This window comes from Canis lupus, chromosome 12 (genome assembly GCF_011100685.1).
Source record: "Canis lupus familiaris isolate Mischka breed German Shepherd chromosome 12, alternate assembly UU_Cfam_GSD_1.0, whole genome shotgun sequence".
In the NCBI taxonomy this organism is placed as follows: domain Eukaryota; kingdom Metazoa; phylum Chordata; class Mammalia; order Carnivora; family Canidae; genus Canis; species Canis lupus.
This window is the reverse complement of record NC_049233.1, coordinates 20672015-20933367: the sequence shown is the minus strand read 5'-3', so window position 1 is coordinate 20933367 and position 261353 is coordinate 20672015. Positions and strand designations below refer to the sequence as shown.

General features: G+C 41.0%; 4 protein-coding genes, 3 long non-coding RNA genes, 1 other non-coding gene and 3 pseudogenes across 11 annotated transcripts; 7 read left to right on the top strand and 4 right to left on the bottom strand.

Annotated features, from left to right (window-relative positions):
- The first annotated feature begins 20097 nt into the window (after nt 1-20097).
- Nucleotides 20098-65365, top strand: GCM1 (glial cells missing transcription factor 1). 2 transcript variants are annotated; one of them, XM_038553345.1, is made up of 6 exons: nt 20098-20151; nt 47989-48200; nt 59596-59848; nt 61100-61212; nt 62269-62397; nt 63882-65365. In XM_038553345.1, exons 2-6 carry the CDS (start codon nt 48126-48128, stop codon nt 64617-64619), a joined length of 1308 nt encoding a protein of 435 aa, XP_038409273.1. In that variant the 5' UTR covers nt 20098-20151; nt 47989-48125; the 3' UTR covers nt 64620-65365. The 2 variants fall into 2 exon arrangements, with proteins under 2 accessions (XP_038409273.1, XP_038409274.1); XM_038553346.1 differs by lacking the exon at nt 20098-20151 and adding an exon at nt 44867-44977.
- On the bottom strand, nt 29240-29884 carry LOC100687320 (annotated as a pseudogene).
- An 11685-nt stretch (nt 65366-77050) lies between the features above and the next one.
- On the top strand, nt 77051-115024 carry LOC119874271. Its single transcript, XR_005367406.1, has 4 exons — nt 77051-77557; nt 105728-108125; nt 112549-112631; nt 114383-115024. It is a non-coding gene; the product is annotated as an uncharacterized LOC119874271 (long non-coding RNA).
- LOC119874388 lies at nt 80467-80573 on the bottom strand. Its single transcript, XR_005368242.1, has one exon. It is a non-coding gene; the product is annotated as a U6 spliceosomal RNA (small nuclear RNA).
- LOC119874358 lies at nt 102259-102361 on the bottom strand (annotated as a pseudogene).
- An 8518-nt stretch (nt 115025-123542) lies between the features above and the next one.
- LOC119874183 lies at nt 123543-142698 on the top strand. The gene is made up of 3 exons (XR_005367864.1): nt 123543-123603; nt 127182-127304; nt 138304-142698. It is a non-coding gene; the product is annotated as an uncharacterized LOC119874183 (long non-coding RNA).
- Nucleotides 126026-174390, bottom strand: FBXO9 (F-box protein 9). The gene is given in 13 exon segments (NM_001160299.1): nt 126026-126635; nt 142185-142336; nt 144055-144148; nt 144474-144569; nt 145235-145325; nt 145543-145661; nt 147534-147648; nt 148547-148677; nt 150732-150831; nt 152203-152260; nt 154309-154464; nt 170957-171040; nt 174201-174390. Coding segments are annotated over 13 exon segments (1308 nt in total). The 5' UTR covers nt 174204-174390; the 3' UTR covers nt 126026-126526.
- A 273-nt stretch (nt 174391-174663) lies between these two features.
- LOC111098286 lies at nt 174664-177460 on the top strand. Its single transcript, XR_005367863.1, has 3 exons — nt 174664-175416; nt 176082-176112; nt 177318-177460. It is a non-coding gene; the product is annotated as an uncharacterized LOC111098286 (long non-coding RNA).
- Nucleotides 177461-177838: 378 nt separating this feature from the next.
- CILK1 (ciliogenesis associated kinase 1) lies at nt 177839-234801 on the top strand. 3 transcript variants are annotated; one of them, XM_038554319.1, is made up of 15 exons: nt 177839-177906; nt 197526-197798; nt 201579-201633; nt 206024-206145; nt 207152-207231; nt 216754-216886; nt 217990-218161; nt 220227-220394; nt 223640-223936; nt 225382-225572; nt 225690-225838; nt 227822-227950; nt 228997-229095; nt 230113-230235; nt 231183-234801. In XM_038554319.1, the coding sequence occupies exons 2-15, from the start codon at nt 197698-197700 to the stop codon at nt 231335-231337; spliced, it is 1974 nt and encodes a 657-aa protein (XP_038410247.1). In that variant the 5' UTR covers nt 177839-177906; nt 197526-197697; the 3' UTR covers nt 231338-234801. The 3 variants fall into 3 exon arrangements, with proteins under 3 accessions (XP_038410247.1, XP_038410246.1, XP_038410248.1); XM_038554318.1 differs by having other exon boundaries at nt 223616-223936; XM_038554320.1 differs by lacking the exon at nt 228997-229095 and having other exon boundaries at nt 223616-223936.
- Nucleotides 234802-235406: 605 nt separating this feature from the next.
- On the top strand, nt 235407-237206 carry LOC102156532 (annotated as a pseudogene).
- A 7725-nt stretch (nt 237207-244931) lies between these two features.
- Nucleotides 244932-261084, top strand: GSTA4 (glutathione S-transferase alpha 4). Its single transcript, NM_001252224.1, has 7 exons — nt 244932-244980; nt 245939-246043; nt 252563-252614; nt 254222-254354; nt 255202-255343; nt 256912-257043; nt 260491-261084. Exons 2-7 carry the CDS (start codon nt 245957-245959, stop codon nt 260611-260613), a joined length of 669 nt encoding a protein of 222 aa, NP_001239153.1. The 5' UTR covers nt 244932-244980; nt 245939-245956; the 3' UTR covers nt 260614-261084.
- Nucleotides 261085-261353: the final 269 nt, after the last annotated feature.

Sequence of the window (261353 nt, the reverse complement as noted above, 5' to 3'; positions counted from 1 at the left end):
AAATAAAATGGAACCAGGACGACATTGGGGAAGTGAGGCTTACGCACATCTTCTGTCTTCCAAAATCAGCAATTTTGGAATATTTGCTGAACTCAGCTAAAAGCCAAGGGATCCGCTATGTTAAAATGGACATAAAGGAACTTTCCACCTAACACTAGCCCTAGCAACCAGTCATGTATCAACTCGTGTAACAGCAGCTCTACCAGCACCAATTACGTTTTCTTCAAAACAACTTGTGTAAATTCCTTCTTTTCTCTTTAAAAACTCTAACCTTTGTCTCTCTAGAGCCAAACACTCGGTTTCAGCTGAATCTGTGTCTCCTGACTGGAATCCCTAAGACCCCCAAATAAACACACATATTTATTTTGCGGCTTCGTTGGTGGACATTTGCTACTCACAGGAAAACTTCTGGTCCCTGCAAAAGGTGAATTATTTCAGTGGATCAAAAAAATAACTGCTCCTGATGTGACTTCCAGGGTGCCGCAACTGCAGTGTGGGACTGATCGCACCACGGGAGCTTCTGGCCTGTGAGTTACAGTTTTTATTCCAAGTTACATCCCCATTCATACGTCAGCCTTCCGTGGAACACTCTCGTCTCCTGTGTGGTTTAGCATTCCCTCATCTTCCCCGGGAGGTGTCGCTGGTCCTTGCAAAGGGAAGGTCCTATCTGACCATTAGGCAATTAGGTGATAGAGCTCCCTTCAAATAATTCCTCCTAGGAGTGCACAGGCAGAGCTGGGCTTACCAAACGTTCAGAATGGTGCCCCTGACATTCTCCCTTTCAATCTCTTTATCCTCTGGTTACGACCCCCTACTCCGCTCCCGCCCCTCCTCTCAGCTTCCTATGCCAACCGGGTCCAGGATTTCCCTGTCCCCGGCAGCCACTTTCTCACTGTAACTCCTGCTCCAGCTACCAGACCTGCCCGCCTGCCTCTTACATCGCAGATCGCAGGGACCCTACTCCTAGAGACCTTCCCCCAAGCCACCCAAGTGTGACAGGAGCATTAGATGAGAGGTGTGAGTGGAAGGTTCATAGATGCTTTTTTCCCTGTCTCTATTTCTCAAACTTTCTCCAAATTGGTTAAACTATTTTATAACTTAAAATTAATTTTAAGGGGGATCCCTGGGTGGCTCAGTGGTTTGGTGCCAAAGGGTCCCGGGGCGTGATCCTGGAGACCCGGGATCGAATCCCACATCAGGCTCCTTGCTGAAGCCTGCTTCTCCCTCTGCCTGTGTCTCTGCCTCTCTCTCTCTCTCTCTCTCTCATGAATAAATAGAGTATTTTTAAAAATTGTTTAAAATTAATTTTAGGGAAGGGGGTACGCTTGGGTGGTTCAGTCGGTTAAGCGTCTGCCTTGGCCTCAGGTTGCCATCTCCAGGTCCTGCGATCGAGCCCTGCACTGGGCTTCCTGTGCTGAGGGGAGACTGCTTCTCCCTCTCTGTGTGTGCATGTGCTCTCTCTCTCTCTCTCTCTCGTTCTCTCTCAAACAAACAAAATATTTAAAATCAATTTTTTAAAGTCACACTAAGTCATCACTAGCTCAGGGATGACATAATCCCCTGCTCAGTCATTTGTACGTAGCCTTCCTGGTTTTTGCCGCTAGTGACTACTGCCTGTGTTACTACATACTTAATACCTTTTATTAAATGTATTCACACTTTTCAGAAGTTAAATAGCTATATCGTAAAGACCGTCCCACACAACATAAAATGGAAAATGCATCTGCCACAAATATAAAAGTTACCAAAAATAAATATAGCAGCAATAAAACAATATTTTCCAGTCTGCTTTAATACTATTGCCTGCTGGCAGCTGGGATCCTTTGTTAAGAGGATAATTAGCAAGTGTTAGGGATCTTCTCTTTTACTTAATCAGTATGACTGAAGGATCATTAAGTCATTGCTAATTAATACAGTGGCCCTTATTTCTTTTCTTGGATCCATTTGCACTTTAATGAAGTAATCTCAGAGACAATGCCTTGGCTGAAGGGAAAGAATTCTCTCAAAGTTATATTTCAGATGAAGGAGGGACTTGCCGGGGTGGGAGAGGCCTTTGCCTGTACATAGTTCTCCTGAAGGTCATGCACTCTGTGGTGGCACGCTACATTGTCTGGCCTTGGGCACAGGCCCCCCAGGCTGGGGTTAAGACATCAAGGTGACAGAGCACTGGGTTGTTGTTGTTTTTCTTTTTTTTTTTTTTTTTTTTTTTTTGGTATATTTTTTTATTGGAGTTTGATTTACCAACATATATATAGCATAACACCCAGTGCTCATTCCGTCAAGTGCCCCCCTCAGTGCCTGTCACCCAGCCACCCCATCCCCCCCGCCCACCTCCTCTTCTACTACCCCTTGTTCGTTTCCCAGAGTTAGGAGTCTCTCATGTTCTGTATCCCTCTCTGATATTTCCCACTCATTTTCTCTCCTTTCCCCTTTATTCCCTTTCACTATTTTGTATATTCCCCGAATGAATATGAAATGAATGAGACCATATAATGTTTGTCCTTCTCTGATTGACTTATTTCACTCAGCATAATACCCTCCAGTTCCATCCACATTGAAGCAAATGGTGGGTATTTGTCATTTCTAATGGCTGAGTAATATTCCATTGTATACAGAGACCACATCTTCTTTATCCATTCATCTTTCGATGGACACCGAGGCTCCTTCCACAGTTTGGCTATTGTGGCCATTGCTGCTATAAACATCGGGGTGCAGGTGTCCCAGCATTTCACTGCATCTGTATCTTTGGGGTAAATCCCCAGCAGTGCAATTGCTGGGTCGTAGGGCAGGTCTATCTTTAACTCTGAGGAACCTCCACACAGTTTTCCAGAGTGGCTGCACCAGTTCACATTCCCACCAACAGTGTAAGAGGGTTCCCTTTTCTCCGCATCCTCTCCAACATTTGTGGTTTCCTGCCTTGTTAATTTTCCCCATTCTCACTGGTGTGAGGTGGTATCTCATTGTGGTTTTGATTTGTATTTCCCAGATGGCCGGTGATGCGGAGCATTTTCTCATGTGCTTGTTGGTCATGTGTAGGTCTTATTTGGTGCTTATTCTCAGGCCGGGCCTGGGTCACTCAAGTCCTCTATACAAGTGCCAGACCACAGTTCCATGGCTACTCACACAGATATTCACAGAGCGGAAAGCACGCATTTGTCTTTCTCCTGGAAACACTTATCACAGACAGGTGGAAGAGAAAAATACAGCCAAACAGAGAGCAAACAAAATTCTACAGAAGTCAACTTCCTCCAACACCGGCTTTGCAGCTTTGTCCCTGCTTTCAATCTATTCTTTGCTCATTACTACAGTTGCTGGTGTTTCTGGACTTTAGCCCTTGGACCCAGCAAAGGTAGAAACCTAGCTGGACCCCAAATTTAAAAGCACAGGCAAGACTTGCCAGGACTTAGGCTCGAGTACAAGAGAGGCAGCATGAGAGAATCCTCAGGCTGACTCTCAGAGGAGGTGAGATCAGAGAGAGTTTTTTTAGATGGGGAAAGGGTGGTATCTAAGCACAAGCACGTAGAGGCAGGGACTTTTTTTTTTTTTTGAGGTAGGGTTTTTCTTTTTTTTAAGGTTTTATTTATTTATTCATGAGAGACACAGAGAGAGAGAGAGGCAGAGACACAGGCAGAGGGGAAGCAGGCTCATGCAGGGAGCCTGACGTGGGACTCGATTCCTGGTCTCCAGGATCGCCTTGGGCTGAAGGCGGCACTAAACTGCTGAGCCACCTGGGCTGCCCGAGGCAGGGACTTATTAGCATCCTGCACTTCTAGGTAATGCTTCTTTAGGAGTTGCTTGTCTAATTAACATGTTAAATCTCCACCTTTGGGTGTGACGTTTAGTATTATAATGAGGGGGAAAGTCGGTGAAAGTTCAGTATTAGGGTTCACCCTGGTGCAGACTGGTTTGGACCAGTCTGGGTTTGCACCTCACCTGGTGCTTTCCTTTACAAGAAAAGTGGTAACAATCCAGCAGGCTGCAGGGAGCCTCCCCCACCCACGTCCACTCCCCCACCCCCCACCGCCCCACACACAGCGCAGGAGCTGGTTCCCAAGGTCCCTGACTGGCTCACTGTCACTATTTACAGCTGAAGATCTAGGGATCCTTGGGTGGCGCAGCGGTTGCCAAACCGCTGCCTTTGGCCCAGGGCGCGATCCTGGAGACCCTGGGTCGAATCCCATGTCGGGCTCCCTGTGCATGGAGCCTGCTTCTCCCTCTGCCTGCCTCTCTCTCTCTCTCTCTCTCTCTCTCTCTATCTTAAATAAATAAAAATTAAAAAAAAAACTGAAGATCTAAAGAGCAGAGAAATCTATTAACATGTAGCAAAATGAGCTCTAGGTTTGGAAGCAGAGGACCTGAAACCGGATCCCCTTGCAACACTTTTTAGCTGTCTGATTACCAGGAACGATTTATCCCATCACCCATGGCTTCTCTTCTTCCATTAAATCTTTAATCTCTCCCCCTCCTCTGAATGGATTAGCCTCTGGGGACTACAGTCAGCCCCTGTGTAAGATGAGAACCAAAATATCTATCCTCTCATGGAAGGTCGGGGTCTGGACGAGGTCAGCTCTTGTACCCTTTGGTTCGGTGGCCATGGAATCCTATGAATTAGAGAAAAGCAGCTGTAAACTGGTACCTCATTCACCAGCACGAGGCGATGATGAGCTATACAAATGTTTGAGCAAGTGGCAGCCAGGAGGACAGTTATTCATAGATAACCACTATGCACAATAAGGACGCTGAAGGTAATTTTCACTGAGTAGAGGCACACCTCAGAGATACTGCAGGTACAATACCAGACCACGCCAATAAAGTAAATATCTCAATAAACCTAGCCAAATGACGTTTTGTTTTCTGATGCATGTAAAAGTCATGTTTAGGGCAGCCCCGGTGGCTCAGCGGTTTAGCGCCGCCTGCAGCCCAGGGCGTGATCTGGAGACCCTGGGTCGAGTCCCACGTCGGGCTCTCTGCGTAGAGCCTGCTTCTCCCTCTGCCTGTGTCTCTGCCTCTCTCTCTCTGCATCTCTATGAATAAATAAGTAAAATCTTTTAAAAAATAAATAAATAAATAAAAGTCATGTTTACACTATACTGTAGTCTATTAAGTGTGCAATAGCATTATACCTTAAAAAAAAAAAAAAGCCCATAACATAATTAAGAAGTATTGCTTAAAAATGCTGACCAGTGTCTGAGCTTCGGGCAAAGCATAATCACTGATCACCAAGCACCATAACAAATATAATAATGATTTAAAGAGTTTGAGAGGCACCTGGCTAACTCAGTCAGAAAAGCATATGACTTGATCTTAGGGTCATGAGCCCCAGTTTTGCTATAGAGCTTACTAAAAATAAATAAATAAATAAATAAATAAATAAATAAATAAATAAATAAATAAATAAACAAAAAAATTTTAAATACTAGGAGAATTGCTTTCAATTTGTAAAAAATGCAATTGTCTGCCAAATGCAAGCAAGTGAAACATACTAAGAGTTATGCCTGTATTTATTCCTCACAACTGTGCCATGAATTCGTGTCCATTACCACCCCCACTTTAACAGCATAGAAACCAAGACTCATACACATACAAAAAAAGAAACCAAGGCACAGACAATCTAAGTCATTTGTTCCTAACTTGCCGTCAATAAGGGGCGGGGAAGATTTTTTGGGATCCCTGGGTGGCGCAGCGGTTTGGCGCCTGCCTTTGGCCCAGGGCACGATCCTGGAGACCCGGGATCGAATCCCACGTCGGGCTCCCGGTGCATGGAGCCTGCTTCTCGCTCTCCCTCTGCCTGTGTCTCTGCCTCTCTCTCTCTGTGTGACTGTCATAAATAAATTTAAAAAAAAAATTTAAAAAAAAAGGGGCGGGGAAGATTTTGAACAGAGGTGGTCTGACTCAGGAGCTGTGCTCTTTGCACTAACATGCCACTTAGGAAAATAGGAATAAGAAGATACACAAACCATTGCCTTGCCCTTGAAACCTTGCACCCTAAAGCAGGGGGTGGGGGTGGTGTGGGGAGAAGGAGCCACAAACACAAATAATAAGCCAGGTAGAATGCAGCCAGAGCCAAATAAGGCTAGTAGAAGAAAGGGTCCCTTCTGGATGGGGATGTGTGGGTAAGAGCTAGGACTGGAAGGCCCAGCCTTCCACATCTGTACCAGTGACGACTCCCTGGGAGGGAACAGAGAGGGTCAAGCAAATAGAGCACCATAGCTCCCAAAGATAGCTTGATGGTCCCTTTTATGCCTGACCTGCCATGTGTGCTCTGACATTGATCAAATTTAGCATCCCTAATAGGGGACGGTAGACTTGGAGCTCCTAATGTGATGGAACAGGAAGCCCACTGCCCCACCTATGGAGGAGTCTTGCCCCTGTCAATTAATTAAACAGGAAGGTCATTAGACATTGGCAGCTCCAACACGAAGGGATCTCCATTAGCAAACCAAAATCCAAGCCTAAAAGTGCTTCCAGGTTACGAAATTGAAACTTAAGGACAACCAATCACAAGCAGTCAACTAGGCTTTAAGCAGCCAATCAATAATTTCCTTGCTTTACTTTTGCATTTTCTCTATACAAGTCTCTCTCCATTCGTATTGGTGGAGCACTCCAAGCCAATTTTGGTTTGGCGCTGCCTGTTTTGGAAATGAATAAACTCTTAAAAAGTTTAAAGCATCCCTTTATCTTCTAATACTCCTAATCATATCCTCAGAACTAACTTACATGAAATGCAAGAAATAGAGGAGAAAGTTAAATGACCCTCACAAAGGAGATAAAGAGATAAAACCAAAATACAGAAATGCTCTATAGGAAAACAGACCTGTTTTCTGTGAGTCAATGACATGCAGGTCAAAGGAGAGAAGACTACTCTAGATGCAAACACTATAGAGTCATAACCTCGTGTATGGTAGACCCTAGTTCAAAGAAACCAACTATAGAAAGACACTGTTGAGAGAATCAGGGAAGTCTGATTATGGGTAATGTAGTAGATAACGCCAAGAAAAAGTCATTTAGTCATGAGTGATGGCACTGTGGTTATATGAAAAAATATCATGCTTTAGGTATCTATCATGCTTTTAGAGACTTGATACAACTTCAAGCATCTTCTTTACAATACTTGAACAAAAAAGGAAAAAAAGGAAAAAAGATATGGAAGATATGGCACAATTTTGATACTGTTTAATTTTGGCAATGAGTATGTGCAGGGTTACTCTACTATTCTCTTTCTACCATTATATATGTTTGAATAGTCATAACAGGGAATCCCGGGGTGCTCAGCAGTTTGGCGCCTGCCTTCAGCCAGAGCATGATCCAGGAGTTCCCGATTCAGTCCCACATCAGGCTCCCTGTGTGGAGCCTGCTTCTCCCTCTGCCTATGTCTCTGCCTCTCTCTCTCTCTCTCTCTGTCTCTCATGGATAAATAAATAAAATCTTTTTTTTATAAATTTTTATTTATTTATGATAGTCACAGAGAGAGAGAGAGAGAGAGGCAGAGACATAGGCAGAGGGAGAAGCAGGCTTCATGCACCGGGAGCCCGACGTGGGATTCGATCCCGGGTCTCCAGGATCGCGCCCTGGGCCAAAGGCAGGCGCCAAACCGCTGCGCCACCCAGGGATCCCAATAAATAAAATCTTTTAAAAATTTCATAACAAACAGGAATACACAGAGGGATGCCTGGATGGCTCAGTGGTTGACCAGCTGCCTTCCACTCAGGACATGATCCCAGGGTCCTGGGATTGAGTCCTGTATTCTGCTCCTCAAGGGGAGCCTGCTTCTCCCTTTGCCTATGTCTCTGCCTCTCTCTCTATGTCTCTCATGAATAAATAAAATCTTAAAAACAAAAACAAAAACAAAAAAACAAAACAGGAGGGCAGCCCGGGTGGCTCAGCGGTTTAGCCCGCCTTCAGCCCAGAGCGCGATCCTGGAGTCCTGGGATCAAGTCCCACATTGGGCTCCCTGCATGGAGCCTGCTTCTCCCTCTCTCTCTCTCTCTCTCTCTCGAATAAATAAATAAAATCCTTATTTATTTATTCATGAGAGACACACAGAGAGACAGAGAGGCAGAGACACAGGCAGAGGAGAAGTAGGCTCCTTACAGGGAGCCTGATGTAGGATTCGATCCCCAAACTGGGATCACATCCTGAGCCAAAGGCAGATGCTTAACCACTGAGCCACCCAGGTGTCCCAGTAAAATCTTTAAAACAAAACAAACAGGAATACACAGAAACCTATTTGCAAATGTTTATGACAGCCATATTCATAATTGCCCCAAACTGGAAACAACCCAAACGTTTATCAGCAGGTGAATGGATAAACTAACAGCCACACAGTGGAATACTAATCAGCAATAAAAAGGAATCAGGTACCGATATATATGCAACCACATAGAAGAATTACAAAAGCATTCTGAGTGGAAGGAGCCAGGCCAAAAGGCTAAATATTTATATAACATTCTGAAAAAGACTAAAGGGACAGGAACTTAATCAGTGGTTGACAGACCTGGGAGGAGGGTGACTACAGAGGTCAGGGGAATTTGGGGGGAAATGTTCTATGTCAGAGGCACCTGAATGGATCAGTTGGTTAAGCATCTACTTTCAGTTCAGGCTGTGATCTTAGGGTCCTGGGATCCAGCCCCATATTGGGCTTTCTGCTCAGCGGGGAATCTACTTTTCCCTTTCCCTCTACCCACCCCTTGTTCTGTCTCTCAAATAAATAAATAAAATATTTTTTAAAGATTTATTTGTCGGGATCCCTGGGTGGCGCAGCGGTTTGGCGCCTGCCTTTGGCCCAGGGCGCGATCCTGGAGACCCGGGATCGAATCCCACATCAGGCTCCCAGTGCATGGAGCCTGCTTCTCCCTCTGCCTGTGTCTCTGCCTCTCTCTCTCTGACTATCATAAATTAAAAAATAAAATAAAATCCCCAGTTCCTTTAAAAAAAAAAAGATTTATTTGTCGATTTATTGATTTATTTATTCATGAGAGACAGAGAGAGAGGCAGAGACACTGCCAGAGGGGCACACACCCAGGTGCCCCAATAAATAAAATCTTTATTAAAAAAAAGAAACGAGGGATCCCTGGGTGGCTCAGCGGTTGAGCATCTGCCTTTGGCTCAGGGCGTGATCCCGGAGTCCCAGAATTAAGTCCCACGTCAGGCTCCCTGCATGGAGCCTGCTTCTCTGCCTCTATCTGTGTGTCTCATTAATAAATAAATAAGACATTTAAGAAAAAAGAAATGAAAAAATAATTTAAAAAATATTCTATATCTTGGTGATTATGTAACTGTTTACATTTGTCAAAATTCATAGATCTATGCAGGAAAAAAAAGGTGAATTTTATTCCAGGTAAATTATACCTGAATAAACATGTTTTTAAAAACAAACAAAACAGGGGCAGCCCCGGTGACGCAGCGGTTTAGCGCCCCCTTCAGCCCAGGGCATGATCCTGGAGTCCCAGGATCCAGTTCCACGTCAGGTTCTCTGCATGGAGCCTGCTTCTCCCTCTGCCTGTGTCTCTGCCTCTCTCTCTCTGCATCTCTATGAATAAATAAATAAAATATTAAAAAAATAAAAATAAAAAAATAAAAACAAACAAAACAGAATGAGACCCAGAGCAAAAGAAGAGAGGGAGAGACGGAGGGTGAGGGAGAGGGGAAATAGAGAGGAAGAGAGGAAGATACTCTGCAGAGCAGACTTAGAACCTAGAGACCTAAGAAAAATTCCTTGCAAACACTGAGCAGTGCAAGGTCTTAAGTCCTCTTAAGAACCACCACCTCCCTGTGTCTGTTTCCACAGCCTTAGGGAGAAAAACGAAAAAGATAAATTCTGCTTCCCTTTTCTCCAGTGTTTGCTCTGTGAGGCTTCTGAGTGCAATAGTTGTCTCTCTACTGTTGTACTCTCAATAGTTGTACTCTCTACCCTTCTTCTTGGCCTTTTCACACTCTTGCCAAGACAGTCTCATCTCTTTTCCTACTCTCAGTGCTGGCTGCTGAAAGCAGGGGCTGAAGTATTTGATATCACCTTGATCTAACCAGATCAGCCTGTACAGAGGTGGAACAAACTAGCAGTGATCCAGAGTTTTTGTTAAAGAATCTGACTGTATTGATCCAAGTAAATGAAAGAATGGATAAGTATTTTTGCTGCCAGCCGTCTGGCTAAGGATTGATGAGAAAACATTCAGGAAGAGTTAAGTGGAAGACAGCGGGGTCCCCTTGCCAGCATCCTTCCCAGCTGGTGGAGAATTCTTTTTGATTTCCATCTTAGCAAATGGGGAGCCCTGGATCCCCTCAGGACACTTCTCAGGGAGAGTTACCTAATCACAACCTGCTTATTTCATCCTAAATAACAGTATTAAATCCTTTGCAGAGCTGTCTTTTTCATGAGAAAGTATGTTTGTTAAAGACTGAAGGTTGATTGATTAATAAAATAATAAACTGTTTTGTCTTCCCATGTACACCTTCAATTTCCATAGTTGCTTATTTCTTGAAATAAGAATTTTGGGAACAAGTAATCAAACTATTTGGATTTTGGAAGTGTTATTTTCATTTCATATCTTAAATTTTTATTTTTATTTTTTTATTTTTTTTAAAAGATTTTATTTATTTATTCATGATAGTCACACAGAGAGAGACAGAGAGGCAGAGACACAGGCAGAGGGAGAAGCAGGCTCCATGCTGGGAGCCTGACGTGGGATTCGATCCCGGGTCTCCAGGATCGCGCCCCGGGCCAAAGGCAGGCGCCAAACCGCTGCGCCACCCAGGGATCCCTTATTTTTATTTTAAAATTTATTTTAAGATTTTATTCATTTAATTGAGAGAGAGAGAGAGAGAGAGAGAGCACACCAGTAGGGGGAGAAGCAGACTCCCCACATAGTAAGGAGCCTGATACGGAGCTCCATCCCAAGACCCCAAGATCATGACCTGAACCAAAGGCAGAAGCTTAACTGACTGAGCCACCCAGGCACTCCAAGATTTTATTTTTTAAATAATCTCTCTACTCAACATGGGATTTGAACCCATGAGATCAAGTGTTGCATGCTCCACAAACTGAACCATCCAGGTACCCCATGTTTTGGCTTTTGGTGAACACCATGCAAGCATTTCTGTTGCATACCTAGGAATAGACTCACTGGAGCACAGGATGTGTGTATTCGGCTTTCATATATACTGGCAAACCGATCTGCAGTTTAAAATCCCTTCGGGGCTGTATGAGTTCTAGTCTCTCTATAACTTCAACAATACTCGCGGTTGACTATTTTTTCCACCTTAGTCATTCTTCTGAGTACTTTCCAAACTTGAAGAATAACAACTTTTCATATGTTTGCTGGTCATGTGGATAGCCTCTTAGTAAATAGGTATTTATTTAGGACTTTTGTCCGTTTAAAAAAAAACAGGCTTTTTTTTTTTTTTTTTACTGATCAGTAGTTTTTTACATTTCTGGCTATGAATCCTTCATTTATTATGTATATTACAAACAGCTTTTCCTCTCCATGACTCCCATTTTACCCACATAGCAGTGTCCTCTGATAAAGAAATGTCCTTGGTTTTAATGTAGTCCAAGTGTAAATTTTATTTTTTTGTAGTTAGCACGTTTTTGTTCCCTGCTTTTAAAAATCTTTGCCTGGGGCACCTGGTAGCTCATTCAGTTAAGCGTCTGCCTTCAGCCCAGGTCATGATCCCGGAGTCCTGGGATCCAGCTGCCCTGCATTGGGCTCCCTGCTCAGCGGAGAGTCTAATTCTTCCTCTTCCTCCACCTCGTCCCCCATTTGTGCTCTCTCTCTCACTCTCTCTCATTCTTTCTCTCTCTCAAATAAATAAATAAAATCTTTAAAATAAATAAATAAATTAAATAAATAAAAATCTTTGCCTTCCCTAAGCTCATGAAGATATTTATGTTTCTTCTATTAGCTCAGTTGTCTTGTTTTCAGATCTCTAATTCTTCAGAGTTGAGCTTTATTGTTTTTTTTTTCCAAGTTGACTTTTGCATATGTTGTGAGGTAGGAGTCAAGGTTCTTTTTTTTTTTTCATATGAATATCCAGTTAACTTCGCACCATTTTTTGAATGGTTTTTTTTCTACCACACTACAGTAACACCTTTGTTATAAATCAGTTGTCTGTATGTGTGCATTTCTGAACTCTGTGTTATTGGTCTATTTGCCTTTTGTTGCACCAGTAACCCAAGGACTTAACTGACTTAACTACTAGAGCTTCACAGTAAGTCTCTTTATATATATATATTATTTATTTATTTATTTATTTATTTATTTATTCATTCATTCATTCATTCATTCATTCATGAGAAACACAGAGAGGCAGAGACAGAAACAGGCTCCATGCAGGGAGCCTGACGTGGGACTCAATCGCGGGACTCCAGGATCACGCCTTGGGCCAAAGGCAGGAGGTAAACCACTGAGCCACCCAGGGATCCACAGTAAGTCTCTTTTCCCCAGCTTTACTGAGATATAACTGATAAATAAAATTGTAAGATATTTAAAGTGTGCAATGTGATGATTTGACATATATTGTATCAATTAGCACATCCATCACCTCACTTATTCACATTTATGTATTTATTTATTTATTTATTGAGCACATTTAAGTTCTACTCTCTTAGTAAATGTCCCCTCTAGTAAATGTCCCCTTAGTAAATGTCCCCTTCTTTCCTTTTTTTTAAGATTTTATTTATTTTTTTTTATTTTTTATTATTTTTTTTTATTCATTTATGATAGTCACAGAGAGAGAGAGAGGGGCAGAGACATAGGCAGAGGGAGAAGCAGGCTCCATGCACCGGGAGCCCGATGTGGGATTCGATCCCGGATCTCCAGGATCACGCCCTGGGCCAAAGGCAGGCGCCAAACCGCTGCGCCACCCAGGGATCCCAAGATTTTATTTTTTTATTCATGAGAGACACACATAGAGAGGCAGAGACACAGGCAGAGGGAGAAGCAGGCTCCCTGCAGGGAGCGCAATGAGGGACTCCATCCCAGATCCCAGGACCACACCCTGAGCCAAAGGCAGCTGCTCAACCCCTGAGCCATCTAGGGGTCCCTTTTGTTCTGCTTCAGGGTTGCTTTGCCTCTATGTCGACTTTTGCATTTTTCTATAAATTTTCTTTTTTTTTTTTCTATAAATTTTCAAAGTGGTTTGTCCCGCTCCCCCACCCCTTTTTAACCTACATATTTTGCTGAATGAAGATACAGATGCTCATCTTGATTTTTTTTTCCACTTATGTCTGAGGTTTTTATATAACTACCTAAAGAGCTTCCCTATTTTATTTTTTGAAAGCTGAATAGTATTCCTTAGGATGGATAAGACATAATTTGTTTTATCAACCCCTGTTGAGGGACAATTAGGTTGATTCCAATTTTTTGCTTTCATTCCTACCTCCAGTGAAGACATTTAGACTTTATGTAAATTGTTTTATTTGGTGGTCATAAAAGTAAGTTTAAAGTTAAATGCCAGGGATCCCTGGGTGGCGCAGCGGTTTAGTGCCTGCCTTTGGCCCAGGGCGCAATCCTGGAGACCCCGGATCAAATCCCACGTCGGGCTCCCGGTGCATGGAGCCTGCTTCTCCCTCTGCCTATGTCTCTGCCTCTCTATCTCTCTCTGTGTGACTATCATAAATAAATAAAAATCTTAAAAAAATAAAGATAAATACCAGTAAATCTTTCTTACTGTCCGCCTACTGGGAATAATAAAATACAACAATACATAATATGATTAGGAAGTCTTTTCTAGGCACTAGTAAGAATCCTATGTGGCTTTTTGCCAATATTTGCCATCTTGACAATTATAGTAGTTGATGTTAAAAATAAGGGGGATCCCTGGGTGGTGCAGCGGTTTAGCACCTGCCTTTGGCCCAGGGCGCGATCCTGGGGACCCGGGATCCAATCCCACGTCGGGCTCCCGGTGCATGGAGCCTGCTTCTCCCTCTGCCTATGTCTCTGCCTCTCTTTCTCTCTCTGTGAGTGACTATCATAAATAAAAAATAAAAGTAAATATAAATATAAATAAAAAATAAATAAAAATAAATAACTTGAGGGATGCCTGGGTGGCTCAGTGGTTGAGCAGCTGCCTTCGGCCCAGGGCATGATCCTGGAGACCCGGAATCGAGTCCCACATCAGGCTCTTGCATGGAGCCTGCTTTTCCCTCTGCTTGTGTCTCTGCCTCTGTCGCTCTCTGCGTCTCTCATGAATGAATAAATAAAATCTTTAAAAAATAATAAAAATTTTAAAAATAAAAATAACTTGATGTAGGGAAGCCTGGGTGACTCAGTTGGTTAAGCATTTGACTCTTGACTTCAGGTCATGATTCAGGGGTCTTGAGATGGGGCCCTCCGTCGGACCCTTAAGGAGGTGTGGAGCCTCCTTAAGATTCTGTTTCCCTCTTCCCCACATCTCTTTAAAAAAAAAAAAAATTTAACATAGGAAATATGTGGGGGTTTGGAGCCAATGGCCAAGAAGAATTCTTAAGACATCTTCAGTGCAAAAAGATAGTTTTATTAAAGCACAGAGACAGGACCCATGGACAGGAAGAGCTGCATTGGGGTCATGAAGAATGGCTGATGATATACTTTCAAGTCGGGTGGGGGTTAGAGATAGTGTAAGTCTCTAAGGTTTTGGAAGCAAGTTTTCCAGGACCTTGAGTACTATTAGGAAAAAGTCATTTATTATTATCTAGTAAAACCCTAGTCAGGAGACCCTTCAGATGTACATCAGTGGGCCATAGGCTTGGCGGGTAGAGAGAAAGGAAATTTCCAAAGGAATTTTCATTTATTTCAGAAGGCTTACAGGATCCTGGGGGGTCAGGCTAAGATTGCCTTTTGTCCTTAGGAAAGTGTCAACTTCAAGGCAGTTGAGTTTCTTTTTTTTTTTTTTTTTTTTTTTTTTTTTTTTTTTTTTTTTTTTTTTTTTTAAATTTTATTTATTTATTTTTGATAGTCACATAGAGAGAGAGAGGCAGAGACACAGGCAGAGGGAGAAGCAGGCTCCATGCACCGGAAGCCCGATGTGGGACTCGATCCCGGGTCTCCAGGATCGTGCCCTGGGCCAAAGGCAGGCGCCAAACCGCTGCGCCACCCAGGGATCCCGGCAGTTGAGTTTCTAGAGGAAGGTCATTTTACTTATTAGAAGGACTTGTCAATGGGTTGTAAGCATCAAGGACATCTAAGTTTTCTCTTTTGCTTTTGTTTCCCACATCATAACAAATATCTGTACAGAGCTTTAGGGTCATCGAGTTATTTAACGGTCATTCCACCTACATTAGCCTTACCAATGAGGCAGGGATGTATGTATTTTCAATTTTATTTATTATCAATTTCGATTATCAATTTCATGACATGCAAAAAGGTTGAGTGACTTGCCCAAGATCAGTAAGTAGTAAGTGAGATGGGGTAGCCAGGATTTGACTTCCAGTTGCCTGACTTGATGTCTAGTGTGAAGGTAACCAAGCAATTATATTATTTAGGTATACAATGCACTAGAACTCACTGCATACTGCAAGCTCCATGACATAATATTTTAGATTAACAGCTCAAAACTAAAGCCAAGCTTTCCAATTCCAATGACTTAATTTACTAAATATAATCATGACTCTCAGGAAAGTTATATTTTATTTTATTTTATTTATGTATTTATTTTAAAGATTTGAAAAAAAATAAAGATTTGTACTTTCCTTTTTAAAAAATATTTATTTATTTATTTATTTATTTATTTATTTATTTATTCATGAGAGACACAGAGAGAAGGAGGCAGAGACATAGGTAGAGGGAGAAGCTGCCTCCATGCAGGGAGCCCCATGTGGGACTCCATCCTGGGACTCCAAGATCAAGCCATGGGTGAAAGGCAGGCACTAAACCGCTGAGCCACCCACGGATTCCTTTTTTTTTTTTTTTTTAAGATTTGTACTGTCCTTTTTTTTCCAAAAAAAATTAGTTATTGATTTATTCATGAGAGAGACAGAGAGAGAAAGGCAGAGATATAGGCAGAGGGAGAAGCAGGCTCCACTCAGGGGCCCCGAGGTGGGACTATCCGGGGACTGCAGGATCACACCCTGGGCCAAAGGCAGCGCTAAACCGCTGAGCCACTCGGGAGTCCCAGGAAAGTTATACTTTAGATGCAACGGTCTTCCTACCTTAGATTAGGCTAGCAAACTCTGAACAAATTTCAAGCAAAAATATCCTCTTGATTCCCCCAAGGGTCAAAACAAAGACATGTGCTAAGGTTCTGACTCAGTATTTTCCACATCAAGTATAGAGTGAGCCAAAAACTTAGTTCTTAGATTACTACCCATTTATTTTGTTAAATAAATACTTAATTGTGCCTAGTGAATATTTTACTTAACTGTATTTGTGAGGTAGAGTGGCTTTAGCTTCTGTTGACTTTAATTTAAAGGGCCAGAGTGGACACACCAGGATCCTGGGTCCTGGGGCTTTAGTGGAGCATCAGCTTGGTTTAAGGAGCTGTGTAGGCATCTCACCCCAGCCAGCTCTTGAACAGGGACTGGTTTTAAGGGTTCCGTCTTGTCAGTAATAGACTCAGGCTCATTCCCTTGGGAATCACTTCAATTCTTTTTCAAAAGGTCTGTCTTTACCAATCTTAAGGGGCCCTTTAGATGCAATTACCTTGGTCAGGAGGAGCAGTTCTGTCTAAATGGCCGTGACCCCCACACCCTCCTATTCCATTTGGTTCTGTGGCTGCCTGTAGGTTTTGCTGTCTGCAACAAGCAAGCTTGAGATGAATGAGGAACAAAGATAACTAGGGGCTCTCCAGGCCCAGCAGAGTGTCCTATCTATCCTTTTCCACATTGCATTATTAATACAGTAACAATGCTTACTTAGTTATCTGCAGCATATGATTTTTAAAAATGCATAATACTAATATTGCTGGATTGATGGTTCTTGTATTTAATTATTAACTAGTAGAGAATCTGCAGTTTTAATGAGAACTAATGGTAACATAGGAAACCGTCCTCCTCCTCTCTCCCTACAAATCGTAGGGCCAATTCCAGCCATACCCACCTATTGGAGGGGTGAGTATACCTTTAGGCGCGCAGGATGGCTGTCAGTTTATCAGGCTCCCCAGGCTCCCTCCTCCAGAGCTCCAGATGCAAATTTGAGGGATCCAGGGTGGAAGTGGGAGGAGCTTGAGTTTGGGGTTGGTAGTAGCTTTTCTACTGGTTTTGTCCTAAACAGGCCTTCCAGGTAAGATAACTTGATCTAGACTACAGCCTTCGGTTCTCCTGAAGGCAAGAGACAGCACATGCTCTAAATAATTTTTCTAAAACAAAGAAAGGTTCGCTGAGATAATCAGCCTCTTGTGGTCTAGGCAATGTGAGCTGACCAAATTATTTAAGTAACACTTTTTTCTCTATTTTTTCCATCTCCCTTCCTCCCTATTTTTTTTTTATTCTCCAGCACTTTGCTTTGCCCCAAATCTCCAAGCAAGCCTCATCAAGTTCACCTCGAGTCTCTTCAATGACAACTTCATCAAGGAAACCTTGAAACCTGACAAAAGTAAGTGATTTGTTCTATGTTTACTAACATGTGAATTTTAAAAAGATCCCTACCTGTTAAAATAATTGCATTTAAAAAATAATTTTAATTTAATGTCAGGTAAAGATGTGAATTATTTTAGGAACAAATGGAATTATAATTCTGAGCAAGAGTCCACTCCTAACTTTTCCTTTGCTCTTATTTTGGGAAGCCTTACTTTGGTTTACAGAGAGTGAGTGACCTGGTCATTCTTTGGACCCTCATGAATAGGAACGTGGAAGCCAGCCACCCAGAAAGCTGGAAACAACATTGTGGGGTGAAAAAAAAATCAAGGTTCTCAATTTCATTTTTTTAAAGATTTTATTTATTTATTCATGAGAGACACAGAGAAAGGCAGAGACTTAGGCAAAGGGAGAAGCCTAATACAGGACTCGATCCCAGAACCCCAGGATCACAACTTGAACCGAAGACAGACATTCAACCACTGAGCCACCTAAGTGCCCTTGAAGTCTTTTATTTGAACGAAAATTAATTGGATTCAGGGAATTAATACACTGGGAAGTATTTATTGATTTATTTTAATATTTATTCATTTTTTAATATATTTTTAAAATTTTATTTATTTATTCATGAGAGACAGAGAGAGAGAGAGAGGCAGAGGGAGAAGCAGGCTCCATGCAGGGAGCCTGATGTGGGACTCGATCCCAGGTCTCCAGGATCACACCCTGGGCTGAAGGCAGCACTAAACTGCTGAGCCACCTGGGCTGCCCCACACTGGAAGTATTTAGAAGTGCTCTGTTGACCTGAGCCAGAGGATAGGTAGATGGAGGAAATGAGGGTGAAGCATAGAAAGGAAGTTATTTGATTGGCTATTGCTTAAAGCCTAGTTGGCTGTGATTGATTATCTTTAGGTTTTGATTTCTTAAGCTCCAGGCATTCCAGGCTTAGGTTTTGGTTTGCTTATGCAGGCCACTAAACCATTAGAACCATTTTGGACCAATGGCCTCCCTGTCCCATTAATTTAACAGGGTAAAATGGAGATAACACATGACTGTCAAGGTTGTTGAAAAATTAAGTTTAAAAAATGAGGATGAAATCATCTAGTAAGTAGACATTCAATTCATTCAACAAATATTTATTGAGTGTGTGTCAGTTTCAAGCACTTGGAACTAAATAATTGAACAAAGCAGACAAAAATATATTGCCTTGTGCAGTCAACATTCTAGTAAATTGCATAAGTAAGTACCTAGGAAAGTATATGAGAAGTTTTGTTTTTTTTTAAGATTTTATTTATTTATTCATGAGAGACACAGAAAGAGAGGTAGAGACACAGGCAGAGGGAGAAGCAGGTTCCATGCAAGGAGCCCAGTACAGGACTTGAACCTGGGACCCTGGGATCACGCCCCGAGCCAAAGGCAGATGCTCAACGGCTGAGCCACCCAGGCATCCCAATATGTCAGAAGTTAACAGAGTGATGTCCTACAGTAGAGCAGGGGATGAGGGATCAGGAGGTCAAGGTAGGTCACACTGAAGAGGTGACATTTGAGCAGATTTTTTAGAAACTATTTTTTTTTTATGAGAGACACACAGAGAGAGGCAGAGACATAGGCGGAGGAAGAAGGCTCTCTGTGAGGAGCCCAGTTGGGGACTCAATCCCAGGACCCCAGGATCACAACCTGAGCCAAAGGCAGATGCTCAACCACTGAGTCACCCGGGTGGCCCACATTTGAGATTTATTGTACTTTAAGTAGGGAGAAGTGTTGCAGAGAGAGGGATCAGCCAACACAAAATCCCCCAAGCAGGAGCAGCCCCATTTAGTCCAGGAGCTGCAAGCAGGCTGGTGTGTTGTACTGAGTCAGGAAGAGATGACAGGAGATGGGATCAGAGAGTGTGAGTGGGGAGACAGCAAGCTAGATCACGTAGAGCTTTATAGGCCATTAAGGGACTTTGGCTTTTGCTCTGAGTGAAATGGGAAGCCACTGGAGGGTTTGATCAGCCTTAAAATGTTTCCAGGCCACTGAATGGAGAGGGAAAGTATCAGATAAGGGTGGAAGCAGGGAGAACTGCCGGGAGAGTTGGCCTTAATCTAGGTGAGAGATGATGAGATAAGGTGAGGTCAGGTGAGAAATGGTCCATTGCCAGGCAAATTGTGGAGATGGAACCAACAATCTTTCCTGACAGATTCTAGGTGGAGTGTGAGAGAAGAGTGGTCAAAGTGATTGCAAGGATTTAGGCCTTAATGGAAGGGCAGTGTTGCCAATCACCAGGGGTGGGAGGACAGGCTGGGGATGGAGGGGAACCTGGGTCTCAGTCTGTCTGACCTGTGGACTGGCATGTTGATGCCACTCTGTCTGTTAGATGCTGGCCTGGCTATGTAAGTGGGCAGTTGGATAATGAAGCTCAGTCTTCAGGACGGGGTTCTGGGTTGGGGGTATACCTTTGGGAACATTAGCATAAGAGCCTGCAGGAGCTTGTGCAGGAGAGAGCAGGGGTAGGGAGAAAGGTCCTGGGGCCTCCAGTAATAAGAGAAGAGGAACAAGGAAAAGAGATTATGAGGAAGTGCCCAGGAGGTGAGAGAAAAATCTAGAAGGTATAGTGTCTCAGTAGTCAAGTGAAAAGGAGCTTTGGGGCCAAGAGCGTTCACTGTGTCCTGCTGCCCACCCACCAGGTAAGAGGAGCTGAGGACCAGCCGATGGTGCAGCTTCACAAGGTACTCATAGAGCAGCCTCGGTGGAGAGTGAAGGGCAAAGATTTAAGTGCGATTTGGGGAAGGAGGAGTGTGGTCCTCATGTGCAGATAATTCTTTGGGATTTTTGCTATAAATGAGAGCAGTAAATAGTAGGGGCAGAAGAAGCCAAGAAGAGGTTTTTTTTTTTTTTTTTTGGTGTTTTGTTTTTGTTTTTTAAGACTGGAGAAACAACAGCTTTTCGGTAGGTTTATAGGAGGAGTGATTTAGCAGATGGAAAAATTGATGAGGCAGAGTTCGGTGGAATTAGAAAGGCAATATTCCTGGGTAGGGAAGATGGATGGGATTAAGTGGTTTTGGATTGGAGTGCAGATAGATGAGGGGTCAGCAAACTTTTCTACAAAGGACCAGACAGTAAATATTTTAGTATTTGCGGATATACAGTTTCTGTTGCAACTATTCTGCTGTGTCTCTAGAGCCGACACACACAATACATAAATGAATGGGTGTGGCTGTGTTCCAATAAAACTTCATTTAGGTTCACTGAAATGTTAATTTCATATAATTTTCACCTGTTACAAAATATATTCTTGTGATCTGTGCACCCCACCCCCTCCCTAATTATTTAAAAACTAAAAACCATCCTTAGCTAGCATGCTGTACAGAAATGGGTAGTGGGCTGGATGGCTCATGGGCCATAGTTTGCCAACCCCCAATCTAGGTGACAGACGGGAGGTTAACCTGGATGGATATAAATAAATTGGATATAAGTGGTGAGGGGAATCCAGGAATTCTCCCAAGTGCTTCAATTTTCTGTCCAGTAAGACCCTGAGAATGAGGAGAGAGAAAGTACAGTAGGTTTGAGGAGAGAAACAAAGGCCAAAAATACAGAGGGTGACTTGACCAGGAAGAGCCTATTAAGTAAAATGATTCTCCATGAAGCATGAAGGCCCCCTTTGAAGTTTGCAGGTCATGAATCTGAAGTGAGATCTGTTCGGTGGGGTTGTGTTTTTCACCAGCCACAATCGGCTGCTTGGATGGGGATGCAGAGTTCTCAGAAAGTTGGGTCTTCCCAAGCTGTGGTTTTGCTAAGGGGGAGGTTCTGAGTAGGAGGAGGTCCAAGAAGTTGCGTTTGTATAGGAGAGTGATTATTATGGTTGTTGGGTTGTGAGGCTAGTAAATATAACAGGATGCTGAGTTGCATTTGAATTTCAGATAAACAAAAAATAATGTTTTAGTATAAGCAAATCAGGTGATTAGGTGGGAGGGAGAGAGAACATGAAGTGGTTGAGGGAGTGTTATGGGGTGGGGTGTCAGTGGATTAGAAGTTCTAGTTTGGGGAAGAATATTGGAGATGCTACCAGGAAGGCCGAAGTAGAATCTATTGCTTGACCTTGAAATTATGAGCAATTGCAGCTACTGATCATGACAAGGTTCAGGGTTCAGCCACTGGTCATGACAAGGTTCAGGGTTCAGCCACTGGGATATGCGAGTAGCACTGGGTGGACAACAAAACCATTGAAGCTAAGGAATTCAAGGAACTCACCATTCAGAGGGAGCAGATACACTGGTTGCATATTGATAATGCCCTAAGAAGGCTGAAATAATTGCATTCTTCCCATGTATCCAGCACTGTGTTGGGGCATGAAATGAAGATTAATCAGTGTTCCAGTCTATAGAGTGACATAGAAAGTTCATTTAGAACTGGATCAATGGGGCACCTGGGTGACTCACTCAGTGATTAAACGTCTCCCTTTGGATCAGGTCGTGATCCTGGGGTCCCAGGATTGAGTCCCGCATCAGGATCCCCACATGGAACCTGCTTCCCTCTCTGCCTATGTCTCTGCCTCTGTGTGTCTCTCATGAATAAATAAATAAATTCTTTAAAAAAAAAAAAAAACTGGATCAGGGATGCCCTTGAATGTTATGCTAAGAAATCTAGGAACGTTGGTTTAATATCCCTCCCCTTCCCTGTGATGAGAAATAGTGAAATCAATGCAGCTCAACTATTTGACATACCTGAATATGAGAGCTTTTAAAAATGGATTTGAAACCTACCATGTTACAATAGTATATAACCTGGGGTTGGGGAAACTGCAGTTGGTTCTTTTTAAGCTTTCATAATCTCCTGGTTACTTCTAAAATGAAAGTAATTTACTTATTTTTATTTTAAAGATTTTATTTATTTATTCATGAGAGACACAGAAAGAAGGCCGAGGGAGAAGCAGGCTTCCATGCCGGGGAACCTGATGTGGGACTCAATCCCAGGACCCCAGGATCACGCCTTGAGCCAAAGGCATTCTGAACCACTGAGCCACCCAAGCGTCCCTAAAATGAAAGTAATTTAGAAAATACTTGAAGAACTCCCACCCACCCACCCTGCAACAAGTGAGTAAAATCAGACAATAGAAAGAGGAAGGTTGGGTCCTTGAAATATGCATTGGATCTGTGGGTGGTGCCTTGGGGTTGGCCTCAGGAGGGGTTAGGAAGGAGCCAGCATGGGCTGGGCATTGGGTCAGACCTTTGAGAAAAGGGAAGGAGTAAGCAAACATAATTTTGCTCACTCCTGTCTCTGTACTGCTTCAGGACACACATGCTTCTCCCTCCCCACCCCCTCGGCCCCCCAGTCGAATGTACAGGTTGTGACTAGGATTTGGAAACTAACTGGAAGTCAGAGGAGACATCAAGGGGCCTTCAGAGGTGCCAGGTTCTCAAACTACAGTCCACATTCTGTGAGATGTTGGCCAAGATGTGCAGCCACTGCTTAGGGAAAAGTGAACTCCCTTTGTTATCCAATCAGAAATGGAAAATGACTGCTCATTTGTACAATTGTAATAAATTCAAGAGAAGACTGCAATTCAGTAGAGAAGCCACAAACCAACAGCACATAGAGACCCTTCTTGGGGCCGGGAGGGGATGCCAGAGCCTTAAATGAAAGGGAACAGGTCAGGAGATGGCTAAAAAGCCCTCTACCCTAATTTCAGAGGCCAAGTCGAGACAGCAGAGAAGGGGTATTTTTATTATTATTATTTTTATTTTTATTTTTTAAAGATTTTCTTTATTTATTCATGAGAGAGACACAGAGAGAGAGAGGCAGAGACACAGGCAGAGGGAGAAGCAGGCTCCACGCAGGGAGCCTGACGTGGGACTCAATCCCAGGACTCCAGGATCACACCCTGGGCCGAAGGCAGATGCCAAACCGCTGAGCCACCCGGGCTGCCATGTCCCCCGTTCCTAATAGAGCTCCAGGCACAGACACATCAATAAATATTTGTTGAGTGAATGAAGGGGTATGGAACAGGAAAAGAGATTCTTTGGAATTTCCTAGGTTATATTTGACCTATTAACCGATATGTGTCCTTGGGCAAGTTAATTAACATCCCTGAGCCTCAATTTCCTCATCTGAATAATGAGTGATTCCAGTCAACACCTCCACACCTTTTGCAAAGATGAAATGAGGTAACACTTAACAGTAAGAAGTAGTGATTGCTGCTGTTGCCGATAGGAAAAGAGATAGGGAGGAGTCATTTTGAGGTAGGAGCAGGTTTTTAGAAATTACTTGACAATTTAAAGGGGGTCGGGGTGGGACCTTTAAAAATTTTGGAAATTCTGTAACCTAGGAGAAAATTTTCCAAGGTAAGGTAAAGAAAAAAAAGTATTTGCTTTCCATTACATGTCAACTCGTATGGGAGACAGTTGTATATATATTATATGGAAGCAAAGCCCTGGAGATAGATAACATCCTGAGCAAATACAAGTATGCAAGTAGCAGCAGGTAAACCGTGAAATAAAACTTTAACCCAAACTGTCAGATATCAAAACCCGTAATACTGGGGCACCTGACTGGCTCAAGTCAGTAGAGCGTGCGACCCTTGATCTCAGGGTTGTGAGTCCAAGCCCCATGTTGGGTGTAGAGTTTACTTAAAATCTAAAAACAAACCCCTGATATTTCTACTACACCAACAATTTAGGCTCAAGTATCTTACAATGGTAAAGGTGACTGGAGAGGTTTAGTCCAACCCCGAGTACAGAGCCCACCTCTTGGCAAAGGGTGACTTCTATATTTGTGCCATGAGGAGATCTCTCTCTCTCTTTTTTTTTTTTTTTTTAAGATTTTATTTATTTATGAGAGTTAGAGAGGCAGAGGGAGAAGCAGGCTCCATGCAGGGAGCCCGACGTGGGACTCGTGGGACTCAATCCCAGGTATCCAGGATCACATCCTGGGCCGAAGGTGGCGCTAAACCGCTGAGCCACCCAGGCTGCCCTGAGGGGATCTGTTAAGACAGACAGGTTCATTCTGAACAGGTACTGATTCAAAGGTTCTTTCCAACAAATTGAAATTGATCTCTATTTGCCCCACTTCGGCACTGGCTCTGGCTGTGGCACTGGCTCTGGCCTCCGGAGCTGCGCCCAGAAATCCAGGCCTGCCTGAGGACATGGGGCCACGTCCTTGTGACCATGGTGCTACCACTCCTTTTCTCGCAGTGATTGCTAACAGATGAAATAGCTCTCTTGTCAGTCACTCCCAAGACTAGTGCCTGCCTGGTGCGAAATGTGAGATGCTAGCTCCAAGCCCTGACCTGAGAAGCTTGTGGGAAGATCAAGTTAATGCTCCCCTTAATTCATTCAGTCAAGAAGCATTTATTATGTACCAGGTACTGGGAATATGTCACTTGACAAAATAGCCACCTGCCCTGGGGGGAGCTTTTCTTGTGTGAGAAAATAGAGAAGGTGATCATTGCTAGGGGGAAAAATTGAAGCAGGTAAGAGGAATTGGGAGTGTCAGAATGGGAAGTGTGCTGGTTTCAGTTTAAGTGGGATGGCCATGTAAGTGAGGATGAGGAGGAGGTGAAAAAGGTATCTGTGAGGTTATTGGGAAAGAGCAGTGGGGGGCTGCATGGGTTTTGGGGGTGGGCAGAAGGAATTGGCTGTGCAAAGGTCCAGAGGTGGGAGCCTGTCCAGTGGGCAAGGAGCTGAGTGAACCAGGTGAAGGGGAGCTGAAGGCCCCTCGAGAGGCGTGGGCTGGAGCTGCATTGTCCACTGCCATGGCCTCCAGCCACACGTGGGTCTCAAGCTCTTGAAATGTGCCTAATCCAAACTGAGACATGCTGGATGACTAAATGACATGCTGCAGGTCAAAGACTTTCAATGAAAACAAGAAGGTAAGATTTCTCAATGTTTATATGGAGCCTGTGTTGAAATAATAATATTTTAAAATTCATCTCACCTGTTTCTTTTTACCTTTTTATTATGGCGACTGGGAAATTTTAAATGCCACACATGGCTCCTACTTCTGTTAGTGCTGTTCTTCTATACCTTTCTAAGGACTTTGCTTTTATTTTGATTAAAATGGGGGGCTTTTGGAGAGTTTAGAGCAGGGGAATGACATGGTCTAGCTTTTTGCCAAAGGATCATTCTGGCTGCTATATTGAGATTAAATTGTAGAAACTCACTTGTGGAAGCAGGCAGACCAGTCAGGAGGTACTGGCAGTAAGTCAGGGGAGTGATGATGGTAGCTTAGCAGAGTGATAGTGATGGAAGTCATGAGATGTGGTTGGAGTCTGGATATATTTTGAAGGTAGACACTGGAGGATTTCCTACAGGAATAGACATGAGAGATGAGAGAAAAGAAGGAGTCAAAGATGTCTGTGAATATTTTGGTTGGAGAAACTGGAAGAATGGGGCTGCCATTAACTGGGTTAGGAAGACCACAGACAGAGCTGTGGAATATCAGGATATCAATTGGGATGGCAATTAAATGGTTGCTATGTGGATATTTAGTAGACCATTGACCGTGTAAAGTAGGCACTCAGGGGAGAAGCCTGAGCTAGAGGTATATATTTGGGAACTGTAACATCTAAGTGGTATTTCAAGTCAGGATACTACAGGAGCTCACCAAGGGAGTGAGATTATGTTTAGAAGAGAAGATGAGGTGCTTGGGTGGCTCAGTTTGTTAAGTGGTGGACTCTTGATTTCATTTCAGGTCATGATCTCACGGTTGTTAGATGGAGCCCAGTGTCTAGCTCTGTGATGAGCATGGAGTCTGCTTGATATTCTCTCTCTCTCTCTCTCTCTCTGTCTCTCTCCCTATCTCCCTGTACTGCTCCCCTGCCGTCCACCCAAGCCCCTGCTCATGCGTGTGCACTCTCTCTTAAAGAAAAAGAAGTCCAAGGACTGAGTTTAAGAATAAGACTGGGGAGAAAAGGTGGAAATCAGCAAAAAACTAAGAAAGGAAGAGGAAGAGCCAGGTTATGGTGACCGCAGGAGCCAATGAAGGACGTGTTTCCAGGAGAAGCAAGTAATAGACTGTGTCAAGTGCTCTCTATAGGGAAAGATGAGGATGAAGAATTGACTGTTGGATGTAAGTGATGTGCAGGTCAGGAGGAGTTTCTTTGAAATGATCTGAACAAAAGCTTGATAGCAGTGGGTTTAGTGGAGAATGGTGGGAAGGGCTTTGGAGACAGCATCAGCAAGCATGGATAACTCCAAAAATTTTACTGGAAAAGCAAGGAGAGAGATGAGGCCAGAAGCTACTAGGTAACTGGGGCTAAAGAGAGAGATAAATAATGATGGGACACATAAGAGCAGTTTCATGTGTTAATGAGAATAGCACAGGAGAGAAAGGAAAGTTGATGATATGTTAAAAAAAAAAAAAAGTGGAAAATGCTAGAGTTCTGTTCCCATAGACATGAGAGGGGATTCTCTCGAGGGCATGGACAGGGTTGCCCTTAAGAGCCTGGACAGTTCATCTACCGTGGCAAGCAGGAAAGCCAGCTCTCAGGGTGTGGCTGTTGGGGGTCGAAGCTCATTTCCAGCTGCTTCATTTCTGCAGTGAAGTGGGAAGCCTGCCCATCAGCAGAGTGAGGTGGTGGAGGTGTGTGGAGTGAGTTGAAAAGTGTTAACTAGCTGTCTCGGACACGATGTGAGAGTGAATACACGGGGGACATATAGGATGATTAAGGGTCTTCGTGGGATTTATGGACGTGGGTTTAAAGCCAGAGTGGTGAGCACAATGTTCTGTTTTCTTTGGCCACTTCTTGCTGCAATGGGCCGGGACTGACCAGGGTAAGCGAAGAGTGGAATGATCCAGGGCTGTGCTACCTGCAAACGCCTTGAGGGTGGATTCAAGGGAGTGGTCATAAGGATGCCTCTTAATGATTGCTGCAGAGTTCCCGCGTTCAAACAACTGCTTGCTGAATGCTCACGTCCTGTGGCCGCAGTGTAGCAGACCTGCTCCGGGCTCAGCGCTGCCTCTGGGACCGTTTGCTCTCACGCTGCTCCGCCTTGGCCTAGGCGGGAACGTCGGCTGAGGCACCAGATAAGACAGGGCTGCTACCTCCTGGCCAGTTGCCGCAACTGCAGACACACCAGGCCCAGCTCTACAACCAGCTTCTCGCCATCTGGTAAAACCAATGGCCTGGCTGGCCCAGGAGGCCACCACCTCTGCCTTTCCCCAGCCCTCAATTTTCCATTCTCATTCTCAGGAGCAAGCAAAGTAATTCCTACTAAAGGACATTTCTTTCTTGGGAACGTTTCCATTTTAGTGGACAACTTTGAATATCAAAAGCTCACAAGAACCAAGGAAGTGAAATAGTCATTTATTTTCAAGTGTCTGGGGAAAACCAATGCAGGAAATATTTTATTTTTTTTTTTTTTTTTATTTTTTATTTTTTTATTTATTTTATGATAGTTACAGAGAGAGAGAGAGGGAGGCAGAGACACAGGCAGAGGGAGAAGCAGGCTCCATGCACCGGGAGCCCGACGTGGGATTCGATCCCGGGTCTCCGGGATCACGCCCTGGGCCAAAGGCAGGCGCCAAACCGCTGCGCCACCCAGGGATCCCAGGAAATATTTTAGATTCAAGGGTCTACACTGCGACCATCTTTGCCCCCTACAAACACACATATGCTACCATGAAGACAGGGCATTACACTCGGAGTAAGTTCACTGAATGTGAACTTTATGTTTTTCGATCAGAATTCATATTAGATGTTTACTGAGACACAGACTGCCATAGGTCCTACATAATGTATTCATCACCCAGTGGTTTGGTTTAAAAAGCTTTGTTGTTGTTGTTGTTTTTAAGATTTTATTTATTTATTCATGAGAGAGAGAGAGAGGCAGAGACACAGGCAGAGGGAGAAGCAGACTCCATGCAGGGAGTCCTATGTGGGACTTGATCCCAGATCCCAGGATCATGCCCTGAGCCAAAGGCAGATACTCAACCACTGAGCCACCCAGGCATCCCTCTTGGTTAGAATTTTTTTTTTTTTTAAAGCAGTCAGGTCCATCTAAGGACTACTGAAGCAGGTTCTGCATTTTTTAAAAAGATTTTATTTATTTATTCATGAGAGACACAGAGAGAGAGAGACGCAGAGACATAGTCAGAGGAAGAAGCAGGCTCCATGCAGGGAGCCTGATGTGGAACTCCATCCTGGGTCTCCAGGATCACGCCCTGGGCTGAAGGCAGGCGATCAACTGCTGAGCCACCCAGGGGTCCCTTGGTTAGAATTTTTGCAATTACCCCTTTTAGTATAATAGTGCTGAAACCCTTTAAAAATTAAATAAATTATCTGATGGGATTAAACAACATGTCAAGCTTTATTACTATATCAGTTACCTGGCAACAGGACCCAAAAGGAATGAAGCTTCAAGTGGGCAAGCATTTATCAGTTAATTTTAATTTTTATCAAAATAATACCTGACTATAAGTTCAAATAGTTAAAAAGGCTTATGGTGAAAAACTGCAAATAGCTGATCTGCCTTTTTTTATTAGAAAAATTATTTATTTCTGCTCCTTTCATACATCTTATTGTGCAGAAACAGTCTCACACATATCTGAATAATGTACTGTCACACTGTTTAAAGGCAAAGCACCATAGGTAAAGCTGATCAGAGTTCTCAGCTTATGGGATCTTGCTTCCTGATTTTACATTAATTTTTGAAAGTCAGAAATGTCATCTCCACAAAATGTTAAGGGGGCTGTAAGAAATAATCACTTTATTCAATATTATAGTTGTGGAAATGGGAGTATATTTTCTTATGAAAAACTAAGAAGAAAATGCCACTAAACATCATTGGTGTGTCAGTACAGGCCAGCAGGAGACATACTGTGAGAAATTTGTCTCTTTGATACCAAGAAGACATTCTAGTTCAAGCTTTAATATGATTCCTATTTCTCACGAGATGCTTCTTTTCTGCTGCTTCACTTTTTTTCCATATTTCACATCAGAGGATCGGTACAGCCTTTAAAACTTCATTAACAGGAGCAAATCCAATATCCACGGATTTCTTGTCAAAAGGCATTTTTTAACCCATCAGGTAGCCCGGCAGTTTCATTCTCATGAATACTCTAGCCATGAAAAAACTCAATAGGACACAGACGAATCCAATGAATAGAAGAAATCTATTGAGTTTTGGAATGTTTGGTGCATTCGATCAGTCCAGGATTATGAAACCTAAACCTCCCATTGTAAACAGGAAGCTGGATGCAAGTCCTTCCATAATATATTGTCCATTTACTCTGTAGGCCAAGAAAGCTACTGGTCTCTGATGTCCATGTTCATCAGTCATAGAACCAACACTTGGAGGTTCAACAATAACATCATAAATTATTCACCGTCATGGCCGACGACATGTGCACCCAGGGCGGCTTCTTCAGCTGCAGGTTGGGGCATTCGAGCACTAAGAACGGGACGCGGTACAAGGTCTCCATGTTGGTGGCGGCAGGGGTTTCTCCTGATCTGCTTTTTTTTACTTCCTACCCTTGTACTCAGGGAAATTACCCATGTCTTTTTTTTTTCTTGGCAATTTTTCTTATAAATTATCTCCATGTTTCTGAATAATATGTTTATACTGTGTTTCTCAATTTCTCTCTCCTCGGATAATTATATAAAGATTTTTGGCTAGTCAGTCATAGGCATTTACATTTCTTCGACAAAACATTGTTCATTGCTGAGGTACAAACTTTTGGTTTTCCTGGAATTAATAATTGCCTTATTTTTTGTATTTGCCTAGTTTTCAGTGTATCCCTAATTAATTTACTTTACTGAATCTTTGCCACACACTAATTGATAATATTGCAAAGGCACTGCTTCTCATTTTTTCCTGTAGACCTCTGTATCAGCATTCTCCGAGAAACAGAATAGAATGTGTGTGTGTGTGTGTGTGTGTGTGTGTGTGTGTGTGTATGGTGGGAGAGAAAGAGATAAAGAGAGAGTGCATTTCATTTTTAGGAATTGGCTCACATTGTGGAGATTGGCAAACCAAAATCTGTAGGGTAGGCTGGCACAAGTCTGAAAGCAGTCTGGATATAGAATTCCTTCTTGCACTGGGAAAGAAGTCAAACTCTCACTCTGCAGACGACATGATACTCCATATGGAAAACTCAAAAGACTCCACCCCAAAATTTCTAGAACTCATACAGGAATTCAGCAAAGTGGCAAGATACAAAAATCAATGCGCAGAAATCAGTTTGATTTCTATACACTAACAATGAGACAGGAGAAAGAAATTAGGAGTTGATCCCATTTACAACTGCACCCTAAACCATAAGGCGTCTAGGAATAAACCTAACCAAAGAGGCAAGGGATCTGTACTCAGAAAACTATAGAACACTCATGAAAGAAATTGAGGAAGACAGAAAGAAATGGAAATGTTCAACACTCATGGATTGGAAGAACAAATATTATTAAAATGTTTATGCTACCTAGAGCAATCTATACATTCAATGCAATCCCTATCAAAATACCATCAACTTACTTCACAGCATTGGAACAAATTATCTTAAAATTTATGTGGAACAAAAAAGGAAACCAAAGCTGGAGGCATCACAATTCCAGACTTCAAGTTCTATTATAAAACTATAATCATCATGACAGTATGGTACTGGCGCAAAAAGAGACAGATGGATAATCAATGGAATCAGAATAGAGAAACCAGAAATGAACCCTCAACTCTATGGTCAACTAACCTTCAACAAAGCAGGAAAGAATATCCAATGGAAAAAAAGTCTCTTCAACAAATGGTATTTGGAAAATTTGACAGCCACATGCACAGAATGAAAGTAGACCATTTCCTCACACCCTACACAAAAATAGACTCAAAATGGATGAAAGACCTAAATGTGAGACAGGAATCCATCAAAATCCCAGAGGAGAACACAGGCAGCAATCTTTCTGACTTTGACCACAGGAACTTCTTACTAGACACATCTCCAAAGGCAAGGGAAACAAAGGCAAAAATGAACTATTGGGACTTCATCAAGATAAAAAGCTATTTGCACAGTAGAGAAAACAGTCAACAAAACTAAGACAATTGACAGAATGGGAGAAGATATTTGCAAATGATATATCAGATAAAGGGCTAATATCCAAAACCTATAAAGAACATGAAACTCAATATCCAAAGAACAAATAATCCAATCAAAAAATGGGCAGAAGATATGAACAGATATTTCTCCAAAGAAAACGTACAAATGGCCAACAGACATGTGAAAAAATGCTCCACATCAGTTGGCATCTGGGAAATACAAATCAAAACCACAACAAGATACCACCTCACACCAGTAAGAATGGAAAAATTAACGAGTTAGGAAATGACAGATGTTGGCAAGGATGCAGAAAAGGGGAACCCTTGTACACTGTTCATGGGAATGAAAACTGGTGCAGCCACTCTGGAGAGCAGTGTGGAGATTCCTTAAAAAGTTGAAAATAGAGCTACCCTACGACCCAGCAATTGCAGTACTAGGTATTTACCCCAAAGATACAGATGTGATCTAAAGGGGCACCTACACCCCAATGTTTATAGCAGCAATGTCCAAAACAGCCAAACTATGGAAGAGCCCAGATATCCATTGACAGATGAATGGATAAAGTAGATGTGGTATATATACACAATGGAATACTACTCAGTCATTAAAAAAAATGAAATCTTGCCATTTGCAATGACATGGATGGAACCAGAGGATATTTTGCTTAACAAAAGAAGTCAATCAGAAATACAATCATCATGATCTCACTCATGGAATTTAAGAAACAAAACAGGATCACAGGGGAAGAGAGGAAAAAATAAAACAAGATGGTATCAGAGAGGGAGATAAACCATAAGAGACCTTTAATCATAGGAAACAAACTGAGGGTCACTGGAGGGGAGGAGGATGGGGTGAATGGGTGATGGACATTAAGGAGGGCACATGATGTAATGAACACTGGGAGTTGTACGCAACTGATGAATCACTGAATGCTACCTCTGAAACTAATAATACGGTATATGTTAATTAATTGAATTTAAATTTTAAAAATTTCCTCTTGCTCATAGGATGTTATTCTTTTTTCTTTTAAGGCCTAAAACTAATTGGATGAGACCCATCTATATTATATAGGGTAATCTGCTTGACTTAGTCTGTTGACTTAAACCTTAATCTCAACTAAAAGAATCCACCTTCAGCAACATCCAGACTGGTTTTTAACCACATATCCAGGATCTTGGATTAGCTAAATTGACACATTAAAATTAACCAGCACCAAGGCACCTGGATGGGTCAGTTGGTTAAACGTCTGCCTTAGGCTCAGGTCATGATCTCAGGGTCCTGGGATCGAGTTCCTCATTGGGTTCCCTGCTCAGTGGGGAGGCTGATTCTCCCTCCCTAGTGCTCTCTCTCTGTCAAATAAATAAATAAAATCTTTTTTAAAAAAGATTTTATTTATTCATGAGAGAGAGAGAGAGAGAGGCAGAGAGGCACAGACACAGGCAGAGGGAGAAGCAGGCTCCACTCCATGCAGGGAGCCTGACCTGGGACTGGATCCTGGGTCTCCAGCACCACACCCTGGGCTGAAGGCGGCACTAAACCGCTGAGCCACCGGGGCTGCCCAAAATCTTTTAAAAATTAAATTAACCAGCACCAAAAAAAACAAAACAAAACAAAACAAAAAAGCAAAACCCAAACACATAAATAAAATTTAACCCTCACACTTTCTTTCCCAGAATACTCTGTTCATGCATATAGTTTCTGCTCATAATTATGGTCTTCTACATACCTGCCCTGATGGACTTCTCTTCATTGTGCTCCTGGAAACCTTTCTCATCCAATTACCCCTATTTTGGGGGAGCATAGCTGCCTTCAGTAGTTTCCGGTGCACAAGAAGCAAAATTTTTAGCCTTTGAATGTTTAAAACATTTTTATTTTTCCCTCACATTTGACTGATGTGGCTCACTCTAAAATTCTGGGTTGGAGATGCTTTTCCCTTGGAATTTTGGAGGTATTACTCCATCATCTGCTGATTTTTCAGAGTTAGTACTTTTGAATAGTCCAGTAAAATTCTGATTTACCTGCTTTTTCTCTCCGGAAGTGTAACAATTCTTTCTCCTGACTCCCAATGTCCTGAGCTTTTCCAGTGATGTGTCAAGGTTGGGCTTTTTTACTCACCTGCTGAGGATTCAGTATAACTTGCTGTCTGGAATCTCATGCCCTCCAATTCTGGCCAGAAAAATTTCTTATATCACTTTGGTTTTTTCCTCTTTTCTACTTTATTTTTTTTAAGATTTTATTCATTTATTCACAAGAGACACAGAGAGAGAGAGAGAGAGAGAGAGAGAGAGAGAGAGAGAGGCAGAGACAAAGGCAGAGGGAGAAGCAGGCTCCATGCAGGGAGCCCAATGTGGGACTCTATCCCAAGCCTCCAGGGTAACACCTTGGGCTGAAGGCGCCACTAAACCGCTGAGCCACCCAGGCTGCCCATCTTTTCTACTTTCAATTATTTCTTTTTCTGCTAGCTTCTAACTTTAGTGGGTGGTCTTTCTAATCTAACCCTTGAAGCTTATTTCCTATTTTTGTTTTCATTCAGTTTTGATTTAGTCTGGTTGGTAGGTTTCCTTGATTTTAGTTCCCTAAATTTTTATGATTTTTTCATTTTGACTGTTATATTTACAATTCCCTAGATTCCTTTCTTACTTTTTGATATTTTTTTCTTTTTTTTTTTCCTGTAGCATCTTGGCTGTTTCATCCTCCAGGGACTTCAATGACATAGTAGCAACATCTTCTGGTACTCTCCTTCCTCCAAGGCGTGGTTAGCTGGTTAGTTTTAAATCTCTTTCATGTTGGAGGCTTTTCCCAAATGTGTAGTCATCCTTGACTGTTAATATTTAAGAGTGAGATCACTTTCTTAAAAGCTAATTTGTAGCTCTACATCTGTAGGTTAAGCCTGTGGACTAGTGAATTCTCTTTTAGGGGATTGGTCCTTGAACTGTCCTTTTTATCATGGAACGCTAAACTTTATTTTTCTAAGCCTGTTCAATTTCTGCAGAAAAGAAGGGTCATCCATTTCCTACAGCCAGAGTAATGTCCAACGAGGCCTAAGAGGAGTGGGAAAAAAGGCTGAGGGCAGAGTGGGAAAAAAGGCTGAGGTCCCCACAGTTAATTTTTAGACTTTTATTTAGTTGAGCTAATTTCAGCCTGGTGCTCACTTCAATCTTCCCTTATTCTTTATGTCCCCAAATGGCAACTGTCTCCAAATCCAAAGCCATGGTCATTCAGTTCCCCAAGAGAACAGATCTCAGATCTCCTGTTGACTGGGGAGGCATTATCTCGAGTGGATTAAGGAAAACAACTCGACTACTTAGTACATTCCACCAATGCTTTTGCCTCACTCAAGCCTGGCCTTTCTTAGTCCCTGGGGTCTCCAGCCACTAAGCCTGTGAGCCATTGGCTTTCCTTTTTTTACCTCCATTTAAGTTGGAACATTCTCTCCCCTTCCTAAGTCGCTTCCCCTCATGTCTACTTTGTCTTTCAAAAAATCATTGAAATCCCTTTTCTCCTGTGTCCTCCTTGCCTCTTTTTGTTATGGTGATGGTGGTGAACTTTTTCCTTAATAACATTTAACATTTCTTTTTTTAAAAATTTTTTTAAATTTATTTATGTATGATAGTCACACAGAGAGAGAGAGAGAGAGAGGCAGAGACATAGGCAAAGGGAGAAGCAGACTCCATGCACCGGGAGCCTGACGTGGGATTCGATCCCGGGTCTCCAGGATCGCGCCCTGGGCCAAAGGCAGGCGGCCAAACCGCTGCGCCACCCAGGGATCCCTACATTTAAAATTTCTTTACAGTTAGTCTAGCAGAGGGATTGGGGATGAAGAGGAAATAAATACCTATGGACAATTTGTTGGCTAGACGTTTTGATGAAGAGACAGGAAAAAGTGCAGAGGTTGGGGCAGGTCCAGAAAAGACGTTCATGTAGGGCTGGATATATACAGGCCTTTTGAAGGTACTGAGTCCCTGGGTAGAGCCAAGAAAGGTTCAATCCAAGAGTTTGCAAGGAGACTGGAATACTCAAGGGGCAGTTAGTCTGACTACTTCATAATTTTGTTCTAGGTACTCTTTGTCAACCATCATATGTTCTGGTTTTTAAACAAATATGATACATATAATCAACTTTATACCTACTTTTTCTAAGCTAAGCATGAGGATCAAAGAGCAATGTTCTTCCTACCCAACATGTACAAGCTAACCCTCCCCTGCCACTTTTTGCAGATTTCCTCTCACTACTGCAGGGTCTTTAACAGAACCTCAGATCATTTTATTTCTTTTTTTTTTTTATTTTTATTTATTTATGATAGTCACACAGAGAGAGAGAGAGAGAGGCAGAGACATAGGCAGAGGGAGAAGCAGGCTCCATGCACCGGGAGCCCGACGTGGGATTCGATCCCAGGTCTCCAGGATCGCGCCCTGGGCCAAAGGCAGGCGCCAAACCGCTGCGCCACCCAGGGATCCCATCATTTTATTTCTAAGTAAATATATATGTTAGTAGGCCTGCTGTCACACAGACACATCATAGTAAAAAAAATAAAAAAAGAACTCACCATAATGGAAAACTGTCACATTAAATCATAAGATTAGAAGGATCTTAAGTGTGATGTTGTCTAGCTGATACTACTGTGCTTCAGGGCAAAGTGATATTGTACGTAGGAAATGACTCTAAATGCTCATTCACAACTACGGACAGATGGCAGGGGCAGAGGGACAGTGCTGGGGTTGCTGTAAGACCTCTAGCGGTTGTCCTGTTCCATGTTGCCTGGTGATGACCAAATGGCTGAGATTCTCAGCTTCTTCATGTATGAAATGACACAAATACTTGCCTTGACTATCTTGTAAGATTGTTGGAAAATCAAGTGTGGTCATTCAGATCAAAATGTTTCCCTAATTGTGCCACTACACTGATATATTCAGAGATACGTTAATGGAATTTGCCCGGAACTTTGTTACATTTTCTGTGGAATGTGAAATTAAATGCAGTACATTCCATGATCTTATGACACTTAGAATTTAGTAACAGCTCTTTAGGGAAGGGAGGAAAGTAACAAAGACAAAAATCTAGCTTTTTTTTTCTTTTAGTACCAGAATTTATGTCTCGAATCTGAAAGAACTCCGTGCATATTTTTCTGACCCATGTCTGCTATCATTAGCTGTATTCTACTTTCTTCTTTGGGTTGAGTTTCTCCAACATTCATTCATTCATTCATTCATTCATCCATTTATTTAAAGATTTTATTTATTTATTCATGAGAGAGACACACACAGAGAGGGGCAGAGACACAGGCAGAGGGAGAAGCAGGCTCCATGCAGGGAGCCCGATGTGGGACTCGATCCTGGGACTCCAGGATCATGCCTTGAGCCAAAGGCAGATGCTCAACCGCTGAGCCACCCAGGCGTCCTAAGTTTCTCCAACCTTTTTTTTGTTCCTCTAACCTTTAAACAAAGGTTTAGAAAGCTTCAATGTGGTAGAAATGACCCAAATGTCCATTGGTAGATAAACGTATGAACACGATATGGTATATGCACACAATAGAATAGGATTCAGCCTTACAGAGGAAGGAAATTCTGACACCTGCTACAACACAAACCCAGAGGACACGATGCCAAGTGAAATAAGCCAGTCACAAAAAGACAAATGCTGCATGATTCCACTTATATAAGGTACTAAGAGTAGTTAAATTCATAGAGGTAGAAAGTAGAATAGTGGTTGCCAGAGCAGGAAGGGAAAGGGAGTTATTACTTAATGGATGTATTTTCAGGACACCTGGGTGGCTCAGTGGTTAAACATCTGCCTTTGGCTCAGGGCCTGATCCTGGAGTTCTGGGATCGAGTCCCGCATAGGGGTACCCGCAGGGAGCCTGCTTCTCCTTCTGCCTGTGTCTCTGCCTCTCTCTTTCTGTGTCTCTCATGAATAAATATGTAAAATCTTTTTTTAAAATGGCTGTATTTTCAGGTTTGCAAGATATAAAGAGTTTTGAAGATGGATGGTGGTGATAGTTGAACAACAATGAATATATTTACTGCCACTGAACTATACTTAAAAATGGTTAAAATAGTACATTTTATGTTATGTATATTTAGCCACAATAAAAAATTGGAAAAACAAACCAGCTTAAGTGCATGATAGATGTGTAAATCCAGTAGCATGCCCAGAAATAAAATCAGGTGTGCCTGCTTCTCTAGAATCATAACATGTCTCCAGCACAATAGTGGGTGTTCAGTACACTTGTGGGGCTTGTTGAATTGCATTGGGTTTCTACTCACCAAAGTTTTTAAGTGATTTCTTTCTCTTTTTTTTTTTAAGATTTTATTTATTTGAGAGAGAGAGAGAGACATGGGGGCTCAATCTCAGGACCCTGAGATCACGACTTGAGCCAAAATTAAGAGTTGGACATTCAACTGACTGAGTCACCCAGGTGATTTTAATGAATTTTCTCAAGGTTAGGTTTTCTGGATAAAGTTTGAAGAAATTACAAGAAAGATGACTGAAATAAATTTCAATAAATACCAAGTCCCAAATATTACTCTAAAGAAAAAGGAAGAATTACAGGAATTATCAAACGAGAGTCCATTTCAGCTGAGTTGTATTCCTACTTTTCAAGTGACTGGAATTTTTGGTAGATGACCAGTCTTCCACTAGCAGGGATGTTGAGCAATCATCTGGTCCAGACCATGCCTTCAGGCAGGTAAGATATCATCATCCCATTTTACAGATGAGGCAATCCTGGTGACCAGAGAGGTAGAGAAACTCAGCTCAAGTCACACAATAAGTGAAGGAATGGCGTCCAGAACTCAGGGCTCCTGCCTGCCAGGACCTGTGCTTATTTCTGCTATGTCATGCTTTGTCTTCTCTAACTCCTCTAGATCTGTTTTTATTTATCACATTCTAGAATTAATGTATTAATCCTAATTATTGTGTATAAAATCTTTAAGTGTCCCAGCTATTGCCCTGGGAAAAGGCGGGCAGTTAAAAAGCTTTTCAGGGTTGATATGATAGATATCTGGAATTGAGTCTCAGATTCAGACTCTAAAAGACAGGAATTCATGTGATGGTTGATGAATTGGTTGACCTCTTTGACTCCCAAATTCCTCATATGTTTAAAAACATGCCTGATTCAAGGTGTTTTTGTGAGTCAGATGAGATTTGTTTGTAAAGATATTTTGTATAGTATAAAGAAAATGGTTTTTAGGGGCACCTGGGTGGCTCAGTCGGTTGAGTGTCCGACCCTTGATTTTGGCTCAGTTCATGATCTCAGGTTCATGAGATGGAGCCCCACCAAGGCTCTGTGCTCAGTGGGGAGTCGGCTTGAGACTCTTTCTCTTCCTCTGCCCTTCTCCTTCCCCCTACCCCTGCCTAGCTCCCTTTCTCTTTCAAATAAATAAATCTTAAAAAAAAAAAAGAAAAAGAAAAAGAAAGAAAAGAAAATGGTTTTTAAAGTATGGTCCAATGAATCTTGCAGGTACCCTAGACCCTTACAGGAGGTTTACAAAATTAAAACTATTTTCATGAATATATTAAGATATATTCTTCACTTCAAAATAATCTCACTATAAATCTCTCACACATGCAGTGTAGTTCCCAGAGCCTACATGACATCCGCATGTACTATAACAGATTGAATCCAGAAGCAGATATGAGATGTCCTGCTGCTTTCTATTGCGTTAGATATTAGATTTGCAAAAAATGTTACTGTGACTCATCCCATGAATTTTTGTTTTGAACATAGTTTTTTTTAAGTGATATTTATATTAAAATGAAATGGGTTATTACTATTATTTTACATCAATTAATAAATATTTCAGGGGTGCCTGAGTCACTTAGTGGTAGTGGGCTAAGCATTTATCTTTGGCTCAGGTCATGATTTCAGGGTCCTAGGATCCAGCCCTGCATTGGGCTCCCTGCTCAGTGAGGAGTCTGCTTCTCTCTCTGCCCCTCCACCTGCTTATGCTCTCATTCTCTCTCAAATAAATAAATAAAATCTTTTAAAAAATAAATATTCAAAAAAGTTTTCAGTTCTAATTTCTAATATGGTAAAGATTGACAGATATAACTACATAAACAAAAGCTTTTTGAGATTTTCATATTTTTGATTTTTTTAGTAATCTCTACACCCCACATGGGGCTCAAACTCATGACCCTAAGATCAAGAGTCACATGCTCTTCCAACTGAGACAGCCAGGTCCCCCAAGAGTCTCCTTATTTCTTAAGAGTATAAAAATGTTTGAGAACTGTTGCTATAAAGCACTGTACAAATGGTAATTATTTTTACTTAATATCGCTGACTTAAAAAGGAATGTCATGCTAAAAAACGATGCACCTTTCTTATGGGAAATTTAGAAAATTACAAATAAATATAAAAAAGGAAATAGTATGATCAACAATCCCATAATACAAAGAACAGTGGTTACCACTTTTGTTGCATTTTTTCTCAGCATTCTTTTATTTTTAAATTTGTTTAATTGAGGGATCATTAACACAATGTTATATTAGCTTCAGGTGTGCAATCCTTTGATTACAAATATCTAACCTGTGATTCCGCCAGGCTTCAGAGTTTGGGTGGCACCAGTCTAGGCTGTCAGGTGCTGGCCTTTGGCTCTACCTTCAGGATCTCAGCTCTGCACAGTTCTCTCTGTGTTTTCTTCAAGGGATATCTCATGTGTGTTCATTGCTGAGTCTTCAGTTACTGCATTTGTCCACCACTTTCTCCCTCTCCTGCTCTGCCCTCTATGGGGACGCTAGCTGCTAGAACCTCAAATGCCGGTGATCAGAAGCTCACAGGCAGCAGAAGTGGTGGGTGCTGGGTCTGCTGGAACCAGTCTTGGGTGCCATAGAGCCTCGGCTGAGGGCAGGACCTCCCTCCTCCAGCAGCATTTCATCCTGTGGACATTGGTGGTGCTGTTTTACTGACAGCATCTCTTTCTCCTTATCGTGTTACCCCCTCCATTCCTGCCACCTTTCTAGTCCTGAGATAGGAGTCCATGGAGAGCTGAAGATGGGGGAGTTCACACTCTGAGTGTGACTATCACTAGCAACAGCTCCACCCCACCCCATGACGGGTTCACTACTTCAGGACTTACTACGTGATGACAGCAGTTGTCAATCTTCTGAAAATCTTCTATTTTCACTATTCAAAATTAGTAAGAACCTCCAACAGCTTTTGATTATGTGGTAATATCTACCAATGTTTACCATATTGGAAATCAGAACAAAATAGCTTGAAATATTTATTAATTCTTCTAAAATAGCAGCAACAGCTTATTCCATTTTAATGTAGATCATATTCCTGCTTTGATTGTTCTGTGACTTTTTAAAAATCTGATTCCTAAATTTTAAAAAGTTGGTGTCAATTTCCTAATTTGCAAAATTATTTAAGAAACAAAATTGTTTTCTCAGTTCTGACTTTACTCACATTGTTATCAACCAGCAGGACATCCCATTTCTTGCCTTTTGGTACAAAACAAAAGAGCAGCAAACTTTTTATAGGAAACTGGAAAAAATCCACTTTTATGAATGTGAGAAGTTCTTTGTTTCGGGTTTTTTTCCCCTTTTGGGGGGTTGACCCTGGGTTCATAGTTGTGATTTTTATATTACACATATATCTATCAGTCATAGTTTCTGTAAGTAAAACTGTTCTCAAGTCTTAAAGTATGTATATGTTTTAAAGTAAGCTTTATGCTCAACATGGGGCTCAAATACACTACCCTGAGATCAACAGTTGTCTTCTCTAAACTGAGCCATCTAGGCACCCCTTAAAGAAAGTATTTCTAAATTTCATAGTATTTTCCAGAGAACACCATGACATCCAGAGGCTTCCCCACCTGAACCACCAATTAGGGAACAGTCAACCATGTCTGTCTTGTCTGCCCAGATATTTATAGAGTACACTAAGTTAGCCTCTTATTTCTCAGAACAGATGCAGCTCAGAATCCAATTTAAGATGATGCAGGGTGGTCTTTAGAACTAAAGTATCCTATACAGACCTTGAAGAGTTCTCCATGTGAGAATCACAAATGGCTTAAAATTTGAGACACCCTAGAGGAAAAATCCAAAGTTCAGTTTTATGAACTTTTTATGAATGATTACCTGCTTTAAGGACTGCTTGTGTTGGTTCAGGGTTTAACTGAGATGATGAAGATTCTGTGTCCTGCACATTGACTCAAGTGAGATATTATGAAGCCTTTCTGATTTTAAGGGGTGTCAGACAAGTTCCTCTGGGTGCCCACCTTTATTAGAAGGATAAATAAAAAGGAGAGTGGTTCGTTTTGAAATCTGGGCAAAATTTAGGCTTACCTAGATTGGAGATGTGTTAATAGATCTTTAACAGGTGCAAGTTGAAGGACTCAATTCCAAGGAGTGAAAGTGTAAATGGTCTTTGTGGGTCGCATGATTCCAAATGAGAGGACTGGAGTGGGCCACAGACTTGCCTGAATCCAAATCTCTTTGCTCTCCCTTTGCTTATCTCTCTCCCTATGCTTTTTGCTCCCTTTGGTTTCATGGTCAGATTCTGTCCTGCAACAGCAGAGCTATGGCCATAGTAGCTCAGAGGCCAGCTTACAATTTGGCAGCTGAAAGGAAAGAGCAACCTCTTCACCTCTGACTTGGGAAATTCCAGAAGAGGACTGTATAGATCAGACTGAGTCTGGTGCTAGAAGGGACAGAAAATTCTGATGGATAGCCTTGTAGGGGGAGTGAGGGGGGTGGCAATAGCAGTTTCCTTAAAAATGGTGAGGTGAAAAAAAAAAATAAAAATAAAAATAAAAAAATAAAATGGTGAGGTGAGGAGGCAGGGGGAAGTTGTTACCAGAAAGGGCTGATGTGTCAGATAGATTTCCTCTATCATAGAGGAAATCACTGTTATCTAGCTGATATTTCTCCTTTGACCAAGATCAGATTATGGATGCCAAGAGATTGGTTCCTTCGTGACCTTATAAAGATTGAGTTATTTAACCACTCTGTGCCTCAGTTTCTCGTACTAATATAACTTAATAATAATGTTATTTCGTAAGGTAGTTGTGAGGATTAAGTGTTTAGAACAGTACCTGACATATGGTAAGAGTTAAATAAATGGCTTAGTTCACAGTGGAGGGACCAGACAATGGGTGAAGCTAGGGCCTGGCACATCTATTGAACCGGGAGGATAGACAAGACTTGTAAATGCTGGAAAAGCTCATTCATCTTGTATTGCAAGAAGTCTGAAGGCCATAAACTGGAGACAACAGTGGTAGCCTATCTAGGCAAGCACCTCTGGCATACTTGTCCTGAAGCAGAGGCCATACAATGACACTCTCCTGGCCCTCTCTAAACATTTGGAAGTACAGGTGTAGGAAGCTAGGGTTGGTGTTGTGACTTGGATGTGTTGCTGGCCTTTAGGGCCTGGGGAAACAGTATGTTCATGGGACAGTCCTACACAGAACTATCCTTCCTAAAATGCCTAAAGCACCCCCAATGATGTGAGAATCCATCATGATCTCAGTAAGTAGGCCCCAGAGGGATGGGGAACACAAGAGCAGAGATACTGAGAAATCCAAGCTTCCGTGGTTGAGGTCAGTCACCAAGCAATAGGGCCTCTTAGCACCCGGCTTTTTAAATTTATATATATTTTATTTATTTGTTTGTTTATTTGAGAGAAAGTGTGTGTGTGCGCGCGCCCACACGCATGTGCAAGCCAGGGGTAGGGGCAGAAGAAGAGGGTGAAGCAGGCTCCCCACTGAGCAGGGAGCCCAATGCCCTGAGATCATGAACTGAGCCAAAATGAAGACTTGAACACCAACTGAGCCACCCGGGTGCCCCTGAGCACCTGGCTTTTAGGGCAGGATTCCTGTCTTCGGAAAGGAGACAGAGACTCAAAAAAGCAGAGTGGAGCTCTGAGTACATAGGAAGAAAGACAAGACTCCAGACCCTGAACAACCCTGGGCAGTTCATGCAGCACCTTGGCCAGCACGCTCTGGTTTCTGCCTCAGCGCTGCCACCTACATGCTTGCAAGTCACTATTTCTGAAAGCCTCGATGAACACCGCTGAAGAGAGGGTATAATAAGGATAGCATCTACCACATAAGAGTGCTCTAAGGATGGATTCTTTAGCAAGTGTTCGATCAATGGAAGTGGCCATGATTATTGTTGTCACTAAAAACAATGATCGAGATCCAATTAGGAGAATTTGGGTAAGAAGGTAGGATTCTGGCCTTGCGAAAGTACAAGTGCCGTTAACCAGTCTACAACATGAGGTCACAGCCCAATCTGAGTGTGGAGAGAGCTCCTCAGTTTCTTCCTGTGTCAGAGTAGGGTTGGTTGGTGGATGAAGATGGATGTGATGTTACAGCTGGCCTGCAGCTGATCATTGTGTGAGGAGAAGGGAGGTGAGAGATACCAACTCCTCCGTAAAGGAACCAGTAGCTTAGCTGGGGACCCAGGACTAGCACTCATGAATAGTTAAAGTAATAGTATGTACATTTACTCTTACAATTATGCAAAGTAATATCTTTGTTCGGGGATGTGTGTAGGGGGAAACAAATGCCTGAAAGGACATGACCAAAATGTTAACAATGGGAACCTCTAGGAGATAAGAACACAATTTTTTTTTAAAGATTACGAATAAATTGGTAACTGGCAAGAATAGAGGAGACCGAAATGAATGGATAATCATGATGGGTGTGCCAGTTACCAATTTATTTCCTCTCAAGTCTAAAATCCATTGTTTGTGCTTCTGGAGCTTTCTACTTTGAGCTTCTGGAGCAGCACCATGTAGAGCTCTCTCTCTTGCCAGTTGGCAGAGCCCTTGGCTTTGTCCTGCTACAGCGTGTCTGGAGATGTTGAAAGAACCCCCTGACCAAGAAGGGACTACAAGGAGCAGATCAAGATTAGTGTGATAAAGCACCAGAAAATTCTTCAGTGTCTCAACCTCTAGGCAGAAGAGAAATTCATTCATGAACTGAAACACTAGTGAGAAATCTCAACACTGCCAATGATCTCTTAGCAACTACACAATACAGGATTTTGAGTCTTCCCGAGGATTTTGCCCTCTGGCCTGCTCATCCCTTTGTCCACATCCTGTCTTCCATGGTCAGGGCCTTCCTGACAGTCACCTACTTCTAATGTTGAGGACACTAACTTTTCCCATGACTTTCTCTTTGCTCATAATATCACCGTTACCTGAAACACCTTCCATTCTTTGATGCCTTAACAAATATCCATCTGTCCTTCAAAAGGCTAATCGGGCATCATGGTGGTGGAAGAAGTTTCCCCAGATTAGCTTCCCTTCAACTTCATAACTTCTCCTTCCACATTCCTTCTAGAATGCCTCTGTTCCATGCATTAAGTTATCTTAGGCTTATTTAGTGTCTTTGTTTGTCTTTTCTACTATGAAATTCAATGTTTTAATTTTCCCTTAGATCTCCAGAGCCTAGCAGACAGCCTGGAACACAGCATGTGGACTGAACTGACTTGGGAGAATGATATTATTTGAGATCGGAACACTCAGAATTAGTGGGGGCATAATTGGTAGGTGTAGAATAAATAGCATTTTAGTATTTCTGGTTTAGGAATGTTGGCCATCCAATATCTATTCCAGTAGGTTCCATCAGCATGGTATTTCTCTACCTCTGTCTGTCTCTCTGTTCTCTCTCATACAGAGGCAGGGGTAAGTGGTAGGAGAATTAGAATCTACTATTAAATCAGTCTGTTATGAGCCCAACCTATGAAATGATGAGCAGAAAAACACCTGTACTTCCTCATGAGGTTCTTTTTTCAATGTCCATTTCAGTTAAAATCCCCTCTTAAACTAAAGGAGGAGAAAGTTCAGAGGTGAAACTTTGAAATATCCATCATATTACTGGCATTCTGGGGCCAATTGGGCTGGATCACTCTTGCCTATCCCAAGCTCTTTCACCTATCCCAAGCTGAGAGCATCTAAATTTTGATTGGACTTTTGCCAGAGCTCATTAGCATAGTGTACCTTGACCTGGATTAGGGAACTACAGCTTCTGCGTAGAAAATGATCAGAACCTGCTGGGACCTGAACCAGAGATGAGATTTTTATGACACTGTATTGTCTGCATTTCCATAAGAAGTCAGAAGGTAAGGAAGCCAGAAATCCTGAGGAGAGGCCAATGTAAGGAATATTCTGTCACCCTATTCCTCCAGGGTTTCGTTGTTGTACTTGGTTCTCTGTAGAAATGATGAAATTTGAATATACTTTGGTGCAAGTTGCTTAAAAAAAAAAAAAAAGGAAGTCTTTACAAAATTAGTTTTTTAATTCTGGAAGAAAACTGAGTTAGTTGTTTATTTTTCGAAGGGCTGCAAACATTTTTTTTCCTGTTTTGTTCTTAACTTTCATCGCTTCTTGGCCTTTTGGCTAAGATCAAGTGTTCTTAACTTTCAGGGGGAATATTAAATTAACGTTTGTTCATTTGGCAACAATTCATATCTGAGAAAATCAAAAGAGCAATGTAACTTCTGTGCAGCAAGAATTTTTACTCCCCTCCCCTTAATTTAAAAACAGAAGAATTATGTCTGCGTTGCTTCAAACGCTTTTGAATTTTTGAGATGTGAATCTTGTTATTCGAGGTATTTTTTTAAAAAGATCAATCTGTTCCGATTAGCTATAACAAGTTTTAGACCGTCTGAGTTACTATTGTTAACGTTCAAAGAGGTAAGTACATAAAACTGCTGCCATCATGTTGACACTCGATCTTTGTGTCTCATAAACTTGTAATTGAAATCTGATTTCAAGTGAGTTTATGGCAGCATTTCTTCAGCAATTCAATGCTTATTTCCCAAATAGAATTTGACTTAAAACTCTTGGGGATTTAACCTTGCATGGCAGTGTTTGAAACAAGGGTAATGGACTTCATGTTCTTTGACCACTAGGTTGTAGGTGAATGTGGTGGGAGGGTGAAGAGACCCTTATTAGCTTGTTATATAATGGTCACATATTTCTGTATTCATATTCTTGCCCTCAGCATATCTCAGTGACTGAAAAGTATTAGGGTTATATACAGTTAAATAACTAAGGAAGAAAGCCCATGAGACTTCGTTGGCTGGAGACTACTAAAGTAATCATAGTGCAAGTTTACTATTAAGTTGTTTTATGTCACATCATTACATCCTTGTTTTAATAAGCAAATGGAGATGTCACACATGTAAACATATTTCACTTTGTGTTCTATTAATAAACACATTTCATCTGCAAAATGACTAGTTTTTTTCCCCAGTGTAGAACATTTCTTTCCTTCTTCGTTCTTTCTTTCTTTCTTTCTTTTTTCTTTCCTTCCTTCCTTCCTTCCTTCCTTCCTTCCTTCCTTCCTTCCTTCCTTCTTTTTCTCTTCCTTTTTTGGGGGGTTAAATCTCCTTTAACCAATTACAATTAGAAACCAGAGTTGGTATTCCTCTCAGAGGAAGAAATGCAATTTGCACAAACATTTTTTAATCTCTATCACTTACATAATACAATTTAATCAAAGTAAAGTGAGATTGAGATAGAATTTTTGGGAGGGGGCAAGGAAGAGGGAGATTCTATTAGAAAGTCTTAAAGGGGGCACCTGGTAGCTCAGTTGGTTAAGCATCTGCCTTCGGCTCAGGTCAGGATCCCGGGGGTCCTGGGATTGAGCTCCACATTGGGCTCCCTGCTCAGTGGGGAGTCTGCTTCTCCCTCTCCCTCTGCCCGCCACTCTGCCTACTTGTGCTCTCTCTAATAAATAAATAAAATTTTTTAAAAAGTCTTGAAGAAAGAAGTTTTGAAGTGCTTTGAGTTAAAGTCAAGAAACACTAATTTAAAGCAGTCATTCTCAAACAGTTTGCCCCCCCACCCCCACCCAGGGGACATTTGGCCATGTCTGGAGACATTTTTGGTTGTCACAACAAAGGGATGTGTTGCTACTGACACTCAATGGTCATAAACCAAGGATGATGCTAAACATTCTATAGTGCACAAGATAACCTCCCACAGCAAAATATTACCAGGTCCAAAATGTCAATAATGCCAAGGTTTTAGAGGGAATATGATTTGAGGACATCCATTGACAATATTTGAAGATATAAAGTACACACTGGATTTACTAAGGAGATAAAAATTAATCTCTGTGGCAATTTAGGTTTACAAAACATTTCTAGATACATTTGGTTGTGATGTTTCTCACTGAACTTGAACCACACGTTAGCTAGTGTACAAAGGTATATCCATGAAAAGAACTGCAAGCCACCTCTCCTTCCTGCCCCAAAGTATTAGGGGAAAACCACTGCCTATAGGTGACAATGGTCTCTACTCAGGCTTTCCCAACCTGGGTCTAGGAGTGAGAAAGGCAGCCCAAACCTGAGGTGAAAGCAATGATCCTGGTGCTTCTGATTCCCCACGGTCAAGCTTTATTGCAACAAGATCTCTAATGACTTCTAGAGTGTATTTTTATTTTGTATGTTGGTGCTTGCAAAAAATGTCAATGAAACAGGTTTTTCTGGCAGGCAAGTACTGATTTTTATCTCTTTAACGGTCAGTATTACTATCACTTATTTTTTAGTGTCAGAAAACAGTCTCCAGGTCTAAGCTGCTCAAGAGTGGATTGATCCCACTGTATGAAAGGCCTTTGAAAGGAAAATTCTCCACCACTTCTGCTAGAAGTTGAATAGACGGAAACCTGTGGGTAAGCTGATTGTCATGGAGCCTGAAGACTTTGATTCTGAGGACAAAGAGATGTTAAGCTGGGATATTAATGATATGAAACTGCCACAGGTATGTACTTATTATAAGAATCGCCTTTAGCATTTGACTATGAAGCCTTAACTTGATAAAATCTGGAAGGAAATTGGTGAGAGTCCAAGTTGGGTAAATTTCTCTCCTTTAGAGCTTTAGCTGGGCATCCAACTGAAGAATTTTAAGACAAGATGCCATGACCTAGAATTTGAATGTATCTTCATGAATCAGACACTGCCCCACAAGCCCCCAACCCACAACAGTTATAGACTGAAACAAAGAAAATGCTACTTCCCTTCTCTTTCAAAGTTTGGTTTGGCTCATGTCATACCCACTCTAGCTAGGTAGTGGAATAAAGTTCATGATAAGGTATTTGTGTATAGATGGACTCTGCACGGTACACAAATTCCCATACAGCCTTATTTGCTATAGTAATGGTTTTAAATTAAATCTATACCTGGAATATCCAAATGATAGTGCTCTTATGGGACAGTGCTTTTCTAGAACTTTTGTAAGTGATACCTGGTATATACACAATGGGCTATTTTTCAGCTACAGGGAGACTTTCATATTTTCTTTAACTTCATTTTTGGCATTTGACTTTTTAACTCTTAATTTGGTGGAAAATATTGTCTAAAACTGGCCTCCCTTGACTCCCTTTTTGGCATTCAAAGGATGTTTTCATTGGAAGTTGTTGGAAAGGGCATTGGGAAGGCTGACTGGAGATCACCAGGAACATGTAATGAAAAGTTCAAGCTAGTCTGCCTGATTCTGGGGAACAAAAAATTTGGATTTACCCAAGCAGAGCAGAAGAAAAGAGATTCCACAGCCTCAATTTATAACCATTCCAAATTCCAGTCTAATGAAGATTTTCTATGTTTTCTCTTAAATTCTCCCCTATGTTACCTCTCAGTAGGTCTTGGTTGTGATGAAGACACAAAGAATACACTGCTTTTCACTCATTTAAGGATGGTTAAATAAATCACAGCTGAATCATAAAAATATCTATTGTAGGGATTTGTCCTTATAGCTGCTTTTTTTTTTTTAAGATTTTATTCACTTATTTGAGAGAGAGAGAGAGAGAGCACAAGCAGTGGGGAGTGGCAGAAGAAGGAGAAGCAGATTCCCCACTGAGCAGGAAGCCAGATGCGGGGCTCAGTCCCAGGACCTGGAGATTGTGACCTGAGCTGAAGACAGATACTTAACCATCTACCTGAGCCACTCAGGCACCCCTTTATAGTTGCTCTTAATTGGTTTGTGATTGTTGTAGCTGTTTTAGGGCTAACTTTAAGGTACATTTTAGTTATACCTGGCTCAGGGACCTATATTGCTGCCTATTCCTAATTTCATGATTGCAGCTCCCAAGTAGCAGCTGGGTCTCCTAAACATCAAAGGTAGAAGTAAGCAGGTATGTGGAAGATTCACAATGCAATGTTGCATCCCAGAGCAGGGGTTTTAATGGGGTATGAGAACTCTTTGAAATGGTGGGTAACACTGTGACTAACTTGCATTTTTTTCCTGGGACAGAGGATCCGTATCATTCTTCAGATCTGGAGATAAAAGAAAGGAATCACCACTTCTCAGAGTTTATAAAAGTTCATTTTCCAATGAGAATTTCCAAGAACAAAAGTATTCTCAGCTACCCAAGACACTAAATTCGGAAATTTACAACAAAAATACACAATGAAATTTTGAAAATGTATCATTTATAGTTAATCAAAAAGTTTGATTTCTCAAGGAAATAACTTTTTAAAAATTTTTAATATATTTATTCATGAGAGACATAGCAGAGGAAGAAGCAGGATCCCTGCGAAGAGCCCGATATGGAACTCAATCCCAGATTCCGGGATTGTGCCCAAAGAGGAAGGCAAATGCTCAACCACTGAGCCACCCAGGTGTCCCAGGAAATAACTCGTCAACAAGTGCCCTTGTAAATATGTCAAAAAAATGATTAGAAGTCCAGTGTCCCTTGGGCTCTTGGGTGGCCCCGTCAGTGAAGTGTCCAACTCTTGGTTTGGGCTGGGGTCGTGATCTCAGCTGTGAGATCAAGCCCCGCGTTGGACTGCACTGGGTGTGGAGCCTGCTTAAGATTCTCTGTCTGCTCCACTCTGCCTGCTTATCTGCTTATGCGTACTCTCTCTCAAATTAAAAAAAAAAAAAAAAAGTCAGTGTCCCTTAATATTTTCTTTTTTTTTAAAGATTTTATTTATTTATTCATGAGAGACTCAGAGAGAGAGAGAGAGAGAGAGGCAGAGACACAGGCAGAGACACAGGCAGAGGGAGAAGCAGGCTCCATGCAGGGAGCCTGACGTGGGACTCGATCCCAGCTCTCCAGGATCATGCCCTGGGCTGAATGAAGGCGGCGCTAAACCGCTGAGCTAGCCAGGCTGCCCCCCTTAATATTTTCTAAGTAAAGACAACACCATCCTGATCTGGGTTTATGCTGGCTCTGGACTCATAGCAAGAACCAGTTGAGGGACGCCTGGGTGGCTCAGATTTCATCTCAGGGTGTGATCCCCGGGGTCCGGGATTGAGTCCCACATCGGGCCCCTTGCAGGGAGCCTGCTTCTCCCTCTGCCTAGGTCTCTGCCTCTCTCTTTGTCTCATGAATAAATAAATAAAATCTTAAAAAATAAAAAAAAAACCAGTTGAGGTGAAAAATAAAAAGGTCTTGAAAAGATTTCCAAGATTAGGTTGTATATTTTGTGAATAGATGTGGTTGTGAGTATATTGAGGCTGAGCAGTTGCACTGTGGAAGCCAGGGTATGGAGACAAAGCCCTGTCTTGGAATTCCAATTCTGCCTCTTTAATCTGTAAAGCCTTAGGGAGGTGTTTACCTTTACTGAGACTCTCTTCTGTAAATGAGTTGGTTGCACTCACCCGTCTAGGATTCTGTGACCTGAGATTAGGAAGGCAGCCTGCTTTCTAGAACTGTCAGCCCAGTGCTAACACAATACCTGGGGTGTATTAACAGCAATTGACAAACGTGGAATTCATTAGTGAATGGCTCCACTGCTTAGAATTGTGTGACTTTACATAAAATGATCTTAAGTCTCAGATACCACCTCAGTAAAAGAAAAACAGTAATTCCTTATACAAGCTGTTTGGAATAGTGTTTCCCAAAGTACGTTCTGTAGAGTGCAAGTGACAAGGTATTTTTGTGGGTATTGTAAGGAAGAAAAACAGAAATACTAGGTTCAACAAAGTTAAACAGACTTCTTTGCTGCAGACTTAGAGACTCCCATCAGTGTGGTATTGGCGGTGCTCCCAGGAGGAAGCTGTGTTAGGCACTGTGGCCCTGACTGGTTTTTGACCCTGGAGCCTTCTTTGTGGATGGAGCCCCTCAGGTGATTAATGTTCCTCAGACCACCTGTTTGGGCACCAAAAACAATGTGGTTTAAAGGATCAAATGCAATCACTTGTTATTGTTGTAAATTTCATATAAGGAACTAAGAGTTTGTTTTTCATAATTTTAAGTTCTTGCCAGGATGATTATTTCTGCAATGTGTAGGCACATTCCTGCAACTTATAGACCAAATTCTTTCCTGCTCATCCACTCACATGCTTCAAGTTTCAAGAGGATCACCTGAATGCTAATGACTTGTTCCATTCCCTGAAATTCCACATCCCCTTATACACCTCAGACATGTCAAGCTTTATGGGCTAATTTTTGGCAACAGTGAAAGCTGATGTCTTCGTCAAATGTTTCATGGGGTACCTGGGTGGCTCAGTCGGTTAAATGTCCAACTCTTTTTTTTTTTTAAATTTATTTTTTATTGGTGTTCAACTTACTAACATACAGAATAACCCCCAGTGCCCGTCACCCATTCACTCCCACCCCCCTAAATGTCCAACTCTTGATGTTGGCTCCAGTCATGATCTCGGGGTTGTGAGCTCGAGCCCCTCTCCATGCTGAGCATGGAGCATGCTTTGGGATTCTCTCTCTCCCTTGTGTGTTCTCTCTCTCTCCCTCCCTCCCTCTCTCTCTAAAATAAATTAATTTTTTTTTTAAAGGACACCAAACATTTCTGAGTAACTAGAATGTGCCAGACACTACAGCAGGCTCTGGGGATACAGGGGCCATTAAGCTATGTTAACTTTCTTGGAAGGGCTCATGGTCTTCTGGGCAAATGGAACAAGATCCATGCCTGAACAGAGAACCTATGTCATGCAGAAAAATGCTGGAAGTACTTGAAAGAGGAAGTATGTAATTCAGCATGTCTTGGACATGGGAAGCAGGGCAGAGATTCTTGCAAAGGGCTTTCTCTGGAGAAGTGCATTGTAAAATGTAAAAGGATTAAGGCAGGGGAAGGAAACAAACAAGACCATCAAGGCAGAGCAGAGCACCAGAGTCTATTAAGCTTCTACATTTGAGGGAGATTGTGCACAGGCATTCACCAAGGAGACTCGATAGGCTACTGGCTGGAAACATAGTTTGGAAACAAACTATCATAAGAAGATTCAGTTGTTTTTCTTATTTTTTTCTCTCTTTTTCTTTTTTTCCTTTTTTTATTTATTTTTTCTTCTTCCTTTTTTTTTTTTTTTTTTTCAGTTGTTTTTCTAGGAAGTGGGCAGCCCTTAGGCTTTTGGGCCTGGACAACATCATGATCAGATCTAGGGCTCAAAGTCCACTTGCCCTCGCTAATTCATCGCTCCCCTATATTTGTTTCATGAGTGCTTTGTCCTCCTTTCAGCTGTTTGTTATATCTTTATAAATCTTCATTTCACTTGCTTCTGGTCACTCCTCTAACTTGTGTTTATTTTGACACCATTTCTCCATAATCCAGCCCCAAGGGAGCCTGCCCTGAACTACTACAGGTACTCAATTCACTCAAACCCATCATTGCTAAAAATCTCTATTCCAGGCTAATGTGGTACACCAGTTTTGCTTTTCCATTTTATTTCCCTTAAATTACATTTTCATTTTAAAGGTTCAAATATAATTGCTTTAGGATTCACTTGGTCCAAGCGGCAAATGTCTGATGTTGGTTTAGCCTTACCTACATTAAAAATGTTTATTGTGAGTTCCTGAAAAGGCTCACAATCTCATGAATATTGACTGTAACTCTTGACAGCCTTGAATACCTAAGAAAGTGTTTTCTTTGTTTTTCTTGGTCAAAAATTGGGAGCAGAATCACTTCTTTTTTTTTCCCTAATACTCACTTTAGCAGTGTGGTGAGAGCACCTGCTCTGTTCCTGACACCAGCCAGTTTTCTCTGAGTACAAGTACAGGGTGTTCCAATAGCACAACAGCAGAGAAACCCTGATTTTATTCCTAAGCATGAGTAGTTTTCAGATTAAACCTGTGTACAGAGGTGCCTGGCTGCTGGCTGGCTTAATCGGTAGAGCATGTAACTCTTGATCTCAGGATCATAGAAGTTCAAGCCCCATGTTCGGCATAGAGCTTACTTCCAAAAAAAAAAACAGACTTTAACTCACAAAATCCCAAGGTTTGAGTACAGTCTTCATAGAGAAAAAATCTAAAAATATACATAGTCTAAACATAAATACAGGCCAATCTAAAACCTGGTGAGTCAACCACAAAGAAGAAGCCATGTCTCCAATTAGTTAATTCCTGGACCGTGATTTTAGCCGGCAAGGTTACATTTGCCTTAAACTTTTAAGGGAAGGGAAATCTGAGCTCTTTCAGTGAGTTCATGTGGCTAAATGTAATCACAATGAGCCAGTAAGAGTAATCAGATGTGTCTTGGTGCTAAAGAATTAACAGGTAAACCAGATTCTCAATTTCTTGTCAATTATCATTTGCCTGCATGATCAGGTCATATTGCTGTTAGTCAGATAGGTGAGCTCATGGCTATGTCCTCCTTGCTGACATTCCCCTTGATTTCAAGTTCTTTTCAACTTTCCTGGACAGCTCCACCTATATTGGGCTCCCTTGGTCATTGAATCCCCACTACTGGAGCCAGAATTACTCTGCCACTCCATAAGTAAGCTCCCGATGTGATGGGGATGGGGACCTTACTGCTTCTATAGTAGGAGAAACGCTTCTGGGTGTCTGCTGGAAGTGCCCTTGCTTAGCTGGGTAGAGTGAGAAAGGGAAGAGAGAAGAGCAGAGAGAGGCAAGTGATGGAGAGTTTGAAAACTGGAGTACTCCAGCCCACCTTAGTGTGGTCTGAGCAAATAAGGACATTTTTGTTTTGAATTTTGACCCTTCAGCAAAGGCCAGAAATTCCAGCATTAGCCTAAGGAGTCATTCTTGAGTTAACAAGCATTTTGTTGAGTTAAATTTTTTCCTTTGATAACACTTGAAGTTTGGTTTCCAGTTGGCCCAAAAGAGATAAGTTCCTGAAAATTTCTATAGAAACCAAAATTCTGGTTGAATTGTTTTTTCTGTGTTCCATAAGTTACATTTTTCCCCTCTATCTGATTTGCTTAAATGTGTTTCTATTTGCTTTCCCTGTTTTATTTGGTAACATCTATTTATGAAGAATTAAGCTATTCATAGCACTAAAGAAAACCTGCAGATAATTGCTTTATATGAAAGTGGATTATAGTCTATGTGAAATCAATTTTAATATAATAATACGGTGAGGTAGTTGTTTTTGATAGCTTATTTCAAAATTTTCATTTTCATTTTATTAGTTTTATATAATAGTGTATATTTAATTCTTAAAGGACCCTATTGGAGCTCTAAGTAGTTAGGCAAAGCAGAATAAGGAGGGATGGGTGCTCTAGGATTCCATGGAGTTGCAAAGATTTTAAGTGAGCTAGAAGATTGGGTCTCTTAGTAAAAAAAATTACAGAAGTCAGAGAAATGTTTGATTAAACTGCCAGTGATGTTACCCAAAGAGATTATAAAATATAAATTCATTAGATTTACATGTTGGAGGCCTTAAGAATATTCCCTTTAAATTATAAACGTCTTAACCGAGAGGAAAAACAAAGAGTTACTCATGAAAAGTTAGAAATTAAACACAAGATCAGAAAAGAAGAAAATATTTTATGGAGATCTGCTAAACAAGATTAAGAAATGATTGTTCTTTCTTTTTAAATTTTACCTTTCTGGAGCCTCAAATTTACAAGGCTTTCAGAAATCCCTATCAGTCATTTGAAACCTGTGTTCCTTTGCATTATAGGAATTTGGTTATGTTTTAATTTCAATGTCAAAAAATGTCAAAGATTCCCTTAAGCATCCAAGTCTAAAAATTGAGCATAGGGAAGAGCTTGATATGAACATATTTACTCCTAGTGATTTTCTCAAGTCAATATGTTGTCAGAATTATCGGTATGTTACTGATGGGACTGGCAAAGTAGGCTGCCAGTGGAGAGGCTGCTGGGGGAAAAAAGAAAAAAAGTTTAAAAGATGGACAAATGTACTGGTACCTGGCAGGCTCAGTCAGAAAAGTATGTGACTCTCGATCTGGGGATTGCAGGTTCAAGCCCCACACTGGGTATAGAGGCTACTAAAAACAAACTTTAAAAACTTTTAAAAGATCGTCAAATATAGAAAATACTATAAGCCCTGGGGCACCTGGCTGGCTTAGTAGGTTGAGAATGTGACTCTTAATCTCAGGGTTATAAATTCAAGTCCCACATTGGGTGTGGAGCCTACTTAAAAGTAAATAAGTAAAATATTCTTTTAAAAAGGATAGAAAATACTGTAAGCCCTAAAACAAACCCCAACAATGTTAAAATAATTGAAAACACACAGCGTTCTCCAACTACAGTGGAACCAAACTAGAAATTAATAGCAAAAGGCTATTAGATCTGCAAATACATGGAAATGAAACATGTTTGTAAATAATCCACAAGCCAAAGAGGAAGCTTCAAAGAGGAAGATCAAGCCCTTTCACGAAGATGGCACCGAGGCAAAGAAGGAAGCCCCTGCCCCTCCCAAAGTTGAAGCCAAAGCAAAGGCTTTGAAAGCTAAGAAAGCTGTGCTGAAAGACGTGCACAGTCACAAAAAAAAAAAAAAGAAAAAAGAAAAAGAAAAAAAGAAAAAAAGAAGATCTGCACATCACCTACGTTCTGATGACCCAAGTCTTGGAAGGCAGCCCAAATATCCTCGAAAGAGCGCCCCCAGGAGAAACAAGTTTGATCAAGTCCTCCCTGACTACTGAGTCAGCCATGAAGAAAATAGAAGACAACAACACTCCTATGTTCATTGTGGATGTCAAGGCCAATAAGCAGCAGATCAAACAGGCAGTGAAGAAGCTGTATGACTTGATGTAGCCAAGGTCAATGCCTTGATCAGGCCTGATGGAGAGAAGAAAGCATATGTTTGACTGGCTCCTGACTATAATGCTTTGGATGTTGCCAACCAAATTGGGATCATCTAAACTGAGTCCAGCTGGCTATGAATCTAAATATAGATTTTTTCATTATAAAAAAAGAAGATCAAAATATACATTAAACTGAGAGAAAACGGGGAAACAAAGACGGTGGAGATCATTTCTTCCTCTGAACACCTGAGACACATATACCTTCCCCTCCTCCTGGTTCATGGGATTTCAGGCTCTGACTAGCCTGTAGGGGCCACTCACCTTTGAAAATGAAAATCTCCGCTTTTCTTTAGTCTGCGTTGCCCTTGTCTGTGCTACCCTGACAGCTGGGCTTTGTGTTTGAATAATTTAAACGCACTCGTAGATTTTTATAGTCAAACGTCCATATTTTAGTGTTTCAGCCTGCATTCTTCTTATTTCAGTAGATAAAATATTATGCTTTCTATGGCATTTCTGTGACCACAGAAAACAAGAGAACATTGTTTAGAGCCTGAGGTCAGAAGGAAGAGAAAAGAAGGCCAGGGGAGGAAGCAGGAAGGGGCTGCCTGAGGTGAATCTTCCTCAGCTCAGAATTACCAGGGAATTGAGACAGAGAGGGGAAAGACCTGGAAAAAACAGACAGTCCTTTCAGCATCTTGGCCTGGTCATGCCTGTTTCCCAGAAGCTCTGCTGTAGCTGCCTGATGGGCCAGAGGGGACTTCACCAGACGCCACACTCCTTCCTCTGTCCCCCTGGGGCAGCTTCCCTTTCTCACAGTCCAGCACAGGAAGGGTTTGCTTGCACCGTTGCTCTGAGAAAGAAAGCCGTGGAATAAGTTGCACCAATAATAAACTTTTTGCTTATTTGGGGCTCAGACTCCCATCTTGTGTTTGTCTTGGCTTAAAGCATGCAGTGACCTCTCCACGGGTCTTCTCCCTCCTGAAAGCCAGTGGCTCTTACAACCACATTGGCTGCTTGCGGCCCTGGATCTGGTGCTCCAGGCGCTGTTTTAAATGCTCTGTGTATGTCAACTTGTTCAGTCTTCCTAACATGTCCAGGGGAGCAGGAAGTGGAGGCACACAGAGGGCAAGGAACTTTGTTAAGACTTACCTCACAGGGCAGCCCGGGTGGCCTAGCGGTTTAGCCTTGCCTTCAGCCCAGGGTGTGATCCTGGAGACCCAGGATCAAGTCCCACGTCGGGCTCCCTGCATGGAGCCTGCTTCTCCCTCTGCCTGTGTCTCTCCCTCTCTCTCTCTCTCTCTCTCTCTCTCTCTGTCATGAATAAATAAATAAAATCTAAAAAAAAAAAAAAAGACTTACCTCACAGGCCTTGTTCTTTTTCTTTTTTTTTAAGATTTTATTTATTTATTCATGAGAGACACAGAGAGAGAGGCAGAGACAGAAGCAGTCTCCTCGCAGGGAGTGTGATGCGGGACTCAATCCCCAGACCCCAGGATCACACTCTGAGCCAAAGGCAGATGCTTAACTGCTGAGCCACTTAGGCGTCCCACAGGCCTTGCTCTTAACCAGGAGTCAGGAAACTTTCTGTAAAGGGCCAGTCAAAATTTTAGGTTTTGTGGGCCTTGCAGTCTCTGCTACAACTACTAGACTGCCATGGTAGTGTAAAGTATGTATAGACCACACTAATGAATGAGCGTGGCCGTGTTCTAATAAAACTTCATTTATGTATAAAACAAGGCAGTGGGCTGGATTTGACCCAAAGGCCCTGGATTGCAGACCAGCTCTTAATTGTTTACGAACACTACTTCTCCATGTACATGAAAACTTCCATTTGTTTCCTCAGATTCACTGAGTTCCTGTGACATTCCATTCAAATTGCAACTATCATCATATCAGATTTACGGTTTATAACACATCTGCTCTTCACGGTACTTTTTTGAAGAATACTTTATCACTATGTCCATTTTGGAAAAGAGCAAAATGAGGCTTCAGAGATAGTCATTTGCCAGAGTCTCACATTACAAAGTTCTTTGGCACATTCTAAACTTGAAATCTAACTCAATAAACACCAACTTCCCCATCCTGAAGTTGATGTTTTTTCTCTTTTCCTTCTAAAATGTCATTTTTTTCTCATATTCTATGCTGTGCTTTCTTGTTGTGGAATCAAAAGAGAGGCACACCCTGATCTCTCCTTCTGGACCTTACAGAATCTTCTCTCTGACCTTCTAGAATCTTCTTGATGAAAAATGTTCTTCTATCATGCCGCGGCCTCTGGAGGCTATGAGGATGGACACAACCTAAGTTTGAGCACAGAGACTGTTTAATGATTGTCATTCTTGAGAATTAGGCGGGATCTGTCAAGTGCAGGATCTATACACCAAAGGGCCTAAGGAATGTGTGCTTCAACATCAGTTACTAACATTTATTTAGAGCTTATCCTATGCTAGGTGCTGTGTTGAGGATTTTTTATATATTAGCATATTCTCCAAACCACACTTGCGGTAGGCAGGTCTCATAATCCCTTTTCTACGGATGAAGAAACAAGTATAGAAAGCCCAAAGATTGCCAGAAGGATTGAATATACTGTGTCCCTGATCTTTTTAAGGAGAGCTTAGATGTTCACACATGGGGAATATAGTGCCAGTGCTGGGCTACAGCATAGCCAAAGTAAACTCTTCCCTACTCCTCTGCCTTGTTGGAGGCCCATGGATCTAGAAGTAGAGAAAAAGGAATAAAATCTCCCCAGGGGAGAAGGCGGCTGTCAGAACCTTCCCAAGCCTGGGCTCTCCAGTTTTCCCATTGCTTATCTCTGGTGACCGCATAAACCCTCTTTGCATTCCCAATAAGGTAACTACAGTGTGGTATGAGACATTATCTCACTACCCCGCCACAATGTTTTCCACTGTGATTGTGTAAGAGCGTAATAATATTACTTCACCCTCAAAAATTCTTAGTGAGGAAGGGTCAATAAGTTTTACCATCAAGGGCTAGAGAAACATCAATGGGGTAGAACTCAGGGGATGCAGGGGCACTGAATTACAACTCATTTTGATCTGGGGAGCAAATGTTTCCTAGACATAGCAGTCCCGTTGCTGCTGCTGCACCATGCTCAGATCCCGCTGTCAGAATGAAACCCTGGATGGTCTTTGCCAAAGGTCTCAACGGCTCTTGGGTGCCCAAACAGCCTCACATCTATGAACAGTTGTGTTTTCTCGCTTCCAATATAGCATGATTCTTTGTGTTTCTCTTAGAATGTCAAAAAGACCGACTGGTTCCAGGAATGGCCAGATTCTTATGAGAAGCACATCTACAGCTCTGAGGACAGGAATGCACAACGGCATCTGAGCAGCTGGGCCATGCGCAACACCAACAACCACAACTCCCGCATCCTCAAGAAGTCCTGCCTGGGTGTGGTGGTGTGCAGCCGCGACTGCTCCGCCGAGGAGGGCCGCAAGATTTACCTGAGACCTGCCATCTGTGACAAAGCCCGGCAGAAGCAGCAGAGTGAGTAGGGTTGCTGGTACAGTGAGGAAGCTGGCTGCACTTAGAGGCTCCTCCCCAAAGGTTGCTTCATCCCAGCACATCCTGAGGGGTGTGGAGTGTGGTAGAGACCAAGGCTGTTTTTATTCAGAACACCTTATATAGAGCCAGCAAGCCTCCTCACCCCCCAGGATCTGCCCTGTGGATCTACCATGCCCAGGGCACCCACCAATAAAACTGCTCCCTTGGGTGAAGGCATCTGACTCAAAGCTTCTGTTCAAAAGCAGGTGTGTCACTTAGGGGACTCACATTAGTTCATCAGTGTACCCACATAGAGTCTAGGAGAAAGCTGTTGATCACACTTGCCACTTGACATCTTGGGGAATGGATCCCTCCCATGAGCTCAGTGAAGGCTTTGATCTGGAGTGGGAGCCGTGGGACAAAGTTTGAGATTCGACCCCATTCCACACCATTTAGGTCCATGCCATGATCACGTTCATTTTGTTTCTCTTTATCATGTTCATTGGATTGTGAAACCAATACCTTCAGCATTCCCTGTACCTTGCCCATTTTATTTTATTTTTTTATTTTTTTAATTTTTTAAACATTTATTTATGATAGTCCCAGAGAGAGAGAGAGAGAGGCAGAGACACAGGCAGAGGGAGAAGCAGGCTCCATGCACCGGGAGCCCGATGTGGGATTCGATCCTGGGTCTCCAGGATCGCGCCCTGGGCCAAAGGCAGGCGCCAAACCGCTGCGCCACCCAGGGATCCCTGCCTTGCCCATTTTAGACCTCAAGTTACTTCATGTTCTTCCCTTGTAATATGTCTTTAAAACTTGCTCTTTGGGAAAGTATCTGGTATCAGTCATTTACACTTGAATGAAAATTTAGGATCTGCGCTCTTTTTCTCATGTGACTTTGCTCCTTGCCCCTTAATTCTTATTGTGAAGGAAAAGAATTCTGTCCTCTTCCCTGCAAAGAATTTCAAGTATCAGTGACTAAGTAGGGAGGGATTTTCTGCTCAGAAGAGCTCTCCCTTGACCTGTGAAATATCCTACTCCGAAAGAAACCACTTCCTCTACCCCTGTGTGAGACTGGTCTGAGACACTTAAATGTCCAAGCCTCCCAGAGTCAGAGGCAATGCCCAGTGGAAGGAAGCCCATAAAGCTGTGCCCAGGTATATTCTCTGCCATGCTGGAGGCAAGCTCAAAGTGCCAGGGCTGCACAGACTCAGGAGTCAGCTGGCATGGTCACCTTCCTGTGCTTTCTTTCAGGGAAACGCTGTCCTAATTGTGATGGGCCTCTGAAGCTGATTCCTTGCCGAGGCCATGGGGGCTTCCCGGTCACCAACTTCTGGAGGCACGATGGACGCTTCATATTCTTCCAGGTTGGATTTGAGTTAGAGTTATGAGATGCCACTTCTCTTTAATTCAAGAAATGTGTACAGAGCACAGGGGAAGTTTCATCCAGGAGATGGACAGGTGAATCAGAGCCTGCACCAACCCTGAGGCACACTCTGGGCAAGCACATGTCTGTACCCACCCTTGAACAGAGGCACAGGGTACTGGAGTCCCAGGAGAGGAGCTGGCTGGCTCTGCCTCAGGCTCCTTGTGGGAGTCAGCTGTCCCTAATCTGATCACACTCAGGCTAGCACAGCGCTGCGGCCTGTGGTCAGCTTCCTCAAACCCGAGGCTGAATACCAGCTCTGGCCTCTCACCAACTCTGTAAACCTAAACATGTTACTTTACTCCCCTAAGTCCCAGTTTAACATAAAATGTGAATATTAAGAAGTGCATAAGGGGGTGGTGGTATAAACAGGATAAAGGGTGATCTCTGATGTCAGCCTGCCTGGGCCTACCTAGATCGATGGCATGCTGGTCTACCAGCCATACAAGAAGAAAATGTGCTGATTCCCAGGGTGGGCCAGCATCTGTGTTGATGACAGTTCCCACTATGGCTCATTTCCAGTTACCAGGCAGCTCACAGAATTCCTGAATGTCCTAGAGCTGGCTCTCAGCTTGGCCAGCTCCAATATGCTTTGAATTGTGGGCTCTGGGGGCAGGGGAAGGAGGTTGCCTGGCTGACGGAGTCTCTCCATGCTTCGATTTCCTGCTCTGTAAGCTGGGAGCAGTAATGGTAGCACTACTGATGGCTGTGCTGAAGATTCAGTGAGGTCATGTGTTTGATGCAGCCCCTTGCATATTCCATGGGAAGCACTTCAGAAGTGTCCCTTGTTATTGTGAATATGGCTTTGCCAGGTGGGCGAGGGGAGCCATGAACAAAGGCAGGCAGGAAAGCACATAATGGACCCGAGACATTTATGTAGTCTTGTGACAGTCACCAACAGCAGAAACACCTAGTCAGATGGCAGGGCCCAGGGAAAAACTTTACATACTATGAAGTACAATCTTGCTATTTATTTTACCTCCTTGTCTCCTGTAAGTCAAAAGGAGAGCACGATCATCCAAAACCAGAAACTAAATTGGAAGCCGAGGCAAGAAGGACAATGAAGAAAGCACACACAGCATCTTCCTCTGTCTCCTTAAAGCTGAAGGGGAGCCCAGAGACAAAGGTAACCTGTTTCCTGTGTGTGTTCAAAACATACGGCAACTCACTGCCCCTATGGTGGGGGCAATACATATCCCTGGTCCCTTCCTACCTACGAATGAAGTCAAAATGATACCTTCTGGCTCAGCTACAAGGCAGCATCCACCAGAGAAAAGAAATGGAATCTGGAGTTTTCCTCTTAATTTCTACCATCTTTGTAGTATGCTCTCAAATGCTCTTAAATTCCATATAACTTTAGAATCATCTTCCCTACTAGAATTATAAGGAGAGACTGGGATTAGTTCTTAACCTATATTTGGCACTTTGTTTTGGTTCAGAAATGAACCACAAAATATTAGCCTTATGTTTTAAATTTTTTTCCCAAAATTTCCATTCTTCCCCTAAATAGATGAGCACACTCTATCAAGATGAAATAACCAGGACGTTTCTGAAAATATTGGCCATCTGGAGGGTTGGGGGTTGGGAAGCCAAACTGTGATTTGAAATCTATGGCTTTATGGGCATCATACTATAGGTTTGTGGGTTTGCCTGCTTGACAGTGATACTAATTCTTATATTTTACTACTGCTCAGTGCTCCACATTTCTTTTCATGAGAAGAGAGATGGAGCCAGTCCTTCCCTAGGGGTTCTAACTGTGTCTTACATAGAAAAAAAAATTTGTCATTTGGGTCAGTTATAGGGAAACGTGAGTCCCTGAAACCCAAATGACTGGTTCCTCATCCCTTCTCCCAGTCATGGGACAAATTGAAGGGCATATTCTCCCACTCACTCCACCTGGTCATCATCTCTCTACCTCCACCCTCTAGTTACATAAGTAAGCAGATAACTTAATTTTCAACCAGCTTCTTTTCCTATGATTAACTGGAAAGTAGTACACTTTATTTATAGAAACAAACTTACTACTTCATATTCTAGAGGTCCTCCTATCTATGATTCAGGAGAATCCCCATAAACACAGAGAAGAATCTCTTGAAAAAAACAACAAGCCTAGGCTCTCGGATTGCAAAGAGCACTAAAAAATAGAAAGTCAAGGAAGGAAATGACATGCATGTGTGTATGAGAGAGATTGAGTGAGCTAGCGAGAAAGAGTGTGTGAGATCCCCTGAGAGTTATACCGAGTGTGATACAAACCTATGAAGCCGTAGTTTGATTTTCTTAGTCTCTTACAAGTTCCTCACAAAGGCAGTTACAATACTAGATTTGTGTTTGAGGATGAAACATTTTAAGCCCACTCACTCTGCTCAGAGCCAAAGAAGTAAGAATAATTCAGCTCTTACTGGTCAATAAGCTTTAGAGTGGAAATGGAGGCAAACTTTGCTTCTCTCAGTGCTTGTGGTAAAAACTGCCCCATGCACTTGTGCTTCAAGTATGTAAGGAATGAGGAAAATCGGACGGCGTGCTTATTTGTACAGAGTAACTCTGGGTGCCTGTGGTAGTTGTGTCAATTTGCTTAACTTATTAATGTGAGCTTTTCGCTTTCCTTTCTAGTCTCTTTCAGGTGAAACTCAAAGTTGGGGAAGTTTACCTTTAACTTGGTCTTTCCAGGAAGGCGTCCAATTGCCTGGTAGTTACAGTGGACGTTTAATAGCTAAGCCTCCCCAGCAGAAGTCACTGAATGATTGCTTATTCTTCTCCAAGACTTACTGTTTGGGGGGAACTACTGATTTGGCAGACCCCACTTCCACCTTGGGCCCCACTAAGCTCTATGAGAAATGCAAACTGTCCAGTAGTTGGATCTATAATAGTGGGGACCTGCTTCATCCTGTTTCTGGAGTCTTCTCTGACTACGATGATCGGCAAACGTGGAATAAAAACACTGCTTTGGGGAGAAATTCTCTTAATGACAACTGTTGTCCCAATTATCCTTTTCCTCTGACCAGCTGGCCTTATGACTTCCCCCCTTCTCAGAACTCTTCAGAACCCTTTACCGAGCAGATTCCAGTGGAACCACCTGCAGCTGAAAGTAGCTATCGTCCATTATGGCCAAATCCAGGGGGCGATCTTTATGAAGAGAAGGTGCATGTGGATTTTAGCAGCTGCTACCCTTCCACCACATGCCATTCACCTCAGGAAGACCCCTTTCTCTTTACCTATACCTCCCATCCCCACCATCAATATTCATTGACAGGCAAGAGCAGCAAGTGGGATTTTGATGAAGAAATGAGGGGCATGGGTTTGGATCACTACAACAATGAAATGCTTCTAAACCTCTGTCCTTTAAGATGATCCAAATCTAAATCCTTGTACACTATTAGCAGAAATGTAATTTAGTGCAGACACTATGGAAAATAGTATAGAGGTTCCTTAGAAAATTAAAAATAGGACTACCTGCACTCCCATGTTCATTGCAGCATCATTCACAATAGCCAAAGTATGGAAACTACCTAAGTGTCCATCAACAGATGAATGGATAAAGAAAATATGGGGTGTGTGTGTGTATATACATATATACATATACAATGGACTATTATTCAGCCACACAAAAGCGAGGAACTCCTACCATTTGCGACAACATGGATGGACCTTGAGGGCGTTATGCTAAGTGAGATGAGTCAGACAGAAAAAGACAAATACTGTGTGATCTCAACTTACATATGGAATCTTAAGAAACCCAAATTCATAGAAACAGATCAGATTGGTGGTTGCCAGATGTGGGGGGGGTGGGGGGTGGGGAGAGAATTTGGTGAAGGCGAACAAAAGCTACAAACTTCCAGTTTTAAGATAAATTAAGTCCTGGAGATGTAATGTACAACATGATGACTCTGGTTAACAATATTGTATTGTATATTTGAAAGTTGCTAAGAGAGTAGGTCTTAAATGTTCTTATGACAAGGGGAAAAAATTGTAACTAGGTGAAGCGATGGGTATTAACTTATTGTGGTAAAAATTTGGTAGTATATACATATATCGGGTCATTATGTTGTACATCTTAAACTTCTACAATGTTATATGTTAATTATATCAATAAAACTGGAAGAAAAAAAAAAGACGACCCAGATTTTTTACAACTATTCAAAAAGAACTGTCTTAGGAAATGGCCGAAAGAATTTCTTTGGGAAAGAGTTTTCAAAACATAACCACAGGTAAATCGGAATCATGGCGATAAGCAGAAGGCAAGACTTCCTTCCTCATACAAGTAATTGGGGTCATCCTCCATTCCGGTTCTCCCATCCTTAGTGAGGTACAGAAACTTGTCTGCTCTGTGGTGGGAAATGTGTTCTGCTTTTTTCTCCCCTCCACGTTATTTGGTGCTTGGCACCTCCGCTGCATTATCTGTTCCATTGTCCTTAAATCCTATCAAACAGCAGAGATGTGAAAGGCCCACTTCCCTAGATCTCGCCTCTGCCTTCTGGAAAGGTGAAGCTGAAGCAACAGGGATAAAGGGTAAAAGAGCTTCTGAGGTGTAGAAAGATGAAGATTCTACCACTGAGGTATTTAATGCTTTGTCTAATATTAAACATGTGGGATTCGTTCCTGAACTTTGTGTTTTCTGGTTGATTTCTAAGACTTGTCAAGACAAGGAATATGACCTGATTCCATCTAAGACAAAGAGCAAGACTAAATGGCTGCAGGAAGAAAAATCCCCATGGTGCCAAATGGCCTCCTGCTCTTCTTCTCACTCTTCCTTACTGCCTTCCTCTTCCATGAAGGCTTAGATTTTGTCCCATTTACCTTTGTTTTTACAGTTTTACCGTGCCCAACTCCGTGCCAAGTTCCTCATAGGTGCTTGAGAAATGTTAGCTCAGAAAAGTCCTTGTAATTAACCTGGCCGTGGTTGGCCAGCCATACTTGGATGCCACTTCTTCTTTGTTAAAGTACTTGACAATAAAATGTGAGCCTAGACATAAAATCTGGAAAGAACTGTGTGATAAACAAATATTTTCCAAAGTTCATCATTTTCCTTTCTATTTGAAGGATAACAAATACACATAATACAAAATTTGATTCCCAGTCTCCTCCTCAAGACAATTTTGACTCATTTCTTGTCTATTCTAGAGATAGAGGTATTGTGTGTGTGTGTGTGTGTATCTGTATATATATAGATACACACACATGTATATACATCATATAGATTCATTTCTAAAATGGCTTTTGTCATTTCAGGGCACAATCTGGGCATCGGGTCCTTAGAAGCATATAGGACCTTATAAGCATACAGTTGCCTCATTTCTGTTTTGAAGATTTTATTTGAGACAGAGAAAGAGAGAGAGCATGCACAAATGGGGGAGGAGGGGCAGAAGAGAGGGAGAAGCAGAAGCAGACTCCCCACTGAGCAGGGATCCCAATGCAGGGCTCATCCCAGGACCTGGAGATAGTAATCCAAGCTAAAGGCAGATGCCCAAGCCACCCAGGCACCCCCTACTTGCCTCATTTTTAATGGTACAGAATATATTCCATGACTGTATTATAATTAATTTAAATAGTTCCCTATTGATAGATCTTTAGATTGGGTTGAATCTACTTAATTTTTTTCTAAGTGCATAAAACTTATATGATCAGTTTAGCAGAGTTCTAAAGCAAATGCTTGTGTAAGCACCATCCAAACCAAGAAATAGAACTTACCAGCAGTTCAGTAAATCAAGGTCCCCTGGTTGCACCCACTCCTGATCTTAAACCCTTTCCTGCATTCTGAAGGCAATTGACTGGCTTTTTATATTTTTACTATCTTTGCAGTATTACTAAGCAATAGTTTGGTTTTGCCTGTTGGGGGGAACTTAACATAGAATCATATGGGATACTGTAAAAAAGTATTGAAATACAGTTTGCATACAGTAGAATGCACAAATCATAGCCTACAGCTCAACAAATTGTTACAAGCACACACCAATCTAGCCATTACCTGGTTAGCATATATTCTGCTCAACATTGTGTCCGTAAGAATCAGATTGTTGCGTGCAGTTGTAGTTTGTTATTTTCACTGTTGTATTAAATTATTTTTTAAGTTTATTTGTTTAGGTTATCTCTATACCCTACATGGTGTAGATGACAACTCTGAGATCAATAGCTGTATGCTCTATTGACTGAGCCAGTCAGGCCCCCCTAAAATTTTTTTCACCCCAAATGTTTTTTCTCCATACTCTAAAACAAGACACTTTTGCTGTTAAAAATTTTAGCTCAAAATTCTGCAAAGTAGTGTGTCATGAAATTTAACTCTACTCACAGATTTCCAGGATTTTTCATCCCCTCATCCTGCATGTCTATACAACCACTGGATCCCAGAGTTTGAAGTAAGTTTAAAGGTCACTTGTGCAAATATCTGAACAGACATGAATCTCTCTTCCTACTTTCCAAATAAAAGTTTATCCAGCATGTTTTTACTGCTTTGCAGAAAAGATAAATTCTTTTCTTCAGAGCATGACCACCAAATAAAAACCACAATAGACTTAAAATGCACTTTAATGTACCTTGAATATTGTGATTTTTTCCTTGTTTTTCCAAAGGATAATTCTTATCATTCTAATGTTCCACCTCTGAGACCAGGGATGGGGTAGATTACTGTGCGTGCAACTTTTTTTTGGTTGAGATAAAATTGCCCTAACATTGTATTAGCTTTAGCTATATGTATGACAATGATTTGATATTTGCGTATATTGTGAAATGGTCACCACAATAAGTTTAGTCAACACCCATCATCACACATAGTTACAGGCATTTTTTTCTTGTGATGATAAGTATTAAGATCTATTCTCTTAGCAACCAGCAAATATTACAGTATTGTTTCATCTTGGATGCACGTACTTTAGCTGAAACAGCCAAACTATTTTAGCAAAATGGCTGTATTATTTTGCATTCGTACCAGTAATGTACAAGAGCTCCAACTGCTTCTTGATTTCTTGATACAGTCTTTTAAATTTTAGCCTTTCTAGTAGGAATATAGTGCTTTTTTTTTTAGTGTGGTCCTTTTTTTAAAATTAATTAATTTATTTTAGAGAGTGGAGGTGGGGGGGGAGAGAGAGAGAGAGAGAGAGAGACAGAGACAGAGAGAGAGAGAAAGTTTAAGCAGACTGCGCTGAGCACAGAGCCATGACACGGGGCTTGATCTCATGACTCAGAGACCATGGCAGAAACCCAGAGTCAGATGCTTTACCGACTGTACCACCCAGGCGCTCTTCAGTGTGGTCTTAAGTTGCATTTTCCTTGATGACTAATGATGTTGAACTTCATTTTGTATGCTTATTTGCCACTTGTATATCTTTGGTGAACTGTCTATTCAAAACTTTTGTTCACTTCTAAAAATTGTAGGAGTTATATATTCTGGTTATAAGTCTTTTGCCAGATATAATACAAGTTTTTTTCTTTTCATCTTTTGGATAAAAGTCTATAATTGGATATGTTTTGAGCATTTTTTCCCAGCTATTGTCTTATCCAATCCAAGATTACAAAAATTTTCTCCTATGTTTTCTGTTAGAAATTTTATTTTTCAATTCTTACATGTCGGTCGGTGTTCTGTTTCCAGTTATATGGTATGAGGTAAGCATTGAGCTTCATTTTCTTTCACACATGGATGTGAAATAGTTTCAGCACCATTTGGTAAATCAAAATGTAATTGTGATCTTTGGTTAAATGAAAATTCAGAATTTCTGCTTTTGTGACTAAATTACAGGTAGATCATTTGGTGTACTATAATTACATTTCCCTTACACAACAGATTATTTATTTTGAAGTTAATAATTGTTTCACCTCATTGCTTAGTTTTCTATATAACTATTGAAAATTTATCCTTAATCACCATCCAAGCTATACAAGGTCTTTTCTTTATAGTAACTCAGCATTTTCTTAAAGATAATCCTCCTAGAACCTTCTATCTCTCCTCTACTGTGGACAGATTACACAGTAATCCTGATGCTTTGCTGTCATATTGTTTCTCCTCACCATCATCTTTGGACCCTCCTTCTCCTCGTTTCTGTGGGATTTCACACCTTTCTCGTTCTTGGTATAGTTCCTCATTAGGTGGAACATACACTACTAGTTTCCTATGAAAAAACATGGATGGGAGATAACTTTTGAACTCTTGTACATTTGAAAATGTCTGAATTCCATTTGCATATTTGACTGAGGCTTTAGCTGAGAATAGAAGTCTAGTTTGGAAGTAATTTTCACTCAAAAGTTTGAAGTTATTGCTTTGTTGTCTCCTAGCCTTCAGTGTTGCTATTGAGAATAGTGCCATATTGTTCAATTTCTGGTCCTTTGAATATGGTCCCTTTTTTTTTAGAAGCTCTTATGGGTACTTTTTGTAACTTCTGATTATCTGAGATTTCGTGATAATGAGCTTTGATGTGGGACTTTTTATTTTTTATTTATTGTACCAGACACTTACTGAGTTCTGTTCTGGGGCATTTCTTATAATTAAAAAGATAATAATTTTCAGGGCACCTGGCTGGCTCAGTCCATAAATTGTGCGACTCCTGATCTCAGGTCATGAATTCAAGCCTCACGGCAGGCATGGAGCCTACTTAAAAAAATAAAAGAAAAAGAGAATATTCTTTTTTTCGTTCTCTTTTTTGAAAGTTCTTTTAGTTGGGTGTTGTATTCAACACATTTTCATTGAGCACCTACTCGTGTACTTACCCCTGGGCTCTGTGCTTGTACTGGCTGCTGTGCCAGGCAAAATTGCATCAACTATGTTTACTGAGCATTGACTGATTGCAAGAACCATACTTGAGTCTATAGATAAGTTACAAGATATAGTAGTTGATCGAAGAAATCCAAATCTATTGAGGTCAAGATAAAATACAAATAAAAAAATATAAAGAGCAAATAAAGTGGAAACATAGATAGTAACAATTATTATAGCACTAAAATTTACTTTTCATATTGTCAGGCTTCGTATATGTCATCAGTATATTACCTATCACCTGGCTTCCCACTAGGGTCTTAGAAATGACTTAGAATGGCTCAAATGTAAAGAAATGTCAAAGGCCAAACAAAATCAATGATCAAGACTATCATTCTGACTTTGATAAACATATAATAAAAACAAAGTGTCCAGAGTAGGAACTAGTTCTACTGCCTTTGCTTTGTATAAAAATAAAGTCATTTTTCATTTAGTTCAGGGTGGCAGACCAAATTTATGCCTTTGCCACTTCTTGAGATTGTCCTCAATGTCAGTAATGAAGTACAGAAAAAAAAAAGAACGCATAGCCAAGGGAATATAAGGGAGAACACAAATGCATTAGAAAGGTCAACACATTTCTGAGAGGAAGTAGATGAAGGATTCATAGACCTGTAGTGAGGAGGTGTGGTGGTGAAATAGAGGTGTGGTGGTGAAACAGAGGGCTCTGGAGAGGCTGCGGGCTTGATATCACCAAGCTGAAGAATAGGAATGGGGAGAGTAAGGGCTCCAAAAACAGGATCAACAGTTGAAGGTCTTTGTATAGATCAGCTGTTACCAGTCAGGCCCTCTCTTAGCAGGCATTCATCCAAACATGTATCCTAGAGGATAAAAAACTAAAAATAAGCATTAAGACTTGTCTCAAAACAAATTCAATTAAGTGTTCTAGGAAGTACTAAGGTTTTTACTATGGTACTTGTTCCCCAGAATAAAACACCTCTCATGCTTGCCTTTTGGGAACCAATGTCTAAAATAAAAACTGGTATTTTTAAAATCTTTATGCTATTAACTTAAGCCCACAGATAAGGAAAGATAATCCAGGCCTGCAATGAGCTATTTACAGAGACCCAGTACTGTATACAGTAGTTCCAACTTTTAAAATTAACCACAGACAAAATACAAAAGACCTCATAAAAGTTACAGCACAGAACATAACTTTTACAAAGGTAAAGGTGTAGCTGACAGATTATGAAGGGGAAAAAAAGTGGAGGATTTGGGTAAGCGCCTTATATCCTGTGTGGAAGGGAATCACCAGATGCTGACTAACATTGATGGGATAATAAGTAAATGGTGGTTTAATGTGTAATTTTAAGCTGCCAAGATATTTGCTAGAAGCATTGAAGAATAATCTTATAACAACATATGACAGAAAGATCGTGAAGAAGAAGGGAGAAGGGAGGGAGAGGAGTGGCCATGCCCCTGAGCTAAATTCATTCTGGGAAATCCATAGATCTCCAGACGGGATAAGAACAGGATTTAGAATTCTGAGGGTGACCTCAGAAAAACTGAAACCTGATTTAAAGTAGTTGCCTCTTAGGGAAACTTGGAGGAGGAGGAATACTTTTCTTATCAATTCTTGGCTTGTACTATTATATATGATTTTTTATATATACATATGTATATATGTATATAATACATCTTATATATGTACAAATGTCATTTTGATTGAAAAATTAAGAATGACAAATCAAATAAAAAGCACTACATAAGTGGTGCCTGGGTCACTCAGTTGGTTATGCGTCATGATCTCAGGGTCCAGGGATTGAACTCTGCTCAGCCGGGAATCTGCTTCTCCCTCTCCGTCTCTTGAATAAATAAAATCTTAAAAAAAAAAAAAAAAAAAAAAGCACTACATGAACTTAATATAAGTTTGTCACAAGTGCTTTTTGATTGGCTTCTATTGTTCATCATATATGATTAATAATATTTGTGTTTATGACATAAGTGCCAATAGCTGTGTCTCTACTCTGTGTCTTCCTACTGCTAATCTATTAGCTGGTTCTGAATGCACAAAGTGACCCTCCATTTGGGGAGTGCTTTCCTCTTCACTCATAGATAAGATTTAATCAGGAACTGGGTATCCGGGGAGGAGTGAGCTCAGAGACACAGGTGAGGAGATACCCCAGCCAGGTGAGTGGAGTGAATGGGAGTGAGGGCAGTCAGTTTGGGTGTTGCCAGCCTGTAAGTGGTCTTGACTCCAGATGGTACCTTAATAGCTATTGTTTTTCTTTTGTCAACCAGCCCCTACCAGTAGGGTGAAGGTTAAACCACCCTTAAACATCAGGGCTTTGTTAGAGGATGGAGATGATTTGGTGGCCAAGTGGACCCTTATAAGCTCCCAGGATGAGTGAAAGAGGAAGACCATTCAAAAGTGGGGTGAGGGGGAATGTTGGGAGAGATGGAAGATTAATAACTGCACGTGGTGATCAATGAAAAAAGGATGGGATGCACTTTAAAACCAGAACCAACTCCCTAACTTTCATTCTGATGTTCAAAATAGAATAATTATCCAGCTTCTGACCAGAATATCTCCCTCAAAAGTGAAATATTGTCCTGGGAGGAGAGGACAAAGCTTCTGGCCCTGGGTGATTTCAGTGGTTTAATTCTTTACTGCAAATATTTACATAGAGGCCTTGTCCAGAATAGTTTTTCATTGACAAAGAAAGAAGAAACCTATTCTACATGTTTCTTTCCCTAACTATTTTGTGCCCTGCTAATAAGAAAAGAATATTTTGGAAATCTAAGCATCCTCTTGTATGCCTTGGGGGGTTTTCTGTTTTTGTTTTTGTTTTTTTTAACCTGACACAGAGAACTTTGGTTTCTTTTGTTATAAAATAAAATATAATAATTGGACAGTAACCTGGAGACCTAGGATTCTTTGAGCTCCTGTGGGGTGAGGTATTGACTTCTGGTAGCTCTTGCTCTTTCATGCTCTTGTGTAACTTCATACCAGTGATCGTCTTCTTGTGCACACAGCTGGGACTGAGCAAATAGCTTGCATCTAGTTTCCTATCAGCAGAGGCTCTTCATATACCCTGGGCAGATCTTTCAGGGCCGCTCCTTTTTTCCCATCGCTTGGGACCTGTTTGGTTTTGCTCTGGTTATAAGGGAGATGGAGAACATCCCTTGGAGGAAGAGAAGTGCATGAGCTGTTGAAACTCCATCCTGAGATGCAGAAAGTTTTTCATGAAGCATGGGAAAGAATGTCCAACACTCCGATTCTTTTTATTGAGAGGATTGGAACGTGCCAGACATTGTGCCAAATGCTTACTATACATTGCCTTATTTAATCCTCAAAACAACAATATAGAACGTTTTCAGTGTCTTCATTTCACAAAGAAGAAAACTGAGCTCCAAGATGTAAAGTAATTCACGAGGCTATGCAGAGAGAGCACAGAGTAAGGGTCAATTAAGAGCATGAGCCGTGAGGGTGGGGGCTGGGCGCAGAATGCCAAGAGGTTGATCAAAGGGTACAAATTTGCAATTAGAAGATGAATAAGTTCTGGGGATCTCAAGCACTGCATTGTCCTTATAGTGACAACACTGCATCATATACTTAAAAACTGCTAAGAGACTAGATCTTAAGTGTTTTTACCATTAAATGAAGTATGGGAGACGACGGAGGTGTTAGTGGTAATTGGATTGCGGTTTGTAAGTATTAAATCAACACGTTGATGACAGGTAGCCTTTTTGTTGTGTAGCTTTATTCCTCTTGGTTTTTTATTCAATGTATTTCCTTTTAAATTCATTTCCAATTTCCCTTTTCATAAGCACAGAACTTTCATCCACTCCCTTGGATCCAGTCTGAATGTGTCCTCTAGTGGTCAAGAACCTTCTCACAAGACTTCACTTGTGAGAAACCACTCTCTCTCTGCTAACAGAGAATAAGTTACCCTCATATGATTTAGTGTCCACATTCTAGCTGGGGCCTTTGACAGACAATGATTTGGCCCAGGACTGACTTGAATGGCAGGAGGTCTACTCTGGCAGGTTGATGGCAGGATACTCTAGCACTATTATGTGCCTTATGAGTCCACCTTGGATGTAATCCATCATGTTGACCTTGCTTGTTTTATAGTTAGTAGTTCACATTTACTGAGCACTTACTCTGTGCCAGTTCTGTTTTACAGGCCATATCTTTATTTACCGATGTAAGACACACAGCAGCACTATGAAATGAGTACTATTATCATTACTCTCGTTAAGTGACAAGCCATGGCTCAGAGAGGGGTAACTTTTCCAGGGGCATTTAGTTTATCACCATGGGAAGCCAGGATTTGAACCCAGGCCCTTCCTGAGCCTGTGCTCTCAACCACTTAATAGCATTTTATTAAAAAAAGGTTTTATTAAAAAAAAAGGTTTTATTTATTTATTCATGAGAGACACAGAGAGGGGCAGAGACACATAGGCAGAGGGAGAAGCAGGCTCCCTGCAGAGAATCTGATGCAAGACTGGATCCTAGGACCCTGGGATCATGACCTGAGCTGAAGGCAGATGCTCCACCACTGAGCCACCCAGGTGCCCCCACTTAGAGCATTTGCTTTGGTCTCTCAAGCTCAGTGATGCCCAAAACCCAGGAAAGAAGGGGAACTGGCTAATGCGGTGTGGAGTCTGAGCGCTCCCAAGAGTTGCCACTGAAAAGAGGGTTTGCAGGGAAGAGTCTAAAAAGGAAAAATTCACTCCCCATCGGTCAAGAAACACCACAACAGGAAAAGTCTAAATGCTCAGCAAGCTCCACATAACTCATTTGAAATAGAAAAAGATAAACCAACTTAATTCGGACCAAAAAAATTTTTTTTCCAGTGAAACATAAATGATGGGATGAATGTCTATTTCCTTGAAGATTCATTTAAATTAGAAAGAATGTGCCACATGATTCTTTTAAGTAATAAGCTTAAGATTCACTATAATAAGTGCAGCTTAAATGAAACTTTGCCAAGAAAAGAGGGACCTTGGGTACTATTCCTACAGCTTCCTAATATCCCTAAACTGGTAAGTTCAGGGTCAGAATGTCAAGGAGCTCTGCTGAAGGGCCCTGAGGGATGGTCACAAGGCCCGGAACAAACCAAGGGCTTCCCAAATTGTGAATGCTGTTCCGAAAGTGACATGTCAGGGCTCTGACTTACCTGACAGCCTCGTGTCACAGAAACATGTGCCCTTTCTTGGCCTCTGAATATAAATGTCACCATGTTAATATGACAGTCATCTCCATTCTATAAAAAGTATTTTTTACCATATTCAGATATTTCTAAAATCAGGATGTGCCTATTTATATATATGTAATGTAATAGTGTTTCGTATTGTCTGGGTTTTTTTTTTAAGATTTTATTTATTTGAGAGAGGGGAGAGACACAGCATAAGTCAGGAGAGGGGCAGAAGGAGGGAGAAACAGACTCTGCTGAGCAGAGCCCAACGTGGGGCCCGATCCCAGGATCCTGGGATTACGACCTGAGCTGAAGGCAGATGCCCAACCGACTGAGCCACCCAGGTACCCCATTGTCTGTTTTTTTTTAATCTCCCTAAAAACTGTCATTAAAGCAATGGCTCATTTTGCAATAAAGAGCACCTAGTACTAAGAATCTGGGCAAATTCGATCTTCAGCAGCTCCCGGATGTCATATGGGTTCCCACTGGAGTGCACTCCAGAGTAGAATTCTTTTTTCACCTTGTTCTGGGAGTCCCAACACACCGTGTGACAGGCATCACCCAGGGAGTCCTTATGCTCACCGTGGGTGTCAGTCCTGCGGTGTGCCCCACCTGCTGTGTGGCAGTCCTTCCTCCTGAGGCAGGTGGGAGGGGGCAGCTGCAGGACAGTCAACCCACAGTTGGCAGCTCCGGGCACCTTCCTCTGGCTGCCACTCTGCTCCGTGCTGCCCCGCTCACTCACACTGACCTGTTTCCCGGGGCTGCTGTGCCACCGGGCCTTTGTCCCCACCTCTGCCATCCTTCCCTGGCCTGGGAGGGCTGGCAGCGGTGCCCTCAACCTCTGACTCCCTTGGGGTGTGGGCTCCTAGCTACCCTCACACCTGCTCAAGGGATCTCACTGGGGACCCGAGTCCTGGGCTGGAAGGCCCGAGTCCAGTGGCAGGAGCGTTGGGCAGGGTGCACTGCCTCCCACCGTAGTTTCTCCCAGGACAGGACTTGGTGCTCAGGCTGGCCTTTCTGCCCGGCTCCTTGGCAGTCGTGGTTTGTCCCCTAGGATCCTCACTGTTCTTCCCTGCAGTCTCGCTTACAATAAGCCACCCCGCCCTCCTCAAGTCTCTCAATTTGTGAACATGCCCATATCCCGGCCATGGAAGGGTCCAAGTTCACTCTCATTGGAGCATCTGACCCACCTTAAGAGTTCCTTGGCTCAGGAAGCAGAAGGAAGATGGACTGCCACATAGCAGGTGGGGCAGACTGCCAAAGTGACCAAGCAGCTCTGATACCCAAGCAGGTGAGCCTAAGGCATCCCTGGATGATACCTGTCACACAGCGCTCAGGGACTCGGGGGTGGGGGGAGGGGGTGGCTAGGCACTCACAGCATCCAGGGACATTTACTGAGGCTCCACCATCAGGGCCTGGCAAAGCCCCCTCTGCAGCACTTCAAAATAAGAATTTAAAAATTCCATAGTATCGCCAACATTGCAATGCCCAACACATACACACACACACACACACACACACACACACACACACACTTGCATATCAGTTGTCATTCTGCCTCCATTAGCCTGTTTCATCAGAGTACTTTTGGTTTCTCCTGCTGGATTTTAGTGATTCTGTGGTAACAAAAGCTGCCAGGGTTCAACTATGAGCTGGAGAGACTCCGCACCGTGGTCTGATGTAAAGAACTCTTGGCTTTGGATGTGGAAATGTGCTTGGATGACCTGAGGTCACAAGGCTGACTTTAAATGATAGCTTCCTTAGAAATGCTGGACATTTCTCAGAAACCATCAAAGCCTGCCATGGTTTGCATGACTAAGTGTATTATAAGCAAAAAAAAAAAAAAAAAAAAAGTCTTTGATGCTGTTCTCCTTGGCTTTTGGCTTTGGCTAAGCCACATCATTACAACATAGATGAGCTATGGGCAGCTTGCTCTGGGCAAGCCAGCCCTGAAAGATACTGCTGAAGAACTCATGAAATGTAGACTACGAAGATTAAGATCTCCACACTCCGCTCAAAATAAAGCATCTTTTAAGGAAGCAGCCAGAGTGGTGACAAGGTCAGGTGAAAAGAGCAGCTAAAGACTGAGCTCACCTGGGAAATCTCCTTCACTGCTGGTTCGGGAGTGTGGTGTCAGCATCACGGAGTGGAAAGGACTACGTGTCAGAAGAGGCTGTAGGGGAGGTACACCATCTCTTCTACCCCTCAGGTTCTGTGACCAAGGCCCTGGGAATTAAACTGCCAAAGGACAGATGAACAGAGTTAAAAGATTTATCTCACATGCATATGGAGGGCCTCCTAGACATGAAATGAGACCCCCAAGACACGGTCAGACCCAAAGGACAATAAATACGTAGAGAAGTGACAAGACCGTTTAAAGAAAAAAGGCTCTTGAGCTTCTGGGGTTGGTAAGTTGTGGGAATGGATGGAATGTGAACACTTAGGAAGTCTGGTTATAGCACTTCCTCTCGGTGCCATCTTGGGACTGATGGGTCTGGAGTTCTCTCCAGTGATTCAGTCCTGCCCTTCCAGGTACAAGAGAGAGCAGGAGGGGATCCCTTCCCAATGGGAAGTCTTTTCCCTGTTTTTAGGCAAATGGGGAGGGTAGAGAGCTTTTCCTGTGGTCTGTTTCTCAGTTGTATTCGGCTCAAAACAACTCTTACACCAAAGTGGTGTATTTGGGAGTGACATGTTCTGTTAACATTCAATTTCATATAAGTTATCAATAGTCCATCTCCTGCTAGGCTGGAAGCACTCTAAGGGTGAGGACTGTACCCATCTTGCCCACCATTGTATTTCCAGAACCTAGCACAGCACCTGGTCCATTTATTTGGCTATGAATTTGTGGGTGACTGATGTTGAGCTGCTCTGGACCTCAGCTTCCTTGTCTGTGAAGCGAAGATAATAATCTTGTCTTAGCATCACTAGATCTCTTTCTACACTGACACAGAGGTTCCCAGGGTGGACATAAGAAGGAGACAGTATAATCTCTTATTTTGGAAAAAATAGTGTTAAGTGTAAACATTTTTTTTCGCCATTTAAATGGTAGCTCTTCCTTATTTGAATATTCCCAGGGAAATATGGCAAGCTATGATGGGAAGCAGATCAAGACACATCGCAGCAAACAACCCATGAGAGTTTTTTTCATTTTGTTCCCTCCTGTAACACATTTTGCTGGGAGTCTGAAATGTGTGGATGCACACCACTCATATTTCTTCTGCTCAGGAAATTGCACCATGGTGGGGATGGCTGGAGGGGCAGCAAGTGTTCATTTCCCAAGTGCTACATTCACAAAGGCAGGAAGGATAAGAACCCAGAAACCCATCTTTGCTTAGCTGCAAAACAGAGTTTTTGAAAAATGTGGCCCTGTGACATGTCCTCTGTGTTTTTATCAGAAGAATGATAGCGGCAAATCTGTGGCTTAGTGGGAAAAAGTCCTTAAGTTTGGAGTTGGGTGTCTCAGATCCTAACCAGGGCACACTTTGCTTTGTCCTTGAGCAAACCATACTTCTCTCTGGGGCTGTTTCCTCCTTTGATCTTAATGTTTATAAGACCCCTCTGGGCTCTAACATTTTTAGGAAGGTAATATCAGTAGTACTGATTTGGATTAGCCAAATCCAGGTGCTGCTCCTTCAGGGCATCTCTTCCCATTCCCTGGTGATCCTGGCATCCCCCAAGTCAGCAGGGCCAGCACCTGGACCCACACCCCCAGGTGGATGAGGAGGCTGCTTGGCTCATTAAGAGATCCCAAGTGACCCAGGGCGCAGCTAAGAGACTTGGGGCATGCTGGGGGAAAAGTGGAGCCCTGGGGAAGTGCTGCAAGGAAAAGGCAGAGTTTTGCTCCATGAGCAGCAGGTCCAAGGATTCGGTAAAAGCTGGTGAGTCAATCAGGCCCAGTCTTCCAGGTCTGAGATTAGCCAGGAGAAACTCTGCTCAGTCCCATAAAGCTGGAAGAAGCCCAGACATCCATCCAGGACCTACAAGGAATATCCTGGGGCTTAGTGAGGGCAGGTTGGGGACCCAGGAAGGGACTGTGCACACAAGTTCCTGACAATTTAACACCACATCTTCTCTCTGAAGCCTTGTGATGTGTGGTGCATGCTGGGATATGGGAGAAAGTGCAGCAGAGGTGAAACACAATCTCTGAGAGTGCCCCAGAGGCCCAGAGTACATTGTATATAATTACTGAATTATTCTTTGGCTGGGGATAATTCAGGGAAGGCCTCCAGGAAGAGGAGTAGAACTCTTGAAGGAAAGCCGGAGGAACTGGGAGAAAAACATTCCAGAGCCAGCAGAGCAAAGGTGCGCGGGGTGGAGAGATGCCTCAGGTGTCCTGGGAACCAGACCTCCTCTTGGTGAGCCAAAGACCTAAGCTAATGGGAGACACTATTGGAAAGGTAGGTCACTGCTGAATCTTTCTGAGACTAGAATGCAACACTCATGATTTTGGATTTAGCCTCACAGTAAAGTAAAAAACTGGCCGATTGCATTTATTCTGCAGATGGCTTTTGTTTGGCCTGTGTAGTGTGTGTGTGTGTGTGTGTGTGTGTGTGTGTGTTTAATTTGAGCCAACCTTTTAAAATATGGACCTAAATTTCACATACTACCCAGATTTCCAGCTTCCCCTTAATCATGGGAAGATCTGGTCTTGTGGAGAAAATCCGAAGGAGTGAAGTAGCCAAGTCCCTTTTGGATGAGCCACATAGGGTCCAGCTATCGTAACTGCATACTTGCCTCACCTGGCTCGGCCCATTTGTGGCACCCTCCAGACCCAGGCCATAGAAGGTGGCACCTTGGGGTTAATAGCAGTAAGACTAGTCACGGGCAGCAGTTGGGTGGGGCACTGGCAGGAATGGAGGCAGGACGCCTGCTAGAGATGGTTGCAGAGGTTCGAGCAGAGCCTAGGTGATGGCAGTGCATGAAAAGAAAGAGCTGGCTTTCGATGTCAAAGGACTAGGTGCTGCCTGGTGGTGTGAGGTGAACGCCAGTGAGGTCTCTGTCCCAAACTCATTCTCAACAAGTGTGAAGCCCATGCTCAAACCCTAATAATATCTTAAACCTGATCATTTCACCTTCCTTATCTCATCAGATCCACCATACCCCTGAGAATGTGGTATAGTCACTGACACCTCCATTCTGTGGGTGAAAAAGTTGAGATTCTGAGATGGTTGGTTATTTGCCTAAAGCCCCTCAGCCAGAAAACAGAAATACCTGAACAAAATACCTTTGGGCTTCCAACCCGAATCCACCTCCGTTGGTCGGGTGTATGCCTCCATGTTGCACAAAGTACTCCTATCTGGTTTTATCTTTAAAAAAAAAAAATATGGAATGTTTTACAAATTTGAGTGTCATCCTGTGCAGGGGACATGCTAATCTTCTCTGTATCATTCCAAATTTGAGTTTATGTCCTGCCAAAGTGAGTGCATCTCTCTGTTTTTTTTAACAGTGCAGATACATCTAGCCAGGAGAAAGCACTCCCGTTCCTAGCAAAGCATGATGACCTGCTGATAGAGAAGGCACCGTAGCCTAGGGGCCAGGCAGAGGCTCCGAGCCAGCCTGCCTGGCTGTGAATCCCATCACTTCTACTTACTGGCAAGTCACTAAATATTGCTGCCTCATTTTCCTTGCCTGGAAGAAATGATGGCAGCGCTGACTTCACAGGGTTGTTGTGAGGATTCAGTGGGCTACTACATGCTCTTTCATTGTTATGTACATTCTTCATAAGCCTGTCCACAGCCCTGGGTCTCTTGTGCTGAGCAGAGAACAGCAGGGGCACTGGGGAGATTTGTGTGGATGTGGAAGGGGCATCGGGACACCCTCTCTGCATGGTGATTGCCAACAAGAGGCTATATTGGTGATTGAAGAGCCATCTGGATCATTATGGGTGGTAGAGAGTGGGAGATGGGACTTGTCCTTGCTTTGGACCATCCTCCTAGGGAGTTAGGCTTGGAGTTTTGTATTCCTGGGACAGCCAGAGGAAAGATACTTGAGGCTGGTGGAAGTGACAACACTCAGCTATAGGCACCTGGCTGGAGGTAGACTATGTGCTGGCTGGTCATAATCACGGGTACTAAACAGCTGATATTGTGCCCAGGGTGCTAACTGCCTAGAGACACTGCCTTCTGGAAACCCTGGGCCCATAACCTGCACTTAGATCCCTCAGAATGGGAGCACTGAGTCTGAGTGATGTTCATATAGGCCAGGCAGTTTGCATAGCTGTGGTAGGCAGAAGGATGACCCTAATACCTAGGACAAAACATTACGTAGCTGGCCCATTAACTGTGCTAATGTAATTAAAGGAAGGACTTTGAGATGGAGAGACTAGCCTGGACTATCCAAATGGACCCAATCTAATCTTATTGCTCCTTAAAAGCAGAGAAACATTGCTAGCTGGGGTTGGGGGTGGGGGTTGGTTAAGGAAGATGCAGGCCACAGGTTTTGTAAAAGGAGGATGGGGGCCTTGAACCAAGAAATGTGGGCAACCCCTAGAAACTGTGAAAAGTGAGGGAATTGATTCTCCCCTAGAACCTCCAAAAAGGAACACCACCCTGCAGACACCGTGATTTTAGCTCAGAGAGACTCACATCAAATGTCTCTCCCTCCAGAGATGCCTAAAACTCTTTTGGAACCAAGGAAGATAGGAAGTGGCACAGAAAGGTTTCAGAGTCTAAGTATTTGGGCCACATCCAAGGGGGAAGTGTCATTGGAGTCAAAGGTCAAACCTTAAGTAGCACATTTAAGGAAATGGGAGCCAAGTTTTAGCTGGACCTGGGTGTTGAGAGTGTTTGAACCTCCAGACAGAGGCTATCCCTGAAGCCATCTCTCTAACTACTGGGTAACCTGCTCAACACTTCTGGTTAGTTCTCTCTCCTTCAGGATAACTCAGTGTTTCTCAATGAGGCAAGGACAGGGGTAATTTTTCCCTCAGGAAATATTTAGCAAAATCTGAAGAAATTTTTGGCTGTCACAGTGGGAAGGGGAATTGCTCCTAGCATCTAGCGGGTAGAGCCCACAGGTATTGCTAAACATCCTACAATGGGCAGGAACTACACTCCCCCAACTAAGAATGATCTACTCACAAATGTCAACAGTAGAAGGGTTGAGACACCCAGAGGTAGACACACTGGGAGGAATGGGTTCAAATCCACATGGCTGATGAGTGAAAGACAACCCTGCTTTTCCAGCTCTTCACTGAAAGGCAGCCATCCCTCAACCAGTCCGCGGGGTGCTGAAAGTCTGGTTGGTTCCTCCAACCACATAGAGGACCAGCCCCAACTCAGGCATTTATGACAGGCAGGAACTGGGATGAGTAAAAGAAGGTAGTTTTGAGTAACTACCAATGGCACAGGGATAGTCTCTCTGTAAACCACTGCCTCATCTCCCGGTCAGTATATCTACTGTTTCTTGGAGGTGCCTATCCCATTCCAGCAATTTATCCCCTTGACAATGCCTTTCTAGGACTGAGCAGAAAATTCCAGGGACTATTTCAGTGATCAGGAGATAGAGCTAATCTCAGGATAGCCTCTGATTCACCCTGAGCTCTTCTCCCTTTGTATTTATCCATCATCCCCACCTATCAAGATAAATCAGGTGGTCACTGCCTACCTTGGTCGGGCAGTGGGGCAGAGGGGTTGAACCCCTGGTTAAGGTGTAAAGGCACCAGCCATGTGTGCTGCTATAAGGAGGCTTTGAAATAATTGTTTCACTTCTAGTTTGCAGGGAGTTTGACACAATTTATGTGGTATGAGGAAGTCTCCCCACTGTACAAATGAGGAAACAAGGCTTTGAAAGACAATGTTTCTCAAACATGAGGGATTGTGGTTCTAGGTGGTAAAACCCCTAGCTACCCGCCAGGACACATCAGGATAATCTTCACCAAATTATCCCCAAGGCCAACAATTAGTGTTACCACATTTACCTTCAAAATGCATTAAACTCACACTTTGCTCACACTTTTTATCACTCCATTTCTCACCATTGTGATAACCAGTATTAATGCCCCTCACCTTCCCTATCCCAAACCCTGCCAGTACTGCTTTGGTGAAACTGGCAAGGAGACAGAACATTTTCCCAACATACCAGTGTCCCACGGCACATAAGGACAAAGACAACCAGGGTACCCATTAGTGAATGGCAGATATGAGGCTGGCAAATGCAAATGCTGGTTATCTCTGGTGGCAGGTTTATGGGTAAATGCCAATTTCTTCTTCTTTTTATTTATTTATTTTTTTTTTTTGCCAATTTCTTCTTAATGCCTCTCTGCATTTTCCAAATTGGGTATAATTATTCTATAATCAGAAAAAAAGTTTTGAAGCATGTATTTCTTTAAAAAATAATAAGAAAGATGTGAATCTGGAGCCTACATCTTTTCAAACTGAGTCAGGTCCTGTCATCTTCACTTGTCAGTAATATTTGCTAAAAAGTTTGGAAAATTCATGGGTGCTTCCCAGGGTGCCATGTCATTGGAAAGTGAGGGAAGAAAAGGCAAAAGAACACTGCCTGTCTCACAAAGATTAGGGAGAGGGCTGTAGCATGCTTCCTCCATGGTCCCTGACCCTAAGCATCTAGGCTTAATGACTGTTTCAGTAGAAGAAGACAAACCTACTCTTTTTTTTTTTTTTTAAGATTTCATTTACTTATTTGAGAGAGAGAGAGAGAGAGATCATGAGCAGGGAGAGGGGTAGAGGGAGAGGGAGAGAAAGAGAGAATCTTAAGCAGACACCATGGCTGAGTATGGAGCCCAATGTGGGTCTCGATCTCATGACTCTGAGATCATGACCTGATTTGATGGTCTGATCATGATCAGACCTGAGTCTGATGCTCAATTACCGAGCCATCTGGACACCCCAGAAGCCTGTTCTTTTTTAAAGAAAACTTGTTCTTTCTTAAAGCTTCTTGGTCTTTATATTTCCCCTGCCTCTTCAAGTTCTTCAAGATTGTTTTTCCTCACTTGGATCTGCTTTGAGACCATTATTTCTGCTTCAAATAGTTCTATTTATTGTTGAGTTGTGATAGGGGGTAAACAGGGTCAGGAACAGGTGTTTAATATCGAGAGTCTCCATGATGCTTATAATGATCATCTTTTGTACTCTATCATTACAGAAGAACTAGCTGCACTGTCTCTTACTCAGTTCTCAAGATTAGACTCCTCAGAATAGATATATGATATGTCATACACATAGGACAAGGCCATTGGATTCTGGAAGGGGCATTCAATTTAGGGGAGGTGGAGGCTTTCTTGCTCTTGACTATTTCGGCTCAAGGATTATAAACTTGTGCTTCTGTTTTTTTTTTCTTCAATATTTTATTCATTTATTTAAGAGGGAGAGAGAGAGAGAGCACAAGAGTGAGTGAGAGCGCAAAAGCAGAGGGAGGGAAAAGCAGACTCCTCTCTGGTAGGGGGCTCAATGCAGAGCTCTATCCTAGACCCTGGGATCATGACCTGAGCCGAAGGCAGATGCTTAACCAACTGAGCCACCCAGGCACCCCTACTTTTTACTTCTTAAACTAATGTTCTCGAGGACCAATTTGAGCATTTGCTTTCATTTGACCATGTACTCTTTTAGTGTTTCCAGTCTCCTCCTCTTTAACTTGGCTCTGTGCACTCCTTAGGGTTTCTCAATATTCCTGATTTCTCTTGACTCTTCCATGTAATTTCTCAGGTTTTCCTGATAAGAATTAAGAAGGTTACTCCTGGATAGGATTAGGAAATCATTGATATTTGCCTAACATACTACCAGGGGTTTCCTGTGACCTTCCATGCCTTTCCTTTTGTATCCCCCTTTGGAGCGTCACTGCCTTCCATTAATTTCTCCTGAGCTGTCCAAAGCCTGAACAATGTTCTAGACCTCCATATCCTGCCTGCATTAAGGGCAATCTTATCCAATGGTCAGGGAGAAACAGAAGGTAACTTGTACTTCCCAATCCTGTGCCCAGAGCACAGGTATCACAAATCAGTCAGTGAACTCCCTACCGAGTTCACACTCAGCACCAGAATCTGCCTCCACTGGCACTCAGGCGACCACAACCAGTTGACTAAATTGGTTGATTTGACACGAGCTTATTTGCCCTGGTGTCAGGGGATTTCTGATCTAAACTGCCCAGTTGAGAAAGGTCATAAGCATAGTCTTAGGTTAGTTTGGTTGGTTTTCAAGATTTCTGGGGGTTCCTACTTTTACAGAGTTGTTTTCTCCCACCACCCGAGTGTTACTGTTCTTTTAGAGAATCCTGTGCAATAATAGTTTCTATAGACAGAGGATCAATTATGTGCTGGGGCTTAACATCTGTAGTATTCTGTTGTCACAGCAATGCTGCAGGTGGTCATCATCATCCCTAGTTTACAAATAAGGGTCCAGGGGCTAAGTGGAGATAGCAAGTGCTAGTAAGAGTGAGAGTTCAAGGCTTTCTAACTCCAGAGTTCAGGGTAGTCTTCCTGTTTTCCACTACTTTCTTCTCCCTTCAAGTTCTGAGTTAGGGGAAGGCATTACTCCTTCATCCCTGGGGGAATTAAGATCCTTTCTTTCCTGTTCAGTTCTCAGGGATTCAAAGGAATCCTGTTTGAGGTTGGAAAGATATATAGATGAGAGACTCTAGATTTATAGAAGCTCCAATGTTATCACTTGCCCCCAATGGCACTAGCCTCTACAACAATAGGCTTGAATTGGGGGCACCCAGGCAAGGAACTCCTTGAGTAGAGAAGGTAACAGGCCTCACCTCCACTGCAAGGTTACTGTGATGGTCAGACTTGGAATCAGCTTGGGTTTATTGAGCATTTACTATGTGTCAGACTCTGAGCTCATGCTCTTTGATCCAATTTGTGGTCTTTGCACCACATCACACAGCTAGCTCCTCACATCACCTCACATCACAGTGCTCCAATTAAGGCAATCCTGCAGAGGAAACCTCTCACAGATGGGAATGAAGAAAGATCAAAGCAGGAGGGGGAACTCTGCTTCTACCTCAAGGGAATGTGAGTCATAAGGCAAGGGGAAGGTATCTCTCAGCAACTGTCCACATTAACCCAGGTTTGTGGGCTTGGGCCTGCAAGCAACTAGCCATATTTTAGAGAAACCAGACTGCAATCAAGAAGAGATTTGAGGGAAGTAGGACCAGGCATATTGATGCACACTTTAGGGCTGTTGCTGATTCCAGGCATTAGGCTTTGTTAGCCACCAGCAGAAGTTGCTGAACCTTCTGAGGGCAATGAGCAGTATTCACAGGCAGTCACTCTTCACCCACTAAAGAAACACCAAAGCCATTTTCTTTTTTCCTGTCAGGAGCAAGGAAAATAGCTAGACCAGAACAAATAATCTTCATTCTGAGTTAAATCTGATTAAAAGCTGTTTGTAGGGCAATGGCCTTGTATCTAGAGTGATCATTCATCCCAGTTTGCCCAGTTTAACAGTGCCATTTATGCTTGTTGTTTCAGTGTAATTAGAAAACACATTCCTCTTTCCACTAAAAAAAATGTTCTGATTTGACAATAAATTGACTGTGTGGTTACCTTGCTTATACAGCAGGTTTCAACTTACTGTTCCTTAGGCCTGCATGCAATAAAATGGGCTGGATAGATTTCCAATGTTGAAGGAAAAGTTAATCTGCACACACTTCCATTTTGTGCAAAAGAAGCCTAAGCCACTGATGAAATTTACACTCCATTCATCTTCAATCTGCTGTGCGCTCATGCCTGCATGTGAGCACGCACACACAGAGTGTCTGGTGTCAATTACCATTCTTTGGACAGTCCCACATGCTTTTGTGAATCTCCGTTTCATGGCCAAATGCCTATTGGAGTCACAAGAAGGAGGTACAAATAAGGAAGTCTTGAGTGGATTTATTTTTTTTTAAGATTTTATTTATTTGTGAGAGATACACCGAGAGAAGCAGAGACACAGGCAGAGAGAGAAGCAGCCTCCTCACAGGGAGCCTGATGCAGAACTTGATCCCGGACCCCAGGACCTCACCCTGATCTGAAGGCAGACACTCAACCGCTGAGTCACCCAGGTGTCCCCTTGAGTGGATTTAATAGTGATATACCAAATCTTGAATTGGGTGGGAAACTAATGGGAGGCAGGGCTGGGGGCCTCCAAATATAAAGTAGTCACAGATCCAGCCTGTTGCCTGGAAATAGGGACAAGTTGGCCTCTCTTCTACCCCTTCCCAGCTTTTTTACCCCCACCCCTGCCCCAGATGACTCATCCCAGGATCCCTTTCCTATTCAGTCCAAAATAGGATGTTCAATTTCCTCAAACAGCCAAGATACACTTGCTAGATAAAAATGTGCCAAGACAACTTGGATTCCTTGGCTGACTATTGAGGACTTCAGCATGGCAAGAGTCAGAGCCCTGTCATCAAGATGGCATTTCATTTCGGATACACACCTTATCCTATCATTTGCAGATTTGAAGGCCAATCAGAAGGATGTGGGAATGCTTCTGTTTTCTTGTGGAAAAACAGCTCCCCATAACACTGGCCACAAATAAAAGCAAAAATAATGGTGGGACAAGAGTGTCACCTAGCGGCAAAGACATGCTTTCATTTATTTCTTGCAATAAAGCTAGGATCAAAAGCCCATAGAATGTGCCCACTGCTTACTAGGGATTATTGTTATTATTTTAATTAGAGTATAGTTGGCATAGAATGTCACATTAGTTTCAGGTGTGCAACATGGATGACTTTTGCAAGTCTGTATGTTATGCTATGCTCACCACAAGAATAGCTACCGTGTGTCACAATACAATATGATTAGAATTAATAATTATTAAATTATTATTAGAATATAGTATTCTATTAGAATACCATTATTATTAGAATACCATTGTGTATCTTTCCCATGCTGTATGCTTTATCCCCATGATATTCCATAGCTGGAAGCCTATATTTTTCCATTCCCCTTCATCCTTTTTGCTCATCCCACTACCTCTTCTCCTCTGGTAATCATCAGTTTATTCTCTGTATTTGTGAGTTTGTTTCTGCTTTTTGTCTGTTTATATATATTTGTTTTGTTTTTTAGTTTCCACATATAAGTTAAATCATAGGGTATTTGCTTTTCTCTGGTTTGACTTATTTCACTTAGCATAATAATCTCCCATTCATTCACGTTGTTGCACATGGCAAGAGCCCATTCTTGTTTATGGCTGAGTAATATTCCAGTGTGTGTGTGTGTGTGTGTGTGTGTGTGTGTGTGTGTACACACATCATTTCTTTTTGCATCCATAAATCAACAGACACTTGGGTTGCCTCCATATCTTGGATATTGTAAATAATGCTACAGTGAACACAGAGGTGCATATATCTTTTTGAATTTGTGGGGGTTTTCCCTTGGGTAAATATCTGGTGGTCGAATTACTGGATCATATGATATTTCTAGTTTTAATTTTTAAAGAAACTTCCATGCTGTTTTTCACAGTGGCAACACCAATTTACATTCCCACCAACAGTGCACAAGGGTTCCCTTTTCTCCACATCCTCACCAACACTTGTTGTTTCTTGTCTTTTGATTCTATCCATTCTGACTGGTGATAGGTGATGCCTCACTGTCGTTTTGGTTTGCATTTCCCTTATGATAAGTGATGTTGAGCATCTTTTCATGTCTGTTGGCCATCTGGATGTCTTCTTTGTAAAAATGTCTGTTCAGGTACTTTGCCCATTGTCTAATCAGATTATTTGCTTTTTTGGTGTTGAGCTGTATAAGTTCTTTATGTATTTTGGGTATGATCCTTTTATCAGATATTTTATTTACAAGTCTCTTCTTCTTAGGTTGCCTTTTTGTTTTGTTGGTGGATTCCTTTGCTGTGCAAACACTTTTTAGTTTGATGTAGTTTGAACAGGTTTCTTTTGCTTTTGGTTCCCTTGCCTGAGGAGACATATCTAGAAGAATGTTGCTAAGGCTGATAACAAAGAAATCACTGCCTGTTTTCTTCTAGGATTTTTGTGGATTCATGTCTCACATGAATAATACATTTTGAGTTTATTTTTGTGTGTGCTGTGAGAAAGTTGTCCGGTTTCACTCTTGCATGTAGCTGTCCAGTTTTCCCAACTCCATTTATTGAAAAGACTGTTTTTCCCCATTGTATATTCTTGCCTCCTTTGTCATAGATCAATTGACCATAAAACCATGGATTTGTTTCTGGTATATTCTGTTCTGGTATATTCTGTTCCACTGGTCTATATGTCTTACTGTTGATTGCTACAGCTTTTTTTTTTTTTTTTAAAGATTTTATTTATCCATTCATAGAGACAGAGAGAGAGAGAGGCAGAGACACAGGCAGAGGGAGAAGCAGGCTCCATGCAGGGAGCCTGACATGGGACTCGATCCCGGGTCTCCAGGATCACACCCCAGGCTGCAGACTATACTAAACCGCTGCGCCACCAGGGCTGCCCTGATTGCTACAGCTTTGTAGTATATCTTGAAATCTGGAGTTGTGGAACTTTTGGCTTTGTTCTTTTTTCTCAAGATTGCTTTGGCTCTTTGGGGTCTTTTGTGGTTCCATATGAATTTTATAGAACTTTGGTTCTGTGAAAAATGCAGTTGGTATTTTGATTGGGATTGCATTGAATCTACAGATTGCTTTGATTAATGTAGACATTTTGACGATATTAATTCTCCCAATCCATTAGCATGAGATGTCTTTCCATTTGTTTGTATCATCTTCAATTTCTTTCATCATTGTTTCAGTTTTCAGAGTACAAGTCATTCACCTCCTTGGTTGTCTGTTCCTAGATATTTATTCTTGTAGTTCAATTTTCTTGTAGTTCAACAATTGAAATTGTTTTCTTAATTTCTACTTCTGCTACTTCATTATTAGTGTACAGAAACAATCAATTTCTGTGTATTAATTCTGTATCCTGCAAGTTTACTGAATTCATTTATTCTGATAGTTTTTAGGTAGTATTTAGAGTTTTCTGTGTATAGTATTATGTCATCTGCAAGTAGTGACAGTTATATTTCTTCCTTACCAATTTAAATGCTTCTTATTTCTTGTCTGATTGCCGGGCTAGGACTTTAGTATTATGTTGGATAAAAGTAGTGAGAGTGAACACCCTTGTCTTGTTCTGATCTTAGAGGAAAAGCTCTTGGTTTTCATCATTGAGTATGATGCTAGCTGTGGGGTTTGTTATAAGACCTGGGTCCTGCCTTATGTGGCATTTATTATGTTGAGGTGTATTCCCTCTAAACCCACTTCATGCTTTTATCATGAACAGATGTTGAATTTTGTCAAGTGCTTTTTCTGCATCTATTGAAATAATCATAGGATTTTCATCCTTGGTTTTGCTGATGTGTTATATCATGTTGATTGATTTTGTGAATATTCAACCATCTTTGCATGCCCAGAATAAATCTCACTAGATCATGGTGAAAAATCCGTTTAATGTATTGTTGAATGTGGTTTGCTAATACTTTGCTGAGGATTTTTGCATCTATGTCCATCAGGAATGTTGGCCTATGGTTTTACTTTTTTAGTGTCTTAGTCTGGATTTAGTATCAGGGTAATGTTGGCTTCATAAAATGCATTTAGAAGCTTTCTGTCTTCTGTTTTTTTCCCATCCTCCCCCCACAATAATTTGAGAATAGGTATTGACTCTCCTTTAAATGTTTAGTAAAATTCACCTATGGTACATCTGGTCCTGGACTTTTGTTTGTGGGAGGTTTTGACAACCAATTCAATCTCATTACTAGAAAACAGTCTGTTCAGAATTTTTATTTCTTCCTGACTTAGAATTTTTAGAAGATTGTGTATTTCTAGGAATTTATCTGTTTCTTCTAGGTTGTCCAATTTATTGGCATCTAATTTTTCAGAATAGTCTTATAATCCTTTGTATTTCTGTGGTGCTGGTTGTTACCTCCCCTCTTTCATTTCAGATTTTATTTATGTCCTCTCCCTTTTTTCCCCCTTGAGTCTGTCTAAAGGATTATCAATTTTGTTTATTTTTCAAAGAATCAATTCTTGGTTTCATTGATCTTTTCTATCTTTTTCAGGTATTGCTTGTTTGTTTTTAGCCTTTATTTCTGCTCTAATCTTTATTATCCTTCCCTCTACTAACCTTGGGATTTGTTCATTCTCCTTTTTCTAGTTCCTTTAGATATGAGGTTAAATTGTTTATTTGAGATTGTTCTTGTTTCTTGAAGTAGGCTTGGATTTCTATGTATTTTCTTCTTAGAACTGCTTTTACTGTGTCCCAAAGATTTTGGATTGGTGTATTTTCATTTTTCATCAAGTTTTTAAAATTTCCTCTTTCATTTCTTGATGAGAAGAAATGAAAAAAACATGCTGTTTTAGTAGCATGTTTTTTTGGCCTCCACATGTTTGTGCTTTTTTTTTTCTTGTGAATGATTTCTTTTGGTTCTTACAGCTGTGGTTGGAAAAGATGCATGATATGATTTCAGTCTTCTTAAATTTATTGAGACTTGTTTTGAGGCCTAACATATGACCTCTCCCCGTGAGCGTTCCATGTATACTTACAAAGAATATATATTTTATTGGTTTTGGATGGAATGATATGTATAAATCTGTTAAGTCCATTGAATCTATTTTGTCATTCAATGACACTGTTTCCTTATTGATTTTCTGCCTGAATGGTCTATCCTTTGAAGTAAGTGGAGCATTAAAGTCCCCTACTATTGTATTATTGTTAATTTCTCTCTTTATATCTGTTAATATTTGCTTTATTTATTTAGATTCTCCAATGCTGGGTACATGGAAATCTATATTCTCTTGTCAGATTAATTCCTTTACCATAATATGATGTCTTTCTTTGTCTCTTGTGATAGTCTGTGTTTTAAAGTCACTTTGTCTGATCTCAGTATTGGTACATTAGCTTTTATTATTTAATTTTTTTAGTATAGTTAAAACAAAATGTTACATTAGTTTCAAGTGTACAACTTAGTGATTTGACAAGTTTATGATATGCTATGTTCACTGCAAGTTTAGATACCATCTGCTCCATTACATCACTATTACAATATTATTGATTGTATTCTTTATGTTCTGCTTTTTATTCCCATGACTTACTCAGTTCATAACTGGAGGTTTGAATCTTCCTCTCCCTTTCACCCATTTTGCTCATACCCCACCTACCCCTCTGGCTGTCATCTGTTTGCTTTTCTGTATTGATATATATATATATTTGAGAGAGAGATAGTGAGAGACAGCACAAGCAGGAAGTGAGGAGAGGGAGAAGCAGGCTCCTTGCTGAGCATGGACACCACCACCCCCTCCCCTGCCCTGGATGCATGGCTCCCAACACAGGGTTTTTCTTAGGACCCTCGGATTATGACCTGAGCGAAAGGCAGATGCTTAACTGACTCAGCCACCCAGGCACTCTTGTATTTATAGTTCTGATTCAGCTTCTTGTAGATACATTTTTTTCAGATTCCACATATGGATGGAATCATATTTGTCTTTCTCAGTCTGACTTATTTCACTTAGCATAATAGCCTCTAGAAACACCCATGTTGTCTCAAATGACACATCTCATCCTTTTTTATGGCTTTTTAATATTCCTTGTGTATATATGTCATATTTTCCTTTCTACTCATCTGCTGATGGACATTTAGGTTGCTTCCATGTTTTGGCTATTGTAAATAATGCTGCAATAAACATAGGGTTAAGTAATTTTTAAAGTACTTTTAGTAGGTTTTTTCTTGAGTTAGTGATTTCATTTTTCCTGAGTAAATAGTGGAATTATTGGATCATATAGTATTTCTATTTTTAATTTTTTGAGGAAACTCCATACTGTTTTCTTTTTTTTTTTTCTAAATGAACTCACTAACTACAGTTCTCTGAATCCCTAGTTCTTTTTTTTTTTTAAGATTTTATTTATTTATTCATGAGAGACACACAGAGAGAGGGAGGCAAAGACACAGGCAGAGGGAGTAGCAGGCTCCATGCAGGGAGCTCGACATGGGACTCAATCCCGAGTCTCCAGGATCAGGCCCTGGGCCGAAGGTGGCACTAAACCGCTGAGCCACCCGGGCTGCCCTCCATACTGTTTTCCACAGTAGCAGTACCAATTTACATTCCCACTAACAGTGCACAAAGGGTTCCCTTTTCTCCATATCCTTACAAACAATTGTTATTTCTTGTCTTGATTTTAGGCATTTTAATAGGGGTGAGGTGATGTCTCATTGTGGTTTTGGTTTTCATTTCCCTGAGGATTAGTCATATTGAGCATCTTTTCATGTGTCTGTTGGCCATTTATATATCTTCTTTGGAAAAATGTCTACTCAGGGCCTCTGCCCATTTTTTAAAATCAGATTGGTTTTTTGATTGTATGAGTTCTTTATATTTTTTGGATATTAACACCTTATTGCATATACCTTTTTGTAAATATCTTCTCCTGTTCAGTGGGTTGTCTGTTGTTTTGTTGATGGATTCCTTTTCTGTGCAGAAGCTTTTTAGCTTCATGTAGTTTCAATCATTTATTTTTTGCTTTTGTTTCCCTTGCCTTAGGATGTATCAAGAAAAATGTTGCTATGGCTAATGTCAGAGAGACTACTACCTGTGTTCTCTTCTAGGATTGTTATTGTTTCAGGCCTTATGTTTAGGTCTCTTTTTTTTATGTTTAGGTCTCTAATCCATTTTGAGTTTATTTTTGTATCTGGTATGAAAGTTATCCAGTTTCATTTTTTTACAGGGGACTGTTCAGTTTTCCCAGCACTATTTATTGAAAAGACTGTCTTTTCCCCATTATGTATTCTTGCCTTCTTTGTCATAGATGAATTAATGATATATCTATAGGTTTATTTCTGGGGTCTCTATCCTGTTATATTGATCTATGTGTCTATTTTCATGCCATACCATATTGTTTTGATTAATATAGCTTTCTGGTATATCTTGAAATCTGGAGCTGTGCTGCCTCCAGCTTTGTTCTTCTTTCTCAGGATTGCTTTGGCTTTACGGGGTCTTCTATGATTCCATACAAATTTTAATATTATTTGTTCTAGTTTTGCAAAAAATTTTGTTGGTATTTTGTCAGGCATTGTATTAAATCTGTAGATTGCTTTGAGTAATATAGACATTTTGGCAATATTAATTTTTCCAATCCATGAACATGGAATATCTTTCCATTTGTGTAATCTTCAATTTTTTTCATTAGTGTTTTACATTTTCAGAGTACAAATCCTTTACCCCTTTAGGTAAGTTTATTCCTAGGTATTTTATTCTTTTTGCTGCAACTATAAATGATGTTGTTTTTTACATTTCTCTTTCTGTGATTTTGTTAATGTACAGAAATACTACAGATTTCTGTACATTAGTTTTGTATCCTGCCACTTTACTAAATTTTTAAATTACTTCTAGTAGTTTTTTTGCTGGAATCTTTAGGATTTTCTATGTATAGTATCCTATCATCTGTGAATAGTGACAGCTTACCAATTTGGATGCCTCTAATTTCTTTTTCTTGTCTGATTGCTGTGGCTAGGATTTCTAGTACTATGTTAAATAAAAGTGGTGAGAGTGAACATCGTTTTCTTGTTCTTGATCTTAAAGAGAAAGTTCTCAGGTTTTCACCATTGAGGATGATGTTAGCTGTCGGTTGAAAATTTCATATATGGCCTTTATTATGTTGAGATATATTTCCTCTAACCTCATTTTGTTGAGAATTTTTATCATGAATGGATTTTGAATCTTGTCATACTTTTTCTGCATCTATTGAGATGTGCATATGGTTTTTATTCCTGATTTTGTTGATATGGTGTATGTCATTGATTGATTTACAAATATTGTACCATCCTTACATCCTACAAATATATCCTACCTGATTGTGGTGAAACATCTATTTAATATATCGCTATATGTGGTTTGCTAAGATTTTGTTGAGTAATTTGGCATCTGTATTGATCAGGGATATTGGTCTGTAGTGTGTGGGGCTTTTTGTGGTGTCTTTTCTGGTTTTGATATCAGGGTAAAACTATCCTTGTAGAAGGTATTTAGAAGCTTTCCTTCCTCTTCTATTTCTTCTGAATAGTTTGAGAAGAATAAGTATTAACTCTTCAGTAAATATCTGATAGAATTCATTTGAGAATCCCTCTAATCCTGGACATTTATTTTTTGGTAGTTTTTTAAATTATTGATTCAGTTTTGTTACTTCTACTTGGTCCACTCAGATTTTTCTATTCTTGGTTTAGTTTTAGAAGCTTATATATTTCTAGGGATTTAGCCATTTCTTCTAGGTTGTCCAATTAGTTGGCATATAATTTCTCATAGTATTCTCTTATAGTGCTCTGTATCTCTGTGGAATCAATTGTTGCTTTTCCTCTCTCATTTCTGATTTTATTTATTTGAGTCCTTTTTTTTTTTATATCTTGTCAGGCCTGGCTAAGAACTTGACAATTTTGTTTATCTTTTCAAAGAAACAGCTTTTGGTTTCATTGATCTTTTCTATTTTTTTTTTTTAGTTTCATTTATATCAGCTCTGATCTATATTATTTCCTTTCTTCTACTTATCTTGACCTTTGTTGTTCTTTTTCTAGAGCCTTTGGGCATAAAGTTAGTTTAAGATTTGCCTTGTTTCTTGAGACAGGCCTGTATTGCTGTGTACTTCTCTCTTAGAACTGCTTTCCTTGAGTCCCAGAGATTTTTGGACTGTTGTATTCTTATTTTCATTTGTCTCCATGTATTTTTTAAATGTATTTCTTCTTTGATTGCTTCATTGTCTCCTTGGATTTTTAGTATTATATTGCTTAGTCTCTGTGTGTTTTTTATTTTTCCAGTTTTTTCTTGTGACTGATTTTTTTGTGTGTGTGACTGATTTTTATTTCATACTGTTGTAGTCAGGAAAAACGCATATGATTGCAATCTTCTTAAATTTATTGAGGCTTGTTTTATAGCCTACTATGTGATCTATTCTGTAGAATGTTCCATGTGTATTTCAAAAGAATGTGTATTTTATTGGTTATAGATGGAATGTTCTGTATATATCTGTTCTGTGCATCTGGTCCAATGTGTCATTCAAAGATACTCTTTCCTTATTGATTTGCTGTCAAGATGATCTATCCATCGATGTAAGTAGAGTGTTAAAGTCCCTTACTATTATTGTATTACTGTGAGTTTCTCTCTTAATGTCCATTAATTTTTGCTTTACATATTTAGATGTTCTGATGTTGGGTGCATAGATGTTTACAATTGTTATATCCTCTTGTTGGACTGGTCCCTTTATGTAATGTCCTTCTTTGTCTCTTGTTACAGTCTTTGTTTTTAAGTCTATTTTATCTGATATAAATATTTGTACCATGGTTTTTTGTCACTTCCATATGTATGGTGAATGTTTTTCTATCCTTTCCCTTTCAGTCTGTATGTGTCTTTAGGTTTGAGGCAAGCTTTCATAGGCAGCACATAAATGTATATTTTTTATTATTCCATAACTCTTTTTATTGTAGCATTTAAACCATTTATCATGTAGTATGATAGGTATTTAGTTACTGCCATTTTAAAATTTTGTTTTCTCATTTTGTATTTCTTCTCTTGCTCTCTGTGATTATTGAGTATTTACAGTGTTTTGTTTGGCTTTCTTTGTCTTTATTTTTTGTGTGTCTATCATAAGATTTGGGTCTGTGGTTAACATGAGGCTCATATATACCATCCTAAGTAAATAACAGTTCATATTAATTTGATAGCCTTTAAGTTCAAATACATAAAAATTTTTTTTAATTGGAAAAGAAAAAAACTTTTTCCTCTCCTCTTCCCATTTTTAGTCTTCTCTTCACATTTTATGTATATGCTATCATGTTTTACATCTTTTTGTTTACATTTTTCTTATGTCTTATTATGGCCATTTCTTTTCCACTTAAAGCAGTTTCTTTCACATTTCTTGTGAAGCTGGTTTAGTCGTAATGAACTACTGTGTATTTCGTTTGGGAAACTTTTTTTTTTTTAGTTTTTTTTAAGACTTTATTTATTTATTTGAGAGAGAGAGAGAGAGAGTGCAAGCAGGGTGAGGGACAGAGTGAGAAACAGACTCCCCACTGAGCAGGAAGCCCAATGCAGGGCTCAATCTCAGGACTCCAGGATCATGACCAGAGCTGGAGGCAGGTGTTTAACCAACTGAGCCATCCAGGTGCCCCCCCCCCTTTTTTTTAGTTTTTTTAAGTTTTTATATTAATTCTAGTTGTTAACATACAGTGTTCTATTAGTTTCAGGTGCACAATATAGTTATTCAACAATTCTGTATGTCACCCAGTACTCATCACAAGTGTGCTCTTTAATCTCCATCACCTATTTAACCCATTCCCAGACTCACTTCCTTCTGGTAACCATCAATTTGTTTTCTATATTAAGAGTCTGTTTATTAGTTTGTCTCTTCCCCCCCTTTTGTTTGCTGTGTTAAATTCCACATATGAGTGAAATCATACAGAATTTGTCTTTCTCTGACTTATTTTGCTTAGCATAATACTCTCCAGCTCCATCCATTTTGTTACAGATGGCAAGATTTCATTATTTTTTATGGCTGAGGGGTGTGTGTGTATGTGTGTGTGTGTGTATGTCACATCTTTATTCATTCATTAGTCTGTGGACATATGGACTGTTTCCATAATTTGGCTGTTATAGATAATGCTGCTATACACACCAAGGTGCATGTATCCTTTTGATTAGTATTTTTGTATTCTTTGGGTAAATACCCAGTAGTGCAATTGCTTGGTAATAGGGTAGTTTTATTTTTTACTTTTTGAGGAAACTCCACACTGTTTTCCAGAGTGGCTGCATTTCCAGTGGGGCTGCAAGTTGCATTCCCACTAACAGTGCACAAGTGTTGCTTTTTCTCTATATCCTTGCCAATACCTGTTGTTTGTTGTGTTGATGATGTTGGGAGTTTTTTGATTACTGATTTAATGTCTTTGATGATTATCAGCCTGTTCAAATGTTCTGTTTCTTCCTGTCAGTTATGGTAGTTTATACATTTCTAGGAATTTATCCATTTTTTCTAGGATGTCCAATTTGTTAGCAAATATTTTTATAATACTCTTATAATTGTTTGTTTTGCTGTGCCTTTATTGCTATTCCTCTTCTCTCATTTGTGATTTTTATTTATTTGAGTCCTTTCTCTTTTTTCTTCTTGATAAATTTGGCTAAAGGTTTATCAGTCTTATTGATATTTTTTCAAAGAACCAGCTCCTGGTTTCATTGATTTGTCTTATTGATTTTGCAGTTTTTATATCATTTATTTCTGCTCTAATCTTTATTATTTACTTCCTTCTGCTGGTTTGGGGTTTCATTTGTTCTTCTTTGTCTGGCTTCTTTCGGTGTAAGGTTAGGTTGTTTGAGATTTTTCTTACTTCTTGAGGTAGGCCTATAGTGCTATAAACTTCCCTCTTAGAACCACTTTTGCTGCATTCCAAAGGTTTGGACCTTTGTGTTTTCATTTATCTCCATGGACTTTATTTCTTCTTTTGTTTTATTTCCTGGTTGACTCTTGCATTGTTTAGTAGCGTGTTATTTAATCTCCACTTATTTGTGGTGTCTTCAGATTTTTTTCTTGTGGTTGACTTTTAGTTTCATAGCTTTTTGGTCAGAAAAGATGCATGGTATGACTTTGATCTTTTGGAATTTGTTAAGGCTTGTTTTGTGGGCTAATATATAATCTGTTCTGGAGAATGTTTCATGTGCATTTGTGAAGAATGTGTATTCTGCTGCTTTAGGATGGAATCTTCTGAATATAGCTGTTAAATCTGTCTAGCCCAGGGTGTCATCCTCAGCCTTTTTGTTGTTGTTGTTGATTTTCTGTTTAGATAATTTGTCTACTGAGGTAAGTGGGGTGTTAAAGTCTTCTACTATTATTGTATTATTATTGATTCATTCCTTTATGTTTGTTATTTACTGTTTTATATATTTGGGTGCTCCTATGTTGATTGCATAAATATTTAGAATTGTTATATCTTCCTGTTGGATTGCCCCTTTATTATTATATTGTGACCTTTGTCTCTTGTTACCATCTTTATCTTTTTTTTTTTTTTTTACCATATTTATCTTAAAGTACATTTTGTTCAATATAAGTTTTGCTATTTTGGCTTCATTTTGACATCTATTTGAAATTTAGTAAAAATTTTGCCATCCCCTTACTTTCAATCTGAAAGTGCTTCAGGTGTAAAATGAGTCTCTTGTAGGCACATAAAGATGGGTATTCTTTTTTTTTTTTAATCCATTCTATCACTATCTGGGAAACTCTATTTCTCTTTCAAACCTACATTATAACCTTACCAAGTACACTATTCTTTGTTGTAGTTTTTTTTCCCCTTTCAGCACTTTGAATATATCCTGCTCCTCTCTTCTAGCCTGCAAAGTTTCTGCTGAAAGATCAGTTGATAACCTTATAGGTTTTCCCTTGCAGGCAATTTTCTGTTTCTCTTGCTCCTTTTAGGAGTCTCCCTTTATCTTTAATCTTTGACATTTAATTATCTGTGGTAGGTGTGAACCTTCTTAGGTCATCTTGTTTGGAATTCTTTATGATTCTTGGACTTGGATATCTATTTCCCTCCTTAGGTTGGAGAAGTTTTCAGTTATCATTTCTTTAAATATGTTTTCTATAACTTTTTCTCTCATCATCTTCTGGGATATCTATGATATGAATGGTTTTTTGTTTGATGTTGTCCAAGAGATTTCTTAATCTAGCCTCCTTTTTAAAAACTCTTGTCTCTTTTCATTGTTCAGCTTCTGTGCTTTTCATCTCTCTGTCTTCCAGATCAGATCACTGATATATTCTTTTGGATCCTTTTATCTACTGTTGATTCCCTCCAGTGTGTGCATTTTACTTATTGTATTCTTGAGCTCTGATTGATTCTTTTTAAAAATTTAAAAAATATTTTATTTATTTACTTATTTAGAGAAAAAGAGAGAGAGTGAGCAGAGGGGAGGGAGAGGGACAAATGACTCCCCACATTGAACACGGAGCTCAATGTGGGGCTGGATCTCACAACCTTGTGATCCTTGAGATCTCACAACCTTGAGATCCTTGTGATCATGACCTGAGTTAAAATCAAGACTTGGATGCTCAACCAACTGAGCCACCCAGGCATCCCCTGATTTCTTTATTTAAAATTTATTTTAGGGGTGCCTGGGTGGCTCAGTGGTTGAGTGTCTCCCTTCAGTCCAGGGCGTGGTCCCAGAGTCCCAGGATTGAGTCCCACATCCAGCTCCCCACAAGGAGCCTGCTTCTCCCTCTGCCTGTGTCTCTGCCTCTTTCTGTGTCTCACACAATAAATAAATAAAATCATAAATAAATAAATAAATAAATAAATAAATAAATAAAATTATTTATTTTAGAGAGAGTGTGAGTACACAAGAAGGGAGGGGAGCAGAGTAAGAGGAAAATACAGAATCTCAAACAGACTTTGAGCTGAGTACAGAGATGCACAGCTCAGTCTCATGACCCTGAGATCATGATCCAAGCCAAAACCAAGAGTCAGAAACTTAACCAACTGAGCCACCCAGGTGCCCCTCTGATTCTTTTTAATATTTTCTATCTCTTTCTAAATGTCTCGGTGAGTTCTTCCATTGTTGTCTCCCATCCAGTGAGTATCTTTACAGTCATTACTTTACATTCTTTATCAACTGTATTTCTTATCTTGGTTTCATTTAATTCTTTTACTGAATTCTTTCTTGTTCTTCCTTCTGAAGCATATTTTTCTTTCCCCACTTTGTTGGACTTGGTGTTTATTTCTATGGATTAGGCAAACAACTACTTCTCCTAAACTTGAAAGAATGGTCTTGTGTATGGTGACTTCTATGCAGATTGTGTGCACTTGGTGACTTACGGTGCCTGGGGCTGTGGATGTGTATGCTGGTTACTCTTTTATTTTTTAATTTTAATTTTTTTTTTGAGAGAGAGAGAGTGCACACAAACCAGGAAGCAGGGGCAGAGGGAAAGGAGAGGCGGGGGAGGATTTTAAGTAGTGGAGCTCCATGCTCAGTGGAGTATGGGGCCCAACAAGGGCTTGATCTCATGACCCTGAGATCATGACCTGAGCTGAAACCAAGAATCAGACACTTAACTGAGTCATCTAGGTGCCCCAGCTAGTTACTCTTTGAAACAGTGGTATGTCTCCATGTCTTTTGCTGTTCTCTTGCTATTTTATCTGTCTTTGGTTGTTTAGTAGCTGTTCAGTCAGTTCTCAGTTCTTTGTGAGGGATTATTTCATTAATAGGTGTAATTTGGTGTGTTCTGAGGAAAAGGTGAGTTCATAATCCTCCTATGTCACAATATTGAACCAGAACCTATTAGCAATGCCTTTTGTATTAAGTAGATGACCAGTTTCTTATAAAAGGATGTAACTGGGAGCAGCCAGATGGAAGAGATGCACATGGCAGGGTATGTGAAAAGTGCACAGAGCTTCCATGGTCTCTAAGCAAGCCATTCTCTTTAAATCTTCACTTATTCATCAACCTGGAAGTTCTGGCTTTTTTTTTTTTTTTCTTCTATTTTCATGCTGTATCTTTTTCCATTTTTTCACTTTTAGTCTCTATGTCTTTTAAATTGCTGTCTTTAGGTCTGAAGTGAGTCTCTTGTAGGCAGCATATAGATGGGTCTTGTTTTTATTTATTTTGCTACACTATGTCTTTTGATTGGTACATTTGAACCATTTACATGTAAAGTAATTATTAAGGGATGCCCAGGTGGCTCACTGGCTGAGCATCTGCCTTTGACACAGGTCATGATCCCAGGTCCTGGGATTGAGTCCTACATCAGGTTCCCTATGGGAGCCTGCTTCTTCCTCTGCCTATGTCTCTGCCTTCCTCTCTGTGTCTCCCATGAATAAATAAATAAAATCTATTTTAAAAAAAGTTTGAACACATTCTAAAAGAACTTTTTTACTCTTTCTACCATGTTTTATGTATATATTATCATATTTTACATGTTTTTATTCAGAATTTTCTTCCAACTATGGCTTTTTCTTTTCCACTTAAAGAGGCCCCTTTAACATTTCTTCTAAGGTTTGTTCAGTGATGAACTCCTTTAACGTTTTGAGGGGAAGCTCTTTATCTCTCCTTCCATTCTGAATGATAAGATTGCTGGGTAAAGTGTTTTGGGTTGTGTTTTTTTCCTTTTGGCACTTTGATATATCATGCTATCCCTTCTGGCCTGCAAAGTTTCTTCTGAAAAATCAGTTGATAGCCTTATAGGATTTCTCTTATGTGTAACTTTTTTCTAGTCTCTTTACTACCTTTTAAACTGATAAGAAGATATTACACTTGATCTTAGCCAAAAGGCCAAGAAGCGATCTCTCTTACTACTTTTAAAATTCTCTCTTTATCTTTAAACTTTGATATTTTAAATAATAATTAAAATGTTATGGTGTGGGGTTCATCTTCTTCGCAACCCTCTGCTTTCTGAACCTGTATGTCTATTTATTTTCCTAGATTGGGGAAGTTTTCAGCTATTATTTGTTCACATAAGTTTTCTGCCCTTTTTCTTTTCCTTCTGGGATGCCAAAATGTGGACGTTCAGTTGTTTTTGTCCCAGAGATCCCTAAATTCTCTTTTTTCTTTTTGATTTTTAGCTTGGGTGCTTTCCACCACTGTCTTCCAGATGACTGATCAATTATTCTGCATCCATTAATCTGCTATTGATTCCCCCTAGTGTATTTTTTATTTCAGTTGTATTCTTCAATTGAGGTTATTTTTTATATTTTCTATCTCTTTGCCTAAGTTTTCACCAAATTTTTCTTTTTTCTTTTTTTTTTTAAGATTTTATTTATTTATTCATGAGAGACAGAGAGAGAGAGAGAGAGAGAGAGAGAGAGGCAGAAACACAGGCAGAGGGAAGCAGGCTCCATCCAGGGAGCCCCACCGACATGGGACTCCATCCCGGGTCTCCAGAATCATGCCCTGGGCTGAAGGCGGCCCTAAACCGCTGAGCCACCAGGGCTGCCCTCACCAAATTTTTCTACTCTCCTCTTCAGTCCTGGGAGCATCTTTACAATCATTACTTTAAACTCTTTATTAGGCATATTGCTTACCTCCATTTTATTTAGTTCTTTTTCTGGGGTTTTGTCATGGTGTTTTGTTTGGAACCTATTCCTCTGTCTTCCCCATTTTGCTTGACTATCTATGTTTGCTTCTATGAGTTAGGTGAACAGCTACTTCTCCTGAACTTGAAGAATGGTCTTATGTGTGGTAATCTTTCGTGTAGACTGTGCCTGGTGACTTTGGCTGGGTGGCTGGTGCTGTGTCTGGCACAGGACAGATGATTTGGGGCAATCCATACTGGGGTTGACCTAGGGGGATGGTACTAAACTGAGCACAGGCCATAATGGTCCCTGGAGTCTCCACAGAGTTGGTGCCAAGGCAGGAGAACTATAGCTAAAGTGGGTGCATGCTGAGGTATTCCAAGGTATTCAGTACAGGGGGTGTCCTGGTGGGGTAATTAGAGTCAAGGCCAGCATGGGCCAGGGTGTCCTGAGGTGCTCCACACAGGGAGTAGACATCCTGGTAGGTGGCTGAAACTGAGATGGGGAGTGGTCCAGGGGTTCTAGGATTCTTACACAAGGAGTACCCTGATGGGGCAGGTAGAACTGAGGTAGGCACTGGCCAGAGCTTCTTGGGGTGCTCTGCCCTGGGGGTGCCTTGGTGGGGTGGCTAAAGCCAAAGGAGGTATGAGCCAGGAGGCTCTGGAGTGCTCTGTGCCAGAGGTGCCCTAGCAAGCTGTCTGGAGCCAAAGTGGTGTGGGCCTAGAGTATTCTGGTGTGCTTTGCACCTGTGTTACCTTGGTGTGACAGCTGGAGCTATAGTGAGCATTGACCCCAGGGATTTCCCAGTGTGTGCTGCACTGGGGCTGCCTGATAGGGCAACTGGGATGGGTGTGAATTAGGGGCTTAGGCTCATGAGGTGATAAGCCAGCTCTGGCACCCAGACCTTGTTCCTATCCATTGTGGAGAATGTCAACCATGGAGCTCACCAGCCCTTCAGATCCAAAGACAGTTCCAGCAGCCCGCGCCCCCACCCCCACCCCTCACCATTTGGTGGAGTTTTATAGGGCTGGCTCTTTTATATTCTAGTTGCTTGCTTGCTTATTTATTTATTTATTTATTTATTTATTTATTTATTTATTTAATTTATTTGAGAGAGAGAGCAGAGAGTGGGAGAAGGGAAGGGACAGAGGGAGAAGCGGACTTCCCACTGAGCAGGGAACCTGACATGGGACTTGATCCCAAAATCCTGAGATCATGACCTGAGCTGAAGTCAGATGCTTAACCGGACTAAGCCACCTAGGTGTCCCAAGCTGCTCTTTTAAATGCAGCTTTTTTTCTGTGCCCCAGGACATTTGGGGCTGGTGTGGGCTCACTGAAGCAGCTAGCTGGTTATAGCCCATGGACTCTGCTCCCATGTGCATTATCAAGATGGAGGGGGAGCATAAACCATGGCACTCATGAGCTCCTCAGACCCAGAGTTCCAGCAGCCCCCTGCCATTTGGCAGAGTTCTATTCTAGGACTGGTTCCTTTATATTCTAGTTATCCTTTTAAAACACAGCTTTTTTTTTTTTTCTTTCTGTGCTGCAAGGATGATGAATCTGCTTATGATATCTCAGAACTATCCCTCCTCACGGCAGTTTGCAGCATGGGGGATGGCAGTTCCCTTCATAACCATGTCTCTCCACCTCTCATGCTGTTCCGATGTGGTCTATCTTTTGTGCAGAAGCTGGTTCAGTCAGCTATCAGTTTTTTAGGAAGAATTGCTTTATAAATAGGTGTGGAGGGATGCCTGGGTGGCTCAGCTGTTGAGTGTCTGCCTTCAGCTTGGGGCATGATCCTGGAGTCCTAGGATTGAGTCCCACGTCGGGCTCCCTGCATGGAGTCTGTCTGTCTGTCTGTCTGTCTCTCTCTCTCGAATAATAAAAGTTTAAACTAAATAAATAAATAAGTGTGGATTTGGTGTGTCCATGGGGGAGGTGGGTTCAGGGTCTTCCTACATTACCATCTTGGATCAGAACATAGTGATTATTTAATGTACATAGTGCAGAGGTGCTTGGAATCAGGAATTTAAAAGGAGTGGTCCCAGGCCTCAAAGAACCCAGACTTTAATAGAGGGACATCGATATGTAAGAATGTTAGAATTGCATGTGATAACTGATGAAGAGAACAAAGGCAAGAGAAATGCAGCTAAAATTAAATGTCCTTACAATTTTTACCCACTGATAAATACTCTAAAACTGCAGAGCGTAACATTCCTCAAGGAACTCGTGGGTGCCTTAATGTTCATGTTTTGCCAGAGATGAAAAGCAACCTCATCTTAACAATAATAGCCAGGTCTCCAGGATCCTATCATTCTTCTCTGTAACATATTGAAATCCCTTTAGAGACTTGCGGTATCTCTACGCACCACGACCCCAAATTTAAAAGTACATAATCAGTGGCTCCTCACAATCACAGGGCAGCTCTGTCTGCCCATAGGTCCTATGCCTGTACTATAATCACCTTTTTGCACTGTAAAACGTCTCAAGAATCCTTTCTTGACCATTGCATCGATGGCCCCACATCATTTTTGATGGCTGGTAGGTACAGGGTTTCTGCATCTTCCTTCACCTGGACTTCAAGCCTTGGTGCAAACTTGGTGAGTTACTTCCTCTTCTCCTTTTACTCTCATTTCAGGGCTCTTCAAGGAGTATGGTCTTACTGGAACACTTTCATGTCGATTGCTCAGGCTGCAATCCTCTAGCCCCTGGCTCCTCTACGGGGAGGGGGGAAAGCCTGCCTTTTGACTGGAAGCTGTACCTTGGCCCGAATGGTAATAAGACCCAGAAACTTGATGCCCTCTCTTTATTCGTACTCTTATACAAAGCTGTCTTTCTTGGGCACAGGACAGCCACTTAAGTCACTAAGATGGTTGCTAATCTTAAGACTCCCACAGGAGGTTACCTTCTTATTGGTCTAATGTGATCCCCTCCACATCTCTGGTGTAGCCGCTTCTGGCCACAGGACCTCTGCCTGGAGCCACCGAAACCAGTAACTGATAGAATTAAAACCCAGCCAGGGACCATTTCCTGGGGAAGTCAGCTATTATGGCCACATGTGCTGGAATATCACTTAGACCATGATGGAGTTCCATCTTTATTCTTCTTCTTCAGTGTGCCCTACTGACTACTTAAATTGTAACATTAGGTATTTCCCCATGCAGATTCTTAACATTCTTCATGGGTTAACCATGGGTTAAGATGGCAGCACTCTTGGTCCACCTACCAGCACCTATTATATCCTGGGAAAAACAATAGGGAAGCAAAGGGATGTTGACATCCCTTCAGTAAACAAGTTGGTATTCATAATAGCCTTTTGAAGGATGCCTCTGGTTGCTTCGAACACTAGGAACCTTGACATTATCTTGAATAAGATGCCACCAAGCCGTCCAGGGGGGATTATGGTAACGGACTTCTCCACTTTTCTGGTAATGAGATCTTCCTCTTGAGGGAATCTTCCTCCCTTGGGGTATCTCTTAATCAATTGGAACCAATTTGGATTGTAAGATAAAGAAAAAAAGACTCATCTTCTTCTGCAATAATGCATGGCCTCGGTATTCCTTAGGAGATAAGGAAAAAATAGCCCATTAATGGGACAAAAACTTCAGTACTATATACCAGTTAGATCTCTTCTGCAGGAAACAAGGAAAAAGCATTGAAGTGCCCTGTGTTCAGGCCTTCATGGCCTTAAATCAATATCCTGATGTAAGGGCTTCTTACAGAATGTGTTTAGCCACTAACCAGGCTGATAAACCCCCTCTCAGCATATTGGATGTTGATTGTCTAAACAGGCCCCCTCCTCTTAACAAACTTGAGCTACTGGAGGAATCACCAGCCAGTGCAAAAACACTGGATCTGTTACTATCCCTCCTCTTTACAAGCCCCAAGTCCCTTCTGTTCCCAGCCTATCTGGACCTACCAGGAGAGGAACCCCTGTCTCCCAGGAGCTCCTTCTAAATCTGGACTATATCCCCTTAGGGAGGTTGCTAATGGAGAAATGAGCATTATTAGAGTCCATGTCCTGTTCTCCATGGCAGACTAGCCTCAAGTAAGACAATTAGGACAATGTTCTGAAAACCCTTCTCAATTTATTGAAGGTTCTCAGCAATTATGTTATGTTTGATTTGAACTCACTGTTGCACCCTTGAGGAAGAAAAACATATCTGGGTGGGGGCTCAAGAATTTGTTGATGAACTACCAGTCAGAGATAGAGGGGTAGGGGGGTAGAGGGTGTTGTTATCCCAAATACCCAACCACACTGAAATTATCAAGAGGGTAGCTAGCCAAAGAAAGGAAAGAGGAGACCATATGATCACTTGTTGAATAGAAGGAATGAAAAAAAAAAAGTATTTTCAAAATCTGTAAGCTTTATTAAAATTCAGGAAATCATTCAAGTTGCTGATGAAAATCTAGCTCTATTTCAAGGTTGTTTGATAGAAGCCATCCATAAAATATACAAATCTGGCCCCAACCTCACCTGAGGGAACAATTACATCACGCACACATATTCTAAGTCCGTGGGAGCCTGACAGCCACCGACAATGAACTAAAATGACTTTAGGTCCTCAAACCCCACCCGGCACCTACCAAAGGCCACTGCTGGAGTTTTTAATAATAGAGAGAAGGTTTTAAGACAGGAAAAGGACCGGAGAGCTAAAGTGCAGGGTAAAATACAGGCTCAAACATTGGCTGCCGCCATCGCGGATTCCCCACAACACCAGACTAACCAGGGGCCAAAGAGAAAGCCGGCATCAGGCCAAGGACCAGGTGAGATCCGTGCTACAGGGGTGGCCAGATCGGACATTGGAGCAAGGAATGTCCAAACAAAAGCTCTCCACCGGGGCCATGTCCTGTCTGTAAGGAAGAAGGACATTGGAAGAGAGACTGTCCTCATCTCCAGAGAGAGAGGAAGACAGGAACTCACTTCCCCGCCCGAGAGCAGGAACCTGAGGATCTGGCATGACGAGGCCCTGAGGCTGGTCCGGCTCCCTTTGACATCAAGATGACTGAGCCCCAGGTTACCCTGGATGTGGAAGGTAAGTTCAATTTGATCTTATTGATACAGGAGCCATTTACTCTGTTCTTATTCAGCACTCAGGCCCTAGTTAACTTTTTTTTCCCCTTTTTTTTCCTTTTTTTTTTTTTTTTTTTTTTTTTTAAGAGAAAGTGGGGAGTGGGGAGGGTTAGAGGGAGAGAGAGAATCCCAAGTAGGCTCCATGCTCAGCACAGAACCCAACTCCCGGCTCTACCTCACAACCCCAAGATCATAATCTGAGCTGAAACCAAGAATTAGATGCCTAACAAACTGAGCCACCCTGGCATCCCAACCCATTTATCTTTCTAACCATAACATTGTTGGCCTAGGAAGCTAAAATATGCCATCAGACAATTCCTTTAACTTATAAATACAAAAGTCAATTGATGACTCATGTTTTTCTGGTCCTTCCATCCTATTCCACTCTATTACTTGGATGAGATTTAATTCATAAACTAAGAAGCAGTTTTGCTCTTACTAAAAAGGAGAATGACTTATTCTCTTTAACACTTGGAGAATTAAAACCTTACCCTGATAACCCTTCTAATATTTGGAAAGAAGTAAATCCACAGGTCTAGGGTTGCAATGTTCTAGGACAGCCTCTTAAAGACCAACTAGTTAAAATGATGACCTTAAAGGACCCAACCACTATACCTTATAAAATATATATATATATATATATATGTGTGTGTGTGTATAATAGAGAGAAGGTTTTAAGACAGGAAAAGGACCGGAGAGCTAAAGTGCAGGGTAAAATACAGGCTCAAACATTGGCTGCCGCCATCGCGGATTCCCCCATATACATATATATGTGTGTGTGTGTGTATATATATATATATATATATATATATATATATATATCCCTATATATGTGTGTATCCCTTAAAACATGAAGCAAAAGCTGGGTTATAACTACATATTATTAGGTTCTTCAAACATGGCATTTTAAGGCCTTGTCAATCTCCTTATAATACTTCAAGTTTACCAGTAAAAAAGCCAAATGGAAAATATTGAATAGCATAAGATTTAAGAGCAATAAATGAAACATTTGAATCTATTCATCCCATAGTGCCAAGTCCCTGGGGATGCTGACTCACAGTACTTGATTTTTATTTTTTTTTTTAAGATTTTATTTATTTGAAAAAGAGAGTGAGAGAACACAAGCAGGGGAAGTGGCAGAGGAAGAAGAAGGCTCCCTGATGAGCAGGGAGCCCAATACAGGACTCAATCTCAGGACCCTGGGATCATGATCTGAGCCAAAGGCTGATGCTTAACTGACAGACTCACCCAGGCACCCTTACAGTATGATTTAAAAGACACTTTCTTTTGCATCCCTCCAAGTGAAGAAACACAGCCATTACTTGCTTTTGAACAGGCCTCACCTTTAAGCCCAGAGGATGCTCAATTAACTTGGGACTGTCTTGCCACAAGGTTTTAGGGACCGCCCTCGCCTATTTGGGGCTGTACTTCGTAAAGACCTTGGTGATGTAGCCTTGCTTCAAGGGACTGTAATTCTGTATGTGGATGATATTTTAATATGTTGTCCCACAAAAGAAACATCTGATAGTAATTCTCTAACTTTTAACTTCTTGATAAACAGGATATCATGTCTCCCTAAAGGCACAAATATCTAAATAAAAGGTACAATATCTGAGATACAAATTAACACAAGGTTACCATACCCTGTCTACTGACAGGAAAAGGCTACATTAGTTTTTGGACTCTCAACTTCAAAGAAACAACTCCATACTTTCCTACGTATGGCAGGATTTTGCCACCTATGGATTCCTAGATTTGGATTCTTCAAATCATTGTATAATTCAAATAAAGGCCCTGATAAAGAACTTTTACTGTGGACTAAAGCCCAGCAGATAGGCTTTCAAACATTAAAAGCTAACTTTCATCAGCCCTAGCTTTGGCTTTCCAGATTTAGAAAAATCTTTTACTTTATAGGTAACAGAAAAACAGGAACAAGCTTTGGGGGTTCTTAACCAGAAATTAGGGAAAGAAACAAGACTGGTGCGCTATTATTCAAAGGCACTTGATAATGTAGCACAAGGGTGGCCAGCTTGTCTTCGAATGGTGGCTGGAACAGCCCTGCTGCTAGAAGAAGCTTCAAAACTTATGATGCAAAAAAAAAAAAAAAAAAAAAACTTATGATGCAATAGTCCTTGACAGTGATGATTCCATATCAGGTTCAAAGGCCACCAATGGATGGCAGGAGGCTGATTTAGTAAATACCACGCTATGTTTTTTAGATATGTCAGAAGTAGTGCTTAAAACTTGTCAAACTTTAAACCCAGGTACCCTTATGCCGGACCTGACCATCATATTTCTATGCTTGGACATGACTGCTCAGAAATTATTGATCTTGATTATTCTAGCTGACCTGACTTAAAAGATTCCCCTATTGAAAATGCAGATAACTGTAGGTTTACCAATTGTGGTAGCTTCATGGATAAGGCAGAAAGAAAAGCTGGATATGCTATAGTTAGCTTAATTAAGACCATTGAGGCAAAAGCCCTTCCAGTAAATACTTCTGCTCAAAAGGCTAAAGTAATAGTACTTATTCGTGCTCTTCAATTGGCAAAAGGCCTAAAAAATAATATTTAAATTAATTCCAATTATGCTTTCCTGGTACTACGTGCCCATGGAGCAATTTGGAAAGAAAGGGAATTGCTATCAAGTTGTAACTCCCCAGATATAAGCCTGAAATAATTATCCTTCTTGAGGCCATAAATCTACCTAAGGAGGTGGCTGTAATTCATCTCAAGGGACATCAAAAAGATATGACCTTGGGCTCTAAAGGAAACAATTTGGCCGACCATGCAGCAAACAGGCAGCACAAAATAAATACTAAGTCTTACACCAGTTTTATTTGTCTGTAATTAAAACTATAAAGTTTTGGGATCCCTGGGTGGCGCAGCGGTTTGGCGCCTGCCTTTGGCCCAGGGCGCGATCCTGGAGACCCGGGATCGAATCCCACATCAGGCTCCCGGTGCATGGAGCCTGCTTCTCCCTCTGCCTATGTCTCTGCCTCTCTCTCTCTCTCTCTCTCTCTCTCTCTGTGACTATCATAAATGAATAAGAAATTAAAAAAAAAAAAAACTATAAAGTTTTAATTCCACACAAGCCCATATCTTCAGTCTGTTTTATTTGAGCAAACATGTGAATGGGAGGGAGAGGGAGAAATCTTAAGCAGTCAGCTAAGAACATGACATAGGACTTTATTTCAAGACCCTGAGATCATGACCTGAGCCAAAATTAAGTCAGGCACTTAACCAACTGAACCATCCAGGTACCCTCATATCTCTAGTCTATTTAGACCAGGAGATTCACATAGTCCAGAAACAAGTATATTTTTAAAAATGCACAGGACTGCCTTGTTAATGACAGAAAAATATTCATACCCAAAAATAACTGATGGAAAGTAATACAGGTTTACACCAGGCTACTCATTTGGGCAAAAAAAAAAATTTGCTTTAGAACATTTAATTACAAATATATTTGATGGGATAAGTTTAACAACTATAAAACAGGTCTGTCAATCCTTTATTGTTTGTGCACAGGTAAATCTGGAAAGTGCAGTCTACTCCCTCCCTTTTGAAACCACTCCAATGACATGGAACATATCCAGGAGAGGACTGGCAGCTTGATTTCACATAAATGCCTCCTTGCAAAGGTTATTAAGTTCCTACTAGTGATTGTTGATACTTTCACTGGATGGATCAAGGCCTTTCCATGTAAAAGTGAAAGGGCCATGGAAATAACTAAGTTTTGTTGTGAGAAATTATTCCTAGATTTGGTCTTCCATGGTCCCTTCAAAGTAGCAATAGACTTTCTTTTACTGCACAAATAACAAATAGCATGAGCTTTGAAAATTAAATTTTTTCTACATTTATCCTGGCATCCACGATCCTCTGAACAGGTAGAGAAAGCTAATTACACTTTAAAACACCACCTTAAAAAAATAAAAAAAATAAAAAATAATAAAACAACACCTTACTAAGTCCAGAGACAGGAAAATTGGGTTACTCTCTTACCTATAAGACTTCTCCAAATGAGAACTTCTCCAGAAGAACCTATTGGTTATAAGATATTATACAGAAAACCATTTCTTACAGTGCGCTTGTAATTAGATAAAGATCATAACACTTTAATTATTCATTCGAGGCTGGTTTAATTAATAAGTTACTTAATGAATATGCTGATCAAATGCTCCCCAAACCTGATTTAACTATAACTGAAAATCCACCCCATGCAAGCCCTGGAGACATGGCTTATTTAAAAGATTGGAAGTCAAATACTGTGGGGGACTTAAATCCAAAATGGAAATGTTCATGTCAGGTCATGTTATGTACTTCTACTGCAGTAAAATTAGAGGGACTCTTCCATCTAAAATAAAACCTGTACTTCCTTCACAGGAAACCAGCGAACAAACTAACATGCCATCTTACTCCTGTGAACCTTTAGAAGATCTCAAACTCCTCTTCAAAAGACAATGAAGGTTGTATGTTTTCTCTTTGTTCTTTGTTCTCCAATTTTAACAGACCATTCCTTCCTACAATGGTACAACATTATGCTGAACTTCAAAATCAAACAGCTTGTTGGATTTGTAGATTTTTGCTTATGTCAAGTATATCCACATTGCCCTGGTGGTTTCCCCTTTACAGGGCACTGACTGGCACTCCTTATACACTTATACTTTAGATAAGATACATAATCCTAACACTGGCATATATTGTGATAATTCTATCACCTGAAAATACTTCTTCTTGGCCAATGATCAATATGACTTGGAACTTTCCAAGTCATAACCAGACTTTTTCATACCCTCAGACCATTAAGGTTTTAACTGAATTCACAAGCCTACAAATAAAAACGCCCGTCAATGACTGCCTAGATTACTAAACCCTACTTATCAGTATACCCAGGTTGGTATATACCGAGTCCAGGATGATTATTTATGGCTCACAACAACTACTGGACAATTCAATCAAAAGACAGTTTTATAAAAAAAAAAAAGAGTTTTATGCTGAGAACAAAAGATCATACATGTGATACCTATACAAACAGCACATGACATTTGGAATGGCTGGCACTAGAAGTATGTTCTCAAACCATTATTCTCCATGTTGCTGATTGCTTTGTTACTGGCTGGGCAAGGCAACTGGGAATTCGATGGCTAGCTCCAAACAGCCCCCAGCAGTTACATGGATCTGACCTGTGGCCCTGACTTCCTCCAGGATTGACAGGTCATTGTACCTTGGGTTTTTTTTTTGTTTTTGTTTTTGTTTTTTTACTTGGACTGGGAGGCGCCTTATCAAAACCATCACTACTCTGGCTTATCTTCCAAATTTAAAACAATGATAGACATGATCAATATTTCATTGGTATGATCATTTAATATCCATCTTTGTTCCCTCAATAGAATTGGAGGGATATCTGGCATATGGAATCCTTTAACAAATATGTTATAGAAGCACTAAATGACACAAAACAGTATTTCCTTACTTAATGCTGAAGTTACAGCTCACAGATGCTTAAAGCAGTTCTACAAAATCCAATGGCCTAAGATATTTAACAGCTGCACAATGTGATACCCCATTATTAAAATGGAATGATGTGGGATGCTTGGGTAGCTCAGTGGTTGTGTCTGCCTTGGCTCAGGGTGTGATCACAGAGTTCCAAGATTGAGTCCCGCATTGGGCTCCCCACAGGGAGCCTGCTTCTCCCTCTGCCCATGTCTCTGCCTCTTTCTCTGTGTCCCTCATGAATAAATAAATAAAACCTTTAAAAATAAATAAATAAAAGGGAATGATGTATATATATCCCAGATTATCACAAAAATGTAACAGGATTGCTAAAAGATGTGAATATACTCAAACTGGCACTTTACATGATTCCTCCCTCTCCTTTTTTTTTTTTTTTTAAGATTTCATTTATTTATTCATGAGAGACACAGAGAGAGAGAGAGAGAGAGAGAGAGAGAGAGAGAGGCAGAGACACAGGCAGAGGGAGAAGCAGGCTCCATGCAAGGAGGCCGATGTGGGACTCGGTCCTGGGTCTCCAGGATCACACCCCAGGCTGCAGGCGGCGCTAAACCACTGTGCCACCGGGGCTGCCCTCCTCCCTCTCCTTTAACAATTGGTTAAACTCCTGGACTGGAGGAGGATCTTGGTCAACTATCAAAGGTCTTTTTATTGGGCTTCTTTTTCTCATAATAATATTAATCTTATTTTGCTGTTTTTTTTCCAGTGTCTCCCTGCCTGATGCTGAGACTCTTTCACTACCATTAATTCAAGCTGACAGATGATCCTTTCTACTTGAGAAGATTCCCATATGTTATCTACCTTGGATTCAGCTGCCTCTGCCTTTGGTAACTCCTATATATAAATCCCCCAACTGACCAGTGTTGACTCATAGTAGGGACATCTCTATGCCCCTCTTCAGCAGGAAGAAATTACAGAAGATAAAACCTTCCAACCTCAGCAACTTTAAAGATTTAAGGGTCAAAATTGTTCAGGGGGAAAAATGAGAAGAACAAAGGCAAGAGAAATGCAGTTAAAATTAAGTGTCCTTACGATTTCAGCCCACTGATAAATACCTGAAACCTGCAGAGCATGACATTCCTCAAGAAACTCATGGCTGCCTTAAATTCATGTTTTGCTAGAGACTAACAACAACCTCGTCTTGACAATAATAGCCAGATCTCCAGGATCCTATAACTCTTCTTTAACACATGGAAATCCCTTTAGAGACTTATGTTATCTCTATGTACTTTTAAGTTTGGAGGGGGGCATGTAACCAGTCACTCCTCATAATCATAAGTGCAGTTCTTACTGCCCATGGCAGTCCTGTGTCTGTGCTATAATAAAAGCACCTTTTTGCACCATAAAATGTCTCAAGAATTCTTTCTTAACCATTGCGCTCCATAGCTGCACATCAATAACTGCTAGGATAGAAGTAATACAGGGTATTTAGGAAACACAGACAAGGGGTACATTCTGGTGGAGTCAGGGGATGTATTCCAGAGCTGCTGAGCCTGAGGTTAAGAGGGAATTCATTAGTTCCATGATTGGCTCAGTGATCCCTGCAGCCAGTTGCACAAGTTGAGAAGCTGTGAGGGTTGAGCTTAGCCCTGATCACTCGCTTGCTCTCACTGGTTTGTGATGTGCCTGTCCGTTACTGTAGTCACCTGCCTCATGTGGCTAGTCAGCATTTGAAATACAGCTAACCTACACTGCGATATGTGATAAAGGTAAATTATTTTGCAGATTTCAGAAATTTAGAATAAAAAAATCCCTTTAATGTTTTTATATTACACATTGAAATGATACTATTTTGGATACATTGAATATTTTTGAAATTAATTTCACCTCTTTTTTTTTTTTTTTTTTTTTTTGCTAGTATTGCTCTAGAAAACTTAAAATTATTTATGTTGTTTAAGTTATATTTTGAACTAGGCGATGCTGGTCTAAATCATTGGTTCAACTCCAGTGGGAATCCTGCCCATTTGGGTTTTGATGTGATTCTTTTAGAACTAGACCTTGGCTCTGCCACAAACCAGTGTTCTGGAGTCAGCCCTGCTCCACTACTCAGTAACTAGGGTAAGCTTTGAGCAAGTTTAAACTCTCTTAATGCCAGGATTTTTTTTTGAACTTATAAAGCAGGGACAATAAGACTTAGGAGTTGTGAGCATAAACAATAATCCCTATAAACCAAAGCTCTTTGCTCTATATTTAATACATTTAAGCTCTTAAAATTTCTAAACAGCTTTATTGAGGTGTCATTTATAAATAATAAACCCTTAATGAATGTTATTAAGACTAAAATTTATTGAGTGCTTCCTACTGCCAAGCCCTTTGTATGAATTCCCTCCTTTAATTTGTACAAGTTCTAGTGTTACCACCTTAGGCAAACCCGTTGTCTTTTCCAGATCTCCATTTTTTTTGCGCCCCATTGGAACAATTGATCAATAAATAATTTCTAAGATAAATTTCAGCTTTGTTGTTCTGTTTCCCCTGAAATTAAAAAAAAAATAGCTATCATATTTGTAGTATTGCAAAGTTCTGTCTTCAAATTGTTTCTTTCTTTTTATAGTCTTGTTTTTGTTTCCCTGGTTTTATTTATACTTTCATCTCTCTGGAGATGTATAATTATGGCTTGTTCTTAAATTTTTCTCCTACTACCTGTACTTTCCTGTTTACTCTGTGCTCCTTTTCTGTTTAGTAAGTTTGCTTCTCTATCTTTTTGTGTGAGAGACTTGCCCTTCACATGTCTGGTCTTGACTTGCCCATTGATATTCAAGGATGAGACACTAAATGCTGACTGGAACCTCTGTGTGGGGGTGAGGGGAGGAGGATGCCAGGGTGGGGTGTTGACTGAGCAGTGAGAAATGAGCCTGTTTTGTTGACATGCCTCAGTGTCAGTATCTATAGGTCTTTATTTGGAGAGGCTGTTTTTCCAGAGAGAAGTCTCCACATTCCTGCCTGATGGCTATAAGCCTGGCAATTAGCATTCTGGAGGCTAATTGGGAATCTTTCCTGCCAGGTCTCACCGTTGCCTCCAGTTGGAGTTCAGTTGAATTGATTTGCTCTTTTTAGCTTCCCCTACTTCCAGCTGAGGTCTCAAGTCTCTCCAGAACAGCAGCAGTAACGAAAGCATATACTATGGCTGCTATTAAGCATCAATTCCAACAGACATTGTCCTAAGTAATTAAGATGTAATGTGTCATTTCTTCCTCTCTACTGTGTGGGTAGGTACTAATATTTCCTCCAACTTTTTGTTGGGACATGGAGAGTTTAAGTGACTTGCTCAAGGTTACAAAGCCATGGATCTAGCACTTCCCTCCAGAACCCAGGCTCAAAACCACTATGTGACTTGTTCCTCTGCTTTCTACTTCCCAAATAGTGCCCTCTCTTGTCCATTGATGGTGCCTCTCCTGTTCTCCTTGTCTTTGAGGATTTGTACTTTATTTACTGCCATTTTAGTGGGGTTTCAGAAGAGCAGAGACAAATGCACAGGTTTCATTCACCGTAGAGAATCAGGTACGGAAATCTCTTTTTGGGTATAGGTAGCTACTGATGGATGGCCAGTGTGAGAATAAGGCCAATCCTGCTGTCTGAGCTCCTGCTTCTGATCCCAATTAGACTTTGTAGCCACAGAAGCCCCAGGGACCCCTAGTTCATATATTTATTGGTAACATAAATATCTAAAGGGGAGATGAAAGTTAGACTACATAGCCATTAAGAATATATATTGAGGGGCACCTTGGTGGCTCAATCAGTTAAGTGTCAGACTCTTGATATCACTTAGGTCTTGATCTCAGTGTCATGAGTTCAAGCCATGTATTGGGCTCCATGCTGGGTGTGGAGCCTGCTTTAAAAAAAAAAATGAATGATGTATTATATATTGGCTAATTGAATTTAAATTTAAAAAAAGAAAATAATATATATAATATATATTGAAATGATGTATGTGGTACTATTATGTAAAGAAAATAAGCCTACAAAGCATTATGTGGCATGTATTCTAGTTTTTTATTGAAATATAATTAATATACAATGATATATTAGTTTCAGGAGTACAACATATTGATTAAACAGTCTATAGATTACTCAGTGCTCACCATGGTAAGTGTAGTCACCATGTTTCTTCACCATCTGATGTTATTACATTTTTATTGACTATATTCCTGATGCTGTACTTTTTATCTCCATCACTTATTTATAACTGTAAGTTTATACCTCTTAATCCCCTTCATGTATTTTTCCCATTCCCCCCACCCACCTCCCCACTGGCAATCATCAGTTTGTTCTCTGTATTTAAGAGTCTCTTGGTTTGTTGGTTGGTTTGGGTTTTTTGTTGTTCATTTGTCTTGTTTTTTAGATTCTAAATATGAGTGTAATCACCTGGTATTTTTCTTTCTCTGCCCAATTTATTTCCTTAGTATAATACCCTCATGCTTATCCATGTTGTGGCAAATGATAAGACCCATTCTTTTTTGTGGCCAAGTAATATTCCATCATATGTATATACCATTTCTTCCTTATCCATTTGTCTTTTGACAGATACTTGGGTTGCTTCCATATCTTGACTATTGACAATAATACTGTAAACACAGAGGTGCATATATCTTTTCTAAATAGTGTTTTTATTTTCTTTTGGTAAACAACCAGAGGGGAAATCATTGGATCATGTGATATTTCTAGTTTTAATTTTTTTGAGAAACTTCCATGCTGTTTTCCACAGTGGCAGCCCCAATTTACATTTTCCCCAACAGTGCACTAGGGTTCCTTTCTCCTATCTTCCCCAACACTTGTTTCTTGTCTTTTGATTCTATCCATTCTGACTGGTGATAGGTGATGCCTCATTGTGGTTTTGGTTTGCATTTCCCTGATGATGAGTGATGTCGTGCATCTTTTCATATGCCTGTTGGCCATCTATATGTCTTCTTTGTAAAAATGTCTATTCAGGTCCTTTGCCCATTGTCTAATCGGATTATTTGTCTTTTTTTGTTCTTGAGCTGTAGAAGTTCTTTGTATATTTTGGATATAAACCTCTTATCAGATATATTACTTGCAAATATCTTCTCCCACCCAGCAGGTTGCCTTTTTGTTTTGTTCGTGGATTCCTTTGCTGTGCAAACACTTTTTAGTTTGATGTAGTTTCAACAGTTTATTTTTGCTTTTGGTCCACTTGCCTGACGAGACACATCTAGAAAAATGTTGCTAAGGCTGATGCCAAAGAAGTTACTGCTTGTTTTCTTCTAGGATTTTTGTGGTTTCATATCTCACATTTAGGTCTTTAATACATTTTTTAGTTTATTTTTGTGTGTGCCATGAGAAAGGTGTCCAGTTTCATTCTTTGGCATGTAGCTGCTGTCCAGTTTTCCCAGCACCATTTATTGAAAAGACTGCCTTTTCCCCACTGTATATTCTTGCTTCCTTTGTCCTAGATTAATTAATCGTAAAAGCATTTTTTTTTTTTTTCTGGGCTCTCTATTCTATTCTACTGGTCTGTGTGTCTGCTTTTGTTCTGGTACACTGTTTTGATCACTACAGCTTTGTAGTATATCTTGAAATCTGGAATTGTGAAACTTTCAGCTTTGTTCTTTCTCAAGACTGTTTTGGCTATCCAGGGCCTTCTGTGGTTCTACACAAAATTTAGGACTATTTGCTTTGATTCTGTGAAAAATGCTGTTGGTATTTTGATCAGGATTGCATTGAATCTGTAGATTGCTTTGGGTGGCATGGACATTTTGGTAATATTAATTGTTCCAATCCATTAGCATGGGATGTCTTTCTATTTGTGTCATCTTCAATTTCTTTCATCAGGGTCTTATAGTTTTCAGAGTACAGATCTTTTACCTCCTTGGTTAAGTTTATTCCTAGACATTTTATTCTTTTGGGTGTAATTTTAATGAAATTGTTTTCTTAATTTCTACTTCTGCTACTTCATTATTAGTGTATGGAAATACAATCAATTTCTATGTATTAATTTGTATCCTGCAAGTTTATGGATTCATTTATTCTAATAGTTTTTTTTTTGTGGAGTTTAGGTTTTTTTTGTGTATGGTATCATGTCATCTGCAAATAGTGACAGTTATACTTCTTCCTTGCTAATTTGAATGCCTCTTACTTGTTTGATTGCTGTGGCTAGGACTTTCAGTACTATGTTGGATAAAATTAGTGAGGGTGAACATCCTTGTCTTGTTCCTGATTTTAGAGGAAAAGCTCTCAATTTTCACCATTGAGTATGCTGTTAGCTGTGGGTTGTTATACGTGGCCTTTATTATGTTGAGGTGTGTTCCATTTAAACTTACTTTGTTGAGAGTTTTTATGATGAACATATGTTGAATTTTGTCAAATTCTTTTTCTGCATCTATTGAGATGATCATGTGATTTTCATCCTTGGTTTTGCTGATGTGTTATATCATGTTGATTGATTTGTGAATATTGAAACATCTTTATATCCCCAAAATAAATCTCACTTGATCTTGGTGAAAGATCCTTTTAGTGTATTGTTGAATGTGGTTTGCTAATACTTTGCTGAAGATTTTTGTATCTATGTTCATTAGGCATATTGGTTTGTAGTTTTCTGTTTTTTTAGTGTCTTTGGTTTTACTATCAGTATAATGCTGCCTTCATAGAATGTATTTCCAAGCTTTCCTTCCTTCTATTTTGTGTATGTTTGTGTGTGTGTCCTTGCACACATAATAGTTTGAAGAGAATACATGTTAACTCTCCTTTAAATGTTTAGTAGAATTCCCCTTGTGATCCATGTGGTCCTGGACTTTTTGTTGGGAGTTTTTGATAACCAATTCAATTTCTTTGCTAGTAACCAGTCTGTTCAGATTTTCCATTTCTTCATTATTCAGTTTTGAAAGATTGTATGTTTCTAGGAATTTTTAAAGGTTTTATTTATTTGAGAGAGAAAGACAGAGATAGCAAGAGAGCACAAGCAAGGAAGAGAGGGAAAAGCAGGACCCTGGGATCATGACGGAAGCCGAAAGCAGATGCCCAACTGACTGAGCCACCCAGCGCCCCTGTTTCAAGGGATTTATCAATTTCTTCTAGCTTATTCAATTTGTTAGCATATCATTTTTCAGAATAGTCTCTTAATTCTTTGTGTTTCTGTGATGTTAGTTGTTACCTCCCCTCTTTCATTTCTGATATTATTTGTGTCCTCTCTCGTTTTTTCCTTGATGAATTTGGCTAAAGGTTTATCAATTTTATCTTTTCGAAGGACTGGTTCTTGGTTTCATTGATCTTTTGTTTGTTTGCTTGTGTCTATTTCATGTGATTTCTGCTCTGATCTTTATTATTTCCTTTCTTCTACTAACCTTGGGTTTTGTTTGTTCTCCCTTTTCTAGTTTCTTTAGGTGTGAGGTTAAATTGTTTGAGATTTTTCTTGTTTCTTGGGGTAGGCCTGCATCAGTATGAATTTTTCTCCTAGAACTTCTTTCACTGTGTCCCAAAGATTTTGGACAGTAGTGTTTTCATTTTCATTTTTTACCAGCTATTTTTAAATTTCCTCTTTGATTTCTTTATTGACCATTGGCTGTTTAGTAGCATGTCGTTCAGCTTCCATGTGTTTATGCTGGGGTTTTTTTCTTGTGATTCATTATGCTGTCTGAAAAAACGCATGTGATTTTAATCTCCTTAAATTTGACTTGTTTTGTGGCCCTACATGTGACCCATCCTGGAGAATGTTTCATGTGCACTTGAAAAGAATGTGTATGCTATTGGTTTTGTATGGAATGTTCTGTGTATATCTCTGTTTATGCCTTCTGGTCTAAATTGTCATTCAAAAACATTATTTCCTTATTGATTTTCTGCCTGGATGATCTATCCTTTGAAGTAAATGGAGCATTAAAAATCCCCTGCTATTTTTGCATTACTGGCGGTTTTTCCCTTTATGTCCACTAACATTTCTTTTATGTACTTAGGTGCTCCAATGTTCGGTGCATAGATATATACAGTTGTTATATCTTCTTGTTGGACTGATCTCTTTATCTTTATGCAGTAATGCCCTTCTTTGTCTCTTGTTACAATTATTGTTTCAAAGTAATTTTGTCTGATCTAAGTGTTGCTACATTGACTCTTGTCCCCTAACCACTTCTATTTGCATGCTGTATCTTTTTCTATGCTTTCACTTTATTTGTATGTGTCTTTAGGTCTGAAGTGAATCTCTTGTAAGCAACGTAGAGATAGGACTTTTTTTTTTAACCCATTCTGTCACTCTATGTCTTTTGATTAGAGCATTTAGTCCTTTTACATGTAATTATTAGTAAGTATGTACTTATTGTCGTTTTGTTCATTGTGTTGCTTTTGTAGGTATTTTCTATTCCTTTCTTCTCTTGTTCTTTCTCTGTGGTTTAATGGTTTTCTTTAGTGTTATACTTGGGTTCCTTTCTCTTTTTTATATATCTATTATATATGCTTTGATTTGTGGTTACCTTTCATTGACATATAATGTCTCATGTGTACAGCAATTTATATTAAATTGATGGTCACTTAAGTTCAAGCACATTCTAAAAATACTAAATTTTTATTCCCCCAATTTTTATGTGTATGAGATCATATTCCACATTTTTGTGTATCTCTTGAGTGAATTTTGTAGAAATCATTGATTTTTTTTTTAAAGATTTTACTTATTTATTCATGAGAGACACAGAGAGAGAGAGAGGCAGAGACACAGGCAGAGGGAGAAGCAGGCTCCATGTAGGGAGCTCGACGCGGGACTCGATCCCAGGTCTCCATTACCACACCCTGGGCTGAAGGCGGCATTAAACCGCTGAGCCACCTGGGCTGCCTGAAATCATTGATTTTACTACTTTTTATTTTAACCTCCACACTGGCTTTATAAGTGATTTATCTGCTACCTTTACTATTAGCTTGCTTTTACCAGTGAAATGTTTTCCTTTCAAATTTCTTCCAGTTATGCCTTTTCTTTCCAAAGAATTCCCTTTAATGTTTCTTATCAGGATGTTTTAGTGATGATGTATTCCTTTAACTCTTGTTTGGGAAGCTCTTTATCTCTCCTAAGTGATGACCTGCTGGATAAAGTATTCTTGGTTATAGGTGTTTTTTGTTTGTTTGTTTTTTGTTTTCCTTTCAGCACTTTGTAGGCCAGAGGGGTTGGCATGGTATGCTAAAAGTTTCTGCTGGAAAAAAAAAAAAAAAAAGTTGATAGCTTTATGGGGTTTCTCTTGTATATAACTTTTTTTTTCTTGCTGCTTTTGAAACTCTATCATTACTTTTTGCCATTTAAATTATTAATTGCCATTTAAATTATGTCTTGCTGTGGACCTCCTGGGCTCATCTTCTAAGGGGCTTTCTGTGCTTCCTGGGCCTGGATGGCTGTTTTCTAAGTTTTTTCTTTTGTTTTGTTTGAGAGAGCACAAGCCATGGGGAGAAGGGCAGAGAGAGAGAGGGAGAAGCAGGCTCCCCGCCGAGCAGGGAGCCCAATGCAGGGCTTGATCCCAGGACCTCAGCATCATGACTTGAGTGGAAGGCAGATGCTTAGGCAATTGAGCCACCCAGGCGCCCCTTTTCAAGTAAATACTCTACCCCCTTCTCTTTCTTCTCTTTCTGGAATCCCTATAATGCAAATGTTATTAAGCTTGATGGTATTGAGTTCCCTTAATTTATGCTCATTTTTTATTCTTTTTATTTTTCTGTTAAGCGTGGTTGCTTTCCTTAGGATCACTGATCTGTTCTTCTGCATCCTCTAATCTGCTGTCCTTTCCCTCTACTGTTAGTTTAATTTCAGTTATTGAATTCTTCGTCTCTGGTTCTTTTTTATATTTCCTCTTTAAGTTCTTACTGAGTTTATCTACTTTTTTTTAAGTAGGCTCCACGCCTGGCATGGAGCCCAACTCACGACAATGAGATCAAGACCTAGCTGAGATGAAGAGTCGGACGCTTAATGAACTGAGTCACCCAGGCATCCCTACCCACATTTTTCTCAAGGTTGGTATCTTTATGACCATTACTTTGAATTTTTTTTTTAGGCATAGCTATGACTTACCTATTTCATTTAGCTCTTTTGTGATTTCTATTTTCTTTAAGACATATTCCTGTGTCCTTTTTTTGTCTTAGTCTCTGTGTTTGTTTCTATGGATTAAGGAAGTCAGCTACGTCTACTGGTCTCTTGAAAGTAGTGACCTTGTGTCCTGTGGTGTCCTGGAGCACAATGCCCCCTGGGCACCAGAATCAGGTGCTCCAGGGGTGTCCCCATGTAGGCTGCATGTACTCTGCTGTGTGGCTATGTTTGCCTGCCCCTAGTCAGCAATAGCCCACTTTGCCTGCTGTGGGCACACCACACAGGGTATAGGGTATCAGGTGCCTGGTATCAATCAATATGGGGCTTGCAGGTGGATGGGATCAGCAGTCAAACTAGGTTTCTGCTATCAGCCTTTCTGCTGTACTTGAGGGCTCTTAGAAGGCCAGGGCTTTCTCCCGGTGGCCCACAGAGGTTTTCATTGATGGGCAGGGCCGGCAGTTGCACTAGATGTGGTATTCATCTTTCTGCCACAGTTATGGGTGCACCAAGCAGCAGGGCTTTTTCCCTGCACAGCCAGGAATCACAAGCTGAGCTGAAACCAAGAGTCAGAGGCTTCAACAACTGCACCACACAGGGTGCCGCAGTACATTCAGATTAATACAAAACATAGACATTTATTGTGAGAATATTAGAATATACATAACATCAAAAAACACCCAAAGATAACCAACCAGAAGGAATTTTTGCTGTGTAACCTTTTTCTCCTGTAATATGCAAATCCTGCCACAGAAGCCTCTTAACTACAGGGATGTCCTTTCTTTATTTGAACATTACAAACACCAATAAATACTAGGGGAAGCTGACAGAGCAGTATGTACAGGAACTCCTAAAAAACCAACAAACCACTTTCCAGAAATTGCATTTTATCTCCTTGAGCTGCTCAGATGTCCTCACAGAGAATCTGGCCTAAGCACTAACTGTAGTCAGCTCCCCTTCCTCTTGTGTTTCCTCCACAAGCAACCTTCTCACACCTTAGTGGAGGGTAGGGTAGGAGGGCTCAGGGCTACTGGAGGCTCTCCTTCCCTGAGACTAGACAGCTGGATACTGGTGAGAACCAGCACTAACACTCCATACTTAACTTGCTAGCACCCCGTGTGCCACCTCTAAGTTCCCCTGCAAACCTGCATCATCTAACCCTTCTGCCTCAGCAGGTCTTCCTCACCGAAAGCAGCTCTGGCAGGGACTGGTACCACTCCCAAGTGACTCCTGCCATGATGGGGGGGGGGGGGGAGAACTCAATATGCCAGTGCACCCCTGGTTAGAGATCAGCCCCACACTGGGCTTCTGCACTCAGCACTGAGACTGCTTGAGACTCTCTCTCCCCATCTCTGCCCCTCCCCCTGCACTAAAATAAAAATCTTTTAAAAAATAAAAAACCTGAATGTACAGAAAATGTAATTCAAAAATACTCGTCAGCTACAAGCTAAATACATAGAAGTCTCATTAGTGGGAACAAGGAAAGCTTTGAACTTAGTATCCACTGGCTGTCCACAGCAGCTCTTGACTAATCCAAGCATGGTGGCAAAACAACAGAGAATCTTCGACTCCCACTCTCCTTAGGAATATATTTTTCTAGCTATATTTGACTATGTCCTAGTCAGATGTCCTTTTCACTTGGGTATCAAAACTACTAGTCACATCATGAAGAGCTGCCCTATCTTAGGCATTTTGCTGCTTTCTCTTTTTTTGCTTGAGGAAAACATTGTTTCTCAGATTACTACAGAAAGCTAACCCAAGTAGTAGTCTCTGGATGTTTGGTTTTCACCTTTAATATAACATGCATTGGCTTTTTAAATGAACTGTCCCACACCGAATCACAGGAACTTAGGAAGTATCTTTTAACGTCAACACGAACTGGAAAGCAGCTGTGGTTGCCAATGCTGGTTTCTCAAAGTATGTGCATCTTCAATTCTAGCTGAGCTTGAATTGCCAACACCAGAACTGACTCTGGTACAGGTCTGCCAGACACAAACTCTGAGATCACACAGCCATGGCATCATCACTAGGGAGTCAAAACAGTGCTCCTGGTGGCCAGTGCCCTCCCTGCTTTAATTCTGGATAGAGTTGGGCTTGGGATGGCATGATCATCTGCTGTTAAGAATAGTGATGCCCAGTTGAGTTTGTTGAAGGGCTCTAGGCTTGAGCTCAGTCTTTCTCATTTAACATCACACGTCTGTAAGGTGCCTAGATGAGCTTGGAGTGTGGAGAAGTATGGATATGTGGCTGCATACAGAGACCACGGATGAGAGGAGACAGATTCCTAAGCCTCTGCTGGCTCCCCTAGGGCTGCTTATTATTCTCACATTTAAAAAAGGCCATCCAGAGATATTTTCTTGAAAGAAGTGTTTATTATTTTTATTGGTCAAACAGTTTCAAACAAATTCAGAACAAGTTTTCACATTTTGAGCCTTTAGTGCAAAGACACCGTGTCATGCGTGAAAGAAATGCTGATCCAGTGGAAGCTCCCCTGATGCAATTAAAATATTGGGATGATCAGGAGGAAGGAGACTTGTGTGACAGAAATCTGCTCAGAAATCCTCTTGAAAAAGGACATTATTTAAAGCTCATTTTAAGGTTTTTCACAACATAAATGTGCTTATTAAACAACTTGTGATCTCAACTCCTTAATTTCAAAACAAAATACCCCAAGTATCAACTATCCCTCTAAATAAAAAAAATAATCAATTTATACTCTTCTTAAAAGAACTCTAACAATGTAAAATAAGTTCCAATTCCATATATATATATATGTACATTTATAACTTAGGTGCTCTTTTGCTCTATATACTTTTATTCATGCAACATTGACAGAGGACTGGACGTGAGGCCCTACAGGGGCCTCTCTGAGAAAGCAGTGTAGCTTCTCACTCTGGCAAAGAACAAGGGGGTGTACATCTTGTCGATCTCAAAAGCAGTAACTGCAGTCTCACCAGTGGATCTGGAAGGAAAGCACAAAATCAACAGTCACGAGGAAGTTTCAACTCATTCAAAATCCTCACGTATTTATAGGGGAAGGTTTATCTTATGCTTCTGTCTTTTTTACTTTTAATTCATCTCAGTAAATTCTAAATGACAGAGGTATGACAAGACAAAATCACAGGCTACAATGTATCACTCAGACTGTGTTCCCAAACCAGGGCCTAACACACAATCTAGATGCAGTTTCCAATCAGTCAGGAATTTTCTGAGGAGTGCTCATGAGTCTGCCACCTGGGCCCTCTCCAATCCCCAAAGAAAAGCAGGCAGCCTGCGTGGTAAGACTCCCTGCTCTTCCCTCTAGGAAAGCAGCATTGCCTGGGACAATCCTTTTCTAGCAAATAACCTTCTTGCCCCTGCCCTCCCCTTCTACGAAAACCTTCCATTCTGTACAACTCCTCTGAGCTCCCCTCTACTTGTTAGATGGGACGCTGCCCAATTCATGATTTGTTTATAAAGCCAATTAGACAATTAAAATTCACTTGGTTGAATTTCTGTCATTTAACAGATTTGGTGGCACCAACAGGATCCAAAGTGAACTTCTGACAGCATTTGGGGACGATGAGAACATAGGCATGGTACCTGAGAAGCTCTGGAGTTCCTATCTTTGTCACCCTGTTGAGGGGCATGCGTAAGTTCCTCTCGATTCTGAGCTTTTTGGTCACTTGTTGACATCCAAGCTCCCCATCTAAATGGTATTCCATTCCAGGGCAGGGCAGCTTGAGCTGGCAGATGGTTATGCCTGCAGCCCAGTCCAGCTGGCATATTTGTCCAGAGCCCAACTGAGCCCACAGAAGGGCCTGCCAGAGCCAAGTCCCCAACCCTGCAGGCCACAATATCTGGTGGAAAAGCAACATGCTGTGGGAATCGGTGGTGGTGTGCACAGGGCCTTGCGGCCAAGACGCGGTACTGCCGGAACGGCAAGGTGCACAGGTCTGTCTGTCTTGTTTTGTGTAAAGCCTATCACTAGCGGGGATCTTGGGAGGCCAAAAAGCCGAAAGAATTGGTGGGGATGGTTTGAGTTTTTTAAAGGCTGTTCAAAGTGTTCACCACCTTAAGAAGACCTGGGATAGGATAAGTTGGTGGTGGAACAGGGTATGTTGGCAGAGGTCACCTACCAATCTCAAGAAACTTTCCAGGCAACGAGGCACACTGTAAAACATACACAATCCCCTACCCCATAGCACAGCCCTTGCAGGTGGTAGTTCAGCTCAGGGAAACCCAAGGGCTTAGCTAATGCCTCAAGCATGCCACCTTCTGGCTCATCTGCTTATTTCATGTCTAAGAACTACAGTCCCAGAAGTTTTAGATATTTAACAGAAACAACAAAATCTTCCTAAGCTTGTCATGTGTCCCGAGGAACTCGGCCTGGTAATTGTCAGGATGGGTGCCCCAAAAGAAGGCTGATGTGGGTTAACTCTGTGGCTAGGGTCCTACCAACCTGCTGTCAGCCCTCAGAGGAATCACAACCTGGAAACATGATGGCCATTATGGGGAATGTTCCCATTAGATAAGATCATTGAAGAAGTCCACTTGAAAGCAAGGGCTTCCAAACCAGACAGAATGGGATACCCATTTTATTTGGCATGCAGAAGCCTCCAAAAGGTTTCAAAGTTCTGAAACAGTTTCATTGAAAGATTTTATTACAAAAAGTTAATGTAAAATGAAAAAGAAAAAAAAAAAAAAAAGGTAGGTACCTAAAACAAGCCTGTGAGACTGACATCATTCCTGTTTCCCATCTTCCTCCTTTGGGTACTCATTCTAATCCGAATTTCTTTCCCACTCTGAAGAGACTACACAAACATAAACAACATTGTGCCAAGTTAATGGCCTTACAGACACCCTGTTATCTACCTTCCAAGCAGGGCATCAGGTGAGCCCCTCCCAGAGTTGATGAAGCCGAGGGCAAACTGCTGATAAACTATCCTATTCCTTAGTCGAGAGTGAACTGGCATATACCAGATCGTGCCGAGGGGATGCCGGGAAAACTGGCAGGAGCCAGCAAAAGGTGAAAATTCTTACTGGAATCAGCTCCTCCAAATCTCAAAGAGAAAATAAAATGACACCATCCCTTTCCTTCTAAATCCAGATCCACTGTTTACCGATCCCTTCTCTCCCAGGGACATCTACTACCTTCTTGCTTGTCTGGTTTTACATAACTGGGCCTGACTTTCTGCCTGCTTGGGACATGCAGGATGTTGGTTCTCTCTGGAGCCATCACTGTGAGTGATTCTAGATTCAGGGAAGTTGATAAACTTGTACCCTCCTTGGAGATCCACCTTTTACCCAAAGGAGGCTCTTCAATACTGCCAAAAATGCTTAAAATTAAAATGATGTACTCCAGGGTGAAAAAAGCAAACTGAGGATATCACAGTTGAGTAGATGCAGCAACCTACAATGCCATGAAGTCACAATCTAATTCTCTGGACTGAATTGAAAGCAATGGTCCTTACGTCACAAATCTTTACAAAACCAGAAATGCAGTTCTACAGGTAACTGAAAGTTCCCCTATGCCCTTACCAATCCCAAAATGCCCCATTTATCTCAAATAGCTTGTAAATGATTGGCTTTAGGAAACCAAATTTCTTTGAGAAGGAGCTTGCATTTTTCCCTGTGCCTTTTAAATCTCAGTGTTCCACCCGGGCTTCCCCTGAAATTCTTTAGTCGATCTCTTTACAATGCAAACTTAAGGAGATGATTCTTTCAAGAAAAAACACAATGGGTGAAGTCATTTGGAACTCGACTTACCAAGGACAAATACAACACTGAAGTGTTTTCTCCAAAGATGTGTATAAAGAAAAGCCTTATCCACGCAGCCAGGTAACCTCAACATAGTCCATTCCATCTATCAGAAAAACAAACTCACATCTGACTTTCATAAATCCTTTGTCTAATTTAGGCGGGACTTTCAAAACAAGCTATAAGGTCTCTGAGTCTGTCCATGTGTGTTTTACTTATGAGGTACTTTTCACTTCTAGATGCTATCGCTGAAATGAATTTGTAAAAGAGCTCTATTTAGTGGGTTTGAAGGCAAGTGCCTTTAAGGATGGGCATTCTGAAAATCATAAAGAATGTGATCCAGGAAGATGGTGAAGAGTAGGGTCCTCAACTCACCTGGCCCCACAAACTTACCTAGATAACTTTCAAAACATCCTGAACACCTATGAATTTGACCTGAGATTTAAAGAGAATGGGTGGAATGCTATGGAGAGAAAAGTTTTTGTTTCTAACAAGGTAGGAAGATGGAAAAAAAAAAAAAAAAAGAATAAAATGGGGGAGGGAACCACAAGTAGCCAGGCTAAAGCAGAGGGGGTGAGAGCCTCTGGGGCAGGAAAGCCCAGCCCTGAAGAAGCGGGAACTTAAAAAATTCGTGTAACAGTTTTCCCTGACTGAAAAGTGCTTAGCAGAGAAATTGGGCAGAATCACAGGAGGGGCACCCAGGGGAAAGCTCACCACAAATCGCAGTCCGGTATCGGTAAAGGGCTGGAGCGCCCTCTGGGGCATTTGGGATAAGACAGTCGGGTAGGCAGGCCGGCTCCAGAGCTTCCCTTTAACCTAGATCCCAGCAATGGAAGGAGATGGCTGTGCCCCTTTCCCTTTGGTAGAGGTGGTCCCGGGGAGTGAGGATCCAGCAGCACAGAGCCCTGGATCCCAGGGCACCCAAGCAGACAAACCCAGTGATCCTCCATAGAGATTTTGTTACTGCAGAATTGAGATCTAATCAGGCCAAAATTAAAAATAGATTAAATGAGATCCAATCCAAACTGGATGTTCTAACTGCTAGGGTTAATGAGGTGGAAGAGACAGTGAGTGACATAGAAGACAAACTGATGGTAAGGAAGGAAGCTCAGGAAAAAAGACAAAAACAATTAAGAGCCATGAGGAAAGACTTAGGGAAATAAATGAGGGTTTGAGAAGAGGGAATAGACGTCTAATTGGGATTCCAGAAGAGGTGGAGAGAGAGAGAGGACAACAAAGTATATTTGAACAAATCATAGCTGAGAACTTCCCAAATCTGGGGAAGGAAACAGGCATTCAGATCCAAGAGACAGAGGACCCCCTGCCAAAAATAATAAAAATTGTTCAACACCTCAACATTTAATAAACTTGGAAATTTCAAAGATAAAGAGAAAATTCCTAAAGCAGCATGAGACAAGAGATTCTTAACTTATATGGGGAGAAATATCAGATTAACAGTGGACCTCTCCACAGAGACCTGGCAGGCCAGGAAGGGCTGGCATGATATATACAGGGTAGTAAATGAGAAGAACATACAGCCAAGAATACTTCATGCAGCAAGGCTGTTATTCAGAATAGGAGAGATAAAAAGCTTCCAAGACAGGCAGAAACTGAAAGAATATGTGACCACCAAACTGGCTCTGCAAGAAATATTAACGGGGACCCTGTAAAATAAAGAGGGAGCCCAAAGAAACAATCCACAAAAACAGGGACTAAATAGGTAGGTAATACGATAACTCCAAATTCATATACTTCAATAGTTACTCTGAACGTGAATGGGCTAAATGATCCCATCAAAAGACGCAGGGTATTGGACTGGTTAAAAAAATAAGACCCATCTATATGCTGTCTACAAGAGATTCATTTTAGACCTAAGGATGCCTCCAGTCTGAAAATGAATGGGTGTAGAAACATTTACCATTCAAATGGTCCTCAAAAGAAAGCTGGGGTAGCAATCCTCATATCAGTAGTAATACATACTTAAAGGGTCTATCCAACAAGAAGACCTAATAATCATGCATATTTATGCCCCTAATGTGGGAGCTGCCAAGTGTATCAATCAATTAATAACCAAAGTAAAGAGATACTTAGATAATAATACACTAACAGTAAGAGACTTCAACATGGCACTTTCAGCAAATGACAGATATTCTAAGCAGAACCTCACCAAAGAAATAATGGCCTTAAATGATACACTGGACCAAATGGATTTCACAGGTATATACAGAAGTTTACATCCAAATGCAACTGAATACACATTCTTATCAAGTGCACATGGAACTTTCTCCAGAATAGACCACATACTGGGTCACAAATCAGGTCTCAACAGATAACGGAAAGACTGGGATTGTCCCCTGCATATTTTCAGACCACAATGCTTTGAAACTAGAACTCAATCGCAAGAAGAAATTTGGAAGAAACCCAAACAAATGGAGGTTAAAGAGCATCCTACTAAACGATGAATGAGTCAACCAGGAAATTAGAGAAGAATTAAAAAACATTCATGGAAATGTAATGAAAGTGAAGATACAACCATTCAGAATATTTGGGATAGAGCAAAAGCGGTCCTAAGAGGGAAATACACTGCAATACAAGCCTCCCTCAAAAAATTGAAAAAAAAACTCAAATACACAAGCTAACCTCGCACCTAAAGGAATTGGAGAAAGAACACGTAAAACTTACACTAAGCAGAGGAGAGATAATAAAGATTCGAGCAGAACTCACTGAAATAGAAACCAGAAAAACTGTCGAACAGATCAACAAAACCAGGAGTTGGTTCTTAGAATTTATAAGATAGATAAACCCCTAGCCAGCCTTATTAAAAAGAAAAGACTCTTGGGCAGCCTGGGTGGCTCAGCGGTTTAGTGCTACCTTTGGCCCAGGATATGATCCTGGAGACCTGAGATCGGGTTCCACATGGGCTCCCTGCATGAAGCCTGCTTTTCCCTCTGCCTGTGTCTCTGCCTCTCTCTCTCTGTGTCTCTCATGAATAAATAAATTAAAAAAAAAAAAAAGACTCAAATTAATAAAATCACAAATGAAAGAAGAGAGATCACAACAAATACCAAGGAAATACAAACGATTTTAAAAACATATTATGAGCAGCTATCTGCCAACAAATTAAGGCAATCTAGAAGAAATGTACACATTTCTGGCAAACCACAAATTACCAAAACTGGAACAGGAAGAAATAGAAAATCTGAACAGGCAAATAACCAGAGAGGAAACTGAAGCAGTCATCAAAAACCTCCCAAGACACAAAAGTCCGAGCTAGATGGCTTCCCTGGGGGAATTCTATCAAACATTTAAAGAAGACATGATACCTATTCTACTAAAGTTGTTTTGAAAGATAGAAAGGGAAACACTTCCAAATTCGTTTTATGAGGCCAGCATTACCTTGATTCCAAAATCAGACAAAGTCCCCACCAAAAAGGAGAATTACAGACCAATATCCCTGATGAACATGGATGCAAAAATTCTTACCGAGATACTAGCCAATAGGATCCAAGAGTACATTAAGAGGATTATTCACCATGACCAAGTGGGATTTATCCCCGGAATGCAAGGGTGGTTCAACACTTACAAAACAATCAATGTGACAAATCACATCAACAAGAGAAAAGACGAGCCATATGATCCTCTCAATAGAGGCAGAGAAAGCATCTGACAAAATACAGCATCCATTCCTGATTAAAACTCTTTAAATGCAGGGATAGAGGGGATATTCCTCAATATCTTAAAAGCTATTTTATCCTGATGAAGCCATCATATTGGTTTTAAGATGAAAAGCTCACAGCAAATATCATTCTCAATGGGGAAAAACTGAGAGCCTTTCCCCTAAGATCAGGAACACGATAGGGATGTCCACTCTCACCACTGCTATTCAACGTAGTACTAGAAGTCCTAGCCTCAGCAGTCAGACAACAGAAAGAAATAAAAGGCATTCAAATTGGCAAAGAAGAAGTCAAACTCTCCCTCTTTGTAGATGACATAATACTGTATATAGAAAACCCAAAAAGTCCACCCCAAGATTGCTAGAACTCATACAGCAATTCGGCAATGTGGCAGGATACAAAATCAATGTACAGAAATCAGTTGCATTTCTATACACTAACAATGAGACTGAAGAAAGAGAAATTAAGGAATCAATTCCATTTACAATTGCACCCAAAACCGTAAGATACCTAGGAATAAACCTAACCATAGAGGTAAAGAATCTATGCCCAAAAAAACTACAAAACACTTCTGAAAGAAATTGAGGAAGACACAAAGAGATAGAAAAACATTCTATGCTCATGGATTGGAAGAATAAATATTGTGAAAATGTCTATGCTACCCAGGGCAATTTACATGTTCAATGCAATCCCCATCAAAATACCATAGACTTCACAGAGTTGGGACAAATAATATTAAGATTTGTATGGAATCAGAAAAGACCCCAAATAGCCAGAGGAATATTGAAAAAGAAAACCAATGGCAGGGGCATCACAATGCCAGATTTCAAGCTGTATTACAAAGCTGTGATCATCAAGACAGTGTGGTACTGGCATAAAAACAGACACATAGATCAATGGAACAGAATAGAGAACCCAGAAATGGAGTCTCAATTCTATGGTCAACTAATATTTGACAAAGCAGGAAAGACTATCCATTGGAAAAAGGACAGTCTCTTCAATAAAGGTGCTGAGAAAATTGGACATCCACATGCAGAAGAATGAAACTAGACCATTCTCTTACACCATACACAAAGATAAACTCAAATGGTTGAAAGATCTAAATGTGAGACAAGAATCCATCAAACTGCTAAAGGAGAACACAGGCAACACCCTTTTTGAACTTGGCCACAGCAACTTCTTGCAAGATACATCTATGAAGGCAAGGGATACAAAAGCAAAAATGAACTACTGGAACTTCATCAGCATAAAAAGCTTCTGCACAGCAAAAGAAACAGTCAAAAAGGAGGCGGGATCCCTGGGTGGCGCAGCGGTTTGGCGCCTGCCTTTGGCCCAGGGCGCGATCCTGGAGACCCCGGATCGAATCCCACATCGGGCTCCCGGTGCATGGAGCCTGCTTCTCCCTCTGCCTATGTCTCTCTGCCTCTCTCTCTTTCTCTATCTGTGACTATCATAAATAAATAAAAATTAAAAAAAAAAAAAAAAAAGGAGGCGACCCGCGGCGCCCTGGGAGGGTTGGCCCTCCGATGGCGGGTCCCGTGCAGGCCGGCGGGGCAAGAACCCTGGACCTGCTCCGGGCCTTGCCCCGTGTGAGCTTGGCCAACGTAAAACCAAATCCAGGCTCCAGGAAACCGGAAAGACGGCGAAGAGGTCAGAGAAGAGGTAGAAAATGTGGCCGAGGCCATAAAGGAGAGCGGCAGAGAGGAACCCGGCCCAGACTGGGTTTTGAGGGAGGCCAAACCCCATTTTACATTTGAATCCCAAAATACAGGTTTAATGAAGGTCATAGCTTCAGACGCCAGTATCAGCCTTTGAGTCTCAATAGATTGCAATATCTTATTGATTTGGGTCGCGTGGATCCTACTCAACCTATTGACCTAACTCAACTTGTCAATGGGAGAGGTGTGACCATCCAGCCACTTAAAAGGGATTATGGTGTCCAGCTGGTAGAGGAGGGTGCTGACACCTTTAAGGCGAAAGTTAATATTGAAGTACAGTTGGCTTCAGAATTAGCCATTGCTGCAATTGAAAAAAATGGTGGTGTTGTTACTACAGCTTTTTATGATCCAAGAAGTCTAGAAATTCTGTGCAAACCTGTTCCATTCTTTCTGCGTGGACAACCTATTCCAAAACGAATGCTTCCTCCTGAAGCACTGGTACCGTATTATACCGATGCAAAGAATCGTGGTTACCTGGCGGATCCTGCCAAATTTCCTGAAGCAAGACTTGAACTTGCCAAGAAGTACGGCTATATTTTACCTGATATCGCTAAAGACGAGCTCTTCAAAATGCTTAGTACTCGAAAGGATCCAAGGCAGATTTTCTTTGGTCTTGCCCCTGGATGGGTGGTGAATATGACAGATAAGAAAATCCTAAAACCTACAGATGAGAATCTCCTCAAGTATTATAGCTCATGAATTCTCTTTCAAGAAAGCAGAGTTGTAAAAGAGTTCTGGAAGAAAAGGGACTGAAACATAGATATTTCTCATGGTCTCATCTTGATTTGTGATTCTCTAGGTGTTGATGATAATTTCCCCTGTAACCCTATTTCCATTTTTATCTAAAATTGAAATAAAAAATGCAATAAGCAAAAAAAAAAAAAGAAACAGTCAACAAAACTAAAAGACAACCTACAGAATGGGAGAAGATATTTGCAAATGACATATCAGATAAAGGGCTAGTATCCAAGATCTATAAAGAACTTATTTTTTAAACTCAACACCCAAGAAACAAACCATCCAATCATGAAATGGGCAGACATTTCACCAAAGAAGACATAGACATGGCCAACAAGCACATGAGAAAATGCTCCGCATCACTTGCCATCAGGGAAATACAAATCAAAACCACAATGAGATACCACCTCACACCAGTGAGAATGGCAAAAATTAACAAGACAGGCAACAATAAATGCTGGAAAAGATGTTGAGAAAGGGGAACCTTCTTACACTGTTGGTGTGAATGTGAACTAGTGCAGCCACTCTGGAAAACTGTGTGGAGGTTCCTCAAAGAGTTAAAAATAGAGCTACCCTACAACCCAACAATTGTACTGCTGGGGATTTACCCCAAAGATACAGATGTAGTGAAATGCCAGGACACCTGCACCCCAATGTTCATAGCAACAATGTCCACAATAGCTAAGTGTGGAAGGAGCCTCGATGCCCTTTGACAAATGAATGGACAAAAAATGTGGTGTGTGTGTGTATATATAGATATATATATATATATATATCTATCACAATGAAATATTACTCAGTCATCAGAAAGGATGAATACCCACCATTTGCTTTGACGTGGATGGAACTGAAGGGTATTATGCTGAGTAAAATATGTCACTCGGAGGAAGGACAATCATCATATGAATTCACTCTTATGGGTAATATAAGAAATAGTTAAAGAGACTAGAAGGGAAAGAAGGGGTATTGAGTGGGAAAAATTAGAGAGGGAGACAAACCATGAGAGACTCCTAACTCTGAGAATCAAACAAAGGGTTGCAGGAGGGAAGGTGAGTGGGGGGTTGGGGTACCTGGGTGATGGGCACTGAGGAGGGCACTTGATGGGATGGAGCACTGGGTGTTATGCTATATGTTGGGAAATCAAACTTCAATAAGAACAAATGAAGGAAAAAAAAAAGAATGTGATACAGAAAACATTTGATATAAAAGCTAGATTATGGTTGATGGTTTAATTAAAACAGACATGTTTTTAGTTATTAACATTAAATATAAAACTTAATCTACCTTAGTTTACTAGTCATATAAATTCATATTCTCTCTTATTAGATATGTCCACACAAAAAATAATAGCTTAGGGTAATGACTGAATTTGTCTAATGTTTAATAAAGTGTCTGTAGGTAATCTAAACATCACTCAAGAAAACAGGTAAGCAAAACAGAAGTTTAGAAACAAGCTTTTCAGCAATAATTATGTCTACTTAGTTTTCCCAGGCCTTTTTGTTTTTTGATAATCTAAAATCTTAAAGTTTTAAAATGATGAATAAAGTTAAATCCAATCAATACCTAGATCTTTTCCAAATAAGATAAAGTACTAAAAACATTAATTAGTAAATTTTTGGCTTCATATTACAGAGAAAAAATGTAAAACAGTACATGCTTCTAGAAATTTTATAATGTATCATTAATATACACATTTAAAAAATGCTAGTGTAAAAGTTCACAATTGCTTACTTCTTAGTTTTCACTAGAAATTAAAGCTTCTAAGGGTTAAGAATTCTATTTCATATGTCATTAAAGCTACTAAAATAAGAAAAAAAATTAATTTTTAAAAAATTTTAAAAATAAAAAAATAAAAGTAGTAAGGGAAAAACATCTTTGTATGCCAAAAAAGCAGGATGTGCTTTTCATAAAATAAAGTATGAGAAATAGAGATGTATTTTTTGTTGAGGAGAAAGAGTCTGTGTTGTTTAAAAGGAAAAAAAGGGACTAAATGGGAATGTAGAAAAGAGGTTGTAAAAAGGTTTGTGGAAACAAATCTTTGAAAAAGAATTTTAATGAGTGGTCAAGCTGGTTAAAATTTAAAAATATTTTTTAAAAATGAGTTTTAATATTCAAGTAAGATGGTGCAAAATTAGAATCTGGCTTTTGCTTTGTTAAAAAAACAAAGTTTTCTTGGACATTGGTCTCCTTTTGATAAGACTGCAGTTTCATAATGATCTGTAATCCTACTTATTAGGCAAGTGCTTTTAAAGCACTTTTAAACCTTTTTGAAAAATTTTTGACAATCTTCCAAAGGACTTGTTAAACTAATGAGGCTTATTCAACTATGCAAATTACCAGGGAAGCACTGCCAACTAAGTTAATACTAAGCCTTCTTTGTGGCACTTATATAGAAAGTCCACTCTGCTTCCACAAAAATGGCCCCTGATCACCAGACTTGCAATCCTGATGTCCTTGTAACATGGTAACAGCCTGCTTCTAAATTGAAGACACTGAAATGAGTGAGCATTGACCGCAAATTAAACACACACTTGGGGTTATAGAAACCCAAGACAGCCCAATTCTTCCTGGCTCTCTAGCAAATCCCATATTTTAATTTTTGTATTCCTTCACGCACCATAGCACATTTACAAAGACTCAAGTTATAAACAGACATTGATAGACTTCTTTAAAATGACAAAAACAGTCTACCAGCAATGTGTGACCTATTTGGTCACCACCAATCACCTCCCCACACCTAAAAACCTATTTTTGTTCCCAGGGGCCTCAAAGCTCGGTCTTCTGGACCCTTTGAACACTTGGAGCTGTACTTCAATCAACTGCCTGCCACTTAGTGTGGCTTATCATTAGGTTCTTGTTATTGTATGTGTGTTTTCTAGATGGGTTGAGATTTCCCTTGTTGTATGACTGATGCCCTCACAGGAAAAACCAACCAATCAACCAAACTTTAAGAATATGTTTCCCACTTAGGGTATAATTTCCACTATCTCCAGTGATCAAGGCAGCCATTTCACTGGACAAATCATTTGAGCCCAACAAAAACCCTACAAACTTCTTGGAATTCTATCACATAAAGAAGGTACACAACCTTCTGGTCTCTTGTTGCCTCATGCTTGTATGACGACGAGCTACTATAAATCTCTAATGTCTTATGCTCAGGCCTGTGTCAACCACAGATTCAAGAAGCTTTCCTGGATCCCAATTCAAAGAAACCTGTTAGTCACAGAATTTGGTGAGTGTATAAACGTCACCAGAGGAAAATCACACTCCAGCCCCACTGGAAAGAAGACCTTAGCAGGTGCTCCTGACCACTGACACTGCTGCAAAACTAAAAACCATTAAGTCTTGGGTACACAGCATACAGAGAAGGCTCCACCTGGTCCTGTACAGATGCTAGAGACCTCCACATCAAACTGATGAGGAAGAGAAGTAGCTGACAGACAGGCAGGCTGATTCCACCCCAAATGATGGATGGAGACTTCATTCGCTAACTAAACGTAAACCCCTTTCTCCTTTTCCTTTCCTTCACTCTGGCCTTGCCCTGGAAAGACAACACCCTCATCTGTATCTCCCAGGCTAAGGGAGGGGGTAGTGGGTATAACCTCTGGAATTTAAAACCACCTTTTATTTCAGGCTAGGAGAAGATCAAACTGTGCCTCTAAGCAAAATAAGGGATCTCTTTGGTTGACTCTCCTAAATTTACATTGTTGGAATTAAAAAGGAGACATTCATGATTCAGATTCACTCTTTTTCATAGGTCTCTATTTCCCTGGTTAGGGATACAAATAAATGAGGCTATGATCAATTCTCAAAATTACTGCAAAGTCTGCTGCTAAAGCAATAGTAGCACAACAAAGATCCTAAGACTCTCCAGCCAAAGTTGTCCTTGATTATCTTTTAGCTGAGGCAAGGAGGTGGATTGTCTGTGTTGTGGCCAATACCACCTCGTATGCTTGGATTTAACACTTATGGTGAAGTTAGAACTCAATTATAGAAGATCACTGAGCAAGGCACTGGGCTTAAAAAGATGACTCCTTCAGCAGAATCTTTTTTTGACTATTTATTTTTGATTGGTTTGGTTGGGTCTTGGGGACCATGGCTCTAAAGTATACTCCAACTATCGGGGATTATCCTAATAATAATAACAATCTATGGTAATAGTATTCTCTTTGGTAAATTATATTCTCTGAAAAGCTTTAAATGTATGTTCACTGTCACTAATCACCAAATGATTTAAGTCTGGAACATAAACCTGATGTTGTGACTATAAATATCATAGAGATTAAGGAAAAGCATCATGACCTATAGGAACCACACAAAGAACAACAATAGCTGTGAGAACTACAAAAGGGTAATTGAGAGTTAGTGTAATGCCTTAAATTTTGGTCACATCTCTCAGTTAGGCTGAGAGTCTAATAAAAAGGAGGAACTGTTAAAAAGAAAACCACAGGCCCCAAATGGCATCACTCAGAATGAGTTTCCAAACCAGGGCTTAATATATAATTTAATTGCAGTTTCAACCTTCCTCAGAAATGCAGTCTTAACTGGTAAGTCAGAAATTTATTGATGGGTACCCACCTGAGCCCTCTCCCACCCCTCAAAGGAAGAGGAGGAGTCTGCATAAGATGCTCTGCTCTTCCTTCTAAGGGAAGTGTCTTTGCCTGAAACCATCCTTTTCTTTTGCTAATAACCTTCTTGCCCCACTCTTCTTTTATTAAAACCTTCCATTTTGTACAACTCCTCAGAGCACCCCCATTCATGCATCATTTAATAAATCCAATTAGATCTTAAAAATTTACTTGGTTAAATTTTTGTTATTTAACAAGCATACTGTAAAAAGCTTGAAAAATTTAGAAAAGTACAAAGAAAAATCACTCCTCATTCTACCACGTAGACATAACAATATGAGGTATGGTTGACCCTTGAACAACATAAGGGTTGGGTGCCAAACTCCCACAGTTAAAAATCCGCATATAATTTCTGATTCCCCAGAAACGTAACTACTAATAATCTACTGATCAGAAAGAAGTCAGTAATCCTGCTTTTAATTTATCATTCTGACATATGCATTTCATCACATTATTAAATACTCTTCAGAAGCCCTTTCTAGTGCCTGCATAATATTTCACTGTCTGCCTGTATCACAATTTCCTTAATAATTCCCTTTCTGTTGGAGATTTAGGTTGTTTGGTAATTTAATATAATGTAATATTTTTTATTATGTCCTTTGAACAGATTCCTTAAAAATTCTAAGTAAAAGGCTACAGACATTTTAAGGATTTTGTTAAAATGTAATTTAGGAAGAATTATAATCCTGGAATAGAATTTGATGACTTAATATTTGCATGATCGACAGCATCATCCCAGTTGGGAGGGAGCGGAAGCAGATGACAAGTAATACTACTACAGTCTTTATTTTGTTCCCCAAAAGGGAAAAATAAACAAAGGCAGAAAATTCAAGCGACTTTATAAATACAGTAAGGAAGTCAATGTCACTGTTATTAGTTACAAAAGACACCTATTATAATGTCCTTTTTTCTCTTAAAGCATGATGTTTTCTATTTCTTTGGTACTCCCTGAGTTTGGTGTCTTTCTTGAGAATAAAAAAAAAAACATTCCACTGCATATTCACTGAGAGAAGCTAAAAGGAGATATACGACTGGTAAGTTAAGAATGAAAAGAAAGAAAAATACTTTCTCAGTTCTCAGGACCCTCCATACAAGAGGACAAAGGGTGGAAACAGGATGCAGGAAGTTTGCAACCCAGTGGTCGAGGTTGTGAAGTAGGTTAATAGAAGGTGACTTCAAAACTTGTCTCTCAGAATTTTAGATTCAATTTTGGAACTGAGAGACCTTGACTACACACAACATTTTTTCAAATCTAACAACAGCAAATCTCACTATTCACATAAAATGATGTTTTACTTACTTCTATATTGCTCCTTTCTCTCTCACATTCTTCTGTTCCTTAATCCTAACACAAAGAGCTTTAAATAGAAACCCCCTAATAGATTTGGCTTTGGAACACATGACATCTTTTTAGAAGACTTACTCTCCTAGCTACAATTTTATTAAAATCAGTGCATAATCCCAGAGGATTATGGAAACTGGAAATAAAGTAAAAGTAAAAAAAAAAAAAAAAAAAATTGGTAAGAATGAAACACAGGAGAAGAAAAAAGATTTGATGTTTTAAAAAGGCCTTAAGTTAATGAGTAGGTAATGTACAGACGGCTTAGAGGTGGACTGAGTACCATTCTGCTCACAGAGTGCTGCTTTCACTTCCAAAGTGGTGGCACCCATTCCCATTCCTATTCCTACAGGCACTGAGGAGAGTTCCACCTCCTGGTCCACTCTTTTGGTGCCTGACAGAATAATACCCTTACCAAAAAGACTGTCATTGGCCAGGAATCTCTCCCTGGCACCATTATCATGCTGGCAGCTCTCTACATAAAGCACAGCAAACTCTGGAGGCATCTATAGTAGCAGTACCATTTAATTATACTTTGTAATGTAATGTTATGGAACATAATGTTTTATAATATAATGTTGACTCATAGGACTTTAAAACCTATCAGAGTTTTCTAAGCCTGACAGGAAGTACACATTTATTTGCAACTTTGGTATTTGTATGATATTCACCTACTTGTAAGTAACATGACAAGAATGATGTATCCAGATGAGTTTGTTGAATCTCTGGTGGCCACTGGAACACAGCTGGAGCCCCACATGGAAACTCTGATCTGCTTCTTGTACAGGGACCCGACGGAAGTATCTGTATTTATAGTCAAGTGGTTTCTATAAAAGAGAAAGTGTATGAGCTATAATGAAACCTCCCCTCATTGATACATAATATGTTCCTATAGTATTTATATGTAAGAGTGATACTAAAAGTAACATAATAACTGCACATGGTACAGGGTTCTTGGGTATCAAATGAGAAGGTGTATGAGGCCCTGAAAAATGTTAAGCACTCTAAAAATAAGGTTTTTCTCTCCATCATCATCTCAGTTAATCAACATAATAACCCTAAGTGTTAAATATGATTGTACAGCAGCCCCGGTGGCTCAGCAGTTTAGTGCCGCCTTCAGCCCAGGGCCTGATCCTGGAGACCCAGGATCAAGTCCCACGTCCGGCTCCCTGCATGTAGCCTGCTTCTCCCTCTGCCTGTGTCTGTGCATCTTTCTCTCTATGTGTGTCTCTCATGAATAAATAAATAAAATCTTTAAGTAAGTAAGTAAATAAATAAATAAGATGGTACACTGCTATTTAACGGCTGAAAGACTGAAGACACCAGGAAGATTAAACAAATTAACTAAAATTACACAGTAGTTTCAGAGTTGGAAATGAAAACTTTTGTCTTCTCCATGTAAGCCTAACATTTCCTTCAACTGAAAATATGGGAATTTTTAAAGAGGCAAAGTGATAAATTGGTGAAAGATGCAGAAGAAGCATGGAGTACAACTTATCTTTTGTGGTAATGGTAAAAGAGTCAATGAAGAAACAGATGTGGACGACACTCATTTTTGAATCACACTTTTGCAAATACTATTGCTAACAACACAAGAATGGCCACAGTATACATGGCTTCACTGTATCATACTCTGAAGAGAAAACTGGTACTCAATGTAAGAGTTCCTAAACTCTTTTACAAGATCTAAAAAACAAGGGCCTCACAACTCCCCAAAACTCATGGCCAAGGTCACAGCCATAGCAGCTACCTCTCGCCCCTCAGACTGCTGCCCCAGGGAACTACAGCCTATCAGAAGTAGGCAAGGAAGCTAGCAAGGGACTCAGATGAAACTCTGCCCTAACCATCCTGACACATGCCAGGGAAGAGAGGAGGCTCTAAGGAAAACTCTAAAAACTGTATTAATTATAAAAGCATTAGGCAAGTATTTATTCCAACTACATCACAACTGACTCTTGGATATACATTTTTAAAACCAGCATTAAAAAATGCATATAGAGAAAAGTTGTGAAAAAAATTAGGCCCCCTCAATGTGTTAGTTAAAAATACTCTAAAATGTAGTAATTCAACAATATTTGCTTGGCATTTTTCCCCCTTTTCTAAGAAGAAGAAGAAGAAAATTATCTAACTTTAGCTTATTTCCAGTAGAAATTAAAATTCTGTTAAGAGTATTCTTGAGAAAAAATTATCTATATGGGCTAACTTATGAAAGAAATCCCTTATGATTCAAAACAAGAATCGCTAAAAAAACATAGGTATAGTTTTACTAGTTATTTCATAGCATATTTTGGCTTTTCATTTTCTAATGTAAAAAAGACCAGAAAAGGAAATCATTTAGAGAAAAACAAAGTGATCCAACTAAAAAAAACCCCACATTTTAGAAAACCCTCCAGCTCTCTTCAGAGAAATGCTGTAAGTAAACAAACATTTTGTGTAACAGTATACATTATGAAACAGTATTTTCTTATCCTTTCAAATCAAGAGTGTCTGAATGAGTAAGGTACTAAAATAAAAAGAGAACTTCTAATTCCACTTGCATACTCACCTCTTCTTTTTTCTTAGTTATTACAGCAAATACTTTGGTCTGATTGTCTGTATCTTGAGACAAGCGATAATGACCCAGTAGAATTGCATCAGTTCTAAAAATTAAAAAATACAATTAAAGACCAAGTCTATTAATCATGTATTTACATAATTTAAGAAATAATGGGTTCTAACAGTGGTTACTCGACTGCCTGAGAAGAATCAGTTGGGATGTGATTAAACTTAGCTTGCTAAGGCTCCCAAGATCTACCGAAAATTATACCTAGGGAGAGAGGGCCAGGAACTGGTATTTTTCACAAAGGCCCCTGCTGAGTGCTGTTTTAATCATCTGATACTAAGCTAAGGAAGCACTGGATTACATTAGCCTCCAAGTAACCATATAAAATATGAACTGGATAGAAAACTAAAGAAAAATACTACCTGGTATTCCTAGTTCTTAAACGAGGAACAATGGACTGAGGCTCTTCAGGGGTTGTCAACACCATCACATGGCCATCAGGGAAGAATCTTATGTACCTGTGTAAAAAGAAAAAGAACACCAAAAAAACACCACACACATACAAAGTATAAAACATGTCCTTATTTCCTGGCACCTAAACCTGTTCATTGCTGTGAAATCAAATCAGAAATACGATGGCCAAAAAACTGGCAAAACATCATTAAAACAAACACAACTGGCAACCTGTGGGGCCAGCAAAAAAGAAGTAAAGGCATTCTTTTATACTTCTTAGAGGGAGGTGCTGAACTTTCAGTTTTACTCCTGAATAAAAACAAATACACCCCTATGATAGCTGTGTGCATTTTTTCCTAAAGTACTAATTAATGTGAAAAGTGAGATCTAATGATCATACACAGTAGTTAATGTCTACTGATTTCTCAAGGACAGTAAAGCTGAATGATATAGCACAAGCTAGCTGAAAAGGCAAATGAGTCCCACCAACAGCAAAATACTAAGAGCTCTAAAACAATTGATTCTCAGATTTAGAGGCTAGGAGGAATTCAACAATTTGTATTAACTTATTGGTTCTCTGAGTGCAGTTCCTGTTACAAAACTGGATAAAAATACTGAGGGTCATTCTGTGGATAAATATAAAGACCACAAAGAACAGCTGCCCGGTAACTAATGAATTAATACTTGGAGAGAGAGAATTTTTCACTCACTCAGTTTACTACAGTTGTACCTGTAATATTCCACTTGGTGCCAGGCTCTATAGAAACCATCAAGAGACTGTTCCCCTTGACGAATATATGTCGTTTTACTGATATACACTCCTATAAAAAAGAAAAAAAAATTTTTTTCTAAGTAGGAACATAAATAAAATTTTTACAGTTAAAATCAGCTAACATGTTTCCAGCTTTATTTTTATTGTGGTTTCCTTTAAGTATGATCAGAGTATTTAGGTGTGTCACAGAAAAATAAGATTGTGTATTTATCAAAATCAGCATGAAAGACCACTATTTCTCCTGAGTTCTAAAGAGTTCAACTTACCATCAAACCGAACACGGGGCCTTTCTAAAAACATCTCTCTCCAGGATGTGTATGGAACAAGTTTAATACAGCTTCTGCCCCAAACTTTCAAGCAGGCCAAACGCCATATTTCAGGGTCTCTAGGTAATAAAAGCAGAACATCAATTTATAAAAAAGGCTAAGTCCCTAAATGCAGAAATATTTCTGCTATCAGCCATCGTCTTCTATTTAGCAAAAATCTGTTGAGCACCTGCAAGGCACTGGCCAGGGCTCTGGAGACAGACAGACAAGGCAAAAAGCCCTGCTCTTTCACTTGTGGGAAAGCAAACAAAACCAAGAATTAACAAAGAGAAAAGTTTCAGATAGTGAAACAAACAAAGCAGAGTAAACAGAAAGGGACAACTGCAGTGGGGAAAAGACAGACTATTTCAGATACAGCAGCCGAAAGAACTGAGGCAGAACCACAGCCAAGGGAACGGCTCTGGGTGGGAGTGTGACTGGTGCAGCAAACTAAGCCAAGTTAACAGGCTACATGATTGGAGAGGCAGTGAGGGGCAGGGCAGGGAGGGGTTTATAAGCTAATCTGGGTGAGATGGATACCACTGAAAAGCTCTAAGGATGACTCATGCTCTTAAAAGATCACTCTGGTGGTCTGGAAAATATGCTCTAGGAGTATATGAGTGGAAGCAGACTACTGCCATAACCCAGGCCGGGTGTAACAAGGGGCACAATAGGAAGGGTCCTTGGAGAAGGGTGAAATGGTCAGACTGGAGATCTATTTTTCTAAGGTAGCACCAATGAGACTATTATTAGTGTAGAAAACTAAGCAAAAGATGTAATGAATATTAACAGGATTCTGATAAAGCTCAAAATATTTTTAACTCTATCTATAACCTGAAATATTCAGTTTTAAAGATATGAAAACTACTTGTGTCTGAGCTGGGCTGCAAAAAAACGATTAGCCACCTCCTCAGTTTTTTTCTTTTTACAATTACTTTTATTTTATGAAAGCACATGGAAGTTTTATCCCTGAAAATTTGCATTCTTAAGAAATTCCCTCTGGATAATCACATTTTAAAAGTTATTGGAATAAGGGTTCTAGAGACTCCAATTTTAAAACTGAAATGTAGGGGATCCCTGGGTGGCGCAGCGGTTTGGCGCCTGCCTTTGGCCCAGGGCGCGATCCTGGAGACCCAGGATCGAATCCCACATCGGGCTCCTGGTGCATGGAGCCTGCTTCTCCCTCTGCCTGTGTCTCTGCCTCTCTTTCTTTCTGTAACTATCATAAATAATAAATAAAAATTAAAAAAATAAAAAAATAAAAAAAAAAATAAAACTGAAATGTACCTGGTGATTAATAAGTCTTTGTTAAAGAGAATAGCACATAGAATTGCCAAAAAACAAAGCCATCAGCCAATTCAAATATTTTATCCAAAATACAAGACTCCGAATAAAATCAGGTTAAGAATACTGAATTTTAAGAACTGAAGTTATAAAAAATTTCTAGATGCTAAGGACAAAGTATATATTTTTATGTAGAATATTCATGAAAGATTAGTCTCAAACAATTTTATACTCAATTATGATTATTCTTCACACAGCAATATTTTAAAAGTATAGGTTAACCTTTAATGGGCCAAAAGAAAATTCTAGTGCAATCTAAATTTAAATCATTACCACTTAATGGGTTTAGAGTCATTGTGAAGATGACTTGAGTTTATTTTCCTAGCACAATTATTTTTCCAAATCAGCTAGGCTGGCATGCAAACTATCCTATGGAAGTAGTATGTGTGACTACACCTGTTCTACAGAACATTCTATACCCTGGAAACTTGGTGCATTGTAGCCTTTAAGGGTTAAGGGGTTTGGGAAAATCACAGAAATACACTTTAGGCAAAACTGTTCATTTTAAGTTTTTACTCAGAATATCAATCAAGTTTTTAATCAAAATTGGCAAAAAACCATAATCCTTTTTTCACTACTGCTAGAGTTGTTTTAAAAAGATGAAGTACCTGGCACAGATATAGAATCCTCTGCACACCTGCGACAACTGCTCTAATGATCTGAGGTCCAAGTCACTGGACACCACCCAGCGGAAGATGTACATCAGGACCTCCATTGGCAGCACTGCAAAAGAAAATCATCCCTTCAGCAACTCTCCTAGATTATTCTACCATCTTCTCGGAGCAGGTAGCTTCAGGTATTCCCAGACATCTGTGAATCACACCCTCAGTATTGCTCAGAGCTATATGTGAGTGTATTTAATTATCTAAAAAGTAACAATGGTTTCTAACATCAATACACAAATGTTTTGAAATTTTCAGTACAGAACATATCAAAAGCTACTTTTATAAAGCACCCTCTCCTTCAAAAGATCATTTTATGGGACGCCTGGGTGGCTCAGCAGTTTAGTGCCTGCCTTTGGCCAGGGTGTGAACCAGGAGTCCCGGGATCAAGTCCTGCATCGGGCTCCCTGCATGAAGCCTGTTTCTCCCTCTGCCTCCCTCTCTCTGTGTCTCTCATGAATAAATTAACAAAATCTTTAAAAAAACAAAAAACAAACACTCAAGTAGACTCTACAATGAGCACAGAGCCCAACACGGGGTTTGATCTCACAACCTGAGATCATGACCTGAGCCAAAACCAAGAGTTGGAATGCGTAACTGAAAGAGCCACCCAGGGGTAGCTCAAAACATTCATTTTTAAACATGCAGCCTATCTCAGGCTGAAATGCCTGATGACACCAGTATTTCTTTAATTTTCTTGGGCTGCTTCAACAACACAGACACCCTTTTATATCTTCACTGAATAAAGTAGGGCATCCTTGACCTGAACTATAAACTCCTTTCTACTTCAGATTTTGAAAAGCTTGTTAGTATATGCAAACAGTAATTATAACTAGCTCTCCCAACACACTTTGAACTAGAGCAATCACCTGGCAAGTTTTCTGGCCTTGTAAATTTGGAAAACTTAAATCTAAAGTGAAAGTGTGCCTCACTGAGTTATAACAACCATGAACTCATACCTGATATGTGAGTCTGATTGTTTTCCAGCTCAGGCTGACACAGTTTGAGCATAGACTCCTGAAATGTGAGCTGCTGCTGGAAGCATGACAAGAGGTCTGCCATCTTGCTGTCATCATCATTATCTTCCATGCTGAAAAAGGAGGGGAATAAATTAAGTCCACAAACACAGAGCTTAGAAACTGATTTTTCATAGTACTTTCAAATCTGCTTCAGAGAAAGTCATCTAAAAGCAAACTGTCTTAACCATCGTTTTGATTTGATAAAAGTTTATTTGGCTTCAAGGAGTAGCATACCAAGTCTTTTGAAGAAAAAAGCTTCAGCAATTTTCGTTCTCACCCGGAAAGAACAAGAATTTTGGATACAAGCGTTGAGATTTAATTAGCCCCTTTTATTCTAAGATAGAGATTTCTTGAGTTAGTGAAAAAGATCATTTCAAATGATTTTTAAAAAACTTAGGTAAATATATTCCATACTAATGTGACTATAATCCATTCTAATTGGATAAAAATAAAATATATAGATGTCATCTGTGGTACTTACTTACCAAGGGTTTTCTAACAGATGTGCTTTACCACCCTACCTTAAGAGAGGAAAATATGTAATTTAAAAATCTTAGTGGGGTCCACAAATCAACTACCAATCATCTAAACAGAGTATAATTTAGAGTTCTAAAAAACAAAAAACAAAAAACCGTCTTTCCATTTTTGTTGAAATTAACCTTAAAAGCAATCAGACCTACAAGTAAGGCTTAGATGAGGATGAGGTCCAAAGACCAGGAAGGGCTAATTATTCTATTAACAAAGGCACATGTGGCAGAGGCTAAACGGGCACAAGGGCTACTCTACAAACATTTCAGAGAAGGCAAAAAACAAGAACAAAACCAGGAGAGAGACTTTCAGGGATTATTAGATCTGATAAGAAAAAAACAACTGTATCCTTCAAGAACTTTTATTGCATCTGGGCTGTACCAAGAGATGGGAAAGAAAAGGAATGCTTCTTTCACATTTTAATACAGCTTTTCTTAACAGCATTTGCATCTACTCATAAAACTGGCTAAGAGCTGGGTCTAAATGGCCACCCAAATATAAAGAGGGCTTAGAAAAAGCCCAAAGGATTCATTTTGAGTTTGAACTACCTCACACTGTTAAATTTCATTTGGTGAACAACAAACACTGTTAGCCTTGAAATTCAAAGAGACAATTAAGACTGACTTCATTGGGATGTTTTTACTATCCAAAACTTGAGTGTTAATTACCATAAGCGGTTTAAAAACGCTGGCAGTGAGCACATTATCCATAAAGGTAACTTCTTAATTATTCCATGACAGAGGTAATATCATAACATAATGGTAATATTTTATTACTAAAAGCACTATTTTCCTATGTATTGCTCATTTTTAACCTGACATTCTCTCATGGGTATAGACTCTCCTCCCTTCTAATATCAAATAATTGAGCTTTTGGAGGTAGAGAGATTAAGCCAAAACATTTTTATACAATTGGCTCGCAAATAACTTCAAAAGTATTGGCTTCAAAATATGTTCTCTTGATCTTTGTCCATGTAAAACTATCAATGCCACTTTATAATTTTGATGCAAGTGGTATCTATCCAAAGAAACAAGGCTTATATCCTGCACCTGGGCCTTTTAAAAAAAGTTAGTCTTAACCATGTCCTTTCAGATACCTTAAGAGAATAAGTCTTGTTATAATTCAGCATTTTCTTAATAAACTGAAAACTTTTTTTAAAAAGTATAGCTTCAAACATATCAAAAAGAATGATGAAACCCCATGTACCCATCACCTAATTTCAACCATTATTAACATTTTGTCAACTTTGACCTAATTATATTTTAATAGGTTTGACTTTTTAAAATAGGTTTCAGAAAGCTGAAATGTGTCTTTTAATTTACTTTCAATAATCATTGCTTTTATTTAAAAAAAAAAAAAAAACTTGTGTTACCTTATCTTTGTTATATCTGTTTAAAATGTGCATTTCTATATTTTAATCTTAAATTTTCCCTAACTAAAAAAAATTTCTACAACCTTATAAACAAGTCTTTATACTAAGGACTATGTAATTTAACAGAATTACCACCACCTTCTTATCATGTTAAGAGTCAACAGGGCAAAGACGCTTAACTTTAACAAACTCTATGTATTACTGTCTATCGAATTATATACGCACTAGCTGTTTCCAACGCCATCACCATCTGGAGACCGGGTATAAGTAATCTTGAACTCTATATCAGGTACAAGTTGCATAGCCCTACGATAAAACTTGATGGCTAAAAGAAGAAATAAAGCTAAATTAGCTATGACCACACATTTTTGTCATTTCCTTTGATTACCTGTAACTGTGGATTAATTTGGTAACTTTCTTTACAAACAGCCAAATTTCCTTTTTTCTATATGCAACAGTAGTTCAGTGAACAACTTATTTCCAAGCCTTATTACTCAGAAATAATCTTTCTTTCTAAAGCTATCACATTATGGCAGCTTATGGATGTCATATTTCACTCTTTGCTGTTAGCCCTTCCCACCTTTTCCCTCAACCTCATAAGTACTGCTAGAAGCGACCTCATATGGCTTTCTTCAGGCTTTGGAAATGCAACTGCTATAGCTCCAAGAAAAACATTTTTTAAGCAACCTTTTCTTTCTAAGATGCAGAGTTGAGGATAATCAAATACTTCCTCCTACGCAGAATAGAGTTTTAGTTAACCTTCAAATCCAACTTCCTTTAGTCCAGCTGCCTATTATTTAGCTACATAACCTTTAAAACTTATTTTCTTATAAAGTTCCTGGCCAGGTGGTTTAGAGCTATGATATTTAGTAATCTCTCTCACAAAGCTATACAACAGAACTTGAGACTACAGAAGCAGACTAGCTCTTCTTCCCTTAGATGATACTCTATTCAATACATTCTGCTGTGTTCTATTACTCTGGGTGAATTATTGTACACTAAACAGAAATGGGAATCTCACAAACTAATGAAGACTGTGGAGGGATTTCACCATTTGGGCTCTTCTAATATCTCAGTAAAAATATCACTAGAAGAAACTTGAGAGTAAAATGCGGTAATCCTGAAAATGTTAGTTTGGGGGCATTTTCAAGTGATTCAAGCACAAGCATTTTTCCCATGCCCCAATTATTAGCTTTATTATCAACAAAATGGAAGCCTACTTACACATCTAATGCAGTAAAATGCCCCATCGCTCTGATCGTTTATGCAAATGGGTTAAGAGAGACGATTAAAGCTGAAGGGTATTCCTTTGTGTAAAATGTAAATTAGAAAATATGTATATGTTCCTGAAGCTATCATTTATATTCCCCTCCTCTGAGGTAATTTTCACCCACAAAAAATACACTATTTTAAAAATGAGAAACAAATTATTTTTAAGACTTTAATAATGAAGAATTAATAAATACTAAAACCTAAGTGTAGACCAACATGATGATGTTCCACAGCAATAATATATTTTGAGAAGAGGTTATACAGAAATATAATGTTTAGTTTTGACTCGTTAGAAAACAATTTCAGATACAGGGAGACAGATGTTTATATGCCAAATATATTCTAGTTTAAAAAAAATTGTTCAGTAACAGTTGTTATTCAGAAATGTCATGACCATATGATCTTGGGCCCTGAGTTTTTTTACCTTCATAGAGAGCTCCATTCTGTTCTTCTTCTACTGCTTTTAGGAAGAGTTCTCGAGCCTATAAAAATAGTGAAATGCAATTTTTGAAAGTCTGTATTAAAAATGAGTATGTGTGACAGGACAGCCTTCCAACAAAAGTGCCAGAACAACTGGACACCCATTGGCAAAGTAATGAACCGTGACCTAAACCTCACATCTTACATAAAAATTAACTCAAAGATGGATCATGGACTTAAATATAAAACTTTCAGGGAAAAAAAAATTTTTTAAGTATTGGGAACCTATGGCTGGGCAAAGAATTCTTATACTGGATTCCCAAAGCATAATCCATAAAAGGACAGGTGATAAACTGGATCTCATCAACATTAAAAACTTCTGCTCCATGAAATACCCTGAGGATGAAAATTATAAGCTATAAGCTGAGAGAATTTACAAGCCACTTGCTCAACAAAGTATTGTATTTAGAAGAAAGAACTCTCAAAACTCAACAAACATAAGCAATGCAATTAGAGAAGACAACATATTTTACAGAGAGGAGATACAGGTAGCAAACAGCACATGGAAAGATACTCAACATCATTAGCCACTAGGGAAATACAAATTAAGATCACAATGAGGTATCACCGTATGTCTATCAGAATCGCTAAAAAGGAATGATGACACCAAGGGCTGACGAGGCTGTGGAGACGCTGGACCACTCATACACTGCTGCTGGGACCAGAAAATGATGCAGCCACCCTGAAAAACACCTGGGCGGTTTCTTTTAACCAAACAGGCACTTACCATACAACCCAGCAATTGCACTCTTGGGCCACAGAAATGAAAACTTACATTCATGCAGAAACCTGCACATGAAAATTCATAGCAGCGCTATTAATAGCGAAAAACTGGGAACAACCCAGATGTCCATCAACCGGTGAATAATCAAACTGGGGTACACTCATCCTGTGTACCACTGAGTAATAAAAAGGAACAAAGTACTGTTATACGCAAACCTGGATAGATCTCGGGAATCATGCTGAGTGAAAAGCGCTCATGTCAGAAGGACATATACTGGGTGATTCCATTTATGCAACAGTTTTTGAATATCAAAATTATAGGAATGGAGAAGAGATTAGTGATTGCCAGTGGTTAGGAATAGTCAGGGAGTGGGGGACGGGAAAGTGTTATTATAAAGGTGTAGAAAGAAGGAGCTCCTCAGTGCTACCACAGTTCTGTACCTTGATCATGGTGCTCGTTACAGGAAGCTACAAATGTATAAAACTGCACGGAAGTATTTCTATACACACACAAAATAAAAGTGTTTATAAATCTGGGAGGTCTGAATAAGCTCTGTGCATGGTACCAATGTCTCTCCTAGTTTTTGATCTTGCACTGTAGCTATGCAAGATGTCACCACTGAAGGAGAAAGGATGAACATAGGACTTCCCTGTATCTATGTTTCTGTGATTATTTTCAAAATAAAAATTAAAATGAATATGGAAGTTTATAGTTATCACGGTAATTTCAATTATTTAATGGCAAATAGCTTGTAAAGAAATTGTGTAAGAAGACAGCCTCTATTAAACAGGAAAAATGGAAAATGTGCTGTGCCTACTTCATGTAATACTAAAAAGAGGTACACAATTTGACAACATTCCAAATTTTTTTCAGTGTGAGCACTTTTAAAATTTTCCAGAATAAGGAAATAATTAATACATCATTATACATTTGTTCAACTCAAAATATAACAAAACACTGCATTAAGACCTTTGCAAAGGTGTTAACATTTAAACAAGTTTTTTTCTCCTTTTGAGCTTCTGCTAATGAACTCTGAGGCATTGATCTTTTAGAGACCAAATGAATCTTAGGGATCTATAAACTGCCAAAGACAGTTCCATGAAGACACTGAACCTCTAGAAAGAAGACCGTGAGGAGTGGTGTATCATCCAAAGTACCCAGAAGTAGTAGTGAAGGATGGGCACACTGGCATACTTTTGTACATGAGGAAAAATTGTATAAGTTATGTGCTAATGGCACCAGAATATAACTATAATGACCACATGAGAAAATTTTCATGTGCAATTTTTTAAAAAGTTACTTTGTCACAATGTCCATAATACTTAACTTTTCTTCTTTTGCCAGTTCTTGCTTTCCTTTGGTGTCTGCTGCTTTCAGTAAAGAGCCTTTTGCTGCTCTGCAAGGCCGAGTTTCTAAATTGCTAGAGCCTACACCTGGAGCAAGTTCAAACATCCACTGAGCTCGGAACATCTGGAGCTGTGCCTAAGGAAAAAAAAGTACTTTAGGGCTCATAAAGGAAGAGAAGCTCAACTCTGGACAATTTATCCACAGGTCCAACATCAATTTCCATATAAATAACATATTCTAAGACTAGAAGACATAGTCTTTTAAATTACTAAGTTAATATCGAGTCAACATGTTATCTTCTAAAATAATGTTCTATAGTATTTTTTTTTTTTTTTTTTTTAATTTTTATTTATTTGTGATAGTCACACACACAGAGAGAGAGAGAGGCAGAGACACAGGCAGAGGGAGAAGCAGGCTCCATGGACCGGGAGCCCGATGTGGGATTCGATCCTGGGTCTCCAGGATCGCGCCCTGGGCCAAAGGCAGGCGCCAAACCGCTGCGCCACCCAGGGATCCCCTAAAATAATGTTCTGCTTAAATCTTTAAAGAAATCATGAAAGGTCCCTACGTTTGTCCATACAGGAAAAATCTAATGGTATCAGAAAACCAAGTTCTGTTTTAGAGTTGAAAATATAAGCCATCACCTAAGTTCACCTATAAGGCTGAACTTAGAAGCTTTCAAATATTTGTTTACCTGGAATATATCACATACCAGATGTGAAAAGTACTGTTAAAAATTGTGTAGTTGAGGGATGCCTGGTGGCTCAGTGATTGGGCGCCTGCCTTTGGCCCGGGACATGATCCCAGGTTCTGAGATGGGAGTCCCCCATTAGGCTCCTTGCATAGAGCCTGCTTCTCCCTCTCCCTGTGTCTCTGCCTTCTCTCTATGTCTCTCATGAATAAATAAATAAAATCTTAAAAAAAAAAAAAAAAAAAGCACTGAGGACCTTAACTGCTAGGACTGCCACACAGACAGCCCTCAGCTGTCAGCCCGTTCGGGCACTGCCTAGGCAGGGTCATACCCATTCCCAGGCCATCCCAACCCGATGACTGATCAGTGGCTGATAAACATATGAAAGTCTCTGGTTCCTCCATACTCAGAACTCCTGCAAAATTGGCTAAGGTAGTCCATTAGGACAGTACAGAAGCTCAGCTTCTTCCTCTGCCCACTCAGCTTCCACCCTCTCCGCCTTCCATAGATGTGGATCCCCAAAGCATTCCCTAGTAAACCTCCCTCATTGTAATGTCTACCTTTAGAATAAGTCTATTCTCTGGGAACCCAACCTGAAATATCTCTCCTCCCAAACAAGGCCATTATCAATACAACTGTGTATATTATTCCTATATCCTATTCCTAGGTTTTCTTAAAGGGGCATATATAGAATGGCTAAGTTCTTAAAATAATTTTTTCTTGCCATTCTAAACAGCTTTGGTTCCCACCCTCCTACTTGTAACACAAAACACATACACCTCTGCCCTACACAATCATTACTAACACCAAATGTCTGCTAGATGATACATTCCAAATAAGTATTATAAGGCTTATAAATTCTGTAAGATGCATTTATCTAATTACAATGAGTATTTTTCTATTTCAATGCACAGGATTTACCCCATGCTCTTAAATGGCTATGGTGCATCTCACTGTATGAATGCACCATTACTTAATACAAGTGATGGATATTTAGATTGTATTCTATTTTTTCATATAACAATGCTATAATAAACATTTTTGTACATGTATATTTACTCAGTTTCCCCATTATTTCCTTAAGGTTGATTTTCTAGAAATAGAATTGCTTGACCAGGGGTGCCTGGGTGGCTCAATCAGTTAAGTGTCTGAGTATTGATTTTGGCTCTGGTCATGATTTCAGGGTTGTGAGATCCAGCCCTGCATTGGCTCTGTGCTCAGTGGGGAGTCTGTTTGAGATTCTCTTTCCCTCTCTGCCTCTCCGCCTACTCATGTGCACATGCACTCACTTTTTCTCACTCAAATAAATAATTAAAAAAGAATTGCTCGATCAAATGGAATATTTTTCATTTTGTTCCATACTGCTAGTCTGCTCTCCAAAAAAGTTTTAGCAATTTACACTTCATGTGATTGAGTGTTCTCAAAGCACTGATTGAGTGTTCTCAAAGCCTGGGTAACAATGGGCATTCTTCACTAATCTGATTAAGAAAAATCTCATTTTAGATTTTATTTGTATTTTAAAAATCATGAGACTATCTCTTCAAATATTTAATAGCATTTATATTATTTTTTCATTAATTGTCCATTCATATCAATCTTGTGTCATTTGCACAAACTTATAAGGATGTTCCAAATACTGAGAGTAGGTATCAATGCTCTGCCAATATATGGTAAGTAGGTTTTTCTAGCTAATCATTTCTCTTGATTTATGATGTCTCTTCTACATACAGGTTTTAACCTTTAGGTGGTCAAATCTATTTTAAGGTGATGGGTTTTGAGTTATGCCTTGCTTTGAACATTTTAAACCCATGTATCAAACCTCATAACGGCAATTATTGTTATCCTCAGTGTGAGCACTTTCAAAATTTTCCAGAATAAGGAAATAATTAATTCATCATTATACATGTGTTCAATGCAAAATATAACAAAACACTGCATTAAGACCTTTGCAAAGGTATTAACATTTGAACAAGTTGTCCTCTTTTGGGTTTCTGTTAATAAATTGAGAGGCATTGACCTTTCTAGAGACCAAGTGAATCTCAGGATAGTGTACCTGTAGGAAAGCAGCACATGAGGAGTGGTGGTATCATCCAAAGTACCAGGCATAGAGGAATGAGAGGATCAAATCCCACACTAGGCACTCCCAGCCCTGGGAAGAAGAGTCCCCATAACATGGGGCTTTGAAAATCAGTGAGGCTTAATTCCAAGAGAGGCAGAGAGCTATTGGAGAAGGCATTTCCACCCTTAAAGAGCCAGCACACCATTTTAGTATATGTGCTGCAGAAGCGAGCACAGAGCCAGCACACCAATAACTCCACCAGGAAATAGCGCTTTTAAAATGCCTGGGGTATATATAACAGGCATTTATTAATTAATTCTAGGACATGTGCCAAAAGGGCAGGTATCTGCAGGAGAGTTCCCCAGGAACAAAAGTGCTTGGTGCCATTTTCCTTCCCTCCTCTACCCTGGATAGCTGGATGCATGTGGGAGCCAATTCTAACACTATCTATCTGCCTTGCCAGTACTGTGCGCCTGGCTGCTGCATTTACCTGTAGACTTCCCACCTTAGTAGGTGCCTATCCAAAATAGCTCTATACCTGTTACAGCCAGCAGGCAGCCCTGGCCAGGACCAGCACACTTCCTACTGACTCCTATCATGGGAAGGGAGATAACCCCACACAACAGCACATAAATTCCTGCAGCCAGTCTCTTTGCTGGCTGTGCAGGAAGCAATCTCTGCCATTTGGTGTGCTTGCAGTTGTCAGTAGTGGTTAACTGCAGACAGCCAATGTGAAGACTGACTCCAACAACCATAAAGCCCATAGCAGCTACAGCCAGGCATCTAACAGCATCAACAGCAAAACCTGCCCACTGCACCTGCACGAAGAAGCAGCAGACCACTGAAACCACCTGAACCAAGGACAGTCCAACCCACCAGCATGCTTATATCAATCATAGCTCATCCACAACAGAAGGGCAAAGGCAGCCAACACAGAAGATGCTTATAGAGTGCCTGGTTCTGGTGACCAAGGGATTGAGCTACAGAGTACCTCAGGACTTCTTCTACACAAGGCCACTACCTTAAAGACCAGGACATGTGTCTGACCTACGTAATACAAAGAAACACAAAGAGTCAGACAAAATGAGGAGACAGAAAAGAACAAGACAAAAATCGCTTAAAAAAAAAAAAAAAAAAGGCTAAAGGAACTAAGATAAACATTGTGCCTAATAAAGAGTTCAAAGTGATGGTCATAAAGCTATTCAGCAGAGTTACAAACTGATAAACTCAGTGGGAACTTCAACCAAGAGATAGAAAATATAAAAAAGAACCAATCTGATCTGAAGAACTCAGCAACTGAAATGCAAAATACACTAAGGGAATCAACAGCTGATCAGAGGACAAAGAAGAATGGATCAGCGATGTGAATGACAGGATAAAGGAAAGCAACTAAGCTCAATAGCAAAATGGAAAAAGAACAACACGTTAAGGGACCTCTGCAAAAAGAACAACAGGTTAAGGGACCTCTGCAAAATCATCAAATGTAATAATATTTGTGTTACAGGGGTTCCCAAAGGAAGAAGGGGGGGATAGTAAACTTATTTGAAGAATATCTGAAAACTTCCCTGTCTGGAGAGGGAAACAGATATCCAGGTCCAAGAAGCACAGAGAGCCCCAACAAGATGAACCCAAGTAAGTCCACACCAGGACCCATAATTAAAATGGCAAAAAGTAATGATAAAGAACGAAATCTTGGGCAGCCCAGGTGGCTCAGCGGTTTAGCGCCGCCTTCAGCCGAGGGCATGATCCTGGAGCCCCGGGATCAAGTCCCAGGTCAGGCTCCCTCTCCCTTTGCCTGTGTGTCTCTCTCTCTCTTTCTCTCTCTTTCTCTCTGTCTCTAATGAATAAATAAATAAAATCTTTAAAAAGAAAAAGAAAGAGAAAGAAAGAAAGAAAGAAAGAAAGAAAGAAAGAAAGAAAGAAAGAAAGAAAGAAAGAAAAGAAAGAAAGAAAGAAAGAAAGAAAGAAAGAAAGAAAGAAAGATCTTAAAATCAAAGAAAACAGTTATATACAAGAGAAACTCCATAAGGCTATCAGCTGATTTTTCAGCAGAAACTGCAGGCCAGAAAAGGGTAGCATGCTATTATCAAAGTATTGAAAGGAAAAAAAAAACCTACAACCAAGAATACTCTACTCAGCAAGGCTATTACTCATAATAAGAGTTTTCCAGACAGAAAAAGTTAAATTCATTACCACTAAACCAGCCTTACAACAAATGTTAAAAAGAATCCTTTAAGTGGAAAGAAAAGGCCATAATTAGAAGAAGATATTGATAGGAAAAAAGTTCACTAGTAAAAGCAAACATATAGTAAAGGTAATAGATTAAAACTTAATGCAATATGAAAGTTAAACGACTAACATGATAAACAACTACATCTATAAAAATCAGTCAAGGGATACACAAACTAAAAAGACGTAAAATAAGATGTCAAATACAAAAAACAGGTAACAGGTAATGAAAATTTAGTGCGTTAGAATGCATTTGAACTTAAGTGACCATCAACTTAATATAGACTGGTATATGCATAGGATGTGATAAATGAACCCCATGGTAACCATACATGAAAAACCGTAATAGATAAACAAAAATATAAAGAAAAAGGAATCCAAACATAACACTAAAGAAAAGTCATCAATCACAAGGGAAGAGAGGAGATGAAAAAGGGAATGGAGAAAAACTACAAAACCCAAAAAACAATGAACAAAATGGCAATAAGAATATACCTATCAACAAGTATTTTAAATGTAAATGGACCAAATGCTCCAATGAGAAGATAGGGTGGTGAATGGATAAAAAAAACAAGACCCACCTATATGCTGCCTACAAGAGACTCACTTCAAAGTCTGAAAGATGGTGGCAGAGTAGGAGGACCCTAGGATCACTTCATCCCACAAATACAACTAGACAACTATCAAATCATTCTAAATACTTCAGAAATTGACCTGAAGACTGGCAGAACAAACTCCACAACTAAAGGTAGAGAAGAGGCCACATCGAAGAAGATAGAACGTGTGAAGACAACATCGGAGAGAAACAGATCATGGCCACTGCAGCCAGGAGGCAGTCCCAGTTATAGAGATGGGCTAGACGCAGACTAGCACACAGGGGGAGAGCAAAGAGTGGACAATTGCTCCCTAACTTACTTATACCAAACTCCACCACTCCATATTCCAGAGGTACCACCCTTCCTAGTCACAACTGCCTTATCCCATTGTGGAAGGCCTCCTCTCCCCTCAAAGCCCAGCCTAAATCCCTGTCCACACCATGTTTCCCAACCCAGGAGTTCTGCACGGCCTCAGTTCCAGTGGTAGTGGTGACAGGTATCATTTCACAAGCAGACCAGAGCACACCTGGTTAAAACTTAACACGTTCGGCCAAGGACCAAGCACTGCCCATAACAGGCAAAGAGAGCCTCTGCAGATTGGCCTGAAGGCTAAAGCAGCAGAATGCATACAGCACACAACTGAGACACTCGCTGAAGCACCAGACCCTGGGGAACAGGAGATACTAGACTGTAGGGCACTATAGGACCTTTTCTTCATAAGGCCATTACTCTCAAGGGCAGGAGACACAGCTGACTTTCCTAATACAGAGAAATAGGCACAGAGACTTAGACAAAATGAGAAGACATTTTGGACCTGTCCAAATGAAAGAATAGGAGAAGGCCACGACCAGAGATATAAGTGAAACAGACATGAGTAATTTGCTTGCTAATGAATTTAGGGTAATGATCATAAAGATACTCACTGGACATGGGAAGAGTAAAAGACATCAGTGAGATCATTAACAAAGAGATAAGGAATAACATAGAGATAAAGGATTCAATAAACGAAATGAGAAACACATTTAATGGAATGAATAGCAAACTGGAAGAAGCAGAAGAATGAATCAATGACTTAAAAGACAAAATAATGGAAAATAATCAAGCTGAAGAAAGAGAAAAAAGAATTACGCAAAATGAGAAAGAATACACATTCTTTTCAAGTGCACATGGACATTCTTCAAAGTATATCACATATTAGCTTACAAAACACACCTCACCAAATGCCAAGAAGAGTAAAGCCATACCATGCATCTTCTCTGACTGTAACACTATGAAACTGGAAGTCAATCACTTGAAAAGATTGATATATGGAGATTAAATAACATGATACTAAACAATGAATGAGTCAACCAGGAAATAGAGAAGAAATTTAAAAAGTACATGGAAACAAATGAAAATGAAAACACATCAAAAACCTTTGAGATGCAGCAAAATTGATTCTAAAAGGGAAGTTTATAGCAATGCAGGTCACCTCAAGAAACAAGACAAATCTCAAATACAATCTAATCTTACACCTAAAAGAGTTAGAAAAACAACAAAACCTAAAACCAGAAGGAAGAAAATAGTAAAGATCAGAGCAGAAATAAATGATGTAGAAACTTAAAAAAAAAAAAAAAAAACAGGGGCACATGGGTGGCTCAGTCAATTAAGCATCGGCCTTTGGCTCAGGTCATGATCCTGGAGTCCTGCGATGGAGCCCCATGGAGCCCCATGTCGGGCTCCCTGCTCAGCAGGGAGTCTGCTTCTCCCTCTCCCTCTGCCCCTCTATCTGCTCCTTTTCTTGCTCACTCTCTCTCAAATAAATAAATAAAATCTTAAAAAAAAGAAGAAAAAAAACAAAACAAAACAAAAAAACCCCAAAACAAACAAAAACACCAATATAATACATCAATGAAACCAGGAGCAGGGTGTTTAGGAAAAAAAAATAATAAAGTTGATAAACCTCTAACCAGACTTAACAAGAGAAAGGACTCAAAATCACAAATGAGAGTGGAGAAATAACAACCAATGCCACAGAAATACAAACAATTACAGGAATATTGTGAAGAATTATATCCCAACAAACAGACATCTAGAAAAAATGGATAAATTTCTAGAAACACATCAACTACTAAAACCCAAAAAGGAAGAAACAGAAAATTGATCAGACTTATAACTAGCAAAGAAACCGAATCAGTAATTTAAAAACACTCCTAACAAACAAAAGTCCAGGACCAGATGGCTTCACAGGGAATTCTACCAAACATTTAATTAGCAATAATTGTGCCTTGGATAAACTTTATTAGCTATGATACTGCCACTACACAAAGCTCTACCAAACATTTAAAGAAGAGTTAATACCTATTCTTCTCAAACTATTCCAAAAGAGTAGAAAAGGAAGGAAAATTTCTAAATTCATTCTATGAGGCCTGAATTACCCTGATAACAAAACCAGATAAAGGCACCACAAAAAAAGAGAATGACAGGCCAACGTCCCTGACAAACATAGATGCAAAAATCCTCAACAAAAACTAGCAAACTGAATCCAGCAATATGTTAAAAACAAATTATTTACCACAATCAAATACGATTTACTCCTTGGTTGCAAGCGTGGTTCAATCTTCACAAGGCAATCAATGTGATACATCACATCAAGAAGATAAAGGAGAAGAACCATGTAATCATTTTAATAGATGCAGAAAAAGCTTTTGACAAAGTACAACATCCATTCATGATAAAAACCCTCAACAAAGTTTAGAGGGTTTTTATGTTTTTATGTTTTATGTTTTATTATGTTGACAAAGGTCAACATAATAAAGGCCATATATGAAAAACCCACAGCTATAATATGGTCAATTAATCTTTGACAAAGCAGGAAAGAATATCGAATGAGAGAGAGAGTCTCTCCAACAAATGATGTTGGGAAAAATGGATAGCAACATGCAAAGAATTAAACTGGACCACCTTCTTAGACTTTACACAAACATATTCAAAATGGATTAAAGACCTAAATGTGACATCTGAAACCATAAAAATTCTATTAAGAGCAAAGACAGTAATTTCTCTGACATTGGCCATGCCAACTTTCTCCTAGATATGTCTCCAGAGGTTAGGAAACCAAAAGCAAAAATAAACTGGTGGAGGACTATATCAAAATAAAAAGCTGCTGGGGTGCCCAGGTGGCGCAATTAAGCATCCAACTCTTGGTTTCAACTCAGGTTGTGATCTCAAGGCCACGAGATCAAGTCCTGAGTTGGGCTCCACACTTAATGCAGCATCTACTTATATTTCTTTCCCCCTTCTCCTCCCCCCACATGCTCTCTAAAATAAATAAATAGATAGATAGATAGATAGATAGATAGATAAATAAATCTTCAAAAAATAAAAAGCTATAGCAAAAGAAACAATCAACTAAACTAAAAGGCAATCTATGGAATGGGAAAAGATATTTATGAATTACACATCCACAATAAAGAACTAGTTAGTATCTGAAAAAAAAATTAAAAACTTATAAAACTCAATACCCCAAAAAACAAATAACCCAATCTGAAAATAAGAAGATATACACATTACTCCATACAGATGGCCAAAAAAGACATGAAAAGATGCTCAACATCAGTCATCATCAGGGAAATACAAATCGAAATTACAATGAGGTACCAGAATGGCTATCAGAATGGCTAAAATCAACAAGAAACAACAGATGTTGGTTAGGACATGGAGAAGAACCCTAGTGCACTGCTGGTAGAAACACAAATTGATGCAGCTACTGTGGAAAAGCCTGGAGGTTCTTAAAAAAATTAAGAATAGAACTATTCTTCAATCCAGCAATTGCACTACTGAGTACTTACCCAAAAAAGTACAAAAACATGAATCAAAGGGATACATGCACCCCTACAGTTATAGCAGCATTATTTACAATAGCCAAGATATGGAAGCAGCCCAAGTGTGCCCATTAATTTATGAATGGATAAAGATGTGGTGTGTGTGTAACAGAATATTATTTAGCCATAAAAAAAGAATGAAATCTTGCCATTTGCAACATTGATGGAGCTAAAGAGTCTAATGTTAAGTGAGATCAGTCAGAGAATGACAAATATATGATTTCACTCATAAGTTGAATTTACAAAACAAAAGAGCAAAGGGAAATAAAAAACAGGAGACAGGGGATTCCTGGGTGGCGCAGCGGTTTGGCGCCAGCCTTTGGCCCAGGGCGCGATCCTGGAGACCCGGGATCGAATCCCACATCGGGCTCCCGGTGCATGGAGCCTGCTTCTTCCTCTGCCTATGTCTCTGCCTCTCTCTCTCTCTGTGTGACTATCATAAATAAAAAAAAAAAAATTAAAAAAAACAAAACAGGAGACAAACCCTTAACTATAGAAAATTCTTAACTATAGAGAATAAAACGATGGTTACCAAAAGGGAGGTGGGTGGAAAAATAGGTTAAACAGGTGATGGAGATTAAGGAGTACACTTGTCATATGTCATAATGAGCACTGGGTGATAGATGGAATGGCTGAATCACTGTACAGTGCACCTAAAACTAATATAACACTGTATGTTAACTAACTGGAATTAAAATAATTTTTTTTAAAAATCAGACTACAAAAAACCTGTTTTCCAAAGTTTATGTAATGGGACTAAACTATTACCAAAGGAAAAAATAATTTATTCAGCTATGAAGATGACAACCATAGAAACCAAAGCCCAAGAGCTTTATGAAGTTTCAACTTCCACATATAATATTTAATTCACAGTAAATCTTCTCTTTTCAAAAATAGTTTTTAAGACTAAAATAAAATGTGACAAATATTTGGAGATAAGCCAATAAAGTGTACCCTTTATTGTATGTTGGAAAAAAAAGACTTCATTATCCAAAGACAGACTGAAAGAAGAGAGAAAAATCTGTATTATGCAAATGGAAGCAAAACAAAAACAAAAACAATACCTATACCAAACAAAGCAGACTTTAAAATAGAGATTGTAGTAAGAGGGCAGCCCCGGTGGCACAGCGGTTTAGCGCCACCTGCAGCCGGGGGTGTGATCCTGGAGACCTGGGATGGAGTCCTGTCAGGCTCCCTGCATGGAGCCTGCTTCTCCCTCTGCCTGTGTCTCTGTCTCTCTCTCTCTCTCTCTCCCCTGTCAGGCTCCCTGCATGGAGCCTGCTTCTCCCTCTGCCTGTGTCTCTGCCTCTCTCTCTCTCTCTCTCTGTCGCTCATGAATAAATACATAAAATCTTAAAAAAAAAAAAAAAAAAAAGGCTGTAGTAAGAGACAAAGAAAGGCACCATAGAATAGTATAAAACAGATAAGATCGGGATCCCTGGGTGGTGCAGCGGTTTGGCGCCTGCCTTTGGCCCAGGGCGCGATCCTGGAGACCTGGGATCGAATCCCACGTCGGGCTCTCGGTGCATGGAGCCTGCTTCTCCCTCTGCCTGTGTCTCTGCCTCTCTCTCTCTCTGTGTGACTATCATAAATAAATAAAAATTTAAAAAAAAAAAAAAAAAAAAACAGATAAGATCAATCCAAAAAAAGGATATAGGGGTGACTGGGTGACGGGCACTGAGGGGGGCACTTGACGGGATGAGCACTGGGTGTTATGCTATATGTTGGCAAATTGAACTCCAATAAAAAAAAAGTTTAAAAAAAGAATATAACAATTATAAATAAATACCTATACACCCAATATAGGAGAACTTAAAATACATAAAGCAAATATTAACATAGAAAAAATGGGCAGTAACACACTAATAGTAGGGGACATGAATACCTCATTTACATCAATGGATGGATCATCTAGGCAGAAAAATCAATAAGGAAACAAACAAAAATCAATCAAAACCAAACAAACAAACAAAAAAAAACAAAAAACCCAACACAGGAGACTAGCTGGTCTTTAACATATATAGATCATTTCAACCAAAATCAACAGAATACACATATTTCTCAAGTGTAAATGAAATGTTCTCCAAGACAGATCACATGTTAGGCCACAAAATAAGTCTCAACAAATTTGAAAAGTTTGAGATGGTTACTAGAGGGAAGGTGGATGGGAGGATGGATAAAATAGGTGATGTTGATTAAGGAGTGTACTTGCTATAATAAGCACTGGGTGCTTATATGGAATTGTTAAAACATGTTATTGTATACTGAAACTAATATAATACTGTACGTTAACTATGTTGTAATTAAAATAAAAAATAAAATGTTTGAAATTATATGAAGCATTTTCTCTAACCACAACACTATGAAACCAGAAATCAATTGCAAGAAAAAAACTGGGAAAACCACAAATACATGAAGGGGCTAAATAACACATTACAAAATAACCAATAAATCGACAAAGAAATCAAAGAGGAAATAAAAAAAAAAAACATGGGAGACAAGCGAAAATGGAAATACAATGGCCCAAAATCTTTGGGATGCAGTCAAAGTAGTTCTAAGAGGGAAATTCATAGTGATACAAGTTTCTACTTCAAAAAACAAGAAAAATCTCAAATAAACAATCTAACCTGACACCTAAGGGAACTAGAAAAAGAACAAAATCCAAAGCTAGTATAAAGAAGGACATCATAAAGATCAGGGCAGAGATAAATGAAAGACTTTAAAAAAAAAAAAAAAGAGCTGGATATGGGGGAGTGGGGGGAGAATTTAGCCAGACTCATCAGGACAAAAAGATAATTCAAATAAATAAATTTAGAAATGAAAGAAGAGAAATAATAATTGACACCACAGACATACAAAGAAATGCAAGACAATATAATGAAAAAGTATATGCCAACAAGTTGGACAACCTAGAAGAAATGGATAAATTCCTAGAAAAATATAGTCTTCCAAAACTGAATTGAATAAAAAAATAGAAAATTTGAACAGATCAATTACCTTAACAAAATTGAACTGCTAATCAAACAAAAATACAAACAAACAAAAGTCCAAGACCAGGTGACTTTACAGGAGATTTCTAACAAATATTTGAAGAAGAGTTAATGCCTAGTCTTCTCAAACCATTTCAAAAACAGAAGAGGAAGGAAAATTATTCTACAATATCAGCATTACCCTGACATTACCCTGACATCACCAACAAAGACACTAGAAAAAAAGAAAACTACAGGCCAATATCTCTGATGATCTACAGATGTTCAATTCCTCAACAAAATATTAGCAAACTGAATTGAGTAATATGTTAAGAAGATCATGAACCACAATCAGTAGAATTTATTCCAGGGATGCAAGGATGGTTCAACACTTGCAAATCAACCATCCTACCCAGAGATTAGTTTCTCAGAGGTCATGATCTTGGGGTCCTGGGATGGAGTCCCACATCAAGCTCCTCACACGGAGCCTGCTTCTCCCTTTGCCTATGTCTCTGCTTCTCTCTCTCTCTCTCCCTCTCTGTGTCTCCCATGAATAAATAAAGAAATAAAATCTTTTTTTTTTTTTTTTGAAGTGAGTTCAGAGGGAACATACCTCAACATAATAAAGGCCATATTTGACAAACGCACAGCTAATAAATATCATACTCAATGGTAGAAAAAGCAGAAGTTTTCCCTCTAAGATCAGGAACAGGACAAGGATGACCACTCACTACTTTTATTCAACACAGTACTAGAAGTGCTAGCAGCAACAATCAAACAAGAAATAAAAGGTATCCATGAGGTGCCTGGTTGGCTCAGTTGGTTAAGTCGGTCCAACTCTTGATTTTGGCCCAGGTCATGATATCAGAGTTATTGGATTGAGCACCGCATCAGGCTGTGCACTGGGCATGGAGCCTGCTTGGGATTTTCTCTCTCCCCTCTCCTCCACCCCTTCCCTAATTCGTGTGCATTCTCTCTCTCAAAAAGAAAGTGAGAGAAAGAGAGAGAAAGAGAGAGAGAGAGAGAGAGAGAGAGAAAGAAGAAAGAAAAGAAAGAAGGAAGGAAAGGGAAAAAAAGAAAAAAGGAAAAGGTATCCAGATTGTTAAGGAAGAAATAAAACTGTCACTATTTCCAGATATATACAGGAAATCCTAAAGACTCCACCAAAAAACTATCGAAGTAACAAATGAATTTATTAGCAAAGCTGTAGGATACAAATATTTAGAAATTTGATACGCTTCTGTACACTAAGAACAAAGTAGCAAAAAGACAAACAAAAAAAAAAGACAAATTAAGAAGACAATCTCATTTACAATTGCACCTGAGAGAAATTATCTAGGAATAAACTTAACCAAGAAGGTAAAAGAGCTCTACTTTATTTTTAAGATTTTATTTATTTATTCATGAGAGAGAGAGAGAGAGAGGCAGAGACACAGGCAGAGGGAGAAGCAGGCTCCATGCAGGGAGCCCAACGTGGGACTCGATCCCGGGTCCCCAGGATCACGGCCTGGGCCAAAGGCGGCACTAAACTGCTGAGCCACGTGGGCTGCCCAAGAGCTCTACTTTAAAAACTGTAAGATGGGATCCCTGGGTGGCGCAGCGGTTTGGCGCCTGCCTTTGGCCCGAGGCGCGATCCTGGAGACCCGGGATCGAATCCCACATCGGGCTCCCGGTGCATGGAGCCTGCTTCTCCCTCTGCCTGTGTCTCTGCCTCATTCTCTCTCTCTCTCTGTGACTATCACAAATAAATAAAAAAATAAAAATAAAAAAATTTAAAAAAATAAAAAAAATTTTAAAAATTTAAAAAATAAAAAAATAAAAAATAAAAAATAGGGATCCCTGGGTGGCGCAGCGGTTTAGCGCCTGCCTTTGGCCCAGGGCGCGATCCTGGAGACCCAGGATCGAATCCCACATCGGGCTCCCGGTGCATGGAGCCTACTTCTCCCTCTGCCTGTGTCTCTGCCTCTCTCTCTCTCTCTCTCTCTGTGTGACTATCATAAATAAATAAAAATTAAAAAATAAATAAATAAATAAAAAATAAAAAAACTGTAAGATGTTGATGAAACAAATGGAAGACAACACAAATAAATGGAAAGATATCCCATGTTTGTGGATTGGAAGAATTAATATTGTTAAAATGTCCAACTACCCAAATCAAATCATAGATTCAATGCAATCCCTGTCAAAATATCAAGAATATTTTTCACAGAAATAGAACAAATAATCCTAAGATTCATATGTAACCACACAGACCCTGAAAAGCCAAAGCAATCTTGAAAAAGAACAAAGTTCGAAGTATCACAAGTCTGGATTTTAAGATACACTATAAAGCTACGTTAACCAAAACAGTATGGTACTGGGACAAAAGCAGACACAAAGATCAGTGGAACAGAATAGAGAGCCCAGAAATAAGCCCACACCTAAATGGTCAATTAATGTACAACAAAGGAGTTAAGAATATGCAATGAGGAAAAGAACAGTCTCTGCAATAAATGGTGCTAGGAAAGCTAGACAGCTACATGCAAAAGTATGAAACTGGGCCATTTTCTCATACCACACACAAACAAACTCAACATGGATTAAAGACCTAAATATGAGACCTGAAACCATAAAACTCATAGAAGAAAACACAGGCAGTAATCTCTTAAACACTGGCCTTAGCAATATATTTATGGATACGTCTTTTCAGGCAAGGGAAACAAAGGCAAAAATAATCTACTGGGACCACATCAAAATAAAAAGCTTTTCATAGCAAAGGAAACAAGACAAAAAGGCAACCTACTGATGGGAGAAGAGATTTGCAAATGATAATCCAAAATATATAAAGAATTTATATAATTCAATACTAATAAAATAATTCTATTAAAAATGGGCAGAGGACTTGAATAGACATTTTTCTAAAAAAAGACAATGGCCAACAGTTAACATGAAAAGATATTCAACATCACTAATCATCAGGAAATGAAAATCAAAACCACAAGGAGATATTAACCTCGCACCTGTCAGAATGGCTAGAATCAAAAAGGTAAGAAGTAACAAGTTGGTAAGGATGTGGGGAAAAAAATGGCATCCTTGTGAACTATTCCAACTACTTTGGAAGACAGCATGGAAGTGCCTCAAAAAAATTAAAATGGAAATAGCATACAATCCAGTAATTCCACTACTGGGTATTTTTTTTTTTTAATTTTTATTTATTTATGATAGTCACAGAGAGAGAAAGAGAGAGAGGCAGAGACATAGGCAGAGGAAGAAGCAGGCTCCATGCACCGGAAGCCCGATGTGGGATTCGATCCCGGGTCTCCAGGATCGCGCCCTGGGCCAAAGGCAGGCGCCAAACCGCTGCGCCACCCAGGGATCCCTCACTACTGGGTATTTACCCAAAGGAAACTAAAACACTAATTTGAAAAGATATATGTAACCAAAAAAAAAAAATTTTTTTTTTAAAGATACATGTACTTGTTTTTTGCAGCATTGTTAAAAATAGCCAAGATATGGAAGCAACCTAAAGTATCCATCAACAGATAAATGGATAAAGATGTGGTGTATTGTGTACACACACACATACACACACACACACGGAATATTACTCAGTCACAAAAAGGAATGAGATCTTGCTATTTTTGACAACATGGATGGACCTAGCAGTTATACTGTCAAGTCAACTAAGTCAGAGAAAGATGAATATCATATAATTTCAGTTATGTGTAGAATCTAAAAAACAAAACAAAAGACAAGCAAACAAAATACAGAAATAGATTCATAAATATAGAGAAGAAACTGGTGGGTAGCAGAGGGGGCAATGGGCAAAATAGCTAAAGAATATTAAGTATGAATTTCCAGTTATAAAATAAGTATTACAGAAATAAAAAATATACCTTATGGAATATATAGCCAATGATACTATAATAACATATGGTGACAAATGGTTAAAAAAAATCTGTAACACAGCTTTAATTTGCATATTCTGTAAACCAGCATGAAAATACAGTTAAATTCAATGCAAATAAGAACCAATAAATCTTGGAGCACCTGGCTGGCTCAGTCAGAAGAGCATGGGACTCTTGATCTAGGGTGCTGTGAGTTCGAGCCCCATGATGAGGACAGAGGTTACTTACATACATAAATAATTTTTTAAAAAAGAATTGATAAATCGTAAGTACGACCAATCTTTGCTTATGCATGGAAAGCAATGAATCGAATATACACTTGAAGAAACATGCCTGCAGATCTGTTTCAGCAGGGCTTTCATTTTCATCATCTTCTGCTCTGACAGTATCAGAATGACAATCTTCCTCAGCTTCTGCCTGAGGGGAGAAAAACCAAAATAATCGTCAGGAATATACAAACATCAGTTTCCCTTTATAATCCACATCTCCTTGAGCTACCTGCCCAGTGAAATATTTAGTTGCTTCTCTCTAGGTATCTCCTTCACAGTTTAATGATTTAAACTTCCTATGATTAATGATTTAATGATTCGATACTTTCCTAACACTGAAGAATAAAGGACTTCACTGGGCTCCAGTTAAAATGTGTCAGTAGGTGATTTAAAACAACTATGATTCAAAAAATAACATTTAGCTGCAGCAGAGTTCAGCAAATGGTTTTTCTTTCTTGGATCACTTAAAAGATCATTTTTAGTCCGTATATGGATGTCCTTCCTTTTACATGGCTGTCATGTTACCAATATGTGAGTATGACTTTTGTCTGTTTATTATTTCAAACGTCCTAGGAAAGCTCATTAATCAAAGTCATGTAATAGTGAATGTTTTTATAAAGAAGCCTGTTCTGTTTCATAAGCCCAGATTTTTATTTATTGGATTGATTTATGGTGGAATAAAACTGGACTGGAATTACTGTGCAATGGCTTGGGGCTTAGCAGAGGTCTCAGGTCAGTTTCCTCACATTTTATCCTTGTATTCTCCCTATATGTTTGCTAAATTAAACTGAATCCTACCTTCCCCGGGAAAATGACCCTGTTGCCTCAGGTCAGTCTGTTGCCTAATAGACTTATTAGCAAATGGGACTTGCTCAACACTTCATGTGTTCAGTCCCATAATGTGGCAATAGGGGAAATGACCTGAGAGTCAGAAATAAGAAATAATGAAATCTATTTAACTTGTTCCAAAGATGTAAGCTTTATCACTGTAAATTTTCATTGTAATTCATTTCTAGGACAAAAACATTTGTATTAACACAAATTTTTTTAACTCAACCACCAGACAGACTTGCAGTACTTTACAGAGAAACATAAATAAGCCCCGTTTCTTATCTTATCTCTGACAACCAGGCTCAAAGCAGAGGTGACTTTAAGACTTGAACTAGTTGGTATAAGATAAAGCACTGGGCACACTGAAAAGAATAAATTAATGAAAAACTAAATGAAAGAGGCCAAGATTCTGAATTAGTTTCCAGAAAACTGGAAAATGGAAACATTCATGTATTACCAAATGTATTTTTTAGTCTCTTTAAGCTGGGAGCTTTCCTACTAATAGGAAAATACATAATGAAGGACTTTGAATTTATAGATCCCACTGTAAAGGCTCTTTCTGTTCTCCATTAAGAGGCTGATTTATTACTGTAAACTCTAAGTACAGCTAATAGGAGTGGACCTGAGCTCCCTAGGGTATCCTCTTAGTAACTCAGCCTTCTACCCCTGTCCTAGCAGTCATGCTAACCTGACTTCATTCAAAAGCTTTCCCTGCTCCCTCCAGCTCCAAGCTCTTGCATATGCTGCTTGCTGTCTCCGTCTGGAATAATTTCTTCCTCACTTGGCTATTTCTCATCCTTCAAGGTTCAGCTCAGGGATTATTCAGTAAGAAGCATTTTCTGATCCTCTCAATTGCCTTTGTTTTCCTACAACACTTGTGCTTGTATCAAGCACCTAACACTTGCATTAACGTTATTTTGTCTCTTCCCTAGAGTTAGTGCATTGGGAACAAGGATCAGTCATGTCTGTAATCTCAGAGGGCCAAACACATTGCTTGAGTCATGGTAAAAGTCTATCTAGGCCTCAGCTTTCACATCTGTAAAGAGAGGGCGTTGGATGTGGCAACCTCTGAGGTCCCTTTTCATAGCTGACATTCTATGGTTAAGTTTACCATAAATCACCTTGGGAGATTTATTTGGTCATACCAAATATCTAATGTTGTGCGGGGGGGGGGTCTAGCACAATGTCAGGCTGCTAATAAGTGCTCCAAAAAATTGCCTGAATCAACAAATAAAAAGTCATGTGGACGCATAGAGCATACCTCAAGGGAAAAAAAAAATGAGAAATCTATGATACAGAAAGCATCTTCTCCCCTGAGTTCCTGTGTTATTCTTGAATTCTTAATCCTTTATGACTTTAATTCTGGCAGTACAAAGACATCAAATTAGGGGTATTACTACATTTTGCCAACTCAAATACCACTTGAAAGAAGTAGGTCCCAGCTGTCACCCAGAGATTTTCACAACTGAGTCCGACCTAAACAGCACCTTTCACTTGAGTAGTTCGTGTCTCTGGCATTTTACTCCTGTTTTACACATGGGATTAATGAAATATTAAAAAAAAGTTAAGTGTTTAATCCTGATCAGGGAAACTACTTCTGAAAGCTTAAGGTCACAGTCCATTACTGCTTTTTCTAGCCTCCAGGTTAACTTCATGAAATACATTCAGCCATCCCTTTATTCAATAAATATTTGTGTGCCTGCGATGAACTCAGTAGTTGGTATCACTTCACACTCGATTCATTTCATCCTAGCCAGAGATGAGTTTCTCAGAGAGGAAATTTTTTCAAAACCAAAGAAAGGCAGCACAGGGCAGAGACCACAAGATTCCAGCATGCAATCGTCCCGCGGAATTTGCGTCGTCGGTTTCTGGAGCTTAACTCCGTCTGTCTTCCTGCGGACCGCGCTGACGCTGCTCAGGCCCTCCCTGCTACGGAGTGAGACCGCACACCTCCAGGGCCGCAGGGCCAGCGGGCAGGTGCGTCCTAAATCCAGGTGCTCCTTAAAGGATCTGAACGCGTTCTCCACTGGTACCGCTTTCCGGAGTGTGTGTTGGGGGGGGGGGGTTAGGAATCAACAAGTGTGTGGGGTTGCCAGGTTCCCCATTCCGTCCTCCCCCCCCTCCCCCGCCGATTTCAGACGCTGCAACGGCTCACCTCGACCCATGCTCACCGCTGTTAATAAAACCCCTCGAGAGGGGCAAGGCTGGTTCAGTGTCCTCCGCCAACCAACAAGCGGCATCCTCCTCTGCCGTCCCGCACCCCCGCTCTGCCCCACGCCGGGGCCCGGCCACGGTCAGGGCTGGCACCCGCTCGCCTCCCGCTCAGGCCGAGGGCCCTGCGGCGGGTGGCGGCCGAGCAGCTCCCACTCCTCGGCTCCACTTCCCGCTCTCTCGGGGCTCCTCCCAGGCCCGACCCCTCTGCACGCCGCACTCGCGCCGCTCTGGGCCCCCCGCCCCCCAGCCCCCTGCCGGGTTACCATGCTGGCGGGGCAGCCGGCCGCGGGCGAGGGGCTCTCCGCGCCCCCTCCGCGCCGCTCCCCCGAGGAGGTGCGCTGGGCGTCCGGGTGCCTACTCCTGCCCGTCTGCTGCAGCGGGGCTTAGCAGAGTTCTCGGTCGGAGAAGCGCACCAGGCAGCGGCAGTAACTGCGGGCCCGGCGTACGGCAGCCATCTTCGCGGGGCAGGGGGCCAGATCCGGGCGCGCTAGAGCGACGGCCGGGAAGTCGCGGAGCGGAGGGACGCCCGCTGCCAGCCGAGGCCGAGGACCGTGCGAGCACCGAGCGTCGGCGCTGCTGGAAACCCCGGACGCCGCGGCGGAGCTGCCCCCTCTACTGCAGAAACCTGGGTCGACGCACTGAGCATGCGCAGTGCCGCCGCCGCCGCCGCCGCCGCCCGCGTGCGCCTCACTGCTACCCCCGCCTCGCGTGCGCTGCCTAGTGGAGGGATCGGGGCCGTCGGCCTCCTGCCTGCGAGGCGGCGTTGCGTCAGGTCCCCACTTCGCCGACCCCAGTTTGAGCCCACGTATGTGTCGCAGTGACCCCCTTAATGCAAACTTTATCTAAACATTATCTAAAAAAACGTTTATGACTCAAATTTAGGGTTGAGACCCTAACGCAAACTTGCCTTAGGTCGAGCATCCACTTGCTGCTCGGTAAGGTCGCTAACACGCTTTTCGGGGGTTCTGTCTGGAGTCCCATGCCAGGAATGCAGGGAAACAGTAAAACTCCACTACAGTCACAGGCTCTTACAATGACTAAACTTTTTGAAAGCATGGATCTGGAGGTTGAGGAAAAGATAGGCTTAGGAGAGAAGCAGGAGGCGGGTAGTGACACCGCGAGGCAAGTCTTACTACAGATCCCATCATGCAATGGGGTAAAGACGTTGAGGCTCCTAAGGCCCTGAAACGCCAGTTCTGCGGCGTCGGCGCCCGCGATGTACTCTGGGATTTGTAGTCCGCTGTTCCGCCTGGAGCGCCGGAACTTACTTGCGATACTAGTCCCACCTCTTAAAGGCCAAACACCCGACTTTGTTTCCTAAGAAGACACTCTAATCTATCAGGCAATTTATTATTTTTCCACATTTTACCTTATTTTCAGTACGGAAGTTTGTATGCTCTGTGAAAACCTACAGGCTCTTACAGGCTCTTATCTTCATTTGGCAAACATTGAGTTTCTACGATTTCTACCAGGCGTCAGGTACTAACAGTGATCAGATTTCCAAGACGCTAGTTCAAGGAGCCCACTGAGTTTAAACCTCTTATCCACTATTATATTCTGGAGGTATTAGAAATGCAGTACGTTCAGCAGAAAAATAGTAAAAAAGAAAAAGGCGGGGGGGAAGATGGCAAAATGGTGAGCTATAATAAGGAAGCCCAGCTATTTTTAACTATTAGGATCCACCCTTGTTTGCCCCCCAAATCGGCCACCTAGAAAAAGTACCTTCATGTTTAACGAAGGCCAAAAAAATTTAAGTTTTTAATTTTTAAAGGAAACTTAAGTCTTTTAAACTTGACTTTCCTCCCAAGACCTCTTTAAAATTGGATTTTGCAATTGAAATGGGGGGGGGGGGGGGGGGTCAGTTGTAAGGATTTATAACCGGAGATTGATAAATGTGATTCACAAACACGAAAGATCAGTTTTGCAAATGAAGAATGAGGTAGATGGAAATGTTTTCAGAACTACTCAATTTCACTGAACATGTTGTTTGCTAATTTAAGATATATTGGTTAATACAGATAACTTCTATTCTAGTTAATAATAAAGCTTAATAAAATAATAATTAGTATCCTATAATTAGGATAAATTAAGCACCTATTTTATTAAACTGCTGTTATGTTTCAATTACTAATTTTCTATTTTAGACCAGTACCTGCTGTATCCACTACACCTCAGGTTTGTATCATCCTATTATATTATATTTACAGGATTATAATTTTCCTGACCTAAATCATTTACTAGCTCAGTGGACCCTTGCTAAAGGTAGACCAAGAGAGTCCCTCTATTTGCTGGGTAGACTTGCATGGACAACTGAATTTGACTAAAACTGTTAATTTTAGATACTTTAAAAATCACTCTTCACCAGAGCAGTATATAATTTGTTAGGCTACCCCTGTTGTCTCTCTCTCTCTTTTCGTTGATAAAGACTTTCAATTTTCGTTTGCCAAATGGTTTGGGTGTTACATAGGTAAACACAAAGATCAATGTTATACATTTGCCAAGAGGCCAGATGATCTTTCCCATTTGGGAAGGGAAATCTTGCATCTTGCAGGTTTTTTTCAATAGGAGGAAGAAGAGTGAGGGATTCAGGTCTTTGATATAGATTCTTTTACGGAAAAAAAAAATGCCTTGAGTTCTTAGAATTCAAAAATAAAAGGAGAGAAAATCGATATGGTGATGAGCTGGAAAATTTAAACTCCGAGAAAGACCCACAATGTGTAAATGGGCTATTGCTTTATTGATGAAAAGTGTGTTGCTTAGGGCAATATGGTTCCCTGGACCAAAAGCATCAGCACCAGAATTCTGGGAAAAAGGCCCAGCAATGTTTTCATAAGCCCCCAAATGATTACGATGCCTCCAAGTAAAGTTGCCCCCTCTGCTATGGGCATTAAACTAGTTCTGAAAAATAGAAAGTCTTGGGGCAATCGTTTAAATTTAAATGCGGGGTTGGGGGTGAAGGGGGGGAGGCTTGAAGCAGTTTTTTTTTTTTTTTTTCAAGTCACTTCAGGACCGTCTTTATATGAATGATTTAAGGTACTGTCTACAACATAATTTATGACACAAGTGAGTGTGTTTAACACACCAGTGCAAGTATTAGATTGCATATAACTTGTTACACACAGAGGACAATTGTTGCATTAGATACTATCTAGTCTGCTTCCCACCTGGGTGACAATCCAGTCTTTCAAACGGAAGTTGCTACCTATAAAACTCTTCAAGTTCCAATGAATCCTCCCAGGCAATCCGTTGCGTTTTCATGAAAAATAAAATATATATAAGTATATCTATATGTATTTTATTGCGGGGAAAATCCAACACCATCTGCCATCATACCCCATGTTGGAGCGGAACGTTTCAGGGGCATTGATTTCATTGACAAGGTGCATCCCCGGTTACGTTTGCTGAAGCCGGGGGAGAAGATTTTTCACCATGAGCATCAGCCTGTAATGAAACGTCCTCAGAACCCGTGTGCACGGCCTCCAGCTCTACGTCCTGATGCCGGATGCAGCCGACCTGCAGAAAAGGCGTGTGAGTGGGGCCGGGCGGGGGCGGGGCGGGGCGGGGCGGGGCGGGGCGGGGCGCCGGGGTGGTCGGCGGGTGCGCGGCTCCCGGGCTCGGTCGGCCGCGGCGGCCGGGACGCGGTGCAGGGACGCGCAGGGCCGGCGAGGGGAGCTGCAGGGTAACTTTTCCCAGGGAAAGCGCCCGGTCGTCCCCGCTAGAAGCCTCCCTGCCTTTTGTTTGTTTTTCTGCCGGAGGCTGGAGAGCGGCCGGGTTCCTGCTGCTCCACCATGCGCCGCGCGGCCCGTGCGACCCTCCGGAGCGCCCTGGCGTCCCCGCACGGACCGCGCGGCCGGTCCTAGCGGCGGTCGCCCCCCTCCCCGGTGCCCTGCGGGCCGGGCCGCTGCGCCCCCGCCGCCCAGGAGCCGCGCTCACCGCAGGGGCGGGCCCCCGCCTGCGTCCGCGGCGCCGGTAAGTGGGGCCCGGGAGGCAAGGGGCTCGTGCGGGGCGACCTGTCACGGGGCGCGGAGGGCTGCAGCTGCCGAGGCGCCGCCGCCCGGGGCCCCCGCCCGGAGCCCCCGCCGCCCGGGGCCCCCGCCGCCCGGAGCCCCCGCCGGGGCTGGGAGGGGACCGGGACGCTGCTGGGCTGTAGTTTCTCTCCGCCGTCGTGTGGCTCTCGCCCTCTCGGCGTGGAAACTCCGGATGGCCGGGAGTCTGGAAGGTTTGGGGGGTGTTTACCTCCCGGTGCTGCGGCCGGCGAAGCCCCCCGCCCAGGTGGAAGCCCCTTCCAACTGGGATGTGGAGGACTTGTTCCTAGAATTTCCCTGACTAGGCCTGTGGCTGTCCCATATGGGGTCTTAGCAGGAATCCGCACCCATGTATGTGCAACCATTTTTCAGTTTTTTGTTTTTTGTTTTTCTGCTCTGATTTCTTCTTAACCTGAGTAGATGTAATGAGACGGATGTTAGAGGGTTTCTTCCCCCCCCCTCCACCCCCCACCCAGAGCAACCGTTTCTTTTGTAATGTGCCTGTTCAAATCTGACTTGGACACTACCATTGAGAGGTCTTACTTTTAAACATAAAAGTAGTGGGAGGCATCATTCCGCAGAAAAAAGTATTCATTCCTACTTACAATCAAGTAAAGATCTGCTTTTGCCAAAGCTGGGCTATGCTGAGAGAATACTGCCTTGAATTGTGCATGCAAGTCTAGATTTCTCCAAGGTATTGGGACTTGCGTTCTTGTGTGATTTTGTTATTTTGTTTTTGGTTTTGTTGTTGTTGTTGTTGTTTGTTTGTTTGTTTGTTGCCCAGAGCACTCTTTGTAGCAGTAGAAGTTTGATAGCTACACTTTTCATTTCTTGCATTTTCCAGTGAGTAGGCTTTCGGGATGTGCCTCAATAATGAATTGTACTGTTGCTGAATGTGACATTAAAATGAGCTTGAAATTTGTGTCATCAGCATATAAATATTAAGAAGAATTTGTGCTTAACCGTATACCAGCCATACTCGGAGTAAATGTATGCATAGATATGCACATACGAAATCACTTCTGGATAAAGTGCTGCAATTTGGTAAAGAATCCTTCTCTCTCTCTCTCTCTTTCTTTCTTTTTCTTGTTTTTTTAATTTGGTAAGGAATCTTTAAGGCCTTCCTGCCTATCTGAGGACCAGTGATCGTCCTGGAAGTGGGTGTAGAAATGAGACCAGTGCTGGGGTTTTCTACTTAAAATGATATCCTGTACCATTGCCTCCTCTCTAAGGTCCAGCACCCTACACCGACCGTGCCAACTTTCTGTTTCCCACCCTGTCCACTTTGGCTTGCCCCTTCTCCAAAGTCAAAGCTGTTAGCTGGGCAGTAGTGAGCAGCCAGGTTTCTTAATGAGATCGGTTTAGTTTAGATGATGGAGGGATATAGTGGAGGGTTGATGGAGCCTGTCTGAGGAGGCAGAGGTCTGTGCTTCTTGTCAAGGGAATGCAGCATTTAGTCACACAGAAGTGGTTTTTCTCACTGAAGTTTCTTACCTACAGACTATGTGTAAATGAGCTGGCAGGATATAGAACAGGTTTTTGCCGGGTTTCCTTTTCTGTTCAACATCATAAAAGTTCTTTGTACTTTCATTGTTTTATTCGCAGAGCTTTTTGAGGTTTCTAGTAAAGGTGGAAATCATGTCAATCTTGAACCTTTGGAATTATCTGTAACCATTTCTTTCCTTTATTTCCTCCATTCTTTATATCAGTGAGTCATCAAGACCTTTGAAACGTGATTTATACAGATCCCTGCCTCCATCCAGAACCTCACCCTTCCTCTCCTGCAGACTGGAGCAGCCTCTTACTGGCCACCCAAGCGTGGCTTTTTTAATAAGCCCTCAGTGTCTGTTTGCTGAATGAATGAATGAATGAATGAATGAGATGCTCCTCTTTCTGGTCTCTTCAGCCTTTGTTGTCCATCTAATTTTTTTAAACTATCACTTCCTCAACTCTCTCCTTGCCTTGCAACCTTTAGTTCCTCTCCATTTGCTGTAACAAGTCTAAAATAATTTGCCTGATTTTTCAAGGCCTTCATAATCAGGCCTCACCCCTCCTATCTAAATCCTATTTTCAGCTCAGTTTATATCTCCATGCTTTATGCAGTTTGGTCTTGCTGTCCTGTTAAGGGGGATGGCTTCATTCCCACTGCAGTGTCACTGCTCAGATTGCTCCCCTAGAAACCCCCACCCTCCTCCCTACTCTCCCTGGGCAAATCTTACCCATCCTCTGAGAAGGAGCCCACACCCTCCTTCTTCCCTAATGTCTTCTCTAACTACTTATTTCTCTTCTCTTCTTCTTTTTTTATTTTTTATTTTTTATTTATTTATGAGAGAGAGAGAGAGAGAGAGAGGCAGAGACATAGGAGACATAGGACAGAGGGAGAAGCAGGCTCCATGCACCAGGAGCCCGACGTGGGATTGGATCCTGGGTCTCCAGGATCGCGCCCTGGGCCAAAGGCAGGCGCCAAACCGCTGCGCCACCCAGGGATCCCTTCTCTTTTTTTTGTAAGTAATCTGTACACCCAACATGGAGCTTGATCTGATGACCCTGAGATCAAGACTCCCACATCTCCCTGGACTAAACCAACCAGGCTCCCCTCTCTTCTCTTTAAAATCTTAAGATACTTGTTTGTAATCCTTCATTATATTGGCTGTATTGATCTCTAATTGGTTTAGATTATTTTAAGCCTCTTTAGGACAGAAGCCATAGTTTATGGGTAGTAATGTGACGTCTTGGGCTTTGGAATCAGAATTGAGGTCAGGGCCTGACTCCACTTATTACTCCTGTGGCCTTGTGGGATTCTCCTACCATTTGAAAGGAGGGGAAATGTCTCCTCAGCATGTGGTGGGTGGTGTGAAGATGGTCTATATTGCCTCAGCAGTGCCTGACATCCTCCTGACTGAAATCCCCTCTTCTCTCCGCAGTGACTCAAGGGGCTGGAACATTTAGGACGAATTTGGTATTTGTTGAGTGACTTGTGGTAGACTACAGGTCATGGCTCAGCTTGGAGGCCCAGAGGAGAGGGCAGCCCGTCTTTGAATCCTCCAGGAGTGTTATCCTGGCATTACTGAACATGGCTTAAGCTGAGCTTATTCCTGGCTACAGCTCTGCTTCTGAGATCTGTTGCTGTTTTTCCAGCTGAACCTTGCCAGGAATACTACTGCCTTCTAGTTGTGTGTGTGTGTGTGTGTGTGTGTGTGTGTGTGTGTGTTTTCTCTCATTGCTTCTCTTGCAGAAAGCTCCTTCATTTCATTTTGCAGGATCTTGCTGAATTGGAGTGGTACCTAGCCCTTCTATTTTTCTGTTCGTGTGGTATGTGTGAGTGTATTTATGGCAGGACTTCTTGCCCGGTGCTTTCTTGTCAGAATTCTGGGTACAGTGACCTTTCTGTGTGTGTTGATCTATCAGCCTGTGACTAGGGCTCTCTTAAACCATAAATCTTCTCACTGACGGTCCTTGCCAACCAGTGTCCTAGAGGGGTATACAACAACTGGAGGACTAGAACTTTCCTCTCAGCAGACCTCAATGCTTGTGGCTGATGTGGTTGGCTGGGAGAATGTGCAGAGGTGTACGCAGGACAGCTTACACACACACACACACACACACACACACACACACACACATTGGGGGTTATGATGCAACCATATCCTAGGTTGTGACTGTGCTTACCCTGAAACAGTTCTCCTATTCTTATCAATACATGTATGTTCTGGAAAATTACCTCATAAAAGCAATTTGGTAAAGCAAGTCATTTTGTGGGGCAAATTGCATTACAGTGTTGAGTGTTATGGCTTGAAGAAATCAGAGATGTCTTCACTTGCAGCCAGAGAAGTAAAAGCAGCAGCACAGGTCTTTGCAAGATGGTAAAGAAAGTTGATGTGGACATTCACGCTTAACCCCTCTGTACCTAGTGAGGTGCTGTGTGATGTTTGTTAGGAAAATACTGCTGTTCAGCCGATCCCAGGGAAATACTCAATCCAGTATTGGATTGTGATGGCAATGGAAGTGGAAAGCTTCCATTCCTTATTTCCTTGCAAGGAAACAAGTGTCCTTGCACTAGTGAGTCAGGCACTGACTCACTGTGCTTTGAAAGTCGAAACCTTCATAGAAAGAGTGTTTGTGGTCAGGCTCACCTGTGCAGGTGAGATCAAGCCCTGTATGTGTGGATGGGTGAAGTTGTCTCAGAGTTTGAAGAAAGCACATTATCTGCCCCTCTTCTTTTAAATATGTGGTTCAGGATTAATTATACATTTATATACTTTCTGCAAAAGTATATACATGCTTTTATTTTATTTTTTAAATATTTTTATTTACTTATTTATTCAGAAGAGACACAAAGAGAGACAGAGACCTAGGTAGAGGGAGAAGCAGGCTCCCTAAGGGGATCCTGATGCAGCACTCCATCCCAGGATCACGCCCTGAGCCGACGGCAGACACGCAACCACTGAGCCACCCAGGTGCCCTTATAAATACTTTTAAAAGACTACTAGAACACTTCTTACATTCACACATTAAAAAATATGCTACTCTGAAGATAACAAAGATTCTATTTGTATTAATTGGGTCTCTAGATCACATCAGTAAAGTGAAGGTATTGGATCATCATTAAGGTCCTTTATAGAAAAAAAAAAATCAAATTCTGTAGTCTAAAGTCTGATGCTATATCCATGTTGAATTTAGGTCCTATCAAGCTTAGCATTCAATCTATATGGATTAATACTAGGTTATTTATTATCATACTTTAAATTTTTCTGGAGTTTTAGGTTTGTTGTCTTAACTCAGTTTTTTAAAATAGAAGGGCCACAGTAGTGCCTTCACATTTCCTTTGGTACTTTTTCCACCATGGCCAGGGCTGTTGGCAGCCACTTGATAAATGTACAGTGATGGCCAAGAACTTGTGATCCCCCATATTTCTGAGACAAGATCAATGCGAGTCATATTTTACCTTTCTGTAGGTGTAATATGACCTGTGATAAAGTGCTGATAACACGTGACTGCCCTTATGGTTACTATGAAAGATAATGTCCCAGAGCCAAGGGTAAAGTATTATGTTGTAACGTCCAACTATATATTTGACCATATCACAAAAGTTACTATCTGTATGAACCTGTAGTTCCCAGAAGATAATAATTAATGCCTTTGGCCTCTTGTACACTGCCTTTGCTCTGCAAGTAAATTTATTAAAGATTGATTTAACTTAGATAAAACTGAGTGAGAAAAAAGATATATATTCCTGCATGTTACCCTAGCTATTAAAAGGCAAGTGTTAAAAAAAAAAAAAGCAAGTGTTTTCATAAATTTGTATAAAATTTATGGAAGGAGGAATGCCTGGGTGGCTCAGTGGTTGAGCATCTGCCTTCGGCTCAGGGTGTGATCCTGGAGTCCCAGGATCGAGTCCCACATCGGGCTCCCTACAGGGAGCCTGCTTTTCCCTCTGCCTGTGTCTCTGCCTCTCTCTCTCTCTCTCTGTGTGTGTATCTCTCATGAATAAATAAATAAAACTTTTTTAAAAAGTTTTTAAAGGATTCATAATTTTTTGCCCAGGTCCCTATATAATTGTCCAATTTTGCAAAGAAGGGAGGCACAAGGGGATGGAATGGCAGTGGGAATGGGGTTGATGGTACAGAAAAATCACCAATAGTCAAAATTATCCTTTACAGACACATAATGTGCTCATTCATTAATTTATTTTTTCAACAAATGTCTATTGTGAGCAACTATTTTGATTTGTGTCAACTGCATGCCTGATCCCTGTCTCGGTGCTGGGAATACAGTTAAAAACTGAATAAAAATTGCGCCCTCAAGGCATTTATATTCTTGGGAGAAGCACAGTTTATCTAACCCTATAAGCCCAGGGTACATGAGGCTTACATAGAGAGTGCTAAAATGTTTGTTTATGTGCAGATTTCCTGTTTCAGGGGTAGACAGATTGTGCTTTGTAGGCATAATTTACCTGCTCCCTGCTTTTTTAAATAGTCTTTATGGGGACACAGTCCGTTTATTTACATTCTATGATTGCTTTGGTGCTACGTTGGTGGAGTTGAGTGGTTGTGCAGAGACATAGCCCTCAAAGCCTAAAGTAGTTACTAGCCTTGCACAGAAAACGCTTGCTGACCCCTGCCCTATTTTATTTTTATATTAAGCCTTTACCTCTTTGGTGTGTCTTACTGATTTGTTTGTTGCATAACAGTGAAGCACCTTCCGTTGAGTGAGATCAGCTCCTGGGTTAAAGGTGCTGTCATAGTTGCCCAGCACTAGAGATACATGTTCTCATATATGTTCTCATTCACTCTCCCCATCTTCACCTCACCCAACCCTGCCCCCCCACTTCAATCACGAGGTGGCAATCAGGCAGGCAGCTGGGCTCTGACTGCTGCCACCCTCGACAGCTATCATTGTTTTTTGTTTTGTTTTGTTTTTAAAGATAGATAGATTTATTTATTTATTTATTAACTCATTTATTTATTTATTCATGACAGAGAGAGAGAGAGGCAGAGACACAGGCAGAAGGAGAAGCAGGCTCCATGCAGAGTCCCGATGCAGGACTCCATCCCGGGACCCTGGGATCACACCCTGAGCCAAAGGCAGACGCTTGAACCACTGAGCCACGCAGGCATCCCTTGACAGCAATATTGTTAAGCTTGGGGGAACTGTGCCCGCAGCTCATCCATAGTTTTTCACATGAGTCAAGGGTAAAGGTATTGTTCCTCTAGCTCTTCAGCATTTCACACTAACTTCAGTTCTTTACGGTCTGCCTGAGCCACTGCTAGTGATGTGCCCTCATTTAGAAATAATCTACAAGTGACTGAAGACTTTTTTTGGCTCCGGACAGGAGTGCCCTTTTGGTACTGTAGGTGAAGCAATAGAAGCTGTGGATCCTTCTCATGGTATTAAGGACCCTGGTGCAGAAGGAGTTCTTTTGCTCAGAAGTGGGATTGAGGGAGGAGGAGGAGGGAGAGCCATGGAACAGTTTCTGGGGAATAGCAGAGGTGCACCAGCTACCTAATTTTCTTTTCCACTCTCTCCAGTTGATGCAAGAGCCAAAGGCATCTTTAATGCACTCCTTCGCTGAGGTAAAAGCAAAGCAAATTCCATATAAAGAAAGTTCTTTTGGCCTTCTAGCTGCTGTCCCCAGTGCAGAAAGGATCCCTAATCCAAGAGGCAAGTACTTAGAAGCATTTTTGCTGAAATGAATATGAGCAGAAAGAGTAGGCCCCAGAGAGAAAAATATAAACACAGATGTACTATTTTTAGAACCCTTTTGAAGTAAATTAACAGTATTAGCTTAACTCTTGTGAAATTATGACACATTAGAACCTAGAATCCGATGTGTAATTACCTACAGGATAAAATAAAATGGAACTCTGGAGTGCCATAGAAGGGCCATTTGATGATTTTGCGCATAATTCAGCTTTCCTATGAGGACAGGTGAGTTTCAGTGTTAAAATGATTAAGGCTGAGCAAGAAAAGCAGCTCAGAAGGGTCTGAATTTAGCAGAGCCAGTGAACCGCAGTTCCCAGACAAGACCAAGTTTGTGCACAATTTTCTGCCTCTTCTCTTAAAAAATTAGTGATTGTGACATTTATTCCATGACCATCCAAGTTTCAAAATGAAGAATGGACTACCATTGTCCCTTGCCTCCAGCCTGTTTTCCAGGCTGTGAATGAGCAGGGTATACCCAGTATGAGCTGCTGGCCATGAGCAGATGTTGTTTGCCTCCACTGGGGATTGAAGCCGAAGGGAGGGATTTGGGGCGGATCGCAGGAAGGTTTTCCCCATGTCACCTAGCCAGAGAAACCATGACATTTGTTTCAAAGACTGAAAGCAAAATAGAGCTGTATTTCCGTGTTCATTGAATATGCCCTTGCCCGAAGGCCTAAGGCTTGATCTGATAACAGAAAGGGGGCCTTTCTGTGATTCCCTGAGACACAGGAATTCCAGTGTTGTGGTGGGAGGGCCCCTGGCAGCCAGCCTGCATTAGCCTTTCTATGGCATCTACTATTCTTTCATCTTAGAATTTCAGAGCATTTGTGGTCAGGTCAAACAAATTGATTATCATTATTTTGCACATGAAGAAATGGCACTGTGTTTGGAGATCCTGTACCAAGGGTGGTACTGGAAATAGAGAGCAAAGACTAAAATTCAAATTTTGACCATTCGAACAATGAATGCCTACTGTGTGCAAATAGAATGTGAGGTGTGAGGACACAGAGATGAAGGAAGTGTGGTGAGTGTCCCCACTAATGCAGAGGGAAGGGCTGGCCGTGAGGTGGGGACAGAGTTCTGTGGTGGCTGAGGAAAGAGCCATTAGCTGGGTCCGTTGTTACAGGTTGGAATGAAAGGCTCTTGAGGTGATGTTTGAGTTGGTTGGGCTAAGAGGGAAGGGAAGACGTAGATTCTGATTTGGGGGCCTGGCTGTGTCAGTAGGGTACTGTCCCACTCTAAAAGAGAGATGTCGTATAGCATACGGGGTCCCTCTGGGCTACAACCTTCCCTTTGCTAGCTTTTGTGCATGATGGCAAAACTGGAAGCATTGGTCTGGTTTTTTTCTTAGACAAGACTAACTTGAGTCCTGACATGGAGTCATGGAATCACACATCATTAAAGCAGGAAACCACCTTAGTTCGTCAAATCCAATGTCCCAATTTCATGGAAAGTAAGCCTAAGGACTGAGAGGTACTCTGAGTCACAGGGGTTGGTGTCTGTGGCCCTACCCATGTGATCTGGACTAGATTGAGCAAATACTCAGAGTAGTGATTTAAATGATCAAACTGTTGCCTTACAAATGATGTATATTTTATATCCCATTCTCTCTATATACTGTGCTTTGTATTCTGTAAAGGAAAATCAAGAAATTGGACCCAGAACATATTGCATGTGTATCAAGTAGCGTTGTGGGAGAAAAGACTTCTGTTTAGTGTTCATCGAAAGACTAGATGTGTTGCAAAAAATGGATGTATCAAGAGCATCTCAGCTTTTGCCAGAATAACGGTTTTGGGTGATCTACAATATGTGACAGTCACAGAAAAATTAATTCTGTTTGAATTAAAAAGAGTGTCTTTAGAAAGAACACTACATGGGTGCCTGGGTGGCCCAGTCAGTTGAGCATTTGCCTTTGGCTCAGGTCATGATCTCAGGATCCTGGGATCAAGCCCTGCATTGGGCTCCCTGCTCAGCCGGAAGCCTGCTTCTCCCTCTCCCTTTACCTCTGCTTCCCGCCCCCGCCCCGCTTGTGTGCTCTCTGTCTTCAAATAAATAAATAAAATCTTAAAAAAAAAAAAAATATATATATATATATATACTAAAAGAACACTAAATGATCCCAACAACAGTGACTTTGACCAAGTGGTATGAGCATGGGTGGTCAGGGTTTCCTATCCCAGGGTGGGTCTCATGATTAAGGCAGAGGCCAGCTCCTGATACTCAGTGTTAAAAACGCAAGAAGCAGGGGTCCTGGCTGGTACAGTTAGTAAAGCAACTGACTCTTGATCTTGATGTCTTGAGTTCAAGTCCCATGTTTAGAACAAATTACTAAAAAAAAAAATTTAAATAAATTCAAAAAATAATAAATAAAAACTTTTTCTTTAAAAAAAAACACAAAAATCAAGGAGATGGTGATTGTTCTGCAGGACAGGTAAAGGCATTGAAACATCACTACATCATTTGCTATTTAAAAGCAGTCAACAAGCCTGTGAGCTCAGTCTATGTGACAATGCTTATGAGCTGAAACTGGGACCCAGTCCCTCTTTCTCTGCATTCACTTTGCCTCCATTGTAGACAGTCAGTGCTGGTGAGGTCCCTTGCTGGGTTCCCTGATGTTTGATTGCAGAATGAGGCCAACTAGACCATGGCTACATCACTGGTTTCCATATTTGGACTTTGAGCTACAGAGTGCTTCTAAATTCCTCTCATTCTCAGATCCTCAAAAGATTTCATGATCTTTGGATCTTTTGCAACCTTTCTTTTGAGTTTGGTGCAGTCGGCCTGGGTTCCTATCTTAGTTCTATAACTTATTAGTTATATAACCTTGGGCAAGTCACTATGTCTCAGTTTCCTTATCTAGAAAATTGGCGAGAGGGGAGTTGGTGAGCACAGTAGTACTAAGGGCAAGTTGCTTGTACCTCAGTTTCCTTATCTGTAAAATAGGGGTAATAGTAGTGCCTACTGGTAGAATGTTGAGAATTGAATGGGTTAATATATGCAAAGCACTTATGATAGTACTGTACACCTATCAAGTATTTAAATTATTATCATTACTATCCTTTTAGTTTATTTGATGTATTAGGAAGCTAAGTGTGGATTAATTCTAGTGAGTGCTTTATCCAAGTTAATTCTTAGAGTCAGAGCAGTATTTAGAATACTGCCCATCAGCAAGTTAGCTAATTCCCAAGTTAAAGGATGGGCTGCTGTATTCCATTCCCTTCTCAGGAGATCGTACCTGGAGCTGTGAATTCAAATGCTGTCAGAGGCAGAGGAAGAAATGTAAAAGACTCAGAGAAGCTGGATATGTGCTTGTGAAACAGTAAAGGAATGTTCTTCTCTTTAAAAAAAAAAAATTAAAAAAAAAAATAAAAAAATAAAAAAATAAAAAAAATAAAAAAAAAATAAAAAAAAAATTATTTTCTTCTCCAGTTTTTCTTCAAACATGAGCAGTTTTCAGGCTTTTACTTTGTCACTTTTGGTAGAGGTATAGACAGAGAAATAGGGATCCCTGGGTGGTCGCAGCGGTTTGGCGCCTGCCTTTGGCCCAGGGCACGATCCTGGAGACCCGGGATCGAATCCCACGTCAGGCTCCCGGTGCATGGAGCCTGCTTCTCTCTCTGCCTGTGTCTCTGCCTCTCTCTCTCTCTGTGCGTGACTATCATAAATAAATAAAAGTTAAAAAAAAAGAAACAGAAATATTTTTCTTCCAGTGAAACCAGTGATGCAAAGGTACAAAAATAAATGACAACTAAAAATATTAGCAACCATTGTGGTAACCGTTTAGGGACAACAGGCAGGTTGGGGATTGTGATGAGCATGGAGACCCTTGCTCATTCTAAAAAGATGGTGATGTTTCTCTAGTTCTTTATTACCATGGAAAGCTAAGGAGATCCTGTTATTAGCTCTTCAGTTTTTCCAGAGAAGCCCTAGATCTCATTTTTATATGAGAGATACTATTTTTAAATATAGACTCAAAGCATACCTCTGAATTCAGTTCTCAGGCTGCTGGTTTGCAACCCCTGTTCTACACAGTATGGATTCTCCATATGCTAATGTCATATATTCAGGGATTTCAGTCAGAATTGTGAAGTCTTGCCCACTGCAAAATTAGAAATCTTCTCTGTACTTCAAAGAGGAATGCCCTTGTTCATTGGGTAAATAAGCACAGACTTCTGATTCCATTCCTAAAACACTCAACTTTAAATGAATGAAAAGCATTGCTCAATGATTCAGATGATTGTGTGAAAGGCTTTGGGCCTTATGTTGGGGAGTAATAGGCTAAATAATATCCCCCAAAGGTATCAGGTCCCTGGACCTCTGAATGTTACCACATATGGCAAAAGAGACTGCAGCTGTGATTAAATTAAGGAATTTGAGGTGAGAAGGGTACTCTTGATAATCTGGTAGGCCTTAAATGGAAATTTAAGTTCTTATAGAGAGAAGGAGAGGAAGGTTTGACACCACTCAGAAGAGAAGGCTGTGGAACCATAGAGGCAGAGACTGGGCCAGGGCCAAGGGATGCAGTGGCTACCAGAAGCTGGAAGAGACAAGGAAGAGATCCCCCTTAGGGCCTCTGAAGGAAGTGCCTACACCTTGATCTTAGCCCACTGAGAAACCCAGTACTGATTTCAGACTCTGACCTCCAGAATTGTAAGAGAATAAATTTCTATTGCTTTAAGCCACCAGGTATATGGTAGTTTGTCACAGCAGTTGTGGGAAACTAATAGAGCTGGTAAGGAAAACTTTTTGTATTTTTTTCAAAGATTGGTTTTTGTTAGTGTATGGGTAAATGGCATGTCCTCAGTAAGAGAAATTAGCCAGTGGTTCACAAAATGATTTCTTATTTGTACACCTGTAGCATCCTTGTGGTCTCCACCCCTCCCAGGAACCGACCCCAAGTACCATGTCTCCTAGTCATTGTGTATATTCCACTTCCCTAGCTAGGAGGGAAAGGCCTAGAGGCCAGATCCACCTCCCTCAGCTCTTTGGATCTTGTTACTCAGAACTAAGCATAGTGCTGTGTGCATAATTTTTCACTTGTGTAATATGTTGTTCTACTTCAATTTTTTGAGCATACTTATTCCTGTATCTGAAATAAATATTTGTATACTTTTTTTAAAAAGATTTAAATATTTATTTGAGAGAGAGAGAAAGAGAAGGAGTGGGAAAGAAGGGGAGAGGGAGAGAGAATTTTAAGCAGACTCTGTGCTGAGTGTAGAGCCCAACACAGGGCTCAATCTCAGAACCCTTAGATTATAACCTAAGCCAAAACCAAGAGTCCAACGCTCAACTGACTTTGCCACCCAGATGCCCCTAAATATTTGCATATTTCTATAAAAATATATATTTCAGGAACACATGGATGGCTTAGTGGTTGAGCACCTGCCTTTGGCTCAGGTCGAGATCCCAGGGTTGTAAGATCGAGTCCCACATCAGGCTCCCTACAGGGAGCCTGCTTCTCCCTCTGCTTATGTCTCTGCCTCTCTCTGTTTGCCTCTCATGAATAAATAAATAAAATCTTTAAAATATATTTATATTTCACATATTTCTATATTATGCAACATAAATGTGGGTAAACCTCACAACCATGGGAAAGACCATACTTTTGCCTTTTTTACCAAATTGTAAAAAGTTGTAAAATTTTTACCAATCGTAAGGAATCCAAAAGTAGAAACTGTCTTCTACTTATATACTGAGGTCTCAATAGAATGACATACAGACACAATGTTGTGGAAAGGAGCCAACATGATGGGCTTGAGAGGAACCAGAATGACATGGCTGTGATTTATTTTTATACTGAGTTGAGACTTGAGTTAGCTACAGTTAAAAACATAGTTTAATGGTTTTTGTTCTAAATGAGCATTCCAAAGTGCCAAGTTAATAAAATACACTGCAATACCCAACTTTTTATTTCACATATGCATTTTACACATTTGATGTTTGTCTACCATTTTTAAAGAACTGACTCCATAGATATAGATGTCTCTCCAGCATCAAAGAATGTACAGTACAAATAGTCAATAGTATGCTGAAACTTCTTTCCTGTTAAAACTCGGACTGAGAGTTCTATGATTTCCTTGGCTGCCTTTTTAACTGAGGCTACCTTGTTCCGTGTGATAAGTTTCACTATCAGTAGCATACAGACTGGGTCCCTCGTGGGTGTCAGAACAGTCTTGTCTGTTGGGCCATTATCAGAGGATTTGCAGAATCTGGGTTTAGGTGCCACCTACAGAGAGGACTTGTCTGAGAAAACCATCTGCCTACCATGGAGGGACCTACAAGGCCTAAGAGAAGTTGGTTTTGGATAAATACTGGGGAGAAGAAGGAAGCCCAGTCCCAGCTGGCTAGTTGTCCAGGCAACCCTGAGTGACACCCAGGACCATTTTTGGACACTCATCCTATTTCACCCCAAGATTTGTAGTCATTTGTTCTTGCAAAATGGAAGCAGATCCTGGTGGATAGAAAATTTACCTTAGGCTAACAGAATTACTTCTAATTTGTCTCCAACTCTATTCCTCTTTCAGTTTTCAAAACCATGCTAGCTACAGAAGTTCAATCGGTTAATGGATTAATTGACCTATTACCTCCTGTATAGATGGAATTTTGAATTTTAGTCTCTTAAGTCAGAGTAGCCTTAGTATACTGTATCCAGAATGCTTTCAGCTGTACTTGATGGAATATCTAACATTGGCTTCAGCAACAAAGATTTTTAATTAGGTCCTATAATGAGAAATCTAAGGCTGATATTTTCAGAGATCATGCAGCAGCCCAGTGGTATCATCACAGACTCAGCCTCTTTCTTTGTTTTTATCCATTCTTAGCAGACAGGATTCTCCTCTTTAGAGTTGATTTCTCATAGTCACTAGAAGGCTATCTCACACCTACATATGAGTTTTATGCAACTATGTTTATTTAAAGCAGAAACACAGGGCAACCTCTTTGTCAGCTGTCTTTATCAGGCAGGAGATTCCCTCTTAGAAGCCTTTCTCTTTCTCCTACCAGCTCACCATCCTTTCCATCTTACGAGTAAGAGCCATAGCCCCATTCCTAAACAAATTTTAGTGGGAGGTGGAATAGCTTAGCTTGGCTTAGAGTGATCACAGTTCATGCCCTAGGGCTGTGGTAGGTGGCTGCCAACCCTGATTATGTTGGATCCTGAATATAAATAGTGTTTTGAAAGTTAAGCAAGAAGGGCAGCATTGCTATTGGGTAGATCCGCAGTGGCATCTACTGCCTCTCCCTTTTTTCTACAGCATTGTCCATTGCCCTGTTGTTTTACCAGAGTAGCAGTGAGGTTTTTGTTCAGTTTCAGATTATGACATGAGTCATCATATTTGAGCCACCACAAAAGTGGTGAACAACTGAAAATACCGATCTCAAATGTATTTAACTGCTTCCTGCTGGGATATGCCCAGAATTGACTGTGGGTGGACTGATGCTTCTTGTGTAATGCTAATTTGAATAATGCCACTGCAATTTTTTTGATATGGGAAATAATTGACCAGAGACCAGAAAGCTCAGACAGTGGTCATGGTCCTGTTCTCTGGATCCAGACATAGCGTAACTAATCCTTTTCCCTTATACCCGTTTGTACACTTGAAACAATGAGCATGGTTCCCCAAGTCTCTTTTACTTCAAATATTCTTTCAGCTACTCTTCTGGTGCTTTTATTTAGGCCCTTTATTATGTTCTTTAATGTCTCTCTTGAAGTTTGTCGTCCAAAGTTGAAATGATCAGAGTCGTGCAGATCAACCTTGTCTGAATGCTGAGCTCTTCATAAGAGCTCCAATAATGTATTATCTTTGGAGAAAATTAAACAACCTTAAAACTACTTGTAGCTGTCTACTGAGCATCTGCAATGAGAGGTTTTGTACATTCCTCAAATCCTACACCTCAGGAAGCAGAACCCATCATCTCTACACCTTGTCCAAGTAACATATATGCATACATTCCCTATTCCAAACATGTGTCTCCTGTATCTGAGAGTCATGTAGGCTAGGTCTCTTGTACAGGCCTTCAACATGTATCATATGGACTACAGCAAACCCTCCAAACTAATTTCTCTGCCTGTAGTCTCTCCATCCTAACATCTATGTGGTCTCCAAAGGTATCTTCCTCATGTTGTTTCCCTGCTTCAAAATACTGGAGAACTCCCCTCTCCAGGGTAAGGACCAAAACTCCTGCATGATGAATATATTTCTTCACACATGGGCCTACCCCCACCCTGAGTTTCTAGGCATTTCCCGCCATTTCCTTACTTCTCTCCATAGTCTTTATGCCCTAGGCCCATACTTCGCAGTCTGGTTACACATTAGAATCACCTGCAGAGCTTTCTTAACTACTGAAACTCATTCCCCACCCCTCACCTGACCCTTAGAGGTGGGGTCTGGGCAATAGTATTTGTTAAAAGGCTATTCTAGTGTTCAGCCATGGATGCAACCACTGGACTTTTGCCCTCTCATGAACACACCGAGGTCTGTACCACCAACCTTTTGCGCAGTTTCCTCCATCTATAATTCCTTTCTCTTCCTTTTCTGCTTAATAAAACCTTGTTCATTTACTGCTTTAGTACTACCTCCTCTCTTCTCTTCTCTCAGATCCCTCCCTCCACTGAAGAGTTGGTTGCTCTTTCTACTATAGTCTCATAATACTTTCTACATTTTTCATGATCACGTCAGTTGTGAGTTATTTCAAGGACACTTATCTTATTCATTGTGTGCCGCAAAAGCCTTGCATAATGCTTAGCATCTTAGTAAAGGTGCAATAAAATTCTGCACTGTCAACCTGACATCAGTGCCTGAAGAGACACCAATTTGATCTATTGTACAATCATTATGTAATTACCTGAAATAACATAAGATTAAAAAGCTATCATGGCATGGTGAGAGTCAAATGTTTCTAGAGTAATCAAATTTCATTCTGTGATAATTTGACAAACTGTAATAAGAAGCTATTAGTATGACTATATGTTAAATGAATGACTCATTCTATCTTGACTTCACTAAAGTTCTTAATTCTTTCACAAATGGCTTTCTCAATGATAATCTAGAAGCATTGTCCCAATTATACAATTTAATTGGATGAGGAAGTAGTGAGACATAACTACCAAAGAAAGGTTTCTGTGATTGATAATTTATAGATATGAATCAGTAATATAATGCCATTGCAAAAAAATAAAAAAGGTAGGGGAGAGCCCACATGCTACTGGAATGCACATCATTATTAAGGTTGGTCACCACAGCTCATCAAGGGAATGGAGAAATGTGTGAGGATTCAGAGATGAATGCCAAAGATAATTAAAGGAATGGAAAAAGGTCTTATGAGGAAAGGTTGCGTAATTAATGCGGGAGAAGGCTGAGAGACACACATTTGATTACTAATTTCATGTATACACACAATTTTGTGGGGTACTTTCTTTATATCTACCAAAAAACGAAGCATGAAGAAATTAGCTTAAATTAGAACAGGCAAGTTTTAGTTGGACATTAAGAAAAATATTCTAATTAACTAGATTACAAAATGCAAATCTAATCGTGTTATTCTCAAGTTAAAAAAAAAATTAACTTCCCACTGCCTCTAGGTGAAAGCCTCCTTTTTGTTTTGTTTTGTTTTTTAAATAAAGCATGTGATTTATTAGCTGCTATTTGACAAATCAAGGAAAGTACCAGTGATTTTTAGGAAGATGACATACAACAATGGTTTGGGAATTTTAATTTGTTAGAAAATGAAATCATGAATGATGTAGAAATCATTTAGGTCACATCAAAAATAGGTAGAGATAGATATGAAAAAGAAGAAAAAGGGGAAAATAAACCCAGAGTTAAAAATTGCTTATGCTGTGGTTCAAGTACTCTTTCTGTGTTGTGTTGAGACACAGCCATGATGTATGTTCTAATGTTAGGTTTTATCGAATAAATCTACACTTTTATGTCTTAAGCTGAAATAAAATGTTTAAGATATATATCTTTTTAAAGATTCTCTTCCTTTACCATTTTGATAACTTTTTAAACTTCTAATGTAGAATAATTTACGTTAGAAACATATAGAAAACTTGCAAGAACAGTCCAAGAATACCCATATACCTTTACCCAAATTTACCTATTGTTAACATTTAACCCCATTTGTTCCCTCTCTCTACCCTCACATCATTCCCTCCCATGCACACAATATTTTAACTGTACCTCCTGGAGAACAAATTGCATACATCATGGTCCTTGACTTATACACCCTTCAGGGTGTATTTTCTAACAATAAGACTGCTCTTACAGAACCACAGGACAGATATCAACTTCAGTAAATTTAATACAGATGCAATACTTTTACCTAATCTACCATCTGTCTTTCAGTCCTTTCCATTGGCCCAATGATGTCCTTTGCAGCACTTTGTCTCCTTTGGTACAGGATCAAGCTGAAGCCTATGTTTTTCAAAGTGGCATCTGAGGCCCTCCACAAACAAAACTCTGGGGTTTTCTCTCTCTCCTGTTCCAAGCTCCCACCTTACCCCTCCCTCCTGAGTTGATGCCTTTGTTTCTGCTCCTTGGACAGCTAGAATGCCTTGCCTTACAAAACACCTTCTTTTCTTGTTCTCTCAAGCTCCGTCTTTTGTGAAGACTTTACTTATTCCCTCCCTTACCCAGATGGAATGGACCCTGCTGGAAGCTAGGGGACTTTCCCTTGAACCTCTCCCACATCCTGTCCCTGAAACCTAAGCTGACTTGAAATATCTTAGTTCATATTCGCTAGTACATATCTGGCCAATCCACCGTCATCCCCTAGAACATATCTGGGGATCCACCACCACCACCATCATCCCCATCCTGAGACTCTAAGATCTTTGAAAAAAATGGACAATAAACTATGTAAATACCTTGTTTCTCCACCACCATCATCCCCGTCCTGAGACTCTAAGATCTTTGAAAAAAATGAACAATAAACTATGTAAATACCTTGTTTCTCCTCAACCATTCATCCACTAATATTTGCATTCATCAGTGACTCTTGTCTGCAACAGATCTTATTGTGGTATTTGCCTAATAGTGAATTTTTTATTTCCTTCTTTCCTTCTTCATTTATTTGGAATTCTTCTGGAAGGACAAGGTGCGTAAACTGGATTTAGATGCAGAACATCACATACTTCTAATCAGTGTTTTCTGATCTTTTGATTTTTCAGATAATTATTTTATCAGCTGTTTTTTGCTCAGGGTGCCTGGCTGGCTCAGTTGATATTGTATGCAACAGTTCTTGATGTCAGGGTCTGAGTTCAAGCTCCACAGTTGACATAGAGCTTACATTAAAACAAAAACAAAAAAAACTTTACTTTTATTTTAGCATTTATATTTTATTAAGCATTGCAATCACTTAAATTATTGCTATATTTTCTTTATTATAGACAGACTGAATGACTCAGTTCTATAAATTGCAAAAGCCAATGATTTGTTATTAAAGAAAAGACAGCTAAATGACTTTAAAAAGGGCACACCCTATATACAGACCTTAAGAAATTAGTTGTTCTTTGTTTAGCTTCTGCATGTCTAGTAATAAAAATAATACTGTTGATGCTTAGCCACAAATAGTTCATGGATCATATGTAAATTCTGTATCAGGAGAACTTTAATTTTAACATTTCTTGGCTTTGTTACATTGTAAATTGTAGCAGAAATACACAGAACACAGTATATTTAGTACAGATTTTTGTAGCTCTGCAATTTTTGTCGACCATAGTTTTCATGCAGTGTTTGCCCACAGTGGCTGGTCAGCAGAAAAGCATTGAATTGCAACTGATTCATTTCTGAGTCAGTGACAAGTTCACTTTCCAAGAATGGTATCTTTCATCTTATGAAAATTAAAAAGAGCATTATTTAGGCCAGAGGTTGGGAAACTTTTTCCATAAAGGTCCAGATGATAAATTTTTTAGGTTTGTTTGTTTGTTAAAGATTTTATTTACTCATTCATGAGAGACACAGAGAGAGAGGCAAAGACCCAGGCTGAGGGAGAAGCAGGCTCCCCACAGAGAGCCCAATGCGAGACTCTATCCCAAGACCCCAGGGATAGTCTCACAACCTGAGCCAAAGGCAGACACTCAGCCACTGAGCCACCCAGGTAAGCCATATAGTCTTTTTTTTTTTTTTTTTTTTTGCCATATAGTCTTTGTCACACTGCTGCTAAACTCTGCTTTTGTAGTATGAAAACAGCTATAGACACTATGCAAATGAATGACCATAACTGTGTTCCAATAAAACTTTATTCACAACAACAGGTGGTGGCCTGGGAGGGTTATTGTTTGCTGACCCTTGATTTAGACAATAAAAATACACAAAATCTACATTAGCAGTTACTCTTGTCTCTCATTTTTCTCTACAGGCAGAAGACTGATCTTTGAAAATATGTATTTGGGAGATAGTCACGTTCTATTAAATACCTTGTGCTGGTGCTGCCATCGAAAAATCTGGTTACACTCTGGGGAGGCCTGCTGCTTCTGCAGGACTGCACCGCCTCGGCCCTGAGATGAGTGTCCAGCCTGAGCGGGCACACCATGAATAGATACACAACAATCAAGCAACTTGGGGATGGAACCTATGGTTCCGTCCTACTGGGACGAAGCATTGAGTCTGGGGAACTGATTGCCATTAAAAAGTAAGTTTTATTCTTCACTCACATCAATTCATCATCAACAACACAATGTCAACATCGTTTTCACTCTACCCTCTGCATTTCTCGTTATTGAAAATTTCTAAAGGTAGGGGGGTGGGTAGGAGGCATACAGGAAAGTCTTAGACATTGATTTCTGTGGGCTAGATGATTGTTGGCTCCGGAATGTTCGTGTCAGAGGTCTTAAACACATTCCTACTTTAGATTTGCATATGACACTAGTCCTCTTCCAAACTGTCATATCGTAATGTGACGTAGTAATGAAAAGGTTTAGAAACATTTTATTGGAAAGGAAACTGACACTCTGAGAAGTTAAGTGACTTGATTTGGATCATTCACACAGGTGGTGGTCTAGGGACTACTATCTTCACCTCCCCACTCTACTTCCCCTTTACAATCTGAGTCCAACCCGAGTGTATTAGTTACCTCTTGCTACCTAATAATTTACCCCAGGAATTCATGGTTTTAAACTACACCCATTTATTACCTCATGGTTTCTGTGAGTCAGGAGTCTGGGCAGGGTTTGGGTGAGTTCTTTACATTAGGGTCTCTCATGAGGCTATAATCAAGGTGTTGGCTAGTGCTGAGGTCTTATCTGGAGACTGGGCTAGGAAAGGATCCACCTCCAGGTTCATTCACATGATTGTGGGTAGCATTCAGTACTTCCTGGGTGGTTACACTGAGGGCCTCAGTTCCCTGCTGGCTGTTAGCTAGACATTGTCCTCCGTCCTTTGTCATGTGGGCCTCTCCAAAGAATAGCTCTCAACATGGCACCTTGCTTCAAGATGGGGGGTCGTGAAGGCAATGAGAGAGGCTTCTGTCAAGGTGGAAGTCACATCATTTTGCTTTTGTAAACTAATACAGAAGGGATATCCTCTCAGATTGCTGTGTTCCAATGGTTAGAAGCAAGTCATTAAAGGAGAGGCCTTATACCAGGCTCTGAATACAAGGAGGTGGGAATCTTCAGGGACCATTTCAGGGCCTGCCTGACACACCACCTATATCCAGTCACTTTCTCAACATCTCCATTTGGATGCCCTGCAGACACTTCAGATTTATTATATCCCAAACTGAGCTTATATTCACCATTCCCTCTCTCTTACCCCAAGCCTATTTTTCCTCCCACGTTCCCTATCTTGATAAATGACACTACCATCTCTTCAAAACCTGCACATCCTTCTGACCTCCCTCTGTATGCCCAGCATTGGCCACCTAGACCTGTAGATTCCAACTTCTATGTATTTATCTGATCCACCTACTTCTCTGTATTCTCCCTGCTAACCTACCATTCAACCCGTTATCTTTTACCACCTTTACCACTAGAATAATTTCCTCTGTAGGATCCTTGGCTTCTATTCCACCCCTCTCCATTCCAATCTGAAAGGATTACTTTAAACACATGAATCTAAAAAAAAATTTAAAAAAATAAAATAAAATAAAAAATAAACACATGAATCTGATTGTCTAAAATCCTTTACACCAAACACTGTGTCCCTGCTGCCCCACTTCATCGCCTGTCCTACTTGACCTCAGTGTGCTGCAAGTTACAGTTCTGTACCCACCACTAGCACCCCCCCATTCTTGCAAATGCACATGGGAGACTCAACCAGGGGACCTTCCGCATAGGTCTGTAGACAGCCCAGACCAGGACTGAGCCCCACTTGTACACCTTGGTGTCATCTCAATAACATGCCCTTTAATGGATTTCCCATCTCTCTGTTCCCAGTTTCCTTGCTCCTTGCCCTGGCTTCCTGGAATCACCTCCCAAATAAACTACCCATACCCAAGTCCTTGCCTCAGGCTCTGCTTTCAGGGGAACCCAAACTATAACAGCTTGCAATATCTTATCAATTTTAGGATCAAGCCCCCAGTTGTTTTTTTCTAAGATTTTATTTATTTATTCATGACAGACACAGAGAGAGAGGGAGAGGCAGAGACACAAGCAGAAGGAGAAGCAGGCCCCATGCAGGGAGCCCGACATGGGACTCGATCCCCGGTCTCCAGGATCACACCCCGGGCTGAAGGCGGTGCTAAACTACTGGGCCACCAGGGCTGCCCAAGCCCCCGGTTTTTTTTTTGTTGTTTTTTTTTTTTGTTTGTTTGTTTTTAATGTGATCTTCAACTTGCTACATCACTTGGCTGCTCCCTCTTTTCTTCAATCTGATGTCTCACTATCACCCTACCAATGTCATTTCCACCACTTTGGCCTTTTGGCTTCTTGAACTCACCAGATACCTTTCTGCCCCTAGTCTTCACATGATATTCCCTGCCTCCTGCCTCGATGGGCTAAATTCTGCAGAACCTTCAAGTCTTAATAGAAACATCACCTCATTCTAGGAGTGCTCCCTGATACCTCAGACTAAATTAGGTCACTTTGGCGTCTGCTGTCACCATGCCCTATGCCGTTCCTTCCCAGCACTCAACACAAAAAGTGATGATGAATTGCCTGCCTTCCTGCTGCGATGTCAGTTCCACGAGGGATGCCCTTCTCATTGTTGTATCTCTAGTGCCTGACAAAGGCCCTGCCATACAGGAAGGGCTAAACAATATTTGGGTATGCACAAAGGAATTGGTCACTCTACCTGCAGATATGTGACACTGGGGACAGAGTGTGAGAGCGAGGTGGAGAAATGGATATTGGCCTCTTATTAGCCAGCAGTGAGACCTTGGGGAAAATCTTTTGATTTCTCAGTTTCATCATTTCCTCCCTTGTCCCATCTATTTCCTGGGGCTAATGGAAGAGTCCGGTGAGACCATGTGATTACAGTGCAATGAACAATATAACTAGAAACGTGGATTTTTGGTTCACCCATCGAGTTCTCTTTCTCTCCCCTCAGGCTGTAGGCCAGGGTTGGCCACATAGTAGATATTTCAAGCTTTTCAGGCCATATGGTCTCTGTCATAACTCAGTTCTGCTGTTGTGTAAAAGCAGCCATAGGCCATGTAGAAATGAATGAGTGTGGTTGTATTCCAATAAAACTCTTTATGGAAACTGAAACTTGAATTTCATAAAATTATCATCATCATAAGATCATACTCTTCTTTGTTTTCCCCAGGTATTTAATAATATAAATGTCATTCTTAGCTCATGGGCTACACAGAAAGATAGTGAGATAGGGTTGGCCTGTGGGTCATAATTTGCCAACCTCTATACAGGAGGATCTAGAACTGTGTTGTCCAATAGGATAATACGTAACCATATGACATTTAAATTTAAATTTTATTAAAAATTAAGTTCCTATGTTATGCTAGCCATAGTCCAAGTACTCAATATCCATATATGTGTAGTGTAGTGGCTACCATACTAGATACCAAGAGCATTACCATCAATACAGAAAGTTCTGTTGGAGAATTCTAGTCTAGATAAAAAAAAAAGCCTGAGGGATTTGCCTCCAAGGCAAGGTTAGCCAGTTAGTGATAGAGCAAGACAGCAGGGGAGGTTTCCTTGCACTGTACTGCACCACCTCCGCTGGAAAATTTTGCGATGTAGACTTGATCACACTGCCAGATTTTAAAATGAATTGTTTTGGGCAGTATAATGTTTGGTAGAAATTGAAACGAACTTTAAGCACTATTCAAGAGTTTCAGGTCAAAAACATTTGTTTTTGGTTTTGGGTTTCTTTGGTTTCTTTGTTTTTTTGAATTTTTTAGTTAAGTTTTGAATTGTTCCACCCTCCACCTCTCCAGAATGGAAATATTTTAAACAAGAAAGTTTAGCCTGTTACTTGGAATAAGCATGCTATTTGTTTCTTTGTTCTCTTTTAGAATGAAAAGAAAGTTTTATTCCTGGGAGGAATGCATGAACCTTCGGGAGGTTAAGGTATTTATTAATACACTGGGGAATAATTTATATGTAGTTGATTAAAATAGCTTTATACATGCTTAGACATACGGTTGATAGAGTTAGTCATTTTGTTTGAATTGTTACACTGATGCCCACAAAAGGGGGCAAATGACAACATCATATAGTTAATAGCTCAAAGTAGAAGATTGCTCTGCTATTATATTAGTGAATATACTTTTTTTAAACTTTGGTATAGTACTGTTAACTAAACCACAGATTTATTTCAGTCTCAAGCATTTCCCACTAATGCCCTTTCCCTTTCCAAGTGTGATGAAATACACATATAAAATTTACCATATTACGAATTTGTAAATTCACCATTCAGTGGTGTTAAGTACGTTTGTATTGTACGGTCATCACCTCCATCCACCTCCAGAACACTCTTCATCTTACACACCTGAAACTCTGTACCCATAAAACAACAACCATCACCACCACCACCCGCCCCGTGACCCCTCTATCCCTACCCTCAGCAACCGCCATCTACTTTCTATGTCTATGAATTGGACTGTTCCAAGTACTTCATATATGTGGAATCATACAGTATTTCTTCTTTGCGCCTGGCTTATATCACTTTACATCATGCCCTCAAGGTTCCTATCATAGCCTGTGTCAAGAGTTTCCATCCTTTTTAAGATGAAATCTTATTCAGTTGTAGGTATATGCCACGTTTTGTTGATCCATTCATCCATTGATGGACACTTGGGCTGCTCCCACCTTTTGGCTCTTCTGAACCTGCCCATTTCTTTAAGCTCTTCCTTTCTACTGGCTCCTTCTCTTCAGTCTATAAATAAATATATGTGCCCGCCACCCTCCCTGATGAGTTCCAGCCCCCTTCCCGTGGAAGCTTCTACCCCTTGCCTTGCCTAACCTGGCAGACCTTGTCCCAAGCCCTCACTCCCCCACCTGCATTGATTTCCCATGTGGCCGAAGCAGGCATCTGCCTCTGCAGCTCTATGGGAGCCACGCACTCAAAGTCACAAGTTGCCAAGTCCAGTTTGTTTTCTTAGGCATTTTCTTGCCTGCAATGTTGGGTGCTGTCCCCTCCTATGGCTGTGGGACTCTGCTTTTTGCCCCACTGACGTGTGGCTTTCTTGCCTTTCACCAAATGCTCTGTAGTTCTCCCTTTAAATAGCAATGACTTCTCGCATTCTGCCCTTAGCGATTTTCTCCTTTGCTCTGAATCTCCAACGAGTAATTTCATTTACTTTCCTCACTTCAGTGGGCTCATCAAATCTTTTATCCTTCGTAAGCATTAGATCAGGGGTTAACAAATGGCCACATCCCGCTTAAGTGCAATTTTGTTGGAACCCAGCCATGCCCACTTGTTTATGTGTTGCCTATGGCTGATTTCACGCTTTGATGGCAAAGTTGAGTAGTTGAGACAGGGACCATATGACCTAGAAAGTCTAAAATATTTATTCTTTTTCCCTTTAAGAAAAATTTGTTGACACCTACTTTAGGTCCACACATCTACCTGCTTAGTGGATATCAGTGCCTGAACTTTCTAGAATGTCTGCCAGTGCTCCCCCAGTGCTCATAATATATTCTCTCTGTTAATGAACATTCACCCAGTCACCCAGAAACTGCAGGTGGCTTGTGTGACCTTACTTCCTCTGCATCTCATCCACCTTTTGTGCTGCCCCCAGAATAATCCTCGTGACATTCAGCTATTCACACAGTACCTACAATTTACTGAGACACTACTATGAGCCAGGCAGCACATGCACTGTCTTATTTCATCCTCACAACTACCCCATAAGGAAGATGTTAGTATCTTGGACTTGCTGCTGAAAACAGCTGACACCCAGAGACTCAAGCTACTTGCTTGAGGTAAATACAACTCTAAGCCACAAAGCTTGGTTTCAGACCCATGTTTGTCGGGCTTCCATGGCATATACACCTGGCATCCAAACAGTGTCTTCCCTGCCCACTTCCCCCATCAAAGTCTTCTGGATAAGCTTCCTTTTTTTTTTTTTTTTTTTTTGATAAGCTTCCTTTGGAAACAAACTGGGACAGTTCTCATCTCTCAGGCACAGACCATGCCATTTCACTCATGCACCCATACCTAAGAAGGACTTCTCTCCTGACACACCCATTCCCTCCCACTGACTTCATCTAGATGCCACTCTTCCTTCAAATCACATTGTGAATGATACACTCATTGGCCACTCAGAGTTTGCTGATTACTCCTTCTTGAAAACATGTCTAATGTTCCTTGTTGCTGCCATTCTCTTGACCTTAATAAAATCCTTCTCATTCTGTTCTGTGGATTTTGTATTCATGCCCTGTCTTAATTAGGCTATTTGCCTCTTACAGGCGAGGACTGTGTCTCATGCCCCGGGGTACCCTTGAAGAGAAGTACTTTGCAGTTTTGTTTAATCGCTAAGAACCTTCCTCCAAGTGGGGATAAACAGTCCCCATTTGGACTGCTGACCTGAGTCTAATTTGCTATTTGTGCTTCTCAGCTCTGTCCTGCTTCTTCTTCTCGTAAGCCTTTCCTGTGCCAAAAGAAGATGCCTTCTTCCTGTAAAATGAGTCACATGAAATCTCCCACATAAAATTCATCCCTTTTACATTAAGCTAATATAGACTTCACTTGTCCATGAGGCTCACTCAGAAACAAGAACTACGAGCCCTTAGACTTGAGCCAGTGATTCATGCTCACAACATATGTCAGGCCAAATGTGGAAGGTACTGTCTCTGCTCCTTGCCTGAACCCTTCTCTTGAAAAGCTTAAAAACCTACTACCATTTTTCTCTGACTACCCTTGCTCATTCTGCTGTTCATCCACTGGACATCTCAGCGATTGCTGTGATGCATTCTAAGCAAATAGAAAAGATGCCTGCAGGGGTAAATACTTAGAAGTTAAGCAATGTTTTTGTTTGTTACTCATGGAGAACCTGGAATCCAACCTAATTAAAACAAGTAATCAGCCTGGTTGGGTCATTCTTGAAGGATCTGGCCTTCCCTTCCATTGAAGATTTCCTGCCAGAGAAGCTCCTCCTTGGCAGGAGTTTGTCTTTCAGGAAAGAGGCTCCAGAAGAGTTTCATTTTATTGTCATTCACTGACCATTTCCTGTCTGTTCCTGGCCCCTTGAAGTAATTCAATCATATCACAGCAGCATTCCCAAGCTCTGATTCCTTGCTTGGGTGCATTATTACTGAGTATCCTTCTAGATTGGGATATTCATGTTCAGCTTTTTGTCTTCAGCCGTTGCATTTATTTTATAAAAGGAGTGTTCTTTTTAAGGAAATTCAGAGATAAAGAGGGTTTTACAGTGAATTATTGTCTGAGTCACTTCTCTGTGAGGGAAAGGCTTTGGAATTAAAGGGTTCATCCTGCTGGCCAGCGACCCTTTGAGGTTCCTTTGAAGGAGACTGTTAATCAAATTCTGACCATCTGGTGAGCAAAGCAGCAGTTTCTCTGGCTGCTGTACATGAACAGGATCCCTGCTCACGAATACAAAAGTATATTTATCCACCAACAGAACTAATGATGCAAACAGAAAAAAGTTTATACATAGTTGTATTCATGTGGATGTGGCAGGTACAGGGAAACTGCATATGCACAAGGATAAAGAATCAGGTCATGCTCCGTTTCCTGAGCCACCCTCTTGTTTCTCATCACCCGCCTGACTCTTTTGCCTTTGCTGACTTTTGCCTTTGCTGTCCTTTGGAAGCAGAGCTCTTTCTCCCCATCTCACCTCAAGGGGTGCTTTGCAATGAGATAGCTCCTCTTCCTCCTTTCTCTTTTAAAACTCACACTAATGGCTGGGGGATGGGCTAAATGGGTGATGGTATTAAAGAGATCCCTTGTTGGGATGAGTACTGGGTGTTGTTTGTAAGTGATGAATCACTAAATACCACTCCTAAAACCCAATACTACACCATGTATGTTAACTAACTTGAATTTAAATAAAATTTAGAAAAATAAAATTCACATTGTAAGGACTGCTGTGTGCCTCATGGACACACATGAGTCAGATGGAAGTTGAGAGCCTCGGGCTATAAGCCTCTGTCTATTTGAACAATTTCTTGTTCAAAGGGCCTGTGGACTGTTGGCTTGTCATCTCAGCCCCAAGCAGCTGCCTCCTCCGATACTAGAACAATCAAAGCTTTAGCTTCCCATTGGTTCCCTTCTGGCTATTTTCATGGCATGAATTCCATCATCTGGAGGGAGTGCACCCTAGATAGCCCTGGCCCGTTGCCTGGTGCAGGAGGCAGCCAGAAATCCCCGTGATGGTCAAGTACTTCCTCTCTAGTCAGCTAATCGAAATAATTTTTCTACATAAAGTTATTATTTTTCTTTTTCAACAACAGATTTTCTCTAATTTTTTTTGTTTTTCTCTCTTGCTTTTTTCAGTCTTTAAAGAAGCTCAACCATGCCAATGTAGTAAAATTAAAAGAAGTTATCAGGGAGAATGATCATCTTTATTTTATCTTTGAGTACATGAAGGAAAATCTTTACCAGCTCATAAAAGAAAGGTACTGTGTGGTCATCATGATATTAGAAATAAGTATTGCAAAGTGGATATGTTTTCTTTTGGCGATTGTGTATCACCATCCTGATGCTTAGGCTTCACTGTTTAAAGCTGCCCATTAGATGAGGGGCCCAAACCACATTCCTACTTTGGAGGCCTCGTGATAGTTTTCATAGAAGCTACATTCAATGCTGCCGTTTTCATTTTTCAATGGGTTATTCACCCAGAGAAGCTCGGAGATTGAACAGATACTCCACAGCTCTCTATTCCTACAAGGACATATGGGCAGAGCAATTTCAGGTCAGAGTGTGACGGCTTCATTTATTTTGAGAGCTCCATTGAAAACTTGGAGGTTTATTGCATTTCCTTTCCTGCTGCTATGCTCAGGGGCTTGTGTGCTAAGAAGAGGAAACTAACAACCACCTTACCTGCTCTGGTCATTTTGAACTTTGAAAGTGAGTCAGTCACATGGAACCTCATGGTCATATTTTCTTAGTGGCAAGTGAGTGCCATTCACAACTTCTCTCTGAGTGAATTCAGTGAACAAATATGGTCTTCATCGTCACTAACAATAGTGAAGCTGTATGGTCTGCCCAATCAGGGGCAGTGCGGTACTGTCCATCACATTCTATAAGGACTTTGTCTGGAAAACCTCAGATTTTCCCTGTTAAAATGTGTTAAAGTTTTATTTTATATTATGGAGAGAGAAGTTTTTTTATATGATAGATTGGAGGGCTTGAGGGGGGTGGTGACTATAAAATTTTTAATCTTCTTTGTAACGTAACTGAATATACCAGTAAGCAATACACCAGTGTTTACAAGGTAACTATCTCATATGGACAAATGGTTGTTTTTCTTTGATCTTTATTATCAAAGGCTCTGATCAAATTATGTATGACCAAATATTTTCTTAAATACTTACTATATAACCAGAAGAATAGGAACACAGGGTATTTGTTTTCATATGTAAATCTAGATTTATAACTTTTTTCCTCCTCTGCCCCAAACAGAAATAAGTTGTTCCCTGAATCTGCTATAAGGAATATCATGTATCAGATATTACAAGGACTTGCATTTATTCACAAACACGGTAGGTAATTGGAGTATTGTGCTTTTTAATAGTGAAATGTTGTCGTCACATAGAAGATATAGGTAGCATCAGGCTCTTTTTTGTGACTGCCTCCCAGAAGAGGTTGATGGCTTAAGATGCTGACAGTGGGGTTTGGGATCTATTCTCTTTCATATTGACTTCTGAATTTTTCTCATTATTTATATTTGCATGTTCTTAATCCTTAGGGTTTAACATTAAGCTCATTGGTTATAGATCTAAAAGTTATTACTGCCCATTATCTGGTGTATCAATAAGACACCTCAGATTAGAATTCAGAGAAATTTCACTTATTATGTTTAATCTACTACTACTGCTTTGCTGTGGCTTCTCATTTTCCTGATGTACTAGATTTCAGTTCAAATGCATGCAAAAATGGCCTAACAAAATTGATTCAAAACAGGAAAATAAAATCAATTAAGAATTAGCAAAGAAAAATAAAGACAAAACAATATATGGATATAGCAGAGGTGAAAGTTAATCTGCAAAATGCATGTCAACAAATTCTATTTAAGTCAAAGAAATAGGCTACAGATTTGATTCTGAACTGGCTTTCTGACAATGTGAAATGTGAAACATGACCGGTTGCATCCAACCTAGCTCCCCCACCACAACCCACCTACCACCAGTAAAAACAGTCTGGTTGCCCAAGAGAAGCAGTACTATTCTTGGCTTGGAACTAAGACCTGAGAGGTTTCTCTCATGGATCCTTCTGGAGGAGACAGTATATAATGTGATTTCATGGTAAACAGTGACAGGTTACACTGGGCAGTTTCATGTCATATCCCTCATTCTAGGCCGGTTACATCACCTGATCAGAGAAAGTAATCCCTACTGGGGCCCAGTAGGATTCACTGTAGGAATGGTCTAGGTAGTCCAAGGAGAAATTTAGAATATCTAGAGGAGTGCATGGCCATGAACCCTTTGGGAAATCCTCCAATACTGTTGTCCTTAGCAGAGCTTTTGAAAGGTGTTGAGTTGCAATGACTCTGAGGCTATATTTTCCATCAAACACCTGGGGTATTACTAAACCTCTGCTGCTAACTAGATGCAGACCCACCTTGCGAACACAGAGCCATGAGATGGATATGTCCACCAGTGAAACAGAGAGTCCCATAGGGGGGTCATTCAAAATCACTTTAACTTTATAGACAGATGGGCTAAGCAGTTGCACAAGCAGAAAGCCATTCACCCCCAGCCTAAAGATGTTGTTGCCATTGCAAATATTGCATCAACAGGTGAGTTTCATTACCCAATAAGGAAACTGGGCGGAAGCCCTTTGATAATAGAGTCAGTACAGATTTGACATATTGGCAGTGAGTGGAAAAGACACCGTGCCAAAGCTGGTGGTATGATTAACCTCTAAGTAGCCTCTCAGGGGCTAAATGAAACATAGACAGATAAAGGCTATCTGGGCAAATCCATGTCAGCCTCAGGTACATGCTAAATTATCAGTGAGTAATATGCAAGACTGAGTCCACTTGGGAACCAATTCTAGTAAAAAGTTTTTAGTAAATGGTCAGCCTGATTTCTGTTGGCATCAACAGAGCCTTTGGTCACCAGAATTCACAAGGGATGTTTCATGTGAAACATGAAAAATGGGTATGGTATCTAAGGGATAAATAGGGGGAGAAGGATACTTACTAGATTCAAGAACCCAGCAAAACGAAGTAATGAGAAATCAAAGAGATTCTCGAAAGAGAAAGTCAGTCAGAATGTTTTCACACAGAGATGGTCATAGTGTCTCAGTTCCTTGAGCTGTTTCCTCAGTCCTGGAAACTGAGTAGTGGACCCAAAAGAAAGTTAGTATTCATAGGCTTTCTCTTCTCTTCCTTTGGTTGCTTTTCATGAGACTCTCGGGTATTTCTTGCCAGAAAGGACTTGTAGTCTTTTACCTGGGTCTCTACCTAATCTTATCAAATGAACACACATATTCACACATGTATGTCACATATATGCATACATATCTACATGTATACATGCCCACATACCTGCATATATCCTGCTCCCCCCCAATACATGCACACACCCCCAAACCCACAAATGGCATGTATATGTGTGCACACACAATCCATATTTGCATCCAATAACGTAGCATCCAGATACTGTTGTGACACCACTGCTCTTTGAAACTCTGGACTGTCAGTTTCCCCCCACATGCCTTGGACACTCAGATCATGTATGAAGGCGATACAGGAGAAGGCTCAGGTCATGAAGAAAGTCATAAAAACCTCTGCTTTTACAACCCAGCACTGTTGCTATTACCAAAGATTTTTGTGGGCACTGTTTCCCAGCTGTTAAGTGCCCAGTTGTAATTTGAGTTTAATAACATTTCATCTGTCACCTTACTTAGTTCCTTTCCAATTTCTCAGTTAGAAAGGACAGATGGTATCTGTTCCTTCCAAAGAAGAGCCTGATGTTCAAAGAGGTTTAAAGGCCTGCCAAAGACCCCACTGCAACAAAGTAGTAGAGTGGAGATTAGCTCAGGTATCTGATGCTTTACTAGAAAATCCTGTCATTTCTCAAAGAGAACAAGAAAATAAGAGGTGAACAAAATAGTGATAATAATGGTAGGTGGGAGGGAATCTTAATTTTACAGGTCCTATCCCATTTTTATTGACAAATGATTTTCAGAAACTTTATAATGGTTTTTATATGGTATTGATTTGCCTTTGTTTAAGTGCACATGTAACTCCATACTACCCCTTTCTTCCAGTAATGGAAAAAAAAATCATCTAAAGTACTTCACACACAGATTTGTCTTGTTAGCTTGTTCTTACTGCGAGAAGGTGCATTCTGGCCCTAGGGAGTAGACTCCTTTGAGAGGGGAGAACAGCGCTGCAGGTAGTTGCTATGGCCATAGTTCATGTCACCGAGTACTTTCCCCCCACAGGGAATGAAAACATGACTCCACTTGGTGCTGATTGAGCAATGCCAAAGCATATGTACTTTGCTGGAATTGAATAATTAACGCAAACTGCATTCGTCCTTGACCTGCCCTTAGAAATGTCCAGCTCACACTTACCCGTGCAGGCAGTCAGAAATGCCTCAGATGGCTTGGAGGACAATGTTTTGCCCCAAGAAGTGATTCTCTGCTTCTGTGTTTCACCACTGTCTTGCCGTGCATGACCTTGAGTCACCCCTTGGTCTTTCTGTGTGTTGCTATCCTGTTGGTCTTCTTGATAAAAACATTATAGGTTTCAATTCAGTGATAACTGTGAAAGTAACAACTTCCATAGCAGGAAGATATACTATATAAAATCATCGTGTTTAAATATTCCCTGGTTATTTCCATATATTTATATCAGGTTCATCATTAGCAGAATGTAGTAGATGGGAGAAAGCCTGCTTTGTGGCTTGATGTTTTCCTTGCCCAAGGGTTGTTAATGAAAAGTAAGCACAACACAGTTTCTGCCAAGATGAAAAAAGAAAATCCCTCTGTTATTTGACTGGCATGGGGTACCCTGAAATGAAATTGAAGGTCTGTTCCCGTCTTCTGGAAACCAAACAGTTTTGAACGGGAAGATTCTTATCTTAATAACACTTTGCTGTTGTGTGGTGTCTGAATGAACCATCTGTAAGGGTTCCATTATGAATCAGAAGCCCAGAGGAAGAAGTAGGCTCATTGTTACAAGCTCCAGTGCACACATCAGCAGAACATGTACCTAGCTAATAATTGGATTGGAGCTTAGCAGCACCTCCTCCTCACAGGTGAAGTGCATGACTAGCTTTGTAGGCATTAATTCTTATATGCAAAAAATGGAGCTGTGTCTGCCTGCCCCCCTATTGGGAGGATAAATGAGAGGATTCATACTACAAATAATGACAAGGTCTTGCAAGGTGCCAGTGTGCCAGGTATGGCTCTAAAACTTTTACAAAACTAACACATTGAATCCTACAAAACAAGCTGTTAAGGTTTTCTTTTTACAGATTGGAAAAGTGAGGCAGAGAGGTTACATGATTTTTCCAGACAGAGAACAGAATTGAGATTTGAGGGCAGCCCCGGGTGGCTCAGCGGTTTAGCACCGCCTTCAGCCCAGGGCATGATCCTGGAGACCTGGGATCGAGTCCCGTGTCAGGCTCCCTGCGTGGAGCCTGCTTCTCCTTCTGCCTGTGCTTCTGCCCCCTCTCTCTCTCTCTCTCTCTCTCTCTCTGTGTGTGTGTCTTTCATTAATAAATAAAATCTTAAAAAAAAAAAGAATTGAGATTTGAAATTGGGCAACCTTATTGGTCTGCACACATAACCATTCTGCTGTATGGCCTCTCATGGAAATTATAATATTTTGTTAAAATAGAGATGAAAAATAAATGTACACAATGTGAGGGTCTTATAGTTTTAATTACGAAGGAATAGAACTTATAAGACTGATAATAACTAATTTAGTAATGAAGAAAAACAGACATATTTATGAATGTTTCCTAGTTACAAAAGGCTTATCCTCAAATACAGTATAACAAACAGCACCTGTCAAACAATATTTGTCAAAATGCCACCTGACAGATACAGTTTTCATTAGTCATTTTTAAGGATCTGTTTTGCAATTCATTTTTTTCCTAGTCTTGTACCTCTGTTTCAGGTCCAGAGTATGATCTATAGAATGTGAATCTACTTATACAGATACATGGGGAACTAGAATCTTCATTCTCCCCAGTTTATGAGTACATCTGTTCTAGTAGGATTAAGGAGGAGTTAGCAGTGAGGGAAAGGATAAAGCTTGACCAATGTGAGGAGGTGGTCTGTGCTCATATCCTGTGGTGGAAGCAAGGTGCAAGATCCAGAGCGTAAGAGTGATACTTGTATCATAGTACAAGTCAGTGTGATAGGATGAACTGAGCAAGGATAAGATGCAAGTTTGTTGAGGTGGGTGTTATAGATGGTGGCAGAGGGAGCTCACGATGGGGCTTGGACAATGGCTAGAGGACAAATGACTCATTTTGAGAGAAAGGCCACATGAGTTTGGAAATAATTTATTTAGCCCAACTAGATGAGAAAGAGGGAGTCTAAGAGGAGAAATAGTGTTGAGAGGTGTTGTACTTGAGAGGACTAGAACCACAAATCAAGATTTAACTATATGAATCTTGAGAGGGCCAGAGTACAGCTCAACAGTACAGTAGCTCTAGCACATTTCTGGTAGGACTATGAATAATTAACCACCCCCCTACCATCACCAACCACTGACTCACTTTTCCCATCTGTTCAATAAGAAAATGATGCTTGCCATTTCTCTTTTTCACTGGTGTGTTTTTAGTGCTCTGAGTTTTTAGGAAGAGAGGCCATGGTCCCACAGTTGATATATTTTCAGGGTCAGAGGAGTCTTCCTGCATGTACTGACAAAAGATCACTCTCTGGTAACTGTTTCTGTCTTTGCACTTTCTTAAGCCAATTCCAAGAGGGAGCTTACAACCAGGCCTTCTGGTTGCTGGAGGGTGTTCTGAGGAACAGAGGGTCCAAGCATGATGACTCAGTTATACTGAGTCTTAGAAACCACCCACTCTGGTGTGTATTGATCATCTTTATTTAATCCATCTGATAATAAGCCATCCAAACTTGTCCACATCAGAAAATTAATTCTCTTGGGATGCCTGGGTGGCTCAGTGGTTTTATCACCTGCCTTTGGCCCAAGGCGTGATCCTGGAGTCCCGGGATCTGGTCCCACATCGGGCTCCCTGCAGGGGGCCTGCTTCTCCTTCTGACTGTGTCTCTGCCTCTCTCTTTCTCTGTGTCTCTCATGAATAAGTAAATAAAGTCGGAAGGAAGGAAGGGAGGGAGGGAGGGAGGAAGGAAGGAAGGAAGGAAGGAATGAAGGAAAGGAAAGAAAGAAGAAAGAAAGAAAGAAAGAAAGAAAGAAAGAAAGAAAGAAAGAAAGAAAGAAAGAAAGAAAGAAAGAAAGAAAGAAAGAAAGAAGAGAAAATTCTTCTCTTTTATTTTAAAGGCCACCCTTGACTAATACTGAATTACCTTTCGAATTTCCTGACAGCCTCAGATTTGGTTCTTACTATAATTTAGGTTTAAATTATTATTAATCTGGTTAGGATACTTAAAGCAAGTGGTATGAAGAAGGCCATCAGGTGTATATTGGTATGATGGCAGGATAAAGAATGATGCAATGGAATATATACATATATTTTTAATACACATTTCCATACAAACAAGAATATGTGAATACATGTGCATATGATGTACAAATAGCAAGCTCTCTCTGTTCCTGTCTCTGGTCTAACCCAGGTAGGACTCCTTTGAATTTCTCAATGCCCTGGATTATGGAAAATAGAAGCAGCCTTTGGTGAGAAGGAAGTACTTCCTCTTCTCACTTGTGGCCCTCTTGAATATATATGATCCCCTCTGTACCTTCAGCCCCTGCTTTTTTTAAATTATTTTTTAATTTTTTTAAGATTATTTATTTGAGAGAGAGAGAGCACGTGCACACACACCCTGGTGGGGTGGACAGAAGAAAAGGGAAAGTGAGTCTCAAACAGACTCCACACTGAGCTCGGAGCCCAACACAGGGCTCAATCTCATGACCCTGACATCACGACCTGAGCTGAAACCAAGAGTTGGACACCCAACCAACTGCACCTCTCAGATGGCTCCCTTCAGCCCCTTCTGTGTGCTCTGTAACTATATTTATTTTGTTTATCTTAGCCAGCCATTTGCCTGCAGACCCATCATTATGCCATAATACTATCCATATGGAGTGTGATCTAATACCAAGCTCTGGTGATAAACAGAGTGGAGTATTTTTTTAAAAAAACACTGTTGCTTTTCATGATATATGACATCCAGTGCACATTCAGGTATAACCACATCACAGTCCCCCACCGCTTCCTCTAGAGCAGAGAGGGCTTGGGGGAAATAGCCCTGACTAGTAGATTTAGTCCTGCTGGAACCCCCCTCCTCCCACACTGAGGACTTCCTGCTCTGAACCCTCAGTGTCTCCCCCACTACTTCAGGGTCACTGCTCTTCTCACTTCTCAGTTACTAGCTTATGAGCCTTCTTGCCTCCAGGTCATTCTCTCTGTTGCCCCTGCCTGCTGGGCCAAGGTAGATTGGTCAACCATTGAGCTCTTTCATGTTCTCTACAAAACTATTCAAGGCCTTTGTTCGATCAATAAGACTATGTTATGAGACCACTATGCTCCTGCCATGGTGCTAGGCCTTCAGAAGAAATAGAACTGTGGCTTCTACCCTTAAAGTGCTCCATCTAATTAGAGAGAGATGGTCAATATACCTATAAACAGCAGGGTTCTGCTTAAGCTCAGAGAGGAGAGCCTATCATGTCTATCAGGGCAAGAACTATGTCCATCTTGGTTGCTTCTGAATCCACAGAGCCTTGCCCAGTGCCTGGCCTGGATTGGGCCCTCAGTGAACATTTACTGGTAGGACAAATGAGTGAAAAAGGCTAGTGTAATTAGAATGGCTTCCTGGAGGGATACCTGGGTGGCTCAGCGGTTGGGCTTCTTCCTCTGCCTGTGTCTCAGCCTGTCTCCCTCTCTCTCTGGGTCTCTCATGAATAAATAAATAAAATCTTTAAAAAAAAAAAAAAATGGCTTCCTGGAGGAGGAGAAACTTGAATTGGGTCTTGAAGGATGGCAAAGATTGGGACTGACATAGATACAAAGAAACAAACCATGGTCCAGCATTTTGAATGGGAGTAGGTAAGATGAATCTGAAGGAAATGAGGAATTCTACCGGAATTGAAACATACTTTATACATACTGATGATAAGTATTAGAAAGTAAGTCTATCTCTTTAGGTAGACTGAAAGGAATTCAAGCTTATTATGTAACTTTAAAGGAGCCATGGAAGGTTGTATGTGTGTGTGTGAGACAGTGACAAGGGAATGACAGTGTTTAAATTATCAGGAAGTGTGGGACTCTAGAATAGCCAGGGTGAGGAAGCCCTGCCAGCAAGTGGCAGCATAGAGATAGGTGAGGAGAGCAAAGATTTGGGGGGGAGGAGTGAAAGGGGGCAGGAAGGGTCAATAGGAGATATTTGAGTGAAAAATAGAACACAATCCTATGACTGATTGGGAAGGATCCAATATACAAAGGAAACCAGGATATCTTATCAAAGGTTTGGGAAGGAGAGATGATTTGGGAGAGGATAAAAGTGGTTTGGGACAGGTTGATGGGGGGAGACAGGGACATCCAGCTGCTACCCCACTGGAGACATGGGTCCAGAGAAGAGTGGGGTCAGAGATGCAGATCTAAACATTTTCAGCATAGAGGTTGGCAAGGAGCAGTGTAGCTCCTCTGTGATGGCTATTAATTCCTCCCATCATGTGCTGGTTGGGATCTAGCTATCACAACATTGATAATGACAGGACATAACAACACCACCAGCGGCATTCACAATTTCCAGTTTTGGTGTTTCAATGAGATTTAGGGTTATATAGAATGATGTCTATGTCAGTGATACTCTCTACAAGTGGAAGGTTTTAGATTTTCAGAGACATTTATCACTGATCAGTGGGTGTCTGAGCGTACCTGGAAAGTTCACATGTTGAATATCCTGCACGCACCCGCAAAGCTCTGCTGTAGCTGAGACAGGCTTCCCATTTGGTGAGTTGTCTTTGCCTTCTACAATGTATGCTGTGCTGCAGATGTAGCTCTACTTCTTTGTTAGGCAAAGTCATAAGCATTTAACATATGAATATTTGTTGCAACACACCAGAATCTCAGATACAAGTAGGCCATATTCTTAAATAGCTTTGTTCTTTAAACAAAAATTATAATTGTGTTTTTTCTGTGATATAAACTCTCAGAAGTCATAAGACTTTTGTCTTTTGAAATGGTTCTAGTCTCGGATTCTTTCTGGCTAACTAGGGCGGTATAGGCATTATATATATATATATATATATATATATATATATTCCCCCCCCCCTTGGGTGACTTTTCTTTTTGAAAGTTATCAGCCCATAACTGAGTTTTGATATTTTATTATTTTTTAAGATTTTATTTATTTATTCATGAGAGACACAGAGAGAGAGAGAGAGGCAGAGACACAGGCAGAGGGAGAAGCAGGCTCCATGTAGGGAGCCCGACGTGGGACTCGATCCCGGGATCGAGTGGGATCCCCAGTTTTGATATTTTAAAAGCTGTTTTCTCTCCTGGAAAAGTATGAAGATCAGCTTTTGGATTGTTTTACATTTTGAATTCATCAGTGGAAAATGAAAGAAGTCCTGTGCATGGAGCCTTTGGTATCATTCCAGGGTTCTTTTCAATTTACAGCTATTTATGAAAAAAATACAGGGTGGCTCAGTCAGTTAAGCGTCTGCCTTTGGCTCAGGTCATGGTCCCAGGTTCCTGGGATCCCTGCTTAGCCGAGAGCCTGCTTCTCCCTCTCCCTCTGCCCCTCCCCCCTGCTTATGCATGCTCTTGCTCTCTCTCTCAAATAAATAAATAAATCTTAAAAAAAAAAAAAGAAAGAAAGAAAGAAATACAAGTGTAAAGAGTTATTGCAGAAGCAAACATGAACTTGTATTCCTTCTCCACTCTCTACAGGCTTCTTCCATCGGGACTTAAAGCCTGAGAACCTCCTCTGCATGGGCCCAGAACTTGTGAAAATTGCAGACTTTGGGTTGGCCCGAGAAATCCGATCGAGACCCCCATACACAGACTATGTATCTACCAGATGGTAAATCCTCTTTCCTCAAATCGCACTTCTTTTAAAATATACCATTACACTGAGAATAATATTAATGTCACAAATAATTAACTTTTCACTAAGAGAAGCAGTGCAGTTTGAAACACGTATTTGTAGTTTTGTTGACATTTCACCAGGTTTAAAAGCTTATATGGTAAATCTTTTTAAAAGGAGGCCCAGGGATCCCTAGGGTGGCGCAGCGGTTTGGCGCCTGCCTTTGGCCCAGGGCGCGATCCTGGAGACTCGGGATCGAATCCCATGTCGGGCTCCCGGTGCATGGAGCCTGCTTCTCCCTCTGCCTGTGTCTCTGCCTCTCTCTCTCTCTCTCTCTCTGTGTGTGACTATCATAAATAAATAAAAACTTAAAAAATATATATAGGGATCCCTGGGTGGCGCAGCGGTTTAGCGCCTGCCTTTGGCCCAGGGCACGATCCTGGAGAGCCGGGATCGAATCCCACATCGGGCTCCCGGTGCATGGAGCCTGCTTCTCCCTCTGCCTCTCTCTCTCTCTCTCTCTCTCTCTGTGTGTGTGACTATCATAAATAAATAAAAAAGTTAAAAAAATTTTTAAAAATAAAAAATATATATAAAAAAAGGAGGCCCATTATGCTTTTCCATGTTATAAATAATATTTTATATACAGCCCTTGCTGAAGACCGCTTCCTAAAAGAGTTGTGTAGAAGATTCTCCAAAGACCTGTTTAAAAACCAGCCAATGACTATTGTCGAAACTTTCAGACCCCAAGAATTTAAGCAGTTGCCCATGACCAAGAAGTAGCCTACAGACAAGTTTTATGTGCTTCTTTCTTCTATTCTCTCTTCTTTTTCCTCAGTCTCACTCTATGTTTCTCAAGGATGCTATACAGAAGAGTCCTGCAGAGAAATGCTCAGTAGAAAATACTGTGAAGTAGAGAAACACTACTTTCTGACAGCAGCCACAGCCTTTGCCAAGCCGTCCAGAGTCCACCTACCACACTGCACTAGAAATATTAGAAATATTAGAAATATAGGTCTCTCCCTGAGAATTAGTGGTAGTATTGCATTTAACTCATAGAGACAGTAACCAGCAGTCCATCTTTGTCTTTGTCTCTCCAGGTACAGGGCCCCAGAAGTGCTCCTGAGATCTACCAACTACAGCTCCCCCATTGACATCTGGGCGGTGGGCTGCATCATGGCAGAAGTGTACACCCTCAGGCCACTCTTTCCCGGGGCCAGTGAAATTGACACCATCTTCAAAATTTGCCAGCTGTTGGGGACACCCAAAAAGGTGATGATACGGAACAAAAGCCTGTGGGCTAAAACCAGCAGCTTCCCCCACTACCTTTCCTGTACCCTGTCCCCCCCTGGCCCTGGGGATCACCAGCTCATCCTGCAGTCTTTCTCTTCACCTTGGTGATCCCTCCCTGCCCTTTTTGCAGACCTAGCGGCCTCATCCCTCCTGCTCTTAAGTACATGCATTACGGCTTCTTGCTTTTCTCTCAGCCACCTCACCTCCCTCACCAGGCTTCTCCATCCTCATGGCTACGACTCCTGCATCCATTCGGAAGTCCTCCTACATGAAATCCCTCCTTGTAACTGCATTCACATGCTTACACTACCTGTGAGATTTTCTCCCAACACCCTCACCGTCCCTGTGGCCTCAACATCTGACACAGATAGTGTTTTGCTTACCCCCAGCTAGCTCCCTTCCCCCATTACCCTGTTTCTGCCTGCACTCCTACCAGAATCCCAGTGCCCTGGCATTGAGGCTAAATTTAAATTTCAGTGCCACCTTCTCTCTCTCCCATCCCCTCTTTCCCCTCATCCAAGCTGCTGGCCACAAATCGTGTTGAAGTTCGCTACCGGGATCTGGCTTGGGAGCCCTGCTGCAGCCAGCACAGGCCAGCCTTGACCATCCCACCTGTGTCTGGGGCATCTTCTCAGCCCACCTGCCCTCAAGCCCTGCCTGCAGCTTATCTTTCTCTCTGCAGCCATATTCCTCCAGCTAAACATTAGCCCTGGTACAGTCCTCCCTGCTAAAAATACTTGTTGAGTCCCCATACCCGAGCTTTCTTCACTCTCACTACTTATCGCCCACGTGCTACCTGCACCTGCTTGGTGCAACCTGGGTGGTGCCCCACTTCCCTACTCTGTGCATGCACACTCTGCGTACTTACGTGAACATCTCACGTGATGTAATTCTACTGTTTTTCCAAAACCTCTCAATAATTTACCTCGTCTATACTATTCTAATCTCCTCTTCATTTCAGCCGTGTTCTGTGTTACTAATATCATTATCCGTGTACATCTCTGTGCCCTGGACCATAGGCTTGTGTTCATTTGTATTTATTTTTCTAGGTCCTAGCACCATTGCTAGTACAAACCAGACCGTCAAAAAATTTTTACATCGTTTGAATAAATCAGGAGTGCTACTGCTACATCTTCAGGATTTTCAGAGTCTCTTGCTGGACTCCCTGTGTCCTCTGGATACCTGTACTTGTACCTCCCTTGTGACCCTCATCATTTTTTTTTCTCTGTATTATTGTGTTTTTACATAAATGTCTTATTTTCTCTTTTTGGACAATAACATCTTTAAGGGCAGGATTTATACTGGATTGTTTTTATATATCCAACACACTAAGCACTCAATAACCATCTGAGTGAATAAATAATATAAGCTATACATAGTGCCACTTAACCTTAAAAAAAGATAAAAGCAATGTAGATAATGTGTTTTGCAAAAAGTGTTGGAACTAGAAGGGACCTTAAAGATTGTTTGCTCTTCATTTTCCATCATTACCTCCAGAATTTGGTGGTATGATGCACGAAGCAGTGGAGAGCTTGAGACTGAGTAGAATAGCTTTCTTTTTTTGGTTTTTTTTTTTTTTTTTTTTTTTTTTTTTAGTAGAATAGCTTTCTTTACTGGACTTCTCAGCAGGTTTATTTTGAATTATCAAGATGAAGATATTGTAATATGTAGGGTATCACAAATTTATTTAACGGGAAACAAGATGTCTTCTTTCATTTTGTTCCCCCAGAACAATTTCTCATTAGTGGTTTCTTAAACTGTTGTCTCATGGGACGCGACTGGAAGAATACTAATTTGAACTATGTCGTGTTATAGTTTTAAAACAAGTTGGTGGCAAATTCAGTGTTTTCCACTGTTCCCCAGACTTCATGTTCTTTCTAGTGCCTCCCTTAGCATCCCCTGTGTTTTGTCGCACACAGGGCTGCACTGTGAGTATGAGCATGGTAACAACATGATTGCTTTTCCATTATGGGTACATGGGCCGGAATATAAACTATCACAGCAAGTTAGCTAAGCGAGACTTTCTATCTCTTCCTTCTTTTAGACTGACTGGCCTGAAGGCTACCAACTTTCAAGTGCGATGAACTTCCGCTGGCCCCAATGCGTACCCAATAACTTAAAGACCCTGATTCCAAATGCCAGCAGTGAAGCCATTCAACTCCTGAGAGACATGCTCCAGTGGGATCCCAAGAAACGGCCAACAGCTAGTCAGGTTTTCTTCCATTTCCTTCTGTTGGGTGCATTTCTTACGAAGTTCAGGTTCTGAATAATCCCTGTCTCATAGAAGTATTTTATTTGGTATTATGGGTGAAAAATAGTATCAGATGCCACTAATGGTATATTAAATATAAAAACATAAAATAGTTTGAAACTCACTGTATATGTTAAAGGTTTAAACACTATACTTGCTTTGAAAATTGGCATACAGTTCCCATCACCACATATGTAGAAATGAAAATAAGCAGATAGATCTACCTGTCTTTGGAGAATGTTTTCAAATATATTCTGAGTTAAGATTACATAGCAATTTGCCTATAAGGCAGTACTGGTTGTTGAAAGGGAATTTGCAATTATCTTGTAGGGGTGCCTGGGTGGCTCAGTTGGTTAAACGTCTGACTTTGGATCGGGTCATGATCCCAAGAGCCTGAAATTGAGCCCTACTCGGGCTCCCTGCTCAGCAGGGAGTCTGCTTTTCCCTCTGTCATTTCCCCTGGCTTGTTCTCGCTCCCTCTCAGTAAATAAATAGGGGTGCCTGGGTGGTTTGGCGGTTGAGGGTCTGCCTATGGCCCAGGGTGTGATCTCAGAGTCCCAGGATCGAGTCCCACATCGGGCTCCCCTCAGGGAGCCTGCTTCTCTCTCTGTCTATGTCTCTGCCTCTCTCTGTGTATTTCTCATGAATAAATAAATAAAAGAAAGCTTTTATAAATAAATAAATAAAATCAATCTTTAAAAAAAAGAAAATATCTTGTAAAATCCAGCTCACTCATTTTACAGATGACACAGAGAGAACAACAGATAAGATAGAGTTAGGGTGATAACCATCCTTTTTTATAGCACTTAACAGTTTGCAAATATGTTAGTTACCATTTTAACCCTATGAAGATTCTGTGAAATCAGTGTTAACTGTTTTCACTTTATAGTGAGAGTACTGAATCCCAGTAAGTTTAAGCGATTTCCCCTAATCATCCAGAGACTAGTACAGCTAACTACAGTTCAGTGACAAAGATGATAGGTCTCCTGCTTCATACCACCTGTTTTCTCAACCCGCCACCTCCCCCTGCCATCCACTTTGATTTAGATGATAAAATGCGCCCCAAGAGGTGTGGTCATGCTGTGGCTTCAGCCGCTCCCATGCCTCTTGCAGGCCTCCCTCTGCACTAATGTATCTAGATTCTTCTCGGTGGCCTCCTTGGCAGTTAAATAGCTCAGAATGACACAGGTACCAGTTCTAATCAGAGACAATGATTTGGCTAAACAAAAGTGATGGGGACGCTTGAAGATAGGGCTGATGCGATGCTAGAATTTGGGATAACCAGAGAGACAATAATTGGGGGGTAAGGAATTGTAGAAAAGTAGCTTTCCAAAGGCTCAGAGAAGAAAGAGCTATTTGGTGCCACAAGACTTTGGGTGGCCAGGATTGGAAAGCTCTCAGAAGTGCACTTTGGGGGATGAAAATCACAAAAATTCTGAGGGCAAGAGAAAAGCTGTCTGATGAACATTTTTGTAAAGGTTGTACCCAAGAGATGAAAAGAAGAAATTCTGTAGCAAGGAGCCAAGAGAACGATGTGTACTTTTAAGAATGTGTCAGAAAAGCTAAAAATGGCACCAGAGCAGTTTGCAAAAAATGCCTGGAGCTATAGAGACTTTTCAAGGTAGACGCCAGGATCCAGAACCTCCAGAGTCTCCATGTTATCAGTCTCTTACATATAATCATGATAGATGTTCATAGCTATGTCCTGGAGTTATTAAGAAAGGTTATGTTTGGTAACTTCCATTCAAAAAGGCTGGGGCAGGACGCCTGGGTGGCTCAGGGGTTGAGTGCCTCCAGGGTGTGATCCTGGAGTCCTGGATCGAGTCCTGCATCCGGCTCCCTGCATGGAGCCTGCTTCTCTCTCTGCCTGTGTGTGTGTGTGTGTGTGTGTGTGTGTGTGTGTGTGTCTCATAAGTAAATAAATAAAATCTTTAAAAAAAAAAAAAAAGGCAGCATGGGTGGCTCAGCGGTTTAGCGCCGCCGCCTTCAGTCCAGGGTGTGATTCCGGAGACCCAGGATCAAGTCCCACATCAGGCTCCCTGCATGGAGCCTGCTTCCTGCTTCTCCCTCAGCCTGTGTCTGTCTGTCTGTCTGTCAGTCTCTCTCTCTCTCTCTCTCTCTCTCTAGATCTCTCATGAATAAATAAAATCTTTTTAAAAAAAGCTAGGGGGCAGCCCAAGTTGCTCAGCGGTTTAGCACCGCCTTCAACCCGGGGCCTGATCCTGGAGACCTGGGATCGGGTCCCGCGTCGGGCTCCCCTGCGTGGGGCCTGCTTCTCCCTCTGCCTGTGTCTCTGCCTCTCTCTCTCTCTCTCTGTGTCCCTCATGAATAAATAAATAAAATCTTTAAAAAAAAAAAAAAAAGCTAGGAAATTCAGGGACTAATTCAGAAAGAATTGTAAACCCTAGCACTTTAAGATTTATTCCTTCACTATCTGGAAAACTGGATTGTTCAGAACAACGAACAAGGTTTGTCAGTTGTTGTTTATAGGCAGGGTTTATCTATATCATGTATTACATTCTTGGCATCCCTAGGGTAAAATGTCTGCTCATTTTACACTTGATTCTCAGAGTCTTCCAGGATTATTGTGTTTGGCTGTCTCTCTATATATTTTTACTTTTTATGAACTGAGGAAATTGGCTCATAAAGGTGAAACATTACATTTAAAACACATAGCAAAAAAGTAAAAATAAAAATAAAATAAAATACATAGCAGACACACCTGGTTGGCTCAGTCGGTTATGTGTCAGACTCTTGATTTCAGCTCAGGTCGTGATCTCAGGGTTGTGGGATCGAGCCCCACTTTGGACTTATGCTCAGCAGGCAGTTGGCTTGAGATTCTCTCTCTCCCTCTCACTCTGCCCACCCCTGCCCCCCCCCCAAATAGTGCAGAACAAATAAATTACAAAGCCAGCATCTGTGTTGAGCCAGAATACTTTTCAGAAGTAGCAAAGGTAATAGTAGTGTAACTGGCTGCTTTATCCAAATAATTTTAAGTGTATACATTTTATATTTTAGATCAGGAAAATCATAGAGTATCACACATTCAGTGCTGTTTTCTAGTTGGTTTAGGTTAAGAAAATGTAGTAAACTAGTCCCATGAAATGTGGCTCAGTTAGCCTGATGGTATTAACCTTCCTGGCTAGACTTTTCTCGTAAAGCAGCTCTATGTGTTATTCCAGGCTCTTCGATATCCTTACTTCCAGATTGGGCATCCACTGGGCAGCACCACACAGAGCCTTCAGGATTCAGGAAAAGCACAGAAAGATGTCCTGGAGAAGGCAGGCCCGCCTCCTCACATTAAGCCGGTCCCCCCTGCCCAGCCCCCAACCAAACCACACCCGCGGATTTCATCGAGACAACATCAAGGCAGCCAGGCCCCTCAGCATCTCATATACCCCTACAAAGCAGAGGCTTCCAGGACAGATCACCCAAACCATCTTCCAGAGGACAAGCCAAGCCCATTGCTCTTCCCGTCCCTCCATACCAAGAAGCCTCAGTCGGTAAGGAGTGAAGATTTGCTAGGGAGCCTAGTCTTGCCTGTTCCTCTTCTGACCTCACTTGTTGTGCGAAAGATTTTCAACAATAAGGGTAATAGGGGCACCTGGGTGGCTCTGTTGGTTGAGTATCTGCCTTCCACTCAGGTCTTGATCCCAGAGTCCTGGGATCGAGCCCCATGTCAGGCTCCCTGCTCAGCAGGGAGCCTGTTCCTTCTGCTCCTCCTCCGCCTGCTTATACACTTTCACGCTCTTTCTCTCTTACCAAATAAATAAATAAAATCTTTTAAAAAAATAGAGATAGTAATTGCATCTCCCTGATAATAATTCTTTGGGGGACTAAATGAGTTAATACTTGAAAGAATTTAAAATAGTAGCTGACCCTTCATTAAAATTTGATAAATATTAGTCATTGTTATTATTAATCCCTTTGGACTCAGTTTTTTCATCTATAAAAGGAAGATCATAATGCCTCTCTTTCCCACCAGACCAGGCCAGATCTTTCTCATCTGCTTGGATTGGTGCTCAAAACAATGAGTGTTAGATTCAATAATAACCTGACAAGGGCATCTAGTTACTGGTAGCTTTGTAATGCTGTCAGAGAGTCTGATTTTCTAACAGCTTTATGCAAAGCAGTATTTTTTCTCTCAACTAGTATTCATTCACTGAGGGCCAGCTCCCAACCAACACTGTGAGATACCATGTGAGGTTATAAGAGTGGTGCCTTTAGACTATTTGCTGTACCCCACCCACAACTTTGGAAGCAATATGTTTTTGGAAATCTCCTGTTGTTGCTGATTCTTTAATTAAATAGTATCGAGGTCTACTAAGAAGGCAAAGAAAGCATATTTGCAGTGTTTTCAGTAAAAGAGCAGGATAACTGACATCTGAGCTGTTTTCTCTTGCATTTCTCTTTATGACAGAATAAAGCATGTTAATGATGGATGACAACCTAGCTATCTTCCCTATATGTGAGAGGTACCTTAAGTTTCCTTTTAGGAGCACCTGGGTGGTGCAGTCAGTTAAGCGCCCAACTCTTGATTTCAGCTCAGCTCATGAACTCGGGGTCATGAGGTCGAGCCCAGTGTCAGGCTCTGCACTCAGCATGGAGTCGACTATTTCTCTCTCTCTCTCTCTCTCTCTCTCTGCCTCTACCCCTTCCCTCTCTTCTCTCCCTCTCCTCAAAAAAAAAAAAAAAAAAATCTATTTAAAAAAATTCTTTTTAAAAATCATTATCTTATATAACTGAGTGTCCCCATAGGATGCAAACTGATATGATGTGTGCAGGAGAGGTGAGAGACAGGCCTAGGAATTTTCCATGGTTGCATGTTGGGAATGATATGCCCCCGATCCTACTTTTCATCACCAAGAAAGTTTGGAATGGGGATTACCCATGGGTGAGCTTCATTAATGCCAAATATTGCTTTATCCCCCACTTCTTGGATGCACAGAAAATGCTAGCTGGCCTAGAACCCAAAAATGGGGAGATCAAGCCGAAGAGTAGGAGAAGGTGGGGTCTTGTGTCCCGGTCAACAAAGGATTCCGATGACTGGGCTGACTTGGATGACTTGGATTTCAGTCCATCCCTCACCAGGATTGACCTGAAAAACAAGAAGAGACAGAGTGAAGAGACTCTCTGCAGGCAAGTATGCTCCTCAGCTCTGTAAACAGATCGGATCTGGGGTTTGTAGAACAATCTGTACCTCTCTGATGATGTTTTCAGTCTCATGCTGACCTGAGTCACATTCCCTTGATTCAGATTTGAGAGTGTCTTGGACCTGAAGCCCTCTGAGCCTGTGGGTACAGGCAATAGCGCCCCCACCCAGACCTCCTATCAGAGGCGAGACACACCAACCCTGAGATCTGCCGCCAAGCAGCACTACTTGAAGCACTCACGATACTTGCCTGGTAATAGAAATACTTGCCTTTACTTTCATCATTGATAAGAAACCATTTCCCTGGAATCACGTTTTCACAAAGATTCTGTTTTGGAAGGCAAGTGCCAAGGGCCTTCTAGACCTTCAGAACCAGCAGGAGCATCGTAAAAATACTTGCTGAAACCCAGGCCTCACATTTTTATTTTATATAGTTGTCTAAGATAAAAGCATTTTGTAGTGGAAACTGGGTCCAGGGGCCCCCATATCTGCTCCCCACCCCTACTGAGAGGGAGGAACTGGTAAGAGCCAGGCAGCATGCCTGAGGCCCCTGCTCCAGAGCAGGGTTAGGAAAAATTGCCAGTCCTGTGTGCTCTCAGGAGGAGACCAGGGTAGGAGCTCAGTCACACCACCTGGCAGTATTGCAGGGGGTAAGTATAAACGCTGTAGCTTGATGGTTGCACAAGCCTCCTCTCTCCACATCCTCCATATTCCAAGCTTACAGGATGAGCCAACCATCCGTTCACAAATTCATTCAGTGAGTACATATGTACTGAGCATCTGATGTGTGCTAGGGAAATTACGGGGAACACAGCAGCCAAGTGGGACCACGGGCTGCAGTTTTATTACAGTCTATGCAGTGACTTTGTACAGCAGCCTGCAGCTTATAGTCTAGAGGTGGGAGCCAGACCCTAAACAAATAGGAACCAGTAGCTCAGGTGATACGAGATGTTAAGGGCGATAGAAGGCAGGAAGGAGACACAATGATAGATAGAGTGCTCAGGAAGGGCCTCTCTGAGCAAGTGACTCCTGTCTGGGCCACCAAGAAATGTGGAGGAACAAATGAGCAGGACAAACCAGGCAGATGAAGCAGCAAATGGAGAGGCCTAGGAGGCAGGAAAGGGCTTGGTTTGTGAGGGGAAGGGCAGTGGGGCCAGAGTAGCCAGAGTGTGGTAAGAGAGTGATAGATGTACTAGAGCCCTCTTTGGGAGTCTTCTAAGAAATTTGGAATTTATTTCATAGGCAGCAGGAAGCTGTTTCAAAGGCTTTAATTGGAGAGTGTGCTGGGTTCATGTCCCATCTGTGTGATGAGTGGATGAAGGCAGGCTGTAGCTCTCGTAGCCGGTAAGGGAGTGGTGGCTTAGGCTGGGGCTGGGGCCCCAGGACACATGAGGTGGGAGCAGCAGGCCCTGCTGGTATATTGACTCCTCGCCCTTGACGGGCCTCCTGGGATGACCAAGAAAAAGAGAGAGCAAGTGACAGAGCACAGCAGTGGTCCAGGTGTCAGGGGCAGAGATTCGAACTACAGCCACCACAAGTGAAAGGGAACAGGGAGGGAATTAGTTATTTCTTTTCGGCTCTAGGAGCAGAAGGAGGATAAAAGATGAATTCAGTCTTTCAGTTCTGAAAAATAGCTGCAGTGCCTGACATAAATAGGCAAGTGGGCAGTCACGTGGGTAGTTTGGCTCCAGGTCAAGGTGATTGATAAAGATCCAGGCAGCCTTGGGCGTGAGGGAGTCAGCAAGGGTCACCAGTGCAGACCCAAGTCACCAGCACTTAATGGCGCTCATGGTCCAGGTCAGGTGAGAGGATGGATCTGGGGGACAGGATGCAGAGAGGAGAGCAGGGGCCTGCAGAGCTGGCTGGTAGAAGGGGGATGGAGAGGACTTTGGGAAGGTGACAGACAGGCAGTGACCCATGAAGGGATACAGGTAGGAGTGTCCAGGAACACTGACGCCCAGGATACCACCAGAGGGGCCAAGACAGAAGACGTGAGGCAGACCTGTTGGGAGAAGGTCAAGAGACCTCTCTCGGGCTGCCCACCAGTGAGACAGCATACTCAACCCCAGGACGCAAGCTTTCCTCTGCTGTCTATCAGACAACATCACAGCCAGTTTTTGCTCTGTCGAGCTGTAGGAAGCTTGGATGAATAGGGTTCTGTGATGAGCTTACCACTAAAATCTGGTACAAGATGAAATATGTCTTTTGCATTTGAAACTCCTGTCTTCCCTATTAGGAATAAATATAAGAAACGGCATCCTTCCAAATCCAGGCAAGGATTTTATTCCATCTAACCCGTGGTCTAGTTCTGGTTTGTCTGGGAAATCTTCAGGAACAGTATCGGTAATCAGCAAAATAAATTCAGGTGGGTAATGATCATTAACCCCTAAATGACAAGAGGCAAATTCTCTGGATGCTGCAGGGTGGGTCCAGAGAGAAGAGACAAGAGGGTTTTCTAGGGGGGAAGCCCAGGGCCCCTTTATCAGGCCTATGCTCCTGTCTCTTTCTGGGCAGCAGGCCCTGGGTACTCAGCCAGCGACTCCAGGGTCTGCCCTCAGGAGTAGCCAGGGCATCGGGCACCTCTGACTTCCGAGACCCTGCCCTACTGGACCTCCAACCTAGCTCCATCCTAGTGGAGCATTGTAAAATGCCTTGCTCCATCCAGCTCACCCCCTCCTCTGATGACCCAGCTTTAGCCCCAGAGCATCCGAAAAACCCCCTCCAGTTTGTAGGTGGACAGCTCAGAAGGCACAATGATAGATAGAGTGCCAAAAAAAAAGCGCCTCACTTTTTTTCCCTCATCCTCACTTTTTTAAAAATGAGTAAATGAATTTCATAAGCCTTCCAGGTGGGCTAACCCCATTCCCAGTAGACCAGTTTTCCACATCACTCTCCCCAGACAGGTACCTGCCACCAGCTCAAGGAGTCAAACTTTGCAAATATACATGAAGTCCACTGTTTAGGCCTTCCTACCTTTTCTCTCTTCCCCTTTCCTTCCCCTGACCATCACCTGATTTGGGTGCTTATTATTTCTCTGCATTCTTAAAAGATTCATGAACCACTTAGTATATTTTTGCATGTTCAAAAATTAATATGAACATAATTCTGGATCTCCACTCATTTTAGTAATTATATTATACTGTAGCAATTAAACATATATGTAAGACACACATAATAAATATTGTATAACATAAGTATATACATATATAATATATATACTGTATCATAATCTATTAGTTTTACTGGACCATAATTTATTTATTCTTCCTTTCTCGATGAGCGTGTAATTTGTGAACAATCTTTGCCATGAGAAAGGGTGCTGAGACGAACCTATTGTTGTGCACCCATGTGAAGGTTTCTCTGGGTATAATGTTAACAGGTTAAAGGGTGTGCTCATCTTTGACTTTACAGATGTTGCCAAATTGCTCTCCAGCAGGGTCTGGGAGTTGTGCTGCATCCTTGATGCCACTTGGTACTGTCAAGATTGCAAAATGTGTGCCGGTCTGATAGGTGTGAGATGGCATCTTATTGTGGTTTAAACTTGCATGTTTACTAATGAGGTTGAGCATCTTTTCTTGTGTTTCTTGACTATATTTTTTCCCCTTTTGTGACTTACGTGTTCAGATTCTCTTCGCATTTTTTTTCATATCTATTCACCAAAAATACAAAATGTGCTCTAGCACAACACAACTCCTCACACATGCTTTGCCACCATGCCTTAAGCAGTTGCCAGGAGCACTGTGTTGTGAAGACATACAATAGCTCTGCCACACATTCCCTCTTTTCCCACCAGATGTATCTTCCATTTGTATAATGGCCCATAATAACATCTTTCATCATTCCGTGTGTACCTTAAGTCTTAATAAGGTTTAGAGATATCCATTCATCCATCCAGAATGTATTGATTACTGCTACATATAAGGCATCCCATTAACCTCCCAGAATACTAGGATGAGTAGCATACAGTTCCGGGCCTTTAAGCACTCTCAATATGAAAGTGTCATAAAAAGTGAATATATTTAGTAGAAGTTATTAATTGTTCTGATGAGAGGCAAGAGCATTTAGTGTAGGATTACTTGTAATAGCTAAATAATTAAGGTCACCTGTGTGCTGTTCAGTAAGAGAATGGTCCAGTGAACTATGGTTTAGCCATATTCTAGAATTTGTATATACTGATATGGAAGGATAACTGTTCTCTGTTATGAAGTGGAAAAAGTGAATTTCAGAACAGGCTAAACCTTTGATTCCGAAAAAGAAAGAAGACCGCAGATTTCCCTTTTCTGGAACCAGGCAACCCTCCAGACTCTGTTCAGGTCAGGCTGCGGGAGCGGCACTGTCTGCTGTCCCTCTTCCCTGTCTTTCCGACAGTGTGGTGTGTAAGAATGCTCTGCTCGCATTTCACTGTTTTTATTGTATTTCCCCCCTAAAAGTAAAAACCTAATTCTTTATTGTTCTGCACCTGTGTAACTATGTTGGTGTTACGTGCACATGTCTTTGTAGTAACGAGCTTTTGCTTTTGTGAATCAGTTGGTTCCGGTTCTACAAGTTCTAGTGGACTGACTGGAAACTATATCCCATCCTTTCTGAAAAAAGAAGTGGGTTCTGCTATGCAGAGAGTACACTTGGCACCTATTCCAGATCCTTCCCCTGGTGAGTTCTATTTTGGATTATTCATGGATCAGTTCATCAAACGGTTATCGAATAACAATTTTGTGCCAGGCATGTTGTAGGCTGAAGACCCACCAGTGAAGGAGAAAGACAAGACTCCCTGTCCCATGAACTTACACTCTGCACAAAATAAGTAAGCCGAATCAAACGCTCACCAGTGCTAAGGAGAATTAAGTAGGCAGGATATAGGCAATGTAGGGGTCGGAGTGTGTATTTTAAAGAAGGTGGCCAGAGAAGACCTAACCACCAAGGAGATGTTGAGTGAAAGTGTGAAGGAGGCGAGAGGGCTAGCCATGTGGTGTGGCTGAGACTGTCCTCAGCACAGGATTCCTAGTGCATGGGCCTGGAGGCAGGATAGGCAGCCATATTCCCGGAAAAGCAGGGAGGCAGATGGCAGGGGTGGTGTGAGTGATGGGAGGGGAGTGGGCAGGAGAGAGAGGTGACAGGAGGCAGGGGTCTATGAGGCCCTGCAGGCCACTGTAAGCTTGCCATCACTGACCGTGAGCGACATAGGAGCCACTGGAGGGTGTCAAGCAGAGGCGTGAGGTGATTTGACTTCTATCTTGCAGCCTCACTCAAGTGCTGGTTGTCACAAGATCGGAAGCAGGGAAACCAACTAGAATTACCCAGGCAGGGAAGAATGGGCCAGGGTGCTAAGAGCTGAGCGGGGCCAGATTCTGAGTATGTTGGGGAGGTAGAGCCAGTAGCATTTGCTGACCAGTGACAAGTGGGCTGTGAAAAAAGAGGCATCAGCAATGACACCAGTATTTTTGACCTGACACTATAAAATGGAAGGGAAGACTATGAGTATCCCACCAGGGCTTCTCCTGAACTCTCGTTTTCTGGTATTTTTGTCGCCCAGATGCATTGATTTGCTTTGTTTGCAGGAGTCCCATATCAATCAGACCCACCTTCCTCTTTAACTGCAGGCTATTCTTCCCTGAAGGCTGTGAGACCTCACCCCGGGCGACCTTTTTTCCACACCCAGCCTAGAAGCACTCCTGGGTTGATGCCACGGCCTCCAGCTGCCCAGCCAGTGCACGGCGGGACGGACTGGGCTTCTAAGTACGCTTCTCGGCGATGACCGGCACAAAGCTTCTGGGCGCAGGGAATAGCAAGACACGGTCCCTCTGCCAGTTGGTGTTCTGCCGGCAGAAAACTTGTGAAGGGTATAAAAGCAGACACTTTATATAGTTATTCTTCTGAACTAAGACATTTCAATATTCTTTAAAAAAATTTTTTTTAAATATTGATTTGAATGCAATACCCTTTTTTTGTACAAAATTATTTTATTCTAAAACTGGGTCCCATTATTTTCTTAAACAGCAGCATTTTGTATATATGGATTATGTTTTAGCATTTTATACGGTCAACTTTGTAATGAACTTTTTAAAAATTAATTGATTTTCCTTTGGGGTTCCAGATAGTATTTTATACAGATTTTTAAAAATGTAATAATATTGATGCAGTATTGCAGCAGGGGTGCAATTGAAGGCTATGTGATAGAAGGTTATTTACTCAATGCGTGCAGGTATTTGTGAAGTGGTTAAATTTTAAATGTGGCACACTGGTACTTCAGGCTTTCTTGGACTAAGCTCAGCACTAGATAAATGAACTTCTGCTTTTCTCAATATTATGATCCTGGTTTGATTTTTTTTGATACCACTGTGCTGTTCTAAAAGTACTATTATGCAATCAGTCTCCCAGATGAAAGAACTCTAAATATTTTTTGAAATTTTGACGACAACCCTTTTTGGTGGTTGGAGATATGCAAATGAACCATTTTATCAGCTATGCCATCGCATCCTATTTTCTCCCATTTTTTCCTTCCATTTTTGAAATCAAACTATGTAAGTACCCACAAAAGGGAAGCTTTTCAAGTCAACAGGTTTTGAACAGAAAGGTCAACACAGTCCGTTAAACTTACATCCCAACCAAGATACATGACCAAAAAGCTGAGTGTCAAAGCAGCAGAAGATTTTCTTTATTGTAATAACTGATTGAATTTTGCATTCAGCTCAGTTCTCCAGGCCTGGCTAGGAACAGACAATGAATAATCTGCCCTAGCCAAATTCTCAGGGCATTTTGGGGAGCAGAAAAAATTTATGGTAGAGGTTCCACTTATCTGGGAAGTCATAGCTACCATGATGTTAGTGTCTATAGTGTGCCACATTTGAACTCTTAACAACTGTAGTTTCTTCACACAGTGGGAACTCTTATTTGTTGGACAGAGGCTGTTCCATTGAGAGGCATGTTTACAGCAATTTTAAAAACGACAAAGCTAGTTTGGAGTCAGAAAAAGACAAAAGGTCCACTTTTTGTCTCTGTAGGGCATGTCTGCCTCCACCTGTGGTTACCTGGAAGGCAAGAGTGAAGGTCTCGGCCAATGAACACGAGACAAACTCCATAGTGTATTGACTCACATTCTCCCAGGCCCCAAGCTACTCTCTTTTGGTTCTGGGTGCCAGGGTATAAGCAAGTTGAGCCATATGAAATTGTCTGTCATTTCTGGAGGTTAAAATGATATATTAAAGTGAACATTGGCACTTTGATAAGATTCAACCCAATAAGTTGGCACATGATTGGTTGGAGGTATTAGTAATGTGTTGCAGCCAGAACAAATTGCCTTGGCTCCCAAAGAGCCCTAATCTAAATCAGGGAGTAATTTTTGCTTTGGAGAATCTGGTTCAAAAATGTACTTGAGCAAGCACTATGATCCCGAGAGGCATGAGAGAAGCACCTAATGGATGTGGATTTGATAGGTAATATTTTCTGTTAACAAACTGGCAGCAAAGCTTCAGAAAACAAATATGTAAATGTAAGCACAACTTGAAGCTGAGTTCACTTCTGTATTATATCCTCAACTCATTATCTAAAGCAACAGAAAATGTGTTTTCAGAGATGAGTCCTTTACTGCAAGTAATATTTATTTTCCCTTTCTGTATTATGTATAAAAAGTAAGTTAATCTGTAACCTTACCCAGCTTGCTGGAAAGCTGGTTTTAAATTGTAAATACCTCTTAGAGAAGCAAATGGATTGTGAATACCATATTCTTGGCACTCTAGCTCGTGTTAAGGTCATGATTTTTTTTTAAATTGAGAAATCTAATCACATGGTTATTACACATTATAAAATTGTTTGCATAATATTTTTGTGGGCCCAAATTTAGAAGATATTTCTGTTTTTGTCCTCTTACTTTTTGCTTTATTTATGAGCAAACGACTTCCCTTAGGAAGCTAAACACATTTATCCATGTGAAAGTTGAGAAGCTGATGTGCAGTTGAGAAAACTGGAAGACTGAAAAAACAATGTAAATTCTAAAGAACCAGCAAAATCCTAGTAAGTTCTCCCTCCCCACTCCCCACCGTAATGGGTAAAGGACAAATGTGTATACACACTGTTTACTATAGAAGGGAATTGTGATCATTTTTTTGTTAAGTGAAAATCAAATGCTACGTGGTGCATATATTTTTTAGTTAATAGAGAATTATAAAATGTACTATAGACACCAAGAGGAATGAGGAGTTTCACTGTATCTATCCATGACTATACCTCATTTCCGGTCAGAAAGCTTTTCAGGATGTCAGGAAATGGTACAGGGATGGCTCCAGTGATAGCGGTGTGCCTTGGGGTACATGTATCAACTGCGAGCCAAGCTGCGTGGGCATAAAAGCTACTCCTGGTGTGATTGTTCATCTTACAGTAAAATTCCATGAATCACTAAGCATTGCTCAGTAAGTAGGAAGAAAATTGATTGTCAAACAGTTTTTTAGAACCCTCTCTTATAGATAGCCTAAAGGACCGTATCCATCTAACAAATTGACACTGCATCATCTTCTGACATTATCAAAAATTGAACACGTTCAAGGTAATGCCTAAGTACAAAGACCGGTACTACTGGAGCTCATGGACACCATCTTTTCTCATGAAGTAGCGTTTCCCTACCATCAAGCCATCGTTTTGTGCCATGTAGGAGAAAAAGAATGCAGGCTGTATGATCCAGCTCAGTGTATGACCAAAAGCAATATGTTTATAAGAAAATGTTTGACATGCTAATTATTTTATATCATTTAAAGCATACTGTAGCAACTCGTTTGTTTAATATATGTGCTTAATTTTTAGAATGATTTTTACAATTTCCAACCAAAGTACTGTATTTTATATAACTTATTGTGAGGACCCTCTCATGGAAACCATTAAGAAGACAAACTAGAGGCAAGCATCACATTAATCTGTATTACCTGTTTCTTATAGACACTGTGCTAATGTGAATTTGAAATGACCCGAGCAGTCTTCTGATCTCAGATATCTTAGTACTGATAGCAGTTTAGTCGCCTGATTCTTACAAGGGAACAACTGAGAATATATTTATTTAAAAAGCAAATATTCAGAATGATGAAAATAGAGGCGGACAGAAAACCACAGACACAAGCCCCTTCTGAAATAAAATATTGCTTTTTGAATAGTTTGTCCTAAGGTGTTTAAAAACGTTAACTTTATGTAAGGAAATTCTACCCTAAATAAAGTGACAGTTAAAGAAAGAAAAAATGATTTGAGTGTTCTGTTTTTGCTCTCATTGTTCTTCCATCAAAAGGTAACAGTGGGGTGCCTGGTGGGCCCAGGTGGTAGAACATGGGACTCCTGATCTCAGGGTTGTAAATTCCAGCCCCACATTGGATATAGAGATTACTTAAAAATAAACTCTTTAACAACAGCAAAAAGATAACATCAGAATTTCCTAATGTGAAATTTTGATATTTTATAACTTCTTAATGGTTGGTATAGTTGTACTGCTATGAAATTGGAAGCATAAGCTTAGAGCAGCAGTTTAAAGAGTTATCTTGCAACCTGGAGACTTTTATTGTTATTTTTATTTTTTTGGAGGCTTTTAAAAAAAATTAGCATCTAGCAAGTTAGGTGACTAGGAATGTTTTAAAAAAGAAAAAGACAGGATGCCTGGGTGGCTCAGCTATTGAGCGTCTGCCTTTGACTCAAGCCGTGATCCCGGAGTCCTGAAATTGAGTCCCACATCAGGCTTCCTGCACTGACCCTGCTTCTCCCTCTGCCTGTGTCTCTGCCTCTCTCTCTGTGTGTGTCTCTCATGAATAAATGAATAAAATCTTTAAAATAATAAAAAGAAAAAAGCAGGTGGAAACAATTTCTTGTTGCTGATTTCATCATGCCTCATGATTAATACCTACCTTCCATGTTTTCAGCTTTTCACAGCATACTCCTGTGTACAATATAAACCTTCAAACCAAACTCATCACTTCATGAATTACATATAGGATTCCATGGGAAATTCACTTCCCAAACATTCTTTGGATCCTTGAAAGACTTTTTTAGGAACACAGTTTACCAAAGGTGTATTGCTGAATCTGTCACATTAGAACACTGCTGCCCTGACTGTGAACTCAATGGCATTTATCTTTTTGGAATCCTGTGCCCAGCCTGCTCCTTCAGAGGGCCTACAGATTTGGGCTCTCACCATCCTTCCTGCTAATAAAATCTGCTGTTGAGTTCTCCCACTTAGAAGCAGCTTCTCGCCTCCTTGAATCTCTATCTGGTTCAGCCTTCTTGCCTCCACTCCAGCCTCCCCCCCCCCAATGCCCATCAGGGTGACCCAGAAGTCCTACGAGGTGTCTACCTCTGGCCTAGGATCTTCAATAGCAGCTCCTACATGAGTGCGCCTGGCACATATGTCAGTTCCTCTGCCTTCTCCCAGGTGGGCAGCAGCAGCAGCTTCCAGGGTGGCTTGGACACCAGCAGGAGTGTGGTTGAAGGCTACAGCGGGTCTATGGAGGGCACAACAGCTGTCCTAGTGAATGAGAGCCTGCTGAGTCCCCTAAAGCTGGAGGTGGACCCCAACATCCAGGCCATGGGTACTCAAGGGGTCAAAACCCTTCTCAACAGGTCTGCGTCCTTTATGGACAAGGTATAGACACTGGAGCAGCAGAACAAGATTCTGGAGACCAAGTGGAGCCTCCCGCAGCAGCAGAAAATGGTTCAGAGCGACACGGACAACACATTGGAGAGCTTCACCAACGACTTTGGACCACAGCTGGACACAGCCAGGAGCAGCTGGAGCTCCAGGTGGAGTGAGGCAGTGTGCAGGGGCTGGCGGGGACCAAAGGATAAGCAGGAAGAGACAGGAGCGTGCAGAGATGGAGAACGCATCTGTTCTCAGCAGGAAGGCTGTGGGTGAAGTTTACATGAATAAGGCAGAGCTGGAGTCCTGCCTGGTGGTCCTGGCCGGAGAGATGGGCTTCCTCAGGCCGCTGGTCTCTGACACCTCCGCTGTCCTCTCCGCGGACGCCACCTGGCTGAGCTGGAGGCTGCCCTGCAGCGAGCAGAGCAGGACATGGGGCAGCAGCTGCATGAGCACCGGCAGCTCAGGAATGTCAGGCTGGTCCTGGCCGGAGAGATCACCACCCACCCAAGCTGCTGGAGGCTGGGGAGAGCCAGCTGGAGTGTGGGATGCAGAAGGTGAATATTCATACCAAACTCACCAGCAGCTACTCCGGTGCTGGGCCTGGCCTCAGCTACAACCTGAGCCCCTTCTAGGCCAGCTTCGCCTGTGGTGGGGGCTCCAGCTCCTTTGGCAGTGCCATTTCCACCAAGGCCATGTTTGGTGAAGAAGATGAAGACCTGTGACAGGAGGCTGGTGTCTGAGTCGTCCAATGTGCTAAAGGAACAGCCGCTGTGGTCCCTCCCAGCTTCCCCATCCTGTGCCTGCCATAGACTTTGGGGGAAGAAGCTGTGCAGGGGAGCAGTGGGAACAGAAGACCCACCTAGGGCTCAGCCCCAGTCCTCAGCCTACCCTTCGGGGGAGTCTGCTGCCCTTAGTACTCCCTCTTGCTCATGCCTCAACTAAAACACATGCAGGTGTCTTTTCTAAAATTAAGCCTTGGGGTGTCTGGCTGGCTCAAGTTAGTAGAGCATGCAGCTCTTGATCTCAGACTTGTAAGTTGAAGCCCCAGGCTGGGTGTAGAGATTACTTAAAAATAAAATCAAGGGACGCCTGGGTAGCTCCGTGGTTGAGCATCTGCCTATGGCTCCGGGCATTATCCCAGAGTCCTGGGATTGAGTTCCATATCAGGCTTCCTGCTTTTCCCTCTGCCTATGTCTCTATGTCTCTGCCTCTCTCTCTCTCTCTCTCTCTCTCTCTCTGTGTCTCTCATGAATACATAAATAAAATATTTTTAAAAAATCAAATCAAAATAAAATAAGATAATAAAATAAAACAAAATAAAGTTTCACTTGGTTCAAGTCAGTATAGCTTGGGACTTTTGATCTTGGGGTTGTAAGTTAGGGTCCGAGGTTGGGTGCAGAGATTACTTAAAATCTAAATGAAATAAATAAAGTCTCAGTTGGTTCAACCAGAAACAAATCAACAAAAATAAAACTCTGCTGTTGAGCAGTGATATCACCAAGATGGGAGCATAGGTTGTTTCTAACTTCATGACCTCTCACCAGAACAACCAGCAACTATTCATAAATGAGACACCACCGCGAATCCTAGAAAAAGCAGTTGAGGCGGAAGCGCCTCCTGCCCCAAGGAGACCAAGAGCTTCTACATTAAAAGGTAAGAAGTGACTACATGTTGACTGCATTGCCCCTCCCCCAAGACAGTGTAGTGCCACACAGAGAGGTCTCCCCTGAGCCTCTGGTTCCTCCAGTGGGAAAAGAGCCCCCCAGGGGGACAACTGGCCTCCCTCCAGCATGTGGGTCATTTTGTAAGAGCCCCTCCCTGATCTCTCACCAGGGGTTGTGCGGGGGAATCTGCAGCTACGGGGGATCTGACCGTGACGGGGAGGAGGGGGGCCTTGCAACAAGCAGCACGCAGATCTCAGCTGACCGAATTCATACTTGCAATGCCCAAGTAATAATCCCAACCAGCAGCCTCACCTGCTGTGGAATGTCTCTCAGCCTCATCTGACCAGAAGGGCTGGCGACAAGTCCTGGAAGCTGTGTCCCAGCAGCACTTAAGCTAAGAGGTGACTGAGCAGAGGAGATCCCCCACGGAGCAAAGCCGGTATGGGGTGCAGAGTGTTCCCATCCTATGCATAGGCAGGGGGAGTGATTCACAGCCACAGCTGAAGGTAGCTTCTGGCTCCTCCCAATCTAAGAGCCTGTTTGGGAAATTGGGAGTAGCCAGGAGCACCCATTCCCTTCCCACCAAGCAAGGAAGCTGAGATATGGCCCTATTGCTGTAGAGAGTGTCTTTTGGCCCCATCTGATTAGAAGGGCTAGCAAAAACACCTAAAAGCCATGTAGCCCAGCAGTACTCAAGCCTAGAATCAGTCAGAGCCTACAGTTTGGGGAGCAAAGCCAGTGGCCCTGTTCAGTCAGGGAACTGGGGTAAGGGTAGGCTTAATTTCTTTCTTAATTAAGAAAATAAATGAAGAGCTTTACCAACTTTACTGCTTCTCCTGCTGCATCCAGGCAGGAAATCTGATTCACAGCCCTGCTCATCACTGAATACAGACTTCAACGTGTCCAGCCACAGAACCTAACCAGAGCACATGGGAAGCTGTATAGCCCATTCAACAGCCCCATATACCGTGACACTTGAACAGAGCACAGCCCATGGCTTTCTTCATCTGCAGGGCAAAACCAATGGCCCCACCCGAAGACAAAATTCAGTGCAAACTCTGGCCTGATGTGGGTCCCCAAACAATGAGCTATATAAGACTTGGGTTCTGTCCTGCTACCCTGCTAAGACAAGGAAGTTAATTCATAGCCCCATGTATTACTGAATATAGTCCCCAGTCCTGACCATCTAGCAAGACTCACCAGAGAATTCAGGCACTGTGGGGCCTATACTAGAGCCTCACTTGGATAGGGAACCAAGTCAGCAGTCCCATCCAACTGTTCTCATCCAGTAGCATACTCCCCCTCCCCCATTCTCAGAGCTTGAACAGTTGCCTCACCCAAAAATAGACCATAATAGTAGGCCTCTTCTATTCAGAGACATTATTATAGCAGACACACCCAGAAACCCAAATTGAGTTGACTAGTGAAGAACTGTCTCTCCCAAAGTAAATCTGTAAAGTGAAAGAGGAGTCCCATTATTGAAAAACACAGGTACCAATGTAAGGAATCAAGGATCACAAAATCAAGTAAATATGATACCACCAAAGGAAACTAATAAACTTCAATAACTTACCTAAAGAAATTGGAAATCTATGAACCGTCAGATGAAGAATTCAGAATAATCCTCTTTAGAAAGCTGAGTGAATGGCAAGAAAGCAGACAACTAAATGAAATTAAGAAAACAATGCATGAAAAAATGAGAAGTTTAACAAGGAAATAGCAACCATCAAAAAACAAAAACAAAACAAACCCACCCAAAACTCCACCAAACCTTAGAGATTCCAAAGTTGAAAAATACAATAACTGAACTGAAGAATTCAATAAGGAGTTTCAAGAGGAGATTTGACCATGCCGAAGAATCAGTGACCTGGAGAATGAGACACTGGAAATTACCCTATCAGAGGAGCAAAAAGAAAAAAGAATGAAAAAGAGTGAAGAAAGCCTATGGGAATTTTTGGTGGGACACAATGAATTCTGGGACACAATATGAAACAAAATTCATAAGAATTCCAGAAAGAGAAGAGGAAGAGAAAGGTACAGAAAGTATATTAAAGCAACAATGGCTGGAAACTTCCCAAACCTGGGGAGAGAAATGGACATCCAGATCCATGAGGCCCAGGAGACCCCAATAGGCTGAATCCAAATAGGGCTACACTGAGACATATTATTACATTATAATTAAATTATACTATATTTTATTATAATTAAATTGTCAAAAGTCAAAGAAAGAATTTTAAGGGCAGCAAGAAAAAAGAGAGAAGTCACATATGAGGGAACCCCCCATAAGACCATTGATGAATTTTTCAATAGAAATTTTTTGAGCCAGGGCAGCCCGGGTGCCTCAAGAGGTTTAGCGCCACCTTTGGCCCAGGGCCTGATCCTGGAGATCTGGAATCAAGTCCCACATCAGGCCCCCTGCATGGAGCCTGCTTCTCCCTCTGCCTGTGTCTCTGCCTCTCCCTCTCTCTGTCTGTCTCCCTCTCTCTTTCTCTCTCTCTCTGTGTCTCTCATGAATAAATAAAATATTTTTAAAAAAATAAATTTTTTGAGCCAGAAGAGAATGAGATGTTGTATCTGAAATATTGAAAGAAAATAACTGTCAGCCCAAAATTCTGTACCTGTCAAAGCTGTTCTTTGGAAATGAAGGAGGGATAAAGACTTTTCTGAACAATCTAAAGCTGAGGGATTCATTACTACCAGAATTGCCTTACAAAAGAACCCTCAGGGGATTTCTTCCAGTGAAAGTAAAAGAACACTAACATCATAAAAACATGAAAAGAAAAAAAAAAACATGAAAAGATAGTGTAAATCTCACTGATAATGATAAACATATAGTCATAGTTAGATTCTGCAATATAATCATAGTGATGCATAATTCACTTAAATCTCTAGCTTAAAAGTTAAAAACTAAAAACAGATGTAGCCAAAATAACCATAACTACAACAATCTGTTATCAGTAGCACAACATTAAAAAAATATGTGAATTGTAACAATGATAACCTAAAATGTGAAGGGGAAGAAAAGTAAAAGTACAAGTGTAAAGTTTAAGGATTCTACTGTCTTAAAAAAAAAAAGGAATTCTATTGGTTATCAGTTTAAGATGTATAATTTATCAGTTTATGTAATCCTCATGGTAACCATAAGGGAAAATCCTGCCATCATGTCATTCCACAAAAGAATACAATAAAGAAGTCAAAACATGCGATACCAAAGACATCAAAGCACAAAAACACAGAGCAGGATAAAAAACAAGGAACAATGGGGTGATAAAACAGCTTGAAAACAATGAACAAAATGACAATAGTAAGCCGTTAACTTCTCAATAGCTACTTTAACACAGAGGGGAAAAATTCTCCAGTTAAGAGACAGAGAATGACTAAATGGGTAAAACAAAAACAAAAAACAAGATCTAATAATATGCTGCCTGCAATAGACCTACTTTAGCCTTAAAGACACACATAGACTGAGAGTACAAGGATGAGAAAAGACATTCCAGGTGAATGTCAATAATGACAAAATAGCTACATATATCAGTCAGAATGGACTTGGAACTAAAAATGGTAAAAAAAGAAAGGAGGTCATTATGTAATGATAAAGGGGGTCAATACAACAAGAAGATATGACAAATGTAAATATTTATGCACATCAGAGCACCTAAATATATAAGGCAAAAAGTAACAGAGTTTTAAAATAAGAAATTAGCAGTAATACAATAATAGTTGGGTACTTTAATAATAGGCCACTTTCAACAATGTGTAGATCGTCCAGACAGAAAATCAATAAGGAAACAGTGGATTTGAACAATACTATAGACCAAAGAGACATAATAGTCATATATAGAACCTTCTGTCCAAGAATACACATTCTTCTCAAGTGTACATGGAACATCTTCTAGGATAGACCACATGTCAGGCCTCCGAATGAGTCTTAGCAAATTTAAGAAGACTGAAATCATCCCAAGTATCTTCTCATACCACAATGGCGTGAAACTAGACATCAACAACAAGAGGAAAACTGGAAAATTCAGGAACACATGGAAATTGAACCGCGCTCTCCTGAACAACTAATGGATCAAAGAAGAAATTAAAGGAGAAATAATAGTTTCTTGAGACAAATGAAAATGGAAACACAGCATACTAGAACTTGTAGGACGCAGTAAAACTCCCTTCTAAGAGGAGAGTTCATAGCAATTAACACCTATATTAAGAGACAACGAAGATTCCAAATGAACAACCTCACTCTCTGCCATCAGGAACTAGAAAAAGAAGAGCAAACTGAGCCCAGAGTTAGCAGGAGAAAGGAAATAATAAAGAGTAGGACAGAAATAAATGAAATAAAGAACAGAAAAACACTAGAAAAGATTAACCAAACTAGGATCTGGTTCTTTGAAAAGATGTACAAAATTGACAAACCACTTTGCTGTTAGAATATGGTCTCTGACACCAGTCATTTATAGCTAAGGCTGAATGTAAGCCAATTGCTTCCCTCTCTCTGGAGTGTTGACATAAAAACCTTTCAGGAATAAAATGACCTAAAGGTACCTGTCATAAAATGGCAGAATTATTATAACAGGCCTTTTTATTTCTCCACAAGCCTGTGTAAACATAGAGTTTTATGATACTGCTTTAGCTTCTCATTCAGGTAAACAAGACTGCTAGAAATAATATTACCCCTATTTTATTAGGTTTGACTTACGAAGTTGCCATTTTTGTAGGTTAGAAAAATACAACAAAATATCAGCAATTTGATATGGTTCAACTCCTTAGAAACAAGGGAATGGTGATAAATGTTTGGTTTATCAACAAAGTTGAATAATGTTGAATAATACTTGTCCTATCTAGTTTGAGTACAGTGAATTCTTGCAAAAAAGATGGGTTAGAAAAAATGAATAAAGAACAATAACCTTCAGCAGATGGGAAAATACGACTTCTTACCCACAGTAAACTAAATAATGTCTGTGTTAAGTCAGAATTAGAAAGGTGAAATTGAACATGTACTGTTAGTCTTATTTGTAAGTGACTTCTCTGACTCTTGTGGTGCCCAGCTGTTCTTAACTTGCTTCTCTTACTTTACATACGTTCTCTAGATAAACTCATCCTTTTGCTGCCAATTGGCTTCAGCTCAGTCCTGTTTTCTGAGTCCTCACTGGCTTATTCTACTGTCTAGTAGACATTTCCAGTTTAATGGCTTGTAGGAATGAAAAACAAATCAACTCATTATTTTCCTCAAACCCTGTCCTTCTCCACCCTTAAGGGAACAGAAACCAACCAACCATTGTTCATTCATTTAATCATTTTTCCAACACATATTCTCTGAATACCTACTCTGGGCTAAGCATTATTCTAAGAGCAGGATATACAAAAACATATTTTTTTAAAATATGAAAATTGCTAATCTCATGGAATTTATGTTCTATTAAATCTACAGACAGATTACAAAATACATAAAAAATACATGGTATATTAGATGACAGTAAGTGTTGTGAAAAATAGACAAGGAGGGTGGTAAAGGAAATGTGTGTGGGCGGGGGGGAAGATGCATCATTCTAGACTTTTTCCTCTTCCTTCCCCTTACTCCCTGTGACATGATCAGAAAATCTGTTACCTTCCACCTCCTTCGTATCTCACCTTTTCTTAACCATTATCTTCAAATTCATGGTGCTACTTTAATGCACACGGATATTTAATAGGTCTCTCTCTCCTTCCCACTATCCCAATTCATTCTCCACACTCCTGCCACAGCAATCTACTGAAATTAAACTCTGTGTTATTTGCTGCAGTTGTTCAGCACCAAGGCTTCTCAAGGCAGATACTCTCAGGAGTCCCTCAGGGAGGACATAATATCAACATCTATAGCTTGAGAAATAGCCGAAGCTACTTCTAAAAGCAAGAAATAGTTCTTAAGTCCTCCTGAAGGCGAAGGCGTATACAGTACACTTTGAGATCCATGTCAATTCTGCATTCTGCTCTATAAGATAGCTTTACTGTACTTTTTGAAGTTTTATTTATTTATTTATTTATTTATGTTTTACTTTTTGAAGTTTTAACTTATTTACCAGCCAAATTACTTTTTTTAGCTCCACTGACACTTCTACCCCAATGGCCCCCTTTTCCCATCCAGGGAAGTACTCTATTTAGCCTGTGACTTAGAGTGGTTGTCTTTAAAGCGTATGAAACGAAGAGGGGAAAAAAAAAGAAAAGAAATGAAGGGAAAGCTCAAGATGATCAAGAGAGAAAAGGGGGAAAATGTACATGATCTATAGACAAAATGGGACAAGTTCTAATAATATATGGGTCCTGTTTATTTTGGGGTGTTCTGTTTAATAGTATACATTAGAAAAGTATTTAGGTACTTTTGCCTTTATGCATGGGTTAAAAAAAAAAAGAAAAATCTTAACCTAAGGGTCAAAGTGTCAAAAGAAAGGCAGACTGCCACGTGCAGCGCCTCATTTGGATGTGTCTGGAGTCTTGGAAGCTTGACTACCCTACGTTCTCCTACAAATGGACCTTGAGAGCTTGTTTGGAGGTTCTAGCAGGGGAGCGCAGCTACTCGTATACCCTTGACCGAAGAACGGTCCTCCTCTATCGGGGATGGTCGTCCTCTTCGACCGAGCGCGCAGCTTCGGGAGGGACGCACATGGAGCGGTGAGGGAGGAAGGGGACACCCGCCTAGCCAGCCAGATCAGCCGAATCAACCCTGGCGATCAATGGGGTGACAGATGTCGCAGCCAGATCGCCCTCACATCCGAGAGACCAGGGCCGCGCAGGCGCTATATATGCCTCAGAGACGATTTTCCTTTACACATAGGTCGAGTGGCTGTGAGCACACTGGCTCTCGACTGGGACTTTTCATCTAAGACCGTGACCTAACCCACACTTCCGAGGCCATTCCATTCCTCGTAAAGCTGAAATTTTTGCTCAAAACTGGCTTGATTTGGGGCTGCTCTCATAGTATCCAGAATGCCTTGCAGATGGGTGGGGCATGCTAAACACCGCCGTCCCTATTGGTGAGGCTTGGCGGAGCCTCGCCCACCGGGGCGCCTTCCGGGGACCGGCCGGCCCCGCCCCGCCCCGCCGCAGACCGCTCGCCGAGCGCTTTGTGGGGCTCCGGGTGCTGCGAGCCGACTCCAGGTCTGTCTCCCTGCGGCCGCCCCCACCCGCCCGCTCCTCGGCCCCCAGCCTCTGAAGTCCACCGTCCAGCGCATCCCTCCCTCCCAGGCCCCTTCGGTCCTCTCGTGTCCCTCCCTCCCTCCGGTCCTTGGGCGCCTCCGCCCAGGGACCCCCTGGCTGGGGCCGGGGTCCCCCTTGGCTCCGTGTGCGTATTGTTATTAACCCGCTCCGCGGAGTCCGGAGCCTCTGGTTTCGGTGGAAGCGCAGCTCGGATCCCCCGGAAACTTGGTGAGGCGCGGGCTGAGCGGCGTCCGGTCTCGGGTGGCCACGTCGGAGGCCTGGGGGCACCCCGCAGGCAGGACCCCCGACGCACGTTTTGCAGACAATAGTACTGCCCGGCCCCTCCACCTGCAGGTGCAGCGAGGACCGCGTACGGGGACGCACGGGGATGCACGGGGACGCACGGGGATGCACGGGGATGCACGGGGATGCACGCCTTCTTGCCAGGGCTGCAGAGGGTGCGTCGTGCCCCGCGGCCCTCCACGTCCCGCCTCGCCCCGCCTCGCCAGCCTGATTTTGGAATTTGGAAATTTCAGGATTTTCAAGGTCAAAGGATATGATCTTCCGGATCTAAGAAGGCCCGTGCTGCTGGCACGAACCCCTATCCAGCAAATGTCCCCAGCTTCCTAAGACCCAGAATAAGAAATCCTAAGTAGGAACAGAATGAAAACCAACGTGGTTGTTTCCTTTAATATTTGGAAACGGTGGTAGGTTTTTATTGAGTGAGGGAAAACGCAGTCCTTAAAAAAACAACAATTAAAACAACAACAACAACAAACGATTTCCTGTGCCAAAATCCTGAATATTCATTTAGGCCGCGAGCACAGGGTGGAAGACACGAAATAAGGCTGCTCTTGTAGGAGGAGCTGCGCATTTGGTTGTGTTTTTTTTTTTTTTTTTTTTTCTTTTTTCCTTCTAGAAAGCCTGAAAGGCCATCATGGCAGCGAAGCCCAAGCTCCACTATCCTAATGGAAGAGGCCGGATGGAATCCGTAAGATGGGTTTTAGCTGCCGCTGGAGTCGAGGTACCCTATATGCTGTTTCTTCACAGATTTGCCATACAACTTGGAGACTTTTGAGGAAAACCTAAATGGTGGGGAGGCCTGTTGTAGCCCTCTCCCCCCCCTCCCCAACACAGACATGCTTGGTTGAGTCAGAAGATTCCTTCCTTGCAAGAGTTTTTTTTTTTTTCTTTATAAATGGAATGTGGCTGATGGAATTCTGTTTTACTTTAGACTTTTCCTTAACTGTTAGTTTCTGATCTGCCACCAGTAAGTATTTATTCAGGAGGAGAAAAGGAATGAGCCTGAAATTTGCCAGTTAGGACTTGTTAATTGCCCAGTTTGTAGGTAAATTTCCTCTTCAATGGCTTCCAACCGGCAGCCTTCTTATCGGTCTGAATGTGTGTGGTGTTTATATCTTTCTTTTTGTTCTTTTAGCTTCTTATGTATGGAAATGGTCAACTTGGTACAGAAGTCGAGAAAACATTGCCATAAATTTCCCTCACCCAGTTTCCAGTCATTTGCTTTATGCAGCTCTTGCCTCATCCATCTCCTCCATTTGTTTTGTGGAAATATTTTATTTTATTTTATTTTATTTTATTTTATTTTTTTTTTTTTGTGGAAATATTTTAAAGCAAAATCCAAGCATCACATCCTTTCATCTGTGATGAGTATTTCAGTTTTTATTTCTAAAAGATGAGAATTTTAGAACATAACCACAATACCACAATCACACCCAGCAAAATTAACAATTCCTTATTAATATCTGGACAGCCCCATTGTCTCAACCAGGTCTTTTTATAGTAAGTTTATTCCAGTCTGGATCTAAATCATGCCCCCACATTGCATTTGGTTATGTTTCTTTCAGTATTTTTAAAATCTGTAACCTTAAAAAAAAAAATCTGTAACCGTTCCATCTGCATTTTTTAAAAATAAACTGTATATTTGGGGATAATTTTAAAATTATAAGGTTATAATTAGCAAAGTTATAAAGACAGTGCATATAAAGACTACTCAGTCTCCCCTAATGCTATCATCTTACATAATCATTTCAAAACTAAGAAATTGACATTAGTGCACAACTAAACTGCAGACTTCAAATTTAATTACTTTTGCCATTGATGTCCTTTACTGTTCTTGGCTCCAACCTTGTACTTAGATACTATGCTTCCTTAAGTCCCTCAATCTTTCTTTTATTTCATAAGGTTGACAATTTTGAAAAGTATTGATCAGATTTTTTGTAGGACTCCCTACTTTGGCTTTGTTTGATGTTTTCTCATAATTGGACTGGAATTTGGGGTTTTGGTGAAGACTAGCAAAGAGGTCAATTGCCCTTTCATTTGCATACTATTAGGGGTGATGTTAACATAAGTTATCGCTGGTGCTGTTAACCTTGGTCACTTGGTAAGGTGGTGTCTGCCGGTTTCTTCTTTGTAAAGGGACTATTTTCCCCTTTATTATTTGGAAGCAAGTCATTAAGTTCAGCCCACACTCAAAAGGATGGGAGTTAAACTCCACCTCCTGGAGCGGAGGCATCTGCGCTTAGAATTCTTATGTAAGAGAGATTTGGGGTTTTTTCTCCTCCATTTATTTAATCATTTATTTATATCAGTATGGATTTAAGTATGTGATATTTATTGTATGGTTTGTTTAGTAATCCAATAATGCTTTCTTGCTAAAATTAGCCTACTTTGGCCTTTGGCTCTTTCAGGTTGGCTCCTGCGTCACACCTGTTTACATGGCTCCATGCCTCCTTTTCTTTTTCTTTTTATTTTTTTTCCACCTTCAGCTCTCTCTTTCTTTTGACTCTTAAAGATGCTCCAGGCTCATCTTGTATTTTCCTTGTCTTGGCCCTAGATTCTGGTATTTCTCCAAGGAGCTCAGGTGTCTTTTATGAGCAAGTGGTTTTAGCAGCTAAGAGCTGAATACCAAGTGTCTGTATTGTTTTTAGTGGCATTTATTTGTGGAAGAAACTGCCCTGTAGAATTTCCTTCATTCTGGATTTGGTTGATCTACCCTCATTTTAACACATTCTTCTATTCCTGTATCTCCTGTAAGCTACTAGTTGGACTCAGAGATGTGATCAAATCCAGGCTCTTTTCTATCTCTAAACATTTTTTTTTTTTTTTTTGCCTGTCAGACTCCATCCTGAATATGTTTTTATTATACGACATCAAGGGATGCATGATGTCTGAGTGTCTCCTTTTCAGCAATGCTGGGCTTGATCGGGGTGTTCCAGTGACATCAGCCTGACCCACGCACTATAAAGTTTCCTCTATTACCTTCTCAACCACTGGTTTTAGCAGCTACTTACCATCACCATTGTTAGGGATTATAAAATGGTGATTTTTTCTGTTTTCTTTCTATCATCGTATCTGAATTTATTAACTGTATTTCTCTTACAAAGAGTAAATTTAACTTAACTAATTAGTTACCTTGAAGTATAGTTCATATGGGAAAGGTTAGGTATATGCTTGATATAGTCTCTTTATCAAATTTTCAGAATACTCATTTGTTACCCTAGCAACCTCCAAAGATGGCAAATGAGAGTTGTTGGATTTGAGGCTTTGTGTTTTGCTTGGTTGGTTTTGGTTTTGGTTTCTTTGCATATCATTATAACTCACTGTACGGTATTCTAAAATTTTCTAAATCAGTTGATGGTATTTTTATATAAAAATTCTGATTTCTGACTTCTTTTGATATATTTGAAGATCTGATAATACTAGGCCCTCATCTTCAGAGGGCGGTAATTGCTAAATCTGAGTAAGGAAGGGCTACCACCATATATGGACTTTTACAGTTCATTACACTCCTCATCATTCCCTGTTGTCTCAGGATTGATTTTCTAATTGTGTTAAGAAGAGTGTGAAAAAATTCGTGGTCCCCTGACCTGAACCTGGTTGGCATATTGATGTCACCTGTTTTTTCCCTGCGTGCTTCTGAGTTTGCAGTTCTGGCTTATTTTAATGGGTTTACAATGGATGTCTTACTTATACATTTAATATAATCCTTTGTCAAATCCTCTCTTTCCAATCTTCATTCTCCCCTATTCCTCCTACTTCCCTATGTAAGAATCTAGATTCTTGGTGACAACAGTAGAGAAACTAACCCTAGGTAAGTTCAACAACAAAAAAAAAAACCATGGATCATATGACCCACCTCCCCTAGAGCAGTCACAGAAGGCAGGCAGGGGAGGTAGAGTAATTGGTCCAGCAGGTCCCCAGCCCACCCTTCCAACCTACGTGGAGGGAAGGGAGCTGGATTAGCCTCCTTTACTAGAGATTGGCCACATGGTTTACAGGAGCAATCCCCCAAAGGTAGCATTGGTGAGGGGGCCTCCACATTTCTTTTCCAAAGCACACTTTTAGTTAGGTTTGTGCTCGTATAGATCTGAAACAGTTGTGGTTGACAGGCTGGCAGCCCAGTGGAAAAGTTCATGATGCCCAATATCACAGTGCTAGGTTGAGCCTGACATGTAAAGCATGCACATCTGAATCCCTCAGTAACTAAAACCTGCTGGAAGGCAGCCTGCCTGATTCGGAGAGTCGGCATCCTCAGACTCAGTCATTTGGTTTGGGTCCTTAGACGTCGCTATTGCTTCCTGGCTGAGTGTTGCTGCTTTGCTGCTTGGGGCTTTATTTGCCTGAAAATCTTCCCAGAAACCCAGTCCAATCCCCTTTGTTAAGAGGGAGAGTAACACATGTAAAAGACTCAAGTGCCACAAACTCCTGTTTTAGGTTTTCTGGGCAATTCCCCTAAAACTGAGAGTGTTGGGAAAGAGCATGATGTGTTGAGCAAGAGGGCAGTTCTCCAAAGAATCTCACTGGGAATAGTACCCTGGTTAGGGAGCAAAGGTAACTGTGTAGATAGAACCCGAGACGTACTTGCAGCCTTGCACAATACAGAGTCAGTCACCAAGCTCCCTTCAAGCTCTGCCTTTTGATTTTTCCCCCTCCCTTTCCGACCCTCTCATCTGTATTTCCTTTGCCAGTTTCTTCTTACTGACCAAGTTTTGTAAGGCTCAAGAGTTTCTCTGCTGAGAGATCACCTACATTTTGTATAATGTTCCTGAGAAGTCAAAAGCCAGAATCAGAACCATTTAGAAAGATTTGCTTTAAAAAAAGTACATTTCTAGTCTCTCTCAACTACTGAATGTGAATCTGTGAACAGTGGGCCTAGCAGTTCTCTCTCATCACACACACACACACACACACACACACTTACTTTCCTATTTATTTTCTGCTTTGAATGATCATGGTTCTAAAAGGTTGAGAGCCATAATATAGAAGTGCCACCTGCACTACATGTGGGTGTTTGGACAAATGCTCTAAAATTCTTACCCTGAGCTGCTGCTCTGTAGGCACTAGATGGAGATCCTGCCAGAACTGTCTCACACCATGAAGATCCCAGCAAGTAACAGAAGCCATACCTACATCCTGTTATCTTGATTCAACCCCAAGTCGGGTAGTTGAGCCAGAAGAGAGGAGGATTGCTGATTCTGTGCTGGTCAGCTCTGCCCCTCCCTGGGATGATTTGGGGGAGCAGCCCGGGGACAGACATGGGTGGGGAGTCATCTGGGGACTTGGTAAGAGGAGTTCTTCCCTTCTTGAGATGAGGCACATTAGTGCATTCAAACACATTTTTTTTTTAATGTCACGAGAAGAGGAACATGCTTCCACTATTTCTTCCCCCCTACCATGTTTAATTTGAAAACTTCTAAGCCTACAGAAAAATTATAAAAGGATTATGGACACCTTTCAACTAAATTCACTAATTGTTAACATTTTGCTACATTTCCTTCTCTCCTCTCTCTGCCTTATTTTTTTTGTCAACCACATACAAGTAAGTTGCAGACATCAACCCATATTTTCTCCTAAGAAAGAAAAAGTAGTTGTTCTAACAACCACAGTATCACTGTCACAACTAATAAAATTAATACTAATATTGCAATATCAATATATGATTCATATTCAAAAGTTCCATATGATCCCCAAATGTCTATATACTCATTATCTATTTAGCAGTACCACTACCCACTCCCCTGCTTCCAGCATCCAGAATCTAACAGGATTCAGGTGTTTGGTTATTTTATCTCTTTAGTCTGCTTTCATCTATAGTAGTATCTGCATTTTCTTTCCTTCCATACCCTTGACTTAACTAAAAAGAAAAATGTAAAGGAGAAACTGACTCTTGTGTGAACTTGGAAATCAAATTCCATAAAGAAGAATCATCAGGGGCAGCCCTGGTGGCTCAGCTGTCGAGCACCACCTTCAGCCCAGGGCTTGATCCTGGAGACCTGGGATCGAGTCCCACGTCGGGCTCCCTGCATGGAGCCTGCTTCTCCCTCTGCCTGTGTCTCTGCCTTTTTCTTCTCTCTTTCATGAATAAGTAAATAAGATCTTTTAAAAGAAGAAGAAGAAGAAGAAGAAGAAGAAGAAGAATTATTATCAGAGGAGGGCTACTTGGCTAATAGAATCAAATCTCTTTTTTTATTTCATTTTATTATTTTTTTTAAGATTCCATTGATTTATTCATGAGAGACACAGAGAGAGGGGCAGAGACAGGCAGAGGGAGAAGCAGGCTCCCTGCAGGGAGCCCGATGCAGGACTCATCCTAGATCCCAGGATCACAACCTGAACCGAGAGCAGACGCTCAACCACTGAGCCACCCAGGCGTCCCCCAGAAGAAGCTTAAACACAAACAAAACAAAACAAGTTTTTCCGTAGATTTGAGACAGTCCCAGCCATTTTTGTTGCAGGGTGCCCCGCATCCTGGATATGCCTGATTTTCACCTTGCAGTTAGCCCTGGGTTAATGTCTTTGGCAGTATTTTTACAGTGCTACTGTGCCCATCTCATTGTGTCACAGCGGGAAGCACATGAAGTCTCAGTGTCTCCCAATGGGGTGCCTAAGTTTAATCACTTAGATAGATGGTGAGATCTCCGGATCTTTCCACCACCAAGATACGTGTTACCTTTGTCATAATTAACTTGTGGGCTGATACTTTGAGGTTGTTTTGAGTCTTCTGCGCCCTACAACTCCGTGATTTCAGCATCTGTTTTGATCCTTATCAGAATCCGTTGTAGATTACAAATTGGCAACATTCTAATGTTATCATTAACTCTTTAATAATAAAAGAGCTTTTCCTTCTGCCTTTTTGGGTATCATCGCTTAAGGACAGGGACTTTTTTTATTGGTGTGTGTGATGATCCCTTTGTGACATTACTCTTCTAATGCTTGAATTGTCCCAGATTTGGCTAGGGACTCCCCCTCAAATGGGGTCCTGCCTGCCTGCCTTTGCCTTTGCCATATCACGTTGGTCTTTGAGCTGTTCTTTGCTTTCTAATATACCAGCACCAACCTTTTCTCCCAGGAGCCTTAGTTTCTTTTAGTAGGCAGTGATAGTGGGAAACCGAGATGTGGGTGCTAAGTGTGCTCTTTCTCTCTGTTTCTGAGACAGTTTGACTTGATATTTTCAGTTCTGATCCTGTAATGACATATGCCTTTGGGGGGGGGGGTATCTTTTTTTTTTTTTTTAATTTAGTTTGATGAAGAATTCTTAGAAACTAAAGAACAGTTGCAGAAGTTGCAGGATGGTGAGTATAGAAATGAAACAACTGTTGGTAATACTGTTTTTCTTTTCAGGTTTGTTTATTTTTAGACCGAGAGAGAAAGAGAAAAAGAGAGAGAGCATGAGCTGGGGGAGGAGCAAAGGGAAAGGATGAGAGAGGATCCTCAGCAGACTCCACACTGAGCCCGGAACCTGACTCAGGGCTCAACCTCAGGGCTTGACCTCATAACCCCATGACCCCGAGATCACGACCTGAGCCAAAATCAAGAGTCAGATGCTCAACCAACTGAGCCACCCAGGCGCCCTAATAGTGATTTTGTTTAAGAACTGATATTTATGTGGAAGGGCAAAGACGCTGACACTGACTTCAGAACAGTATCCTAAAACCAAGGGGGAGAAATAACTGAAATAGCCAGGAAGTCACTTTTAGTTGAATTCGCTGAGAGCAGATGGGAGTAAACGCCAGGTGGACAGTCTTCTCCATTCCTTTCTCCTCCGCCTGCCCGCCTCTCCCCTCTCCTTCCCCTCTTTCATCCCTTCCCTCCTCTTTTCTTCCCCACCTCACTCCCTCCAAATTGTCTGAGGCATCGGTGTCTGCTTGAAGTGTACAGACGGAAGTCCCCATGTACACCGGGCCGCCTTTCTGTGGCAAATACCAAACAAATGAAGTCCATGAAAGGTGTCCCCTTAACTCCTGGTCAGCCCCACTCTCTCCGTGCCTGGGCTCCATAAGGAATACCCCGTGACTCTGCAGGTAGCCTCCCTCCCCACCATCACGGGGTCTTTAGGCCCAGTTGAAGGCTCCCTAAACAGGAAGCAGCTGCAATGTCAGCCTTCATGTGTGACACCGGCTTGACCTCCCTAGACAAGTATTGAGTCCTCATCTCCCCCAGACCCTCAGGTGCCCCCCAGTCCTTGAGCCCCTTGAGGCCTGGGCTGTATCTTCTATCTGCGTCTCTGCAAGTATAAAGAACAAACCTTAGTACAGGTTTGTTGAAGAAAGTAATGGGTCGCTTTTTAGATCAGTGGCTGCAAACTTGGTAGTACGTGGTCTGTGGCTGTGGAGGAGCCAGTGTGTACACAAGAGTGTTGGTTGGTGACTTAGGTTTAATGAATTTTCTTTTTTTTTTTTTTTTTATGAATTTTCTAAAGCAGTGCAATCAGTAGAACATCCCACAATGGTGGAAATGCTCTGTTCTCAGTCTGAAGTAGTAGCCGCTAGCCATGTGTGTCTCCTGAGCACTTGCCATGTGTCTAGCATGCTTAAAGAATAGAATTCTAAATTTTCAAAACTTTGATTAATTTAAATTTAGGTTTCACTAGCTACGATGTTGGCCAATGAGGCTCTGCAGAACTATCTTCACTGCACTCTCCCCCACCCTTTGTCATGTGGGTAGGTATTTTCTGTGGGGTGAAAATGAAAAAAGAAGGTCTGGAACAGTGCTAGTTTTCAGGCTCCTGTGATGGTTAAATCTACTTCCCTGAGTGAAGTTGAGTTTATCTGTCATCAGGGAGCTTCACACTGTCCCCAAGGCTCTGACCCCACTGTCCCTTTTCATTTGGTAGGGCTTTTGGAGGGGTTCTTGGGGACAGGGAAGAGATCAGTTCTAACTCCGGCCCTTCCATTCTCAGGTAACCACCTGCTGTTCCAACAAGTGCCCATGGTTGAAATTGATGGAATGAAGTTGGTGCAGACCCGAAGCATCCTCCACTACATAGCGGATAAACACCACCTCTTTGGCAGGGACCTCAAGGAGAGAACCCTGTACTGTGGCTCCTCTCGAGTGATCTCCTGTGTCACTTACTGATACTTTAGCTGATTAGCAGCCTCTATATTGTGCCCTGTCTCCTTCCTGCCTTGTATCATTAGTGTAAACAACGAACAAAAACCAGTTGAAAAAATCAGTATAGAAAAGTCTGAGTAAAACAATAGAGAAGAATTGAGTTCAGATACTGGGTCCTCTATCTAGGGCATGATTGTTGCAGGTTTCAACATCTTTAAATATTTTGAGACTGCTTTTTACCTTTCTCACAAATGTATTATCACTAATTATGAAGAACAGGAAGCTGCTGTTCCATTCAAGGCCAGGGATACTGTGCCTTGATTATAATTTTGATTATATTTTTGAACACTGAGCCTGGTCCTTGTACCTCCTAAGATGCATGATACTGAGTAAAGTGCTGAGTTCCACAGTCCCGATGAGTGTCCCATACAATATACAGATAGCACATACCTGATATTATCATCAGAGTCAATGAAGTGATGGTGTAGGATGTTTAACACCATGCCTGGTACACACCAAGCATTCCATAAATGATACCCACTGTTTTTATGAATGTGGAATTCCACCCACACCGAGCGTGGGTGCTGGGGTGAGGGAGAGGATTAGGGGCCCGGGAGAGGGGGAAGTCATGATTTGATTCTTCTGGTTTCTGATTTGTGACAGATTTTTCTAAATTACAACTAGCATTGGCTTTGCATCTTTGCTCTTGGGAGACCGGTATAGATAATTGCTTCTGGGTACTTAAGTGAAAAGCACTGTGAATTCTTAGCTATGGAAGCCGATGTGTTCAAAGAAGGGGAAACTGAGACAACTTTTTCTTGTTTTAAGGATTGACATGTACGTGGAGGGGACGCTAGATCTGCTGGAACTGATTATCATGCATCCTTTTCTAAAACCAGATGATCAACAAAAGGAAGTGGTTAACATGGCCCAGAAGGCTATAATTAGATACTTTCCTGTGTTTGAAAAGGTAGGTGGCAGAGAAGCCCATGAGCAAAGCATAACCAGTCTATAAGGGAGCAGCAACTAATGCCACTTCCTGCTCAGGACAGTGTAACGTGGAGGGCCATTGAACTAACCGTGCTGGATTCCTGAGAGCTGATGGTAGCTGTCAGCACACAGCCAGGATGTCTTCTTGAAGCCCCTCAGATGCAGCTTGGGCCATGTTACTCAGAAACCTGGAAAAAATATGAGTTCGCCACATGTGTGCATTATTGTTCCTTACATTCACCATCCGGCCCTGTGTAAGATACAGAAAAGCAGAAACTACCTAATTCCTTGCTGCTTTCTCCCACGAACATTTGTGGAATGGCCATTGTGTATCAGACATCCTACCGAATAGTTTTGATGTAATAGAAGACCGTTTTATTTCTCTTCCCTTTGCTCTTTTTATTTTCTGTTTTGTTGTTTTCTACTTTTTGTTGTGCATCTGCTCTTCTGAGCTTCAAACTCTTTTTCTCAGCCGAGGGGAACGGTTTTAAATGTTTCAATTAAAAAAAAGAGAGTGTAAAAATAGGAAATTGGCAAATGTCCTCTGGCCATCTTCGTGGAATTAGATTTAAAAAGGAGAGGTATTAGGAAAAAAAAAAAAAAGGAGAGGTATTTTCTGGGTTTTTCTGTTGCTTGGTTTCATGGTCTCTTGCCCAGAGGCACTTGGTGAATGTGAAATATGATAATGTAGAAATGTGGGTGTGGCGAGGGGGGAACAGGTGCCTTAGTAAAGGGTCACTGCTGGCTCCTCTGTTCCTGTGGCCTGGACTAGGTCAGGGCTCCTCCCAACTCATGAACTGTTATCCTTTTTACACGTAATGGAATGGAATCCCAGACAGACTGAGTGACACGCCTAAAGAGGGGAGCCAGGATTGGAGCTCTGGCCCCTGACTGCAATTCTGGATTCATTGTGCTCTCCCACCCTGGCTCCAGGAGTTGTATGAAGAGCTCCTGTCTGTCAGAGACACATACACACACACACACACACACACACACACAGACCCAGACACTCACACCTCACAGAAACTCACACTCGTGGGCATCCAAGACTTTGCTGCGAAGGAGAACCACCCCCTTTCTACCGCTGTTCCTTGCCTCTCCCCTATCATCACCTATCCCTGTGAATCTCCGAACCTACATGTTACTCTCAAAATGGGAGTCAAAATGAACTCTTAGGCTTTTAGTTTCTTCTGTCTTGGAAGATATGAAAGGAAGCCTTTTTTTTCTTGTTAAGATTTTATTTGATAGAGTACAAGCAAGGGGAACAGCAGAGGGGGAGGGAGAAGCAGACTCCCTGCTGAGCAGAGGGCCCCATGTGGGGCTCAAATCCAGGACCCTGGGACCATGACCTGAACCAAAGGCAGATTCTTAACCAACTGAACCTTCTAGTTGTCCCAGGAATCCTAGTACATTTTCTATATATGGGATACAGGGAACCTCTTAGTTGATATTATTTATAAAATACTCAGATACTGCACTGATTCAACAGTGTCATCAGTTTCTCCATGTAAAGTATTGTAAGCAATGTAAAACATTTGTATCCTGTAGGTTTTAAGGGATCATGGGCAAAGGTTTCTCGTTGGTAACCAGCTGAGCCTTGCGGACATTATTCTACTCCAAACCATTTTGGCTCTAGAAGAGAAAATCCCCAATATCCTGTCTGCATTTCCTCACCTCCAGGTAAATAAAACCATGTTTTGGAACACTGGCCCAGGACTCTTAGGCCTTCCTTCAATATCTGTTAATTGGTTGACTAGAGGTGTGTGTACTTTTCAAGATTCTAGTTCGTGAAATTAAGTGAAGATACAGGCTTGAAATGGCTTTTCTGGTCCCCAATTTTTAGAGCTGAAAGATCATGCAAGGAGTTTGCCAGTGAGGACTTGCTTTAGTGGTAATCACAGGGATGAGGTGTTCCTTGTCCATTCATGCCGGATAGGGCTTGAGATCAGCACCAAAACCAGTCTCATCGTCAGGATATGGCTCTCAGTCTCAGAAATAACAAACTTGCTCTCAAATTGGAAACATGCCATCCTGAGTTTGGGAAGCTAATACATGGCGCCCTAAGAGTTCCCACCATTCTCCTTCCCAGAAATTCCAAGGAGAGACTTGGGTGTGGTTCTGCTTATTCCTCATTATTCTGCTAATATTGATCATAGAACTTCAAAGCAGAAAGGGGCTTCAAACAACCAATCTCATCCAGCACCTTCAGTATAGATAGGAGTAAGCAGAGACTGAGGGTAAAGAAGCCAGCAGCCAAGATGGACTAGTTAGTGGGAGCCTCAGTTCTATCGAGAACCAGCTTTTTATCTTGAGATCTGATGGGCTTTCCTCTATATGGGGAGTTGGCAAACTAGTCTCCTGGGTCAGATCGGGCCTGCTACCTGTTTGCGTACAGCTCTTGAGCTAAGAATGCATTTTACAGTTTTAGGTGGCTGAAAAGTATCAAAAGAATAGTATTTCATGACATGAAATCATAGGAAGTTCGAATTTCACAAAGCCATGCTCATTCATGTATGTATTGTCTTCCTGCTTTTGTGCTACCACACTAGAATCGAGTAGTTCTGATAGAGACCATAGGACCTACATAACCTAAAATATTTACTAACTGGTCCTTGGTAGGAAAAGGTTGCCAGTCCCCAAATGGGCACATCTCTAAGTTATCCAAAGCCAAGAGAAACAGATCTGTGAAGTCTCCAGGTATATATGCTTTCTTTTAAATTTTTTTCCAAGTCTAGTAAATACATTTTGATACACTAATGAGGACAACCACCACTATTTAAATACATGTACCCAGAAATAAGAACTGAAATCTTAAGGCAATAGCCATTATATTGTTTAGCTACCTGTTTATTTCCTCTTGCAGACAAAGAAGCAAATATTCTGAAATTTGACTTCAATACCAGTAGGTCCCTGAAATAACCCAAGGACCTGTTGGTGTTTTCCATGATGCAGACAACTTGCTTTTACACCCCAGGCATATCTGTGTAAATATGTATGTTTTGTTGTTTTTTGGGGAGGGGCGCTATTTATTATTTTTTTAATATTTTATTTATTTATTCATGAGAGGCACAGAGAGAGAGAGAGAGAGGCAGAGACACAGGCAGAGGGAGAAGCAGGCTCCATGCAGGGAGCCCAACATGGGACTCAATCCCAGTCTCCAGGATCACATTCTGGGCCGAAGGCGGCGCTAAACCGCTGAGCCACCCGGGCTGCCCAATATGTATGTTTTTAACACGGGTCCAGTTCCTTTTTTCCCCTTGAAGCACAGTTGACACACGACACACAGTGCTGTGCCAGTTTCAACACAGTGACCCAACAGCTCCACATATGCTGTGCTCACAAGTGTAGCTATCATTTGTCCCCATACAACTCTGTTACAGTGTCCTTGACTGTGTTCCCTGTGCTATGCCTTTCATTTCAATGAACTTATTCATTCCATAACTAGAAGCCTGTACCTCCCACTCTGCCCATTTTGTCCATCCTCTCAGACTTGTCCCCTCCGGGAACCATCAGCTCTCTGTATTTATGCATCTGTTTCTGTTTGTTGTGGTTTTTAGATTACACGTATAAGTAAAGTCATGTGATACTTGTCTTTCTGTGATGTATTTCACCGAGCTTATAATACCCTTGAGGTGCATCCATGTTTCACAAATGGCAAAATTTCATTGTTTTATATGGCCAAGTAATGTTCCACTGTATATATATACACCATATCTTCTTATCCATTCTTCTTGGATTGATACTCATTGCTTTCATAGTTTGGCTGTTGTAAATAATACCATAATAAACATAGGGATGCATGTATCTTTTCGAATTAGTATATTCATTTTTTTTCTTAGTGCTTTCATTTTCTTTGGGTAAATATCCAGTAGTGGAATTCCTGGATTATATGGTATTTCTGTTTTTAATTTTTATTTATTCATGAGAGACAGAGAGGCAGAGACATAGGTAGAGGGAGGAGAAGCAGGCTCCATGCGGGAACCCGACATGGGACTTGATCCCAGAACTCCAGGATCACGTCCTGAGCCAAAGGCAGACGCTCAACCACTGAGCCACCCAGGCGATTGATATTAAAGGGCTTTAGAATCTAAAAGGTCATTCCTGCATTGATTAAAGGATAATAAAAAAGTCAGAAGTGTAACAGTTTTATTATACGTGACAAATATGAAGCTTAGGTAAATCTTAAAATGGTAAATCCTATAGAAGAAGCTTCTAAATATTGGTATAGTACTTGAAATTAGATGATACAAAGAGTTTGAGTAAGTGAAAAAAAGAAAATTGTCATTTACATAGCTTTAAGTGACATAATTATTATATTTTGTTAATATTAGTGATATATGTATGTATGTTTATATGTCTGTGTGCATGCTTAAGGCTGTGCTTCGTACTATAGACATTTAATAAATAGTAGCTTTTTGAATAAATGACCTCTTTGAAAACTTTTGTTAGAATAATTATATTTGATGGATATACACTTCTTCATACGTTTCAAAATTTTTACTAGATCAAAATAGAATTTTCTTTTCAATTACTGAGAATTGGTAAGATTTGACTCTGTGAATGGAAAATATGGTTTCCATTAAATATGATTTACATAAATATCTGATATCTAGTGTCTGAGCCCTAGGCCACAAAAAATATAACTGGCCATCTCCCACACCTAGACTGAAAGAGGATTCATTTGGTAATAGGAGTAAAAAAAGTTCAAGGAAGCTGAATTTTAAAAAGGTCATATGATGGCCTTTTAAAATAATTTTATTTAAATAACTCATGCATTTTCTCTGAGTAGATCAGTATACCTAAGGTACTAATTTTTCTTTCCTTTTTCCTCTTTAAGGAAGCATCATAATTCTAATCTAAGCATTTTTTATTTTTCTGTCTCCGGAGAAATTCACATCTTGATCTGAACTGTGATACTTGTGTATATAAAGCCTGGTTTAGGTCCCAGCCATTGTGGACAGAGATGGTAAATGGTTACACCAAGAGATCAGATCCCAAACAGATGCTGGATGACATTTCTGGTCGGGTTCCTATAACATACTTCTTGGGCCATTTTACACAATCGTATTTTCATAGTTATCATTACCTTTGCTGTCAACCTTGAACTGTTGTGTTTTCCTTTTGTAGGAGTTTACAGTGAAAATAAGTAATATCCCTACAATTAAGAAATTCCTTGAACCTGGCAGCAAGAAGAAGCCTCCTCCGGATGACATCTACGTGAGAACCGTCTACAATATCTTTATGCCATAAACATCACATACATCTGTGAGTGAGAGCTAGCCCCTAGAGATTGCAGTTCCACAGTAGCATCTTAATTGATGCCAGGCTGCCCTGATCCCAGCTCTGTCATGGTGCTATGTATAACTGTTCCTCAGTTGGGTCTTTCATGTCAAGATCTTTTCTAGAAACATTGACCTTTTGTTTTGTCCGGTGAATAATTGTTACGCAACTTTTTTCTGAAAGCCTTTTCGGAGAGGCTTGCATTTAAGTTAGATCTGATGTAGTTATTCATTTCCTGATAACCAGAATGGGCAGGACCTTGTATTCTCCCTTGAGCTTTTTCTCCCCCGCTTCTTATCCCTGTCTAAAAGCAGTATCTTCCTAATTTTTGGTGTTTTGTAACAACCCAGAATATCTAGTGAATAATTCCTCTCAGCTATAATAAATCTGTGGTGTAATGAAGGCAGTCAATATTAGCCAAAATAAAGAATTTACAAATCATTGCCCTGTTGCCAGAATTTTTTTGATTAAATTGTTTGGAATCTATAACATATTCCCATGGTTCAAAAATCAAGAGTATAAGAAGGTGTAGAATTGGAAGTGTTCTTTTCAGCCCTACCCTGCTGCTACCCGGTTCTGCTCCCCACCTGCAGACATAGTTATCATTTGTATATCTCTCCGGTAATATTTGATGCATACATAAAAAAATATATAGATATTACTTTTATCTTATTACTCCCCGAATGATTATGTGTAGGCTGCTAATTTTT

What these genes read in the sequence shown, in the direction of transcription:
- GCM1 (XM_038553345.1), top strand. Translation starts at nt 48,126, where the DNA reads ATGGAGCCTGAAGACTTTGATTCTGAGGACAAAGAGATGTTAAGCTGG. An exon ending in GACGCTTCATATTCTTCCAG is followed by an intron (nt 61,213 to 62,268) that starts GTTGGATTTGAG and finishes GTCTCCTGTAAG; the next exon opens with TCAAAAGGAGAGCACGATCA. An exon ending in AGGGGAGCCCAGAGACAAAG is followed by an intron (nt 62,398 to 63,881) that starts GTAACCTGTTTC and finishes TTTCCTTTCTAG; the next exon opens with TCTCTTTCAGGTGAAACTCA.
- CILK1 (XM_038554318.1), top strand. Translation starts at nt 197,698, where the DNA reads ATGAATAGATACACAACAATCAAGCAACTTGGGGATGGAACCTATGGT. An exon ending in AGTGAAGAGACTCTCTGCAG is followed by an intron (nt 225,573 to 225,689) that starts GCAAGTATGCTC and finishes CCCTTGATTCAG; the next exon opens with ATTTGAGAGTGTCTTGGACC. An exon ending in AATCAGCAAAATAAATTCAG is followed by an intron (nt 227,951 to 228,996) that starts GTGGGTAATGAT and finishes TTGACTTTACAG; the next exon opens with ATGTTGCCAAATTGCTCTCC.
- GSTA4 (NM_001252224.1), top strand. Translation starts at nt 245,957, where the DNA reads ATGGCAGCGAAGCCCAAGCTCCACTATCCTAATGGAAGAGGCCGGATG. An exon ending in GTTGCAGAAGTTGCAGGATG is followed by an intron (nt 252,615 to 254,221) that starts GTGAGTATAGAA and finishes TTCCATTCTCAG; the next exon opens with GTAACCACCTGCTGTTCCAA. An exon ending in ACTTTCCTGTGTTTGAAAAG is followed by an intron (nt 255,344 to 256,911) that starts GTAGGTGGCAGA and finishes TGTATCCTGTAG; the next exon opens with GTTTTAAGGGATCATGGGCA.